Source organism: Salvelinus namaycush, chromosome 26, assembly GCF_016432855.1.
Source record: "Salvelinus namaycush isolate Seneca chromosome 26, SaNama_1.0, whole genome shotgun sequence".
In the NCBI taxonomy this organism is placed as follows: domain Eukaryota; kingdom Metazoa; phylum Chordata; class Actinopteri; order Salmoniformes; family Salmonidae; genus Salvelinus; species Salvelinus namaycush.
In genome coordinates this window covers 25,217,469-25,505,826 of record NC_052332.1, presented here as the reverse complement: position 1 = coordinate 25,505,826, position 288,358 = coordinate 25,217,469, and the positions used below count along the sequence as shown (strand labels likewise).

The following is a 288,358-nucleotide window of genomic DNA, read 5'->3' as shown; positions in this document are numbered from 1 at the left end:
CCTTCACCAACTCAGGGTGGCCCTTCAGGAAGCCCAGGACCCAGTTGCAAAGGACAGGGTTCAGACTCAGGGCCTTGAGCTTAATGATGAGCTTGGAGGGTACTATGGTGTTGAATGCTGAGCTATAGTCAATAAACAGCATTCTTACATAGGTATTCCTCTTGTCCAGATGCGATAGGGCAGTGTGCAGTGTGATAGCAATCGCATCGTCTGTGGATCTGGCACCATCCCTACGGTGAAGCGTGATGGTGGCAGCATTATGCTGTGGGGATGTTTTTCAGCGGCAGGGACTGGGAGACTAATCAGGATGGAGGGAAAGATGAATGGAGCAAAGTACAGAGAGATCCTTGATGAAAACTGCTCAGGAACGCAGACTGGCAAGACAACGCAAGAGTGGCTTCGGGACAAGTCTCTGATTGTCCTTGAGTTTACATTTCTGGAGATATCGTGAAAATAGCTGCGAAGCGACGCTCCCCATCCAACCTGACAGACCTTGAGAAGATCTGCAGAGCAGAGAAACTCCCCAAATACAGGTGTGTGTCGTACCCAAGAAGACTTGAGGCTGTAATTGCTGACAAATGTGCTTCAACAAAGTACTGAGTAAAGGGTCTGAATAATTATGTAAATTTGATATTTCCGTTTTTTTTAATTTGCTAGCATTTCTAAAAACCTGTTTTCACATTTGTCATTATGGGGTATTGTGTGTAGATTGATTCGAAAAAACAAAAATGTAATCAATTTTAGAATAAGGCTATAACATAACAACATGTGGAAAAAGTCAAGGGGTCTGAATACTTTCCGAATGCACTGTATATTTAGTGTGTAAAGGCTCTCCAAACCTGTTATTTTTTATTCAGAAATACTTCAAAATGCTCTCAATAATATAGAAGATTAGATTATTTTTATATATACTTGTCACGTTCTGACCTTAGTTCCTTTTTTATGTCTTTGTGTTAGGTTGGTCAGGGCGTGAGTTGGGGTGGGTAGTCTATGTTCTTTTTTCTATGTTATTGTGTTTCTGTGTTTGGCCTGGTATGGTTCTCAATCAGAGGCAGCTATCGATCATTGTCTCTGATTGAGAATCATACCAGGCCTGTTTTCCCCATTTTGGTTGTGGGTGTTTATTTTCTGTGTAGTGTCTGTTCACCTTGCAGAACTGTTTCGTTTTCTCCTCGTTGTTATTTTGTGTAGTGTTCGGTTTTCAATTAAATTATGACGAACACTTAACAAGCTGCATTCTGGTCCTCTTCTCCTTCACCAGATGAGAATCGTTACAATACTGAAAAGGAAATTAATAGTGCTGAAAAGTAGACGAATAAGGCCTATGCGTGTATTTACATGGCTTTCTTAAATTGATCCCTAATATTCTGAACCATTCTCTCCATATATTATAGTGAGTCTGTCGAGGAAAAAAATTGTAAATTAAGGTACACCAAATTTAAAGGGATAGCTTTAGATAAATGTACTGAAACCACTACTGAAGGAAAACGCTGCAAGAAAATATTTTGGCCAGCAAGTGGGAGAGTTTTCAGAGGTTTAATAAAATGTATTCAGCGGGAGCAATGAACCATACCTGCAAGGCCCGTTATGCACCTGCATAAGGTATATCTGAATACCAACTACTGAGAAGTGCGTAAGGAAGGTGTGCTTAGGAAAGGCATACATTTCACCCTCCATTTGGCAAATCTGACCATATTTCTATTCTTCTGATTCCTGCTTACAAGCAAAAACTAAAGCAGGAAGTACCAGTGACTCACTTTATACGGAAGTGGTCAGATGACGTAGATGCTAAGCTACAGGACTGTTTTGCTAGCACAGACTGGAATACGTTCCATGACGTATAGCACAGACTGGAATACGTTCCAGGAGTATACCACATCAGTCATCGGCTTCATCAATAAGTGTATCGATGACGTTGTCCCCACAATGATCATACGTACATACCCCAACCAGAAGCCATGGATTATAGGGAACATCTCACTGAGCTAAAAGGTAGAGCTGCCACTTTCAAGGAGCGGGACTGTAACCCTGAAGCTTATAAGAAATCCTGCTATGCCCTTAGACGAACCATCAAACAGGCAAAGCGTAAGTACAGGACTGAGATAGAAACCTACTGCACCAGATCCGACGCTCGTTGGATGTGGCAGGGCTTGCAAACTATTACCGACCACAAAGGGAAGCCCAGCCACGAGCTGCCCAGGGACACAAGCCTACCAGATGAGCTAAATGACTATGCACGCTTCGGGCAAGCAACACTGAAGCATGAGAGCACCAGCTGTTCCGGACGTCTGTGTGATCACGCTCGCCGTAGCCGATGTTAGCAAGACCTCTAAACAGGTCAACATTCACAAGGCCGCAGGGCCAGAAGGATTACCAGGACGTGTACTCCTAGCATGGAATGATCAACTGGCAAGTGTCTTCACTGTCATTTTCAACTTGTCCCTGACTGAGTCTGTAATACCAACATGTTTCAAGCACACCACCATGGTCCCTGTGCCCAAGAACAAGAAGGTAACCTGCCTAAATGACTACAGACCCGTAGCACTCACGTCTGTAGCCATGAAGTGCTTTGAAAGGCTGGTCATGGCTCACATCAACACCATCATTCCAGAAACCCTAGATCCATTCCAGTTTGCATACCGCCCCAACAGATCCACAGATGACGCAATCTCTATTGCACTCAACACTGCACTTTCCCACTTGGACGGAACACCTATGTGATAATGCTGTTCATTGACTACAGCTCAGCATTCAACACCATAGTGCCCTCAAAGCTCATCACTAAGTTAAGGACCCTGGTACTAAACACCTCCCTCTGCACCTGAATCCTGGACTTCCTGACGGGCCTCCCCAGTTGGTAAGGCTAGGCAACAACACATCTGCCAGGCTGATCCTCAACATGGGTGCGTGCTTAGTCCCCTCCTGTACTTCCTGTTCACCCATCACTGCGTGGCCAAGCACGACTCCAACACCATCGTTAAGTTTGCCGACGACACAGCGGTGATAGGCCTGATCACCGACAATGATGACACAGCCTGTAGAGAGGAGATCAGAGACATAGAAGTGTGGTGCTAGGACAACAACCTCTTCCTCAACGTGATCAAGACAAAGGAGATGATCGTGGACTACAGTGGACTACAGGAAAAGGAGGGCCGAGCACGCCACATTCTCATCGGCGGGGCTGTAGTGGAGCATGTTGAGAGCTTCAAGTTCCTTTTTGTCCACATCACCAACAAACTATCATGGTCCAAACATACCAAGACGGTTGTGAAGAGGGCATGTACGGCCCTAAAAATTGCCAAAGACTCCAGCCACCCTAGTAATAGACTATTTTCTTGTCTACCGCACGGCAAGCGGTACAGGAGTGCCAATTCTAGGTCCAAAAATCTTATTAACAGCTTCTACTTCCAAGCCATAAGACTGCTGAACAGCTCATCAAATGGCTACCCGGACAATTTGCATTGAACCCATCCCCCACCCCTTAAAACTGCATTGTTGGTTAATTACTTAATACCCATCCCGGATCCGGGAGCATCCTCATCAAAAAAGCTGACTAGCATAGCCTAGCCTAACGGGACAGGGATATCATATAATATAATTTTCATGAAATCACAAGTCCAATACAGCAAATGAAAGATTAACATCTTGTGAATCCAGCCATCATTTCCGACTTTTAAAATGTTTTACAGCGAAAACACAATATGTATTTCTATTAGCTAACCACAATAGCCAAAGACTCAACCGCATATTTTCACCATGTTTCTACCGCATAGGTAGCTATCACAAAACCGACCAAATAGAGATATAATTAGTCACTAACCAAGAAACAACTTCATCAGATGACAGTCTTATAACATGTTATACAATAAATTTATGTTTTGTTCGAAAATGTGCATATTTGAGCTATAAATCATAGTTTTACATTGCAGCTACCATCAAAAATATCACCAAAGCAGCCAGAATAATTACAGAGAGCAACGTGAAATACCTAAATACTCATCATAAAACATTTATGAAAAATACATGGTGTACAGCAAATGAAAGATAAACATCTTGTGAATCCAGCCAATATTTCTGATTTTTTAAGTGTTTTACAGCGAAAACACAATATAGAATTATATTAGCTTACCACAATAGCCAAACACACAAATGCATTTATTAGCAGCAAAAGGTAGCGATCGCAAAAACCAGCAACAGATATAAAATTAATCACTAACCTTGAACAACTTCATCAGATGACAGTCTTATAACATCAGGTTATACAATACATTATGTTTTGTTCGAAAATGTGCATATTTAGAGCTGCAAACCGTGGTTATACATTGTGAAAATGTAACAACATTTCCCCAGAATGTCAGGAGCTATTTTGGACACTCACCTAATCTGACCAAAGAACTCATCATAAACTTTACTAAAAAATACTTGTTGTACAGCAAATGAAAGATACACTGGTTCTTAATGCAACCGCTGTGTTAGATTTTTAAAAATAACTTTACCAAATCAAACAGCTTGCGTTATTGCGAGACAGCGCCCGCCAAAACGGCGGAGAATAGAAAACACATTTTCCACAGAAATACGAAATAACATCATAAATTGTTCTTACTTTTGCTGAGCTTCCATCATAATCTTGTACAAGGAGTCCTATTTCCAGAATAAATGTCCTTTTCTCCTGTCGAATTCGCGCCACAATGCTAGCCAATGTTGATGACGTTCCCAGTTTCTCTCGATGCAAAGAATGGAAAACTCCAAAAGTTGCAATAAACGTTGAATAATCTGATAAAACTCGGTTGAAAAAACATACTTTACGATGTTATTATCACATGTATCAAATAAAATCAGAGCCGGAGATATTAGCCGTGTATACCGAACGCTTATCAGAAGACAATATGGAGGTGCTTCGCACGCCTAGGTAGAGAAAGGAAATTCCTGACCTGCCACTCCAAAAGCTCTTGTTCGACCTCAGATCAAGCTAGACACCCCATTCCACCTTCCACTGCCTGTTGACATCTAGTGGAAGGCGTATGAAGTGCATGCATATCGATAAATATAAGCCAGTTGAATAGGCAGGCCCTGGAACAGAGCCTCGTTTTCAGATTTTTCACTTCCTGTACGGAAGTTTGCTGCAAAATGAGTTCTGTTTTACTCACAGATATAATTCAAACAGTTTTAGAAACTTGAGAGTGTTTTCTATCCAATACTAATAATACTATGCATATTGTATGATCTAGAATAGAGTACGAGGCAGTTTAATTTGGGCACGATTTTTTCCAGAGTGAAAATAGCGCCCCCCTATTGACAAGAATTAAGGGCTTGTAAGTAAGCATTTCACGGTAAGATCTACACCTGTTGTATTCGGTGCATGTGACAAATAAAATTGGATTTTATCTGATTTCCTAAGTCTGAATCAGGCCCATGATGCATTGGGAGGTCATATTCCCATTACCTAAGAGTTATTTGGGCTATTATGATGTAAAGAAATTTTTTGTTAAATATCTACTTGTCAAATACTTATTATTGATAATTAAGGTGACTTTTGCCACTGAGCCAGCTGATGGGAATGATTCTTAATCCTAATGTATTTAATCTCTCTGCATTTGGCAAATATGTCCCTCTGCGTCGCATAAATTGTCACTAAAGTCAGCGATCATTATTAATTAGATTCTATCTGGCATGATTTAATGTTTGTGGATGCCTTACAGTGCTCAGTGCTCTCTCAGGTTTTCCAACTGAACTTGGCGGGACTAGTGTGCAGTGAAAGTACATCCCATCATGTCATTTGGGGACATGGATAGTATACAAATCTCATGGCAGGTCAGTCAGATGAAGGCATTGATAATACTTAGCCTTAATTTTCTGCTTTTTAGCCAATCCCTAATGCTTGCTATATACAATCTCCTGCTTGCCCTACTCTTCTACATAACTAAATGAAGAGTTCCCTTCTGTAACAGTATGGATTGCGTCAGAAATCAGTGAAAAGGTAGAAAATAGCTGTGTTTGAAGTATTTTAAGGCAAGTTAAATACCTATTCTATAAATATAAAGTGGTAAAATTACTGAGTGTGACTAATGTAACTTGTATATCCCCTCTTACAGTATATGCACCCTTATACAGTTTCATTGGCCCGTATTTGGCCAGCTATATCATGACTTGGTCTCCATGAGAGTTTCAAATGTTATTTCTCCCAATGTCTCTGATTTGTGGAGCTTTTTTTGATTTGTGCAGCTTTATCAGATTGACTTCTTTCATCTGAAGGGATATTTGTGCTTTCAGCGCCTACAGACCACCTGGTGGAAATTGCAACAAGAGTGCCTGCGGAATTGTTCAATTGTTGTTCAATTCCAAAACCACTGTTATTGTAAGGAGGATATACTGTATAGGCTTGCTCTTGGAAAAGGGAAAAGGCAAAAAAAATGCCTACAGGTCTTACCGGAGTTAACTGAGAAGCAGTTAATAATAGTTATGAAACAAGACACAGGAGCCTCCTTAGCTCCCCTGAAGAGCAATGCTACAGAAACTGTTGACATACGCATTGTCTGGAAAAGGCTGTGAAAGACGAGGTACTATTACACCCCATGTCAAACAGGTAACTTAATTTTCCTCTCAGCAAAGATTTCCAGGAGAAAGCATCTGTCAAGCAATTCTGGAAAAGTGTTGTTTGATGAGTCCAATTTTCAGCCGCTGCTACCGAAGTTTGAGGGGCTCATTTCCCCATAGCTATTTATATATATGTGGGGAGGAAGTCAAAGTGTTCCATTAAGGGAGAGCAATTTAGATATGGAGGATTGTGCCTGGCTCCCTGATTGCCCATGTGGAAGTAGAGAGATGCAGGTAAGGTAAGCCGGAGTTCAGACACTTGTTTAGTGGAGGTCACCTTCCCTGCTATTAACATGTTGGGGATAGAGGCTGCCAGACATTCGTCACTGAAGTTGGTCTGACAGTAGGCTTCTAAGGATTTTAGGATGGTCTTTTGACAAAAAACATTTTAAATTGATCATACTTTCCATTGCTTACCCTCGTGCACTCACTTATTTACTCAGATTTCATAGAAGTGTTTAGTAGACACTTTTATCCAAAGTGACTTACAGTCATGCATTAATACATTTTAGAATCAGCTAGTCCCATGAATTGAATGCACTATCCTGGTGTTGTAAGCACCATGCTCTGAGCTACAGAGGATTGAATGTGAATAGATGCCTCTCTCTAACTATATATCTCCATCCCCCGCTCTTAACTATCAAATCTGTTTAACGGATCCTTGTGTGTGAATGTATGCATGAGAGATAGTATGGATGTCTATTATTTCTTGAAAGGAGTTGCTAGACATACATGAGGTGTTGCTGGTTTGATTCTACACTACATCCACAGGTGTTGTTTACCGTAGTTGTTCAATGCTGCAAAGTTTAATTGCGATACGTAAAGTATTTGGAGGTGACTTCGATCAGCAGAACATAGTTGAAGTCTTCTAAACCTCCCCCAATTCTGAAAAACTGAAGTAAAGAGGAAGATTATGGACGATCAATCTCAGACTTTTTTAGACGTGTTTTGAGCTTTTCCTCCTTTGTCTCCCAGGTGCCCTCTTTGAAGCATTTCTATATTGATTTTCTTGGTGCTTTTGCTTTTTTGTGGCTGCCTTGCCTTCAGGGAGAAGAGGAGACACTTTCATATTTTCCAATGGGGAGACAACAAGACATCAAAAGCAAAGAGAGGTATAAAAAAACAGCTTTCAGGATTTTAAAGGTTTTTCAGAGTTGTATTTTTGATGAAAGTTTATCCATCACAGCAGGCAACAATTGATACCATCAATTGGAAGAGGCACAAGATGGAGGGAGGCAATCAACCATGTACTCTCAAGACATTCTGTCTGTCGGAGAAGTGTGGTCACTTCTTGACCACAGAGAGAGTGATACAATTTTAGCGGTGAACTCCCACCCACCAACCCAATAGAAACTAATACCCTGATAGTGCTGCAATGAAAGAAAGGCTCAACTGTTGCTCCCCAGACACTAGTTTTCACAGAGACATAATGAGAGCACTGAGCGATGTCCAGCCTGACCTTTGAGAGATTGGGAGGATGTGACCAGACACACTATCACCTGTTTCCCAGAGCCCAATACACCTTTGAAACATGGAGCTCTTGAAATGAGAAGGCTACATCTGGAAATGTCATGTCTGTATCAGATTATACTCACAAATTAAAGCTTCAGTCATAAAACACACTCAGAAACCCTAACCGTGGTCACTCAAAAAACAAATACCCTCGAGTCAGACAAACACTGTATGGCAGTGAAATTAAACTCATGTAGGTTGTTGAAATAAAAAAGGTTAACCTTCTCCCTTGAATGTGCATATGAAGCAGCCCATTGTTAGAGTTCACGTCTAAATACATGCCTAATTAATCTCCATGTCACGCCCTGACCATAGTTTGCTTTGTATGTTCCTGTTTCTGTGTCTTTTTGTATGTCACCATACGGGACTGTTGCGTTTTCGTTCGTTTGTCCGTTTATTGTTTTGTTCTTTGTTTTCAAGTTTTCTAATTAAAATGGATAATCATCACGCTGCATTTTGGTCCTCCGATCCTTCTTACTACTCCTCCTCAGATGAGGAGGACAACGATCGTGACACTCCAACATATGTCCAAATCAGATTAGTATTTTTTTTCCTATATCAGAGAAAAACTGTGCCGAAATCCAATTAAATATGTGGTATCATGGAAGTATAGCTATAATACTAAATCAATGCAAAATACTCTGATGTCCAACTGCCACAGCTACGTTGCTCAAAAGAAAATCCATGTAGGGACTCAGCAATACATAATAATTCAAAATAGGCAGATTATTTCCTCTGTGCTGTTCTGGCTGAGATATACAGTCCTGGAGCCATGCATAGGTCAACATTGCTTTTTTAACTAGCGTCTGGAGAGAACGGAGTCTCAGCCAGTCATTTCACCATGCTGAGAAAGGACTATTCACTGATACCAGCTGCCAGGGTTCACACACAGTATGGATTTGCAGCAGAAACACCTAGGAATCTCACTATGCAAGATCAAAAATAACATTCAGCAAGAAGTATATTTCCCATATGGGAAAACCTGCCTGAGGAAAAGTAGACGACATAATCACAGTTTGCCAAATGCATAATATCTCAATCACTAAAACAGCATATGAATGTAGGGTGCTTCATTGCAGGTCTATGTACAGTATGTAGGCAGCTGGAAGATTGGTAATTAATCATGACTCTGAAATAGTAGGGAGGTGCATATGATAAATAGGATAACTGTGAGACTTTATATATACAGTACATACTACACTCAGCAAAAAAAGAAACATCCTCTCGCTGTCAACTGCATTTATTTTCAGCAAACTTAACATATTTGTGTGAACATAACAAGATTCAACAACTGAGACATAAACTGAACAAGTTCCACAGACATGTGACTAACAGAAATTGAATAATGTGTCCCTGAACAAAGGGGGGGACAAAATCAAAAGTAACCGTCAGTATCTGGTGTGGTCACCAGATGCATTAAGTACTGCAGTGCATCTCCTCCTCATGGACTGCACCAGATTTGCCAGTTCTTGCTGTGAGATGTTACCCCACTCTTCCACCAAGGCACCTGCAAGTTCCTGGACATTTCTGGTGGCGAATGGCCCTAGCCCTCACCCTCCGATCCAACAGTTCCCAGACGTGCTCAATGGGATTGAAATCCTGACTCTTCGCTGGCCATGGCAGAACACTGACATTCCTGTCTTGCAGGAAATAACGCACAGAACATGGCTGTTGGCATTGTCATGCTGGAGGGTCATGTCAGGATGAGCCTGCAGGAAGGGTACAAAATGAGGGAGGAGGATGTCTTCCCTGTGACGCACAGCGTTGAGATTGCCTGCAATGACAACAAGCTCAGTCCGATGATGCTATGACACACCGCCCCTGACTATGACGGACCCTCCACCTCCAAATCGATCCCGCTCCAGAGTACAGGCCTCGGTGTAACGCTCATTCCTTCGACGATAAACGTGAATCCGACCATCACCCCTGGTGAGACAAAACCGCGACTCGTCAGTGAAGAGCACTTTTTGCCAGTCCTGTCTGGTCAAGCGACGGTGGGTTTGTGCCCATAGGCGACGTTGTTGCCGGTGATGTCTGGTGAGGACCTGCCTTACAACAGGCCTACAAGCCCTCAGTCCAGCCTCTCTCAGCCTATTGCGGACAGTCTGAGCACTGATGGAGGGATTGTGCGTTCCTGGTGTAACTCGGGCAGTTGTTGTTGCCATCCTGCACCTGTCCCGCAGGTGATGTTCAGATGTGCCGATCCTGTGTAGATGTTGTTACACGTGGTCTGCCACTGCGAGAACGATCAGCTGTCTGTCTTGTCTCCCTGTAGCACTGTCTTAGGCGTCTCACAGTACGGACATTGCAATTCATTGCAATTCATTGCCCTGGCCACATCTGCAGTCCTCATGCCTCCTTGCGGCATGCCTAAGGCACGTTCACGGAGATGAGCAGGGACCCTTGGCATCTTTCTTTTGGTGTTTTTCAGAGTCAGTAGAAAGGCCTCTTTAGTGTCCTAAGTTTTCGTAACTGTGACCTTAATTTCCAACCGTCTGTAAGCTGTTAGTGTCTTAACGACTGTTCCACAGGTGCATGTTCATAAATTGTTTATGATTCATTGAACAAGCATGGGAAATGTTTGAACCCTTTACAATGAAGATCTGTGAAGTTATTTGGATTATTACAAATTATCTTTGAAAGACAGGGTCCTGAAAAAGGGATGTTTCTTTTTTTGCTGAGTCTATATGGCCCATAGTTAAACTGCAGCATCATAAAGTGGGTGGGATGTGTCAGACTAGGGGTTGCAGGCAGCAGCACGGAATGGTTTTCTGCAGGGGAAAAATACCTGGAATGTCTCTGAGTCTAACAGTGCCTGACAGGAAGAGAGCAGCTTGGAATAGGCCTGGAAGACATGGCACAGGGGGAGAGGGAGCGAGAGGAGGGGGGAGAGGAAGAGCGGGAGAGAGAGAGAGAGAGGGGGGGGGGGGGGGGAGGGGAAGAGAGATGGAGAAAGAGAGATGTCCACCCTGCGCCTTCTCTCCTGTAAAATGGCGGGAGGCAGTCAAGCGCAAGAGACACTGTCCCCTCTCCTGCTCCCCCTCCTGGAGCTGACACCTCTTTTCATATCCTGAGGTCAATCTCACTTTATTTCTGGTTCCTCCAGCGCACACTTCTCCTTTTTAACATATTCCATCTATCCTAGAGAATGATTCTTCCTGTAGGTATCATTATCCATAATCTGCTGAATTAATTGTATATTAAAAGGACCCTACACCTCTGCTAATTTGTTCCTAACCATTTGTCATCATGTTTTTCACTTCACTGAGCCAGAATTACAGCAATGAGAACCAAAGGGGCAACATGCTGTGATGGGCAACAGCAATCTGTTCACTTGCTCACAACATGTCTTCCTTGAGCAATGTGACACCCCGTCAATCTGTGAGGTTGGCTTGATGTCCATGGAAAAAGCTAGGTTTCGAACAGGATTATGTAAGGAACTGGACTGGACATATTGCTCATGACTCAAAATAAGTAATATGCATTGAGCATTGGTCAGGCTTCATCCCTCCAAATGTAAACTGCAGAATATTCTTTGCATGTTCTGTGTGCGTGTATGTGTGTGCGTGTGTGTACGCATGCACGCACGTGTGTGCTTGCTTGTGTGCGAGCGTGCATGTGCACATGTATGCGTGTATGCGTGCTCACATGATACATTTGTGAAAGCGAAAGTGGAGTGTTAGGGGCCTGTCAATCTCCACCTTCCCCTCTCCTTGCGCTCCCCTGGTTTTGTGTGGGCAGTGGAGCGTGAGGGCGACTGCTGCTTCCTCCTCATTGAGGATGCCAGTCCTTCTCTCTTGTGTCCTGCAGGCACAGCGTCGGTTGACAGACGGGAGTACAAGGGTCAGAAAGAGACATCTAACTAATAACAATAACAACAACAACAAGTTTGGGGGGTGGTTCTACTGCCCATCAGCACTGCTTTTCTGACAGAGACTTATAGAATGTTAGGAGAAGACATATGGAGAAAGAGGAAAAATAGAGAGAAAATGAAAAAGAGAGAGCATGAAGGAAAGGAGATTCAGAGACATTACGAGGGCTGCTTTGATGGTTACAATTGCTGAGTTGAAGCAATAAAGTCTCTGTCACGACTTCCACCGAAGGTGGTTCCTCTCCCTGTTCGGGCGGTACTCGGTGGTGCCGGCCTACTAGCCATCACCGATCCTTTTTTCCTTTTCCGTTTGTTTTGTCTTTGGTTCTTTCACGCCTGGTTTCATTTGCTTTAATTTCTGTGTGTATATTTACCCCTGTTGACTGCCTAGGTTTGTGCGGGATTATTTGTGTGATGTTACTCGTTAAGGTTGTGCCTTATTTGTTTTCACGTATTATACCAAGTGTGTATAAGTTTAGGAGCGTTGTTTTTTCCTCCTTCCGTGAGTAACTGGTTTCTCTTTTGTCGAGGGCGTTTATTTTGTTATTGTACCTGACCTATATGTTTGTGGACTTGCCTATTAAAAAACGCATCTCGGACATCTCTGCTCTCCTGCGCTTGACTCCTTCACCTACCTCTAAACACAATCACGTAACAGTCTCCTACCTGGTTTTGTTTGTTATGACAAGGACAAGAATGTAATATCATACATCAAGAACAATTTACACTTGAAAAAGAGAGCTAGAGTAGCAATACTGTTTACTACTACCATATTATAGGGGTTACTACACAAGGTATTACACACGCAACCTCTCCTTCCCAGAGAATTTGTCATTACAGGCAGAAATCAATTGCGATTTTGGTTGTGATTTGAAGAAAAGTAGCTATGTTAAAACTGTTATTCTGAATTCTACTTGTAAGTTATACAGTACAGCAACCGAGAGAGTAGGGAGATGATAAGTAACAAAAAGTCAAGGAAAAGTGTATACTGTTCTCTCTGCACATTAAAATGGAGAAGCCCCTCTTCTCTCCTCTCCTTTCCTCCACGCTGACTCATTCTCTGGCCTGACCCCTGTTGGAATATCGAGAGGCCAAATGAATGGATGGATTCGGACGACTTGCATTCTAATGTGCCACAGAGTGCTGAATTGATTTTAACTTACTGATGGATCCTTTGAGGCGCGAGAAGAGGAGAAGAGATAGGGGAGGGAGAGTCTCTCCCTCTCCCACTCCTTCGTTCCCTCTCCCCAAAGCAGCCCTCTCAGACATCCTGCCATCTGCCATATATCTTTGGAGATTATGCCGCCTCCCTGTCCGCTTACCACAACAACAGCCAGGGGGTAATGAGATACATTTTATTTTAAAACTGTGCTTTTACCATCCCCTCTACTGTACATACCGGTGGCCATGTACTGATCCAAACAATGGTAATGTCCCAATGCATTAGATCTCTTTATCCCTTTAGATAGCCTAGATATAAAATGTCTACTGCAGGAAACAAATGCATGAATTCAAACATGCTGTCTTCCGGAACAGGATAAATGTTTTTTATACCATGTCCTGGAAACCCATTCACTGTTTGTATGGAATATACAGGTGACTGACAACATAAAGGAAACACCAACATAATGTGTCTTAATAGGGCGTTGGGCCACCACGAGCCGTCAGAACAGCTTCAATGCACCTTGGCATAGATTCTATAAGTGTCTGGAACTCTGTTGAAGGGATGCGACACCATTCTTCCACGAGAAATTCCATCATTTGATGTTTTGTTGATGGTGGTGGAAAACGCTGTCTCAGGCGCTGCTCCAGAATCTCCCATAAGTGTTCAGTTGGGTTGAGATCTGGTGACTGAGACACATGCACACGCACATGCACACGCGCGCACACACCCTTTAAACCCCCTAGCTCATTTGAGACCCCTCTTTCAGAGTCACTGACATCTCTTCTTCTAGCCATAGTAGCCAAAATAATGGGTGACTGGCCATTTTTATGCATGCATGATGGGATGTTAATTGCTTAATTTAACTCAGGAATCACACCTGCATGGAAGCACCTGCTTTCACTATACTTTGTATCCCTAATTTACTCAAGTGTTTCCTTTATTTTGGCAGTTACCTGTAGAATACTGTCAACAGAAGTTCAAAAGGCAATTGTGACAGAAGGTGTAGGAGCTTTCCTGGCTGTATTTGTTTGGGGTGGTCATGCATACATGACTTGCACTGACACACTGAAGGTTAAAGGTACGGTGGGGTACAAAATTATTGACACCCTTGATAAAGATGAGCAAAATGTTTTGTATAAAATAACTAATTGAAATACTATAACTATATTGTATGCTAAACATTTTTGGGCAATTACAATTATTTTATACTAATACAGTCGCTCAGAGAAAGAGATTTTCTTTAACAAGTAATATATATTTTCTGTTTTCAAAACCTTGCCGAGGACAAAGGCACTGAACCGGCTTTTAAAATGCTTAATGAGTTGGAGAACACATTGCGAAGGATCTTAGACCATTCCTGTAACGGCAGCCTTCCCTCTCTTCACGAGAAGAGAGGGTGTAACAGGGATCGGACCAACACGCAGCGTAGCCAGTGCTCAACATGTTTAATAAAACGATAAACAGTGAACACTTAACACGATACAAAATAACAACAGCCCTATTTGGTGCAGAGAAAACACAAAGACAGGAAACAACCACCCACAAACCCCAACACAAAACAAGCCACCTATATATGATTCCCAATCAGAGACAACACAAAACACCTGCCTCTGATTGAGAACCATATTAGGCCAAACATAGAAACAGACAAACTAGACACACAACATAGAATGCCCACCCAGCTCACGTCCTGACCAACACTAAAACAAGCAAAACACACAAGAACTATGGTCAGAACGTGACAATTCCTCCATACAGAATCCTCCAGATCTTTGACATCCTTCACCTGTGCTTATGGAATGCACACAGGTTTTCAATGGGTTTCAAATCCGGAAACTGAGATGGCCTATTAAGCATTTTGATGTGCGCTTGGTGTTATTGTCTTGCTAGAAGATCCACTTGCAGCTACGTTTCAGCCTTCTGGCAGGCAACCAGGTTTTTTGGCAAACATATTCTGGTACTGGGTAAATTTCATGATGCTGTTGACCTTAACAAGGGCCCCAGGACCAGTAGAATCAACATAGCCTCATAACATTATAGATCCACCACCATATTTTACAGTAGCTATGGGGTCCTTTCTGCCCATGCGTTCTCATTTCGACGCCAAACCCACCACTGGTGTGCGTGGCCAAAGAGATCGATTTTCATGTCATTCAACAAATGTAAATGCCTGGAGTTAAACACCATTGGTACTTGGACTGGAAATGGTGCTTGGTCAGATGACAGGAAAATAGAGCTCTTTGGCCCTTGTTAAGATCAGCGGCATCATGAACTTTACCCATTACCAGGATATTTTTGCCAAAAACCTGGTTGCCTCTGCTAGGAGGCTGAAACTTGGTCTCAAGTGGATCTTCCAGCAAGACAATATGTTTGTGTGTGTGTGTGAAGAGGTTCTTGTGTGGTGTCTTTTTGCCTCGCCAACCCTGGGCTGCGTTTTGTTCACACAATTGCTCTTAGAGTGATTAATATTAATATTGACATTGGTGATAAAATTATTTTTCCCAGAAGCAATTTCCATGTGCCCTTCAGCAGGCGAGACAAGAAGCAGCCAGCAGCCCAATGGCTAATCCTCCCCCACTGCACTGCTGATGCCTACCTGTTTGGGTGATGGCATTATTTAAGCCAGCTGACATGGCTTAAACTTTCTGAAACCATACAGTACATCACAGTACACATGGTCCGGTCATACTAAGGTGAGGGAACGGGTAAGGTTAAGTTCTGTTGTGTTCTGTTGTATGGATAGACACTGAGGGGGAATAGATCTAAACGTTCTGCTTCACACTCACTGTTGGCCCAGAGTACTACATGGCATGGTTAGCATTTGAACAGAGCTGCAGTGAAAACATTTCCTCTCAGCTCATGTCTCCAGTTTGCAGCTGTATATGCATACTGTATTTAAGCTCAGAGGCTGTTGCATGTCTCCAGTTTGCAGCTGTATATGCATACTGTATTTAAGCTCAGAGGCTGTTGCATGTCTTCAGCGTCGTTGCTCTGTTTGGAATACTGGAGGGATTCTAATATTGACCCTGGAAGAGGGGCTATTTTTAACATCCAATTTGGTTTCCTGGTTCCCTCCCCATCTACATCCTCCCAGTGTTTCAACATGGCCGTGTGGGCGCTGAGGCTTTCAACGTGCTCTGCTGACTGCTCAGACTACTGCTGTCCATCATTTGTTTATGTTCTCATTTGGAAAAAGAGGCCAATTCTCTTAATGCATTATAATTTAGCACAGAAGCTGCAGAGGGCCAGTGTGTCTCTCTCTCTCTCTCTCTCTCTCTCTCTCTCTCTCTCTCTCTCTCTCTCTCTCTCTCTCTCTCTCTCTCTCTCTCTCTCTCTCTCTCTCTCTCTCTCTCTCTCTCTCTCTCTCTCTCTCTCTCTCTCTCTCTCTCTCTCTCTCTCTCTCTCAACCCATGATGATAATGGCTGTAGTTGGTCTCCCATCTCAAATAGCTAATTGCACATGTCATTTCTCTCTTCTCAGTCCACTCACTGTTCCTTGGTTGTGGTTAGAGTAAAGGCTTTGCCATTGAAGCTCACAATGAGGAAGAATAGAGGAGGGCCTTGGAGACAAGGAGTCTGCCATGAGCTTTTCACACAAAGCCCTTTGAGTAGCCTCAATCTTTTAACAACTTCAGAAAAGTAGTACCGTACAGAAACCCTGCCAGTCTTTCCAAATCGGTTGATGTACTGTTTCCTTCAATGTTAAGATGGGCTATTGTGATTAAAATAGATGTTGCTCATCAAACTAACTGGCTTTTGTCACCTATGTGCAGTTGTGTGGAAAATACCGCTAATGTCTTTGTAAACACAAGAAGTACCTCAGCCAGCTCCAGTCATCTCATGACAGAAACACCTACACAAAGCAACTGTGTCTCATCCCGCCTCGAGCTACAGAGAGAGGGGGATATTTCAAATGCCCAACAGACCATAGCTATGCTAGACTTGCAATGTTCTGCTCGGCAGACTCCTGATGTTACATCATTTTACGAGCAAGGGCTCTATTCAATCAGATCCGCTTTAGCTGACATCCGCATAGTGGTTGTTTTGGCGGTGCCGGAGGTGGAACTGTATTAGAGCTGTCAAACCACAAGCGGCTCCTGGCATTATACCTACAGCGGACATTGCCATTGGCTACACAGAGTCGTATTAAAATAAATCCCATGCAGCCTTGTTTATAAGTTTGAACACAGAAATATTCATTATTTAAATTTGAGCATTATTATTTCTCGTTCTGAACTTTTAACCTGAGAGGGACGGTGTGGCTTCCTGACAATTATCGCAAGAGCAGCTGCTCAGTGATTTGAAGGCTCAAAATCAGTTCCACCTCTGACACTGCCAAAACATTCGCTATGCCGGTGTCACGCCCTGACCATAGAGAGCTTTTTATTCTCTATGTTGGTTGGATCGGGGTGTGACTAGGGTGGGTCATCTAGGTGTTTGTGTGTCTATGTTGGCCTGTTATGGTTCCCAATCAAAGGCAGCTGTCTATCGTTGTCTCTGATTGGGGATCATATTTAGGCAGCCATTTCCCATTTGTGCTTTGTGGGATCTTGTCTATGTCTAGTTGCCTGCGAGCACTACATAGCGTCACATTTTGTTGCTCTTTGTTATTTTTGTTTGTGAGTTTCATCGGAAAAAAACATGTGGAACTCTATGCATGCTGCGCCTTGGTCTACTCATTTCGAGTTCTTCAGCGCGGAGTTCTCAGTCCGGAGTCCCCGACGACGATCTACGGTCCGGTTCCTCCGGCGACAATTCACGGTCCGGAGCCTCCGGCGACGATTCACGGTCCGGTTCCCACGGCGACGACCCACGGTCCGGTACCTCCGGCGACGACCCATGGTCCGGAGCTTCCGACGACGATCCCCGCACCAGAGCCGCCATGGAGGAAGACGTATCTGCGAGCGGAGTGGGTACTTCACCCCGCACCGGAGCCGCTCCCGGCGGTAGATGCCCACCCGGACCCTCCCCTATTGAGTCAGGTTTTGCGGTCAGAGTCCGCACCTTTGGGGGGGGTACTGTCACGCCCTGACCATAGAGAGCTTTTTATTCTCTATGTTGGTTGGGTCGGGGTGTGACTAGGGTGGGTCATCTAGGTGTTTGTGTGTCTATGTTGGCCTGTTATGGTTCCCAATCAGAGGCAGCTGTTTATCGTTGTCTCTGATCGTTGTCTCAGGAGGTTTAGGACCCCATTGTGAAGTTGGAGAATTTAGCCTTTTTCTAACACCTGAAACAGCTATTTCCTATAATCTAGAACCCTAGTCATTATGCTTAATTCTATGTAAAAAAGAAATCCATATTTTTTCATATCTTAAAAATATTCGTAAAACATATGTATATTTACACCACCATTCAAAAGTTTGGGGTCACTTAGAAATCTCCTCATTTTTGAAAGTACATTTTTTTGTCCGTTAAAATAACGTCAAATTGATCAGAAATACAGTGTAGACATTGTTAATGTTGTAAATGACTATTGTAGCTGGAAACGGCACATTTTTCATGGAATATCTACATAGGCGTACAGAGGCCCATTATCAGCAACCATCACTCCTGTGTTCCAATGACATGTTGTGTTGGCTAATCCAAGTTTATAATTTTAAAAAGGCTAATTGATCATTAGTAAACCCTTTTTAAATTATGTTAGCACAGCTGAATACTGTTGTCCTGATGAAAGAAGCAAGAAAACGGGCCTTCTTTAGACCAGTTCAGTATCTGGAGCATCAGCATTTGTGGATTCGATTACAGGCTCAAAATGGCCAGAAACAAAGAACTTTCTTCTGAAACTTGTCAGTCTATTCTTGTTCTGAGAAATGAAGGCTATTCCATGCGAGAAATTGCCAAGAAACTGAAGATCTCGTACAATACTGTGTACTACTCTCTTCTCAGAACAGCACAAACTGGCTTTAACCAGAATAGAAAGAGGAGTGGGAGGCTCCGGTGCACAACTGAGCAAGAGAACAAGTACATTAGAGTGTCTTGTTTGAGAAACAGACGCCTCACAAGTCCTCAACTGGCAACTTTATTAGTACCCGCAAAACACCAGTCTCAACGTCAACAGTGAAGAGGCAACTCCGGGATGCTGTTCTTTTCTTCTAGGCAGAATTGCAAAGAAAAAGCCATTTCTCAGACTGGCCAATAAAAAAAAAGACTAAGATGGGCAAAAGAACAGACACTGGACATAGGAAGATTGGAAAAAGTGTTATGGACAGACAAATCTAAGTTTGTGCTGTTCAGACCACAAGAAAGAACATTCGTGAGATGCAGAAACAATGAAAAGATGCTGGATGAGTGCCTGACGCTATCTATCAAGCATGGTGGAGGCAATGTGATGGTCTGGGGGTGCTTTGGGGGTGGTAAAGTGGGAGATTTGTACAGGGTAAAATGGATCTTGAAGAAGGAAGGCTATCACTCCATTTTGCAATGCCATGCCATACCCTGTGGACAGCGCTTAATTGGAGCCAATTTCCTCCTACAACAGAACAATGACCCAAAGCACAGCTCCAAACTATGCAATAACTATTTAGGGAAGAAGCAGTCAGCTGGTATTCTGTCTATAATGGAGTGGCCAGCACAGTCACCAGATCTCAACCCTATTGAGTTGTTGTGGGAGCAGCTTGACCGTAAGAAGTGCCCATCAAGCCAATCCAACTTGTGGGAGGTGCTTCAGGAAGCATGGGTAATCTCTTCAGATTACCTCAACAAATTGACAACTAGAATGCCAAAGGTCTGCAAGTCTGTAATTGTTGCAAATGGAGGATTCTTTGACGAAAGCAAAGTTTGAAGAACACAATTATTATTATTAAATAAAAAATCTTATTTATAACCTTGTCAACGTCTTGACTATATTTCCTATTTATTTTGCGACTCATTTCATGTATGTTTTCATGGAAAACAAGGACATTTCTAAGTGACCCCAAACTTTTGAATGGTACTGTATATGCTTTTCTGCATGTATGCTAAAATCTGGTTAAAAGATAGAGAGGAATAAGTATATTTATTTATTGCTTGCTTTTCTAGTCTACCAATCTTGCCAAGCTAGTTACTCTAACTTCATAAGCTGATATGGCTTCTTAGTCGGCTGGTAGCCTAGAGGTTAAGAGCGTTGGTCCAGTAACCAAAATGTAACTGGTTCAAATCACCAAGCCGAACAGGTGAAACATCTGCCGATGTGCCAATGAGCAAGGCACTTAAGCCTAATTACTTATGTAAGTCTCTCTGGATAAGAGCATCTGCTAAAAGACTAAAACAAGAATATCATGTAATTGGTAGCTAGTTGGGAGATTGCGAACCTATCTGGGCTAGCTAAAGCAGATTGCTAGGTGGCTAGTAGTATTACAGAGAATTGCTTAATTTATTTAAAAAAATTAACTGGACAAATCTGAGGGGTCACGTACCCCTGTAATCTAATCATCTAAATGTAATTAACTGGGATGTTGGGACACCAAGGAAAATCTTCAGATTACAAAGTTATAATTTTCCTAATATAACTCTTCAGATATTTTAATATCTGATCAATTAGTCTACTAATTAATCAATTAATCTTTACCTAATGTTAGTCTCATTCTAAAAGTTGTAATTTGTTGGTTATCTACACGAACCCAGCCTTTACTATGAATCATCCATACACCAATTGTCTTAATAATATATTTACTAAATAAATAAAAAATCACAAAAATGCATAAACAAACAAACAGTTGATATGGTTACAAGGAAATGATATGGGAGGTTCCCTAGTGGGCTAAGCCGATATGACGGCTTGGTGGACAAAGGGAAGTGGGTGTGGACTGAGAAGGGCGGGAAAGACAAAAAGGAGTCACTACACAGTTGATAATTATATTAATAATTCGGGAATAATTGCAATCAATATATATTTACAGTCAGTGTGATCTCTGTTGGAATCATCCGTCTTTCTGTTTCGTCTCTCTCTGCTTCCCTGAAGTCTTTCGTGGTTAGGATTGATAATTCAGAGTACCATTCAGAAATGTTCTTATAGAAAGGATGTTGTCAGTCTTCGTATCCCAGGTTGACATAATTTCTAGCTTCAGAGTAGTAATTAGTATCTAAGATTTGCTCTTATTCTGTCGGGATCGATAGTCTCAGAGTTGAACCATTTTCCGCCGTGTAGCCGATGCTCCACGTGGTATGGTTAGGAATTCAACAACCATTACAACCTTAGCTTATACTGAGGTTTTTGTGGTCTGAACTCAACCTGTGCCCTCTCGTTGTCCATCGAGGTACGCGTGGTCTGAAGAGGATTTCTTCAGGAGGGTTTTTTATTCATAACAGTAGAAAAGGGCTGTCCCATGAGCCAGATCATACAATGCTCTCACATTAACAGTTAAACCTAGCATTGTGTCATTTCACAAATAGTTTAATCTTTACTCATTCATTTTATACAATAATTAGATGCAAACCTCCTAACGGAGGCACCTGTATAAACAGAGTTATGGTAATGTGGCTGTATTGTCTTTCATGAGGTCACAAACATGAAACAAAATGGATAGCTGGCTTCTCCACCGACCGTTTACACATTCTCCAAAACATGGATATTGTTCAGTTCTCAAGTTCTGTGATGTAGAAGAAGTCCCTTTGTTCTACTGTGAAACTCTCTCTCTGTATACTGCATGTTCAGGAGGAGAGCGTCTCCTCCAGGAATTTAAGACCTGAGATAACAGCACCTGGGTGTAGGAGGGAGAGAGGGGGAAGCCACTAACTATACCCAAAGAGGGCCACGTCATGACACCTGTAACCCCTATGGGCATGACACCTCTGCTAGCAGGGTGAAAAAAACATGTTTTTTAAGCCTATCAGAGAGGCTAAGATCTGCTTTGCAGACTGATCTGTCTTAGGGGTACAGTATATCGTATTAGAACAATGACAACAGATTTTTTCCAACTTTGGAGAGTCTCTGCAAAAAAGATACCTTTACTCATATACAATTGCTCTCATATGTGATTCAGCAACTGGAGTGTATTAATACATTTTCAAATGATTTCTATTATGTTAAATATGAATCATAGTCATGGTATACACATATAAGGGTTATGTAAAGATAAGGCCGCTGTGTCAGTCCTCCCATCAATGGTGTGTGTTTAAATAGAAAGTGCTGGATAACATGAGAAGGTTCCTAACAGAGCACTATTCAAGGCTTGGGAAAAGAGGAGAAATCCGCATCTCTGAGAATGCTGTCTTACTCTGTCAGGCAAATGTGACTGTTCGAGACAAGTTGAGATTGATGGCATCTTTTCCCCCTGGCTCAGCACTCTTTGATTTCCACTGCATATAGAGGAGAGGAAGGGAGAAAGGGAGGAAGGAAGGGAAGGAGGGAGGGGGGAAGGAAGGGATGAAGGAAGGGAGGGAGGGAAGGGGGAGAATGATATAGAGGAATCCATGTTATTTTCAGCGAGAGAGAGAGAAATGCCCTATGCTTATTAACCACTTGGAATTAAACCCATGGGAGATATATTATTTCAGGGTCTGTGGATAGTCTCCATTCACATACTCTCATGTATCATTGAAAGTTATTTTGTGGAGAGAAATCTTTAGTGTTTTATATCGAGAACATTTCAGCCCATCTCAATTAGCTGATGTGCAGATGATGTGAGTGGTAGAAATAAACTATTTTCCGGTCCTCTGTTATCAAAACCATTCAACCACCCTTCAGGCGCGACAGCATGTTTTTCAATTTCCGCCATTGAATGGCAGCCTTGCCACTTAACATTTCCAAGAAGACGACGCATCGAGATTATTTGGATTTAGAAGTGGATCTCGGCATAATTTTTTCTGCTAAGAAAATTGATTGAAAAAAGCCGTCAGGTTGCCATGACCACTCCAGAAGACAGGTTTTGGATAGAGCTTGCGTGCATGCTTTGTGGCGGGTGCCATTCTATTGGCAGAGAGCGCCAGTGATCTGAGATGGTGCTAAAATACTATCTATGCTTTGCTTAACCAAAATGGCTTTTGCATTCACTTAAAGTATCCTAAGACTGACAGGCTGTGTTTGACAGAGAGGGGTCATGAAGTGGCAAAGCCATTACATGGACTCCCGAGTGGCGCAGTGGCGCAGAATCAAACCCTGGTTTGATTCTAGGCTGTATCACAACTGGCTGTGATTGGAAGTCCCATAGGGCGGTGCACAATTGGCCCAGCATCGTCTGGGTTAGGGTTTGGCCGGGTTAGGCCGCCATTGTATATAAGAATTTGTTCTTAACTGACTTTCCTGGTAAATAAAAGATGAATAAAAAATGAATAGGCCATCACATGCAGAAGAGTATAGGGTTCAAGCAGGATGCATAGTATGGTGGGACCATATGGAGCTGGGGACCATGGGGAAGGGTGACACAGATGCTTACTTTACTGTATGTATGCTCTCTCATATGTTTTCTTTTGTACTTTATTGAAAGTATTTGCTTCAAATATGTAACACTGAACTTGAGTTGGGTTGAAAGCGGAAACAAACAAACCTATGGCGATGAAAATCCTCCAGAGACGTTATATGTTACTCTCAATTAAAGCAATTTCTTATTTTTCTCTTCTCTTGTGTAAGTCTTTCTTTCAACACTCTGCAGTAGTCTTGGCAACCTCTCTCACTGTCTCTCGTTGCATCCCCACTTTTCTCTTTCCTTTATTTGAAGATCTTTATTTTAAAACCTTCGTCTAGCCCTCTCTCTCTACCCCTCTTCCACCAGTCTCTCTCTCTCTCTCTACCCCTCTTCCACCAGTCTCTCTCTCTCTCTCTACCCCTCTTCCACCAGTCTCTCTCTCTCCCTCTACCCCTCTTCCACCAGTCTCTCTCTCTCTCTCTACCCCTCTTCCACCAGTCTCTCTCTCTCTCTACCCCTCTTCCACCAGTCTCTCTCTCTCTCTACCCCTCTTCCACCAGTCTCTCTCTCTCTCTCTCTCTACCCCTCTTCCACCAGTCTCTCTCTCTCTCTCTACCCCTCTTCCACCAGTCTCTCTCTCTCTCTCTACCCCTCTTCCACCAGTCTCTCTCTCTCTCTCTACCCCTCTTCCACCAGTCTCTCTCTCTCTCTCTACCCCTCTTCCACCAGTCTCTCTCTCTCTCTCTCTCTACCCCTCTTCCACCAGTCTCTCTCTCTCTACTCCTCTTCCACCAGTCTCTCTCTCTCTACCCCTCTTCCACCAGTCTCTCTCTCTCTCTACCCCTCTTCCACCAGTCTCTCTCTCTCTACCCCTCTTCCACCAGTCTCTCTCTCTCTACCCCTCTTCCACCAGTCTCTATCTCTCTCTCTACCCCTCTTCCACCAGTCTCTCTCTCTCTACCCCTCTTCCACCAGTCTCTCTCTCTCTACCCCTCTTCCACCAGTCTCTCTCTCTCTCTACCCCTCTTCCACCAGTCTCTCTCTCTCTCTACCCCTCTTCCACCAGTCTCTCTCTCTCTACCCCTCTTCCACCAGTCTCTCTCTCTCTCTCTACCCCTCTTCCACCAGTCTCTCTCTCTCTCTACCCCTCTTCCACCAGTCTCTCTCTCTCTCTCTCTCTCTCTACCCCTCTTCCACCAGTCTCTCTCTCTCTCTACCCCTCTTCCACCAGTCTCTCTCTCTCTACCCCTCTTCCACCAGTCTCTCTCTCTCTCTTTACCCCTCTTCCACCAGTCTCTCTCTCTCTCTACCCCTCTTCCACCAGTCTCTCTCTCTCTACCCCTCTTCCACCAGTCTCTCTCTCTCTCTCTCTCTCTACCCCTCTTCCACCAGTCTCTCTCTCTCTACCCCTCTTCCACCAGTCTCTCTCTCTCTCTCTACCCCTCTTCCACCAGTCTCTCTCTCTCTACCCCTCTTCCACCAGTCTCTCTCTCTCTCTCTCTCTCTCTACCCCTCTTCCACCAGTCTCTCTCTCTCTCTCTCTACCCCTCTTCCACCAGTCTCTCTCTCTCTCTCTACCCCTCGTCCACCAGTCTCTCTCTTTCTACCCCTCTTCCACCAGTCTCTCTCTCTCTCTACCCCTCTTCCACCAGTCTCTCTCTCTACCCCTCTTCCACCAGTCTCTCTCTCTCTCTCTCTCTCTCTCTCTCTCTCTCTCTCTCTCTCTCTCTCTCTCTCTCTCTCTCTCTCTCTCTCTCTCTCTCTCTCTCTCTCTCTCTCTACCCCTCTTCCACCAGTCTCTCTCTCTCTCTCTACCCCTCTTCCACCAGTCTCTCTCTCTCTTTCTACCCCTCTTCCACCAGTCTCTCTCTCTCTCTCTCTCTCTCTCTCTCTCTTTTGCAAAATTACTTTGTGTGGAAAGTAACATGTTATATTACTCTGCCTTACTGATCACTAGTTTCTCGTTTCATCTGTGGTGTTGCTTTCCTGCAATACTGTGTGATTGCAGCCGGCAATTCAAGGCATTCCTGCATGTGCCCCCCCCCCCCCCCCCCCTCGTGCACGCCATTGGTTACTAACGTTGTGGCACTGCCTCTTCTTCTTCTTCTGTGGGGTTTATTTGCAGATGGTATCCAATGTTATGGTGCATTACCGCCACCTACTGCACTCGAGCATCCCCACCTCTCGCCTGGGTACCAGAGTCCTAGCTTAAAAATGGACCACTAGAAGTACAAAGAGGGGTTCCTGCAGATGCCCGGAATGCACACATGCAGGAATGTCCTGAATTGTGTGCCACAATTACAACCTTCTCCGTTCCTGTGCTAATCTATCGTATGGGTTGCTTAATTAGCCATACTGTAAATCAAACATCTGTATAGATTTCCTATCTTTTAATTACAAATCTTTCTCTAGAGCCACCAGTTCTGGTTATAGACCGAACATACACAGACCTTGACACTAGAAGGGAAAGACCGCTATGGACTTTGCTATCACAGAAGCTTTCAATGCCAAAGATCAGAGGTGTGCCCTCCATACATGTGTATGGAGACAGCTGTCATGATATTTCTCCCAACACCATTTCTCCCCTCGCTATCACGTTTTAGGGAAGACCCAGATGCAGACAGTGTCGATGTAACAAAAGTTTATTACTAGAACAGCAGCAGGCAAAATGACAAGTCAAGGGCAGGCAGAGGGTCAATAATCCAGATCGAGTCAAAACGTACAGAACGGCAGACAGTCTCAGGGTCAAGGCAGGCAGAATGGTCAAAACCAGGAAAACTAGAAAACAGGAACTAAAGAAAAAGACAGGAGCAAGGGTGAAAATGCTGATAGGCTTGATGGACAAAATGAACTGTCAACAGACAAACAGAGAACACAGGTACAAATACACTGGGCATAATGGGGAAGATCGGCGACACCTGGAGGGGGGTGGAGACAAGCACAAAGACAGGTTAAACAGATCAGGGTGTGACAGTACCTCCCCCTTAGGGGCGCCACCTGGCTTCCTACCTGGGTGCATATCTAGTTGACCGGGGTGCCGGAGTTGGAAATCAGCGATGAGGCCTGGGTCCAGGATGTTCTTAGCAGGGAACCAGCACCTCTCCTCCAGGCCATAACCCTACCAGTCAACCAGGTACTGGAATCCCATGCCCTGAGGCCGAACCTTCAGGAGATGCCTCACTGTGTACGTCGGTTGGCCATCGATAGCCCAGGGAACACTCAAAGGGCGAGAGACCCGTGGCAGAGCAAGGAAGGGTGTTGCGGGAGTATTCGACCCACACTAGTTGCTGGCTACAGGTGGTGGGGTTGGTGGAGACCAGGCAGCGAAGAGTCGTTTCCAAGTCTTGGTTGGCTCACTCCGACTGGCCATTGGACTGGCGGTGGAACCCAGGGGACAGGCTGGCCGACAACCCAATGAGAGTGCAGAACACCTTCTAGAATCGGGACGAGAACTGAGGACCCCGATCGGAGACCATGTCTACTGGGTCCATGGATCTGGAAGACGTGCTCCACCATGAGCTGGGCTGTCTCTTTGGCATAGGGTAGCTTGGGGAGAGGAATGAAGTGAGCGGCTTTGGAAAACCGATCCACTACTGTCAGAATGGCGGTGTTGCCATCAGATGGGGGAGACCCGTGACAAAGTCCAGGGCTATGTGAGACCAGGGACGGTGAGGGACAGGCAGAGGTTGGAGCTTGTCGAGGAGTCTTGTTCTGCGCAGAGACCGTGCATGCGGTGACGAATGAGGAGATGTAAGGAATCATGAAAGACGACCAAAAGCGTTGTCGCACAAAGGCCAGGGACCGACGGGAGCCCAGGTGGCAGGCAAGCCTGGAGGAGTGGGCACACTCCAGGACTGAGGAGCGAACCGCGTCGGGAACAAACATCCGGTTATCTTGCCCCCCCGGGGTTCGGCTGGGAACGCTGTGCCTCACGAACTTGCTTCCCTAATCCCCAGCTGAGTGCCGTCACCAGGCACAAGGTGGGAAGGATGGTCTCGGGTTCCGGTGTTGTAGCCAAGGGGCTATAGCGGCGCGACAGCACATCCGGCTTGACATTCTTGGATCCCGGTCAGTATGAGAGGGAGAAGTTGAACCGGGTGAAAAGCAGGGCCCATCTAGCTTGCCTGGAATTGAGATGCTTGGCGGTGCGGAGATATTCCAGGTTCTTGTGCTCGGTCCACACAATGAACGGATGTTCCGCGCCATCCAGCCAGTTCCTCCAATGTCATCTTCACGGCGAGAAGCTCACGATTCCCCACATCGTAGTTCCTCTCCGTGGTTTTGAGGCAATGGGAGAAGAAGGTGCAGGGATGTAACTTGAGGTCCAGGGCAGAATGCAGGGACAGGACAGCCCCCACTCCGACATGCAAAGCATCGGCCTCCACCACGAACTGGCAGGACGGGTCATGATGAACCAAGATGGGAGCTGTGTTGAAACAATGTTTGAGATCCTGGAACGCACGGTCAGAAGCTGGGGACCACGTAAACGGAACCTTGGGAGAGGTGAGTGCAGACAGGGGGAAGCCAGGATGCTGTGACCCCGGTTAAAGCAGCGATAAATGTTGGCGAATCCCAGGAAATGTTGCAGGAAACGTTGCAGCTGCACCCTGGATGTAGGCTGGAGCCAATCCACCACCGCTCTCACATTCCCGGAATCCATCTGTACACTCCCTGCTGCGATGATGTAACCCATGGAATTCGCACTTCTCCGCTTTCACAAAAAGCTGATTCTCCAGGAGGCATTGGAGAACCTGTCGGACGTGGAGCACGTGTTCTTGGCTGGAGCGGGAGAAGATGAGGATGTCGTCGAGGTGTAACGTCTGCTTCCAAATCACCCCCTCAAACACCTAGATCCCCTGAACGCAGCTCACTCTCCAGATCCCAACCACCTGAGATCTAATCACCAGTTCACACTTGTATGTCATTATCGCACACTATTTAGTTCAGTTCTTTGCACCCCATCACTGTGAGGTATTGTTTGTTTTGTGACACACGTCTTTCAGAGCTCTGTTTTTCCCGTAATTTACTCCTCCTGTTTATGATAGTTTTTGCCTGCCTCACTAACACTGTCTTTTGCCTATTCCCTGCCTGTACTTTAGCCTATCGGATTTCCTGTTATCTTCCTATTGCTTGATCTCCCGGACTACGTTACTAGCCTTTTCCCTGCCTGTACTGTTGTCCTTTTGGACCCCCTGTGTATGACCTTCTGCCTGCCCCTGGACCCAGCTACCTGCCTCCTCCTGTGGTCCTTTGCAATAAACACCTGCTGCGCCCTGCGCTTGAAACCAGCTCTCTGTCTCCCCTCGTGTTCATTACACAAGGTAGATGATGACGAACCGGTTCAACATGTTGCGAAGAACATCCTTAACCAAAGCCTGGAACACAGCAGGGGTGTTGGTAAGGCCAAATGGTGTGACCAGATACTCATAGTGACCGCTGGCCGTGTTGAAGGCCGAGGAGATGAGTGGTAGCGGGTAGCGGTTCTTCACCGTGATGTCGTTGGGACCACGGTAGTCGATGCACGGGCGCAGGGTTTTGTCCTTCTTGTCCACAAAGAATAACCATACTCCAGCGGGGTGAGCCAGAAGGACAGATGAACCCTGCAGCTAAGGAGTCTTCAATGTAGGTCTCCATAGCCTTGGTCTCCGGAGCTGACAGACAGTAGAGTCGTCCCCTGGGCAGAGTGGTGCCTGGGAGAAGGTCAATTCCACAGTCATGGGGTCGGTGCAGAGGAAGCGAAGTGGCCCAGGCCTTACTGAACACCTCCCGGAGGTCGTGGTACTCCGCGGGAATGGCGGAGAGGTCCGGGGCAATTTCCAAGTCCCCAGGAAGATGTCCCCGGGCAGGCTGCGCTGACTTCAGGCACTAAGTGTGGCAGAATGTGCTCCAACCCATGATGGCACCAGCAGACCAGTCAATAAGGGGAGTGTGTCGCTGGAGCCAAGAGAATCCCAATACCACGGGAACCTGAGGAGACTTAATGAGCAGGAATGGATCATCTCGCTGTGGTTCCCTGACACCCGTAGGTTGATGGGGGTGGTATTGTGGGTGACCCAGCCTATAGAGCACCCATCCAGCTCTCTAAAGTCCATAGGAATGGAGAGGGGCTGAGTGGGGATGCCTAGCTCGGATGCCAAGGTAGCGTCCATGAAGCTCTCATCGGCGCCAGAGTTGATGAGTACACGGAGAGATTTCGACTGGTTTCCCCACAGCAAAATGGCATGAAAAGGGAGCGAGTAAGGGGAGAGGAAAAGTTCTCCATATGGCCCACCAGAGGATTCGCTCCTACCGGTGAGCCTGGTCTTTTAGTGGACAGGTGGAGACGAAATGACCAGTAGTCCCGCAATACAGGCAACACTTGTATGTGTGAGTCCTGTATAGCAGTTCAGCTGGAGACAGCCTAGCTCTGCCTAGAGAACACAGGTATAAATACACTGGGGATAATGGGGAAGGAGGGGTGTGGAGACAAGCACAAAGACAGGTGAAACCGATCAGGGTGTGACACTCGCTTGAGAACTAAATGAGGAAACAAGTTACGATTGGATTATGGAAACATGCGCCCTGTAGAGATTTGATTCTGAAAGCAAACACATTAGTTTGTCAACACATTAGTTGACAAAGTAACTGTAATAATATTACCCAATTTGAAAAAGTAACACGTTACTTTGCTCTGTTACTTATAAAATGTTTTGTTAACACCTGGCAGTACATTACAGTCATTCATTACCATAGCAGTGCTAAATAGGAGGACATTTGTTATGTGGCCCTTTCCTATGTGATTTGTTAATATAATTTTGCTGTTGAAATGGTGCCGAATTGCACATAGAGACTAAAATTTACATCAACAAACATTGATCACATTGCTCCAGAGCATGGCAACAGCTGCTAAATGACCTGTCAACATTTCAGTAATGCCAAATGCTATATTGCAAAGACCTGATAATTCTGTTTAATAACCTCTTTGGGCTCAAGGGGCAGTATTGAGTAGCCAGGTAAACGGTGCCCATTTCAAAAAGGCCTCGTACTCAATTCTTGCTCGTACAATATGCATATTATTATTACTATTGGATAGAAAACACTCTCTAGTTTCTAAAACCGTTTGAATTATATCTGTGGGTGAAACAGAACTCGACTTAGAGCAATTTTCCTATGTGTATGTAATAATGCAGAATTTTACTGGCTGTTCTGAGACCTGTGTATTAATTTGCCTGTCCTCTATTGGTTGAGATGCACTGCATACGCCTTCCCCTGGTTGTTAGCGAATAGGGAGACTTGAAATGGAGTTTCTACGCAGTTCAGAAAGTCTATAAATTGGTTGGAATCGAGGTGTCCACCCTTTTGGATCCTCGCGCTGACGCAGAGAGGGTCTTGGCATGTCTTTTTAGAAGCTCTGGTTTTAGCTCCTATATATATCCGGCTCTGTTTTTATTCGATATAGGCTTTAAAGACATCATAATCTTGTTATTTTAAACCGATTTATATCAGTTTATGTCAGTATATTGCGATTTTCGGGTATTTCATTTTGTGACGTTGTAGAAAATTGGGTATCTCTCTTTCGCATGCCATTGTTTACTGCTATGGAACAACATGGAAGAGGACGTTCTCCAACCCAGCAACGATTCTTTTGGACAAGGACACCCATCCCAAGATTCTGATGGAAGCTCAGCTAAAAGTAAGAACTATTTATGCTGATAATTCGTTGTTCTGTTGAAAAAAGTAAAATGCATAAGACGCCATTATTTGCAGTGTAGCCTTGCGTTATCGCACCCTGTATTGCACCCTGTATTGCGCAGTAAGGTTAATTTTAAAAATGTAATTCAGCGATTGCATTAAGAACTAATTTGTCTTTCAATTGCTGTCCACCCTGTATTTTTTAGTCAAGTTTATGATTATTTATTGATTAGACTAGGTGACTCTCCAAGATGGCGCCCGACATTTTCTAGGGCAGCTTGGCAACTTTTCTCATTGTATAAGCACGATTTGTGCCGCTAAATATGCACATTTTCGAACAAACTCTATATGCATTGTGTAATATGATGTTACAGGACTGTCATCTGAAGAATTCTGAGAAGGTTAGTGAAAATTAATATTTTTGGTGGTGAATACGTTATCGCTATGTTTGGCTGGAATCAATGCTGTTGTGTGGTTTGCTACTGTGCTAAGCTAATATAACGCTATATTGTGTTTTCGCTGTAAAACACTTAGAAAATCTGAAATATTGTCTGGATTCACACGATCTGTGTCTTTCAATTGCTGTACGCTGTGTATTTTTAAGAAATGTTTTATGATGAGTAATTAGGTAATACACGTTGCTCTCTGTAGTTATTCTAGTCGAGTTGTGATGGTGGCTGCAATGGTAAACTATGATTTATACCTGAAATATGCACATTTTTCTAACAAAACCTATGCTATACAATAAATATGTTATCAGACTGTCATCTGATGAGGTTGTTTCTTGGTTAGTGGCTATTTATATCTTTATTTGGTCGAATTTGTGATAGCTACTGATGCAGTAAAAAACTGGTGGAGTAAAAAAAATGGTGTCTTTTGCTAACGTGGTTAGCTAATAGATTTACATATTTTGTCTTCCCTGTAAAACATTTTAAAAATCGGACATGTTGGCTGGATCGGTGTGCAAGAACTTAACTGGCCTGCACAGAGCCTTGCCCTCAACCCCATCGAACACCTTTGGGATGAATTGGAACGCAGACTGCATGAGAGCCCGACCTCACTAATTCTCTTGTGGCTGAATGGAAGAAAGTCCCTGCAACAATGTCCCAACATCTTGTGCAAGGGTGGGCAATTCCAGTCCTCGAGGGCCTGATTGGTGTCACAGTTTGGCCCCAGCTCCAGCAAACACACCTGACTCCAATAATCACCTAATCATGATCTTCTGTTTAGAATGCAATTTGATTAATCAGCTGTGTTTGCTAGGGATGGAGAAAAAGTGTGACACCAATCAGGCCCTTGAAGACTGGAGTTTCCCACCCCTGATCTAGTGGGACACCGCCCCAGAAGAGTGGAGACTGTTATAGGAGCAAAGGGGGTACCAACTCCTTGTTAATGCAGATGATTTTGGCCATGTAGTGTCGCTATACACTCGGATTGTCATAGTAGCCACCGTCAGCAAATCATACTTTTTTTCTATTGTGTTATTGACTGTACGCTTGTTTATTCCATGTGTAACTAGCTCTGCGTTGTTGTTTGTGTCGCACTGCTCTTCTTTATCTTGGCCAGGTCGCAGTTGTAAATGAGAACTTGTTCTCATTTAACCTGTTTGGGCTGCAGGGGGCGTATTGAGTAGCCAGATAAAATGTGCCCATTTCAAACGGCCTCGTACTCAATTCTTGCTCGTACAATATGCATATTATTATTACTATTGGATAGAAAACACTCTAGTTTCTAAAACCGTTTGAATTATTTCTCTGAGTGAAACAGAAGTCATTCTGCAGCACACTTCCTGACCAGGAAGTGGAATGTCTGAAACCGAGGCTCTCTTCTACTCCCTGCCTATACATGGGCATGATACGTAAGAGTCTACGTGCACTTCATACACCTTCCCCTGGGTGTCAAGAGGCGGTGAGAGAAGAAATTTCGTGTTTATCTTGGTCTGAGGTGGAATAACAGCTCTTTGTATGACGTGACCGTCCATTTTCTGTTTTCTGGAGCGCGCGAAAGGGACATGGATTTGCCTTCTGTTTAGCTGTCGTTATGGACGACTAATATCTCCGGCTATGATTTTATTTGATACATGTGACCATATCATCGTAAAGTATGTTTTTTCAATATAGTTTCATCAGATTATTGAAAATTCTTCGGGAGTTTTGCCGTGTTCCCTTCTCTGACTTTGTTGACGATGGAGCGATTCGTGCCACCCGGCTAGCGCGCGTGCTAAATGAAGAGGGAAAATGAACGTTCTAATTCCAAACAACGACTGTTCTGGACAAAGGACACCTTGTCCAACATTCTGATGAAAGATCAGCAAAAGTAAGAAACATTTTATGATGCTATTTCATATATCTGTCGTGCATGTGAACTAGTCGTGGGCGGCCAACGTTTGGGTACTCTAGCTATACCGAAGCTGCATATCATAATGAAGTTATTTTTTAGAATTCTAACACTGCGATTTCATTAAGAACTAATGGATCTATCATTTCCTATACAACATGTATTTTTTAGTTATGTTTATGAATAGCTATTTGGTCAGAATATGTGTGTCAGAAAAAGTGTCAGGAAAAATCCGGACGTAGTGGGGAAAAGTAGCTAAGTTAGCACACGGTGTAACCATTGATTTCAGCTCTAAATATGCACATTTTCGAACAAAACATAAGTGTATGTATAACCTGATGTTATAGGACTGTCATCTGAGGAAGAAAATCAAGGTTAGTCAAAAATTATATATATTTTGCTTGTTTGTTACGATCGCTTACTTTTGCTACTGGGAAATGGCTTGTCTTTCTGGCTATTGTGCTAAGCTAATATAACGCTATATTGTGTTTTCGCTGTAAAACACTTGATAAATCGGAAATATTGTCTGGAAACACAAGATGCCTGTCTTTCAATTGCTGTACACTATGTATTTTTCAGAAATGTTTTATGATGAGTAATTAGGTACTTGACGTTGGTGTCTGTAATTATTCTGTCTGCTTTCGGTGCAACTTCTGATTGTAGCTGCAATGTAAACTATGATTTATACCTGAAATATGCACATTTTTCGAACAAAACATAGATTTATTGAATAACATGTTATAAGACTGTCATCTGATGAAGTTGTTTCTTGGTTAGTTTGGTTGGTTCTTGGTTAGTTAGATTGGCTTTGTGCATGCTACCTGTGCTGTGAAAAATGTCTGTCCTCTTTTGAATTTGGTGGTGAGCTAACATAAATATACGTGGTGTTTTCGCTGTAAAACATTTTAAAAATCGGACATGTTGGCTGGATTCACAAGATGTGTACCTTTCATATGCTGTATTGGACTTGTTAATGTGTGAAAGTTAAATATTTAAAAAAAATATCTTTTGAATTTCGCGCCCTGCACTTTGAGCTGGCTGTTGTCATAAGTGTACCGGTGTCGGACTTGCACGCCAAACAGGTTAAACCCATCAATAGGACCTTAATGAGGGCAAAAAATATGAGCTATTTCTGTACATGTTCATGCACAAGGCACATTACTGGCTGCAGTGTTCAGACATTACAGTTTCAAGGCAAGCACTTCCCATAAGGTAATTGCTAGTTCATATGCAAATTCTACTCTTTAATCCTCCATTATTCTCTATTTACATGCGCTTCAGAGGATTTGGGAACGCCCTACCTATCCCTCATCACTTACAAAACAAAGGTCCTTACATGATTCACTGTAGCAAATGAGGAACATGGCTTGAGTCTGTGCAGATGCAAATGAGACTGTAACCTCTAATCTATTTCCAGGCCTTACTTCCCATGGAGTAGTCTCTTTCATAAATCACAATTTCATTAGGGAAAATTACAGTGCCTTCAGAAAGTATTCATACCCCTTGACTTATTTGTTGTGTTACAGCCTGAATTCAAAATGGATTAAATATTTATTTTTTCTCACCCATCTACACACAATAACCCATAATGACAAAGTGAAAACATGTTTTTAGAAAAATGTTCTACTTGATTGAAATGGAAATACAGAAATATATAATTTACATAAGTATTCACACCCCTGACTCAATACATGTTATTGGCAGCGATTACAGACTTGAGTCTTTCTGGGTAAGTCTCTGAGAGTTTGCACACCTAGAATGTACAATATTTACACATACTGTTTTAATTCTTCAAGCTCTGTCAATTTGGTTGTTAATCATTGCTAGACAGCCATTTTCAAGTCTTGCCATAGATTTTCAAGATGATTTAAGTCAAAACTGTAATTAGGCCACTCAAGAAAATTCAATCTAGTTTTGTTAAGCAACTCCAGTGTATATTTGGCCTTGTGTTTTAGGTTGTTGTCCTGCTGAAAGATGAATTTGAATCCCAGTGTCTGTTGGAAAGCAGACTGAACCAGGTTTTTCTTTAAGATTTTGCCTGTGCTTAGCTCTATTCTGTTTCTTTTTAATAAAAAAATAAAAAACTAGTTCTTACCGATGACAAGCATGCATCCACCACCATGTTTGAAAATATAAAGAGTGGTACTCAGTGATGTGTTGAGTTGGATTTGCCCCAAACATAAAGCTTTGTTTTCAGGACATAAAGTTAATTTCTTTGCCACATTTCTTGCAGTTTTACTTTAGTGAATCAAACCCTGAAACTGTTTTAAAGTCAACATTGGCCTCATGGGGAAATCCCTGAGCGGTTTCCTTCCTCTCCGGCAACTGAGTTAGGAAGGAAGCCTGTATCTTTGTAGTGACTGGGTGTATTAATACACCATCCAAAGTGTAATTAATACCTTCACCATGCTCCATAACAAAGGGGTTGATTACTTATTGACTCAAGACATTTCAACTTTCCATTTTTTATTAATTTATAAAAAATTAAAAAATATATAATATAATGACATTATGGGGTTTGTGTCACTGTAGGCCAGTGACGAATACAGGTGGTAACACAAAAAAAATGTGGAAAAGGTCAAGGGGTGTGAATACTTTCTGAAGGCACTATGTGACAAAGAAATGTAGGAACCATGATTCATCAGGGCTATGTCAGAGAGCTGCAGAGAGATATAATGTATGTTTAGAATAAAACTATATTTAGATTATTATTTTCATAATAAACTACCAATGTTATCCAAAACGTCTTTCTCAATACAGATCTATTGGAAAAGGTATGCCATTGCTATTCCTAAGGTTGAGAGAGGGCTGTGTTGATGTTCTTTCTCAAAACGTATTTTAATAGGAGGCCTAGAATTACATATCAAGAGCAGCTGACAAAGTAGGCCAGTACAACTTTATTAGGCCCTCTCAAAGCTGTCATTGAAATAGCAGCAATGACAAATATAATTTATGCACTCATATAGTATATTCCAACCCAGATGAATAGTGTTTCAAGGCCTTTTTGACTTTGCTTTCTCTTCTTCACCATGGAGCTCCTGTGTCTCTCCAACCACCAGCTACAGTTTCCCGTCGGACAGCTGAAAGAGAAAAATGCAAGCAGAAACCCCCCAGCTCTTCACAGATGTTTCGTCTACACTGTTCCTCCCACCTGATTGGGAAGAGGAAAAGATAGAAACATTTAGGATATCATTGGGAGATCTGTTTAACATCCTAATTGGAAATGACAAGCGCTGTGGCGCATTCAGCCCTGCAGGTGAGATCAAAGAAACACTGAGCTCCTGAAGACATACAGTACGAGGATGGATCAGAACCAAATCCCCTGAATCCCCCCTCGCCTGGGCTAATTAGCACCTGTCTGCAACTAATTACCCAAATCCACGAGAACCATGGAGAAGAGACAAAAACAACCAACATTGTTAAAGATTCCAAACACAAGTTGGCCCTTAGTTATGCCTCTAAGGCCCCTGCATGTCTACCTGACCGCTGAAGGTTTGAACAGGTGTTTTCCTCTCTCCACTGTATGACTTTGAATCACAAATAGAACATGAGTCGTGTGTGGGAGAGGATGGGGAAATATTTTGTTCATGGGAAAGTTGGTTTTGTGTAGCACTTAAAATGAGACAGAAATTGCTTTTGGTCTTGTATCTGAAGTAATTGCAATGAAAAATAATGGGCCCACTTTCGTTATTCCTCTCGCACTTCCTCCCATGAGTACTCAATTTGTAAAATGTCTCTATTATTTTGTTCCTAAACAGCCATGTTCACAGAAAATTAAACCGTGCTAGGAGTCCAAAATATTATATGTAATTGTTTACCTAGGGAATCATAAGGAGGGGAATTGTGTGCACACATTACTGCTCCCACAGCAATCAAATACATCCATTTCATGTTTCAAAACTGTATATATATATATATATATATATATAAAAAATATATACATCGTCAAAAGTATGTTTTCGAATTGCTGTGATTCATGGTGTGATGTCAGTCAAACGTCTTCAAGTAAAGACACATTTGACTGTTTGATTTATTGATGGAAGTGAAGGAGGATGAATGTTACAGTGACTGAATTCTACAGTTGGCTGGATATTTCATTTGGGTGCCACGGCAACAAAGCGAAGGTAATTAACTGTGCAGCTTGGCATGGTGGCGGCGGCAGTTGCGATGGCGTTGTGTCCAGGATGACTGTTCTCTATTGTCTTTGTGCAGCGTGGGCATGGATCTGTTGCTAAGGTGGAGAATAAGCCCACAGCAACAGGCTAGTGGGGCGGCAAGCTCTGAAGAAAGCGGTCACTCTAAAACAAAAGGTCACGACTGCAGCACCTTGTAATGGCTACTAAAGCCTGTGAGGTTGCCTGTGGACTAGAGGTCTTCTCTGAAATGGACCCGGGGCTTTCCTCCCCAGATCTTACCCGTTCACCCCGTATCTCCAATTGTTTTAATATGGAGACCCGGTCCAAACGGACTCAAGTACAAAGAGACCATTTCCTGTATAGACCCATTCGTCTCCAGACCCGGTCTGATCTGATCCATGTGAGGGAAGCAGCAGAAAGCCATTTAAAAAAAAAAACTATGCTATTAACTGAAGCTGTTTATACACAAGCTGAGGAAGAAAGACACAAAGGAGCTCTAGCTGCAGGTGGAGGAGGGGCTGTGCGGTGTGTGACTTGCGCGAGGCGCGGTGAGGAGGGAGAGAGAGACAGCAGCAACCAAGCTGACTCCCACCAGTTACTAACTTCTAGCTGCCAAAGCTAGGTTATCATCCAATCTGATTACATAGTACCTGTTTTGACTGCTAGCTTGGTAGGCTAATTGAGGCTATATAGGTTGTGCTTTACGCCGTGTTACACAATCATAAAAACAACTCAACAACTCCAGAGTATTAAGTGGCAGCCTACCTGTTGGATCTTGGTCATTGTATCCTCCCACATAAAAAAATACTACAGTTTACTATAGAATTCATATATCCAAGATTGCGTAGCAGTCGGACGTGTGTTTGTCTTGTCCCGTCTTGTCCCATGATAAATAGTTGTTTTCCTCGTGTTTTTGGTATATATTTAGTATATATTTTAATCTCACTTTCCATCTACGGACTGAATATACTTTCCTGCAACCCGCCTCATCCAACGTGGTACGGATCTGCTATTTTTATACTTTAGAACCGGAATCCCCCATCAGAAGCTAGCCAGCTAACTAGCTACTTGCTAGTAGTCAGTTAGCCACTGCTAGCGGTCTTCACCGTTAACTCGGACACCAGCCAGCTTCAGCTCGGTCAATACCTGCCAGTCTGCACAGCGTGATATCAACCCAGAGCACATCGGACTGCTTTTTTCTCTACCACATCACCGGATTCCTACCGCAAGCTCTGGACCATTACACCGGATCATCGCAGTTAGCTAGCTGCAACCTGAGTGACTACTGCTGGCTAACGCCTCTGTCCCAAAGCAAGCACCAGTTAGCCTTGAGCTAGCCTCGAGCTAGGCCCATCTCCCGGCTAGCCGAAGAGGTCTACCAGCTAATTCTTGGGCTACAATACCTCTTTTGCCAATTGGTCTGGACCCTTATTGCCGACAGGGAGCCCCGCCGATCCATCATGACTGGTCTGCCGACATAATTGTCAGAGGAGGTTTCAAAATGCTTTTCCGTTGCGACGTCGCCGAAGACCCATCTGCTGTCCCCGGCCCGCTAGCTTTCTGAATCGCCGTGTCTCCAGCGCGCCTAGCGTAGTAGCAACTACCAAAACGCTCCCTGACACACCTATTGCTGTTTATTGGACCCTATGTTCACTCGGCTACACATGCCTCTCCCTAATGTCAATATGCCTTGTCTACTGCTGTTTATGTTAGTTATTATTGTTTTATTTCCCTGTAGAGCCCCCAGCCCGCCCAACATGCCTTAGATAGCTCTTTTGTCTCACCCCCCACACATGCGGAGACCTCACCTGGCTTAACTGGTGTCTCCAGTGACACAACCGCTCTCATCGTTACTCAATGCCTAGGTTTAGCGCCACTGTACTCACATCCTACCATAATCGTGTCTGTACATTATGCCCTGAATCTATTCTACCATGCCCAGAAATCTGCTCATTTTATTCTCTGGTCCCAACGCACTAGACGACCAGTTCTTATAGCCTTTAGCCGTACCCTTATCCTACTCCTCTGTTCCTCTGGTGATGTAGAGGTTAACCAAGGCCCTGTAGCCTCCAGCACCACACCTATTCCCCAGGCGCTCTCATTTGTTGACTTCTGTAAACGTAAAAGCTTTGGTTTCATGCATGTTAACATCAGAAGCCTCCTCCCTAAGTTTGTTTTATTCACTGTTTTAGCACACTCCGCCAACCCTGATGTCCTAGCCATGTCTGAATCCTGGCTTAGGAAGGCTACCAAACATCCACCCCAACTTCAACATTTTCCGTCAAGATAGAACTGCCAAAGGGGGTGGAGTTGCAATCTACTGCAGAGATAGCCTGTAGAGTTCTGTCATACTATCCAGGTCTGTGCCCAAACAATTTGAGCGTCTACTTTTAAAAATCCACCTTTCCAGAAATAAGTCTCTCACTGATGCCGCTTGTTATAGACCCCGCTCAGCCCCCAGCTGTGCCCTGGACACCAGATGTGAATTGATTGCCCCCCATCTGTCTTCAGAGTTTGTACTGGTGAACAAAACTGGGATATGCTTAAAAACTTCTTTGGGCTGCAGGGGCAGTATTGAGTAACTTGGATGAAAGGTGCCCATTTCAAACGGCCTCGTACTCAATTCTTGCTCGTACAATATGCATATTATTATTAGATAGAAAACACTCTCAAGTTTGGATAGAAAACACTCTCAAGTTTCTAAAACCGTTTGAATTATATCTGTGAGTAAAACAGAACTCATTTTGCAGCAAACTTCCTGTCAGAAAGTGAAAAATCTCAAATCGAGGCTCTGTTCCAGGGCCTACCTAATCTTTTGCATGAAATCTATTAGTATACATGCACTTCATACGCCTTCCACTAGATGTCAATAGGCAGTGAGAGAAGAAATGGAGTGTATAGCTTGATCTGAGGTCGAATAAGAGCTCTTGGCATGACGTGACACCAATTTCCTGTTTTCAGGAAGGCGCGAGAAGGAACCGGGGATTGCCTTCTGAAAAGCTGTCGTTATAGACGGCTACTATCTCCGGCTTTAATTTTATTTGATAAATGTGACAATATCATCGTAAAGTATGTTTTTTCAATATAGTTTAATCAGATTATTGAATTTTTTTCGGGAGTTTTGGCGTGTTCCGTTCTTTGCGTTTGTTCACGATGGACAGCTTCGCGCCACTTGGCAAGTTTTGCTTGCTCATTCGAGAGGGAAAAATGACATTCTAAATCCAAACAACGATTGTTCTGGACAAAGGACCACTTGTACAACATTCTGATGGAAGATCAGCAAAAGTAGGACCCATTTATGATGTTATTTCCTATTTCTGTGGAAAATGTGTCGTTGTGTTTTCCGCTTTGATTTTGGGCGCTCTCTCGCAATAACGTAAGCTGGATGTCGTACTGAAGTTATTTTTAGAATTCTAACACGGCGATTGCATTAAGAACTAAGCTATCTTTAATTTGCTGTCCAACATGTATTTTTTAGTAACGTTTATGAATAGTTATTTGATTAGATTAGGTGCCTCTCCAAGATTTCTCCGGACATTGTTATTGCATTTTGCCTAGTATTCACATTGTATAACCACGATTTGTGCCGCTAAATATGCACATTTTCGAACAAACAATATATGTATTGTGTAATATGATGTTATAGGACTGTCATCTGATGAATTTTGAGAAGGTTAGTGAAAAAATTAATATCTTTTGCTGGTTTATTCGTTATCGCTACTGTTGGCTTGAATCAATGCTGTTGTGTTTTTGGCTATTGTGGTAAGCTAATATAATGCTATATTGTGTTTTCGCTGTAAAACACTTAAAGAATCGGAAATATTGGCTGGATTCACAAGATGTTTGTCTTTAATTTGCTGTACACCATGTATTTTTCATAAATGTTTTATGATGAGAATTTAGGTATTTCAATTTGGTCTCTGTAATTGTTCTAGCTGCTTCGGTGCTATTTCCGATTGTAGCTGCAATGTAAAACTATGATTTATACCTCAAATATGCACATTTTTCGAACAAAACATAGATTTAGTGTATAACTTGTTATAAGACTGTCATCTGATGAAGTTGTTTCTTGGTTAGTTTGGTTGGTTCTTGGTTAGTTAGGTTGGTTTTGTGCAAGCTACCTGTGCTGTGAAAAATGTCTGTGCTTTTTTGTATTTGGTGGTGAGCTAACATAAATATACGTGGTGTTTTCACTGTAAAACATTTTAAAAATCGGACATGTTGGCTGGATTCACAAGATGTGTATCTTTCATTTGCTGTATTGGACTTGTTAATGTGTGAAAGTTAAATATTTCTAAAAAATATCTTTTGAATTTCGCGCCCTGCACTTGGACGGGCTGTTGTCATAAGTGTACCGACACCGGGCTGCAGCCATAACAGGTTAACACCCCGGCCGTCCTACAATCTAAGCTAGATGCCCTCAATCTCACACAAATTATCAAGGAATCTACCAGGTACAACCCTAAATCGGTAACCATGGGAACGCTCATAGATATTTTCCTGACCAACTTTCCCTCTAAACACACCTCTGCTGTCTTCAACCAGGATCTCAGCGATCACTGCCTCATTGCCTGCGTCCGTAAAAGGTCCGCGGTCAAATGACCACCCCTCGTCACTGTCAAACGCTCCCTAAAACACTTCAGCGAGCAAGCATTTCTAATAGACCTGGCCCGGGTATCCTGGAAGGATATAGACCACATCACTTTCAATACAGGATGCCTGGTTGCTCTTTAAAAGTATTTTCCTCACCATCTTAAATAAGCATGCCCAATTAAAAAATGTAGAACTAAGAACAGATATAGCCCTTGGTTCAACCCAGACTTGACTGCCCTTGACCAGCACAAAAACATCCTTTGGCGCACTGCATTAGCATCGAATAGCCCCCGCGATATGCAACTTTTCAGAGAAGTTAGGAACCAATATACACAGTCAGTTAGGAAAGCTAAGGTTAGCTTTTTCAAACAGAAATTTGCATCCTGTAGCACTAATTCCAAAAAGTTTTGGGACACTGAAGTCCATGGAGAATAAGAGCACCTCCTCCAAGCTGCCCACTGCACTGAGGCTAGGAAACACTTTCACCACCGATACATCTACGATAATCGATCATTTCAATAAGCATTTTTCTATGGCTGGCCATGCATTCCACCTGGCAACCCCTACCCCGGCCAACAGCTCTGCACACCCTGCAGAAACTTGCCCAAGTCCCCTCCGCTTCTCCTTCACCCAAATCCAGAAAGCTGATGTTCTGAAAGAGCTGCAAAATCTGGATCCCTACAAATCAGCTGGGCTAGACAATCTGGACCCTCTCTTTCTAAAATTATCCGCCGAAATCATTGCAACCCCTATTACTAGCCTGTTCAACCTCTCTTTCGTATCATCTGAGATCCCCAAAGATTTAAAGCTGCCGCGGTCATCCCCCTCTTCAAAGGGGGATACACTCCAGACCCAAACTGTTATAGACCTATATCCATCCTGCCCTGCCTTTCTAAAATCTTCAAAAGCCAAGTTAACAAACAGATAACCGACCATTTCGAAACCCACCATAGCTTCTCTGCTATGCAATCTGGTTTCCGAGCTGGTCATGGGTACACCTCAGCCACGCTCAAGGTACTAAACGATATCACAACCGCCATCGATAAAAGACAATACTGTGCAGCCGTCTTCATCGACCTGACCAATGCTTTCGACTCTGTCAATCCCCGCATTCTTATCGACAGACTCAACAGCCTTGGTTTCTCAAATGACTGCCTTGCCTGGTTCACCAACTACTTCTCAGATAGAGTTCAATGTGTCAAATCTGAGGGTCAGTTGTCCGGACCTCTGGCAGTCTCTATGGGGGTGCCACAGGGTTCAATTCTCGGGACGACTCTTTTCTCTGTATACATCAATGATGTCGCTCGTGCTGCTGGTGATTCTCTGATCCACTTCTATGCAGACGACACCATTCTGTATACTTCTGGCCCTTCTTTGGACACTGTGTTAACAACCCTCCACATGAGCTTCAATGCCATACAACACTCCTTTCGTGGCCTCCAAATGCTTGTAAATGCAAGTAAAACTAAATGCATGCTCTTCAACCGATCGCTGCTCACACCCGCCCGCCTGTCTAGCAACCCTACTCTGGACGGCTCTGACTTAGAATATGTGGACAACTACAAATACCTAGGTGTCTGGTTAGACTGTAAACTCTCCTTCCAGATTCACATTAAGCATCTCCAATCCAAAATTAAATATAGAATTGGCTTCCTATTTCCAACACTCTACTCAGCAAATTGGATGTAGTCTATCACAGTGCCATCCGTTTTGTCACCAAAGCCCCATATAATACCCACCACTGCGAACTGTATGCTCTCGTTGGCTGGCCCTCACTTCATATTCGTCGCCAAACCCACTGGCTCCAGGTCATCTATAAGTCTTTGCTAGGTAAAGCCCCGCCTTTCTCAGCTCACCATGGTCACCATAGCAGCACCCATCCGTAGCACGCTCTCCAGCAGGTAAATTTCACTGGTCATCTCCAAAGCCAACTCCTCGTGTGGCCGCCTTTCCTTCCAGTTCTCTGCTGCCAATGACTGGAAGGAATTGCAAAAATCACTGAAGCTGGAGTCTTATCTCCCTCACCAACTTTAAGAATCAGCTGTCAGAGCAGCTTACCGATCATTGCACCTGTACATAGCCCATCTGTAAATAGCCCACCCAACAACCCCATCCCCATACTATTATATATTTTTTTGCTCCTTTGCACCCCAATATCTCTACTTGCACATTCATCTTCTGCACATCTATCACTCCAGTGTTAAATTGCTAAATTGTAATTATTTCGCCACTATGGCCTATTTATTCCCTTACCTCCCTAATCATACTACATTTGCACACACTATATAGATTTTTCTATTGTGTTATTAACTCTACGTTTGTTTATCCCATGTGTAACTCTATGTTGTTTGTGTTGCTTTGCTTTGCTTTATCTAGGCCAGGTCGCAGTTGTAAATGAGAACTTGTTCTCAACTGGCCTACCTGGTTAAATAAAGGTGAAAAAAAAACAATTATAATAAAAAATTATACAGTACTTACTGTATAATTCAATAGCAAACTGTAGTATACTGTGGAATACTATACTACACACTTTAGTATGCCTCGATCATGTGTAGTACTCACTATAGAATGTTGTAGTATACTGTAGAATACTATAGTAAAATCTTCAGTGTTATACGTAAAAAAAGAACTGTTTTAAACACTACAGTAATGTCCGCAAAAACACTACAGTCCGCAAAAACACACCAATTATTTTAATAACGTATACCATGCCCATTCCCCTACCCATATCATAATATGTGCCACCCATAAGTGAGAAACCCTCATGCCAAGTATAGACCATATATTGTGTTCCCTACAGGTTATCGAAAAGAGAATAAGCTCTGAACTATCTGTCAAGACCCTAGTCCATAAGCCACCACTTATATGTCAAAGATAATAAAACAAACACACTGTCACGCCCTGGCCTTAGTTATCTTTGTTTTCTTTATTATTTTAGTTAGGTCAGGGTGTGACATGGGGGAGGTATGTGTTTTGTATTGTCTAGGGGTTTTGTATGTTTATGGGGCAATGTTTAGTCTAGGTGTATGTATGTCTATCGTTGTCTCTGATTGGGAGCCATATTTAGGCAACCATAGTCATTAGGTAGTTTGTGGGTGATTGTCTATGTCTATGTTGCATGTTAGCACTTAGTTTGTTTAGCTTCACGTTCGTCGGTTTATTATTTTGTTTGTATAGTGTTCTTCGTTTTCGTCTTTATTAAAGTAAAGATGTATTGCTATCACGCTGCGCCTTGGTCCTCCTCTCTTTCACGTAACGACGATCGTGACACACACTATAGTAAATACTACAGTAATGTCTGCAAAAACACCACAGTAAATACTACAGTGTACTACAATCCGCAAATAAACTACATCAATTACTATAATATATACTACAGTTATCTTTTACTACAGTATTTATACTATAGTTAAATGTAAATACTACAGTATACTAGAGTAAACACTATGGTGAATACTACAGTAAAATTTGCAAAACACTACAGTGAATACTATAGTTTTTATACAATATTATAAACTGGGTGGTTCGAGTCCTGGTTGCTGACTGGATGAAGGCCAGGGTATATCAGACCACATACCACGGGTATGACCAAACATTTCTTTAATGTTCTAATTACGTTGGTAACCAGTTTATAATAGCAATAAGGCAACTCTGGGGTTTGTGGTATATGGCCAATATACCACGGCTAAGGGCTGTACAGGCACTCCGCATTGCGTCGTTCATAAGAATAGCCCTTAGCTGTGGTATATTGGCCATATGCCACGCCACTCATGCCTTATTGCTTAAGTATACTATAGTGTTTTTTTTATGGGGGCTATCCATCTCATTTAACTTTTAATTCCCTAATTTGAATTCCATCTTCCATTGATCTCCTAACTTGCTTGCCACAGCACACACAGAGCCATGAAGTTAGTACAGCTTTGATGTTTTGTGATTGGCCAACAACAACAAACTACACGTGTCACTCGTGAAAAGCCTGAACACCAGCATGAATGAGACAATTCTCTCTCTCTCACACTCTCTCTACTGCAGCAGTCGCATTGGGTCTGCACGTGTCCATCCCGGCAAATCAGTTATAATTACACATACCCGAGACCAGTGACAATCAAATCAAAACCGACCTGGATCCGAGAGTCATCTACTGAATTTTCAGGGCGGACCCGGGTAATCGGATTCGGATGGACCTGTGAAGACCTCTACTGTGGACAGCAGTCTGTTTTACATCAAGAGACTAGGCACCAGAAAGACCACATGTGAGAGGAACAGAAACATGACCAAAGCTGCTCACTCCAACATGTGTTCAGTCCAGTCCTCTCATCTCATTACCCCAGGTGGTAAGTGTTTGTAGCCTATACATGTTCTCCAGCCAGAGGGCTTGCTGTCAGTCATCTAGGACCAGAGTGCCTTCCTTTCCTACCCTAGCCCCAGGCCTCAGGCCTACTGATGGAGAAACACGACAGTCACTACTGAAACGTAAACAGACAGGACACATCCACCGACAGCTCATCTAAATTATTTGTGTCAGCTTCATCTCAAAGCAATTTGCCAATTTGTTTATTTCGCTCTAGCTACCTCTTCTCTCCTACTCCTTCCCCTCACGCAGGGCTATTTCAAGTTACAGTTGAAGTTTACCTAAGCGAGGGAAATTTACTTAGATTTCATTTGGCATAGCCAAATAGCAGTTGCAGCCATGGGAAGTCTATTGTGACACTAACACTTCAGGTAATGTGCAGAAAGAACAGTAATTCCGCTGGCTGATTACAGATGGTAATTAAGACACTGATCTCGCAATTTGGTGGAGACCGCTATCATGTGCCTGGTATACACCCTCTCCCTATATCTCTCCCTTCAAAAGACACCTACACCAAACAGAGATATGCACAATGATATGATCAAACATACACTTAGGTTGGAGTCATCAAAACTCGTTTTTCAACCACTCCACAAATTTCTTGTTAACAAACTATAGTTTTGGCAAGTCGGTTAGGACATCTACTTTGTGCATGACAAGTAATTTTTCCAACAATTGTTTACAGACAGATTATATTACTTGTAATTCACTGCATCACAATTCCAGTGGGTCAGAAGTTTACATATATTAAGTTGACTGTGCCTTTAAACAGCTTGGAAAATTCCAGAAAATGATGACATGGTTTTAGAAGCTTCTGATAGGCTAATTGACATAATTTGAGTCAGTTGGAGGTGTAGCTGTGGATGTATTTCAAGGCCTACCTTCAAACTCAGTGCCTCTTTGCTTGACATCATGGGAAAATCAAAGGAAATCAGCCAAGACCTCAGAAAAAAAATTGTAGATCCCCATAAGTCTGGTTTATTCTTGGGAGCAATTTCCAAACACCTGAAGGTACCACGTTCATCTGTACAAACAATAGTATGCAAGTATAATCACCATGGGACCACGCAGCCGTCATACTGCTCAGGAAGGAGACGCGTTCTGTCTCCTAGAGATGAACGTACTTTGGTGCGAAAAGTGCAAATCAATCCCAGAACAACATCTAAGGACCATGTGAAGATGCTGGAGGAAACAGGTACAAACTTATCTATATCCACAGTAAAACGAGTCCTATATCAACATAACCTGAAAGGCCGCTCTGCAAGGAAGATGCCACTGCTACAAAACTGCCATTAAAAAGCTACGGTTTGCAACTGCACATGGGGACATAGATCGTACTTTTTGGATAAATGTCCTCTGGATTGATGAAACAAAAATAGAACTGTTTGGCCATAATGACCATCGTTATGGGGGATGCTTGCAAGCCGAAGAACACCATCCCAACCGTGAAGCACGGGGGTGGCAGCATCATGTTGTGGGGGTGCTTTGCTGCAGGAGGGACTGGTGCACTTCACAAAATAGATGGAATCATGAGGGAGGAAAATTATGTGGATATATTGAAGCAACATCTCAAGACATTTAAAAAAAAAAAATGTTAACCTTTATTTAACCAGGTAGACTAGTTGAGAACAAGTTCTCATTTGCAACTGCGACCTGGCCAAGATAAAGCATAGCAATTCGACACATGCAACAACACAGAGTTACACATAAACCAAACATACAGTCAATAATACAGTAGAAAAAAGAAAACAAAAAGTCTATATACAGTGAGTGCAAATGAGGTAAGATAAGGGAGTTAAGGCAATAAATAGGCCATGGTGGCGAAGTAATTACAATATGGCAGCTAAACACTGGAATGGTAGATGTGCAAGGAGAGATACTGGGGTGAAAGGAGCAAGATAAATAAATACAGTATGGGGATGGGGTAGATAGATGGGCTATGTACAGGTGCAGTGATCTGTGAGCTGCTCTGACAGCTGGTGCTTAAAGCTAGTGAGGGAGATATGAGTCTCTAGCTTCAGTGATTTTTGCAGTTCGTTCCAGTCATTGGCAGCAGAGAACTGGAAGGAAAGGCGACCATATGGATTTGGCTTTGGGAGTGACCAGTGAGATATACCTGCTGGAGCTGCGTGCTACAAGTGGGTGCTGCTATGATGACCAGTGAGCTGAGATAAGGCGGGGCTCTACCTAGCAGAGACTTGTAGATACCCTGTAGCCAGTGGCTTTGGCGACGAGTATGAAGCGAGGGCCAACCAACGAGAGCGTACAGGTCGCAGTGGTGGGTATTATGGGCTTTGGTGACAAAACGGCTGGCACTGTGATAGACTACATCCAATTTGTTGAGTAGAGTGTTGGAGGCTATTTTATAGATGACATCGCTGAAGTCGAGGATCGGTAGGATGGTCAGTTTTACGAGGGTATGTTTTGCAGCATGAGTGAAGGATGCTTTGTTGCAATATAGGAAGCCAATTCTAGATTTAATTTTGGATTGGAGATGCTTAAAAACTTCTTTGGGATAGGGGGCAGCATTTTCACTTTTGGATGAATAGCGTGCCCAGAGTGAACTGCCTCCTACTCAGTCCCAGATGCTAATATATGCATATTATTATTGGTATTGGATAGAAAACACTCTGACGTTTCTAAAACTGTTTGAATGATGTCTGTGAGTATAACAGAACTCATATGGCAGGCAAAAACCTGAGAAAAAATCCAAACAGGAAGTGGGAAATCTGAGGTTTGTAGTTTTTGAACTCAGCCCCTATCGAATTCACAGTAGGATATGGGTTATGTTGCACTTCCTAACGCTTCCACTAGATGTCAACCGTCTTTAGAACGTTGTTTCAGGCTTCTCATGTGAAGGGGGGCCGGATGGGAGCTGTTTGACTAAGGGGTCTGCCAGCAGCCTTGTTCTCAGTCATGCGCATTTCACATGAGAGGTAGCTCTCGTTCCATTGCTTTTCTACAGACAATGGAATTCTCCGGTTGGAACATTATTGAACATTTATGATAAAAACATCCTAAAGATTGATTCTATACTTAGTTTGACAAGTTTCTTCGACCTGTAATATAACTTTTTGAACTTTTCGTCCGACTGGACCTGAACGCGCTTTTGCATTTGTTTACCAAACGCCCTAACAAAAGAAGATATTTTGACATAAATGGACATAAATGATGGACATTATCGAACAAAACAAACATTTATTGTGGAACTGCGATTCCTGGGAGTGCATTCTGATGAAGATCATCAAAGGTAAGTGAATATTTATAATGCTATTATGACTAATGTTGACTGCGCAACATGGCGGATATTTCTTTTGGCTGGTTTACCGTTCTCAGATTATGCTTTTTCCATAACGTTTTTTTTAAATCTGACACAGCGGTTGCATTAAGGAGAAGTGTATCTAAAGTTCCATGCAAAACAATTGAATTTTCATCAACATTTATAATGAGTATTTCTGTGAAATCATGTGGCTCTCTGCAAAATCATAGCATGTTTTTGAACTACTGAACATAACACACCAATGTAAAATTAGATTTTTGGATATAAATATGCACTTTATCGAACAAAACATACATGTATTGTGTAACATGAAGTCCTATGAGTGTCATCTGATGAAGTTCATCAAAGGTTAGTGATTCATTTGATCTCGGCCCTGTTTACGCCTCCAAGGTACCCTCTCTTTCAAAGGAATACACTCAGAGCCCACGTAACAGAGGCTTATCTAAAAACTCGACATCAAGTGTGTGTGGTTCGCTCACCTCTCTCAAAAAAAACCTCAGTTCGAGATGTGGTATCCACTCGGCTCGCTGCCTCTCAGATCAAAGGTTGGTCCATCTGCTTCGTTCCCGAAGTGTGGTTTCCCTGAGATCCCAAGTTTAAGGGATCCCTCGTGCACGATTTATTTACCTAGATCGTCAGGAACGGTCACTGAGTGAAGATTCACACCCTGCTCGCAGCGCCAAATGTCGTGGTAATTTCCTGTATTACTCAATGAAGAGAGAGAGAGAGAGCCAACCACACACACAAGTCAGAGTTATATTATAAAATCCATATTTAATATATATATATGAGCTTCACCAAAGCCCTTTTTTGACTCTCAGATCAATTCAGTGTCTATAAATGAATTCTCTGAGAGTGCTTACAATACGTAGCTTGTTTTTGTTCACAGGTCCAGGAATGGCTGAAGAATTGCAACATTTACCTGCAGCTCACTCTGCAGATAGCACTACTGGGCGATTTGACAAGTCATACTCAATCGGTCAATAATATAATAATACTTTTAGCAAAAATGTTTATCTTTAATTAACAACCTGTTGAAACTATGACAGTAGAAAGGTTCAGTACTTTTGTGAAACCTCACAGCACAGTGGAAAAATATATGGCAAATAGAAATCCAATATGGATGATGTTAAGAGATTGATGGGAGGGGTTGAATTGAGCTGAAAGGCGGGACTAATATCTGCAAGATAACTAATGTAAAATATACTGTGTCCGTAAAATAGACATGGGTTCAGAATGTTTGTGAAACAGCACAGCTAAAACTATATGGCAAATAGAAATCAAATTGGATGGAGATTAGAAATAGATGGGAGAGGTTGAGGGCAGAGGGAGGACAGGACCAAAAACAAGGAAAATGTAACTATTGTAAAATAGATTCTGTCCGTAAAATGTATTTAGTATGTATAAGCTGGAAGTAGAAGCCTAAGTGCTGTTATTCATTAGTTTACTCCAATTAGAGGACGGGTGGAAGGGTTAGTGGAAAATAATGACGTCAACAGTGAAGACGCGACTCCGGGATGTTGGCCTTCTAGGCAGAGTTGCAAAGAAAAAGCCATATCTCAGACTGTCCAATAAAAGGAAAAGATTAACCTCTTTGGGCTCAAGGGGCAGTATTGAGTAGCCAGATAAAAGGTGCCCATTTCAAAAAGGCCTCGTACTCAATTCTTGCTCGTACAATATGCATATTTTTATTACTATTGGATAGAAAACACTCTCTAGTTTCTAAAACCGTTTGAATTATCTGTGGGTGAAACAGAACTGGACTTAGAGCAATTTTCCTATGTGTATGTCAGAATGCAGAATTTTGCTGGCTGTTCTGAGACCTGTGTATTAATTTGCCTGTCCTCTATTGGTTGAGATGCACTGCATACGCCTTCCACTGGGTGTCAGCGAATAGGGAGAGTTGAAATGGAGTTTCTACGTAGGTCCCAAAGGTTATAAATTGCTTGGAACCGAAGTGTCCCATCTTTCCACTCTTCGCTCTGACGCAGGAAGGGTCTTGGCATGTCATTTTAGAAGCTCCCGTATTAGCTCCTAGATATATCCGGCTCTGTTTTTATTCGATATAGGTGTTGAAGACATCGTAATGTTGTTATTTTAAACCGAATTATATCAGTTTATGTCAGTATATTGCGATTTTCGGGTATTTATTTTCGTGACGTTTTAGGAAGTTGGGTATCTCTGGCCCACATGGCTATTGTTTACTGCTAATTGCAACGTTGAAGACGACGTTCTCCAACCTAGCAACGATTCTTTTGGACAAAGGACACATTTCCCAAGATTCTGATGGGAGTTCATCTAAAAGTAAGAACTATTTATGCTGATAATTCATTGTTCTGTTGAAAAATGTCAAATGCATAAGACGCCATTTCCTGCAGTGTAGCCTTGCGTTATCGCAGCCTGTATTGCGCAGTAAGGTTAATTTTAAAAATGTAATTCAGCGATTGCATTAAGAACTAATTTGTCTTTCAATTGCTGTCCAACCTGTATTTTTTTAGTCAAGTTTATGAATAGTATTCGTTAAGAAAAGGTGCCTTTACAAGATGGCGCCGGACAGATTGCTTGACGTTATGGACACTATTCTCATTGTCTAAGCACGATTTGTGCTGCTAAATATGCACATTTTCGAACAAACTCTATATGCATTGTGTAATATGATGTTACAGGACTGTCATCTGAAGAATTCTGAGAAGGTTAGTGAAACAATTAATATATTTTGGTGGTTTATACGTTATAGCTATTTTTGCCTTGAATCAATGCTGTTGTTATGTTTGCTATTGTGCTAAGCTAATATAACGCTATATTGTGTTTTCGCTGTAAAACACTTGATAAATCGGAAATATTGTCTGGAATCACAAGATGCCTGTCTTTCAATTGCTGTACACTATGTATTTTTCAGAAATGTTTTATGATGAGTATTTCGTTATTTGGCGTTGGTGTCTGTAATTTTTCTGTCTGCTTTCGGTGCAATTTCTGACTGTAACTGCAATGTAAACTATGATTTATACCTGAAATATGCACATTTTTCTAACAAAACATATGCTATACAATAAATATGTTATCAGACTGTCATCTGATGAAGTTGTTTCTTGGTTAGTGGCTATTTATATCTTTATTTGGTCGAATTTGTGATAGCTACTGATGTAGTAAAAAACTGATGGAGTAAAAATAGTGGTGTCTTTTGCTAACGTGGTTAGCTAATAGATTTACATATTGTGTCTTCCCTGTAAAACATTTTAAAAATCGGACATGTTGGCTTGATTCACAAGATGTGTACCTTTCATCTGGTGTCTTGGACTTGTTAATGTGTGAAAGTTAAATATTTAAAAAAAATATATTTTGAATTTCGCGCCCTGCACTTTGAGCTGGCTGTTGTCATAAGTGTACCGGTGTCGGGCTTGCACGCCAAACAGGTTAAGATTGGCAAAATAACACAGACACTAGACAGAGGAACTCTTTCTAGAAGGCTGCATCCTGGAGTCGCCTCTTCACCGTTGACGTTGAGACTGGTGTTTTGCGGGTACTATTTAATGAAGCTGCCAGTTGAGGACTTGTGAGGCGTGTGTTTATCAAACTAGACACTCTAATGTACTTGTCCTCTTGCTCAGTTGTGCGCCGTGGCTTCCCACTCCTCTTTCTATTCTGGTTAGAGCCAGTTTGCGCTGTCCTGTGAAGGGAGTAGTACACAGCGTTGTACGAGACCTTCAGTTTCTTGGCAATTTCTCGCATGGAATAGCCTTCATTTCTCAGAACAAGAATAGACTGATGAGTTTCAGAAGAAAGTTCTTTGTTTCTGGCCATTTTGAGCCTGTAATCAAACCCACAAATGATGATGCTTCAGATACTGAACTAGTCTAAAGAAGGCCAGTTTTCTTGCTTCTTTAATCAGGACAACAGTTTTCAGCTGTACTAACATAATTGCAAATAATTGTCTTCTAATGATCAATTAGTCTTTTAAAATGATCAACTTGGATTAGCTAACACAACGTGCCATTGGAACACAGGAGTGATGGTTGCTGATAATGGGCCTCTGTACTCCTATGTAGATATTCCATAAAAAATGTTCCGTTTCCAGACACAATAGTCATTTACAACATTAACAATGTCTACACTGTATTTCTGATAAATGTTATGTTATTTTAAATTGACAAAAAATTAGCTTTCCTTTAAAAAACAAGGACATTTTTAAGTGACCCCAACATTTTGAACGGTATTGTATATGTATGTGCATATGTACTGTACAGTACCAGTCAAAAGTTTGGACACACCTACTCATTCAAGGGTTTTCTTTATTTGTAATATTTTCTACATTGTAGAATAATAGTGAAGACATCAACAGTTTTAAATAACACATATGGAGTCATGTAGTAACTAAAAGTGTTTTAAACAAATCAAAATATATTTTAAATTTAAGATTATTCAAATTAGCCACCCTTTGCCTTGATGACAGCTTTGCACACTCTTGGCATTCTCTCAACCAGCTTCATGAGGAAGTCACCTGGAATGCATTTCAATAGGATTTAAACAGCCACCAAATAGATACAGCCACAGGCCCATCGGGTCAAGCTTTGATGACCTAATTTCTATTCCTATGAAATCTTGTGAATTACTTAATGATCAAGTTTATAATGACCTGGTTAGGGTAAATATGGGCACCCCTGCTGGTTTTAAGTCTTGCAAAGTGCTGGGTTTGTTACATTTAATTGTGCAAAGTATAATGTCAAGATAGATTTTATTGATATCTGGATGCATGACGTGAACACAGACATTCTTGTTTTATCAGAGACTTGGTTAAATGATTTGATCATGGATAAGGATATTGACATGGCTAATTACAACATTTGTAGATGATAGGCAGAGAAAAGGTGGCGATGTATGTGAAATCCACTTTTATAGCGTCATACACTCTTAATATCACTTTACCCCAGAAATGTGAAATCCTGGTTTTAGAGATGACCATGAGCCAAAATGTGTATTTGTTGCTGGAGTGTATAGGCTTCCTGCTGCTTTAGTTGATGTGATTAGTATCAGAGCTGAGGAGTTAAATCATTTTTTAATCATCTGAACTGGTGGTCTTAGGTGACTTTAACCTGGACTGGCTGAAACCTATCTCAGATAACTTTAAGAACATTTGTCTTGATCTTAATCTAACCCAGCTAATCACAAAACCGACTCGGGTAAATGTGAAAAATCTAGATGGATCCTCATTATTAGATTTCATTTTCACAAATAACCCCCATAAGTACATGCATTTTGGTGTGTTTGCAAGTGACCTTAGTGATCATTGTATTAGAGATACTAGACAGGATAATTCTGATTCCCAGTATTACAGTTTTTCTCGATTGCTTAAACACAAAAACTGTTTCCTGTAGCACAAAAACCCATACCCTTACGTTATTCCCCAAAACACACACACATTTCCCATAATCGTAAACACTATTCACCTGTTTCCATACGCTTCAATATTCAAAACTCTTTCTGCAAAACTTTACAGAAAAGTGGCCAAATAAATCATTCATTGCACTATATACACTGCTCAAAAAAATAAAGGGAACACTTAAACAACACAATGTAACTCCAAGTCAATCACACTTCTGTGAAATCAAACTGTCCACTTAGGAAGCAACACTGATTGACAATAAATTTCACGTGCTGTTGTGCAAATGGAATAGACAACAGGTGGAAATTATAGGCAATTAGCAAGACACCCCCAATAAAGGAGTGGTTCTGCAGGTGGTGACCACAGACCACTTCTCAGTTCCTATGCTTCCTGGCTGATGTTTTGGTCACTTTTGAATGCTGGTGGTGCTTTCACTCTAGTGGTAGCATGGGACGGAGTCTACAACCCACACAAGTGGCTCAGGTAGTGCAGCTCATCCAGGATGGCACATCAATGCGAGCTGTGGCAAGAAGGTTTGCTGTGTCTGTCAGCGTAGTGTCCAGAGCATGGAGGCGCTACCAGGAGACAGGCCAGTACATCAGGAGACGTGGAGGAGGCCGTAGGAGGGCAACAACCCAGCAGCAGGACCGCTACCTCCGCCTTTGTGCAAGGAGGAGCAGGAGGAGCACTGCCAGAGCCCTGCAAAATGACCTCCAGCAGGCCACAAATGTGCATGTGTCTGCTCAAACGGTCAGAAACAGACTCCATGAGGGTGGTATGAGGGCTCGACGTCCACAGGTGGGGGTTGTGCTTACAGCCCAACACCGTGCAGGACGTTTTGCATTTGCCAGAGAACACCAAGATTGGAAAATTCGCCACTGGCGCCGTGTGCTCTTCACAGATGAAAGCAGGTTCACACTGAGCACATGTGACAGACGTGACAGAGTCTGGAGACGCTGTGGAGAACGTTCTGCTGCCTGCAACATCCTCCAGCATGACCGGTTTGGCGGTGGGTCAGTCATGGTGTGGGGTGGCATTTCTTTGGGGGGCCGCACAGCTCTCCATGTGCTCGCCAGAGGTAGCCTGACTGCCATTAGGGACCGAGATGAGATCCTCAAACCCCTTGTGAGACCATATGCTGGTGCGGTTGGCCCTGGGTTCTTCCTAATGCAAGACAATGCTAGACCTCATGTGGCTGGAGTGTGTCAGCAGTTCCTGCAAGAGGAAGGCATTGATGCTATGGACCGCCCATTCCCCAGACCTGAATCCAATTGAGCACATCTGGGACATCATGTCTCGCTCCATCCACCAACGCCACGTTGCACCACAGACTGTCCAGGAGTTGGCGGATGCTTTAGTCCAGGTCTGGGAGGAGATCCCTCAGGAGACCATCTGCCACCTCATCAGGAGCATGCCCAGGCGTTGTAGGGAGGTCATACAGGCACGTGGAGGCCACACACACTACTGAGCCTCATTTTGACTTGTTTTAAGGACATTACATCAAAGTTGGATCAGCCTGTAGTGTGGTTTTCCACTTTAATTTTGAGTGTGACTCCAAATCCAGACCTCCATGGGTTGATAAATTTGATTTCCACTGATCATTTTTGTGTGATTTTGTTGTCAGCACATTCAACTATGTAAAGAAAAAAGTATTTAATAAGAATATTTCATTCATTCAGATATAGGATGTGTTATTTTAGTGTTCCCTTTATTTTTTTGAGCAGTGTATATTCATTCAGCAAACACATGCTCTCAATATAATTAACTCAAGTCATCACAACCTATACTCAAAGAGCACACCTTTCTCCAGGTGCAAACACTAAGCCTCATAATTGTTAACACACCAATCAGAATTGAAGGATCAATAAATAGGGCCTAGAGGCATGTCCATGTGCTTTGGAACAATGGATCCTAACAATGCCGAAGTTGCAAGACAACAGAGAGGATGAGGATGAGGACGAGGAAGACAAAGACAAGTAATCTCAGATGAAATCCGTGCCACCCTAGTTCATCATGTACTATGAGAGAAGCTGGACAGCTAGTGCAACCAAACCTAAGCCATTACAAGGTTGCATCCACTGTCTGTACTTTCAGAAGGGAAAACAGGTCATTTGCCTCATTGTGACTGTGATACATGTAATGTTGTAGTGCATATAGACTGAATCTCCACTTTGTAGGTATTTATTACTGTACTGTTTTGAATTTCTCTCACCAGGGTGTTCCTGAAAGGGTAATCTGGATAGTAAGTGCTGTGATTTTACAAAGTTCCAAATAATTTCTCTGAAAACCTATTCTAAACATGTTTTGAATGAATCCCTCCAGTGTGTAACTAACAGTCATGTAGTCTGTTTGACAGCTTGTGTTGTCTGTGGGCAAAGTTTTAATTGGGACCCAGAAGTTAGATGTTTATACTGTTGGATTGAGTTTTTAAACTTGTGTGTGAAGATTTGAGAAAATGGTGAGCTGTTCCAGGAATTGTGTCTAAGCAATTGAGAAACAGATTTTTTTAAACATCTCTCCAAGCGTTTATGCATGACTTCTACTTTTCTGAACTTTCCTCCAAGTGTATACCTGACCCTAAATTAGCTCTTGAGCATTTCTCATCAATTTATATCACTGGCAGATAAACATGCTTCTTTAAAATGCTATCGACAAAATCCCTTGTAACGGCAGCCTTCCTCCTCTTCGTCTGAAGAGGAGGTGTAGCAGGGATCGGACCAAGACGCAGCGTAGCTCGTGTTCAACATATTTAATAATGACTATTAAACAGTGAACACTTACAAAATAACAAAATGTGGCAAACCGATACAGTCCTAGCTGGTGCAGAGAAAACAGAGACAGGAAACAACCACCCACAAACCCCAACACAAGCCACCTATATATGATTCCCAATCAGAGACAACACAAAACACCTGCCTCTGATTGAGAACCATATTAGGCCAAACATAGAAACAGACAAACTAGACACACAACATAGAATGCCCACCCAGCTCACGTCCTGACCAACACTAAAACAAGCAAAACACACAAGAACTATGGTCAGAACGTGACATCCCTTCTATTTCTATAGAACTTTCAGATATCTTTAGAACAAGAAAACATGCCTGGGCAAGAGCTAGATTAACTGATGCTGTTGTGGACTGGCAGATTTTCAGGCAACTGAGAAATAAATGCATGTCCTTAGTTAAAAAGGCTAAATCAAGTTACTTCCAAAGTTCTATCGCTGACACTGCTGGTGATCCATCTACATTTTGGAAAACAGTTAATGCTGCTAAAGTGTGGAAATTCCTCTCCTTCCCTACCCAAGCAAGTTATACTGAACTCTGACATCATTATATAAAAAAAGATATGTCATGCTTTTAATAAACATTTTATTTCCACTGGTTTTTTGTTTTGAAAGAAATCTTGGTTTAATACACCCGGGTCAGTCAGTAAACTGCTCGTTCCTCTCCCAGCCGGTAGTCGACCCCCAGTTAATCCTTGTACTTTCTGGAGAAACTGTCTACTTCTGATGTATTGGAACAACTACTTATGATTGATGTAAAAAAAAATCTACTGGGGCTGATATGCTTGATCCCTTCTTACAGCTTTCTGCTCCATTGACTGTGGAAGCATTAACACATATTGTTAACTTGACAATTATATCAAGTACTATCCCTAGACTTTGGAAGGCTGCCCATGTACTTCCTCTACATAAAGGTGTCGACCCGAGTGATCTAAATTATCGTCCCATTTTCAAACTCTTGCCTAGCAAAAATCCTGGAATCATTGATTAATACTCAGCTTAGATCCCTTTTAACTGCTACATCTTTTCTGAATGTAAAACTGTCAGGGTTCAGACCAGGTCATAGTACCATCTCTGCTACATCTATGGTTTTAAATGATGCCATAAATTGTTTAGATACGAAGAAACACTCTCCTGCCCAATTCATTGACATGTCCAAGGCATTCGACACTGTGGATCACACCTTACTTATTCAGAAACTCTCTACGATTGGCTTAGATCGGGCTGCTTGTAGCTGGTTTGAAAATGATTTAAAAGACAGAACACAGTGTGTACTTACTGATGGCGTTAAATCAGTATTTCTAGACATAACAAAAGATATCCCACAGGGTTCGGTTCTTGGTCCAGTTCTTTTCACTATTAATATTAACAGCATTGGTCTATTTGTACAAAACTGCAACTTTCATCTGGACTCAGATGCCACTTTTGTATATGCTACTGCCCCTACGGCAGCTCAGTCTCTGTTGCCTCTTCAATCTGCTTTTACTACCTTGCAGAAAGCCTTGGTTAACGTGAAGTTGGTACTAAATGCTGGTAAAACCAAGTACATGTTATTTTCCAAATCATGTAATAATGTAACTAATGATTTGTGCATAGGTACGTTAGATGGTGCCCTCATTGATCGTGTCCCCGCCTAGAAATATTTGGGCATCTGGATTGACGAAAAGCTATCTTTTAAAAAGCATGTTGACAAGTTAGTCAATAAATTAAGAATTAAATTGGTCTTCTTCTATAGGAAAAGGGCTTGTCTTTCATTAAATAGTAGAAAACAGATCAGGTCTACATTCATTTCTGTGACAGATTGTTAGTTTTATAACATCTGACAGTTTTGACACTCCACTCACCACTGCATCCTTTATCATAAAGTTGGTTGGACCTCGATAAAAACACATAGGGCACATCATTATTGTGTTTTTGTTTATAAAGCCTTACTCAATAAACTACCAATTTACTTAACATCATTGTTGAAATATAGAAACTGGGATTACAACGCTAGATCATAGGATTGGTGAATGATGGAGACTCCACATGTATTCACACAGTTGTGTAAATCTGCCTTTTCCTACCAGGCCCTTATCATGTGGAATGATCTCCAAGTAATGTTTAATTGGATGTGTTGTCTCTGGGCCAGTTACGAGAAAGGCTAGGGATTTTTTATTTTTATTGTTTATATAATATTTGGAAAATATCTGGAAAATGTCAAGAACTTTGAAAGTTACAGTGGCAAAAACCATCAAGCGCAATGATGAAACTGTCTCTCATGAGGACCACCACAGGAAAGGAAAACCCAGAGTTACCTCTGCTGCGGAGTATAAGTTCATTAGAGTTACCAGCCTCAGAAATTGCAGCCAAAATAAATGAATCACAGAGTACAAGTAAAAGACACATCTCAACATCAACTGTTCAGAGGAGACTGCGTGAATCAGGCCTTCATGGTCGAATTGCTTCAATGAAACCACTACTAAAGGACACCAATAATAAGAAGAGACTTGCTTGGGCCAAGAAACACAAGCAATGGACATTAGACCAGTGGAAATCTTTCCTTTGGTCTGATGAGTCCAAATTTGAGATATTTGGTTCAAACCGCTGTGTCTTTGTGAGACGCAGAGTAGGTGAACAGATGATCTCCGCTTGTGTGGTTCCCATCGTGAAGCATGGAGGAGGAGTGATAGTGTGGGTGTGCTTCGCTGGTGACACTGTCTATGATTTATTTAGAATGTAATGCACACTTAACCAGCATGGCTACCACAGCATTCTGCAGCGATACGCCATCCCATCTAGTTTGCGCTTAGTGGGACTATCATTTGTTTTTCAACAGGACAATGATCCAACACACCTCCAGGCTGTGTAAGGGCTATTTGACCAAGAAGGAGAGTGATGGAGTGCTGCATCAGATGGCCTCCACAATGACCCAACCTCAACCCAATTGAGATGGTTTGGGATGAGTTGGACCGCAGAGTGAAGGAAAAGCAGCCAACAAGTGTCCAGGATATGTGGGAACTCCTTCAAGACTGTTGGAAAAGCATTTCAGGTGACGCTGGTTGAGAGAATGCCAAGAGTGTGCAAAGCTGTCATCAAGGCAAAGGGTGGCTACTTTGAAGAATCTAAAATCTAAAATATGTTTTTATTTGTTTAACACTTTTTTGTTTACTACATGATTCCATATGTGTTATTTAAAAGGTTTATATATATATATACACACACTATACCAGTCAAAAGTTTGGACACACCTACTCATTCAAAGGTTTTTCTTTATTTTTACTATTTTCTACATTGTAGAATAGTGGTGAATACATCAAACCTTTTAAATATATATATATATATATCAAAAAATATATGGGATATTGGAAATGATGCAGACAATTACTGTCACGTCGTTTATGTAGGTGGCAGGGAAGTCAAGCGCAGGAGAATTAAACTTGGTATAAATGGAGTATTTTAATAACTTAAAACATAAACTCCAAAACCAAAGTCCATAATAAAATAAATGTGGGTACAAGAACCCGTCGCACACCAATCCATGAAACATGAACATAACAAATAAACAATCTGACAAGGACATGAGGGGAAACAGAGGGTTAAATACACAACAATTAATGAATGCGATTGCAACCAGGTATGTAAGAAGACTAGACAAAACCAATGGAAAATGAAACATAGATCAATGATGGCTAGAAGACCGGTGACGTCGACCGCTGAGCACCGCCCGAACAAGGAGAGGCATCGACTTCGGCAGAAGTCGTGACAATTACATTGATGGAAGCTACAATCTATATGCAATATTAAAGCTGATATGCCTCCTAAAAAAATACAACCAAAAAAATAACAACACCGCAACTATTTCCATGAGACAGAGAGCAATCAATCGAGCTCCACCGCTGATCTGCTCGCCTGTCCCAACAAAGTTATCATGACATGACAGGATTTGCTAATCTTTTAGCTATTCCCTAAGTTTCACAGCATCAAACATCAACAACACCAAATGTATATCTGCTGTTTACTTATTTCACTAACCTAGACATCATTGCTTTTCAAAGTGCAAGAACATGTGCGAATCCGTATCACAAACCAACTTAGATAAAGCCTCTTTCACAGTGAAAAGTCATGTCTGTTTTAGCACTGTGATTTTGAATAATGAATTGAAATGCCAAATGACAGCATACCCTGTTTCCGGGTTCTGGTTGATGACAACAGCCACGCAACTACGCTAGGTTGTTAGCATGTTAATTTTTCAATATTGACAAAGATATTATTTTTTGAAAAATAAGGTCATTCGCGGCCGCTATAGTAATGTAAAGAAAGCCTGTCGACGGCCGATATGAATTCTAAAGGGTTAAATGAATGATTATTAACCATTTCCACATGGAGGAAACAGCAAAAATACGGCCAAACAGTGGGTGATAGAACATTAAATCAATATTTATCGTTCTTGAAGTGCACAGCAATGTGTATGCGGGCTACATTTTAATTATTTACAGGTACAATGTTTAAAATATATAAAAATCATTATGTTTAACAATCATTATATACTGCTGACCTCGCATCTTTGTTCAAATGAGCACTTTTCCAGTCCTTGCAATGTGTTTGGATTCAAAGCCAACAGCTGTGGGTCTTAGTCTTGCTCCATTCCCTATAGATCTCTCACATTCGCTCACTTCTCAGGCACAGTGGCAAAGAACAACTTCCGGCCAACGATCAACGATGACTCACCACAACACTTATTTAAGCACAGCTATGTATTTTTGAGACCTAATATTCAAACTGTCAGATAGCTCATTTACTCTGTCATCTACTCTATACTCTGTCTGAGTATTTTTGCTGTTACACAGAGACAGAAGTCAGACAGAAAATTATGTAAATTAAGATGGATACACTAGAATATCTGTCATTACAGGCTCCTTCTGAGGTAGCTAGACTACTAATACGATATATTTATCATCTTTAAAACAAAACAAATAAACAAATTGTGTTTTCGACATTGTATGCTGCATAGAAGCGGCCTGCTTATTGATGTATTGTTTCTGAGCAAGGCCATTACAACTCAAAAGGCTTTTCATTAAATGCTGGCATTGATGTGGTTGCCATTGAAGCATTCCGGTTTGATTGAGAAATGTTTTCGTAGCTCTTTGTAAAGAAGTTTAATACTCACCTTCACAGGATCTCTCTTCATCTGTCTTTTCCTTCAGGGAGTTAAGTGTTATAGCTGCTGTATACCATACCATAGTTAGGTACATTTGTTTGAACATACACATGTTCAGATAAGGAGAATCATATTTATGTCCTTGGTAAACCTTTTAAGTAAAGCTTGATGTCTGCCTAGTTAAATCGAAGTAAATACATGATTATGCAAATGAACAGAATACACATGTACACAACATAGCTTAAGGGCTTACATTGCCTAGATACCTCAAACAGAGTAATAAATAAGGAACAGCAGTGATTGTATTGTAATAGGAATCAGGATGACTTATCTTTAAGCTGTAACGGAACAGTGTGCTACTAGCTGAGTACACATTCTGTGCTCTTCCATGGAGCTGGCAGGAGGAGTGATTTCCAAGAGAGGGCATTGTGGATGGTTGGGTTCCTCTGTTGCTCCTCCAAGGGAGTTATTGCCTTAGTTAAAAGAACTAGTATAAATGATTCACATAATGTTTTCAGAGATGCCAAAATGACTCTTCTGTGCTTTACTACATTATATATTTTCTCCAGGAATACAATAAACCTAGATAAAAGTGTAATACCTATTTTCTATGAGCAGACATAGTTTTTTTGAAAGCGATATGTCTTTTTGAACAGGACAAATTGTGTAGTCTAGGACAAGCCCTGTCTCAGGATGATGCTCTATCAAAGTGTTGTAAAGGACAGAGTGATGGGAGCTGGTTTACGCCTGTTGCTCTTATCGCTGTGGTGCACTGCATCTCTTTACGAGACAGCAGCATTGATGCCAACTAAAAATAACACGCAACACATTTTCAAAGACGAAATGCAGAATAAATATTTTTCCTGTTTTGTTGTTGTTGTTGCTGGAAAATACAGAGTTCTTTTGTATTTTTCTTTTTTTTAGACTGTTGAGCTCTCTGGCTGAGACAGATTCGGGACGATAAGGTTTAGACTCCCTGACCTTACAGATGACCACAAGTAGAGTTAGAGATGGAAGTTGGGAGTCTGAGAGGAAGGATATCAAAACAGCAGACCTGTTTACTTATTTGTCTTTGAATGAATGTGATGGTTAAAGTACTGTATGGGTACAAAACATTTCTCTGTAACTTGTGGACACTGAGTTTAGGGTTTTTTCAGTATTTCAAACATCAATGACTCTCAGACTTATTCCATTAGCGACTTACTATAATGATTTACCGCAAACCCAAACCCATATACAGTATACCCATAGAGCTTCAACCCTTTCTTCATAGGCAAAGTTCAAACATATAGTACCAGTCAAAAGTTTGGATACATTGTAGAATAATAGTGAAGACATCAACACTATGAAATAACACACATGGAATCATGTAGTAATCAAAAAAATGTTAAACAAATATTTTAGATTCTTCAAAGTAGCCACCCTTTGCCTTGATGACAGCTTTGCACAGTCTTGGCATTCTGTCATCCAGCTTCACCTGGAATGCTTTTCCAACAGTCTGGAAGGAGTTCCCACATATGCTGAACGCTTGTTGGCTGCTTTTCCTTAACTCTGCGGTCCAACTCATCCCAAACCATCTCAATTGGGTTTGAGGTCGGGTGATTGTGGAGGCCCGGTCATCTGATGCAGCACTCCATCACTCTCCTTCTTGGTCAAATCAAATTGTATTTGTCACATGTGCCAAATACAACCTTACTGTGAAATACTTACTTACAAGCCCTTAATCAACATTGCTTTAAGAAGTTTTAAGAAAAATAAGTGTTAAGTAAAAAATAGAAAATTAAAGTAAAAAATAATTAAACAGCAGCAGTAAAACAACAATAGCGAGGCTATATACAGGGGGTACCGGTACAGAGTCAATGTGTGGGGGCACCGGTTAGTCGGGGTAATTGAGGTAATATGTACATGTAGGTAGCGTTAAAGTGACTATGCATAGATAATAAACAGAGAGTAGCAGTGTAAAAGAGGGGTCTGGGTAGCCTTTTGATTAGCTGTTCACGAGTCTTATGGCTTGGGGGTAGAAGCTGTTAAGAAGCCTCTTGTACATAGACTTGGTGCTCCGGTACCACTTGCCGTGCGGTAACAGAGAGAACACAGACTGGAGGTGTGTTTTGGGTCATTGTCCTGTTGAAAAGCAAATTATAGTCCCACTAAGCGCAAACCAGATGGGATGGCGTACCACTGCAGAATGCTGTGGTAGCCATGCTGGTTAAGTGTGCATTAAAATAAATCATTAAAATAAATCACCGACAGTGTCACCAACAATACACCCCCAAACCATTACACCTCCTCCTCCATTCTTCACGGTGGGAACCACACATGCGGAGATTATCCGTTCACCTTCTCTGCGTCTCACAAAGACACGGCGGTTGGAACCAAAAATCTCTTATTGGTGTCCTTCAGTAATGGTTTCTTTGCAGCAATTCGACTATGAAGGCCTGATTCACGCATTCTTCTCTGAACAATTGATATTGAGATGTGTCTGTTACTTGAACTCTGTGAAGCATTTGTTTGGATTGCAATCTGAGGTGCAGTTAACTCTAATGAATTTATCTTCTGTAGCAGAGGTAACTCAGGGTCTTCCTTTTTTGTGGTGGTCCTCATGAGAGCCAGTTTCATCATAGCGCTTGATGGTTTTTGCGACTGCACTTGAAGAAACTTTCAAAGTTCTTTAAATTTTCTGAATTGACTGACCTTCATGTCTTAAAGTAACGATGGATTGTCATTTCTCTTTGCTTATTTGAGCTGTTCTTGCCATAATATGGACGTTGTCTTTTACTAAATAGGGCTATCTTCTGTATTCCACCCCTATTTTTTCACAACACAGCTAATTAGCTCAAACGCATTAAGAAATTCCACAAATTAACAAGTCACACCTGTTAATTGAAATGCATTCCAGGTGACTACCTTATGAAGCTGGTTGAGAGAATGCCAAGAGTACGCAAGGCTGTCATCAAGGCAAAGGGTGGCTATTTTGAAGAATCTCAAATATAAAATATATATTATTTTACACATTTTTGGGTTGCTACATGATTCCATATGTGTTATTTAATAGTTTTGATGTCTTCACTATTATTCTACAATGTAGAAAATAGTAACAATAAAGAAAAACCATTGAATGAGAATGTGTGTCCAAACTTTTGACTGGTACTGTATATAAATGAGTCTTCTAACTGTGCCACCTGCTCTCCTCCCAGGGACCAACGCCAAATAATATCCCGGTACAAAACGCTGCTTCCCTGCATCTCCCATAATCCTTCTCTCTCTAAAATTTGCAGGAGCTGGAGGTCGAAGGTTATGGATCCCTCCTATTCTTTGGCCGTCTCTCTTCACCTTGATGATTATTATTTTCCCCTCCAGCCATTAGACCCCTGCCAGCTCATTCCATGCCCTGCAGAGACCAATGTGGCTTGATAAATTTGCCCTATTATTTTGATAAATTGCTGTCTCGTCTAAGCTTTCTGCAGTGCTCTGTTGCTGGTGGCTGGGGTCAAGGCGCCTTTCATTAGCCCAACTAAAAGCCATTTTATCTAAACATAAAATAGCAAGGGAAGATAAAACAACATTTACAGAGTAAATCAGATTGACATTCACAGCCACATGCTGACATAGACATTGGATATGTTGATATGAGATGTGAAAAATAGGAAATACACTTGCAAGACTGTAACATTACATCCTGCAAGACTTTACCAACCAGGATGCCATTTATTTTCACTATCCATATGGGATAAAAAAGAGCATTATGAATTTCCCTCTGCCTGCCTTCTGTTTATTTCATTCACACTGCCTCTCATCATGTGTAGCCTATTAATAAAATAAAAAATATGCCATTTTGTACTGTACGCAAAATGTGGATTCCATCGTGAGTGCACTTACAGTATATTGTCAACTAAAATAATTGACATTGGGGTTGTTAGTTTTCAATCTATTTTTATTTTCCAATTTTGCACAGTACATTACATGTTATTGGTTTAAAATATATGTTTTTCTGCAATCTCACCATCTTGTCCCCATCCTCATTGTTTTTGCTCTTACATCCTGAGTCTGTAATCCATTATGTACTGCAGTAAGAGTTCATACCGGTAAGCATACTGTAATCCTGTATTATTTAGCACTGAGAATCCTCTAAGGCAATTACAAAAAGCCATTTGCATTGGGTAAACATCCGGAGAGAAACAGAGAGCGAGAGAGTAAAAGAAGGGACAATATAAACCAGAACAACACTGTGCAATATTAAATGTTGACCTGGAAATAAATGGCCCTTGTGGCCAACCCCTGATATACAGTAGTAGTTTGTGTGTGTGAACATAGGGTCAGCAGGAGGACATGGGATGTTGGAGGATTCTGCCGAGGGGAACATGGAGAAGAGCCAGCTCCTCAGCTCCTCAAATACAAAAGGTTCAAACTGTATTGAGATGGTGAGTACAAGAGGTTCAGACTGTACAGAGATGGTGAATACAACAAGTTCAGACTATTGAGCAGTGAAGGTTCCTCGGAGGAGGAAGGGGAGGACCATCCTCATCAGTGATTTTCAGAAAAAAAGTAAAACATTTAAAAAGTAATCATTTTTAGATAAAACTGTGTATAAATATAATCACGTCACCAAATAATTCATTAAAACATACTATTCTGCTCTGAAGATCTACAGTAGCCTCAACAGCACTCTGTAAGGTAGCACAATGGTGTAGACGGAGGACAGCTAGCTTCCGTCCTCCTTTGGATACATAGACTTCAATACAAAACTTAGGAGGCTCATGGTTCTCACCTCCTTCCATAGACTTACACAGTAATTATGACAACTTCCGGAGGACATCTTCCAACCTATCAGCTGTTGCAGCATGAATTGACATGTTGTCCACCCAATTAAAGGATCAGAGAATGAATTTTGTACTGAAAGCATAAGATACAGCTAGTTAGCACTGCAGTGCATACAATGTGGTGAGTGGTTGACTCAAAGAGAGAGAAAGACAATAGTTAAACAGTTTTTAACAAATTAATTTCTTCCAAATGAAGGAGAAGCAAGAGAGAGACAGAGATTTCATTTTTTTCACTTTCAGTTTCACTTACTTAGCTAGCCTATGCAGCTAGCTAGTTTAGCCTACTCAAACACCATGCTCAAACTAAGCTGGACACATGACATTTTTAACAATGCTTTCTAATACAAACTAGTTCATTGCATCTGCGGTGGAGCCCAGTTTCATAATATTACCATATGTCCCAGCTGCTTGACGTAGTTTTGAAGTAAGCACACAAAAACAGGCCTTATTTTAGGGCATTTTTCACCCTGCCAGCTCCTATTAGTTTTATTGAACACACTGGCACCAACCCGCCTTCTGAACATTCTAATCCCAGTTTATTGTACTATGTCACAATGCCTGCTTTGCTATTGTTGGTGACACAGTGTTGTTTATAGTTAAAATGTAAACAACAAAAAATGACTCATGGAACTCTGAGGTCATCCCATTGTTTACTATAGGGAAATATAGGTGTGTCTGTCTATTTTGCCAAATATCTCACAATGTGTACATTTAGATTTTTTTCATTTGGACACCATTTTAATCATGAGAATCTCCTCTTTCTAAATATGTAAGGCTGGGCAGTGTATCTCGTTGTCATCAAACGCTAGCCCCAAAATACCTTTTGCCCTTGGAACGCTGATCTCCCCCCATTGTTTTCCTATGGAGAAGCATATTTCACCAAATATCTCGCAATGTGTATATTTCAATTTTTTCATTTCGGACACCATTTTAATCATGAGAATCTCCTCTCTCGAATTATGTAAGGCTGGGCAGTGTATCTCGCTGTCATCAAACGCTAGACCAGAAATAGTCAGAAGTTGATTTTTTTTTCCTACTTCCTCGTTATGCAGACATGAGCACACCTGGCACCATCGAGGTGCGGATGTTAACTTTCTACACACGTTGTTATTTTTCAGTTTCGTCCTAAGAACAGATTGTAGTGGTAAAATAAAAAGGGATACATTTTTTGGTTCCATTTAGGCGAAATGGAATTCTAAGCATCACTCCAGTCAAAACATCCTCTGCGAATGTTCCATTTCCATTCATTTGCTATGGGCTCGCGCAAGTGTTCCAGCTTAGCCAATTTGTTTTTGTCATTTTCAGCCTTGGGTGAATTTTGACTCGTTCCATTGTCCAGCCTACTCAAACAGAGGGATGCTATGTTAGCTAGCTGACTATCCAACACAACATTGTAAGTCAAGGTAAGCTATTGGATTTACTAATTTATTGCCACCGGGTGTAAGTGCCGGTGTAAGTGCTAAACTGCTCACTGACTGTACACTGTAACGCTACTGTATGATTGTATTAGGTTTACTAACGCAGTAGTTCTATTAGCTATGTTGACAATGATGTTACTTTAGCTAATATGGTGACAGCGATGGAGGACATGAGTAGCAGTTATGATATGGTTTAGCTTGGAAAGTTTTTTTTGCCTGGTCACATACATCTGATGTGTTGTTCATTGACATCCACAAGCGATGAAGGGAAAAGGTGAGAGTAGGAGAGCGCATAGATGTGAGAAGGAATACAACGTGGCTGTTGTGAATGAACTGTTTTTACGCGTGATCAGGGTTGTATTTATTCTGCTGAATCTGTTGAAAAATGTTTCTTAGACAAAACAAAACATGTCTTAATTTGTCCAATAAAAACTCACAATTGCAAGTGATGGATTCATGATTACACCCCATATCAGCTACTCTAGATGCATTCATAGGCTAGGTTGTAGCAACCTCATGATGGGTATAGGAAAAATTGAAGTATGATGTAGTAGCCTAAACCTATCGATGTTACATTGAACTAGGTGAATGGAATATGAATGACAGTCATCCAACATGCTGTAATAGAAATAAGGCCATGCTCATGAACAAAAAAAAAATGTCCTCTCTCATCTTAAACGGCACTGACCACCACTGGTATTGAGATATATAAGAAGTTCAGACTGTACTGAGATATATAAGAGGTTCAAACAGTAGTGTGATGGTGGCCCTAACCAGGAACAATAGTTTCCTCTCTCCCTGCACATTAAATCCATTACTTGACCTGATGTTACCATGTTGCAACAGAATAATTGACTGCATTGCCAGTTGTTTAAAACTTGGACAACACAATAAATCACCATGTATGCAAGAGAGCATCCCCAACACCGCTCAACTCTCCACTCCAGCACTTTCTCCTCTTGTTTTTTTGCCTCTCAGCAGCATCACACAGAGGAAAAGGTCAGGAGAAAATCACTCTCCAAATACAGAGGAGGCATCTGACCAATCAGCCACAAGCTGTGTGCCAGTTGCTCCAGATTAAAATGAAGAAGGTGTCAGGTGAGAGAGACTGACCTGGCAGGCAACTGCAGGCGGCTGCACAATACCCTTTTATGTTTTGGGGTTTACAGTCTGTTTAGTGCTAGGAATTGAATGACTTCATTAATTTGGAGCCCATATCCAGTGCTGGGTTTCAATATAATTAGACACACAACTCAAAACAAAATTGGAATTAATGTGAAATTAATATATTTTTTTCTGCTAAAAGTACTTTAATTAGTTTGTGTGGGTAATTGAAGGCCAAACAGACTGGTAAATCTCATGGTGACTTTAAAATAATTTTACTGTAAGCAGGCCTACACATACACTACATGACCAAAACTGTGGACACCTGCTCATCGAAAATATAATTCTAAAATCATCGTCATTAATATGGAGTTGGTCACGCCTTTGCTACTATAAAAGCCCCCACTCTTCTGGGAAGGCTTTCCACTAGATCAAGTCAAATAAAAATGTATTTATTCACACACATATTAGCAGATGTTATTGCGGGTGTAGAGAAATGCTTGTGTTCCTAGCTCCACAGCAATACCCACAAATCTACAAGTAAAAGAATGGAATTAAGAAATATATAAATATTAGGACGAGCAATGTCGGAGTGGCATTGACTAAAATACAGTACATACACAAATGAAATGAGTAAAGCAGTATGCAAACATTATTAAAGTGACTTGTGTTCCATTAGTGACCAGTGATTCCATCTCTATGTACAGGGTTGAGTAACGGTGTGGTCGCCGGCTAGTGATGACTATTTAACAGTCTAATGGCCTTGAGATAGAAGCTGTCTTCAGTCTTTTGGTCCCAGTCTTTTGATGCACCTGTATTGACCTCGCCTTCTGGAGGATATCGGTGTGAACAGGCCGTGGCTCGGCTGGTCGATGTCCTTGATGATCTTTTTAACCTTCCTGTGACATCAGGTGCTGTAGGTGTCCTGGAGGGCAGGCAGTGTGCCCCCGGTGATGCGTTGGCTGGACCACCCTCTGGAGAGCCCTGCGGTTGCGGGCGATGCAGGTGCCGTACCAGGCGTTGATACAGCCCGACAGAATGCTCTCAATTGTGCATTTGTAAAGGTTTGTAAGGGTCTTAGGTGCCAAGATGCACCTTCTTCACCACACTGACTGTGTGGGTGGACCATTTCATACTGTTGGAACATTGCTGCGGGGAATGGCTTCCATTCAGCCACAAGAGCATTAGTGAGGTCGGGCACTGATGTTGGGCAATTAGGCCTGGCAAACTTTTAATGCCACTCCATTCCAATTAATCCAAAAGGTGTTTGAAGGGGTTAAGGTCAGGGCTCTGTGCAGGCCAGTCAAGTTCTTCCACACCGATCTCAATGAACCATTTCTGTATGAACCTCGCTTTGTGCATGGGGGCATTGTCATGATGAAACAGGAAAAGGCCTTCCCCAAACTGTTGCCACAATGTTGGAGGCACATAATTATCTAAAATGTCATTGTATGCTGTAGCGTTCACTGGAACTAAGGGGCCTTAACCATGAAAAACAGCCCCAGACCATTATTCCTCCTCCTCCAAACTTTACAGTTGGCATTATGCATTGGGGAAGGTAGCGTTCTCCTGGCATCCAACCCAGATTTGTCTGTTGGACTGCCAGATGGTGAAGTGTGATTCATCACTCCAGAGAACGTGTTTCCACTGCTTCAGAGTCCAATGACGGCGAGCTTTACACCACTCCAGCCAACGCTTGGCATTGCGCATGGTGATCTTAGGCTTGTGTGCGCTACTCACTTCAGCACTCAGCGGTCCCGTTCTGTGAGCTTGTGTGGCCTACCACTTCACGACTGAGCAGTTGTTGCTCCTAAACATTTCCACTTCACAATAACAGCACTTACAGTTGACCGGGGCAGGTCTAGCAGGACAGACATTTGACGAACTGACTTGTTAGAAAGGTAGTATCTTATGACGGTGCCATGTTAAAAGTCACTGAGCTCTTCAGCAATGCCATTCTACTGCCAATGTTTGTCTTTGGAGATTACATGGCTGTGTGCACGATTATATACCTGTCAGCTACGGCTGTGGTTGAAATACCCGAATCCACTAATTTGAAGGTGTGTCCACATACTTTTGGTAATGTAGTCTGTCCACATACTTTTGGTAATGTAGTGTATATCAGATTCTAGGCAATGCATTATAGATGCATTTACTGGGATATACATTCACATAGGTTGTTATAAGTAGCCATTAGTTGTTTGAAAGTGTTGCCAATGTTATTAACACCTATTTTGGTGGTTATGTCCTCATTCTATTGATAATGCCTGAATAGCTTTTATGTGACAAAAAATACACCAGCCCTCTTATGAATGATGTATTAACCATGCAATTACTCCATATTTAAAACATTTTAACATCTCCTCTCAGGGTAAGATCATTGGATTGAGAGGCAAAAGATGTCATGCCTCGTGCCATGACAGCCACCGCAAGCTACACTGTAAACGGTGCTGTCGTATTCCTCCAACATGCTGATATGTTGATGTGTGCATATGAACTGACAGGCCTCTCAAGCAGGACCGTGTCCCTCTCTGACAGTATAATGTGGCTGAAGGGATTACAGAAGGGATTACATAAATGAGTGACTAGTATAACATTGTGGCAATAACAAGGAAAGCCAAAGTCCCAAAGGTTGTTTCTAAGAGATCATACAAAGGTTTTCTCAGCACTCTTTTGTTGAAGATGTAAAACAATATTTTGGTCTGATGTGTATGAGGAAGTGAATCCAGAAGCAGCACTGGAAGTATATATTCATGCCAATTGTTGACAAGCATGCACCAGTTGAGAAATTAACTGTGATAACTGTTAGAGCCCCCAAGATTGAAAAAATATATATGGTTCAAACAAATGCTGCAAAAGAGGTGGCAAACAAGTCGGGCTGCTCAGCTGATTGGTTGACATACTGTAAATTGAGGCATTTTGTGACTAAACTTGGAGTACCTTAAATTATATTATGGGCTGAAAACCCAATTCATCTCCATAATTTATTGAAGTTGATGGGTCATTTATGACAAAATCTTTCGATATTGCCAATAATTTCAATGAGTATTTCACTAGTAAAGTGGAAAAACTCAGAAGTGAAATTATTATATTGAATAGTGAACCATCATATTTTTGTATAAAATGTCTGAAAGAGAAGGATTGCTGTTTTGAATTTGATCAAGTTAGTGTGGGAGATGTGGAAAAACTATTGTTATCCATCAATAATGATAAGCCACCAGGAATACAGTGAATTCCCGAAAGTATTCAGACCCCTTGACTTTTTCCACATTTAGTTAAGTTACAGCTTTATTCTAAAATTAAGGAAATTGTTTTTTTTCTCTCATCAAACTGCCATCACCATGCTTCACCGTAAGGATGGTGCCAGGATTCCTCCAGACGTGACGCTTGGCATTCAGATCAGAGACTTGTTTCTCATGGTCTGAAAGTCTTTAGGTGCCTTTTTGGCAAACTCCAAGCGGGCTGTCATGTGCCTTTACTGAGGAGTGGCTTCCGTCTGGCCACTCTACCATAAAGGCCTGATTGGTGGAGTGCTGCAGAGATGGTTGTCCTTCTGGAAGGTTCTCCTATCTTCACAGAGGACCTCTGGAGCTCTGCCAGCTCTAGGAAGAGTCTTGGTGGTTCCAAACTTCTTCCATTTAAGAATGATGAAGGTCACTGTGTTCTTGGGGACGTTCAATGCTGCAGAAAGTTTTTGGTAACCTTCCCCAGATCTGTGCCTCGACACAATCCTGTCTTGGAGCTCTAGGGACAATTCCTTCGACCTCATGGCTTTGGTTTTTGCTCTGACATGCACTGTCAACTGTGGGACCTTATATAGACAGGTGTGTACCTTTCCAAATCATGTCCAATCAATTGAATTTACCACAGGTGGACTCCAATCAAGTTGTAGAAACATCTTAAGGATGATCAATGGAAACAGGATGCACCTCAGCTCAATTTTATGTCCCATAGCAATGGGTCTGAATACTTATTTTATTGGAGAAAAAAAAATCTAAATTTGCAAAAAAAGACATATATCTTTGTCATTATGGTATATTGTGTGTAGATTGCTGAGGACTCTAAAAAATATATATAATCCATTTTAGAATAAGGCTGTAACGTAACAAAATGTGGAAAAGTCAAGGGGTCTGAATATTTTCTGAAGGTACTGTAGACAACCTTAATGGGAAACTATGGAGAATGGTAGCAGACTGTAGGGAGAGTGTGTATGTGTGTGTGTCTGTCTGTGTGTTTTTTTTCAAATCGTCTTTTTTCAAGCTACTACTAAAATCTCGACTAAAATGGTATGTTTTTATAGATAATACTCAGCAAAAACTGAGTTGTTAGGACATCCCTGGTTTGTCCCAGTTTGTCCCGTGGATGTCCCACAGAACATTTTTAGGTCATTCTTGGGACGTTGTTTCATGGTCCCCTGGAGGTTTTTGTGTAGTTCCCGGTTTGTCTTGTGACGTCCCGGAGGATGTTTTTAGGACAGTCTTGGGAAGTTGTGTCACGGTCCACCTGAAGGTTTTTGTCTGGTATCCGGATTGTCCCAGGGACAACACCTGATGGTCAACACCTGATGGTCATAATGAAATAGTTTACTCCTAAAGAATTACTATCTACCAGGACACACACAGCCTAGTTTCATTACACATCACCCCTTGTGACTGTTGCCAAGGCCCTGATTGGTGAACCACTGATCCTTTCACAGCTCTTTGTCTTTTGGCAATGTTAGTTAGACAGACACACAAAAACACACATGCACACACACAGTGCTTTTTAAATGTACATATTTGGCACACTTTGACATACATGATTACATTGTGTATGTTTATTCATACAGTAATTATTACATGTCCTCACCTGAGATTTAAACTCACAACCTCTTCCGATCTTCAATGTCGGTGTCAATGACTTGTATTCCTATACTTTGCACTTCAAAGTAAATCTCAGCTCTGTTAAAAATACTCAAGAAAAACTATTATATGTATCATAGTGATTCCGCAGTAACATTAAAACAGAATAATATTTCCCACCAACATTAGACAACTATGATGAAAAATCTAACTGCTGAAAAGCCAATTAAATCAATGATGAGGAAATAGTCATATTTACTGATATCTAAAATAGCAGTGCAGATGGCAGAGCTTTATTATAGGTATGAATGTGTAGATCAGAATACCCAGAATCCAGAGGTCAAATTCCAAGTCAATGCTAAGTGATCATGTAAGTGATCATGTCAAATGTAATCATATTGTCATTGATTCAAGATTTTTACACTTTTAGCTTAACAGCGTACCACTTACCTTAAACACCCCATAACTTCAATTACTTTACTTATAATGGTTTGGCACACCTGGGACCATTAAGTGATAAAAACCTCCGCCGACCATGACACAACGTCCCAAGAACGTCCTACATTTTTTATTGGGGATGTGCCTGGAACAAACCGGATATTAGACAAAACCTGCAGGGGAACATGACACAACATCCCAAGAATGTCCTAAAAACACCCTCGGGGATGCCCCTGGGACAAACTGGAAACTAGACAAAACCTCCAGTGGACCATGACACAACGTCCTGACCACTTTAGGCAACCATTTTGTGACGTGTCGGGGACTTCCTAAAGACAGATTGTTGTTTGCAAGGACGTTCCCTTGGGATCATCATGTAATGTCCTAATGACTAGTAACATCAAAAATCTGATAACGTCCTACAAAGATCCTGACATGGTCCTCAGTGATGTCCTGGTAACTTACAGGAAACTGTGGTCATTGAATGTCCATGGATAACGTTCTATCAGAACCAAATTGAAACCAGAACCAAATTGAAACGTTCCTTAATGGACATCAAAATATCTTATTATAATGTTATGCTGCGACCAAACCGGGACCTGTACTGAGCGTCCTCTTATGGTTCTGAGGTTAACATAATGTTTTAATGTTCCTAGACTGGGATAACTTCTTGCTGAAACCCTTAAAGGGACCTAATGGGAATGTCACCAAATGTCCTTAGGACATTCCCTGATTGCTGGGAACCGAGTTGTAGAATGAACTGAACCATACCAGAGAGAGGGAGGTGAATCGAGAGCCATATCGCAACCCAACATATGTCCACATTAAGCAGATCCTTATAATTAGGTGAGCAGTTTTTGTATGGGGGGCAATGAGAGTATTTAATTTAATCAAGATTAACATGAATTGCTATTTTGATACGTGAGGCTTAGGTTATTACGAGTGTACTGATATAAGTGTGATGCACGTAACATCCCAGAAACGTTGAGATGAAACACTTTATATCGGAATTGTTCCTGTTCAAATTCAAGATGGGCTATGCATATTCATGAGGTCGAAGAATTTCAAATACTTTCGCCATAGAATTCAGGCAGTTGACGACAACACCCCTCATCGAATATTTAACACCGCTCATCTTTATATCGGAGTTGTGCTTCTTGTTCACATGCATATCTGCCCTCTCATTGGCTAGATTGGTCCCACCTGATCTTGCCTCCTCCCACCTGCGTTCCATCTTTGAGGACATGTATTTGGGGGGTCTGGCATGGACCTGCTTCCATATCCACTCTCTAGGGCAAAGTGGCCTGGTCAATCATGGGATAAGGAGAAGTGAAACTCCTGTTGAATATTTGTGATCATTGGAATTTGGCTAATCACATGACCACAAGGTTTGTCTTGCATGAGTGTTTTTTTTTTTTGGACACAATGTTTTCAAGGTCAGAATGGAAGTGTAAAAGTAACGGTTAAATGGGTAAAATAAATGGTTAATAAGATGATACTTGGAGCGGTATTGTTATATTTCAGTGCAGCTTTTGATTCATAGAACTCTATGCCTGGGCCTAGTTTTAGTAATGCACTGTCAGGGTATTGGAACTATATGGCGCAATTTGCTGTCCTCAGCCCAGTCAAAGCTGTTCATTGTCCGGGTACATTTTTATTGAGGAAAAATGTACTTACTATGACTGAGAAACAGTTGAAGTCGGAAGTTTACATACACTTAGGTTGGAGTCATTAAAACTCGTTTTTCAACCACTCCAGAAATTTCTTGTTAACAAACTATAGTTTTGGCATGTCGGTTAGGGCATCTACTTTGTGCATGACACAAGTCCTTTTTCCAACAATTGTTTACAGACAGATTATTTCACTTATAATTCACTGTATCACAATTCCAGTGAGTCAGACGTTTACATACACTAAGTTGACTGTGCCTTTAAACAGCTTGGAAAATTCCAGAAAATGATGACATGGTTTTAGAAGCTTCTGATAGGCTAATTGACATAATTTGAGTCAGTTGGAGGTGTAGCTGTGGATGTATTTCAAGGCCTACCTTCAAACTCAGTTCCTCTTTGCTTGACATCATGGGAAAATCAAAATAAATCAGCCAAGACCTCAGAAAAAGAATTGTTGACCTCCACAAGTCTGGTCCTTGGGAGCAATTTCCAAATGCCTGAAGGTACCACGTTCATCTGTACAAACAATAGTACGCAAGTATAATCACCATAGGACCACGCAGCCATCATACCGCTCAGGAAGGAGACGTGTTCTGTGTCCTAGAGATGAACGTACTTTGGTGTGAAAAGTGCAAATCAATCCCAGAACAACAGCAAAGGACCTTGTGAAGATGCTGGAGGAAACAGGTAAAAAAGTATCTTTATCCACAGTAAAACGAGTCTATATATTGACATAACCTGAAAGGCCGCTCATCAAGGAAGAAGCCACTGCTCCAAAACCGCCATATAAAAGCAAGACTACGGTTTGCAACTGCACATGGGGACAAAGATTGTACTTTTTTGAGAAATGTCCTCTGGTCTGATGAAACACAAATAGAACTGTTTGGCCATAATGACCACCGTTAGGTTTGGAGGTAAAAGGGGGAGGCTTACAAGCCAAAGAACACCATCCCAACCGGGAAGCATGGGGGTGGCAGCATCATGCTGTGGGGGTGCTTTGCTGCAGGAGGGACTGGTGCACTTCACAAAATAGATGGCATCATGAGGTAAGAAAATTATGTGGATATATTGAAGCAACATCTCAAGACATCAGTCAGGAAGTTAAAGCTTGGTCACAAATGGGTCTTCCAAATGGACAATGACCCCAAGCATACTTCCAAAGTTGTGGCAAAATGGCTTAAGGACAACAAAGTCAAGGTATTGGAGTGGCCATCACAAAGCCCTGACCTCAATCCGATAGAAGATTTGTGGGCAGAACTGAAAAAGCGAGTGCGAGCAAGGAGGCCTACAAACCTGACTCAGTTACACCAGCTCTGTCAGGAGGAATGGACCCAAAATTCACCCAACTTATTGTGGGCAGCTTTCGGAAGGCTACCCGAAACGCTTGACCCAGGTTAAACAAGTTAAAGGCAACTCTACCAAATACTATTTGAGTGTATGTAAACTTCTGACCAACTGGGAATGTGATGAAAGAAATAAAAGCTGAAATAAATCATTCTCTCTACTATTATTCTGACATTTCACATTCTTAAAATAAAGTGGTGATCTTAACTGACCTAAGACAGGTAACTTTTACTAGGATTAAATGTCAGGAATTGTGAAGAACTGAGTTCAAATGTATTTGGCTAAGGTGTATGTAAACTTCCGACTTCAACTGTATGTACTGTATAGAACATGGTATTGAGACATCATAATTGGTGGTTATATGATTTGGAGTTACACAACAATAACAACACAGAGGAACATGGCATCACAAATATTAACCCTTAAATTTCTTTATTTTTGATTTCGTCATCAAAATTTTTACAAAACATTTTCTGACAATAATATACTCAAAGAGAAGCCATATTTTGCGTTTGGACCAGGTCTCCACAACACCGCTTAGGTCTGAGCACAGAAAATAAGAATTGAAACCAAAACAACAACAAACCAACTACAGAATAAACAATGCAGCTCATATTTACATCCCACAGAAATCAATGCCGTCAGTAGGAGATAGATGAGAGGGAAAAGCAGAAATTCACATGGAAATATCATGGGAAAGAACAAGTGATATTGGTGGGAGGGGAGAATGTGGAGAAGCTTGGAGCACGTAAGGAATTAAATATGATAATATTGCTTTCTGTCCGTTTTACTGCACGTTCACATCTTTACATTGCTTCTGGCAGCAAAATTGATTCTATATGAAATTAGTGTTCCTTTTCTTATTCTGTTCACATAAATCCAATTAGTGGTTTAAACATGCCTTGTTAGACCGAAATAGTTTATATCTCTGACAGAGGTTAATGGTTATGCATAGAACCCCTATTGTCTTGACCCTGGTTTGTAACCATTGCTTATGCCAAAGGGCAAAGACTTTCAGCTAATGATGTAAGAGCTTCTCCTACTGTCCTGTATGCCTCAGGTCTCCACATGCTCTGGGCCCTACAGAGGCCCTATAGGGGCTCTATACTGTAACTGTATAATGCCTCAGTTCAGGAGGGAATAGAGAATATGAGAAGATGACGCAAAGCCACATCTGGCTGGGAATTACATTTTCAAACGTATTTATCAGGTAATGACTTAGAAGTCATTGAATCTCTGTGGTTGGCTTCAGGTGAACTGGAAGGGGAAATGTGTTGTGTTGATGGCAGGGAGGTGAGGCGCTGCAGAATCCAGAGCCGTGGTGAGATGTAAGGGCCAGGTTTGAGACAGCATAAACTTGGTGTGCACCAGCAGTGACAGAGCCTAGACAACAAAAGCCACGATACATCAGCAGCAGATGTTGAACCCTGTGGGGGGGTGCAGTTCACGATGATGAGACCGCTCACTACACCCTCCTGCATCCTCAGCCATGTGCATCACGTGTGATAAGACTGCATACAGCCAGGGTGTGGAAGTAGGATTTGGGAGATTTAGGAGGATGCAGGTGTCTGTGTGCCTTATTCAATGTGTTAATGAGGTACTGTACATGTGTACCAAGGTGTTAGGATAGCATCCCCTGGTGTGCATGGGATGCGAAACCTTTGTTTTAACCAAATACAATACAATTCTCTTGTTCTTACCGCTTTTCTTCATTTCTGTTCTTTTTTCCCCCATTTTCTCTTTCCCCCTCCCTCCCTTCCCCCCCCCCCCCCCCCCCAACTCTCTTGCCTCATTCCTCTTTCCCCTAGAGATTTGCATTTAGCCATTCCTCTGAGCATAGACACGGAAATATGAAAGGCTTCCTTGCAATACTTCAGACCTTCATTCACCCTCCCTTCAGCTAAATCGGTTCCCAAAAGGGATTTGAGCCCAAACTCAGAGGATTGGGTTAGAGGGGGGAACAGATCCCAAAACAAACAAGGCAGAGGAAAAAACAAAGCCTGTCGGCGTTGCTGGGCTAGCACAGACGTTCCTGAAGTTCAGCTTAAACTTGCACAAGTTGCATGCATCCCCTGTGCTGAAAGCCCCGTACAGTACGACATTAGAAAAATGGGACAAAAGACTTGTTCATGGAAGACAGCAGGGTCTTTTTATTCCAATGGCCTTATCAGGGATGTAGATCATGGTAAACCGATGACTTATTAGCCGCTAATTTAATTGTGGTCACCATGACTCCATTTAAACTTCCAATTACATATGGTTTTGATCGTTGTTGGACTGCTGTTGAGTGATTACTGCTCAAGGAAACTAAATAATGATAATTGGTCTGGAAATGTGTTACCATAATAGAAGAGGGAAGCCTCTCTCTGGAGTATAGCCTCGTCCAACACAAGCATCTCTTTCTGCAATGTGCATAAAGACAGCATGGAGACTGTAGGGCCCATGGGGCTGGAGACATCTACTCTGGAGAGGATGGGCTACAGAGGGGTCAGTGAACAGCTTGCTTGAGAGACACCAAAGTGGCCAGCGTGTGTGTGGAAACACATGCTTGTGGTTCTAGGGCATGTCAGACAGGAAATAGTCTAGCTCTATACTATCTGTTTCTCGTTCAGTGCACACCCTTATATTTTGACGTGGTTCGCCCAATCGTCAGCATGCGGACAGAAATAGAACATTATAAAAAAGGTTCACCAAAGTCACCCAAGGCAGACATGATATCCAGGCCAGGAGATGGCAGGGGGCAGGGGAGGTTTAAAGAGCAAGGCAAGACAAGACATTGCTAGAACTGAGAGTGGAATGTCCCATTTGTAAAGACATTGGCACAACATTTACTACAAGGTCAACTAAAACCAGCATGTAGTCAGAAACCATTTTGAGTAAACCAACAGTTTGTATGTAATATGTGGGGCATACAGTATCTCAAAACTCTTCTAGATCTTGATATAATTATCAGAGCATTATCTGTGTGTTTTTGCTTGGGGGGTTGGTAAATTATTAAATGAAACAAAGTTGTCATGGCACAACAAAAACCCTTTAAAAAAACGACTTTAGTAGAAATAACATACTGTATCTCAAGCATACTGAAAACGAGTCATACACGAGAACATGGGGTTGATAAAAAAAAAAATATTAATAGTAACAGCGGCCTGAACAGCGGCTACTCTGTTTATTATATATCCTGATTGCCTAGTCACTTTTACTCCTATCCGCTTTACATACCGTATTACCTCAACTACCTCGTACCCCTGCACATTGACTCGGTACTGGTAGTCCTTGTAGCTTCATTATTGTTTTTATTGTGTTACTATTTCCTTTTTTATTTAGCAAATATTTGTCTGACTTAAAAATTCTGCACTATTGGGAATAGGCTCGTAAGCATTTCACTGTAATGCGAACAATACTTTTTTGGGGGGGTGCATGTGACCAATACATTATATTTATTTGATTTATTTGAAATACTCTACTACAGGCCAGAATTGAATAATATACTATCCCTTTGTACATTTGACACTTCAAATCTTAATGACATTGCTCCCAAATTCCTTGTCATTTGTGGTTCTGGTAGGGGTGTGACTTTGAGACATTAGTAATAACCTCAGTGATGGACAATGTTTGCAGGAATAGTGACATGCTGGAGGGAGGTGGGAGCAGGTAGAAAAATATTTATAATTAAAACAAGGAGAGGAGAGGATATGGTGGGAATCATCATCTCCCTCCCAAAGCCATCTTCTGGACAGACTCCCCCCCTCACTCCGGCTCGTGGATAAGGCTCCTCTTCTGGCCACAAGCAGTTTGTGTTTCAGAAGAAGCAAAATACGTAACTTTTTCCTTTTTAAAGATTCTCTATTTACAAGATAAATAAGTCCCGAAGGATTTTGTCCTTTTGATGTAGTCTTTTTATAGAATTGCTTGACATCATTGATCATCTCAAAAATGTACACTTTTGCTTCCGATCAAGAAACATACAAAAAAGCACCCCCCCCGGCCGGCGGTCTCCTGGCCCTCCCTTCTCTTTGCCCTCTCAGGCTTTCTCCTTCATGGGGAGCCATGTACATAGGTGGCTTGATGTGCTCCCTCCTCCATTATACGGACATCAGGGTGTTGAACTTGACAGATAAAAAAATGACCGCAGTGTGTGTGTGTTTGATTTGGACATGGGGAGTGAGGGGTGGGGAATGCCCGTTGAAAAGCCACCACAACAAAGGATCCAGTCCATCAACTCCATCAATTGACGGTAAAGGATGTCCAATAGTGCTCATGGGCGACAGAGACAGTGTCCACATTCATCTGGTTGGAGTTCAAACACAGGCAGGCACACTTGCTGGCAAAGGGCTGTGCTATTAACAGGCAATATCCATCCCCAGTGGTAGTCCACCACAGTCAATGAGTTCATCTGGATGTCAAAGACGCATCAACATGCCAGTCAGTCAGCCCAACAAGCCCCCTGTGAGGCACTGGGCTCTTTGTCTGCTGTGTTTCTAAGGGAGTAGAGAGGAGAGGGCAGCATCACCAATCCACCAGCATATCTGCTCCTCACCTCACAAACAGGCCAGTTGCAAGAAAATCAAGCATTGTTTTTAGAAATCAAATATATAAAATGATTAGTTAGGCCTTTACAGGTGGTAAGAGATTCAACCTTTAGTTGACCCCCTCGAAGGACCTACATACCTCCTTGTTCATTGCTTTGCCAAATTTGATCAAATTGAGCATTGCAAAGCATCAGCATTTAAAATACCTTAATTCTGCCCGAACACTTCACATCCAGCAATTCCATTTAAAAGTATTTAATGAAATAGATATACATCTCATGAATTAGTCAGACCATAGATAGTATAATCTGGTGGGCCAACTCGAGCCAGCTGCCAAATCTTGACACCCCATTGCACATGCTTCCTACATTTTTTCTATCGGACTCCATAAAATTGTATTTTTGTAATGATAACTGAGTAGGCTTTCTCAACCATTTACAGACACAGGACTCGGCAGCCTCTGTAGATTATTATGTGGTTTGGTTGTACATACTGTATGCAGATGGCAGACGTACATTTATAAAAAGGGAAACCATCTAATGCATGTATTTAATGTGTACCAGTTATGTTTTCAGAAACCAAAAGTATAAAGAAAACAAATGCTATTATTGTACATAAAATAATACATCTTTGGTACGACATGAGCACATGAATAAAACTCAGACCTTGACCTCCATAGTTGAACATACTGACAATACAGTATGGAAACAATACAATAATCTACTTGTTTTCTCTCACGACAACATTCTTCTTTTTTGAGAATTTACTCCTTTTAATGAAATAATGATTTCCATGGCATTATGACCCCTGACTGGCAATTTTAATGGGAAAAAGAGCGAGCCTTTGAGTTCTGGTAAACATTATTTTGTTTCATGATGTTGCTCTCTTTCTTTTCTTGTCCTCCAGACACATAGTTTATTGCACATTCCTTTCTCACTCCTAACACAGCATGAGAGAACTGCCATGATCCATTCCTTGGAACAGGCACCATACAGCATTGTCGCCACATTGGCCAGAGCTATAACCAAATCGATGCTTTAACGTGTCATGCACGTTGCATCACGTTTCTATTTCCCAGGAGCCAAGAGGAGGGGAGTAGCAGGTCCACTTTGAAGTGTTTGGAAAAAGAAAAAGAGATAATAGCAGAACTCCCAGGATGCATCAGCCTTCATAATGGTCACATTCCGGATGCCAATGGCCTCTAGCCATGTTTTTAAATTGATACTTTTTGTTCTCCTCTTTTTACCTCTGCCCCCTTGTGGCCATCCCATGCCAATGTGCCGAAAAAGGCCCCACAGAACCCCCCTGCTCCCTTGCCCTCTATTCAAGAGTCATGGTGGATCTGTGGCATCCCCCCCACCTCAAACGACAGACTCTCGCTCCAGTTGTTAGCGTCCAAAGGTGAGCGTGGTGGTGCGCTCTTGGGGAGGGAAGGGGCCACCGGGGACCTGGGACGGGGCTCTGAGGATAGAGGGCGGTGAGCGGGGCCCGGCCCCCACTGTGGCAGCAGAGGGCACAGCGGGCAGCGATACAGTCTGTATGGTGGTTCTCTCACGTGGCCCCAGCTCCTCCAGGCCCTGCGGGGGACCCTCATAGCCCATGTTGAGCCGCAGGGGCTGATGGGCCTGGCAGTAGTCCACGATAGGCTGCTCGTACCGGTAATACGCCAGCGTGCCCATCTGGTGCGGGACCTGTGTAGAGGAGGTAGGGAGGGAGGGTGACAGGGAATGAGAGTGGCAGAGGGAGAGAGAATGTGTGTGAGTAATTAAGGGAATGTATATGTAGGTGGGAGAGGGAGAGGAGGGGGAGAAAAAAAGAGAGAAATATACATTAGAGATGTCAATCTCAATCTGTTGATTGCTCTGGTAAGCCCTCTAGATACCTACTAGCAGATGGGAACAAATAATCATCAATAATTAAAATAATATCTGCAATTAAGACAAATGTTTTTGTCAAACAGTGATTATTTTGTCAGAAAACAATAACAATGGGTATCAACTGCCTAAATGTGATGTTAAAATATACCCACTAATCCAACCATTACCACTGGGCTGTCATCTCAGTGCCAGGTCCATGGATATGTATGCAGAAGACAACAGAGGTATTTTTACTCAACGTGAGCATACGCCTGTCTTGTCATACAGTGTGAACTCTACTTGCCAGTGACTCATAATGCACACTCAAATTGCAAAATGCACTACAACATGCTCATTCACATGTTCAAATAGGCGTGCAGCCGTGCACGTATATAAATGTGTCCATATCCTAGCATAAAGGGAGGATCAGTGTAAACTGAAGCAGAGTTCCATAGAGTCTAGACGACCACGATGAGACTAAATCCCCCCCCCCCCCCACACACACACCACTTTTCAAAACAAACAGATGAGCGACTTCCAGGCGTTTTCCCCAACTCACTGCCTGAGTTCATTGCCTTAACAAAGACCAATTAGCGAAGGTTGAAAGGGGCACAGAAAAAAGTGGGGAGAGATGGCAGTCGTCGGGAATGAAGTGCTTGACAGAAGTGACAGACAATCAGATCTTACAATGGCGCTCGAGATAAGAAAATAAAAAAACCAACAACAAATAGGAGACCAAGAAAGAATACAGGGAGAGATAAATAATGACAAGGGTGCTGTCTGGTGGATGATGGGAACTGGGCACGGCTCATAAATTCAGCCCTCCTATAGGCTACGTGCTCTAGTCTGATGGCTGACAGAGCAAAAACGAAACTCGTACCCGAGATTCAAGGTCTATGTAAGAGTAGAATTCATGGACTCAGTCAGTGGAGTAAGATCAGTCGTTCAGACAGAAGACTTGCCACAAGCGAAATAACCCCTATGTCTAGAAGAACAATCCATATGTAACCTTGAGCAAGGTTAAAGAGAACATACAGTACATAAAATATAGTCCCTTCTGAGCTAAGTTAATATGGTTGCTAAGGAGTGAGGTGTTATGGGTTCCCATTCCTGGCTAGGCTGTAAAGTATCAATACACTGACCTGACAGAACATATTGGGCTATGTCAATAAATACAGCTAACAAACAAACACTGTACACACTACCGAAAAAGTATGATAAAGATACTCTTTGAGGTCACATTGCAAATATCAGACCTCTTTTCACAAATGTGTCCCTCTCCCTTATAATAGACCCCCCCCCCCCCCCCCTCTCTCTCAAATGGAGTCCATTAAGCTAGACCTGTATTCATTACATTATGGGCACTCAGCGGATTACTCCCCTCTCTCTCTGTTGAGCCCCCCACCCTTCCCCCTGACCCCTCTGCTACCCACAGCTCCCTGCTTGCCCAGGTCCTACGAATTAATTAACGGATATTAACTCCTAACCGTTTCAGCGGATTCTGTCCTAGTGCTGGGACATTAATCTGGCCCGTGTGTGTGTGTGTGTGTGTGTGTGTGTGTGTGTGTGTGTAGGAATGAGTGTGTGAGAGAGAGAACTTGTTAACACACACCTGACGGTCTAGCAGCATATCCACAGTAGTCTCTGACCTCAGCGTTTTGTGATTGAATTGTCTCCTCAGAGAGGTGGACTTTAATAGAATTAGGTGTAAATCTCAGACTGATACATTTGGTGTGATGGACCAGATTAATAGGCTTACATTGTTATTTTTGTCTGTCTCTAAGGAGGTAAAAAAATCCCCATTAATTGATATTCAAGATTTGTCAGAAATATATTTTCACTGTAGCAACACTATGTTCTTACCCTGTACATAATCCCACAGAGATATAGTTATGAGGAGCCACCAGTGCCCCACGCAATAAATCCCCAGTCACACACTCCATAAAATGCAGTTTTACTGAGTTTCTCTGCTGCTGGGACGTGGTGTTTATTTTCTGGGAAATGTTTCCCCTTGGCTTTAGGAAACTTGGACCACTTTGACAAAAAACCTTCACTTTGTCCTCTCAGCTCTGCCTCGTCGGTCTGTCTGGGCACTAGGATACTGTAGCAAAGGGGAGAGGAGGAGAGCATACCCACACTCATACATGTGCAATGTGACCTTATGTTTCCAGTTAGTCTCTCAGGAAGCAGGAGGTGAGAGGCATTCAGGGCCTCTGATACTCTGTGCTGTGGAGAACAGATGTTCTAGATGTTCAGAAGTCTTATTGCTTGGGGGTAGAAGCTGTTTAGAAGCCCCTTGGACCTAGACTTGATGCTCTGGTACCTATTGCTGTGTGGTAGCAGAGAGAACAGTCTATGACTAGGTCTAATTAGAGTCTTTGACAATTTTTAGGGCCTTCTTCTGACACCGCCTGGTAAAGAGGTCCTGGATGGCAGGAAGCTTGGCCCCAGCAATGTACTGGGCCGTTTACACTACCCTCTGTAGTACCTTGCGGTCGGAGGCCAGGCAGTTGCCATACCAGGCAGTGATGCAATCAGTCAAGATACCCTCGATGGTGCAGCTGTAGAAACCTTTGAGGATCTGAGGACCCATGCCAAATCTTTTCAGTCTCCTGAGGGGGAATAGGTTTTGTCCATCCTGCTTCACAACTGTCTTGGTGTGCTTGGACAATGTTAGTTTGTTGGTGATGTGGACACGAAGGAACTTGAAGCTCTCAACCTGCTCCACTGCAGCTCTGTCCTCTTTTTCCTTTAGTCCACAGTCATCTCCTTTGTCTTGATCACGTTAAGGGAGAGGTTGTTGTCCTGGTAACAGACGGCCTGGTCTCGGACTTACTCCCTATAGGCTGTCTCGTGTTGTCGGTGATCAGGCCTACCACTGTTGTGTCAACGGCAAATTTAATGATGTTGGAGTCGTGTAATGATGTTGGAGTCGTGTAGCCATGAGTGAATAGGAAGTACAGGAAGGGACTGAGCACGCACCCCTGAGGGGCCCCTGTGTCGAGGATCAGCGTGGCGGATGTGTTGTTACCTACCCTTACCACCTGGTGATGGCCCATCAGGAAGTCCAGGATCCAATTGCAGAGGAAGGTGTTTAGTCCCAGGGTCCTTAGCTTAGTGGTGAGCTTTGAGGGCACTATGGTGTTGAAAGCTAAGCTATAGTCAATGAATAGAATTCTCACATAGGTGTTCCTTTTGTCCAGGTGGGAAAGGGCAGTGTGGAATGCAATAGAGATTGCATCATCTGTGGATCTGTTGGGGCGGTATGTAAATTGGAGTGCATCTAGGGTTTCGGGAATGATGGTGTTGATGTGAGCCATGACCAGCCTTTCAAAGCACTTCATGGCTACAGACGTGAGTGCTACAGGTCGGTAGTCATTTAGGCAGGTTACCTTGGTGTTCTTGGGCACAGGGACTATGGTGGTCTGCATAAAACATGTTGGTATTATAGACTCGGAGAGGGAGAGGTTGAAAATGTCAGTGAAGACACATACCAGTTGATCAGCGCATGCTCGCAGTACACGTCCTGGTAATCCGTCTGGCCCTGCGGCCTTGTGAATGTTGACCTGTTTAAAGGCCTTACTCACATCGGGTGCGGAGGGCGTGATCACACAATCTTCCGGAACAGCTGGTGCTCTCATGCATGTTTCAGTGTTATTTGCCTCAAAGAGAGTACAGAAGTAGTTTAGCTCATCTGGTAGGCTTGTGTCACTCGGCAGCTCTCGGCTGTGCTTCCCTTTATAGTCTGTAATGGTATGTAAGCCCTGCCACATCCGACAAGCGTCAGAGCCGGTGTAGTGCGATTCGATCTTATTGATGTATTGATCTGTATTGATGCTTTGCCTGTTTGAGGGTTCGTTGGAGGGCATAGCGGCATTTCTTATAAGCTTATAAGTCCCACTCCTTGAAAGCGGCAGGTCTAACGTTTAGCTCAGTGCGGATGCTGCCTGTAATCCATGGTTTCTGGTTGGGGTATGTACGTGGTTGGGGTATGGGGTATGGTTGGGGTATGTGGGGACGACGTCAGTAAGTGCATCGATGGGACGACGTCATCGATGCACTTACTGATGAAGCCAATGACTGATGTGGTGTACTCCTCAATGCCATTGGAGGAATCCCAGAACATATTCCAGTCTGTGCTAGCAAAACAGTCCTGTAGATTAGCTTCTGCTTTCTCTGACCACTTTTTTATTGATCTAGTCACTGGTGCTTCCTGCTTTAATTTTTGCTTATAAGCAGGAATCAGGAGGATAGGTCAGATTTTCCAAATGGAGGGCGAGCAAGAGCTTTGTATGCATCTCTGTGTGTGGAGTATAGGTGGTCCAGAGTTCTTTTTCCTCTGGTTGCACATGTAACATGCTGATAGAAATTTGGTTAAACGGATTTAAATTTCCCTGCATTAAAGTCCCCAGCTACTAGGAGCGCCACCTCTGGGTGAACGTTTTCTTGTTTGCTTATGGCGGAATACAGCTCATTCAATGCTGTCTTAGTGCCAGCCTCTGACTGTGGTGTTATGTAAACAGCTACAAAGAATAGATGAAAACTCTCTCGGTAGGTAGTGTGGTCTACAGCTTATCATGAGATACTCTACCTCAGGCGAGCAATAGCTCGAGACTTCCTTAGATATCATGCACCAGCTGTTGTTTACAAAAACACATAGACCGCCACCTCTTGTCTTACCAGATGCCGCTGTTCTATCCTGCCGGTACGTCGTATAACCAGCCAGCTGTATGTTGATATTGTCATTGTTCAGCCACAACTCCGTGAAGCATAAGATTTTACAGTTTTTAATGTCCCGTTGGTAGTTTAATCTTCCGCATAACTCGTCGATTTTATTCTCCAAAGATTGCACGTTTGCTAGCAGAATGGAGGGAAGTGGGGGTTTATTCGATTGCCTACGAATTCTCAGAAGGCAGCCTGACCTTCAGCCCCTCTTTCTCCACCTCCTCTTTGCGCAGATCACAGGGATTGGGTCCTGTTCCTGAGGAAGCAGTATATCCTTCGCGTCGGGCTCGTCAGAGTCGTGAAAGGAGAAAAAGGATCCTGCTAATCCGTGGTGAGTAATTGCAGTCCTGATGTCTAGAACTTATTTTCGGTCATAAGAGACGGTAACGGCAACATTATGTACAAAATAAGTTAAAAAGTTACAAACAACACAAATAAACGAACAAAAAAACACAATCGGCTTGGGGGAAGTAAAGCGTCTGCCTTCTTCTCTGGCACCATTTTAACATTACCTAGATTAGAATTACCTAGATTAGATTTTAGTTAAACTACTGCAAAATGTAGTTCATTTACTAGTTGAGCTACATGTAGTTCACTACTCCCCAACACTGACAACAAAGATTACTTCAAATGTTGGCATCAAAATGAAAGTACAGTAGGCCGATGCTACTGTAGCCGGCACACAATTTAGCAATGGAAATCTTACCCACTGTAAGGGCCATCCACACCAAAGACCGTAACTATATTGACAGATTATAGATAGCCTAACTATAAAATGTGGACGAGCATCCACACTCAAGGAAAGTTTATTGTTTTACAGTAGGCCTACATCTGTCAGTCAATTGATGGCCCAAATCAGCTCATCAACTCAGTCAGAGAAACACAATCCGTAGACTATTATTGGTTCCCACACCTTTCATTTTGTGACAATGGATAGGCTAATTGGGTAGCCTACAGAATGTAGCCTATTGGAATATAATAAAATAACACGTGGACAGCCGAGAAAGCTAAGGTAACTGAGCTAAATGACTATCGCCCCATAGCACTCACTTCTGTCATCATGAAGTGTTTTGAGAGACTAGTCAAGGATCATATCACCTCCACCCTACCTGACACCCTAGACCCACTCCAATTTTCTTACTGTCCCAATAGGTCCACAGACGACGCAATCGCAATCACACTGCACACTGCCCTGACCCATTTGGACAAGAGGAATACCAATGTAAGAATGCTGTTCATTGACTACAGCTCAGCATTTAACACCATAGTACCCTCCAAATTCATCATTAATTCGTCATTAACCCTGGGTCTCGACCCCGCCCTGTGCAACTGGGTCCTGGACATTCTGACGGGCCACCCCCAGGTGGTGAGGGTAGGTAACAACATCTCCACCCCGCTGATCCTCAACACTGGGGCCCCACAAGGGTGCGTTCTCAGCCCTTTCCTGTACTCCCTGTTCACCCATGACTGTGTGCCCTTGCACGCCTCCAAATCAATAATCAAGTTTGCAGACGACACTACAGTGGTAGGCTTGATTACCAACAACGACGAGACGGCCTACAGGGAGGAGGTGAAGGTCCTCGGAGTGTGGTGTCAGGAAAATCTCCTCACACTCAACGTCAACAAAACAAGGGAGAAGATTGTGGACTTCAGGAAACAGCAGAGGGAGCACCCCCCTATCCACATCGATGGGACAGTAGTGGAGAAGGTGGAAAGTTTTAAGTTCCTCGGCGTACACATCACGGACAAACTGAAATGGTCCGCCCACACAGACAGAGTGGTGAAGAAGGCGCAACAGCGCCTCTTCAACCTCAGGAGGCTGAAGAAATTTGGCTTGTCACCAAAAACACTCACAAACTTTTACAGATGCATAATCAAGAGCATCCTGTTGGGCTGTATCACCGCCTGATACGGCAACTGCTCCACCCACAACCGCAAGACTCTCCAGAGGGTAGTGAGGTCTGCCCATCGCATCACCGGGGGCAAACTACCTGCCCTCCAGAACACCTACACCACCCGATGTCACAGGAAGACCAAAAAGATCATCAAGGACAACAACCACCCGAGCCACTGCCTGTTCAGCCCGTTATCATCCAGAAGGCGAGGTCAGTACAGGTGCATCAATGCGGGGACCGAGAGACTGAAAAACAGCTTCTATCTCAAGGCCACCAGACTGTTAAACAGCCATCACTAACATTGAGTGGCTGCTGCCAACATACTGACTCAAATCTCTAGCCACTTTAATAATAAAAAATTGGATTTCATAAATGTATCAATAGTCACTTTAAACAATGCCACTTTATATAATGTTTACGTACCCTACATTACTCATCTCATATGTATATACTGTACTCCATACCATCTACCGCATCTTGCCAATGCCTTTCGGCCATCGCTCATCCATATAGTTATATGTACATATTCTTAATCATTCCTTTACACTTGTGTGTATAAGGTAGTTGTTGTGAAATTGTTAGATATTACTGCATGGTCGGAACTAGAAGCACAAACATTTCGCTACACTCGCATTAACATCTGCTAACCATGTGTATGTGACCAATACAATTTAATTTGATAACAGGGGCCTATTGCAGTCATTGCTGGCACTAGATTAACATCAGCTAGTCTCATTAAACCATCAATGCGTGCTAAATTCACCCGCACAGCTGATCTCATGTCCTACCATTGGTCACCTTTACCGCTCCCTAAAGATTATGTATGTGTTACCTTAGTCCTGCTTGCAACCAAAGTCTTTCAAGATATGTTCGCCCTCTGGTTGGTATTATCATCGCAACAATTTAGTATTTTTTGAACAATTGATCTATTTGACAAGCATTCCGTTTCAATAGAAATAAAGTATGTCCCTGTTTACCACGGCAAATCTACTGTGGCAATTTACCCAACACTTTGCATGAATTAAAACTAATTCTGGTGTAGCCAACTGTTTCCTATTTATGTTATACATTAAATACAACGGTCTTCAAAATAGGAGTGTCTGGTATGGTAATTTCTTATTAACTTCTTGTGAATAGGGGGGCGCTGTTTTCACTTTGGAAAAAATCGTGCCCAAATTAAACGGCCTCGTACTCTGTTCTAGATCATACAATATGCATATTATTATTACTATTGGATAGAAAACACTCTGAAGTTTCTAAAACTGTTTGAATTATATCTGTGAGTAAAACAGAACTCATTTTGCAGCAAACTTCCATACAGGAAGTGAAAATTCTGAAAATGAGGCTCTGTGTCAGGGCCTGCCTATTCAACTGGCTTTTATTTATGGATCTGTATGCACTTCATACGCCTTCCACTAGATGTCAACAGGCAGTGGAAGGTTGAATGGGGTGTCTAGCTTGATGTGAGGCCGAATAAGAGCTTTTGGAGTGACAGGTCTGCTCTTTTGTCAGTTTTCATCTGCACGCCGGGGAACCTCACATTGTCTTCTGAAAAGCTTTCGGTATACACTACGAATTGCTCCGGCTCTCATTTTATTGGATACATATGAGAAGAACATCATAAAGTAAGATTTTCAACTGAGTTTGACCAGTTTATTCTACGTTTATTGGGAATTTTGGAATTTTTCGTTCCATGCGCTAACCGTTTTTGGACATGGACATGGCTAGCCAAAGTTGCTAATTCGACAGAAGAAATGGACATTCTAAAACCAAACAACGATTTATTCTGGACCTAGGACTCCTTGCACAACATTCTGATGGAAGATAAGCAAAAGTAGGAGAATATTTATGATGTTATTTCGTATTTCTGTGTAATATGTTGGCTCCAACACGGCGGAGAATAGGTGAGCGCTGTCTCAAAATAATGCATTCTGTATGTTGTAGTAAAGTTATTTTTAAAAATCTACCACAGCGGTTGCATTAAGAACCAGTGTATCTTTCATTTGCCATACAACAAGTATTTTTATGTAAAGTTTATGATGAGTTCTTTGGTTAGTTTAGGTGACTGTCCAAAATATCTCCGGAGATTTTGGTGAATTGTTGCTACGTATTCACAATGTATAACCACGATTTGCAGCTCTAAATATGCACATTTTCGAACAAAACATAAATGTATTGTATAACATGATGTTATAAGACTGTCATCTGATGAAGTTGTCCAAAGGTTAGTGATTAATTTTATCTCTATTGCTGGTTTTTGCGAAAGCTATGTTGGCGGTGAATAAATGTTTTTGTGTGTTTGGCTATTGTGGTAAGCTAATATAATTCTATATTGTGCTTTCGCTGTAAAACACTTAAAAAATCGGAAATATTGGCTGGATTCACAAGATGTTTATCTTTCATTTGCTGTACACCATGTATTTTTCATAAATGTTTTATGATGAGTATTTATTTATTTCACGTTGCTCTCTGTAATTATTCTGGCTGCTTTGGTGCTATTTGTGATGGTGGCTGCAATGTAAAACTACGATTTATACCTCAAATATGCACATTTTCGAACAAAACATAAATGTATTGTATAACATGATGTTATAAGACTGTCATCTGATGAAGTTGTTCAAGGTTAGTGATTAATTTTATCTCTATTTCTGGGTTTTGTGAAAGCTACCTATGCGGTGGAAACATGGTGAAAACATGCCGTTGTGTGTTTGGCTATTGTGGTTAGCTAATATAAATACATATTGTGTTTTCGCTGTAAAACATTTTAAAAATCGGAAATGATGGCTGGATTCACAAGATGTTTATCTTTCATTTGCTGTATTGGACTTGTGATTTCATGAAATTATATTATATGATATCCCTGTCCCGTTAGGCTAGGCTATGCTAGTCAGCTTTTTTGATGAGGATGCTCCCGGATCCGGGATCGGTATCACTGAAATTAAGATCGGGGGTAAACTATCGCCAGATTGTCCATATTTTAAATGTGTAACTAAATTAAGTCAATGTGGGGCATTAAGTTATTTGTGCCAGAAGGGCGTGGGCTGGAATTGAACCGCATTCAGAAAGTATTCAGACCCCTTGACATTTTCCCCCATTCTTTTACAGCCTTATACTAAAATGAAATTTAAAAAGAAATGTCTCTCTTGAATCTACACACACTATCCCATAATGACAAAGAAAAAAAATGTTTTTTAGAAGTTTTTGCAAATGTAAAAATAAAAAACTGAAATATCACATTTACCTACGTTTTCAGACCCTTTACTCAAATTTTGTTGAATCACCTTTGACAGTGTTTACAGCGTTGAGTCTTTTTGGGTATGACACTACAAGCTTGGCACACCTGTTTGGGGAGTTTCTCCCATTGTTCTCTGCAGATCCTCTCAATATCTATCAGTTTGGATGGGGAGAATCGCTGAACAGCTATTTTCAGGTCTCTCCAGAGATGTTCGATCGGGTTCAAGTCCGGGCTCTGGCTGGGCCACTCAATGACATTCAGAGATTTGTCCCGAAGCCACTCCTGTATTGTCTTGGCTGTGTGCTTAGGGTCGTTGTCCCTTTGGAAGGTGAACCTTCGCCCCAGTCTGAGGTCCTTAGAGCAGGTTTTCATCAAGGATCTCTCTGTACATTTCTCCTTTCAGCTTTCCCTCGATCCTGACCAGTCTCCCTGCTGCGGAAAAACATCCCCACAGCATGATGCTGCCACCACCATGCTTCACCGTATGGAATTGTGCCAGGTTTCCTCCAGACATGACGCTTGGCATTTACCTCCCTGACCAAGGCCCTTCTCCCCCGATTGCCCTGTTTGGTGGGGCGGCCAGCTATAGGAAGAGTCTTGGTGGTTCCAAACTTCTTCCATTTAATATTGATGGAGGCCACTGTGTTCTTGGCGACCTTCAACGCTGCAGACATTTTTTGGTACCCTTCCCCAAATCTGTGCCTTGACACAAACCTGTCTCGGAGCACTACCGGCAATTCCTTCAACCTCATGGCTTTGTTTTTGCTTTTTTGATTTGGAAAGGCACAGGCGTGTGCCTTTCCAAATCATGTCCAATCAATTGAATTTACAACAGGTGGACTCCAATCAAGTTGTAGAAACATTTCAAGGATGATCAATGGAAACAGGATGCACCTGAGCTCAATTTCGAGTCTGATAGCAAAGGGTCTGAATACCTTTTTTATTTTTAATACATTTGCAACAATTTCAAAAAAACGGTTTTCAATTTTGTTCTATTTGATTACAGCCAACCTGATTAGAATGATTCACCTTCCTGGTTTTAAGTGACAACATCTGTGGCGCGCTGGCAATGCAACTTCTGGAGATGTGTCAATGAATGCTATCTGATCTGTAAGATGGTTCCGATTATGTTCATAAAACAAAGGCCTATTTGGGAGCAGTATAACAGTGAGTGGACATTCTCCCTTTCTATTTGTATAGGATCTTTTTCCAGCTACTGTGAAAAGTATGGATGTGCGTAAAAAACTCTCTATAGTCTGCATTGTTTTAATATTATATGCCCACTGGGAGAAATGATGGTGCCTGAAAATGTGACATTGTCTATTTGTAGTTTCATTTTGATTAGAATTTGATTTAAATTATTCCTTCTCTTTTTAGGCCTTATCAATAATTACTGTAATCTTGCTTATTGACAATGTTTGGCATGTCCATGCTCAGCCATAATGCAATTTACAGTTGGCTAGCCCCTATATCAGTGCGAAGGCTATTGAACCCATGCAATTACTTAGAACAATGTGGACTGCAAATGGGTTTAAGTTAACGGTATTTAGCAAATATAGGTCTATATTTTGTTATTTCGTTTCTGTAAGCTATTTAACAAACTATAACGGACTAACATTGGAATTGGAGTTAATTCCAAGGCAATACATAAAAGACTGTAAATACACACCTTGAAGCAACCACATATTTTGCCAAGGAGAACGTTCTGATTGGCCAGTGAGGGGCCAAGCCCCGAGACACCCACAACTTGTTTATTCATCAAAACCCAAGCCTTCCGTACAAACCCCAGCAAGTGCGCCGATAATTGAGATCGTGAAAATACAAAAAATATTTCTGACACACCCCTGAACCTAGATTAGATTAGATTAAACTTTGTCATTGAACAAGTACAAGTACAGTACAACAAAATGCAGTTAGCATCTGACCAGAAGTGCAAGTAAAAGAGTAGACATTTTTTTACAAGTGAAACAATTAAGTACAATGTAGGTTATTAAATGGGAAGTATAAATGTTCAGTGAAGGCAAATTGAAAGTGCAATGAGGCACGCAACTGAAATGCAGGAATAGCAGCAATGAAGTTACCGAGGTAGACATGTACATGTACAACTGAATAATGTCCTTATTCAGACTTTGCGAAGCAATATCAGAGTCCATTAGTACCGTGAAGAGTGCAAAGAGAGTAATGCAACAAGGTCCCTGGGAGGCAGTACTAAGCGGAGGGCAGGTGGATATGGCTAGTGCCGTGTCACAGAGTTCAGCAGGGTTACAGTAGCTGGAAAGAAACTGTTCTTGAGCCTGCTAGTGTCCCTGATGATGCTGCACGCCCTACGCAGACACCACATGCGCTGGAGGTCTACGATGGCAGAGAGCTGGTCACCAGTGATGTGCTGGGTGGTTTTCACCAACCGTTGCAGGGCCTTCCGGTTGGCCACGGAGCATCCACCAAACCACACTGTGGCGCAGTTGGTCAGAATGCTCTCAACCGTGCAGCGGTAAAAGTTCACCAGGATCCTGGGAGACAGGCGGGCATTCTTCAGCCTCCTCAAAAAGTACAGGTGCTACTGCGCCTTTTTGATCCAGGTTGAGGTGTTGAGGGTCCAGGAGAGGTCCACAGGGATGTAGACACCCAGGAATTTGAATCTGGGCACACGCTCCACCTCAGTGCCATCAATGAGAACTGGGGCGTGGCTCAGCTTTTAGACTTCCTGTAATCCACAATGAGCTCCTTGGTTTTCTTTGCATTGAGGGCCAGGTTGTTGTCAGTGCACCATGCAGCCAGATGCTTGACCTCCTCCTTGTAGGCTGACTCGTCATTGTCACTGATCAGGCCTACCACCGTGGTGTCATTTGTGAACTTGACGATGGTGTTGGAACCGTGTATAGGAATGCAGTCGTAGGTGAAGAGGGAGTTAAGGAGGGGGCTCAGCACGCAGCCCTGTGGCACACCGGTGTTCAGGTTCAGGGTTGAGGAGATGAAGTTGTCTAACCTGACAGACTGGAGTCTGTTGGTTAGGAAGTCCAAAATCCAGTTACAGAGAGAGGGGCTGATCCCTAGGTCATGGAGTTTGGGCCAATGACAGGCCTGGGCCAATGACAGGTTGAAAATGTCAGTGAAGACCTCAGCCAGCTGCCCAGCACATGCTGAGCACACGACCGGGGACGTCATCAGGACCAGCAGCCTTGCGTGCATTCACCCTGCTCAGTGCAGACAACACATCTGCGATGGATAGTCTGAGGGGGAAGTCGTCTGGGGGGAGCTCAGCTTTGATGGCTGGATCTTTGTTGTCCCTATCAAAGCGAGCATAGAACCTGTTTAACTCGTCGGCGATGGAGACATCGTTGGCTGTGGGGGCAGGTTTTCTTTTTTGGTCGTAGTCTGTGATGGCTTGGATGCCCTGCCACATGCGTCGAGGGTCGGAGTTGTTGTTGAAGTGCTCCTCAATCCAAGTTTTTGGTCATGTTTAGCCATCTTGATGCCCTTTTTCAGGTTGGCCCTGGATGAGCTGTAGGCTTCCGCATTGCCAGATCTGAATGCAGCGTTGCATGCCTTTAGTAGTAGTCGGACCTCTCTGTTCATCCAAGGCTTCTGGTTGGGGAAGGTCTTTATTAGTTTATGGGTGGTGACATTGTTGATGCAGATGTTGATGTAATCCAGAATGGAAGAAGCATATGTTTCAATGTCCTTATGGGAGTCAAGGGTGGCCTGAGGGGCAAACAATCTCCAGTCTGTGTGTTGAAACTTGTGCTGTAGTAATGAGTCTGACCCCTCTGGCCACACTTTGACTGTTCTCACTGATGATTTCACACGTTTAATGAGGAGTAAATACTTGGGGAGTAGGACCAGTGAAAGGTGATCAGACTGTCCCATGTGAGGGAGGGGAAAGGCTTTGTAAGCCTCCGGAATGTTTGTATACACGTGGTCTAGTGTATTGTCTCCTCTAGTGTGGCAGGAGACATTTTGGTGGAATTTGGGAAAAACAGTTTTCAGGTTTGAGTGGTTAAAATCCCCTGCAACAAAAGCACCATCAGGATGTGCAGTTTGCTGTTTGCTGTTTGCGGAGGTATGTAGCCTGCAGTAACAACAATGGATGTAAGCTCCAGAGGCAAGTAGAAAGGCCTGCACCTAATCATCAGGTACTCCAGATTGGTTGAGCAGTGACTCCCGGTTATGTTACTGTCTGTACACCATGCTTTGTTTACATAAATGCACAGACCACCTCCTCAGGTCTTACCAGAGTCCTCTGCCGTACGATCAGCCCTGAAGACGTTGCGTCCCTCTAGCCCAATAGCGTTGTCGGGTATGCTGTTGTTTAGACACGTTTCCGTGAAAATCATGGCGTTGCAATCCATAATCCTTTTTTGTGAGATGATTCTTAGTCGTATTTCATCCATTTTGTTCGTCAGTGACCGGACGTTAGCAAGGAAAAGGCTAGGTAGTGGAAGATGATGTGGGGTTAGCTTTTGCCTAGCCCGGAGGCCAACCCGCTTCCCTCGCCTTTGTTTATGATCTCGACGCCGCTTCCGGGCACTTCCTCTCGGCGATGTTTCAGTCTCCCGGGGCGTCTTCGCAATCTCCAGTGGAAGTTGTAAGTTGTCAAAAACTCTCTTTGTGCATTGTGTTCCAATATCCAGGAGTTCTTGTTGGCTATATAAAGTGTATGTCGGGCTGTACTGAGTGAATAAACTAAGAACTATTAAGTAAATTACAGCTAATTCGCAAAATCTGGGTAGACGCCGACCCTCGCGCTGTACACACGCCGCCATGATGTACCTATAGCGCTACCTTAGATTTACCATTGTGTTAGGTTTGTTAAAATCGAGCTCTGAGTGTGTTATACACGTGTGCATTTACAGCTGAGTGTTTCCCTAAACAAGCTGCTACCCTCCTGCTAATTCCTTAAATGACCGCCCCTCCCTTTATGTGCACTGCAGTGTTGATTACAGGTCTCTGACACCCCACGGATAACCCTGCCTCACTCCACTCTACATAGACACATACACAAGTACACACACACGCTCGTCGTTTGCACGCACGCACGCGTGCACACACATACGCCCAATTCAAAAAAAAATGAGCGCTGCCCCCTTCACGCACCAGCGCCTGCCCACCGTTGGCTTATCACTCTGCTCTCACACTGTACAGACACCAGAGGAGGTTCTACAAACAGCAAATGGGACGTGAAATGTTACTCAATGCTCAACACTAGTTCTCCTGTACTGCCTGCCCAAGTCTCTTTCCTGTACTGCATGCCTAAGTATTTTTCTTACATGTTCAACACAGTGCATTGTAGTATCTAGGATCTACATCTGTTTATATTAGTTACTATGCTGTTACTAAGCAGTGATGTATTACGACAGTGTTACGTTACTACACCTAATAGGAAATGCACATGCGCACTAGTGTGCCCGGGAACTGTAGAGCACGAGAGGTTTTGACTAAACGAAAACTAACTGTACTCCCGTCTCCTGCCTGGTCATTTCTCCACAACACAAATATTACATGCATAATTACCGGTGCTAATGATTTTTCTGCTGACTTTCTGCAGCTGCATTGAGAAAAGGTAAGTCTAAGATGGCAAACAACTCTAACCTATCTCTCGCAGTCTGACAGGCTCTAGCTGTCTCACACCTTGCTGCTGTTAAGGAATATAAAACCTTTGCTTTTCCTGTACTCAGAATGGGAATAAGAGATTGTGTTGTAACATTTCATTTGCTGCTCTCTCAGTCCACAGTTCCCTGCATCGTTCAAGGACAAATCTCTGTCTGCACTGACTTGACATAGGGGTCAAAGTCCTTAGATATATTCATCAGGGAATCTGTCCATAAACTCCTTTATGGTTTCTTTTTTTATTCAATAGGAGAGCTTAGTGTATTTGCTCATTCAAGGTCATCACCAAGCATCCCTCATGAATAAGACAGCGGATGGGGCTTATTCAGTTAACTCAAACAAAGTGGATGAGAATGACCATAAAAAGACAACAGAGTGTCTTTGTGGGTACTATACTTCATATGGCTTTCATTTAGTTGAAGTCAGCATGGTAGTGATGTGTAGTTCCGGAACAATTATTTCATGATTCGTTTTTCTGAGTGACTTCCTTATTTTAGTTGTTTGTTTGACTTGCTGGCCGCAATTAGTCCTACAGCAGGATTGATACACGCTCCTCTGGATCAGCGGCCCCAGAGACGTGCTTTGACCTACAACCGTCTGTCATAAATGTGCACAGAAAAATAGATAATGCTGCAGGCAGGCAGCATAGAGAAGAAAAATACATGTATAGAACTGATAATTGATTGCATGGTGCAAGAATGACTTGCAATTAATTGGCAATTAATGTATTATTGAATGTGATGAATGACACATAGAACCAAAACATACTCTGCTCAACAAAAATGTATAATTTAGGGGTCTGCAGTTCGCAAAGATATTATGCTTATTACTCTCAAGGTAGTCAAGCAATGCACTCCCCAAGAGTCATTCACAATCTAGTACGGTTGCGGCCACAACTAGACCTCATTTCAAATGTATCAAGAAATAATCTAATTTGTATGCCTAGCAATCAACAAATGTACATTGTTTAAAGCACACTTTTACAAGTCTCAGTCACAAATGACAGCTCCAAAAAGCCCCCTATGGTGAATGACATGTGAACTAGAGGCTTGTAGAAACATGACGACTCTTTCAAATGCTCTGTTCATCATTCGCCGGTAGGGAGTCCTGCATGCATTACTGACTCATTTGAACAAAATGAGTTGAAAGATTTGTTCTTTTGACTGAACGAGTGGAGAAAAGACCCAAACTTCCCATCACTATAGCATGGGGCTATACCTTGTAGAGTGAGTCATCTATAGTTCATCATGCTAATGCTGTGTTGACTACAGGCTGTCAACACATCTTTCACATACTGTAATTAGGAGTAAAACGCTGTTTTCTACATAGTCTGAATCTGATGCAAACACTAACAGCAACAGCTAAAACCTCCGCTCTGAATCAGGTGTGTCTGTGGCAATGTACTAAGATACATTAAAAAAATTACCGTGAGGTGCTTTTTGTGTCAAAGGGATACCATTCTTTTCATATTTTTCTGCAGTTCTTTGTGAATTGAAACTTTCCAGTTTTCACTTTTCGCTTGGCCTAAAATGGCTTTCTCCTGGGGTGCTCTGTCAAGGAGGACCATTGGCTGTGTGTCTGAGTGATGAGCGCAGCCCAAAGTAAGCGCTGTGTGGCCAGTCTTGGCTCTATGCTGGGCTGCATCTGTCTGACTTTAATCAGAGATATTGGGAAGGAGTGTGCCTGTCTGTGTACCCAGGCCAAGGCTTTAAAGACCTGACTAATAACACATGTCAGGACGACCTGGGTGACGACCAGCCCAATATATACCTTTACTGTAGCTACGTAGCTCTCTCCGTCCCTGTCTCTTCTTCTCTCCAAAGGAAATACGAACAAAAATAATTTAAAAGACGGGCAGAACTTTGAGTTCACTTAATTTCCCCATGACTCCTCGGCCATGCCGTTCTTAGACAGTAAAAGCATTGGGTGCTTTTGCTGGTAGGTACCAGACAAAAGGAAGTATAAAAAATCAAATTTTATTTGTCGCATACACGTGTTTAGCAGATTTTATTGCTGGTGTAGCAAAATGCTTTTTTCTCTAGCTCGAACAGTGCAGTAATACCTAACAAGTAATATCTAATAATTCCACAACTATACACACAAATCTAAAGGAAAAGAATGGAATAAATTAAGAATATATAAATATTTGGGCGAGCAGTGTCAGAGCAGCATAGACTAAGATACAGTAGAACAGGATAGAATACAGAGTAATGCAAAATATGTAAACATTATTCAAGTGACTAGTGTTCCATTATTAAAGTGGCCAGTGATTTCAAGTCTATGTATATAGAGCAGCAGCCTCTAATGTGCTAGTGATGGCTATTTAACAGTCTGATGGCCTGGAGATAGAAGCTGTTTTTCAGTCTCTCGGGCCCAGCTTTGATGCACCTGTACTGACCTTGCCTTCTGAATGATAGCGAGGTGAACAGGCAGTGGCTTGGGTGGTTGTTATCCTTGATGATCTTTTGCTGTAGGTGTTCTGGAGGGCAGGTAGTTGCCAAACCAGGGGGGAGGGGGATACAGCCCGACAGGAAGCTCTCAATTGTGCATCTGTAAAAGTTTGTGAGGATTTTAGGTGCCAAGCCAAATTTCTTCATCCTTCAGCCTTCTTCACCACACTGTCTGTGTAGGTGGACCATTTTAGTTTTTCAGTGATGTGTACGCCAAGGAAGTTGAAGCTTTGGTCGGCTGTCAGGAAATCCAGGACCCAGTTGCACAGGGTAGATTCACACCGAGGGCCTCAAGCTTAATGATGAGCTTGGAGGGTACTATGGTGTTGAATGCTGAGCTATGAACAGCATTCTTACATAGGTATTCCTTTTGTCCAGATGGGATAGGGCAGTGTGCAGTGCGATGATGATTGCATCGTCTGTGGATCTATTGGGGTGGTAAGCAAATTGAAGTGGGTCTAGGATAGTGGTCGCCAACCGGTCGAAGCCAACAAACGATAAAGGCTTGTGCTCCTTTTTTTTAAAATCATGTTGAGCTGTTGCCAGTAGGTGCACTTGATTCAAAAGTCCTGCACACCGGGTAAGCAAAGTGTTGCCATGAGACAAACTCCGCCTATCCGGCGGACCGACAAATCTGTGACTAAATTGAGTGCACCTACTGAGCTGTCCAGTCAGATAGCTCAAATCACCGTGGCTACAGAGCTTCCATGACCCTGGCCACAGCCAAGTTTAATAGGCTACTAGCCTACGTAAGATGTAATAACTTTTAAAACCATGACCACAGAGAGACTGTTAATGAATACAGCAAATAGCTGCTGTTTTTATGAGTGAGTTCATGTTTAAGTTTATATTCACAACTGTCACTGTTTTTATTCAACACTATAACAAAACGCGCTTCTCCGTACTTCCGCTCGGGCTGTAGCTGCAATGAATGAGTAGTATTGATAGCCCTGCGTTTTACTATTATTAGCAGCTCGACGTGTCGATTTTAATATTAAGGAATATTTAACTTTCTCTCGTCATAGGAACAACATCAATTTGTACATGAGGCAGATGCGGTGCAACTCGAGTTTCACCATCAGGTGGAAGACGGTTTCTCCTCTCCCTGGTCAGTCTCACCAGAGGAAAGAAAGGAGAGAGCAGGGACCGTGAGAGGCGGTTGGGAATAATTGTGTTGAACAGTCATCCAACTCTGAATTCGAAGTCGGGCATCTTTCTAGAGCTCCGACTTTTCGACCTGAAGATCACTGACGTCGTGATTTGACCTCGTTGACCATCAGATGCAGGTACCATCAGTCCAGTAAAATAAAAAAGCTAATCATTTCAATTCATGCTCCACAGTGCCTCACAAGTGTTAAACCAACTGATCTATTTTGTTATCAAAGCTTAAGTTTTTAAATATATTATTGTCTGATTAACAATATTGGCAGGCCGATCATATAGCCAATATGCTGTGATAATATATTAGGTCAACTGCCCAAACCTCATTCCTACATAACTGTTTGTGTCAGGTTAATTTGAAACAAAAAAATCTGAGCAGTAGATCTCAGCCCTCTTTGACTGCGAAAGTGATCTTGACTCAGAAAAGGTTGGTGACCACTGGTCTAGGGTGTCAGGTAAGGTAGAGGTGATATAATCCTTGACTAGTCTCTCAAAGCACTTCATGATGACAGGAGTGAGTGCTACGGGGCGATAGTCATTTACTTCAGTTACCTTTGCTTTCTTGGGTACAGAAAGCAAAGGGGGACAGCAGACTGATAGGGAGAGATTGAATATGTCCGTAAACACTCCAGCCAGCTGGTCTGCGCATGCTCTAAGATGCGGCTAGGGATGCCGTCTGGGCCGGCAGCTTTGCAAGGGTTAATACGCTTAAATGTCTTACTTACGACTGCCACGGAAAAGGAGAGCCCACAGTCCATCGTAGTGGGCCACGTCAGTGGCACTGTGCTATCCTCAATGCAGGCGAAGAAGGTGTTTAGCTTGTCTGGAAGCAAGACGTCGGTGTCCGCGATGTGGCTGATTTTCCCTTTGTAGTCCGTGATTGTCTGTAGACCCTACCACATACGTCTTATGTCTGAGCCGTTGAATTGCGACTCCACTTTGTCTGTATACTTACGTTTTGCCTGTTTGATTGCTTTACGGAGGGATTCAAAACACTGTTTGTGTAGGTGGACCATTTTAGTTTTTCAGTGATGTGTACGCCAAGGAAGTTGAAGCTTTGGTCGGCTGTCAGGAAATCCAGGACCCAGTTGCACAGGGTAGATTCACACCGAGGGCCTCAAGCTTAATGATGAGCTTGGAGGGTACTATGGTGTTGAATGCTGAGCTATGAACAGCATTCTTACATAGGTATTCCTTTTGTCCAGATGGGATAGGGCAGTGTGCAGTGCGATGATGATTGCATCGTCTGTGGATCTATTGGGGTGGTAAGCAAATTGAAGTGGGTCTAGGATAGTGGTCGCCAACCGGTCGAAGCCAACAAACGATAAAGGCTTGTGCTCCTTTTTTTTAAAATCATGTTGAGCTGTTGCCAGTAGGTGCACTTGATTCAAAAGTCCTGCACACCGGGTAAGCAAAGTGTTGCCATGAGACAAACTCCGCCTATCCGGCGGACCGACAAATCTGTGACTAAATTGAGTGCACCTACTGAGCTGTCCAGTCAGATAGCTCAAATCACCGTGGCTACAGAGCTTCCATGACCCTGGCCACAGCCAAGTTTAATAGGCTACTAGCCTACGTAAGATGTAATAACTTTTAAAACCATGACCACAGAGAGACTGTTAATGAATACAGCAAATAGCTGCTGTTTTTATGAGTGAGTTCATGTTTAAGTTTATATTCACAACTGTCACTGTTTTTATTCAACACTATAACAAAACGCGCTTCTCCGTACTTCCGCTCGGGCTGTAGCTGCAATGAATGAGTAGTATTGATAGCCCTGCGTTTTACTATTATTAGCAGCTCGACGTGTCGATTTTAATATTAAGGAATATTTAACTTTCTCTCGTCATAGGAACAACATCAATTTGTACATGAGGCAGATGCGGTGCAACTCGAGTTTCACCATCAGGTGGAAGACGGTTTCTCCTCTCCCTGGTCAGTCTCACCAGAGGAAAGAAAGGAGAGAGCAGGGACCGTGAGAGGCGGTTGGGAATAATTGTGTTGAACAGTCATCCAACTCTGAATTCGAAGTCGGGCATCTTTCTAGAGCTCCGACTTTTCGACCTGAAGATCACTGACGTCGTGATTTGACCTCGTTGACCATCAGATGCAGGTACCATCAGTCCAGTAAAATAAAAAAGCTAATCATTTCAATTCATGCTCCACAGTGCCTCACAAGTGTTAAACCAACTGATCTATTTTGTTATCAAAGCTTAAGTTTTTAAATATATTATTGTCTGATTAACAATATTGGCAGGCCGATCATATAGCCAATATGCTGTGATAATATATTAGGTCAACTGCCCAAACCTCATTCCTACATAACTGTTTGTGTCAGGTTAATTTGAAACAAAAAAATCTGAGCAGTAGATCTCAGCCCTCTTTTTGACTGCGAAAGTGATCTTGACTCAGAAAAGGTTGGTGACCACTGGTCTAGGGTGTCAGGTAAGGTAGAGGTGATATAATCCTTGACTAGTCTCTCAAAGCACTTCATGATGACAGGAGTGAGTGCTACGGGGCGATAGTCATTTACTTCAGTTACCTTTGCTTTCTTGGGTACAGAAAGCAAAGGGGGACAGCAGACTGATAGGGAGAGATTGAATATGTCCGTAAACACTCCAGCCAGCTGGTCTGCGCATGCTCTAAGATGCGGCTAGGGATGCCGTCTGGGCCGGCAGCTTTGCAAGGGTTAATACGCTTAAATGTCTTACTTACGACTGCCACGGAAAAGGAGAGCCCACAGTCCATCGTAGTGGGCCACGTCAGTGGCACTGTGCTATCCTCAATGCAGGCGAAGAAGGTGTTTAGCTTGTCTGGAAGCAAGACGTCGGTGTCCGCGATGTGGCTGATTTTCCCTTTGTAGTCCGTGATTGTCTGTAGACCCTACCACATACGTCTTATGTCTGAGCCGTTGAATTGCGACTCCACTTTGTCTGTATACTTACGTTTTGCCTGTTTGATTGCTTTACGGAGGGATTCAAAACACTGTTTGTGTAGGTGGACCATTTTAGTTTTTCAGTGATGTGTACGCCAAGGAAGTTGAAGCTTTGGTCGGCTGTCAGGAAATCCAGGACCCAGTTGCACAGGGTAGATTCACACCGAGGGCCTCAAGCTTAATGATGAGCTTGGAGGGTACTATGGTGTTGAATGCTGAGCTATGAACAGCATTCTTACATAGGTATTCCTTTTGTCCAGATGGGATAGGGCAGTGTGCAGTGCGATGATGATTGCATCGTCTGTGGATCTATTGGGGTGGTAAGCAAATTGAAGTGGGTCTAGGATAGTGGTCGCCAACCGGTCGAAGCCAACAAACGATAAAGGCTTGTGCTCCTTTTTTTTAAAATCATGTTGAGCTGTTGCCAGTAGGTGCACTTGATTCAAAAGTCCTGCACACCGGGTAAGCAAAGTGTTGCCATGAGACAAACTCCGCCTATCCGGCGGACCGACAAATCTGTGACTAAATTGAGTGCACCTACTGAGCTGTCCAGTCAGATAGCTCAAATCACCGTGGCTACAGAGCTTCCATGACCCTGGCCACAGCCAAGTTTAATAGGCTACTAGCCTACGTAAGATGTAATAACTTTTAAAACCATGACCACAGAGAGACTGTTAATGAATACAGCAAATAGCTGCTGTTTTTATGAGTGAGTTCATGTTTAAGTTTATATTCACAACTGTCACTGTTTTTATTCAACACTATAACAAAACGCGCTTCTCCGTACTTCCGCTCGGGCTGTAGCTGCAATGAATGAGTAGTATTGATAGCCCTGCGTTTTACTATTATTAGCAGCTCGACGTGTCGATTTTAATATTAAGGAATATTTAACTTTCTCTCGTCATAGGAACAACATCAATTTGTACATGAGGCAGATGCGGTGCAACTCGAGTTTCACCATCAGGTGGAAGACGGTTTCTCCTCTCCCTGGTCAGTCTCACCAGAGGAAAGAAAGGAGAGAGCAGGGACCGTGAGAGGCGGTTGGGAATAATTGTGTTGAACAGTCATCCAACTCTGAATTCGAAGTCGGGCATCTTTCTAGAGCTCCGACTTTTCGACCTGAAGATCACTGACGTCGTGATTTGACCTCGTTGACCATCAGATGCAGGTACCATCAGTCCAGTAAAATAAAAAAGCTAATCATTTCAATTCATGCTCCACAGTGCCTCACAAGTGTTAAACCAACTGATCTATTTTGTTATCAAAGCTTAAGTTTTTAAATATATTATTGTCTGATTAACAATATTGGCAGGCCGATCATATAGCCAATATGCTGTGATAATATATTAGGTCAACTGCCCAAACCTCATTCCTACATAACTGTTTGTGTCAGGTTAATTTGAAACAAAAAAATCTGAGCAGTAGATCTCAGCCCTCTTTTTGACTGCGAAAGTGATCTTGACTCAGAAAAGGTTGGTGACCACTGGTCTAGGGTGTCAGGTAAGGTAGAGGTGATATAATCCTTGACTAGTCTCTCAAAGCACTTCATGATGACAGGAGTGAGTGCTACGGGGCGATAGTCATTTACTTCAGTTACCTTTGCTTTCTTGGGTACAGAAAGCAAAGGGGGACAGCAGACTGATAGGGAGAGATTGAATATGTCCGTAAACACTCCAGCCAGCTGGTCTGCGCATGCTCTAAGATGCGGCTAGGGATGCCGTCTGGGCCGGCAGCTTTGCAAGGGTTAATACGCTTAAATGTCTTACTTACGACTGCCACGGAAAAGGAGAGCCCACAGTCCATCGTAGTGGGCCACGTCAGTGGCACTGTGCTATCCTCAATGCAGGCGAAGAAGGTGTTTAGCTTGTCTGGAAGCAAGACGTCGGTGTCCGCGATGTGGCTGATTTTCCCTTTGTAGTCCGTGATTGTCTGTAGACCCTACCACATACGTCTTATGTCTGAGCCGTTGAATTGCGACTCCACTTTGTCTGTATACTTACGTTTTGCCTGTTTGATTGCTTTACGGAGGGATTCAAAACACTGTTTGTTTTCGGCCATATTCCCTGTCACGTTGTCATGTTTAAATGCGATGTTTTGGGCTTTCAGTTTTGTGCAAATGCTGCCATCTATCCAAGGTCTCTGGTTAGGGTAGGTTTACTAGTCACAGTGGGTACAACATCTCCTATACACTTCCTGAAAAACACAGTCGTCTATGTTATTCTCGGAGGCTACTGGGAACATATCCCAGTCCACGTGATAAAAACAATCTTCAAGCATGGATTCCGATTGGTCAGACCAGCATTGAATAATCCTCAGCACGGGTAATTATTTTTGAATTTCTGTCTATAGGAAGGGAGGAGCAAAATGGAGTCGTGATCAGATTTGCCGAAGGGAGGGCGGGGAAGGGCCTTGTAGGCATCCCGGAAGTTGGAGTAGCAGTGGTTGAGTGTTTTAGCAGCATGAGAACTACAGTCAATGTGTTGATAGAACTTCAGTAGCGTGTTTCTTAAATTTGCTTCGTTAAAATCCCCAGGTACAATAAATGCGACTTCGGAAGCGGTGGGTGGTGTGTGCGCCTCCTGAGTTGGACTAGTAGTCCACTCCGTATACCTCTCCTCCACCGGCTGTGTTTTGGGTCAGCCTTCGGAATCAGATCGATTGCCCTGGGGGGTACGAACAAAATATCCGATTTGGGAAAGTCGTATTTCTGGTCATAATGCTGGTAATGCTGGTGAGTTACCGCCGTTCTGATATCAAATGTTCTTCCCGACTGTATGTAATAACACAAAACATTTTCTGGGCTAATAATGTAAGAAATAACACAAAAAAAACTAAATACTGCAGAGTTTCCTAAGAGCTAGAAGCACGGCAGCTCTATCTGTCGGCGCCTTCTTCTCTAGTATAATGCAGGTGCAGCAGATTCAACAGTGTTTTTACTCTTAACGTTGATTGCCTGGATCAACAGAATTCTGTTTAGGGCTTACACAGATGAGATGGGGAGTTTGCTGTGAAATGCCAGGCTGTAATTAGTTTGATGTAATGCCACTCCTCTCTCCTCACCCACCACTCTCTGTGTGATTACATTAGCGAGAAGGTACCTCAGTGTGAGAAGCAGCCTCGGTGCAATGCTGGGTAGCTTATTTGATTGTGTGTGTGTGTGTGTACAGTATATCTGTGTGTGTGGTATTGTTTAGTTATACTTAGTTTTCTTTATGTGATTAGGCTGTATATGTGTGTGTGTGTGTGTATGTGTATGTGTTTGAATGAGTGTGTGCGTGTATGTGAGTGTGTGTTTGAGTGTGTGTGCATGTACAGTGGGGCAAAAAAGTATTTAGTCAGCCACCAATTGTGCAAGTTCTCCCACTTAAAAAGATGAGAGAGGCCTGTAATTTTCATCATCATTCATCATTGTTGCTGGTATTTTGGCCCATTCCTCCATGCAGATCTCCTCTAGAGCAGTGATGTTTTGGGGCTGTTGCTGGGCAACACAGACTTTCAACTCCCTCCAAAGATTTTCTATGGGGTTGAGATCTGGAGACTGGCTAGGCCACTCCAGGACCTTGAAATGCTTCTTACGAAGCCACTCCTTCGTTGCCCGAGCGGTGTGTTTGGGATCATTGTCATGCTGAAAGACCCAGCCACGTTTCATCTTCAATGCCCTTGCTGATGGAAGTAGGTTTTCACTCAAAATCTCACGATACATGGCCCCATTCATTCTTTCCTTTACACCGATCAGTCGTCCTGGTCCCTTTGCAGAAAAACAGCCCCAAAGCATGATGTTTCCACCCCCATGCTTCACAGTAGGTATGGTGTTCTTTGGATGCAACTCAGCATTCTTTGTCCTCCAAACACGACGAGTTGAGTTTTTACCAGAAAGTTATATTTTGGTTTCATCTGACCATATGACATTCTCCCAATCTTCTTCTGGATCATCCAAATGCTCTCTAGCAAACTTCAGACTGGCCTGGACATGTACTGGCTTAAGCAGGGGGACACGTCTGGCACTGCAGGATTTGAGTCCCTGGCGGCGTAGTGTGTTACTGATGGTAGGCTTTGTTACTTTGGTCCCAGCTCTCTGCAGGTCATTCACTAGGTCCCCCCGTGTGGTTCTGGGATTTTTGCTCACCGTTCTTGTGATCATTTTGATCCCACGGGGTGAGATCTTGCGTGGAGCCCCAGATCGAGGGAGATTATCAGTGGTCTTGTATGTCTTCCATTTCCTAATAATTGCTCCCACAGTTGATTTCTTCAAACCAAGCTGCTTACCTATTGCAGATTCAGTCTTCCCAGCCTGGTGCAGGTCTACAATTTTGTTTCTGGTGTCCTTTGACAGCTCTTTTGTCTTGGCCATAGTGGAGTTTGGAGTGTGACTGTTTGAGGTTGTGTACAGGTGTCTTCTATACTGATAACAAGTTCAAACAGGTGCCATTAATACAGGTAACGAGTGGAGGACAGAGGAGCCTCTTAAAGAAGAAGTTACAGGTCTGTGAGAGCCAGAAATCTTGCTTGTTTGTAGGTGACCAAATACTTATTTTCCACCATAATTTGCAAATAAATAAAAAAAAAATCCTACAATGTGATTTTCTGGATTTTTTTTTCTCATTTTGTCTGTCATAGTTGAAGTGTACCTATGATGAAAATTACAGGCCTCTCATCTTTTTAAGTGGGAGAACTTGCACAATTGGTGGCTGACTAAATACTTTTTTGCCCCACTGTATGTGAGTGTGTGTGTGTGTGTTTGAGTGTGTGTGAGTGTGTGCATGCATGATACTGGGTGTTCTTATGAGTGAGTATCACAGCCACTAATTTAAATGAAAGCGATAACAACAACATATTTGGCTGTAATTATGATAGATTGTGGAGTGCGGAATTAATGAGGGGGCGTATGTTTTCATCTGCAAAAATAATTAACCATGGGGGCTAAAGTAATGGGGGAAACAATAACCCAGGTAGTTACAAACAGTCCCTGAAGAGACATGTTGTTTGCATACACGCAGCTTACATCGTGATCACGGTTCACAATCAAACATAACCTTTCACTGAGAAACCTTGACCAGGCAGCAGCTTTGAGGCTTGTGCATCACAGCACTGAATATCAATCAGAGGTGATGTATACAAGTTAGGACTGCTAGGCAGGAAGAGTTAGGCTCTATTCAGACAGTGTAGGGCCAGGTAATTAGTGAACAAACTGGGAAACATCCCTAGACCTAGATACCACAATGCAACATCCCTAGACCTAGATACCACAATGCAACATCCCTAGACCTAGATAACACAATGCAACATCCCTAGACCTAGATACCACAATGCAACATCCCTAGACCTAGATACCACAATGCAACATCCCTAGACCTAGATAACACAATGCAACATCCCTAGACCTAGATACCACAATGCAACATCCCTAGACCTAGATAACACAATGCAACATCCCTAGACCTAGATACCACAATGCAACATCCCTAGACCTAGATACCACAATGCAACATCCCTAGACCTAGATACCACAATGCAACATCCCTAGACCTAGATAACACAATGCAACATCCCTAGACCTAGATACCACAATGCAACATCCCTAGACCTAGATAACACAATGCAACATCCCTAGACCTAGATACCACAATGCAACATCCCTAGACCTAGATACCACAATGCAACATTCCTAGACCTAGATACCACAATGCAACATCCCTAGACCTAGATACCACAATGCAACATCCCTAGACCTAGATACCACAATGCAACATCCCTAGACCTAGATACCACAATGCAACATCCCTAGACCTAGATAACACAATGCAACATCCCTAGACCTAGATAACACAATGCAACATCCCTAGACCTAGATACCACAATGCAACATCCCTAGACCTAGATACCACAATGCAACATCCCTAGACCTAGATAACACAATGCAACATCCCTAGACCTAGATACCACAATGCAACATCCCCTAGACCTAGATAACACAATGCAACATCCCTAGACCTAGATACCACAATGCAACATCCCTAGACCTAGATACCACAATGCAACATCCCTAGACCTAGATACCACAATGCAACATCCCTAGACCTAGATACCACAATGCAAGATCCCTAGACCTAGATAACACAATGCAACATCCCTAGACCTAGATAACACAATGCAACATCCCTAGACCTAGATAACACAATGCAACATCCCTAGACCTAGATACCACAATGCAACATCCCTAGACCTAGATAACACAATGCAACATCCCTAGACCTAGATACCACAATGCAACATCCCCTAGACCTAGATAACACAATGCAACATCCCTAGACCTAGATACCACAATGCAACATCCCTAGACCTAGATACCACAATGCAACATCCCTAGACCTAGATACCACAATGCAACATCCCTAGACCTAGATACCACAATGCAACATCCCTAGACCTAGATACCACAATGCAACATCCCTAGACCTAGATAACACAATGCAACATCCCTAGACCTAGATAACACAATGCAGCAGATGGAAATGGCACAGCTGCCTCCCATATAAAGCTTTTCCTTACAATTACTTTTACTCTCTCAATTCAATTTAAGGGCTTTACTTTCTCTCTCTCATCTCTCTCTCTCTATCTCTCTCTCTCAACAGGCTAGCGCTTTTGCTGTTCATAAGGCCTACTCATCTTGTTGGCAGACAAAAAGTAGGTTAAATGTGGACAGTTCCAACATCTGTCTGTCTTCATTAACTTGTAGCCTACTTCTTTGCTGAAATGACTGTGATAAGGACCCAATCACATGACGGGTATTGGCTACATCTGAGACAGCCATGTGAGTGATTGGTGCTTTGGAGCACGGCAGCCGCGAGAAGGGAATTATAATCATTATATTCAGCCCAAGGGCACAACGGCCATTTTGGCCGCAAAAGGCATGGATTTTTAGTGGGTATTACAGCCACACAAGGGGGATGCCGGAAAATTCGAGGCCTAGTGAGAATACTGTCAAGTTCTTGTCAAATTGTGAATGAAAGACTGATGAAGTGTGTGCAGCTTGAGACTTCATCATTAGAGTTCCATCATGCAGCCTTAGAATGTATTAAAAATATAAACATATAGCCCAATGTTTGTATCACAACTAAAGATGCATAAATAACTCTAAATTAAGCATATAGGAAGAACAGATTCTTTGTTAACCGCTTAACACAGAATAGCCGCATGTGCGCACTTCCTTTGAAATCGTTCAGAGAAAATATCCTTTCTATTTCATTAAGCTTTGTTCAATTGTATTCTTCATACTATAAAATAATAAAAAAAAAATAATGCCATTGAATTCTAAGCAAAAATGGTCTGCTAAAATAACTAGTGTAGCCCACAGCCATATGGCATCGCCATATCAGGGCCTAACATTAGGACAACTCAGAGTATGCTATTCTGTTATTCTGAAATAGACTACATTTTCTTCATATCATGTTTCTTCAGAACGGTCTACAATAAATGCATTTATTGTAATGGTGTAGACTATATTAAATGGATTCATTAGACTTTTTAAAATGTAGATGTTCCAAAGGTCTGCATCAGTGGTTTGTAGGCTATGTGTGGAAGCCAGGAGATGCTAAACATGTTTATGTTCATTAACGGTCAATTACCGTGAGACCGGCAGTTATTTTCTTGACAATCACCAGCCCTACTGTCACGCCCTGACTTTAGAGATCCTTTTATTTCTCTATTTGGTTAGGTCAGGGTGTGATTAGGGTGGGCATTTCTAGTTTTTCGTTTTCTATGTTGGCCTGGCATGGTTCCCAATCAATGGCAGCTGTCTATCATTGTCTCTGATTGGGGATCATATTTAGGCAGCCTTTTCCCACCTGTTGTTTCTGGGATCTTGTTTTTGTGTAGTGCCTGTGAACACTGCATTTGCTTCACGTTTCGTTTGTTCTGTATTGTTTTTGGTGAGTTTCATTTATTAAAACATGTGCAACTCTATGCACGCTGCGCCTTGGTCCATTCATTCCAACGAGCGTGACAGAAGATCCCACCACAACTGGACCAAGCAGCGTGCCCTGGAGGAGATGCCATCCTGGTCTTTGGAGGAGGTCAAGGAGAGATTATCCTGGACTTGGGAGGAAGTCTTGGCAAGACACGAAAGTCTGCCGGGGAAGCAGGCGGAAGCAGCGGAGGAGCAACAACGACTACACCGGGGTTCGCGGCCACAACGAAGCCTGAGAGGCAGCCTCAAAAACAAATTGGGAGGAGGCACACGGGGTGGTTGGCGGAGCCAAGGTGGGAACCAGAACCAACTCCCTGTACTCACCGTGTGGAGTTGGTCATCGTTCAGGTGCCATGTTTTGCGGTTCTACGCACCGTGTCTCCAGTACGCCTCCACAGCCCGGTGTTTTCTGTGCCAGCTCCACGCACCAGGCCTCCAACGACGGTGTCCAGTCCAGAACCTCCAGCGACGGTTCACAGCCCGGAACCTCCAGCAACGGTTCACAGCCCGAAGCCTCCAGTGATGATCCATGGCCCGAAGCCTCCAGTGATGATCCATGGCCCGAAGCCTCCAGTGATGATCCATGGCCCGAAGCCTCCAGTGAGGATCCATGGCCCGAGGCCTCCAGTGATGATCCATGGCCCGGAGCCTCCAGTGATGATCCATGGCCCGGAGCCTCTAGTGATGATCCATGGCCCGGAGCCTCTAGTGATGATCCATGGCCCGGAGCCTCTAGTGATGATCCATGGCCCGGAGCCTCTAGTGATGATCCATGGCCCGGAGCCTCCAGTGATGATCCATGGCCCGGAGCCTCCAGTGATGATCCATGGCCCGGAGCCTCCAGTGATGATCCATGGCCCGGAGCCTCTAGTGATGATCCATGGCCCGGAGCCTCTAGTGATGATCCATGGCCCGGAGCCTCTAGTGATGATCCATGGCCCGGAGCCTCTAGTGATGATCCATGGCCCGGAGCCTCTAGTGATGATCCATGGCCCGGAGCCTCTAGTGATGATCCATGGCCCGGAGCCTCCAGTGATGATCCATGGCCCGGAGCCTCCAGTGATGATCCATGGCCCGGAGCCTCCAGAGATGATCAAAGGTTCGGAACCTCCAGCGACGGTTCCCAGTCCGGAGCCTCCGGCGACGGTTCCCCAGTCCGGAGCCTCCGGCGACGGTTCCCCAGTCCGGAGCCTCCGGCGACGGTTCCCCAGTCCGGAGCCTCCGGCGACGGTTCCCCAGTCCGGAGCCTCCGGCGACGGTTCCCCAGTCCGGAGCCTCCGGCGACGGTTCCCCAGTCCGGAGTCTCCGGCGACGGTTTCCCAGTCCGGAGTCTCCGGCGACGATCTACGGTCTGGAGTCCCCGGCGACGAACTACGGTCCGGTTCCTCCGGCGACGTTCTACGGTCCGGAGCTTCCGGCGACGATCCATGGTCCGGTTCTTCCGGCGACGATCCACGGTCCGGTTCCTCCGGCGACGGTCCGGAGCCTCCGGCGACGATCCACGGTCCGGAGTCCTCCTCCGGCGACGATCCACGGTCCAGGAGCTTCCGGCGACGATCCATGGTCCGGAGTCCCCGGCGATGATCCACGGTCCAGGAGCTTCCGGCGACGATCCACGGTCCGGAGTCCCTTGGCGATGATCCACGGTCCGGAGCTTCCAGCGACGATCCCCGCACCAGAGTCGCCACCTAAGTGGGCGGATCCGCGAGTGGAGCGGGGTCGACGTCCCGCACCGGAGCCGCCACCGAGGCTGGATGCCCACCTGGACCCTCCCCTATAGAGTCAGGTTTTGCGGCCGGAGTCCGCACCTTTTGGGGGGGTGGGGGGTACTTTCACGCCCTGACCTTAGAGATCCTTTTATTTCTCTATTTGGGTAGGTCAGGGTGTGATTAGGGTGGGCATTTCTAGTTTTTCATTTTCTATGTTGGCCTGGTATGGTTCCCGATCAGAGGCAGCTGTCTATCGTTGTCTCATATTTAGGCAGCCTTTTCCCACCTGTTGTTTCTGGGATCTTGTTTTTGTGTAGTGCCTGTGAACACTGCATTTACTTCACGTTTTGTTTGTTCTGTATTGTTTTTGGTGAGTTTCATTTATTAAAACATGTGGAACTCTACGCACGCTGTGCCTTGGTCCATTCATTCCAACGATCGTGACACCTACTCATCAGACCATAGAATCTTTCGCCTTATGATCTCAGTCTTTCACATACTTTTTTGCAAACTCCAGTCGCGCTGACATGTGCTTTTTTCTCAGGAGCAGCTTCCCTCTGGCCACTCTCCTATAAAGCTCAGATTGGTGAAGTACTGTATAGACTGGTATCCTTGCAGGTTCTCCCATCTCTGCCAAGGAACTCTGTAGTTCTGTCAGAGTGGTCATTGGGTTCTTGGTCACCTCACTGACCAAGGTCCTTCTTGCACGGTGGCTCAGTTTGGTCAGTCGGCCAGCTTTAGGCAGAGTCTGGGTAGTTCCATACATTTTCCATTTTCCAATGAGGGAAACCACTGCGTTCTTGGAAACTTTAACACTCTAGAAATAGTTTCCCCCAGATATATACCTCATCACAATTATCTGTGATCTCTGTGATCTACGGACAGTTCCTTGGACATGGTTTAGTTTCTGCTCTGACATGCTCTGTCAACTGTGGGACCTTATATAGTCAGATGTGTTTCTTTCAAAATCATGTCCAAATAATTGAATCCAATCAAGTAGTAGTGACATCTCAAGGATGATCAAAATAAATTGGATACACCTGAGCTCAATTTAGAGTGTCATAGCAAAGGGGTGTGAATACTTATGTAAATTAGATATTTCTGTATGCAATTTTCAAAAAATTTGCTAAAAAATCTAAAAACATGTTTTCATTATGGGGTATTAGGTGTAGATAGGTGGGAAGAAAATATTTTATCCATTTTGAATTCAGGCTGAAACACAACAAAATGTGGAATAAGTCATGGGGTATGAACACTTTCAGAAAGCACTGTATGCAATACTTGCTCACAACAGTAATGACACATGCTTGTGCTGGACATAACAACAGACATATCAAACACACACAGGCACACACTCACAAAGATGTGTTCACATACCAATAATGAATGGCCTTGTTGCCAAATAACAACCTTGCTTGGCTGTATAGCAACACGCACCAACACATTCCACCCCATCCCAGAATAGGTTATGAATAAAGGCCTGTTTGATATTCTCTGATGATGTATAGCTACAGGATTAACAGTGGGCTGATCCTGATTCAGAGTATTACTAGCTCTAAATCAATCAGGTAATACTCAAAACATAGAGCATACTCTGTGGAGGAGGAGAAGGAGAGCAATACAGCACTGCTACTCTTATCCTCACTTCTCCCCTTCAATCATGTAGCACATACAGTTTCAGTTAAGACTTAAAAGAGGGTCGGTGGTTCTCCCATGTTGCCATCTTCCTGAGGTAATTGCTGTTTCCTGGTGTCTGTGATAGCTCAGGCAGCCTGACTGAGGAGCTAAATGACAGCCTTGAGGTAACCCAAGCAGCACCGTCTATATACAGTCAACAGTTTGGACATACCTAATCATTCAAGGGTTTTTCTTTGGTTTTACTATGTTCTACATTGTAGAATAATAGTGAAGACATCAAAACTATGAACTAACACATATGGAATCATGTAGTAACCAAAAAAGTATTAAACAAATCAAAATATATTTTATATTTGAGATTCTTCAAAGTAGCCACCCTTTGCCTTGATGACAGCTTTGCACAATCTTGGCATTCTCTCAACCAGCTTCATGAGGAAGTCACCTGGAATGCATTTCAATTAACAGGTGTGCCTTGTTAAAAGTTAATTTGTGGAATTTCTTTCCTTCTTAATGCGTTTGAGCCAATCAGTTGTGTTGTGATAAGGTAGGGGTTTTATACTGGATCCGGGGCGGCAGGGTAGCCTAGTGGTTAGAGCGTTGGACTAGTAACCGAAAGGTTGCAAGTTCAAATCCCCGAGCTGACAAGGTACAAATCTGTCGTTCTGCCCCTGAACAGGCAGTTAACCCACTGTTCCTAGGCCGTCATTGAAAATAAGAATTTGTTCTTAACTGACTTGCCTAGTTAAATAAAATAAAATAAAAATAATAATAATAATAATTAAAAAAAAATAATAATAATAAAATAAAAAAAAATAAAAAAAATAAAAAGCAATACCATGTGTGGATATCATAAGGTGAATGCACCAATTTGTAAGTCGCTCTGGATAAGAGCGTCTGCTAAATGACTTAAATGTAAATGTAAATGTTATACAGAAGATAGCCCTATTTGGTAAAATACCAAGTCCATATTATGCTAAGAACAGTGCAAATAAGCAAAGAGAAACGACAGTCCACTTTAAGATATGGTCAGTCAATCCAGAACATTTCAAGAACTTTGAAAGTTTCTTCAAGTGCAGTCGCAAAAACCATGATGGAGATAACTATGATGAAACTGGCTCTCATGAGGATCGCCACAGGAAAGGAAGCAGAGTTACAGTACCTCTGCTGCAGAGGATAAGTTCATTAGAGTTACCAGCCTCAGAAATTGCAGCTCAAATAAATGCTTCACAGAGTTCAAGTAACAGACAAATCTCAACATCAACTGTTCAGAGGAGACTGCTTGAACAAAAATATAAACGCAACATGTAAAGTGTTGGTCCCATGTTTCATGAGCTGAAATACAATATCCTATAAATGTTCCATATGCACAAAAAGTTTATTTCTCTCTTATATCCCTGTTAGTGACCCTTTCTCCTTTGCCAAGATTATCCATTCACTTGACAGGTGAGGCATATCAAGAAGCTGATTAACCAGCATGATCATTACCCAGGTGCACCTTGTGCTGGGGATAATAAAAGGCCACTCGAAAATGTGCATTTTTTCACACAACAATGCAACAGATGTCTAAATGTCAATTTCTCTGACATAAGCCGCCTCCAACGTCATTTTAGAGAATTTGGCAGTACGTCCAAACGGCTTCACAACCGCAGACCACATGTATGGCGTCATGTGGGTGAGCTGTTTGCTGATGTCAACGTTATGAACAGAGTGCCCCATGGTGATGGTGGAGTTATGGTACTGGCAGGTATAAGCTATGGACAACGAATACATTTGCATTTTATTGATCGCAATTTGAATACACAGAGATACCGTGACAAGATCCTGAGGCCCATTTTTGTGCCGTTCATCCGCGGCCATCACCTCATGTTTCAGCATGATAATACACGACCCATGTCGCAAGGATCTGTACAAATTCCTGGAATCAGAAAATGTCCCAGTTCTTCCATGGCCTTCATACTCACCAAACATGTCACCCATTAAACATGTCACCCATTGAGCACGTTTGGGATGCTCTGGATTGACGTGTACAACAGCGTGTTCCAGTTCCCGCCAATATCCAGCAACTTCACACTGCTATTGAAGAGGAGTGGGACAACATTCTACAGGCCACAATCAACAGCCCGATTAACTCTATGTGAAGGAGATGTGCTGCGCTACATGAGGCAAATAGTGGTTACACCAGATACTGACTGGTTTTCGCTACCTTTCTTTTTAGGTGTCTGTGACCAACAGATGCATATTTGTATTGCCAGTCATGTGAAATCCATAGATTAGGATGACATTAACTTATTTAAATGAACTGATTTCCTTATTCGACTCAGTAAAATCTTGAAATTGTTGCATGTTGCATTTATATTTTTGTTCAGTATAATAAGAAAAAGCTGATATCAAAGGAAGCCCAGATTCACAGTACTCCTTTATGCTCCCCGATATAAGTGATCTGAATATGTCAATACATTGTGAACATCTGGCACTGACAAATGGAAACAGGTCTCGACTGACAATAGCTGGTTCAAAACCTCTCACAGGGAGGCTGCTTAGTTATAAATCCGGTAACACTTTACTTGAAGTATACGTCATAACAGTACCATAATATATTGTCGTAAACATGACATAATAAATGTAATGAGACTGAATTTCAAGTGACAGGACAGTGAAACAAAAATCAGCATGCAGCACATGCATTAGGAGAGTATGAGGAGAATAGAAAAATATTCCATGCATGTTTTCTCATTATAGCTTTCAGAAATGTAGTCTCTTGTTGTCCTGCTTCGCATGTGCAGCTAAAGTTGCCTTTTACTTCCATTATGCTAAGTTGATGTATCTCCTTTGTGGCTGTTGGAGCCTATTTGGAGTCATTAAGGAAGGCTCACAGGGGCAGGCATCATTATCAGTGTGTTTATTCACAGCAAGTCAGATGTCTGAAAGGACACAACTGTTCCTGTGTGTCACTCTAGGCCTATTAAAGGAAGTACTTTCTCCTTCTAACCCCTGCTGGTACATGTACTGTATCTAGGAAAGTGCTGTGATATTTCCTAACATATTAGCTATGGTTTGTCACCACAATTAACTGCACATATTTATTCCTATAAACATCAGAGTGACCGGTTTCAGCCAACAGATCATTTCAGATCCTACACCTCTGGAGTAGTTTGCTGTGTTTTTGTGTTAAAACAAAAATTGCATTATACTGGTGTACTGTATGATTCCCTAAACCATCCACACGAACAATATAAAAGCAGGGAAACTATTTCAGTTTCATCAAACTCTTTGTTGGATGGAGGGGGTGTGTGTCTACTGGCCTCTCCACTTTCTGCTAGTGGGATACAAATCAGCTGGGCTAAAAGCAGGGCTCCTTTTGGCTGATTGGTGCATAATTGAATGGCTTCTGCGGACGTTTTTCAAGGCTAACTCTATAATCATTTTAATTTAACTGTGACTCAGGGTGCAGGCCTAATCAGAGAAGTCAAAGACTCTGTGAAGCCAAGAGCTCTGTGGCTGCAGAACCCACTCAGCAGTAAGAGAGGGGAGCTTAATCTAGCGCTCTGCTACAGGCTATGGGGAGAACAATAACAGAACAATATCATTATGCTGTGAGCGGAATTTTAGATGCTGCAAAAACAGTTTCCTTTTTGTATGTTGCTTTGATACTTATATCTGTATCATGCTATGAAACATGAACAATGCATGCTTGCCAGTTAGGACCAATGACACGGGCTGTCAAGTGAGCGTTCATGTTTTTTTCCCCCAGCTTGATTTTAGTTGGGACGAACTGAAATGACTGCATTACTAAGCAGCCTTTCCCCTCTGTTTGAGACTAACATAGGCTGATGCTCAACAGTGGGTCTCTCTCTCTTAGTCTTTCTCTCGGTGTCTGGCAGCCCACAGGCAGTGTCATTTCCACTCTTTGAAAGCCAGTTACGGTGACGTGCCACTGAGCTTTCGCTGCGACTTCATGAAAACCCCAGCTGCATCTGAGTGTCACGCCGTCACACCATCCATCGGTCCCCGTTGCTCCAGGATGTCACCCCCAACCGCCCGCCTGCCATCAACCTTCTCCTTACTTATCCTCTGTTTCCATAGCAACGTCCGCCTGTGCCCATGATGACTGTTTGTCTCGATCTAAAGCAATCTAAATCTCTTAGAGTTGAAACGAAACCCCACAATGCCAAAACTCAACACTCTGCTGCATATACATGTTCACCTATGGGGAACTTAAGGGGGATGTACATTATGTACTTTGGCAAAGAAAAGTGCTCACTGCGTACTGACATTTATGTCAGCCTATGTAACAGGACAGTTCCTTGAGTGTCTTTGTCACGAATAACAGAAGGTAAAATAACGAAGTGTCTTCTAAATCAACTTCCTGAGCATTATATGCTACGTTTTACATTGCTAAAAGTGTTAGGGAATTACATTTAGAGTTAGTGGTCTATTTAATGTGTTTTGAGTTTCCACTTCCTCAGGTGTTGAACCCCAAATTAATTAGACTATGATATTAGTTAGTGCGCATAAAGATGTATGTAATTCATCTCTATTGAACACAAAAAAAGGTCATTCTGGAGTCCTATTTTGACAGTAAAATAACAACTATAGTCTAATTGTTAACCGACAATTCATGACAACCGCTGGATTAGGATGCCCATCAAAATATCTTGAATTATGCATTCCTGCTTGGACATGTTATATGGAACAACTTTTTCTGTAATACCTTAGCAGTCTATTGATTACACCAGTCTATTGATTATAAAGGTCCAGTGCAGCCCAAAACAATATTCTCCTGGGTTTTATATATACACTGAGCGTACAAAACATTAGGAACACCTTCCTCATATTTAGTTACAACCCCTTTTTCCCTTAGAACGGCCTCAACTTGTCAGGGCATGGACTACAAGGTGTTGAAAGCATTCCACAAGGATGCTGGCCCATGTTGACTCCAACGCTTCCCACAGTTGTGTCAAAGTTGGCTGGATGTCCTTTGGGTGGTGGACCATTCTTGATGCACACGGGAAACTGTTGAGCATGAAAAACCCTGCAGCGTTGCAGTTCTTGACACACTCAAACCGGTTGGCAGTGCGCCTGGCATCTACACTGATTGAGGTGGATTTAACATCAATAAGGAATCATAGCAACACCTGGATTCACCTGGTCAGTCTACGTCATGGAAAGAGCAGGTATCCTTAATGTTTTGTACACTCAGTGTATTTCCACACTATAATGTCGGAATAATAGTGTGACATTGATTATAATACCCTTTAGTGTAAGAGCTGTTGGAAAATACTGCCTGAAATTTCTGCTTGTTTTGGTGGGAGTGGGTTTTGGCCTTACATGGTGACATCATTATCATGCAGTAAATCAGTCAATATGTGCATATATTTCCTGACGTAGGCAGTTAAAGGGCTAACTGAGTGGCGCAGCGGTCTAAGCCACTGCATCTCAGTGCTAGAGGTGTCACTACAGAGACCCTGGTTCGAATCCAGGCTGTATCACAACTGACCGTGATTGGGAGTCCCATAGGGTGGCGCACAATTGGCCCAGCGTCGTCAGGGTTTGGCCGGTGTAGGCTGTCATTGTAAATAAGAATGTGTTCTTAACTGACTTGCCTAGTTAAATAAATAAAAATAATGAGAAAGAGAGTTCCAAACCCGTCTGCCAACAACAGCCAGTTTTCCCTTCCATACTCAAAACCCTCCCAGACAGTCCCAGAAAAATGATTGCTTGAGAAATTGTTCTTTTTTTATTTTTTTCATTTTATTGAAAACAATCACAGTAAGGTACTTAATTGATACCGAGAAATGATTTGATAATTTGATAAAAACGGCTGCAATGGACATTTAATAAAACACTATGAATTACTTTATAAGATGAGCTTGTGCAACACAACTCTTAAAGTTACTGACACATGGCGAAAATGTTAGTCTGGAGCCCTGTAATAGTAATTAACACCTACTGTAGGGTAGGTGTAGATTCAGGGGAAGCGAGTGTTGCAAAATATATTTTATCTATATTATTCAATTATTGCACCCACACTGCTCGGGCGGGCCAACAAGGGCTAAAATAGAAGTCAGTTCTATTTGTGACACAGATCGCGCTGCAAGCCCTGCCTCTCCCATCTCCTCATTGGTTTATAGAAGCAGGTACCCATGTGCCATCTCGTCATTGGTTATACCCACATGGGTGACTGAAAGACGAACAAGGTCGGTGGCGATAATGCACCTAATTTATGAAAGGTGCCAATCGCAATATAAAGTCCAGAGAAGAAAAAGCCTGGAAGGAGGAGAGATGACTAGAAACAATTCGGTTGACCGTTTTATGTGTAGAGTAATTGGCGGAGTAGAGGACCTTGTGCATTTCAGGTAAAATAACAACTCAATGTTTATATCCCAGGACAAATTAGCTAGCAACAGCAAGCTAGCTAAATTGCCATAAATGTTTAATACTTTTCGACCTGTCCCCAAATTAATATAATTGGTTGAGAGTTTGTTTTGATATTTGAACCTGCGTGTCGTGATCGTGTTTGGTGTGGGGGGACAAAATACATTTATGCACGCGCGCAGCTGGTTTGGGTTCGTGTGAGTCATTAACTTGGCGGCACGCAGTGACGTAGGCTGGTGTAGATAAAATGCCAGGGCCAAATTCTGAGTGTGCCCCCTGAGTGTGCTCGCGGTATGCATAGAATACATCAGTATCAATTCTTAGTAAAATATATGCACATAATAATTCCACCTCAGTTGGAGGGACAGCATACCATTTGTATAGTGATGCAACCTTATGTTTTATGCGCATAGTGATGTGCTGAGCTGGTACAGGTAGGTGATGTGGCTGTGGAGTCTCATTAGACTGAAGTGAATAGGCTGCCTGCTATAAGCCCTGGCAGCTGCCATCGTAGCTGCTCTCCAACACTAGCCAGCTTTGGCTGTCATCAAGCTGAGGACAGGCCTAAAAACACAGTGCAATAACATAGACCCAAATAGACTTGGACTGGCACTGCAGATCCAACACACTGAATGTGCTACTGCCATGATGCTACTGGGCATGCTCCCTGGGGCAGGGCAGGGAAACTACATACAGCAAGGCTGAGTTTGAGAGAGGACACGGGAGAAGATGAACACGAATGGGATGTTTACAACACATGGACCCGCTGTGAACTTTGAACCTCTGTCATAAAGATCTGTGTTAAAGATCGCTCCGCCATTTGAAATTCGAATAGTTTCAGTTTCTGACAAAACAAGCAAGTATAGTGTAGAGAATCATTGTACCATCTATTTTCCATAACCACAAATATTGTACTGTCAGCTGTTTGAAGCTGGTGTACAAAACCGAAAGTAAAAGACGCAAAAACTAAACCGAAGAACGGGAGTCATAGAAATAGCGCACATAGACTTGTTTTCAATGAAAATGACAGATCTATAACGCCCTTTTCTATGTGAATTTGGTCAGGTTGCCCAAAAAGTTACATATTGCAGCTTTAACTCCCATATTTACTTTTAAAATGAAACAAAATGGCATACAGTATATACAGTATGTATACTGATTTGACATTTGCTTTCCTATTTATACAAATAAATGAGAATTACAATCTAAACATTTCAAGCTGTTTGCACGCTAAGCATCACAGCTTCCATCCACTGTCTACAAGTCATCAGAATGGGGGTCAGATAGCAATCAAACTAGTAGGTGATCCCTCCTTCCAGTGTAAACCACTCAGCTATAAATACAACCACAGAAAGACAAGGCTTGAAATGCTGCGAAACTGCACTGCACCCCCCCCCCCCCCTCCTCCCCCCCCAACACACACACACACACACACACACACACACACACACATACATACATACATACATACACACAAACAAGGAGCTACAGGGAGAGAGACATGGATAAGTGTGAAAGGCAGGCTAGATGTGGAGGCTTTCTGTGGTCTCGCTCTCTCCCTTATCCTGCTCAGCAGTAATTGCTTGTGTTGGAGTTCAGGTTCTTTCTTCAGATCCTTTGAAGGGTGTTAATGGCTTTGTTTGGCATTAAGTAAAACGTCAATAGGTGACACATGCGCTAGATCCCATATTCTTTGTCCCTCCCTACCAGTGGAGGCAGGTGGGAGGAGCTATACAGGTTCATTGTAATTGCTGTAATGGAATAAATGGAACTGTACAAAACACATCAAACATTTGGAAACCACGTTTGACTCCGTTCCATTTATTCAATTTCAGGCATTACAATGAGCCCGTCCTCCTATAGCTCCTCCCACCAGCCTCCACTTCTAGGGGTATATAAAAGGAGAGGTACTTATTCTGGTGCTTGATTGACTGAATCATGATGTTTTTTAACCCCATGTGTTAAAATATGTTTTTTTTTATATCCCTGAGTCACTCATGCACTCATGAACAACAGCTTCCTCGTGCCTGCTAGGCTGGTATTACAGTGTAAGAACATGCTGTACTGGGTGACTTGATGGCTTGTACAGCACCTAGTGTCTTGATGGTTTTGTGTAGAATATATTCCAGTGACTAACAGTAGAGCAGTAACCTTCATCACCACTTCTAATTTGCTACACTCGGTGCCGAGGGCCCTCAGCGTCCCCATACCTCCTGCTTGGTTGTGGTAAATGTCACACTGTGTGCTGCAGATGTGTGTAATGGAAGAGGGGTGTGCTGGGTCGGGTGTTTGTTCAGCAAATAGGTAATGCAGCTTTCTGTTCCAGCCGCTCACAGGAGTATTTACAGCTGTCCTTTAATAGAATTCTGCTTCAAAACACAGGAAGCTGATCAGCAGGCCTTTGAGCTAGGTTTTAAAATGATACATTTCACACTTTTAAATTGTTTTTCTTTAACCTTTATTTAACTAGGCAAGTCAGTTAAGAACAAATTATTATTTATAATGACTACCTACACCGGCCAAACCTGGACAACGCTGGGCCAATTGTGCACCGCCCTATGGGACTCCCAATCACGGCCGGTTGTGATGCAGCCACTTCTCCAAATGATATTTGCACCTATTAGTTTATTTTCTGCTTTTCCTCCAGATTCGGCTGAGTGCATCCTCAGGACCAGTGAATACAAAATGTCATGTCAAGGAGGTAAGAAAGAAAGTCTCCACATAGACCTGTCAGTGATTTTCTGTTCCCCTTTGTCATCGAGAGCAAGTTTAAAGTTCACCTACCTCACAAATTGGACGGGAGAATAATTTTCCCCCTGACATTTCACTTGAGATGTCACTAGGCCGTCTGCTCTTTTGAGAGGGGTGACAGGACAACTGTTGGGTGCCCATCTCCAGTACCTCTCTGGACCCTTTAATCCCTTTCGCTCTTCATTATATGCATGAAGACAGCCTGATAAAGACAGGTGTCTACTTTCTCTCAGGTGTTGAGTCAGTGACCTCTTGCTATTCCTGCTATCCAGGCCATGAATAAAGTGGCAAGGAACACACTTGTTCTCTTTTCACCTTTCCTAATAGTATTATTTCAATAGCCTAACTTCCATATATTCCAAATCTCACAGAGTAATGTGAGACAATCATGATGGTACGGATGACAGGTGAGAATGTGTATTATGTCAGATAGTAAGGATGACAAATCCCTTCGGCTTTGCAGTATGTGCCCCTGGAATACAGAATGTGTAATTCCCCCGGATATATACACCTCTTCTCTCTCCATGCCCATCCATATACTCATTTCCTTACTTATGATGAGACAGGCAACCCTTTGGTATCTCATTGCACCCCCACACCCCTCCCACACTGCAAAATAAACTCCTTATTATCTGGGGAAATAGACAGTGCGATCCTCTGCAAATTAAGAGTAAAAGTGACAAATCCCGGTGCATATTTCTGGGGCCTTATAAAACCCCACTGTCTTTAACATGAGTGCTCATTTACATATGAAAGAGTAGGCGTTTCCCAGGAGATCAACATCAAGAGCAAAGACATCAATTCAACCCTCACAGGCCTTGTGTAATTTTAGAAAAACAATCTGTGGATTACAGTCCACTGTGTTACCACCGGCACACGGCCGGTTACCACCGGCACACACGGCCGGTTTCCACCGGCACACGGTCGATTTACCACCGGCACATGGCCGGGTTACCACAGGCACACGGCTGGCTGAGATAAATGCTCTAGATTAAGATGCTCTGTGACAGTTGGCAGCTCGTGGCCCTCTATTGTGGTGTGACATGGTTGACTGGGTCTTACTTCCACTGCCTCTCAGGGGGCAGCAGGGGCTTCTGGTAGGGCGGCGTGGGCAACAAGTCCGGGGTTGGGCAAGGCCGGGTTGGGGCCGGGACTCCTCATGGAGATGTCATCCCATCCAGGCAGATTAGGGGAGTATGACACGGCAAACCCCTAATCCTTTATCTGACTGAGATTAAAGGAAAATGACACAGCGCACCACCAAATCCTTTTAATCATCCAAATGTTCCTTCGTCTGTCTATGGCTATGCTGGCACTGGGAGTCAGCTCCCGGGAACAATAAAGACTCCGGGGAGGAATTGTTTGAGAACATTGTTCTATCCTGAGGTCTCACAGGTCGCACTTATGATACTGACAAGCAGCTTTAGCCTCAGAAACACAGAGGAGTTATTCCAGTTGGGGCCAAGTCAATTAAACAGCAACACATAGTGTGTTTGAGGGATTGGAGACAGAACAGGGCCATACAGACTATGTGTCTCATCACTGATGCTCTGTGGGGCTGACGTCTCTTTCTGGACTCATTAAAGACTGGGAGCAATTGGTCTGACTCTGATGATGACAGCGGGTTGTTGATAGTCCTAGTCCATCTTAATAATGTCTATGAGATGTCTTATTCATTTCAACCCCAATTATTGGAAAAGCACCCATTAAAAATGCTCACAAATTATATTCAATTGTCAGGGGGGAGTTCAAGGCAAATAATACTGTAATAGAAGTGTAGTTTAACAGAGAGACATTGCACTCTTGTACACTATCATGTATCCATGGTCTTTGTGATGTTTCTATTCTATTTTCTGAACTGAAAGTATAGTTCAGAGAAACAGTTGAAGTCGGAAGATTACATACACCTTAGCCAAATACATTTAAACTCAGTTTTTATCATTCCTGATATTTAATCCTAGTAAAGATTCCCTCTCTTTGGTCAGTTAGGATCACCACTTTATTTTTAGAATGTGAAATGTCAGAATAATAGTAGAGAGAATGATTTATTTCAGCTTTTATTTCTTTCATCACATTCCCAGTTGGTCAGACATTTACATACACTCAATTAGTATTTGGTAGCATTGCCTTTAAATTGTTTAACTTGGGTCAAACGTTTCTGGAAACCTTCCACAAGTTTCCCACAATAAGTTGGGTGAATTTTGGCCCATTCCTCCTGACAGAGCTGGTGTAACTGAGTCTGGTTTGTAGGCATCGTTGCTCGCACACACTTTTTCAGTTCTTCCCACAAATTTTCTATAGGATTGAGGTCAGGGCTTTGTGATGGCCACTCCAATACCTTGACTTTGTTGTCCTTAAGCCATTTTGCCACAACTTTGGAAGTATGCTTGGGGTCATTGTCCATTTGGAAGACCCATTTGCGACCAAGCTTTAACTTCCTGACTGATGTCTTGAGATGTTGCTTCAATATATCCACATCATTTCCTGCCGCATGATGCCATCTATTTTGCAAAGTGCACCAGTCCCGCCTGCAGCTAAGCACCCCCACAACATGATGCTGCCACCCCCATGCTTCACAGTTGGGATGGTGATCTTCGGCTTGCAAGCATCCCCCTTTTTCCTCCAAACATATCGATGGTCATTATGGCCAAACAGTTCTATTTTTGTTTCATCAGACCCGAGGACATTTCTCCAAAAAGTATGATCTTTGTCCACATGTGTAGTTCCAAACCATAGTCTGGCTTTTTTATGGTGGTTTTGGAGCAGTGGCTTCATCCTTGCTGAGCGGCCTTTCAGGTTATGTCAATATAGGACTAGTTTTTCTGTGGATATAGACACTTTTGCACCCGTTTCCTCCAGCATCTTCACAAGGTCCTTTGGTGTTGTTCTGCGATTGATTTGAACTTTTCGCACAAAAGTACGTTCATCTCTAGGAGACAGAATGCGTCTCCTTCCTGAGCGGTATGATGGCTGCGTGGTCCCAGTGTGTTTATACTTGCGTACTATTGTTTGTACAGATGAACGTGGTAGCTTCAGTCATTTGGAAATTGATGATGAACCAGACTTGTGGAGGTCTAAAATGATCTAAATGTAATGGTCTAAAATGTCTTGTGTGTGTTTTGATTTTCCCATGATGTCAAGCAAAGAGACACTGAGTTTGAATGTAGGCCTTGAAATACATCCATAGGTACACCTCCAATTGACTCAAATGATGTCAGTTAGCCTATCAGAAGCTTCTAAAGCCATGACATCATTTTCTGGAATTTTCCAAGCTGTTTAAAGAAAACAGTCAACTTAGTGTATGTAAACTTTTGACTCACTGGAATTGTGATACAGTGAATTATAAGTGAAATAATCTGTCTGTAAACAATTGTTGGAAAAATTACTTGTGTCATGCACAAAGTAGACTATAGTTTGATAACAAGACATTTGTGGAGTGGTTGAAAAACCTAAGTGTATGTAAACTTCCGACTTCAACTGTACAGTATATGCAGCTTTGTTGTAACAGTACAGGGGAAAGGTGCCCTCTTCAGGTTGTTGACCATACAATAGTTCATTGTCTACCCATGTATTGTGATAGGTGGGAAGGGAGATTAATAAAATGCAGGGGATGGAGGACTTGTGACCCAGTGCTTGAGAGCTGTTCCATGCTGCAGCAGGAGAAGCAGCAGCAGCTGTATGTCTGCCGTATTCTGGGCAGCTGGGGTGACATCAGATCAGACTGATGCCAAGGCATATTCCCAACTCTGGCCTGGCCCTACTATGCCACTATCCACTCCACTCTCAACGAATGGCTCTGAGAGTGTGTGGCTTACAGAATGTGTTTGTGCGACAGTCTTTCCTACTCTCACTTTCACTATCCCTTTCACAGACAAACAAAACACAATGTTAAGCTAAACATGTTTGGGCATGCTGCCAGCATGAAAAGATACATCTTCCACAGACCCTCCACGCTTCCTTTGGAGAGTTGTACCTTGAGTTTACGGTAATTTTGTTTCCTGTTTCAAAACTTCCGGCCCTTCTGTTGGTTTATTCATGAAGAAACGGACGACAGAGGGAGGAGAAGAATGAATGAGAGGACAAGAGAAAAACCTGCAAAGAAAGGATGAAAGAGCAAATCCAATCTGCCTCATTTTGACTATCAATCAGTCCAGCATGTCTTTGGGAGAGAAGCCCTTATTATAGTCCAAATGAACATTGACTGTTTTCTAATGGAATAATTCAGACGGCCTGTGTTTGTGTATGCCAGTCCCTCGCTCTCTATTCCCATTCATTAGGTTGCATTTCATTTTAGTGGATTTTGGCAGACGATATTTGCTCAGCGAGTTCAGAAGCCAGATCATCCTCAAAGAGAATTACTTTCCCTTGTCTTCCATTTTCCCTCCTTCCCTTCCCTCCTCTTTTTTCCTCTGGACTGTTTGGAAGGAGTTTCCGGCGCTCGCAGCGCCCTGTTGAGCAGGGCATGGGATTACAGTGGCTTGCGAAAGTATTCACCCCCCTTGGAATTTTTCCTATTTTGTTGCCTTACAACCTGGAATTAAAATGGATTTTGGGGGGGGTTTGTATCATTTGATTTACACAATATGCCAACCACTTTAAAGATGCAAAATATTTTTTATTGTGAAACAAACAAGAAATAAGACAAGAAAACTGAAAGTTTGAGCGTGCATAACTATTAATCCCCCCCAAAGTCAATACTTTGTAGAGCCACCTTTTGCAGCAATTACAGCTGCAAGTCTCTTGGGGTATGTCTCTATAAGCTTGGCACATCTAACCACTGGGATTTTTGCCCATTCTTCAAGGCAAAACTGCTCCAGCCCCTTCAAGTTGGATGGGTTCCGCTGGTGTACAGCAATCTTTAAGTCATACTACAGATTCCCAATTGGATTGAGGCCTGGGCTTTGACTAGGCCATTCCAAAACAATTAAATATTTCCCCTTAAACCACTCAAGTGTTGCTTTAGCAGTATGCTTAGGGTCATTGTCCTGCTGGAAGGTGAACCTCCGTCCCAGTCTCAAATCTCTGGAAGACTGAAACAGATTTCCCTCAAGAATTTCTCTGTCTTTAGCGCCATCCATCATTCCTTCAAATCTGACTAGTTTCCCAGTCCCTGCCGATGAAAAACATCCCCAAAGCATAATGCTGCCACCACCATGCTTCACTGTGGGGGTGGTGTTCTCGGGGTGATGAAAGGTGTTGCGTTTGCGCCAGACATAGCATTTTCCTTGATGGCCAAAATGCTTTCAATTTTAGTCTCATCTGACCAGCGTTCCTTCTTCCATATGTTTGGGGAGTCTCCCATATTCCTTTTGGCAAACACCGAACATGTTTGCTTATTTTTTTCTGGCCACTCTTCTGTAAAGCCCAGCTCTGTGGGGTGAATGGCTTAAAGTGGTCCTATGGACAGATACTCCAATCGCCGCTGTGGAGCTTTGCAGCTCCTTCAGGGTTATCTTTGGTCTCTTTCTTGCCTCTCTGATTAATGCCCTCCTTGCCTGGTCCATGAGTTTTGGTGGGCGGCCCTATCTTGGCAGGTTTGTTATGGTGTCATATTCTTCATTTTTTAAAATAATGGATTTAATGGTGCTCTGTGGGATGTTTAAAGTTTAGGATATTTTTTTATAACCCAACCCTGATCTGTACTTCTCCACAACTTTGTCCCTGACTTGTTTGGCGAGCTCCTTGGTCTTCATAGTGCCGCTTGCTTGGTGGGGCCCCTTGCTTAGTGATGTTGCAGACTCTGGGGCCTTTCAGAACAGGTGTATATATACTGAGGTCATGTGACAGATCATGTGACACTTAGATTGCTCAAACGTGGACTTTATTTAACTAATTATGTGACTTCTGAGGGTAATTGGTTGCACCAGATCGTATTTAGGGGCTTCATATCAAAGGGGATGAATACATATGCATGCACCACTTTTCCGTTTTGTATTTTTATTTTTGAAACAAGTTCATTTTTGAATTTCACTTCACCAATTTGGACTATTTTGTGTATGCCCATTGCTTGAAACCCAAATAAAAAATCTATTTAAATTACAGGTTATAATGTAACGAAATTGGCAAGGGGGGTGAATACTTTTGCAAGACCCTGTATGTCTCAGTGGCTCGGCGGAAACGCTGTGGACAAACGTGCCGCGTGTTTTCCTGCCCACCGTCGGACATGGACCGGGGTAACCATGGGCAACGTGGCACAGCGTGAGACATCACCCTGAACACAGAGGGTGGGAATTGTTGGAGATTGGCATTTAGCCAGGGTGAACCAGACACTGTGAGATACTAGAGGGCTTTGCTGTTTTAATGAGATACTGTGTATGAATATCAATGGAAAAGATTAAGAATTAAAAATGTTAGGTTTAGTCACCCTGTGCATTTAACAGCTCTAAGACTTGCATATTTTTCTCGGCATGAAATGGATGTTGTATTTGTTTTGGAGAGACATTGTGGTAGAGCGAGCAACATGTTGCCGCCTTCATGATACGACAGGGTTTCCTGAAGCCTGACGGAGACATTATTAAAGATGCATAACATCTCACGACTGCCGACAAGGATGACTTATGTATGACATCTGTCACACTGAGTCATGTTGTCTGTCACTGGAAGTAAAGACACTGTGGTGGTTAGAGCAATCACTGAGAGGATTTATTACTGTAGCTACTGTTGTTTTCACCATATCGCTCCTACTTCTAATGGCATATATGTGAAGAGGTCACGGGGAGGAGGATATAGACAAACAACAATGGGCTTGCTAGGGAGGAACGCACAATGTTATGGGTACAACAATGTTATGTAGACCAAGATGCTATTTAGAACTAGATGTTATGTAGACCAAGATGTTATGTAGGCCAAGATGTTATGTAGACCCAGCAGGGTGGGCTGTTTTAGCGTGTTTATGACAAACAGGTATTTTCAGCAGCAGGACAAACAGGTATTCTCAATAAGAGAGTTTCCAAAGTTGAAATATTCTGCCCAAGGACACATTTCACATTTTAATATTGATTTATATACTTTCTTTTCAATAAGATGGAAAAGAGTGAGCAATTGACTAGGGACAAAGTAAAGACTACGCCATATGCAAGCTGATTTGGGAAGTAAAAATTAATGAAGCTATCTTATTGTGGTTAACGTTGGAATGGCAGAGGGGGGCTGTTATTAACATGAAACCTTGAATCTATCCGTCCCATCTGTAGAGTTCACAGTGGGGCATGAAGAGAGAGAGAGAGAGTGCTAAAGTCACGGATGAAAGTGTGGATTGCGGAGCGGCGAAAAGATGCAGGAAGGACTTTGCTATTGGGAAAGGCAAAGCTATTTACAGCGGCAATGTCTGGGGAAATAGGAGGGGAGAAAAAAAGAGAAAGCTTCAGGAAACATCTCACTGAAGACTCTGTAAAAAAAAAAAAAGCAAACAAACAAACAAAGCACACGAAATGGAGCGAGAAGAAGAGCTTCAAAGCCTGCAGGTTGATTTTCAAAATTAACTTCATTAGCATATAGTCGACTGAAGGACATCTTTTGAAAAAGCAGAGTCATTGGTCCAGAAGAGAACAGCCTTAATAACACTAATAACAAAGGTATAAGAATGATTAGCTTTTACTAACAATGATAATGATTAGCGAATTTAAGAGAAGAGTTTAATCACACTGTGATTAATAATAATAATATGGTGGCTGCTTGAATTTGTCGTATTATACACGTGTGAATTGGTAATGTGTTTTTTGCATATCCCAACTCCCCAAGACACCCTCGGAGAGTGAGGTCACACAGCCAGGGTCAGCTATTATCATTGGCTATCCTGGAGCAATCAGGGTTAAGTGCCTTGCTCAAGGGCACATCGACCTTGTCGGCTCAGGGATTCAAACATGCAACCTTTTGGTTACTGGCCCCACGCTCTAACTGATAGGCTACCTGCCTCCCGTTAGTGTGTACGGTACTGCGTGTAAGGGAACATGGTTGAATAATTTACATGCAAGTAATGCACGCGAGAGGTAGCCTACCTAGTTAAATCATTAACACTTAGTTGAAGAAGAGAAGCCTGTAGCTCATTGACTCAAGCCCAAATCATGCAACATTCCTGAAAATAATTAACTTTTTTAACAGGCATGCATAGAAATTCCCTTTAGCTACACCACTAGGCTCTTGACCTTGACACTACTGTTGATGTTTGTTTTCCTGAATAAAGGAATATATTCCATCAACCTCTAGCATCTTTGACTTTATACCCCTCAACAACAGTTTGAATCCTTTACTTATGACTTTATCCTATGTACAGTACAGTGGAGGCTGGTGGGAGGAGCTATGGGAGGACAGGGTCATTGTAATGGCTGGAATGTAATAAATGGAGCGGAGTCAAACGTGGTTTCTATATGTATGATGTGTTTGATACCGTTCCATTTATTCCATTCAAGCCATTACAATGAGCCCATCCTCCTATTGCTTCGCCCACCAGCCTCCACTGGTACAGTATATAGAACAAAACCTGTTGTAGTGCTTTTCCCATAGCCTTTAACCATCAATTGCCTCTGAATGGCTTTCTTGTACAACTGTAACCCATTTTACTACATTGCTCTGATAAAAGCATGAGAACAGTAACTTCCTAACCGTACCAATCTAGGCATCAAATAGCTTCCACTCTCCTGTGAAGCACCGGAGAGAGAAGTGACTTTCTAAACAGTTTGGCAGATGTCTTATTCCGAATCTATCAGAGGGTAATACCCCAATGTGTTCAACTACATCATCCGACGCATAGAAACACTCTCGTCCAGCTCCATATCCTGAGAGGAAGCATCCAGAACAGAACATGTTGTTGTCCGTAGCAACAGCAGACAGCGGCAGAGCACAGACACATACCACAACCACTCTACCCCATATTGCCTAATCACAGAGTGTGGGGATGGTGGCGTTGATAAAATGATACAATTCTAGTCCAGACGTTGATTTGTCGATTAAAAGATTGCATGAGCAAAGTAACAATCTATATGAGACAGCTGATGGAGCACCTATTCATTATGAAAAATGTCCTTCCACACCTAAGAATGGAGTGGGCTCACATTTATAGCACTATGACCATTCTCTGTTCTCTCCGAGGGTAGTTATTAGCAGTCGCCTGCAATGTCAAGTCAGGTCTGTACATACATATTCTAGCCTTTTAAGCCTACTGTATATGAACAAAGCCTTTCAGACACACCCACGGGCACATAAATACATGCACTACATACAACATGAATTTCAATCTACACATGTAACTGTCTTTGTTTAATCTCTGGTGACTTGTCAAAAGAGGACCATCACATTCTCCCAAAAGTTTGGTTAGTGCATGGTTGCCCGGGTCTGTCTGCCTGTGAAATTGCAGCAGCAGGCTAGCGTCTTGGCCCAATATTCTCTGTGTGCAAACCAAACTTTTGGGAGAATGTGATGGTCCTCTTTTGACAAGTCACCAGAGATTAAACAAAGACAGTTACATGTGTAGATTGAAATTCATGTTGTATGTAGTGGATGTATTTATGTGCCCGTGGGTGTGTCTGAAAGGCTTTGTTCATATACAGTAGGCTTAAAAGGCTAGAATATGTATGTACAGACCTGACTTGACATTGCAGGTGACTGCTAATAACTACCCTCTGAGAGAACAGAGAATAGTCATAGTGCCGTAAATGTCAGTCATCCAGTATTCTACAGAAACCAATTCCGGTTGAAAACCCACAGAGGCCAAGGATTTTTTTTCTTTCACTACATTTCATTTTTGACATCTTAAAAGCTATTAGTTCAGCAATGCACACCAATGCTTTACTCAATATAACTGACGAGACTCCCTCTTAGACTAGATGTGGGGATGAACGACAAACAAAAATAGAATAGGAATAGGTAAAGGAAAGGAATGGGGAGCCAGAAAGAGGACAGAGGGTAAAGGGAAGGAGGAAAAAACTAAATGTCTAGAGTGAAAAATAGAGAATGGTTTGAAACAGGAACCTCAGAGATGTGCCTGGCCAAGCCAACCCATTAACTTTTAATAAAGGTCCATTGTAAGGCCAGTAAACTTGACATGGACTCCATATATCTTGACAACATTCTCTCTTTAGTTTTTATTATCAAACAAAGGGCATCAAGCTAGTCTCCAGGCACTCTTTAGAGGAAACGTTATAGTATCTGAATGGATAATCGTATGTATCAATATTGATTTTGTTTCTCTATGCACCTTTTGCTCTCTCTGAAAGCAGAGAGAAATCAGAGGCCTTTGAACTAAGGCTCCCCTACGCACAGAGACCATTATTCAACAGAAAGCCTCACGATTCTTCAGATATATATATTTTTGATGTATTCAACATGTTCACAAGAGCAATTCCTGTAGTCATACACTTGTGACTTGACACTTTCACAGTCAAAAGGCACAGTCATGCTGTCCAGAAATGTGCTGTATACTGTCTGTCTAGCCTACTGTATTTTAGTGGCCACAGCCTTGACTAATGTCCTCCTTCGTCCATCATATCATTTAACCCTGTAGAGGCTGCTGGCATGGACAATTTGTCAACCTCAAGACCTATGACTACTTCCCTAATTTCCTTTGATTCCTGTCGTTACCAGGCCTCTGGAGCAGATTATCAAGAGCTCTACAAAGTAGAAGTGTTCTCTGAGGCTAACGAATGCTACATTAAGGTGAGTCAGATCTCTGTGTTTGCCCTCTCTGAGCTAGTTAAGGAACATGCTATCAGTCTCTCTCAACAACCCTCCCTCTCAAGGATCTCCTGCTTCCTTTTTCTGACTTTAAAAGTAATAATTTTCATTTATCGCTCTTTCTTTTCTTTCCCTTCTTTTTGTCTGTATGTAAATGGTTACCCTAGATAACAAGGAGAAAAGTTTCGAAAGCTAGTGCTGCTGCATCTGCAGATACAGTATGTACTTACAAAGCTAACAAAACTTGACTGAGTTTCTCTATTCATGGTAATTGAGATAAACAGATATATAGTGTTCTGTACCCAGCTAACATTTCTAGGGTGAGAGAACTTTTTTGTAATGTTACTTGTAATGTTCCCCTAATGTTTGAGTGTCCAGTTTTCCATCAGTTAGGGGAACATTCTATCTATGTTTAGCAAAAACCTTCTGAGAACCTTTTTAGCATGTTTTTGCATTAAAGAGTTAGGAGAACATCCCTTTATGTCAAACAGAACCCAAATCAAATCAAATCAAATTGTATTTGTCACATACACATGGTTAGCAGATGTTAACGCGAGTGTAGCGAAATGCTTGTCATAGCGAAATGCTTGAACAAACCCAGAACGTGGTTACCTTTTTCTCAGAATATACAATATTAATTTTCTATACATGTTACATGGGAACGTTCGTGTCCAGTTTTCTAAAGGTTAGGAGAACATTATTTCAACTTGCCATGTTCTCAGAATATAAGATATTAATGTTCTCGACACGTTTCATGGATAGACATTAAAACCAGTAACGTTAGATAGTGATAGCGCTGACGTCATCCACATATTCCTAATGCAAACTCCTGATGGCGCATGAAGCTGGAAGAAATAGAATTTGATGTGCACCATATTGCTTAATGGGGCTGAATGGCACAAAAAAATCACTAAGCATCATGGTGAAAAGGGCCGTAACTAGCAAAGGATCATGGTAGATGATGTCGTTTTCATCCTGCCGGAGAGAGTCAACCATAGACATTAAAGCCATCATCTTAACTGCTTGTCATGAAAACGAAGACGACAAAATTAAGTTAGCTTAGTCAATCAGGTATGCCCATAACCTGCATAATCATGCAATAACCTGATGCTACATACCATCATAACAACCAGTCACAACTTTTCATGAGTTCGTTGCATGAACATTCTTGTGTCCGGTTTTCTGATGGTTAGGAGAATATTCCATCAATGTCCCACCAAATTTACACAGAACATGGTTGCCATGTTCTCAGAACAAAAACGTTCTTCAACATTCCCATGAAACGTGTCTAGAACATTAATCTTGAATATTCTGAGAACATGGTAACCATGTTCTAGGTAAGTTCTGTTTGACATTAAGGGAATTATCTCTTGGAAACCGTCCTTGCACTTCACTGAAACATTCCTATGAAAACGTTAGCTAATGACCAATTGAGACTCTTAAGGGGAACATTCTCTAAAGTTGTGGGAACATTTGTTGTTGACTGGGTAGTGCCTGTAATTTTATACGCTCACCTGGTCTCAGAGAATTTTGTATTATTCGGTACATAAATCCAAGACACTCCATTTAATATGATATGTTACATTTTGTGTCGTATGTTTTAATTTGTGGATGTCCATCACCCATTTCGTATGATACATTATGAATTACAATTAATATTATATGTTACAAATTTGCAAAACATACAATATATTAAGAATTTGCTAAACTTATGATATGTTACAAATTCTAGCTAGGTGGCTAGGTGGCTAACGTTAGCTAGGCTAAAGATTAGGGCTTAGGGTTAAGGTTTAAGTTTAGGAGTTAGGTTAAAGGGTTAAAGGGTTAAGTTTAGGGTTAGGGGAAGGGTTAGCTAAAAGGGTTAGGGGAAGGGTTAGCTAAAGGGGATACATCTAGGATTAGGGTTATGGGAAGGGTTAGCTAACATGCCGAGTAGTTGCAAAGTAGCAAAAAATTTGTAAGTAGTTGAAAAGTTTCTAATTAGCTAAAATGTTCTCCATGATGAGATTTGAACACGCAACCTTTGGGTGGCTAGACATTCGTGTTATAGGCCCACTCATCCACTCTGGCCAACCATCCTACTTTTGTTTTTGCCTTAAATAACCATACCAAACGTATCATATTATACTAATTTGAGTGTCCCGGATTTACATTTACTATGTTACATTTACTAGTCTATGAAACCAGTCTGTATACGCCTGCATCATGCACAAGAGGACAAATACAACATGAATTATCTTAAATTGGCTTAATTTGCGCCATAAAATAAATGATTAAACGATAAATGCAACAGCCAGTTGAATTTGATACTTGGAGACCGGATGAAGTCTAAAAAGGAAAAGATGAAAAGACAGGAGGTCATTGGATTTGGCTAGTGGATAGTGGGTAATGGGATGGTGTGTGTGTTCTTTGTGGATGTATTACCATTCAGGGCACGCACTCCTCAGCAGTCAGTGGCGTTTACCGGCATTCACCGGCCAGCATCGTTTGATCAGTACTTAATGACACTTAACGCTTCAAGACAACCCTGCCTGTTTAGAGTGGAACAGATGTTTTGCCAAAGCCATCTCACAGTTCTAATTAGCCATTGATACTAAATGCATTAGCACTGGGAAGCAATGCAGTTTGAAATATAGCTGCCTTCGATAGGAGCTGAAAGTGAGCGGCATTGGAATTAGATGGAGGAGAGAGGGGAAGGGTAATAATCAATGGGGCTCATTAAGATAGCAAAATCGTGGGTTGCCATTACAAAGTGCTATTTGACTGTGCTCTCATGCTAGCCTCCTCGGTTGTTGCTGAAGTTGAGAAGATTTATCAGTGTTTTTTACGACGCTCAAACATCTGGAGTTTAATCTAGAAAACAGACTGCATGTTGGGAGTGTTAAGGAGTACATATCTAAGTGGAACCATTACTTTTCCATTTTACGCCTACATTATACTCCTAAACAGCATGACATAGAGACTCACACTCCTTGTTCATATAGTTGCACAGGTAAGCCAGTATCTATACTCTCCAGGAGAGTTGGTCTTACTGAATGCAATTAAATATAAGGATCCTCTAGTCTTACTGTAGATTGGAAACTTTAACTTTAATACCACTTTCTCTGTGGTATTATGTGAATGTTTAAAGTGCCATTTAAATACAGTAGACAACAAATTGACAACGCAAAATTGATATCAGTTACATACTGTATATACCGATGAAAGAAGACCAGCCTGCTGGCCTTAGTTGTCACGACTTCGGCCGAAGTTGATGCCTCTCCTTGTTTGGGTGGTGTTCAGCGGTCGACGTCACCGGTCTTCCAGCCATCACCGATCCATTTGTCATTTTCCCTTTGTTTTGTCTCATTTTTCCACACACCTGGTTTTCATTTCCCAATTACTGGTCATGTATTTGAGATTGTTATTTGTTCAGGTCGGAATGTTCCGGCTGGTTTGTACCGGGTGCTGTTTATCACCCATGTTTTGTGGCAACCGTTCTTTTCGCACTTTGTAAATTGTTTACTTTGTGCTGTCGAGTAAAGTGCGTTGTTTCACTCATCTCTGCTCTCCTGTGCCTGACTTTCTACACCAGCTACACCCACCAGCCTGACATTAGTGGTAGGATAGAAACATTACCCTGAGCTGTTTAGGAGTGATATCACACTTGCACCCAGAGGGGAATAGATCAAAGTCCAGGTACATGGGGTGGCTTGCGTCTAAAAGGATTTTGTGAGCCTTGCTGAGGGCCCTGACCTTAAAGATCTCATCCACCTTTTTTGCTGTGGCGATAATCCTTCTCAGAATATTTGTGAACCGTTTCAAGAAACTAGGCTTATATTGCACGTCACTACCTCACAGGAGAGGCATTTAAATGTATATATATTTTTGGGGGGGGCAGAAATGCCTTCTGGAACATGTGAACTTTCATGTGCCTTAATAACAAATGTGTATGCCATCTGTCAATACGAATAAAACTGTTAAATAACAAGCCTAGTTGGTTTAGCCATGGAAAAATACAGGAACCTTCCCGCTAGCCATGAGTGGCTGAGGTAATGGATGAGCTGGACATGCCAAGAGATGAGTTTGGATTGGTCTGTCATGTACTGTAGCATGCTTCTGTCTATAACATGAGCTACTCAGAATGTGTGGATAATCCTGTCTAACACAGCTTTTTTTTAAATATATCATGAAGAACTGAAAAAGGTTTGCTACTGCTCTCAGTATTGCTGCCCTGAAGTTTATAGCGCTATCGACAAAGCTCAGTGGGAAAACGTTGTGAGGGACTACTTTCTAGAGGATGATTGTGCCATGCTGACTCTCTGACTCTGAAAATGAATCAGACACTGAGGAAATCCCTGATTTAGGTAAAAACATATTCATTGAACTAGACACTGTAGAGTCTTCTGATGACAATGGTGGGGAAGAAACGGTGTCGTTGTCACGGAAAGAAGTTGACAGGGTTTTGAAATCACTGGAATGCACAGTGGATGAAAAGAGATGATTGCCAAATGCGGAGAGAGTCCAAAAATAGAACATAGAAAGAAGGCTGTTGTTTAACGCACCTGTCGCCGGTTTACATCTTCAAACTAAGGGCAACCATGGCATCCATGACAGAGCGGGAGAAACATTAATTCATGTATACGGGTAAGAGTAGCTACATTTTCAGATATGATACATTTCTAATTTTGGCCGAAATACGTTTTCATTGCAAGTTAAAGCAGACTTTTAGCAAGGTAGCTAATGTTAGCTGGCTGGCTAGCTAGCTAACATTACGTGTATGATCTGTGTAATAATTTTATTGTATCTCAGAAAGGCATTTGCAATGCTGGTTATAGCCTAATATTAGCTAGCTATCTAACATTGAACCTAGTTGGTTTGCATTAGCTACCTACAGATTCATGCATGGTTGTATTGCCGCTTTCAAAACAACTGATAAATCGGAAAAATAGAAGGTCAAATCATGACATCAGTAATCTTCATGTGAGAAAGTCGGAGCTCTAGAAAGATGCCTGAGTTGGAATTCCAAGTTGGATGACCGTTCAAATAGATTTTTCAGAGTTCGTTTTTTCCCCAGTTGTTTTGAATGCTCGGAAGTCTGAGATTTTGAACATCGCATTAGAGTTGGGATTATGGTTCATTATTTAGCTTGCTAGCTACATGTCTAAACAAAAGAATGTGACCATTTCACTGTACCGTTTACACCTTCTGTATCCTGTGCATGTGACAAATAAACGTTGATTTATTTGATATAGGGTGTGTTTGCTAGAAACGGAATGTGAAGAACAGCATGACCTGCAACAAAATCAGATTAGGATATAGGCCAAGGACTAGATTAAGCATATTTTTACTACTACTTTTTGCTACTACTTTCACCACATTTAGTCTTGAAATCTTAGTTTTGTTACTACTCTGTGAATCCTTAAAAAGATGGGTGGGGCTGAGGCTTAAGAGGGTGTGAACGACGCTGAATGGGTGTGGACAAAAAAGAGCTCCCCAGAAGATGTACCAAAACAGGCAATTTTCTCAAAAGTGGGATAACAAGTTTATCAACTTTCAAAGCAGAATTACTTTCCCATTGTACCTAAACTGCAGTATATGATAAACAGAGTCGGTATAGTACTTAACATGAATAGATCCCACCTTTTTCAGAAAATACAGTCTCTGCTGACCCTTTTTGTAGATTACATCTGTCCATTTAATCCACAAGTTTATATTGTCCAAGAGGACACCCAGATATTTGTATACATCTACAATTTCTTCAAATAAAATAAAATACAATATTATTGGTCACATGGTTAGCAGATGTTATTGCGAGTGTAGTGAAATGCTTGTGCTTCTAGTTCCGACAGTGCAGAAATATCTAAAATATAATCTAACAATTCCACAAGAACTACCTAATACACACAAATCTAAGTAAAGGAATGGAATAAGAATATATACATTTAAATATATGGATGAGTAATGACAGAGTGACATAGGCAAGATGCAATAGATGGCATAAAATACAGTATCTACACATGAGATGAGTAATGCAAAATATTTAAACATTATTAAAGTGGCATTATTAAAGTGACTAGTGATCCATTTACTAAAGTGGCCAATGATTTCAAGTCTGTATGTAGGCAGCAGCCTCTCTGTGTTAGTGATGGCTGTTTAACAGTCTGATGGCCTTCAGATAGAAGCTGTTTTTCAGTCTCTCGGTCCCAGCTTTGATGCACCTCGCCTTCTGGATGGTAGCGGAGTGAACAGGCAGTGGCTCAGGTGGTTGTTGTCGTTGATGATCTTTTTGGCCTTCCTGTGACATCGGGTGCTGTAGGTGTCCTAGAGGACAGGTAGTGTGCCCCCGGGGATGCGTTGTGCAGACCGCATCACCCTCTGGAGAGCCTTTTGCGGTTGTGGGAGGTGCAATTGCCGTACCAGGCGGTGATACAGCCCAACAGGATGCTCTCAATTGTGCATCTGTTAAAGTATGTGAGGGTTTTAGGTGACAAGCCAAATTTCTTCAGCCTCCTGAGGTTGAAGAGGCACTGTTGCGCCTTCTTCACCATACTGTCTGTGTGGGTGGACCATTTCAGTTTGTCTGTGATGTGTATGCCGAGGAACTTAAAACATTCCAAATTCTCCACTGTTGTCCCATCAATGTGAATTGGTGGGTGCTCTCTCTGCTGTTTCCTGAAGTTCACGATAATTTTCTTTGTTTTGTTGACATTGAGTGAGAGGTTGCTGTCCTGACACCACACTATGAGTGCCCCCACCTCCTCCCTGTAGGCTGTCTCCCTTGTGGGGCCCCAGTGTCGAGGATCAGCGAAGTGGAGATGTTGTTTCCTATCTTCACCACCTGGGGCGGCCCGTCAGGAAGTCCAGGACCCAATTGCACAGGTCGCGGTTGAGACCCATGTCCTCAAGCTTAATGATGAGTTTGGAGGGTACTATGGTGTTGAATGCTGAGCTATAGTCAATGACCAGCATTCTTACATAGGTATTCCTCTTCTCCAGATGGGATAGGGCAGTGTGCAGTGTGATGGAGATTGCATCGTCTCTGGACCTATTGGGGCGGTAAGCAAATGAAAGTGGGTCTAGGGTGACAGATTATATGATCCTTGACTATGCTCTATGTTCTGACCACTGATAGATGTTGCAGAGGTGGCTGTTCGCTTCCTCAGGCCTATGCACATCTCTTTGGTCTTGTTGGTAATGAAGACCAAGTGGGATTCATCACACCACTCTACAAAGTAATTTAGGACTGGCCCACGGTCTTCCTCATCATCATGCAACAGGCTGAGCAAGGCAGTGTCATTAGCGAACTTGATGAGGTGTCTGTCAGTATGGGAACTTGTACAACTGTTGGTGTACAAGATGTACAGGAGTGGACAAAAAACACATCCCTTTGTTGAAACCATTTTCTATAACCATTTTTCCTCAACCATGGGCGTATAACTTGGCAAAGATTACCTGGGTTTCAAAGCCGTCAATTGTCAGAATAGAATTATTGAAGTTTTTTTTTTACTAAACAACACCAAAGCCCTATTCTAACTATAATGAAGACAGTGGGGGCTTTTCAAATAGCTTCTGTGAAGCCTACAGTACAATACCATCCAAGCCACCAGCAGCACTCCAACCCTCTTGAAAGGATCACTCCATGATGTACCCAATTCCATCCTCCAACTGATTCCCTTCCACACAATGCCACAGAGCTGATTGCTTTTGAGCCACTTGTGAATGGCCAGCCACCAGCCACCTGCCTCCCATCCTGCAAACCTTCAATAGAGTTTATCAGAGTGGCCAGTGCCAGTGCCCCAGCAGCTGCCCTCTTCAACCTTAAAGACATGGAGCTGGATGTCTTCTCTGCCCTCAATGCCATGTCCTCTGCTCTCCTACAGGCCTAACCACCTGGTTTCTCTTTCGTCCTGCTGACACTGCAGCATGGGCTACTACTAATACGGCCCTGTCTTCTCCCTTCTACAGCCCCAAGTACCCTGGCTGTCCTCTCCTGAAACTGCTACAGCCTGGGCTACTTCTAACAGTTAACACTGCCATGTATTCTCCCTGCTATCTCTAAGCTGCCTCAGCTTGGCTGCCTCTATGTGACTCTGTCGTTGACTCCCCAGGCCACAGCCTCATCAAACGCCACTACAATGGATCCATGGGCCCTGAGAACTATATAGGGCTGATGTAAACCTTTTGCCTTTTAATGGCACAGGAAATTAATCTCTTGTTCGGGATTACTGTGGCGTGTAACAGCCCTTGAGCGGCCCACTTTAAAGGGTTTAACAAGGTTAAATGAGTGTGCAGTGGCGGTGGTGGTATGAGGCGGTGGTCGTGGGGGGGTTTCATACCGGAATTTATAAAAGCGAGATGATGCGTCATGAGTCTTTATAAACTCGTAAACAACCCCACTAGCACCGCGAGCATTAAAAAGAAGGCTGGAAGAAGGTGAATGGCGGCAGTAAACACGGCACAAACACAAGCTGGAACACTAGCTATCTGCAAGTAAAAACACGTATAATAGAAGTGTTTTAATGGAAAATGTCCCCTCTTAGACCTTAATCTATCCAAGCATCCTATTAAACAGGCCTAGTAATGACCGTGAGGACACAAGACACGTGGTATAGAGAAGGAGAAGTGACGTGGTGTTGAGCTTGGACAATAGCAGTGCTGTTGGTGCCTACTGGTTAATTTGGGGAAGATTGACGCTGTGGATTCTGTCAACTTTCTACAGGCCAGGGTCAGGGCCTGGGGCAGACTAATCTCCTGAGGAAACAAAGAGTGCTTCCACCTCAACACACACATACACACACTGACGCACGCACGTATGTTCTGTGCCTTAATTGCACCTTTACACTCTGGCCTGTTATGTAGCGTCTCACCGTGTTTTGTAAGCTCTGACAAAGGTCACATCGACCGAAAGCTTTGCACAATAAATCTGAATTTACATGGACACTAAGTGTGCCGAGGCTTTCTTACGCAAAGTGAATAAAACCAGTTTTGACCCACGGGTTGAAGGTTCACTGCCAAAAAGCAGCATTCAGTAATTTCCTACAATGAGGCATTCAACTGCACAAGCCCTTTATATTTCCATAATAGGTGCTGTGGAGGCCATGTAAAACAACAGATTAAAGCTGGATGGAGGCAGCGGTAGAATAACAGGTACAAATGCTGCGACAGAGCCTGTGCGTTTGTGGGTGTGGGTTTTTGTTGGAGAGTGTGATTGTATTTCCCTTTTCTCCTGTCCCCTAAGGAGGTGACAGGGTTGGAGAATTCCACTCTCATTTCCTGTATCGCCACGGTGACTGTGGACTTGTCACTCAGAGGAGGCAGAGAATGAGCCTGTCAATCAATCAAGGGCCCATTATGGAAACATTTCCTAAAAAGCCTGCTTTTTCCTTCCTCTTCCTTGTTAGCATAACACAATTTCAACACTTTGTCATTGACATGGAGTGTGATTAGCCTGCTAAGTGAAAGGCGGCTGCAGGGAGAAAGAGAATGAGGAGGAGGGAGAGCATCAATACATTACAATGCCCTTATCTTACCACCCTGCATACCACTACTGGCTTGCTTCTGAAGCTAAGCAGGGTTGGTCCTGGTCAGTCCCTGGATGGGAGACCAGATGCTGCTGGAAGTGGTGTTGGAGGGCCAGTAGGAGGCACTCTTTCCTCTGGTCTAAAAAATATCCCAATGCCCCAGGGCAGTGATTGGGGACACTGCCCTGTGTAGGGTGCCGTCTTTCGGATGGGACGTTAAACGGGTGTCCTGACTCTCTGAGGTCATTAAAGATCCCATGGCACTTATCGTAAGAGTAGGGGTGTTAACCCCGGTGTCCTGGCTAAATTCCCAATCTGGCCCTCAAACCATCATGGTCACCTAATAATCCCCAGTTTACAATTGGCTCATTCATCCCCCTCCTCTCCCCTGTAACTATTCCCCAGGTCGTTGCTGCAAATGAGAACGTGTTCTCAGTCAACTTACCTGGTAAAATAACGGTAAATAAAATAAAATAAATAAATAAATCTTAAGACAAATATATGGTAAGGTATAAATGGAACTGAATGGTATGTTAAAAGCAAATACCCCACTACTTCATAATTTCAAAAATTCTACATGGCATTTGTGGTATTTCCACACTTTTAATACACTAATGACTAAATAATGAAATTCATGCTTCATTTTCTCACAGGCACAACATTTCAAGTGGTTTTCATTGGTTAAATGACATAAATTAAAGGGTGAGAAAAATATAACGGAGGACAGAAAGGGAAATATTGAAATAACCGACAGGGCAGATAGGCCAAGGAAATGAAAGGTGGGGAAACATAAAAAGGGTGGGCTTCAGAGAGGAAAAGATCGAATGGGACTAGGTAATGCAGGTAGACGTGAATATGGTGATGGTGAGTCGAGTGACAGGCGGGGGGAGATGAGATGGAGCCATGCTGTGCGCCTTAAACAGATGCGAGCGTAAACCTGCATATAGTACCATCCATCACACACGCAGACACGTGTGACATGACAGCTAAAACCACTCTCATCGTCTCAGCAGAAAAAGACAGACACAAGGTACGGGGTGGGGTAAATAGAGAGAGAGAGTGAGACAGAAGGATAGAGGAGGGAGAATGAGAACACCAGAGAGAAGAGCCCCATCTTGAACTGTATGATTCTGTTTACCCTATTCTGACATTCTGTCTCACATGACAACCATCGCCACGATGAATCCTCACTTCACTGGGGTCTTGCGTCAAACGGAGCAGAGAGCTGCAACCTTGACCAGGCTCACCTGCCCCCTCTAGAATGAAGCTTTGACCTCAGCATAGCAAAATACAGCCCTCACACACCTTCACCACGGCTTTGTGATCAATGTTTAGTAAAGATAAAAATTGAGTAAAATCTGGACTATAGGATTGACATTCTGTTGTCACCATTTGTGTGATAATGATGCAAATAGCCATGGGATCTGTATAGTATCAGTGGAGTGATCCCCATTCCCCATAACAGTGCATTTAAGGAGAGAGATGCATTTAGGGCAGTGGTTCCCCACTGGTTTTGCCTCAGGGCCCAAATGGAACCTGGTTGTCTCAGTCGCGACCCAATATTCGCATCCCAAAAATGAATCGCCAAAATACAATAAGAAAACGTGTTTTTAAGGCTATATTGATATTAAATATAGCAATTATATGACAAGGAAAGAACATTCCCACTTCTTTCATTGTCAATAATACAATTTTGCGACTATTATTAATGAGGAATGTTAATAAACTCACTGACTTGAGACCACAAAATCAACCAAAATGGTGCTGCTAATAGCTCTTCATTGAAAATACTGTGATTTAAGAAACAATTTTCAGAGATTCAATTAGTTAAAAATGTAAATTCATTATAATTTCTACGCACTTTATACCTGGTTTAAATCATTTAAGTTCAAGCTGGAGTATTTTGTCATAAAACCCACTAGTTGAGAATTGTCGATTTAGGGCATGGGGCCTTGAGATGCTGTTCTTTCTCAGTATTTTTCATAAACTGTGGCCCCAACTCAATACAAACCATTTACTTGGTTTCTGGGGTATAAGAAAACATTATGCTCTTCAGATTACTGCGGGAATACATGTTTGGATTCAAGCACTCAGTTAAAATAGAGTTTACGGTTTAAGACATCATTTTAATTCAGATATGCTCTCTTGGAGAGTAATACATATGTTATTTATAACCAGTTTAGATTGAATAGGGCCATGTGTCTCGAAGGCCTTATTGTTTCCAGGCGAATAGAATCCTGTGTTATTAGTTAGGATCCCCTGGGATCTAGTGAACATCCCCGGAGTATAAACCCCATCAGTCATAGAGGTGGTTAACTACTCCTCTCCTCCCCTCTCCTCCTCTCCACCCTTTCATTTCCTTGGTCTCATTTCCCCACTTGTTTTCTTCATTCTTCACAACGCTCTTCTTCAACCCGCTCTTCTCATTCATCTCCTCTTAGCCCCCTCTACTTTTACCCCTCTCTCTCCACATCCTTCTCTTCTCATCCCTCTCTCCTCCTCTGTCTCCTGCTACTGCTGCTGGCACAGTGAGTAGAGGGCTCCACGGCGGACCAGGTATCGATTGCACTGAGTCAGCTATGTCCACTTTAATTCATTAAACCTCCTCTGTCAATGCCCCTTGGGCAATTCCAATAATCTAAGGGGACGAGCCAGAGCCTACACACATAGGGGTTTAATGTTTACCCAGTGGGCATGCGACGTGATAAAGACTTATTTTTCTGGTTGAAATCTGGTCGGGAAGTCACAACCAGATGAACACTTATTTTTCATGACGTCTTTAGACGTTGGTTGATATCTGTTTTTTGGTTGACTACTGACCAGTTATCTAAATGCTACTCAATTAATCCTTTCCCTTGTCCTTAATAGTCACTAGTCTATATAAACACGTGCATAGTGTTTGTGGGCCATGCACCCATTTGGATATAAGAAACTAGAACCATTACAATCATTAAAATAGGATACATTTTATTTTTCAGCAAGGTTTGCATGACTCAGCTTAGCACAATTGGCAAACAACAGCTGGCAGAGCGCACCAAAGTGGCTCAGGCTCTCATGGCATACTGTATCCAGTAAAACCGCTGGGCTCGGGCCTATTCCATTAGAGACTCAGGGGACTAGGCATGGAATTGGACTCGGGGGGGGGTATCATGCTTGCTGAGCTCTTCCAGAGTCAGGCAGAATCATATTACTCTGGGCTCCGGTTAATGGTACTCCAGCCGAGTCCACTTCAGCTCATCCAGCCCGATTTGACTTTTTCAGGAGTAGGGCCATTTGAGGTTTTTATTCCACAGGTGATTAAATGGCAATTTTTTAAAACAAAGAAATGTGCTATATTTCACCTCTAAGTCATCGAATAAGCAAAGTCAGGTTTTCAGAATTTAACAAATAACATGTAGGCCTATGTAGGTTATTTCAATATCCTAATACAATCCACCAGGAATTTCTAAAACCCTACTGTTATCACATTTATTTCCATCTATAATGAGTAAAACATTATTGCACCTTTTAATTTTACCTTGATTTAACTAGGCAAGTCAGTTAAGAACAAATTATTATTTTCAATGACAGCCTAGGAACAGTGCCTTGTTCAGGGGCAGAATGACAGATTTTTACCTTGTCAGTTCCAGGGATTGATCTTGCAACCTTCCGGTAACCAACGCTCTAACCACTAGGCCACCTGCCGTCCCAACCTGAATTTGACACTGAAAATACGACTATTATATTTTCACTTAAAGCTTTTATGCAATTAACATAATGTGTGCATTCATTTTATTTTAATTTCAGTAGCTAAATAGGGAGGTACTGTAGGCATATCAGTTCCAGCTAAAACTTGGAATGGAATATGTCCCTTGCGCACAGAAATAGATCTCTTCGCAGGTAGCCTGCTTGCTCGAGCATCAACATTCCATACTGCCATTGGGACAGAGCGCACAGTAGGCTACACAACAGCACACCTGGAAAACAACAACAGTTTCTCTAAATTTACACACAAACATTTCAGAAGATTTGACTGTTCTCCCCAATTCTTGATTTACTTTTGTAAGTAAAGCGGCGGTTTGTTGGGGAGAAGAATGTCAAGGAAAGATTTGCTAGCTAGCTAAAGTTAGCTCTGGCTAATCCTCCATCGACATGGTACATTTTCACCTGTTGTAGCCATTGGTTGTTGTTAGCTAGCTAATGTTTTGTCATTTTGATATTTGTTCAGTTAATGACAGTAAATGTGAGTGAGAGAGAGAGAGAGAGAGAGAGAGAGGATTAATACATGTATAGTACACTGAGTGTACCAAACATTAAGAACACTTTCCTAATATTGAACACCCTTCTTCATTTTGCCCTCAGAACAGACTCAATTCTACAAGGTGTTGAAAGCATTCCAACCAATCAGCATTGCAGTTCTTTACACAAACATTTTGCAGTTTATCTCTGTATACCTGACTGCCAGATTGCTGAGGGGAAACATAGTCAATGTACTTGCTAGGCTAAGTCTAAGTTAGTGAAGACCTTAGCTAACGGTTAATCATGACTTGTCTCTGTCTTTACTGTTCCTGAAACATATCAATGACCTGATGCATGGCCTCTACAGCAGTGCTTGGCCACCCACTCATTTACCAGTGACCTATTCTGCCGAATACCAGGGAAAGGAGAGAGCAGAACCGTCCTTCCTTGAATCCATAGTCATTAGCTAGGTTTTCATCCAATTGGCGACAGATTTTCATGTGAATATAAAACAATCCTCATAAAGAAAATATGCGCATTTTCCCACCAGCTGTGTGTTTCCACCAAACTGTCTTCAGTGCATGATGACATACTGCACACAAAATGTATTTTTTTGTTTAGGTTTTTAAGTACCGAATAAATGATTTTCCATTGCATTTTCTATTCTAGAGATAGTTTTGTCACAAAAACTGTTGTGTTAAATAGAAAATGTACCTACTTTGGTCTTGGCATGTGTGCTCCAGCCAACAGCTCTGGCTGTGCGGGTAGGCTAGTCTACATGATGAGATTATTATGGATAAGAGCGAGAATATTTTTATTTGTCAAACGGCAGTCAAGCATCGATCATAATGTCACCAGAATAAGACCCTCGTTATTTATTGGAATGCCGCCTCAAGCTCATCACCGTACACTTTCACCACCCTGCGAAGTACATCATCATTTATTTAATCTGTAGCCAAATAAACTGCATGGTTTCCTGATTCGTAGCGGGTGGACCACACAACATATCATTTCGTGACTCCAAGTTTACTTCGAAATTATGGTTATTATATCAATATTTGCCCATAAAGGCATTGCCACTGCCATTTTTGCATAATGTTATCCTACCATGTCGAACAAACAAATTATCTGTCTGCATTTATATTTTTTTACCGAAACGTCCTGTTTCCGTCATAGCTGTCATGGTTTTATATTTCCAAACTGTGGATGGAAACGTGGCTATTGACAGTAAGTTTTGTGTGCAAAATGTTGTATTTTTTTACTTTGATACTTAGATTTTTAATGTGTATTGATTCTTACTAACCAGCTTGGTAAGAGCTATATTTGTACTAGGTATGCTGACGATCATGAACATCTTTTCACTGCATCAGGTCTCACTGAGACTGGATTCCCCAAGAGATATGCTTTTCAGCTGCCCATGATTGCATGATCTTAGTAGAACTAATTGAAAGAGCACTACTTCTAATAATATAAGTTTGTTAAGCAAACCAAATCCTACTTTAATTTGTCTTTGTAAGTCATGTAAAGTTTCTCCCATTTCTGTCTTGCTCATTCTCTCTGTTGCTCACTCAAAGTTACGCAGGTTCACAGTTTTAGAGAAGATTTTGTCCATCCACACCAGACGTGATCATGGCACACAGGTAAAAATATCAAAACAAATTGTGAACCAGCTATATTAATTGGGGGCAGGTTGAAACACACATGAAACATTCATGGACATGTAGCTAGCTAACTGTTGCTAGCTAGTTTGTCCTGGGAAATGAACATTGGGTTGTTATTTTACCTGACATGCATATGTTTTTGCCATTGCATGATCTATTTCAAATGTCAGAATGTGTTGCAAATTTGAATTGATGCCTTTGGAAACAAATAGAAATGTAATGAACCATGTTTTTAATATCCAACTTTATCTTCTGCAATACTTTTTACAGTAGGTAATAAACTGTAGTCAGGAGGTCATTACCAGGTTATGATGAGGTCTTAACTATGACTAGTACATAATATAGCACATAATATAGTCTTCAGAATTATGACCAGTTGGTCAGATAGAGGTCACAATTAGTACCAACCTTGTTGTCAGAAAAATATGTCATATTCTGATCAGTAAAAATACAAATGTTTTCAACCAGTTTTCCACCAGAATTTGAATTCATAAAAACACGTATTTTCAAACAGGTTTTGCCCACTGGATACGTGTGCTCTGAGGGGGAAAATAAATACTGTATTGTATCAGTGGTTACATGTACAGTGAAAAAGGATACTCTGAGAGTTCCAATACTGGTATAAATGGGGAAATAATTTATTTGGTTTTGAATAAATTATGCTCAATCTAATTATTTGTGAATCAGACATTTTTTGGATAATGATTATATGCGGTATAATGATATAATTGTAAATGGGCTATCAAAACCTAATGCTTATCAAATTGAATGTAATTAACGACAGAAGAGGTGATGATAAACAGATGGATTTTCTCTATGTGTGTGTGGTTTAATGTTTGTGTGTGTGTGTGTGTGTGAATCTGTAAGTGCTTGTGGAGGTATATGATGAGACATGACATGCTAAATGAATACACAAAGAGGCTAATCACATTTCCTTTGATGTAAAATGATGTATAGATGTAGGATCTTAATTTGATTTCGGTTTGCTACAGCAGGAAAATAATCCTGCAGCAACAGGAAACGGGAATTATTATGTGTATTTTTAATTAATGGACATTTTCGTAGGGGTTGATACATTTTTCTTAAGGAAAATTAAGTCTGAAATTTCTAAATGGAAATGTCTAACTTCTGAAATCAAATCAAATGTATTGATGAAGCCCTTTTTATATCATCAGATGCCACAAAGTGCTTATACAGAAACCCAGCCTAAAACCCGAAACGGCAAGCAATGCAGCTGTAGAAGCAGGGTGGCTAGGAAAAACTCCCTAGAAAGGCAGGAACCTAGGAAGAAACCTAGAGAGGAACCAGGCTCTGAGGGTTGGCCAGTCCTCTTCTGGCAGTGCCGGGTGGAGAGACATTTTAAATGTCTCTAAAATACACTACAAAATGTAAATGTCCTGCATTGCAGGAAAGTTCTCCTGCAACAGGGTGATCAAATTGATATCCTACATCTGTAAATCAATTCCACACACCTCCTCAACCAACCAGCATTCTATTATTACATACACTTCAGAGAGGATGGCAACAGAGACCAGAAACAGGGAATATGTGAAAACGGCCACATGTAGACAGCAAAGCTAATCAGAATGGATTTATCTGCAATGAGACATTGGACTGTTCAATCTCTGGCCTGCTTAAAGGGTGAGAGATATACAAATCGCCATGATCCCCCTCTCAAGCCCTTATCCTGCAGTGTGAAGAAAGAATATCCAGAAAACGCTGGGGCTCTGTGAATGCAATCATATTATACACTTGTCAGTTTAAAAGGTCAATATATTAGTTTGGTCTCTTCTTCAGCTGCTGTTTCTATACTCGCCCCATCTTACACAAATCGTTCCGCTCTTGTTACAAAAAGGAGAAAAAATAACTGAACATGTCTCTGAAGAGGAAAAAGAATGGCGAAGAGAAGAATGTTTCAGTGTAATCTATAAACGATTGGATCACATCGTACTTCCTCTCTTTATCCCCAGTGGTCTGAGTGAATATGAGTAGAGGATGATATTATGTTGTGGCCATATGCATCCAAGCGGAGAGCCACAGACCAATGTGACAAACCTACATAGATGGATATGTGTGAATGAGGAATCGGGACTTCAACCATCCAACACAGAGGGAGGACACTTGACTGAATCCACACTGACATACTCCACTGCATCCGCACTAATCTACACTAGGCAAGTAGACTAGCAGTTAAGAGTGTCAGACCAGTGACCAAAAGGTCGCTGGTTTGAGTGAATCCCAGAGCTGACTAGGTGAAACATTTGTAGATGTGCTCGAGCAAGGCACTTAACCCCATTTTTTTTTTTTTTATATCCACACTGAGAGCTTTGGTTAATAACTTAAACCTGCACTGTGTGTGGTTGTGTGCATTGTAAGCCCATCTGCATTAGTTGCTAACAGCTCCCATCTATCCAAATCAGTTCACTCCTCACAGATACTCTCCAGTCTCTGCTGCACTAGATAGCTCTGCATGATACATCCCTATGTTCTATAGGCAGATAATATTTAATCCTATTCCAATGCAGTGTATTGCAATCAATGCAATCCCACGATTCCCTCCTACTCGTCATTGTCACCCAGATGTATGGCTGCTTGGCTAGATGGAATGTGAAGCTTCCTGTATGCTCCTCTCCTCTCTCCTCGTGTATGCTCCTCTATGCCCTCCTGTGCTGCTCCTGCTTGAGCCTGGACAGGAATGGCATTTGGCTGCTGGTGAGGGTCTTCCCTTGTGGCAGCCTCGGCCAGCCACTTCATTTGCAGTTTATAGTTTAACCACGGCAGTAATTTAATCATCTGCCCACAGAAACATCTTTGCCAGGCCTCTGCATTCGTGTGTCCCCGCCTATGTGAAGATATGTGTATATACACTGACAAAAAAATATAAATGCAACATGTAAAGTGTCAGTCCCATGTTTCATGAGCTGAAATAAAATCACCCAGAAATTTTCCAGAAGCACTAGAAGCTTATCTCTCTCAAATTCTGTGCACAAATTTGTTTACATCCCTGTTAGTGAGCATTTCCCCTTGCCAGGATAATCCATCCACCTTACATGTGTGGCATATCAAGAAGCTGAATGAACAACATGATCATTACACAGGTGCCCCTTGTGCTGGGGACAATAAAAGGCCACTCTAGAATGTGCAGTTTTGTCACACAACACAATGCCACAGATATCTCACATTTTTAGGGAGTGTGCAATTGGCATGCTGACTGCAGGAATGTTCAGCAGAGCAGTTGCCAAATCATTTAATGTTAATTTCTCTACCATAAGCTGACTCCAACATCGTTATAGAACAGGTATTCCCAAATTATGCGTACCCCCAACAGTCCTGTAACGATGTGTTGGGAAGCAATTTCAGGGAGTGAGTGTTTTAATAAATAAGCACAACATAATACAAAATAAGAAACACGAACAACGCACAGACATGACACAGGAACTTAACCTGTTTGGGCTGCAGGGGCAGTATTGAGTAGCCTGGATAAAAGGTGCCCATTTCAAACGGCCTCGTACTCAATTCTTGCTCGTACAATATGCATATTATTATTACTATTGGATAGAAAACACTCTCTAGTTTCTAAAACCGTTTGAATTATATCTGTGAGTAAAACAGAACTCATTTTGCAGCAAACTTCCTGACAGGAAGTGAAATCGATGCTCTGTTCTAGGCCCTGCCTATAAATGTGCTTGATATTTATTAGTATACATGCACTTCATACGCCTTCCACTAGATGTCAACAGGCAGTGAGAGAAGAAATGGAGTGTATAACATGATCTGAGGTCGAATAAAAGCTCTTGACCCCAATTTCCTGTTTTCTGGAACGCGCGAGAAGGGACCTGGTATTGCCTTCTGTAAAGCTGTCGTTATAGACGACTAATATCTCCGGCTTTGATTTTATTTGATAAATGTGACAATATCATCGTAAAGTATGTTTTTTCAATATAGTTTTATTAGATTATTGAAATTTTTTCGGGACGTTAGGCGTGTTGCTTTGTCTGCGTTTGTTCACGAAGGAGAGCTTCGCGCCACTTTGCTAGCTTTCCGTGCTAATTGACTGGAGAAGAGGACATTCTAAAACCGAACAACGATTGTTCCCGACAAAGGACCCCTTGTACAACATTCTGATGGAAGATCATCAAAAGTAGGACCCATTTTATGATGCTATTTCATATATCTGTCGAACATGTTGTACTAGTAGTTTGCGCCCAGATTTTGGGCACTCTCTCGCTATAACTAAGCTGGATGTCGTAATGAAGTTATTTTTAGAATTCTAACACGGCGATTGCATTAAGAACTAGTGTATCTATCATTTCCTATACAACATGTATTTTTTAGTAACGTTTATGAATAGTTATTTGGTCAGAATAGTTGAGTGTTATAAAAATATCCGGACTTTCTGGGAAAAAGATGCTACGTTAGCACAATGTATAACCACTGATTTTAGCTCTAAATATGCACATTTTCGAACAAAACATAAGTGTATGTATAACCTGATGTTAAAGGACTGTCATCTGATGAAGCTTATCAAGGTTAGTCAAAAATTATATATCTTTTGCTGGTTTGTTACGATCGCTAACTTTTGCTGCTGGTAAATGGCTTGTGTTTCTGGCTATTGTGGTAAGCTAATATAATGCTATATTGTGTTTTCGCTGTAAAACAGTTAAGAAATCGGAAATATTGGCTGGATTCACAAGATCCTTGTCTTTCATTTGCTGTACACCATGTATTTTTCAGAAATGTTTTATGATGAGTATTTAGGTATTTCACGTTGGTGTCTGTAATTACTCTGGCTGCTTCGGTGCTATTTGTGACGGTAGCTGTGATGGTAGCTGCAATGTAAAACTGATTTATACCTCAAATATGCACATTTTTCGAACAAAACATAGATTTATTGTATAACATGTTATAAGACTGTCATCTGATGAAGTTGTTTCTTGGTTAGTTTGGTTGGTTCTTGGTTAGTTAGGTTGGTTTTGTGCATGCTACCTGTGCTGTGAAAAATGTCTGTCCTTTTTTGTATTTGGTGGTGAGCTAACATAAATATACGTGGTGTTTTCGCTGTAAAACATTTTAAAAATCGGACATGTTGGCTGGATTCACAAGATGTTTATCTTTCATTTGCTGTATTGGACTTGTTAATGTGTGAAAGTTAAATATTTCTAAAAAATATCTTTTGAATTTCGCGCCCTGCACTTGAAGTGGCTGTTGTCATATTGTGCCCGGCTTCGGGCTTGCAGCCCAAAGAAGTTAAACAATAACCCCTGGGGAAGGAACCAAAGGGAGTGACATATATAGGGAAGGTAATCAGGGAGGTGATGGAGTCCAGGTGAGTCTGACGACGCGCAGGTGCACGTAGCGATGGTGACAGGTGTACGCAATAATGAGCAGCCTGGTGACCTAGAGGCCGGAGAGGGAGCCCAAGTGACAGTACCACCTCTCCGACGCACGGCTCCAGCCACAGGAGGCAGACCAAAATGACAATCCCAGGGATCAGGAGCGGACCGGTCAACCCTGCTGAGGCGTAGGAAACATGTCAGTCCGGCTGAGATGCGGGAGCATGGCAATCTAGATCACCAGAGTTAGAGCATTAGTGACAGTACCCCCTCCCCGGCGCGTTCGGCTCCATCTGCAGGACGCCAACTAAAGGGACGATCCCGGGGTTTAGGAGCAGACCGGTCACCCCTGCTGATGCGCGGGAACCTGTCGCCGGCTGGGGCGCGGGAACCAGACAGCCCGGCTGAGGCAGGGGGGCCTGACAATCCGGCTGAGACATGAGAGCCTGACGAACCGGTGGAAGCAGGGGAGCCTGGCGATCCGGCGAAAGCAGGGGAGCCTGGTGATCTGTCTGAGGCATAAGAGCCTGTAGCAGCTCCCGGACCCGACGTCATTCCCACCAACCCCCCCCCCCCCCCCAAAATAACAAATATAAACTCCCTGATGCTTCCCTTAGGTGTGGCGTTATTCTGTATCGATATGCGCTGAGAGTCGGGAAGCAAGTTCAGGGAGTGAGTGTTTTAATAAATAAACACAACATAAGAAACATGAACAACGCACAGACATGACACAGGAACAGAAACAACAACGCCTGGGGAAGGAACCAAAGGGAGTGACATACAGTTGAAGTCGGATGTTTACATACACCTTAGACAAATAAATTTAAACTCAGTTTTTCACAATTCCTGATATTTAATCCAAGTAAAAATTCCCTGTCTTAGGTCAGGTAGGATCACCACTATATTTTAATAATGTGAAATGTCAGAATAATAGTAGCGAGAAAGATTTATTTCAGCTTTTATTCAGTGGGTCAGAAGTTTACATACACTCAAATAGTATTTGGTAGCATTGCCTTTAAATTGTTTAACTTGGGTCAAACATTTCAGGTAGCCTCCCACAATCTTCCCACAATAAGTTGGGTGAAGTTTGGCCCATTCCTCCTGACAGAGCTGGTATAACTGAGTCAGGTTTGTAGGCCTCCTTGCTCGCACATGCTTTTTCAGTTCTTCCCACAAACTTTCTATTGGATTGAGGTCAGGGCTTTGGGATGGCCACTCCAATACCTTGACTTTGTTGTCGTTAAGCCATTTTGCCACAACTTCGGAAGTATGCTTGGGGTCATTGTCCATTTGGAAGACCAATGTGCCACCAAGCATTAACTTCCTGACTAATGTCTTGAGATGCTTCAATATATTCACATAATTTTCCTGCCTCATGAAGCCTTCTATTTTGTGAAGCACCACCACAACATGATGCTGCCACCCCCATGCTTCGCGGTTGGGATGGTGTTCTTTGGCTTGCAAGCCTCCCCCTTTTTCCTCCAAACATAACGATGGTCATTATGGCCAAACAGTTCTATTTGTCCCCATGTGCAGTTACAAACTGTAGTCTGGCTTTTTTTATGGCGGTTTTGGAGCAGTGGCTTCTTCCTTGCTGAGCGGCCTTTCAGGTTATGTCGATATAGGACTCATTTTACTGTGGATATAGATACTTTTGTACCTCTTTCCTCCAGCATCTTCACAATGTCCTTTGCTGTTGTTCTGGGATTGATTTGCACTTTTCACACCAAAGTACGTTCATCTCTAGGAGACAGAACACATCTCCTTCCTGAACGGTATGACGGCTGTGCGGTCCCTTGCTGTTTATACTTGCGTACTATTGTTTGTACAGATGAACGTGGTACCTTCAGGCATTTGGAAATTGCTCCCAAGGATGAACCAGACTTGTGGAGGTCTACAATTTCTTTTCTGAGGTCTTGGCTGATTTCTTTTGATTTTCCCATGATGTCAAGCAAAGAGGCACTGAGTTTGAAGGTAGGCCTTGAAAGACATCCACAGGTACACCTTCCAATTGACTCAAATTATGTCAATTAGCCTATCAGAAGCTTGTAAAACCATGACATCATTTTCTGGATTTTTCCACGCTGTTTAAAGGCACAGTCAACTTAGTGTATGTAAACTTTTGACCCACTGGAATTGTGATACAGTGAATTATAGGTAAAATAATCTGTCTGTAAACAATTGTTGAAAAAATTACTTGTCATGCACAGTGTAGATGTCCTAATTGACTTGCCAAAACTATAGTTTGTTAACAAGAAATTGCTGGAGTGGTTGAAAAACAAGTTTTAATGACTCCAACCAAAGTGTATGTAAACTTCCGACTTCAACTGTATATAGGGAAGGTAATCAGGGAGGTGATGGAGTCCAGGAGAGTCTGATGACGCGCAGGTGCATGTAACAATGGTGGCAGGTGTGCGCCATAACAAGCAGCCTAATGACCTAGAGGCCGAAGAGGGAGCACACGTGACAAGTCCATTTATATTTTCCAACATTTTGGATGAGGTTTTTTTCTCACCTAGGTAGCCTAGTTTCACTGCCAAAAATAAAATTAAACCATGTAGTGTTCAGCGAAATAACAACAATGTCAAATACAGGTAGCCTAGTCAAATAATTAACATCCAATCACATTAACTGTTACTCTCTCGCTGGAATTCCACTATGTATGTAGCCAAACGTAGCTGCTGCTCTTTCCGTTTGCTCGAAAATTGATAAATGGTTAAAAAAAGAAAGGCCCGCGTCCATAGAGACACATACTAGCTCTACTTGTAATAATGCTACTACCAGCAGTACTACACATGCAACTGTCGACAACACAAGTTGTTCTGCTTCCATGACCACATCCAATGCTAGCATCAGTAATTCTGTTAGCCAAGCTAACTGAGAGACGTGCTTAAAGTTTTCTTTATTTGTCTGACCGCTTGCATGATGACGAGTTTCTCACACGACTGGCCTATCTAGGTGATGTTTTTGCTCGCCTGAATGATCTGAATCTAGGATTACAGGGACTCTCCGCAACCATATTAAATGTGAAGGACAAAATTGAGGCTATGATTAATTAACGTATAGTGTGTGTGTGGCAGGCTTACAATGATGGCAAAAAACAGCATTTGAGAGTGCGCTGACCCTAACGCTAGAGGGGGTACTCAGCTGGAGGTTGAATGTTTGAAGGGGTATGGGACTTTACAAAGTTTGGGAACCACTGTTTTAGAGAATTTGGCAGTACGTCCAACTGGCCTCACAACCGTAGACCACGTGTATGGCGTCATGTGGGCGAGCGGTTTGCTGATGTCAACGCTGTGAACAGCCCCATGGTGGCAGTGGGGGTTATGGTATGGGTAGCCATAAGCTACGGACAACGAACACAATTGCATTTTATCGATGGCAAATTGATTGCACAGAAATACCTTGATAAGATCCTGATGCCCATTGTGAGGCCCATTTTGTTTTTAAGGTATCTGTGACCAGTCATGTGAAATCCATAGATTAGGGCTCAATAATATTTAAATGTTCATTTAATTTAAATATTTAAATATTTAAAATGACTGATTTCCTCATATGAACTGTAATTCAGAAAAATCTTTGAAATTGTTGCATGTTGCATTTATATTTTTGTTCAGTATGTATATAAACAGGTTTTTAGAAATAAAAAACTGAAATATCACATTTACATAAGTATTCAGACCCTTTACTCAGTACTTTGCTGAAGCACCTTTGGCAGCGAATACAGCCTTGAATCTTCTTGGGTATGACGCTACAAGCATAGCACACCTATATTTGGGGAGTTTCTTCTCTGCAGATCCTCTCAAGCTCTGTCAGGTTTTATGGGGAGCGTTGCTGCACAGCTATTTTCAGGTTTCTCCATAGATGTTCGTTCAGGTTCAAGTCCACTCTGGCTGGGCCACTCAAGGACATTCAGAGACTTGTCCCGAAGTCACTCCTGTGTTGTCTTGGTTGTGTGCTTAGGTTCGTTGTCCTGTTGGAAGGTGAACCTTTGCCCCAGTCTGAGGTCCTGAGCACTCTGGAGCATGTTTTCATTAAGGATCTCTCTGTACTTTGCTCCGTTCATCTTTCCCTCAATCCTGACTAGTCTCCCAGTCCCTGCAGCTGAAAAACATCCCCACAGCATGATACTGACACCAACATGTTTCACCGTAGGGATGGTGCCAGGTTTCATCCAGATGTGACGCTTGGCATTCAGGCCAAAGAGTTCAATCTTGGTTTTGTCAGACCAGAGATTCTTGTTTCTCATGGTCTGAGAGTCATTTAGGTGTCTTTTGGCAAACTCCAAGAGGGCTGTCATGTGCCTTTTACTGAGGAGTGGTTTCTGTCTGGCCACTGTACAATAAAGGCCTGATTGATGGAGTGTAGCAAGGATGATTGTCCTTGTGGAAAGTTCTCCTATCTCCACAGAGGAAGTCTGGAGCTCTGTCAGAGTGACCATCGTGTTCTTGGTCACCTCCCTGACCAATGCCCTTCTCCCCTGAATGCCAGGTTGGCTGGGAGGCCAGCTCTAGGAAGAGTGTTGGTGATTCCAAACTTCTTCCATTTAAGAATGATAGAGGCCACTGTGTTCTCGGGGACCTTCAATGTTGCGTAAATTTTAAAGTACCCTTCCCCAGATCTGTGCCTTGACACAATCCTGTCTCGGAGCTCTATGGACAATTCCTTCGACCTCATGGCTTGGTTTTTGTTTGTTATGCACGGTCGACTGTAGGACCTTCTATAGACAGGTGTGTGCCTTTACAAATCACCACAATCACCACAGGTGGACTCCATTCAAGATGTAGAAACATCTCAAGGATAATCAATGAAAACAGGATGCACCTAAGCTAAATTTTGAGTCTCATATTATAGGGTCTGAATACTTATGTCAATAACGTATTTCATTTTTTTTTTTATACATATGGGCGGCAGGTAGCCTAGTAGTTAGAGTGTTGACTAATAACCGAAAGGTTGCAAGATCAAATCCCTGAGCTGACAAGGTAAAAAGCTGTTGTTCTGCCCCTGAACAAGGCAGTCTTAGGGCTAGGCCCCTATTTTCTCCACTTCCTGTCTGACTGACGTGCCCAAAGTAAACTGCCTGTTACTCAGGTCCAGAAGCCAGGATAAGCATATAATTGGTAGCATTGGATAGGAAACACTTTGAAGGTTGTAGAAATGTTAAAATAATGCATTAGACTATAACACAACTGATATGGTAGGAGAACATTTTTAGATCCAATGCTCTTCCATTAGAACGTGTAGGGATAATGTTAAATCTGGCTCCCAGATTCCACTAGATGTCAACAGTCTTTGTTCAAGGTTTCAGGCTTGTTTCTTCCCAAACGAGGAAGAATTTGGAGTTGTTGCATCGGGAGTCATATCTGGAAATCAGTCAGTGCGCCTGCTAATTTTAGTTTTCTATTGAACATACTTCTTTCCGTATGAAATATTATAGTTTAATTACATTTTAGGGTACCTGAGGATTAAATAGAAATGTAGTTTGACTTGTTCTAACAAAGTTTAGCGGTAGCTTTTTGAATTCCTTAGTCTGCAAGTTGAACGAGTGGATTACTCAAAACGATGGCGCCAACTAAACTGACTTTTTAGGATATGAATAAGGATTTTATCTAACAAAACGACCATGCATGTTTTAGCTGGGACGGTTTGGATTGCAAACAGAGGAAGATTTTCAAAAAGTAAGTGAATATTTAATCGCTATTTGTGATTTTATGAAGCCTGTGCTGGTTGAAAAATATGTTGATATGGGGTGCCGTCCTCAAACAATCGCATGGTATGCTTTCGCTGCAAAGCCTATTGTAAATCGGATAATGCAGTTAGATTAAAACCTCTTGTCAATATGGGGGCGCTGTTTCCACTTTGGAAAAAATCGTGCCCAAATTAAACTGCCTCGTACTCTATTCTAGATCGTACAATATGCATATTATTATTATTATTGGATAGAAAACACTCTCAAGTTTCTAAAACTGTTTGAATTATATCTGTGAGTAAAACAGTACTCATTTTGCAGCAAACTTCCAGACAGGAAGTGAAAAATCTGAAAACGATGCTCTGTTCCAGGGCCTGCCTATTGAATTGCCTTATATTTATGGATATGCATGCACTGCATACGCCTTCCACTAGATGTCAACAGGCAGTGGAAGTTGGAATGGGGTGTCTAGCTTGATCTGAGGTCGAACAAGAGCTCTTGGAATGACGTGTCCAGAATTTCCTTTCTCTACCTAGGCACGGGAAGCACCTCCATATTGTCTTATGATAAGCGTTCGGTATACACGGCTAATATCTCCGGCTTTGTTTTTATTTGATACATATTAGAAAAACATCATAAAGTAGGTTTTTTCAACCGAGTTTCATCAGTTTATTCAACGTTTAATGGGACTTTTGGAGTTTTCCGTTCTCAGCGTCGAGAGAAGTTGGGAACGTCATCAACATTGGCTAGCCTTGTGGAGCGAATTCGACAGGAGAGAAGGACATTCTAAAACCAAACAACGATTTATTCTGGACAAAGGACTCCTTGTACAAGATTCTGATGGAAGCTCAGCAAAAGTAAGAACAATTTATGATGTTATTTCGTATTTCTGTGGAAAATGTTGAGTCCTATTATCCGCGTTTTGGCGGGCGCTGTCTCGCTATAACGTAAGCTGTTTGTTATGGTAAAGTTATTTTTTAAAATCTAACACGGTGGTTGCATTAAGAACTAGTGTATCTTTCATTTGCTGTCCAACATGTATTTTTTAGTAAAGTTTATGATGAGTTCTTTGGTCAGATTAGGTGAGTGTCCAAAATATCTCCGGACATTCTGGTGAATCGATGCTACATATTCACAATGTATAACCACGGTTTGCAGCTCTAAATATGCACATTTTCGAACAAAACATAAGTGTATTGTATAACCTGATGTTATAAGACTGTCATCTGATGAAGTTGGTCAAGGTTAGTGATTAATTTTATATCTGTTGCTGGTTTTTGCGATCGCTACCTTTTGCTGCTAATAAATGCATTTGTGTGTTTGGCTATTGTGGTAAGCTAATATAATGCTATATTGTGTTTTCGCTGTAAAACACTTTAAAAAATCGGAAATATTGGCTGGATTCACAAGATGTTTATCTTTCATTTGCTGTACACCATGTATTTTTCATAAATGTTTTATGATGAGTATTTAGGTATTTCACGTTGCTCTCTGTAATTATTCTGGCTGCTTTGGTGATATTTTTGATGGTAGCTGCAATGTAAAACTATGATTTATACCTCAAATATGCACATTTTCGAACAAAACATACATTTATTGTATAACATGTTATAAGACTGTCATCTGATGAAGTTGTTTCTTGGTTAGTGACTAATTATATCTCTATTTGGTCGGTTTTGTGATAGCTACCTATGTGGTAGAAAAATGGTGAAAATATGCGGTTGAGTCTTTTGCTATTGTGATTAGCTAATAGAAATACATATTGTGTTTTCGCTGTAAAACATTTTAAAAATCGGAAATGATGGCTGGATTCACAAGATGTTTATCTTTCATTTGCTGTATTGGACTTGTGATTTCATGAAAATTATATTATATGATATCCCTGTCGCATTAGGCTAGGCTATGCTAGTCAGCTTTTTTGATGAGGATGCTCCCGGATCCGGGATGGGTAGCAATGAAAGGTTTTAACAATAATTTAAGCTTTTAAGCGATATAAGATACTTGTATGTATCAAAATGTTTAATATCTATAATTTTTATGATTATTTATTTTTATTGCACGCCCTCCAATTTTACCGGAAGTTGTCGACAGGTGTCCCGCTAGCGGGATGCCTATCCCAGAGAGGATTTATTAACCCACTGTTCATAGGCCGTCATTGAAAATAAGAATTTGTTCTTAAATGACTTGCCTAGTAAAATAAAAAAAGATATACATTTGCTTTAATTTCTGTTTTCGCTTAGTCATTATGGGGTATTGTGTGTAGATTGATGAGGAAAATGTTTTAATTTAATACATTTTAGAATAAGGAATAGGCATTGGTCTGAAGCTGAAGAAGAAAGGAAATTCACATGAGCACCACAATGCCTATTCCACCCATGTTCTACAAAGGTTTTCCAGCACACAGCTTTGACCTACTACAGTAGCTATGTTGGTATTGTAGTTCAAACTATGTGTAGGCAGGTTGCTTAGGATTCAAAACTTCTCAAACAGCCTAATTGTCACGGACGTCAAAAGGAGGAGACCAAGGCGCAGCGTTGTAAGCGTACATTCTTCTTTATTAAAAGAACGAACACTGAACAAAACGAACAAAATAACATAGACATGTGCAGACAGGCAACTAAACATGATCAAGAACCAACAAAACCAAAAGGGAAAATGGCAACCTAAATATGATCCCTGAACTTATAGGGGAGGGTCCGGGTGGGCATCTACCCTCGGTGGCGGCTCTGGTTCTAGACGCCGCCCCCCCTCTTTACACTGATCCCTCGGACTTTGTAAATCCGGACCGTGGATCATCACCGGAGGCTCTGGACTGTGGATCATCGCCGGAGGCCCCGGACCGGAGACCCTCGCTGGAGACCCCGGGCTGGGGACCATCGCTGGAGACCCCGGGCTGGGGACCGTCGCTGGAGGTTCCGGACTTTGGCCCGTCGTTGGAAGTTCCGGACTGTGGCCCGTCATTGGAGGTTCCGGACTGTGGCCCGTCGTTGGAGGTTCCGGACTGGGTACTGTCGCCGGAAGCTCTGGACTGGGTACTGTCGCCGGAAGCTCTGGACTGGGTACTGTCGCCGGAAGCTCTGGACTGGGTACTGTCGCCGGAAGCTCTGGACTGGGTACTGTCGCCGGAAGCTCTGGACTGGGTACTGTCGCCGGAAGCTCTGGACTGGGTACTGTCGCCGGAAGCTCTGGACTGGGTACTGTCGCCGGAAGCTCTGGACTGGGCACTGTCGTCGGAAGCTCTGGACTATCGAAGCGCACTGGAAGCCTGATGCGTGGTGCCGGAACTGGTGGTACCGGGCTGAGGACACGCACCTCAGGGCGAGTGCGGGGAAGAGGCACAGGCCGTACTGGACTGTGGAAGCGCAATGGAGGCCTGATGCGTGGTGCCGGAACTGGTGGTACCGGGCTGAGGACACGCACCTCAGGGCGAGTGCGGGGAAGAGACACAGGCCGTACTGGACTGTGGAAGCGCACTGGAGGCCTGATGTGTGGTGCCGGAACTGGTGGTACCGGGCTGAGGACACGCACCTCAGGGCGAGTGTGAGAAGCAGGAACAGGACGTACTGGACTCTGGAGGCACACTGGGGGCCTGGTGCGTGGTGCCGGCACTGGTGGTACCGGGCTGGGGACACGTACCTCAGGGCGAGTGCGGGGAGGAGGCACAGGATACACTGGGCCGTGGAGACGCATTGGAGATCTGGAACGTAGAGCTGGCTCAATGCGTCCTGGCTGGATGCCCATTCTAGCCCGGCAAATGCGAGGAGCTGGAATAGAGTGCACCGGGCTATGAATGGGAACTGGAGACACCGTGCGCATTTCTGCAAAATACAGTGCCTGACCAGTCACACGCTCCCCACGGTAAACACAAGGAGTTGGCTCATGTCTCCAACCTGACTCAGCCAATCTTCTTGTGTGCCTCCCCCCAAAAAATGTATTGGGGCTGCCTCTCGTGCTTGCCTTGTTTGTATTTCTCCTCATAATATCGCCGTTCCGCTTTTGCTGCCTCAATTGCCTCCTTCGGAAGGCGATATTCCCCAGCCTGTGTCCAGGGTCCTGCTCCATCCAGTATCTCCTCCCAGGTCCATTTTTCCATAAAACGCTGCTCCTCATTTTCACGCTGCTTGGTCCTTTTATGGTGGGTTCTTCTGTCACGGACGTCAAAAGGAGGAGACCAAGGCGCAGCATGGTAAGCGTACATTCTTCTTTATTAAAAGAACGAACACTGAACAAAACAAACAAAATAACAAAACGAACCGTGAAGCTAATATGGATAGTGCAGACAGGCAACTAAACATAGATCAAGAACCCACAAAACCAAAAGGGAAAATGGCAACCTAAATATGATCCCCAATCAGAGACAACGATAAACAGCTGCCTCTGATTGGGAACCAATTCAGGCCACCATAGACATACATATACCTACTACCAAAACCCCTAGACATACAAAAAACCCTAGACAATATAAACTAGCATACCCACCCTCGTCACACCCTGACCTAACCAAAATAATAAAGAAAACAGAGATAAGGTCAGGGCGTGACACTAAGGTCAGGGCGTGACACTAATTCATATTCTTCAGAGGGATAATGGACTTTACAGCGTCTTGCTATTAAAATTATGCATACCAGCATGCATAATTTAAAATAATTTGTCTGTATGTATTTTTTAGACATAGGCCTATTGTAAATGTGTATTACTGTTGCGTCGCCATCTTTATTGCAAAAATAAAAACAAACATAACTTTAAACTACATATTATTTTGAAAGAGGTAATGAACTGTCCATTGATCAGCACAGCAATTGATAAAACAGCATCATGTTCTATACACAACTGGTTCAATATTACACAGGTAAGCTAACAGTTACAGAAATCATTAGCGTTAGGGTTACAATTAGGGGTTAGGGTTTAAGTTTAATTTTAGGTTTGGGTTTGGATTGGAGTTATGGGTTAAGATTAGGGTTATGGGTTAGGGATAGAAGGACAGAAAAACAAGTGTAGTCTGCCTGTGTGGGCACATGCAGTCTGCGTGTGGTGTGTTAATGTTTGTGTGTGTGGTATATGGCCGAGCCCTGTGGGATGAAGCAGTGCTATTCACAAGGCCATTAAAATGCCAGTCATGACCTGGTTTCACAGAGTCCGGGAGGGAAGGCAGAGATAGCTGTCCTTGCTTTACCACCCTGAACTGCTGCCCAAGACCTGCTGAACTCTCTCTTCCTCTCTCTCTCTCCCTCTCTCTCTGTCTCTCATCCCTCCCTCTCCCTCTCTGTAGGCTGCCTAAAAACAGGATGGGAAGACTAGAAGGAGGGACTTTACATAATTACACAGCCACCACAGTCAAATGAGGCAGTAGACTGTCTTTTTTAATGCATGCTATATAGACTACCCTACTGTATGTTTTGTGTATTTATAAATCCATTACTGTCTATGGAGGCAGTAATAATTAACATTGTTTATCTATCAGTTTAGACAGAGGATTTAACTTTGTCTTGCAATTGGAAGAGCAACACTAAGCACACAGGCTATTCTAACCACCACACAATACAACAGAGTGACAGGCTAATTGGAGGGCATGGAGTGTTGCCATGCGTATCCATGGCACTGCATGACTGTTTCATGACTTGTGTTTTCAAAAGGAGCCCTCAACACAGAAGGGACTGCTATTTACTCATCCCTTTGAGGCTCCCCAGCAAACAGGGGACACCCTGAGGGCATTCAGTGATGTTTCGATTAGGTCCCTTAAAGAGCGACTAAAAACTGCAATTGGAACTTGTGTTTTTCTGTTGCTCATTACACAAAGGAGATTTCAGTCTTGGAGGTGTGTTTCCTGACCGATTACACATTTGGTTAATTATGTTTGTTCCAAATGAGACACTGCAGAAACGGAAGCCTATTTCACTTTCTCAAAATCCCATGAATGAATCTCAGATTACTCAAGAAATCTGTAATTAATTTTGACGTTTTGCAGAAGTTATTTTATTTGATACATTTTACATCTAACACATTTTTTAAATGTATGACATGTTGTCTTATGTAAACCAAGTCGGCACTGCTGGGCAGGTCTGTCTCACTGTCTATGCTATTGGATAGAGAGTAATCACCACAGCTGTTCACCCCATGTTAGTGGTCAAAATCAAAACCCAACCTTCATTTACCCGTTGTAACGCACGGATGTTCCAAACTCGTTTTAGATGAGACTGACTTTATGACCCAAATGTATCCTGTTTACACTTTGTAGTCAACTGTTTCTGACTCATATTGATGCCACATTGGCCGTTTTCAAAGGGATTAATTGGTTTTTAAAGGCAATCACTCTTTAATGTGCGATGTTATCCCACTGACATTCTGATAACGTTCTAAGAATGTCACTTAATGGTCCCAAGGGAACATTCTCTGGGGGACCTTTGTCTAGTTCCCTGTACGTGGGCAACCATTTTGTGACATACTGGGGACGTCCTAACAACTCATTATTGTTGCAGGGTGACTTTATCTTCTAACTTTTTATTCCTTTCTCTGTATCTAACAGACACTCTGAAAATCACACTGTCTTTGTATATCACTCTTTATTCATTCACATGAAAAATAAACATTCTGACTATATTTCACTATAGCATAACTGAAATTTCCCAAAATGAAAATGTTCAACCTAAGGGATATGCGCTTAACTTTCCAGATATGCCTTCTATCTTGCTATTGTTCTCACTCTCTTCCTCTATCTCCCCCCCCCTCTCTCTCTCTCTCTGCTCTCTCTCTCCCCCTCTTTCTGTCTCTCTCTCCTCACATGCAGGAACCGACAAGGTGACTAAAGCATCCCATTCTCTGGAAGAGAGCTCAACTTCAAAAGCTAATGAACACATTGGAATTCAATGAATTCTAATTTGCCATTATATTGGAACGAGGAGAAAAAAGGAACAATTTATAAAGAGGGAAAATTGAAAAGGGGGAACTGCACTGCTTGATTTCCTGCATATCCTCCATGAAAGAAAAAAAGCAATTAGCTTTGTGGCTATAATAGTAGTAGAAAGAGGTATTAAAGAGAAGAGAAGAGAAGAGAGGATGTTTCGTGGCTCAGATGTTCCTTGCCCCCTGAGGAGAGGGGGATTAAGATAAGAAGTCCTTCTGGAAAAAACAACACAAACCGCAACAAAAGCTACGTTTATTTTCCCCACTGGCACTATTCTCTTCTTCTAAGCATTGATCAGGTGTAAATTACAGCATGGACATTTTATTCATGCTTCAAAACTCAGACGTGTTTTGTTTTTTTATGATCTAGATGCACATATGTTTTCTGTGTGTGAGTCAGAGTGTGGGTGAGAATAATAACAGAGCGCAAAATGCATATGACATTCTCTTCAGTTTGACCGAGGGAGCTGTACACAGTAGTACTCCACTTCAGATGCCCATATATAGCTAGTGGATTAGAGTGCAGCTCTCACTAGTGATTCTGAAAAGCATGGCTCATACAGACTCATACAGACAGACGCCCTGACAGTCTCCATGCACCTAATTAACAGCTGGCCCAGCAGCAGCAGTAAGAGCAGCAACACATCTCTCTTCTCACATCCTGCCAGGAGCTCCACTCCACCAAGCAATAATGAAATAGAATGAACCCATGGGCCAGCCCACTATATCAGGCTGTATCACATCCGTCTGTGATTGGGAGTCCCATAGGGCGGCGCACAATTGGCCCAGCATCGTCCGGGTTTGGCCAGGGTAGGCATTCATTGCGAATAAGAATTTGTTCTTAACTGACTTGCCTAGTTAAATAAAGGTTACATACAAATAAAACATAAAAAACATGGGGAAGAGGCATTTCAACGTCTTCCCACTCATTCAGCAGTAACACTGTTGAGTCATGTGGTGGCGGTTGTGGTGGGAAAGTGCAAAGTGCAAAGTGGTAGTGTGATGTAGGTGGATGGTACAGCAGCACCCCAATGGAGGGCTTGAGGTTGACGGCTCTGTGCAGAAAGCAGGGCTATGTCACTGGAGCGGTCATTGTGAATTGTCACCAGTGAGCCCGCATTCATCAACTGTTTCCAGTATCTCACCCCTCCAGCTATATCCATGTTCCTTGGTTCATCCACAAGGGATTTACACCCTCAGTTTTATCATGACCAGATGGGATAACGGTGACGATGAGACATCCTATAGGAAGGATGTCAGTGACCTGGCAGTGTGTTGCCAGGACAACAACCTCTCCCTCAACATCAGCAAGACAAAGGAGCTGATCGTGGACGACAGGAAACGGAGGGTCGAGCACGCCCTATCTACATCAACAGGGCCGTAGAGGAGCGGGTCGAGAGCGGAGCGGATCGAGAGCTTCAAGTTCCTCTGTGTCCACATCACTACGGAATGATCATGGTCCACACACACCAACACAGTCGTGAAGAAGGCACGACAACGCCTCTTCCCCCTTAGGATGCTGAAAAGATTTGGCATGGGCCCTCAGATCCTCCAAAAGTTCTACAGCTGCACCATTGAGAGCATTTTGACTGGCTGCATCACCGCTTGATATGGCAACTGCTTGGTATCCGACTGCAAAGTGCTACAGTAGTGCATACAACCCAGTACAGCACTCTGGTGGGCCTATGCCAGGTGGTGTCAGAGGAAGGCCGTAGAAATTGTAAAAGACTCCAGCCACCCAAGTCATAGACTGTTCTTTCTGCTACAGCACGGGAAGCCGTACTGATGCATCTTGTCTCGAACCAGTAGGACCCTGAACATCTTCTACCCCCAAGCCACAAGACTGCTATATAGTTAGTCCGTCTAGCTATTGGTTAACTATTTAACTATCTGACTTGACCCTTTTTACACTACCTCTTTTGAATCATCACATACGCTGCTGCTACTGTTTACTATGTATCCTGTTGCCTAGTCACTTTATCCTTACCTATATGTACATATCTACCTCAATTACCTCATGCCTCTGCACATCGACTCAGTACTGGTACCCCGTGTATATAGCCAAGTTATCATTACTCATTCCTAGTGCTATTCTTTTTCTATTATTTCATTTTTTTCTCTCTCTGCATTGTTGTGAAGCATTTCACTGTTCGTCTACACCTGCTGTTTACAAAGCATGTCACAAATACAATTTGATTTGATTATTTGAGAAGCTGAGTGACTTCATAGCCAATAAGGTTACACAGCAATATTGAACTTCTACTCTCCTGACTCAGTTTGTTGCCTGGGTATGCGTGTCTTCTGACATAATGTTAGGTGTGTTGTGATAATTCATGGAAAGTCATGCCAGTGTTTACTCTACCACCAAATCCATTGCTTGGAAATATGCATGTCCACCACCTGGAAATTGAAACTGCGATTGCTTACTGTGACACTTTTGTGATAGCAACCTACACTGAGTGTATACCTTCCAAATATTGAGTTGCACCCCCTTTTACCCTCAGAACAGCCTCAATTCATCGGGGCATGGACTCTACAAGGTGTCGGTCAGTCTATGACACGGAAAGCGCAGGTGTTCCTAATGTTTTATACACTCAGTGTATACCCGAGTCACACTATCTGACCTAGACTAGCATTATGTTGCTTCACTGTGTGTCCCAGTCTCATCTCACTGGAACGGAACAGATTAATGGGATGAAACACTGTGGCACTGTTTCAGTTGGATGTGGAATTGGAAGTACATTATGGGCCTACCCTGGTGATCGCTCTGAACTACATCCCCAAGTCAAGACAGACCACAGCTAACGCTGCAATCCCCTAATTTAGTCTGTACATCAAAGCAGAACCTTTAAAAGGCACATCTTCACTGTTGCAGCAAGCTAAAAAGCATTTTTTATTCCTGAAAGAAGATTAGCACAAGACGAAATAGCCTAGATGATGTAGGCTGCGGGTTGACATTCTCTTAACATTTTCTAAACATTTTAAAAAGAAGGAAATTAAACTCTATTACTGAAAAATGTGTTCTCTAACCTTCATCTAGTTTTGTCCATCAGCCTCAGCTTGTAAGATCCCAGAAAATCGAATACGTTTTAAAAGACAAAAGCCAGAGAGAGTCCTAATGCTTTATTTTGTTATGAAGTCTTCATTGAGCTTTGGGGTTCAGCAAAGACTGCTTCTTAAAAGTATAAATTAAGACAAATGTTGATATGGTCCTCAATTAATAATGCAAGGCTATAAATCATCCATTTAATTGAAAATTATTTAAATGCATATATGACTTCAAGAGTAATTCTCCTCACCCTTTCCATTCCACTTTGATAAGGCAAATTGCTAATGTATGGCTATTAGTTCTTACCAGGGTTATCTATTACATATCATAATGTTCTGAACTATTAATTGCTCTGCTGAATAAAGCATTAGTGGGTTGTAAAGTTTCCTCATCACTATTCTTTAGGGAAAATGGCACCACAGCATTTCAGTGCTAACTCGGCCATTAACAGAGGCAAGCCTTTGTGCTGCAAGCTGTTACTGTAAAGACTGAGGTTATGTAACTGTAATGCTATGAAATGAGTGGACTGATTACTGACTGGTAACATTTACCTTTAGAAGTAATTGACATGGTTTGCACTATAACAGATACAGATCATGATGCAAACATGCAATCCAATTGCACACTTTTTTTTCACACACTCTTTTTCCCTCTCGCTCTCTTACACACACACACGCACACGTACACACTTCACTCTAACTAACCTCGCTCTCTTCTTTGATTTATATAAAAGGTGTGGTGACTAGCTGACACTGAACTCCACCTCCATATATCCCCCCTCTGCAGTCTCCATCCCTCAATCCCTGCTTTTTCTCTGTGGGAGTGAGGCAGCCTACCTGCCTGCCTGCCCTTCACTAACCCCCTAGCCCTGTGATGAGGGGCTCATAGTTTGATATCCAAGAGCAAAGCCCACAAAAGATGTGGATTGAAAAACATCTTCACAACTCGTTCTCTAATTAGTGTATTTAAGGGTGGGAGAGAGGGGGGGGTAGAGAGGGAGGGCTATTGGAATGTGGATTTTCTTGTTGCCTAGAGACCATGCAGGGACAGTCAGTCAGCTAAACAACCCTTATTGTTTGAATTCAAATGGATGATTTCAGATGCAGTGAAAAGATGAACTCGGTGCTCTGGTCAACAGCAAGATGAAGTCAAGGACATAACGGAGTATGATTGCTTTTGAGAAGTTTAACTGCAGTTGTTATGCATTCTTTTGCATCCTTCTGACATGGCTTTTTGTGACCTACTGTGGCAGAAAATATATTGAAAGGACTTCAAGAGACTTAGAAATAACACATTCAACTTAAATTTGAAAGTAAAAAAAAGAAAGACTATTCCTTAATTTGCACGGGAGCAAGGGGACTATGACGTACAGATGGATTAACAAAACTCTACCAAACAAACCCTCCAATTCTCCTAGCTTCTCTATGGCACCTCATTCGAGTTGGAAGTCAGAGACTGCGTTGTTATGCCTTCTATCAAGACACAAGGTGAGACCCAAATGCAGACACAGGAAGCAGATGGTTGGAGTCTTACAATGTATATTGATCCAAAGGGATAGGCAAGAGAATGGTCGTGGACCGGCAAAAAGGTTAAAACCAAATCAGAGTCCAGGCGGTACAAAGTGGCAGACAGGCTCATGATCAAGGCAGGCAGAATGGTCAGGCAGGCGGGTACAAAGTCCAGAAACAGGCAAGGGTCAATACCAGGAGGACTAGAAAAAGGAGAATGCAAAAAGCAGGAGACTGGGAAAACCGCTGGTTGACTTGGAAACAAACAAGACGAATTGGCACAGAGAGACAGGAAACACAGGGATAAATACACTGGGGAAAATAAGCGACACCTGGAGGGGGTGGAGACAATCACAAGGACAGGTGAAACAGATCAGGGCGTGACACATTCGGCTCTCGATTTTTGCTTCCCAAGCCCAATGGAGAGAGTAGCTGATTACAAGCTTTGAAAGATTGACATGCTATTACAGAACGACTCAAACCAATCATTTATTTAGATGTGTTTGATTTGTTTACTTATATATTAGAGCGGAAATGTGATTAAAACCCAACGTAATGAAGGCGGTCATGCCTCTCGGAATGGGTATTGAGTTCTGCAGTGTATTTTAACATATTTTGTTTAAGTGAACGCATAGCCACAGTTTTTTGGGAAGAAGCCGGCTTGAGTTGGAAGAGGAAATCATGAGCCAAGCCGTTAAATTAGCATTTAAAGCTGGCAGTCTTAATTTCCACAAAACGGAGGGAAATAACAACATCGATGAGGTAAAAGACCCTCCCCTAGAGAAAACGCTTCTGTTTGGTACGCTGAGAACTCTTCTGCTATTTTGTAGATTTTGGTATCTTTCTAAAGCCCAATCAGAAGCATCTGTTATGCAAGTGGCCAGGATCACTGTGTAATTTGGCTGTGCAAAATTGGATGGGAGATAAACTATCCTTTGAATGTCCACGGGGATGGCCGATTTCATTGGCTGTAATTGTTTATCACTCATGTATAGAGGAACACACTGGTAACCACTCTGCTGGGATGTCAGATCAAGGACTGGCTCTGGTTGGAGACATCCTCTTTGTTATAAGCAAATAAATGTTTTGGAACATATAGCTGGTTGCTTAATGGCAGTATGCAAAATGGTAGTATAATACAGTACTGTGCAATCAAATCCTATACAACTCTCTACCTGTGCAACAAACAACACATATAGTACAGAGAGCATCTGTTGAATGTAATAATATAGACACACACATCTATATGGCTCCATCTTGTTATCGATCAGAGCAGGCCCTTTGAGGCTATATCCTGTGTGCCTGTGGCAAGCTAGGCGTCCGTGCCCTGTTGGTCTGTGGCAGGCTAGGCATTCGTGCTCTGTGGGTCTATGGCAGGCCTGGTCTACGTGCTCTATGGGTTTGTGGCAGGCCTCCCAATAGGCCTCCCTGCAGGCTGGTCCTAGAGCCAGTAGAGTGGCCTGGAGCCAGCTAGGGAGCCATGGGTCATGGCCACATGCAGGGGGTAATAGAGGCCAGGGGTGAGTCATGAGCAGTCTGAATAAGAGGAAGAGAGGGAGATGGGAATGCACAGCGGAGTGGGGAGGGAGGGCAGGGAGACAAGAGATGGAAAATAAAATAGAATGGGCGTGAGAATGAGAAAGAGAATGGAACACTGTAAGGAATTAGGGGAGATGGGGTAAACAGAAAATCTGAGAGAGGGAGTGTAAGAAAAGGTAGAGGTTGTGATAGAGTGAGTGGATGGTGGGAGAGGGAGAGGTAACGGGTAGAGTCAGTAGGGAGGGAGGAGGATGGAAAGAAATGTTATAACTCAGGCCTGCTCTCTGGGGGAAGGTCTCTAAATTACAGTGCAATGTGGACAGCTTGTCAATGCCAAGGCCAGGGCCCTTGCTCTGGAAAAACACCACACTCCTTTCATTAGGTCGGCCATGTCAGTGCCTGACTCTAAATCTCTGGACCACTATGTATTTATTTCTATCTCTATATATACAGGTAACTGCCAAAATAATTGAAACACTGAGTGTACAAAACATTAAGGACACCTGCTCTTTCCATGACATAGACAACCAGGGGAATCCAGGTGTTGTTATGATCCCTTATTGATGTCACTAGTTAAAGCCACTTCAATCAGTATAGATGTAGGGGAGGAAACAGGTTAAAGAATGATTTTTAAGCCTTGAGACATGGATTGTGTATGTGTTCCATTCAGAGGGTGAATGGACAAGACAAAATATTTAAGTGTCTTTAACGGGGTATGGTAGTAGGTGCCAGTTTGTGTCAGGAACTGCAAAGCTGCTGGGTTTTTCATGCTCAACAGTTCCCCGTATGTATCAAGAATGGTCCACCACCCAAATGGTCCACATCCAGCTAACTTGACACAACTGTGGGAAGCATTGGGGTCAACATGGTCCAGCATCCCTGTGGCACGCTTTCGACACCTTGTAGAGTCCATGCTCCAACAAATTGAGGCTGTTCTGAGGGCAAAAGGTGGGGGTGCACCTCAATATTAGGAAGGTGTTCTTAATCTATTGTACACATTACATACTGAACAAAAATATAAATGCAAAATGCAACAATTTCAAAGCTTTTACTGTTACAGTTCATATAAGGAAATCAGTCAACTGAAATATATTCATCAGGCCCAAATCTATAGATTTCACATGACTGGGAATACATCTGTCACAGATACCTTCAAAAAAAAAGGTAGAGGTGTGGATCAGAAAACCAGTCAGTATCTGGTGTGACCACCATTTGCCTCATGCAGCACGACACATATACTTCAAATAGAGTTGATCAGGCTGTTGATTGTGCCCTGTGGAATGTTGTCCCACTCCTCTTTAATGGCTGTGCGACGTTGCTGGATATTGGCGGGAACTGGAACACGTTGTCGTACACGTCGAGCCAGAGCATCCCAAACGTGCTCAACGGATGCATGTCTGGCGAGTCTGCAGACCATGGAAGAACTGGGTCATTTTCAGCTTCCAGGAATTGTGTACAGATCCTTGTGACATGGGGCCGTGCATTATCATGCTGAAACATGAGGTGATGACGGCGGAGGAATGACATGACAATGGGCCTCAGGATCTCGTCACGGTATCTATGTGCTTTCACATTTTCACTTTTAAAATGCAATTGTGATTGTTGTCCGTAGCTTATGCCTGTCCATACCATAACCCCACTGCCACCATGGAGCACTCTGTTCACAATGTTGACATCAGTAAACTGCTCACCCACATGACACCATACACGTGGTCTGCCGTTGTGAGGCCGGTTGGACGTACTGCCAAATTCGCTAAAACTTATGGTAGAGAAATTAATATAAAATTCTCAGTCAACAGCTCACATTTTAGAGTGGCTTTTATTGTTCCCAGAACAAGGTGCACCTGTGTAATGATCATGCTGTTTATTAAGCTTCTTGATATGCCACACCTGTCAGGTTGGATGGATTATCTTGGCAAAGGATAAATGCTCACTAACACGGATGTAACCACATTTGTGAACTAAATTTGAGAGGAATAAGCTTTTTGTGCGTATGAAACATTTCAGGGATCTTTTATTTCAGCTCATGAAACACTTTACATGTTGCGTCTATATTTTTTGTTCAGTGTACAGTATATTGAAAGCAGGTGCTTCCACACAGGTGTGATTCTTGAGTTAATTAATTAAGCAATTAACATGCCATCACGCTTAGCGTCACAATGCTTATTTATAAAACCCTCTTTGGCCTCACTCCCCCCTATCTGAGATATCTACTGCAGCCCTCATCCTCCACATACAACCCCCGATCTGCCAGTCACATTCTGTTAAAGGTCCCCAAAGCACACACATCCCTGAGTCGCTCCTCTTTTCAGTTTGCTGCAGCTAGCGACTGGAACGAGCTTCAACAAACACTCAAACTGGATAGTTTTATCTCAATCTATTCATTCAAAGACTCATTCATGGACACTCTTACTGACAGTTGTGGCTGCTTTGCGTGTTCTATTGTTGTCTCTACCTTCTTGCCCTCTGTGCTGTTGTCTGTGCCCAGTAATGTTTGTACCATGTTTTGTGCTGCTACCATGTTGTGCTGCAACCATGTTGTTGTCATGTTGTGTTGCTACCATGCTGTGTTGTCATGTGTTGCTGCCTTGCTATGTTGTTGTCTTAGGTTTCTCTTTATGTAGTGTTGTGTTGTCTCTCTTGTTGTGATGTGTGTTTTATCTTCTATTGATATTGTATTTATTATATTTTTTTTAACCCAGGCCCCGGTCCCCGCAGGAGGCCTTTTGCCTTTTGGTAGGCTGCCATTGTAAAGAAGAATTTGTTCTTAACTGACTTGCCTAGTGAAATAAAGGTTAAATAAAAAAATATATAATAAACGTAACAAAATGCTGGGCAGGCCATTATTTTGGCTGCAATGGCTATGTCACCATAGGATGACAATGTCCCCATCCATAGGGCACCAGTGGTCACTGAAGAGTTTGATGAGCATGAAAACGATGTTAACCATTTGTCATGGACGTCTTAGTCACCAAATCTCAACCCAAATTAATACTTTTTTCAGAGACTGGAGCGGCTCCTGAGACACCATCCTCAACAAAACACCAAATGATGGAATATCTCCAATAGAGTTCCTACGGAAGCACTAAAGCCCAAGGCAAAAACTATAACTGAAAGGTAGACTCTTGGAATTATCTTGTTTCAATAGCTTAGTATCTCGTTTGAATGACATAGTAAAATATACAGTGCCTTCAGAAATGCACAACCCTTGCATTTTTCAAATCTTCTTGCCTTACAGCCTGTCGTGGCAATTTCCTGTATTACCAAATAATGAGAGAGTAAACCACATACCAGTCAGAGTTATACTTAAACTTCACCTTTAATAATAATTAAGCTTTTGCAATAGCATTTGACTTTCAACATTTCAGTATCTCTAATGAAAAGTTGAGAGTCCCCAACATAATGGCAACTGAGATCTTTTATAGCAAAGATCCACCCCCTAGTCGACATGACAAACCACAGATAATAGGAACTGCTTCACAAAGAAAGACTTTTACTTTAGAGAGGAGTATCCCATACAGAGACAGCATTCGCTATAAATTATCGTTCAGTTTGGTTTCCTAAACAAGGTTCTAATCTCATCCTTGATACTTCACTGTCTACCAAAACATTACCTCATCCAATGGCATATATCAATTGTCAATCCTAGATACTGCCAAACCTGGACAAACTCAAAATCAGACAGTGAGCCTCTTAGGTCAAATACTAGGTCAAGATAAGGGCAACCTCAGAGGGGAAATACATTGGTTCTAGACACAGCCATACTCTTTCCCCCAATGAGAAAAGTATGGAGTGACTGGCGTACAGACATTGTATGAGATAGTGACAATGGTTCCCCATTAATAACGCCATCCCTTCACATGGTTTAGGAATAGTTACAGACACATTCCCATAAGAAAACAACGTTCCACTCTGTCCTCCTCCCCTTCTGATATTCTACATAGCACCACATGGTTTAACCTGTTTGGGCTGTTGTCATATTGTGGCCGGCCTCGGGCTTGCAGCCAGAAGAAGTTAACAGATACATTGACATATGATGACAAGCCTGACCTCTCCCCTCTCTGCGCCCCAATGTGACTAAGCCCTAGCTGAGAAGTGATAACTGCAACTACCAACCCTATAGACAAAGGGAAAGATTTTAATGACAAGTATCTCACAAGCATATGATGAAAATAAAACATCTTATCTATGTTACCCAACTCATTCTGATTCATCCCCAACAAGCCTGAATTTAAAATGTATTAAATTGAGATCTTGTGTCACTGGCGTACACACATTTCCCATATTATCAAAGTGGAATTTTATTTTTTATTTTTTACTAATTAAGGAAAAATGAAAAGCTGAAATGTCTTGAGTCAATAAGTATTCAACCCTTTTGTTAAGGCAAGCCTAAATTAATTCAGGAGTAAACTGACGACAAAGATACGGGATTCCTTCCTAAGTTGCCGGAAAGGAAGGAAACTGCTCAGGGATTTCTCCTTGAGGCCAATGGTGATTTTAATATAGTCACAGTTTTTTTAAATGGCTGTGATAGGAGATAACCGAGGATGGATCAAGAACATTGTAGTTACTCCACAACATACATCCTTTTTGTAATAAGGCACTGAAGTAATACTGCAAAAAAAATCCTGAATACAAAGCATTATGTTTGGGGAAAATCCAACACAACACATCACTGCGTACCACTATTCATATGTTCAAGAATGGTGGTGGCTGCATCATGTTATGCTTGTCATCGGCAAGGACTAGAGAGTTTTTTTGGGGGGGATAAAAAGTAACGGAATATAGCTAAGCACATGCAAAATCGGAAAAGGAAACCTTCAGTGGTCTGTCATGGGTCCCTCCGGATCTTTCATTACGCACACCTGTCCCCTATTCCCACTGATTAGTATTTGTATATGTGTGCCCTTTGGTTTCCATTGGGCTGTCGTTTCTTGTTACTATGTCCGTTGGTGCGTGTGAGTACCTGTGCTGTGTGTTTTTTCTTTCGTGCCATTGTGGATTGCGCAGATGATTATGGGTCTTGTCCCGTGTGTTAATCATTGTGCTCGTGTGTTATTTATTTGAGGTATTCCTCGCTCTTTTGTTTGGGTTTCAACCCTGTGTTTTTGTTACGTGTTTGTTTGGTCTTCGTCCCCGTGCTCTTACACGGCACGCCATAATTTGGGGAATAATAAAAAAACATATTACGCATTCCTGCGCCTGTCTACCGAATCATTGTTACCAACGTGACAGAATAAAACAACCATTAACTTCTTTGGGGTAGGGGGCAGTATTTTCACGTCCGGATGAAAAGGGTGCCCAGAGTAAACGGCCTGCTACTCAGCCATAAAAGCTAGAATATGCATAGTATTAGTAGATTTGGATAGAAAACACTCTGAAGTTTCTAAAATGGTTTGAATGATGTCTGTGAGTATAACAGAACTCATATGGCAGGCAAAAACCTGAGAAAAAATCCAACCAGGAAGTGGGAAATCTGAGGTTGGTCGATTTTCAACTCAGCTCCTATTGAAGACACAGTGGGATATTGGTAATGTTGCACTTCCTAAGGCTTCTACCAGATGTCAACAGTCTTTAAAACCTTGTCTGATCTTTCTACTGTGAAGTGGGGCCGAATGAGAGGGGATTGAGTAAGGTCTATGAGCTGTGAGCTGAACATGCGCTGACCATGCGCATTCATGTGAGAGCGAGCTCTGTTCCATCGCACTTCTGAAGAAGCGCCTCCATGCTCTGGACACTACGCTGACAGACACAGCAAACCTTCTTGCCACAGCTCGCATTGATGTGCCATCCTGGATGAGCTGCACTACCTGAGCCACTTGTGTGGGTTGTAGACTCCGTCTCATGCTACCACTAGAGTGAAAGCACCGCCAGCATTCAAAAGTGACCAAAACATCAGCCAGGAAGCATAGGAACTGAGAAGTGGTCTGTGGTCACCACCTGCAGAACCACTCCTTTATTGGGGGTGTCTTGCTAATTGCCTATAATTTCCACCTTTTGTCTATTCCATTTGCCCAACAGCATGTGACATTTATTGTCAATCAGTGTTGCTTCCTAAGTGGACAGTTTGATTTCACAGAAGTGTGATTGACTTGGAGTTACATTGTGTTGTTTAAGTGTTCCCTTTATTTTTTTGAGCAGTGTATTTTTGTCTTGATTGGGCTCTGAGCGCCGACCTCAGATTATTGCATGGTTTGCTTTTTCCGTAAAGCTTTTTTGAAATCTGACACATCGGTTGCATTAAGGAGAAGTGCATCTAAAATTCCATGCATAACACTTGTATTTTCATCAACATTTATAAGGAGTATTTCTGTAAATTGATGTGGCTTTCTGTAAAATCACCGGATGTTTTGGAACTACTGATCGTAATGCGTCAATGTAAACTCTGATTTTTGAATATAAATATGAACTTTACTGAACAAAACATACATGTATTGTGTAACATTAAGTCCTATGAGTGTCATCTGATGAAGATCATCAAAGGTTAGTGATTCATTTTAGCTATATTTCTGCTTTTTGTGAATCCTGTCTTTGGCTGGAAAAATGGCTGTGTTATTCTGTGAATAGGCACTCCCCTAACATAATCGTTTGGTTTGTTTTCGTCGTACAGCCTTTTTGAAATCGGACACTGTGGCTGGATTTACAACAAATGTATCTTTAAAAAGGTGTAAAATACATGTATGTTTGAGGAATTTTAATTATGGGATTTCTGTTGTTTTGAATTTGGCGCCCTGCAGTTTCACTGGCTGTTGAAGAGGTGGGGCGCTACCGTCCCACGTACCCTAGAGAGGTTCAGGGAAACAGCTTGAATGGCCCGTCCGACGACGCTGCGACTGGTCCGTTCGGCGATGACGCAACTTTGGCAGCTGCATCGGGTCCTGATCGACCCGCACTGCGTTCCTGTGATCGTCCTCGAGGCTGGTGTTGTTGCGCTGCTGGTGCAGCGAGTCGGGGGGGAGGGGGGTGGGTACTGTCACGGATCCCTCCGGAACTTTCATTACGCACACCTGTCCCCTATTCCCACGGATTAGTATTTGTATAAGTGTGCCCTTTGGTTTCCATTGGGCTGTCCATTATTGTTACTATGTCTGTTAGTGCGTGTGAGTACCTGTCCTGTGTGTTTTGGCTTTTGTGCCATTGCGGATTGCGCAGATGATTAATCATTGTGCGCGTGTATAATCATTCAAGGTATTCCTCGCTCTTTTGTCTGGGTTTCAACCCTGTGTTTTTGTTACGTGTTTGTTTGGTCTTCGTCCCTGTGCCTTTACATGGCACACCGTAATTTGGGTTTAATAAAAAAACATATTACGCATTCCTGCATCTGTCTCCCGATCCTTCATGCCAACGTGACACGGTCAAATGATCTGCGCACAGAAGCAAGCATAAAAATTTTGCAGATGTGCATTGAACTTGGGAAATGTGCTCAACAAATTAAATATTATTATTATAAAGACAAACATACATATGTGAAAGCTTAGTTACATAAAGGTATATTATAGCCATAATATAAACAAGAGAAAGAAGAATGGAATATTTTTGAAAAGCCAAACATTTTATAACACATTGAAATGAAACCGCCCCCATATGTGGATGCTATTCAATTTTTTTTAAATATATTTCTTAGTGTCTATTGTAGTCATTTATTTTATTTGATTGTCGAAAGAAAACAATTAAGCAGTCAGTACGGCGCAATAAAAACTTGTAAAACTGACCATCCTACCAATCCTCGACTTCTGTGATGTCATTTACAAAATAGCCTCCAATACCCTACTCAGTAAATTGGATGCAGTCTATCACAGTGCCATCCGTTTTGTGACCAAAGCCCCATATACTACCCACCACTGCGACCTGTACACTCTCGTTGGCTGGCCCTCGCTTCATACTCATCGCCAAACCCACTGGCTCCAGGTCATCTACAAGACCCTGCTAGGTAAAGTCCCCCCTTATCTCAGCTCGCTGGTCACCATAGCAGCACCCACCTGTAGCACGCGCTCCAGCAGGTATATCTCTCTGGTCACCCCCAAAACCAATTCTTCCTTTGGCCGCCTCTCCTTCCAGTTCTCTGCTGCCAGTGACTGGAACGAACTACAAAAATCTCTGAAACTGGAAACACTTATCTCCCTCACTAGCTTTAAACACCAGCTGTCAGAGCTGCTCATAGATTACTGCACCTGTACATAGCCCATCTATAATTTAGCCCAAACAACTACCTCTTTCCCTACTGTATTTATTTATTTTGCTCCTTTGCACCCCATTATTTCTATCTCTACTTTGCACATTCTTCCACTGCAAATCAACCATTCCAGTGTTTTACTTGCTATATTGTATTTACTTCGCCACCGGCCTTTTTTTGCCTTTACCTCCCTTCTCAACTCACTTGCTCACATTGTATATAGACTTATTTTTCTACTGTATTATTGACTGTATGTTTGTTTTACTCCATGTGTAACTCTGTGTTGTTGTATGCGTCGAACTGCTTTGCTTTATCTTAGCCAGGTCGCAATTGTAAATGAGAACGTGTTCTCAACTTGCCTACCTGGTTAAATAAAGGTAGGAAAAAAAAATAATAATATTGAACTATTTACAGAAAATATAGACAAAAAACATACTGGAGCAAATCAAAGTGTGTCTACGGCTCCATCTACTGTATGTTCATTCCACCTTGGTCTATTGACCGAGCTGTGGATACGTACTGGTGCATAAAGACATATCCAAGCTAGAGCCCTCTATCCCCTATAACAGGAATAACTTCACCCGGTCTGAGAAACAAGCCCTTAAATCTCCAGAATGACACCTCTATAGTCATCTGCACAGCGGACAAGGGAGACGCTGTTACTGTACAAGACTATACTGTCTATAAGACACCCTTTCAAAATGTTGCTACATAAGAACGAATCGAGCCGGTCGGTCACATATGTGGGTGGGGTCACAGTAATTAGATGAATAGTGATAAAGATTAGTGATAAAGGAAATGAAAAGGCAGAGCATGCCCAGAGCTTGTGGCGCAGCAGTACCAGAGCGAAATTGGAGCAGGAGAGAGACATTGCTTCTGCTCCTCACTCCACACTTGCCCACTTACATGCTCTAGCATTTAAAAGCAGCCTTGCTTTAGGCTATCAAAGAACTCTCAATGAATAATAATATAAATGGATGGCATCAGTGAATGAATGGCTGCAGTGACCATTACATGGTCTGACAAGTTGCATAACAAATTAAGCCTAATTAGACAAAATAACAATTAAGCTGTTCAAAGGAGATAAGTCATTCAAACAACTTAGTATTTATTTTGAAGGTCTTATTATCTCGTTTGAACGACTTAGTATCTTATATATACATTTATTTTACTAAGTCGTTCAAAAGATTTGTGTGTTTTTGCGTTGGGCTTCAGGGCTTCCATAAATTCCAGACACTTGTAGAATCAAAGCCAAGGTGTATTGAAGCTGTTCTGGCTCGTGTGTTGTTGTTTATTTTTTATTTTGGCAGTTACCTGCAGATACATTCATATTTTCTTATTAGTAGTATTTAATTATTTATGTATTTATTTCCATATATTTATATATATTTATGTATTTACGTGATTCGCTCAGAGCTCTGGATTTCTCTAGTCTAGGGTAACCACCCAAACCTACCCTTCCCCATCAAACCTAACCTTCTACACACATGAGCACCTCCACACACACGCACCTACTGAAGCGGAAAATGTATTAATAGCCAATCCAAATTCCACACTGGCCACTTTACCGTATTCAAAGAGGTCTCTCTGTAGCCTACAGTAAAGGCCCTGCCACTCTTGAGTTGATAATTACAATGACAAGTGAAACTCATAACGGCTGGTAAGAACCTTTTTTATTGTTCATCAGTCCTTTGCTTCATCACATAACCTTAGCGGTAGGAAAAATGTCAAAGAGAATAATAAAAACAATAGGTGTTTATTGTCATAAGTAGTGGTTTCTATTTGGATGTGAATCAGACAATGTATGCTTTGGTCTTTGTAATGTTAAGTTAGTGTGGCAAAGGAGCACCAAGCTTTTCCTTACGTTACCTAAAACTGTTTTTTCTATCTTTGCTTGGTGTGTTGATTTGCTTCACTCAAAAAGGAAAGTGTTAGCTAACAGGTTCAATGCGAGATACGGATCAATCAGATTACCATATTCCCTTTTCAGCTTTTTAATGAAGCTATTATATTTCAAATGTAACTTTGTACATAAGTACATAAAATGGTAAATGAATTGTGAATGGTAAAGTAGCCTGTATGTGTGCATGATAGAAAAGGTATGTGTACTTTAGGTTGCACCCATAGTTAAATAACTGAGCGTGTGCCTCCATGTTTATATACGACCATTAAATCATACATTACAGTACATGTTCTTCCCCCTCCATGAGTTGATTTGGAAATGGCCTACAGTCTATCTGTTGGAGCTGGCAGAGTCGGGCTTTTCATTTTGGGGAACCGGCTTATGTTTTAGGTAGCTAGCTAAGTCATATACATTATTTACAAATCACAGGTTTGTTCAGAAAAATCTAACACTTCATTGCAGTGGGGAGGCTGGAGCACCGCATTGGAGCCAGCAGCATACCACCCTGCATACCACTGCTGGCTTGCTTCTGAAGCTAAGCAGGGTTGGTCCTGGTCAGTCCCTGGATGGGAGACCAGATGCTGCTGGAAGTGGTGTTGGAGGGCCAGTAGGAGGCACTCTTTCCTCTGGTCTAAACAAAGATCCCAATGCCCCAGGGCAGTGATTGGGGACACTGTTCTGTGTAGGGTGCTGTCTTTCGGATGGGACGTTAAACGGGTGTCCTGACTCTCTGAGGTCATTAAAGATCCCATGGCACTTATCGTAAGAGTAGGGGTGTTAACCCCGGTGTCCTGGCTAAATTCCCAATCTGGCCCTCAAACATCACGGTCACCTAATAATCCCCAGTTTACAATTGGCTCATTCATCCCCCTCCTCTCCCCTGTAACTATTCCCCAGGTCGTTGCTGCAAATGAGAATGTGTTCTCAGTCAACTTACCTGGTAAAATAACGGATAAATAAATAAAAAATTGGAACATGTAATTTAATACATGGCTGCCTCAGCCGCTTTGCTCAGAAAGACCATAAGGAACTGCTATTTCGCTGCAGGTATACATCTCTGTTTGTTCAATAATTTAACCGCCCAAATGCCTTATTTAGTAGACCCCCTGGCTCTGTCTAATTCATATTTCTGTCTCTGGAGCGGCACGACAACGATATCTATAACGGCTAGGAAAAATCCCCAAACCCTGGACAACGATGACTCACCTCTACATATCCACATGTATGTTATTGAAACAGACAAAGTGATAATAGACTGCCGTAATTCATTGGTCTCTAGTGAAACAATGAATTTGTCATTTGTGGCTGCGGGGAAACATGGCGTTGTTCGTTGGAAGCCCCCTGGTCTGCAGTTTCTTCTGAATGCAGCCATACATCTACCAGCTGGATGTAGCCCCCGCCCTCCCCTCTCTCCACCCTGCCAAAAGGGTCTGAGGCAAAGCATCAATCAATGCAGATACCTGTCAATCATATAGAGAGTCAATGAAAAATAAAGAAAGTGCCATTAGAGCCCCGCTGGGTTCAAGCAAGTGTGACCGATCTGAAATGGAGTGGCACTGTGGCGGCATGTCTATGGCCAGGGTCTGATGCCTGGTGGTTTTTGGCTAGCCCACAGCCCACCACAGCCCACAGCTCGGCTGATTCACAGTCAGCTCTGTTAAATTCGATTTGGTCGCCCTTTCATTCATTTTCTCCGGCTGTGCTGCAGACGTCCATGCCTCAGCCTGTCCTCTGTTCGGCCACTTTAGAGAGAGGGTTGGGAGATGACCACCAGCTGAGCCCAACTAAAGCTGCCCCATCCCTTGCCTGATCCACCATGCAGGACCGTGAAGAACCATAAAGGACAAGACCTGGCCACAAAGAAGCAGGCTCAGAGATAAGAAGTTTGTTTCGGCTGAGATTACTGATCGATAGAAGAATCCAAAGGATAAAGTGTGTTTAAAATGATGAAAACCCATTTTACTTTAAACTTTAAACAACTTGTAATTAAGAGAGGATAAAAAAACAAAATTCTGCTTAGGTAAATAAAAAGATAACGCTAAGGCTTTTGGTCCACACATACACACACACACACACACACACACACACACACACACACACACACACACACACACACACACACACACACACACACACACACACACACACACACACACACACACACACACTATAGCTCCACTGCGAAGCACACAGGACCACAAGTCCTACAGATCTGGGCTGGGTGAGAAACACTCCATGTAAATAAAAGTAAACAAACACATTAATACACCATTTTAACTTCATGTTCTATAATAGTCTCCTCCTCTCCTTCTACAACATCCCTTTTTTAAATAAGAAGCTGATTCGCAGCCCCTACTTCCACTAGGCAATTTTCTGGGAAATATTGGCGGATTTGTTCAGCTTAGCCGTGATGGAATCTAAACCAGCTTAGAGAGGAAGAAAAGGGAAGAGAAACAAGGGGGGGGTAGAAAATAGAGAGAGGGAGGGATAGAGGACCAGTGAAGCTAATTTCTACAGTCTTCGGTCTCCCTCTGCTTCTGAGCACCCTTTCCCCAGGAGAGGGGCTTAGTGGATCTCCCTCCAGTCAAACAGAGACAGAGCTAGCACTGGGGGAATTAGAGCTCTTCCGAGGCGGGCCCCGCCGTGCCAGGGTGGCACAGTAAACCTCTCCAAGCATAACGACAGGTAGGGGAGGAGGAGGAAGAAGTGAAGGGTGGAGGAGAGGGGAGAGGGAGGAGGCTAAAAAAATAGATTTCAAACGATGCTGAGAGAGAGAAAGTGAGAGAGCGATATGGAAAGATAAATAGTAAGAGAGGCCAGGGGTATAATTGCTGGATTGTTGCTTGTCTGAAACCACAGGTAGACCCAAGACTGTCTCATCTGCAATTACAGTGCAGTATGTGTTTAAAATAAATAAACTGCCAGAAACTGCAGCATTTTCCGACTCAAGTTACCTTACATGCCTCTTTGATAAAATACAGTGTTAGCTGTATTCCAAAGTTAATTTTTTGTAGCTCTTCACATCCCTGAGGATTGAATGGCAGTCTAGGTTATCATGTTGGACCACACCTGTGTACTGGGGAAAGAGCTAAGTACCAAAGACGAAGAAGTGGATTGAGGATTTGTGAAATCTAGATTTGTGAGACTTCCCATGCAGGTTATTGACTGGTCCTGGTTGAATATGCTGGGGTGTTTTCCGCAGCATCCATACTCCTCCTATCTCCAACAGACGTGGAGGTGAAGAGGGGGAAAGCAGCAATACAACAACAAGATTAGACAAAAATCAGGTTTGAGCCTGTCAAAGCTGGGCAGTGTACACCTCCACAAAACTGGGAGCCCACAGCTCACCACAGCTCACCACAGCTCACCACAGCTCACCTTACACCTCGCTAATCTAATGGTCGTCGGTGGTCATTATGGCCCTCCAGTGCCTCACTCACATGCACATGAATGCAGCCTCCATATCTCCACTGGGACCACTGCTGGGGTTATATGTACAAGCAGAAGCCAGTTGACCCCTACTGCTACTGGTGTTATTGATGTTTGTTCTCACTTTTTCTCTATGCAACAAGTTAGTTACCTGCCAGGCAAACCTCACACACAGCACAACACTACACATATACAGCACACTCCATTGCCCTGCCAGGCCACATACTCCTCCTCCCTGGGGCCAGATTCTATAGCTGGGTCATCTAGATATACACAGACCTACACAGACCTGCAAAAACACACACACACACAACACTCGAATGGAGATCCCTTTCACTGTCTCTGAATGTATCTTTCGCTCTCTGTCCCCCCTATCATCTAGCCTGGCTGACCCTACTTACATCGCAGGGAGAGCTGTGACACACTGGTCTGGACAGGAGGCCACTGTACCAGTACTCGCTCAGAAATTGTGATGATGCAGTGATTGGTTCTCTCAAAAGTAATTTTTCCCTGGGGGGTTGAGACCTATCGTTGTTTGGACTTGAAAATCCAACATCTGTAATGGAAGGGGGTGGTGTGTGGCTTTGCGTGTGGGTGTTTGAATGAGAACGACACGGAGGAGAACAAACCAGTAAAAGTACAGCCCCCTTCATTATCAACGCATCATGCCGACAACATCAAAACAGCCTTTCCAGACTCTGAAGTCAGATCTCTCCCTCTCCCTCTCCCCCTCCCTTCAGTGGATTAGATCTTTGTGGGTAAACCCGTCTCGATGGGTTGTGTTCCATAAGGAATGTGAGTGGTGGGCCATTTCATCACAGAACTCATCTCTCTTGTGAGAGCTAAAGCACTGTGGGCGAAGTCCCTGCAGTGCCCAGGGATGGCTGGGCTGTGTGGATGCAGCTCCTACTGCCCTCATATAAAACAGTGCTGCAAAATAAAAAGCACAAATCATAAAAGGATGTGGGAAATGAATAGGCTCTGAGCTTGGCCCATGGTGACTTTATGTGTTTGTGCGCAGGGGTGGACAGGTCCATTTTGACAGAGTGTGTGTAAGTCCCCGCTGCGTGAGGGTGAATATATATGAGTTTCCTAGTATTGGTGTTGAGTGTGTGTGCTGATGTCACTGTCAAAGCACGTGTACCTGTGTCGATGCATCAATGCATGTGTCCGTGCACATGCCTTGTCTTTATATGCATGTGTCAGTTGTCTGATGTGATTTTTGTACTGAGAGTAGCAAGAGCATTAGGTTAGTGTACTTCTCTGCCTCACCACTAGTGGGCATCACCCAGCAGGCCCTCTATCCCGTGCAAACCTCCCTGGCTTCCCTGTGGCTTAGTAATTACACCACCCATCAGGATGGAGCCTGACAGACAAATACCAACATGAGACGGAGGGAGGGAGAACAACAAAGCAGCCATGACAGCATATACACTCATTCATCCATTCATGGACTCAGCTTCCTCCTCTGAAGCACGGGGCCACTACTACGGATGGATGACACCACTCGCTGGGGATGGCATATAACAGCTATTCCATAGAAATTCAATTACAAAGTAAAGAATGGAAAACAGAGTGGAAGCGACCCTCAGAAGGAGCACACTGGTTGTCAAATATAATGTGTTCTTTATCTACTGACTATGGATTTCTCCTTCTGTTTTTCCCAGTTGACAACAGTGGCATTTCTGGGCTATTTCAATTGGAGAGAGGCTACATTCATACAGGGTAAGATTAAACTTTTTCTATTATTGAGAGGGGCCTATCTCCTCTATCGAAAAACATAGGCCAAGTACATCATATCTCATATAGAGGGGGAATAGGGGGAGAAGAGACTGGGAAGAAGAAACAGCGATCATACACACAGTCCATCTGGCTCTGAATGGTCGAGACGCCAAGGCCTTCTGGGATTCTGGAGGACTAGGATGGTTCCCCTCAGTGCAGACCCTTATCTGGACTGGGATCCTGCACCTCCAGGCACTGTGGTGACAGCACAGCCCAACGGACAGAAATACAAACACACAGACAGACACCCAGAAAGTCTTGCTGCTAGAGGAAAAATTCAAACTGCATCCCAACTTGGCAGAGTGGGTATGGAAACAGAGTCCTGTGTTTTCATTGATAAACAGTTGCAGGGAGAGGGAGTGGGATTGGTTCCTCGCTCTATCATCCAAATTCCCCTCTCTCCCAGAGGGAGGGCATCCGCTTCCAAAACCCCCTTACTGGCTTTTGCCTGACCCTGCTCTGCCAAGCCCCTCGTCCATAGAGTCAAACTGAGACTTATCCCTCACTCCCTCCCTCTCTTCCCTCCCTCCCTCACTCGCTCCCCTTTTTTAGTGGAGTGAAGCCACTGATAGGCAGATGAGCAGATGGGGATGGACAGAGCTCCCCGGGCTGAAAGCTAATTGGGGATGACTGGGGAGGACTTTGGCGGTGCTGAAACTCTTCACATGATGGGAAAATCAATGTACACTTTTCAATGCGCTTCCATCATACTGAACTGAGGGACTCTCTGTGCTAATGTTCCCTCCAGAGGGACTAATTTAGACTCAAGTTTCACCCCTGACACTCATTCTGAAGGCCAATGTCGCATCTTGTGTTTCTATGAGGTTCACCACACCATGTAACATAACACATGAAACTAACATGGACATATTGGCATTTAATAGGCCCATGTTATAACTAAAGGGGTTCAATTCATGATGATGAGAAACTCCCCTGGTAGTGACCAGGTCGTCATTGTAAAATAGAGGTTAAATAAAAAATAAATAAAAAATAGTGCATCTAAGACACTAGGGGCCAATGCTACAGAGATAAACTCAACACACAAAATCAGATAGGAGCAGATCATTCACGTTCTATGCAGGTCAGGTTACCTAAGTGCACTCTGAAGCCAACACCTTCTGTGTGTGACAATGACTCAGTTGTCTGGAGAACATTGGACAGTCAGATAGTCAGAGTCAGCCCAGAGTGTGGCCCACCTGCTGCTCTAATAATGAAGAAACGGTCACATAGACGCTGGACAGATCGAATAGCACATCAATGACCTGCCTACAGATCAGTCCACAGGAGACCTCTCTGCATGCGTGGGAGAGAGTGGCTCACCATCTCACTGCTTAGAAGTGCTCTACACTTTTCTTCAGTATAATATGCAACTTTTCAAACTACCTCTCTGATTTAAGGGATTTGGTCAATGTGTTGATGGCCAAAACATTTATCTTGCCAAACAATCACCATTTACTGTTGGTAGGTTCAAGTATCCTATAATGATATGGCAACATTTGTGTGTTTATTACACTGCATATATAATGTCTTCCACTGGACAATAACCTATACATTCTCCATAGGACGATACAATATACATAGGTATTTTATATTTTCACACAGTATCCATCAATGTTTATAGATAAAGAGTATCACTAAGGAGATCCAGGATAAGCACCCTGCTCAAGGATACAGTCACCTTGGGATCTAAACCTGTGAACTCTTTGTTCTTTTTGATCTGCAATCCTTCTTCTGGCTTAGTGGGCGGCTAGCAAAGCCTACACTCTTAGAATGTCCTATAAGGGTTCTTCGGCTGTCCCCATAGGAGAACCCTTTGAAGATTTTTTTTTGGTTCCAGGTAGAACTCTTTTGAGTTCCATGTAGAGCTCTTTGCACAGAGAGCTCTACATGGAACCAAAAAGGGTTATCCTATGGGGACAGCCAAAGAGCCCTTTTGGAACCCTTTTTTCGAAGAGTGTAAGCTTTCAGAGACGATGACCTGATTGTTTGACTTTGGTCAGGATGAAAAACATGACATTAGATGGGCGGGGCTCGCCTGATTATAAATTGACTCCCTCCGGCATCATTTGATGTGGAAAAAAGTCGCATGGCAATCAAGAGGAGCGGTTTGATTAGACAAAGATAAAACGCAAACCAAAAAAAGAAAGATCTGAAGGGGGAATGAGGGGGATGAAAAGGAGTAATAAAACAAGGCCCTCGCAGCACAGGCAGAACAAGGCCGTATTCCACTTTTCACTAGAGTTAGTTCAGCGAGGGGCAGTAACAGCGAGGGTCCCTATTGTAACAACGAAACGAAAGGGGAAGGACTCTGTGTTGCCATGGCAACACCCGGGTCATGGTGAAATTGCCCTTGTTGTGACAGGCACTCCGGCACCATTGACAGGTGAAACAAGAACTGTCTCTTCTCTTACTTTGTCAGTCTCCCGTTAACTAGACATCCCCATCTCTCCCTACTTCATCTCTCTCGACTTCTCCATTATTTTATTTTTTGGGGGGGAGGTTTCATTATGTGAATCTCCTCCCCTATCTAGGTTAGCCATGTTCTGTCTCTCTTCTGCTCCCTCAAATAAAATCAGACACAAAACTCGGAGAACTTGTTTATAGGGCAGTCGTTCCCTCATGGGGAACTCCTGTCCCAGAATGCCTTGCAAAATGCTACGTAGAGGGAGATTAACTTTCCGACATTCTTTGTTCTTGATGAGCACACATGCGCACACAACTCCTACCTAAATATAGTGTGTACGGCGAGATGATGGAAGACTGACACAACAAACTTCTCAGAAATTCAATAGTGTACTGTACTCTCAGCTATAAGTGTTTCAATGCAATATGTGGAAAGAAGAATGAAATAGCTGACCAATAGTTTGTTTGTGTGAGAAAGACATTAATCTATGATATTGAGGACAAACCTAAAGGTACTACACATGATTGTCTGTGGTGAATTTACTATGGGCTCACACTGGTGATTGATTGGTTTAGAGGGCTAGAGCCCAGCATTATCTGGACACACAGATGTGTGATTGGCTCCGAGAGAAACGGGTGGGAGGATTTTGGCTCCTGAGGATGCGGAGGGCACAGGCCAAGTGGGCCTTAAGTGTATCATTTCATTGGGGAGGGCCCGCTGGCACTCATGGCAAGTAAAGTGTTTACTGCTCAGGAGCCCCTCGATGGGGGTATTAACTGAACCCCACACAGAACAGAAAGTAGGCCATGCAAATCATACCAAGCATGGACTGAGAGGGAGAGGAGAGGATTGGGGAGAGGGAGAGGCTTGGGAAGAGGGAAAGGGAGTGCAGACAGAATCACACGGAAGAAATGGATTTGTTCACCAGAGCAGAGGAAGAGTGAACGGGAGCTTTATCCAACCTAACAACACAATACAAGGAACATGCGAGAACAGGGACAAACACATTGAGCTCATGAGTTTTAGAGAAGGGAGCAAGAGGAGCGAGAGGAGATTGAACAATACAGTAAGAGACAGAACAAAGTGAGAGAGAGAGAGAGAGAGAGAGAGAGAGAGAGAGAGAGAGTGCGAAAATGTAGAAGAAAGAAAAATGAATGAACAAGTAAATAAAAAGTAGAGAGTTCTCACAATTAAAGAATTGTTGTTAACTATGTTAGAGTGTTCTCAACAAACACTCTTTTCAGACCAGGTAGCTATTGCTCTTTCCAAAGTAAAGACAGAACTTAATTTATTGATAAGACAGAGAGCAGAATTTGCCATCCATCGAGTAACACTTAACCATTAATTCCATGGTAATCGTCCCAGTTGTTTACTGGCCAACAAGCTATGCAGTAATTGTCAATTAGCAGATATAGCAACTATGGAATCTGAAACAGGGGAGTTATCAGACACCAAATTAATCAATCAAATATTTTCCCACTTCAATAAAGAACTATACACCTCTGATTGTAAATCTACACCAAGCCAGACTAAGTCCTTTCCAAATCTCTCTCAATGAACTCAAAAGGGCATTGGATAGCATGAATAAAGGCAAATCACCTGAACGGAGGTATTCCTCTAGGCTTATTTAACATTTTGGAATCAATTAGGTCCACTATTACTCAGAATGATTAATACAGCACTAATTTCAAATCAGCCCTACTGCCTCGCAAGACCCAGATGGAGGACTACATCTATCAGGGATCAAGGTAAGACACAGATGCAGACTGTCGAAGTAACATTGTTCGTGACGTTCGGCCGTGGCCTGGAACCCCTCTATCATACAGCGAAGCAACTCCTCGTGCCTACCAATGGTGGCTCTTTGGGAGGAGGTGGTGTAGCAGAGCTGGTCCAAGTCTGCTGGGACAGTTCTGGCCAGTTAGTACTATCAGGGATCAAGGTAAGACCCAGATGCAGACTGTCGAAGTAACAATTTTTATTGTAGCAACCGGGCAGGCAAAGACAGGTCAAGGCAGGCAGGGGTCGAAAATCCAGGGTAAGGCAAAGGTACAGGATGGCAGGCGGACTCAGGGTCAGGGACAGGCAGAGTTCAGTAATCCAGGGGTGGAGCAAAGGTACAGGATGGAAGACAGGCTCAGGGTCAGGAAGAGAGGTCAGGCGGGCGGGTACAGTGTCAGGACAGACAAAGGTCAATGCCAGGAGGACGAGGAAAGAGAGGCTGGGAAACGATAGAAGCTGACAGGAAAAACGCTGGTTAGCTTGAACGAACAAGACGAACTGGCAACAAACAGACAGAGAATACAGGTATAAATAGACAGGGGATAATTGGGAAGAGGGGTGACACCTGGAGGGGGGTGGAGACGAGCACAAGGACCGGTTAAACAGATCAGGGTGTGACAGTATCCCTCCCCCTCTTGGGACGCCACCTGGCATTCCACCTGGGCGGATACCTGGTTGACTGGGGTGCCTGCGGTGAAAGTCGGCGATGAGGGCCGGGTCCAAGATGTCTTTAGCGGGAACCCAGCACCTCTCCTCCGGGTCATAACCCTCCCAGTCAACCAGGTACTGGAAACCCCTGCCCCATGGTTGAACCCTCAGGAGGCATCTCACCGTGTACGCTGACTGGACATCGATGACACGGGGGGGAGGGATGGGCCTAGAAACAGAAGACAAGGGGCAGTCAGACATGGTTTTGACTCTAGACATAGAAAAGGTAGAAAAAATACGGAGGGTACAGGGCAAAAGAGGACGAACAGCAGAGGGGCTAATGATCTTGGAGCGGGGGGACAGGTCTCGGCTTCCGGGGGTGTAGCCGCGGCCCTATAGCAACGTGCCAGTGCCTCAGACTTGACCTTCTTGGATACCGGTCGGTGCTGCAGAAGCGAAGTGGCCCGGGCTTTACTGAACCCCTCCCGGAGGTCCTGGTACTCTGCGGAGCTGGCAGAGAGGTCTGGGGCAATTTCCAAGCCCCCAGGAAGACGTCCCGGGGCAAGCAGAGTTGACTTCAGGCAATGAGTGTGGCAGGACGGTGTCCAGCCCACGATGGCACCCGTAGCCCAGTCAATGGAGGGATTGTCTCGCTGGAGCCAAGATAATCCCAATACCATGAGAACCTGCAGAGACTCAACCAGCAGGAATTGGATCATCTCGCTGTGGTTCACCGACACTCATAGGTTGACGGGGGTGGTCTGGTGGGTGACCCGGCCTATAGAGCGACCGTCCAGCCCTCTAACACCCATGGGAATGGAGAGGGGTTGAGTGGGGATGCCCCGATCAGACGCCAGGGTAACGTCTATTAGACTCACATCGGCCCGAGTCGATGACTGGTTTACCCACAGCAGGGTGGCATAGAGAGGGGGGCGAGTAAGGGGAGAAGAACAATTCTCTTTAAGACCCACCAGAGTACTCACTCCAACTAATGAGCTGGGTCTCTTGAAGGGACAGGTAGACACATAATGACCGACAGTACCACAATACAGACAACTCTGGGTTTTCAGTCTGCATACGCGTTCGGCTGAAGGCAGCCTAGCCCTGATGGGCTGCATCGGCTCGGGTTGTGGTGAATCGGCAGTCTCCGGAGGCTCTTGGAGGGACTCGGGTAAGCACGGATCCTTTCGGGGATGTAGACGCCGGGGACTTCCAGAGTTTATCAGCTGCAAGGTGGGATCCCTGAGTGAGTGATTGGGACCGCAATTGAACCTCTTCTCCATCCTACGTTTCAGTAGCCGACCATCGATCCGGATGGTTAACTTCTTTGGGATAGGGGGCAGCATTTACAAGTTTGGATGAAAAGCGTGCCCAGAGTAAACTGCCTGCTACTCAGGCCCAGTTGCTAATAATTGCATATTATTAGTAGATTTGGATAGAAAACACTCTGAAGTTTCTAAAACTGTTTGAATGATGTCTGTGAGTATAACAGAACTCATATGGCAGGCGAAAACCTGAGAGAAAACCAACCAGGAAGAGGGAAATCTGAGGTTTGTAGTTTTTCAACTCATCGCCTTTCGAATATACAGTGTCTATGGGGTCATATTGCACTTCCTAAGGCTTCCACTAGATGTCAACAGTCTTTAGAACCTTGTTTGATGCTTCTACTGTAAAGGAGGGGGGAATGGGAGCTGAATGAGTCAGAGGTCTGCCAGAGTGGCATGAGCTGACCACGCGTGTTCACGTGAGAGCGACCTGCGTTCCATTGCAATTCTAAAGACAAAGGAATTCTCCGGTTGGAACATTATTGAAGATTTAACCTCTTCTGGCTGCAGGGTGAATATTGAAAAAACTGGAAAATATGCGCACATTTTCAAACGGCCTCTTAAGAAATTTTTGATCTTACAATATGCATATATTTACTACTATTGGATAGAAAACAGTCTATAGTTTCTAAAAACGTTTGAATTATTTCTCTAAGTTGAACAGAACTATTTTTACAGCCCATTTCCTATCCAGAATTGAGATTTCCAAATGCGATGTCTCTCTTTAAGACCTTGTCTATAAAAGGTCATGTCACTTAGGACCGTAGAAACACGTCACACGCCTTCATCTGGGTGTAATGCGGAAGTGAGAGAAAAAAGCAGTTGAATATCTCTTCCAGGGGCTGAACACAACATCTTCTAGTGAGACCTGCGCAGTTTAATTTTTTTTCTGGGCGCGAGGTAGAACCTGGACTCGGCTCCTGGAATACGCTCGTTAAAGGTGAATATGACCTCTGGCTACGATATTATTTGATACATGTCACAAAATCATCCTAAAGTATGTTTTTTCAATATACTTTAATTATATTATTGCAATTTATTCTGGACTTTAGACGTGATGCTTTAGAATAATTTTTTGAAGAAAGAGAGATTAGCGCCGCACGGCCATTGTGCTTGCTAACCCAAGAGGGAAATAGTTCGTTCTGGAACCCAACTAAAGACTGTACTGGACAATGGACCCCTTTACAACATTCTGATGGAATATCAACAAAGATAAGGACCCAATTTGGGATGCTTTTCATATATCTGTCGAACTGTGCTATGCTAGCGTTTGACTAGAATCAATGCTGCCGTATGCTAGCTAATGTTGTAAGCTAATATAACGATATATTGTGTTTTCGCTGTAAAACACTTCAAAAATCGGAAATATTGGCTCTATTCACACGATCTTTGTCTTTCATTAGCTATCCACCATATGTTTTTCTGAAATGTTTTATGAGGTGTAATTAGTAGTTGACGTTGGTGTCTGTATTTTCTCTGGCTACTCCCGTGCGATTTCAGACTGTAGCTATGATGTAGCTATGATGGGAGCAGTAATGTAAAACTGATTTATAGCTAAAATATGCACATTTTATGAACAAAACATAGATTTATTGTGTAACATGTTATAGGACTGTCATCTGAGGTAGTTTTTTCTAGGTTGTTTAGGTTGGTTCTAGGTTAGTTAGGTTGGCTTGTGCATGCTACTTGAATCATACTTGTGCTGCTGCTACATGTCTGTCCACTTTTTTATTTGGTGGTGAGCTAACATAAATATATGTGGTGTTTTCTCTGTAAAACATTTAAAAAATCGGACATGTTGGCTGGATTGACAAGATGTTTATCTTTCAAATGCTGTATTGGACTTGTTAATGTGTGAAAGTTAAATATTTTTAAAAAATAGATTTTGAATTTCGCGCCCTGCAATAGAGCTGGATGTTGTCATAAGTGTACCGATATCGGGACAGCCCGCCTAACAGGTTATGTTAAAAACATCCTAAAGATTGATTCTTTTCATCGTTTGACATGTTTCTACGGACTGTAACAGAACTTTTTGACTTTTTGTCTGGACCTAGTGATCGCGCGTCATGAATTTGGATTTGTGAACTCAAGGCGCGAACAACAAGGAGGATGTATTTGGACATAAATTATGGACTTTATCGAACTAAACAAACATTTATTGTGGAACTGGGATTCCTGGGAGTGCATTCTGATGAAGATCATCAAAGGTAAGTGAATATTTATAATGCTATTTCTGACTTCTGTTGATTGCGCAACATGGCGGGTATATGTTTGGCTTGTTTTGGTCTCTGAGCGCCGTACTCAGATTATTGCATGGTTTGCTTTTTCCGTAAAGCTTTTTTGAAATCTGACAAAGTGGTTGCATTAAGGAGAAGTATATCTATAATTCTGTGCATAATACTTGTATCTTTTATCAAAGTTTATTATGAGTATTTCTGTAAATTGATGTGGCTCTGTGCAAATTCACGGGATATTTTGGAGGCAAACCAAATGTAAACTGAGGTTTTTGGATATAAATATGAACTTGATCGAACAAAACATACATGTATTGTGTAACATGTTGTCCCGGGAGTGTCATCTGATGAAGAATATCAAAGGTTAGTGATTCATTTTATCTCTATTTCTGCTTTTTGTGACTCCTCTCTTTGGTTGGAAAATGGCTGTATGCTTTCTGTGACTAGTTGCTGACCTAACATAATGATATGTTGTGCTTTCGCCGGAAAAACTTTTTGAAATCGGACACTGTGGTTGGATTAACGAGAAGTTTATCTTTAAAATGGTGTCTAATACTTGTATGTTTGAGAAATTTGAATTATGAGATTTCTGTTGATTGAATTTGGCGCCCTGCAATTTCATTGGCTGCTGCCGTTCCCAGATAGGTTAAAGCTGCCAGCTCATCCTTTTCCTCCTCTGATAATTCATGCAGGAACGTGTCGAACAGCGCTTCCGTGTTCCAGGTACCCTCCGCTGCTAGCGTGGGGAGCTCCACCGCATAGTCTGCCACACTGAGGGTGTCCTGTCGAAGCTGGAGTAACTTCCGGGCAGCCTCTCTCCTGGACACCGGAGCCTCGAGCACCTTTCTCACCTCCTCCACGAATACCTCAAGACTGAGGTAGATGGCGGATTGTTGCTCCCACACCGCCGTGGTCCAGGCGAATGCCCTCCCGGACATCAGCATAATAATATACGCTATCTTCGACCGGTCCGAGGGGAACGAAGAAGGCTGCAGCTCGAGGGAGAACGAGGGAGAACTGGGAGAGAAAGGCCAGGCAGGTTCTGGAATCTCTATCATAGCGCTCTGGGGGAGGTAAGCGGGGTTCCCGGGAAACCATGATGACGGCGCTGCAACCAGCTGGGTTACAGAGGGCTGGGAGGTTACCGTCGTGGTTGGCTGCCGAGTAGGCAACCCACGGACTTGCTACTGCAAACTGTCCAATGCTTGGTCGTGATGTTCGGCCGTGGCCTGGAACCCCTCCATCATACAGCGAAGCAACTCCTCGTGCCTACCAATGGTGGCTCTTTGGGAGGAGGTGGTGTAGCAGAGCTGGTCCAAGTCTGCTGGGACAGTTCTGGCCAGTTAGTACTATCAGGGATCAAGGTAAGACCCAGATGCAGACTGTCGAAGTAACAATTTTTATTGTAGCAACCTGGCAGGCAAAGACAGGTCAAGGCAGGCAGGGGTCGAAAATCCAGGGTAAGGCAACGGTACAGGACGGCAGGCAGATTCAGGGTCAGGGACAGGCAGAGTTCAGTAATCCAGGGGTGGAGCAAAGGTACAGGATGGCAGACAGGCTCAGGATCAGGCAGAGAGGTCAGGTGGGTGGGTACAGTGTCAGGACAGGCAAAGGTCAAAACCAGGAAGACGAGGAAAGAGAGGCTGGGAAACGATAGGAGCTGACAGGAAAAACGCTGGTTAGCTTGAACGAACAAGACAACCTGGCATCAAACAGACAGAGAGCACAGGTATACATATACAGGGGATAATTGGAAAGATGGGCGACACCTGGAGGGGGGTGGAGACAAGCACAAGGACAGGTGAAACAGATCAGGGCGTGACAACATCTCTATATATTTCCTTCCTTAGATAGAACAATAGCCAGAAACTTTAACAGAACGCTCAAATCAATTCAATCTGACCTCAGTAGATGAAATAATATCCGGCAGAATACCTCTTGTCAAAATGTATATATTGTCACGACTAAATTTCTGTAGTTAAATGCTTTCCATGGCTTACCCTTGTAGCTACAGTTGATGCCGGAAGATTACATACACTTAGGTTGGAGTCATTAAAAGTTTTTTTAAGACAGGATTAAAATTTACTAGGATTAAATGTCAGGAATTGTGAAAAAACGGAGTTTAACCTTTTGTCAATAGGGGGGCGCTATTTTCACTTTGTAAAAAATCGTGCCCAAGTTAAACTGCCTTGTGCTCTATTCTTGCTCGTACAATATGCATATTATTATTATTATTGGATAGAAAACACTCAAGTTTCTAAAACCGTTTGAATTATATCTGTGAGTAAAACAGAACTCATTTTGCAGCAAACTTCCTGTTAGGAAGTGAAAAATCTGAAATCGAGGCTCTGTTCCAGGGCCTTCCTATTCATTTGCTTGAAATCTATGGATATACATGCACTTCATACGCCTTCCACTAGATGTCAACAGGCAGTGGGAGGTGGAATGGGGTGTCTAGCTTGATCTGAGGTCGAACAAGAGCTCTTGGAATGACGTGACCCCAAATTTTCTTTGTCCAGCAAGGCGCGGGAAGGAACCCTGGATTGCCTTCTGAAAAGCTTTCCGGACGTTGTGGGAAAAAGATGCCACGTTTTCACAATGTATAACCACGGATTTCAGCTCTAAATATGCACATTTTCGAACAAAACATAAGTGTATTGTATAACCTGATGTTATAGGACTGTCATCTGATGAAGTTTGTCAAGGTTAGTGAATAATTGTATATCTTTTGCTGGTTTTTTGTTATCGCTACCTTTGCGGTGAATGAATGCGGTTGTGTGTTTTGGTATTGTGGTAAGCTAATATAATGCTATATTGTGTTTTCGCTGTAAAACACTTAAAAAATCTGAAATATTGGCTGGATTCACAAGATGTTTATCTTTCATTTGCTGTACACCATGTATTTTTCATAAATGTTTTATGATGAGTAAAACTATGCTCTCTGTAATTATTCTTGCTGCTTCGGTGCTATTTGTGATTGTAGCTGCAATGTAAAACTATGATTTATACCTGAAATATGCACATTTTTTGAACAAAACATAGATTTATTGTACAGTGGCGTGCCGTGGGCCTTGGGCCTGGGCCTTCAGTGAGGTACTACACAGTCCCACCCGAATTAATCCACCTCTTATTACCATCATTATGATGCCATGGCTCTAGACACTATACATTTAGACAGAAATGCAGTATAACCAGGCGTTGCGTCACCTTGAAATTGACAAATTGACATTTTTGGGTAAACACTGTTTACCCAAAAACATGACACAATCAATGAGTCTTTTCAATATTTCCCTTCACCTTTTCATTGTGCAGCTCCGTTGCCCTGCGCGCTTGTTCGTTGAGCTGTAGATCCACTCCGGTGTCCCCAAAAGTTTGCAAAAGCACCATTGCTTGTAAGTGCCCAGCCGTACTTTGGTGTCTCGTTGCTGCCTTGGTTAGACAACTCAAGTTTGCAAAGCCAGTGTGGCTCCAAACACCAAATCGATCACTTGCAAATAATAGGCATTCCCAGCAGTACAGTTTGCAGTGCTTCTCGGAGCCTGTGAGCCATTGATAGCGCTCGTAGTTGGAACCCCCTTTCCCGCCTGTGACAGGCTTTGTAGCGTCGGCGTCCGGCGACCTCTCCTTACAATGTCTAACTTTTCTTGAAAAGTTCGTCTTGAGAATGGCGTTATAATTATATCCTCGACCAAATCGATATCTTCTCCTCCTTCCGCCATTGTGGGTTGAAAAAACAGCTTAGTAGTACGCGAATTAATTTGTTTATCAAATTCAGTTTCCTAGATCTGCATAGACCTGCCCATAGGACCTGCCTCTCAATATTGGTAATCCAATCAAAAGACGTGCACGCACTACGCCTGCCAGCTGGCTCCTGTGTAACACTGGAGCCAGCCAGCAGGCGTACAATAGCCAACTCTAAAGCTGATTGGTTGACACTAAATTTTCATTTCCATTCACTATAAGCTACAAGCGCCCGCACTGTTGATTCTGAAGGCCTGAGGGCAGATTTTAGACCCCTGGCAACACATGATGGCTGAATATGATTGGATAAAAGATCTAACATAAAGACCAGCCCTCCAAATCTCAACCTGGGGCTGGAAGCAGTGCAACCAAGAGGAAAGCTATGAAATGAAGAGTATAACTCTTACTCTGGGGAATAATTTAATACATATTTGTGGGAAAATATATTTAAAAAAAAATTATATTCTGATGATGTTTAGGCCAGCAGAGAAGGCCTTGCAGGCCCTGACGGCCCACCACTGTTATTGTATAACATGTTATAAGACTGTCATCTGATGAAGTTGTTTCTTGGTTAGTGACTAATTATATCTCTATTTGGTCGGTTTTGTGATAGCTACCTATGCGGTAGAAAAATTGTGAAAATATGCGGTTGAGTCTTTTGCTATTGTGGTTAGCTAATAGAAATACATATTGTGTTTTCGCTGTAAAACATTTTAAAAATCGGAAATGGTGGCTGGATTCACAAGATGTTTATCTTTCATTTGCTGTATTGGACTTGTGATTTCATGAAAATTATATTATATGATATCCCTGTCGCTAGGCTATGCTAGTCAGCTTTTTTGATGAGGATGCTCCCGGATCCGGGATGGGTAGCAATGAAAGGTTAACAATAATTTAAGCTTTTAAGCGATATAAGATACTTGTATGTACCAAAATGTTTAATATCTATAATTCTTATGATTATTTATTTTTAAAATTATATTATATGATATCCCTGTGGCATTAGGCTAGGCTATGCTAGTCAGCTTTTTTGATGGGGGGGGATCCCGGATCCGGGTTTGTGACTCGTGAGAAGTTTTAAATGTATTTGGCTAAAGTGTATGTAAACTTCCGACTTCAACTGTATTTTTACAACTTAGGTCAGCTATGCTGGCCTATGGAGTCCCTTGGGAAACCCAACTACTGAGCCATCCAATTATGAGATTTATAAATTATCTGGATTCCCGAAAGGACTGAGCTCTATAATATATATATTTTTGGAAAGCTCATATTCTAAGCTAGCCATTAAAAAAGTATGGTCAATAGATCAAATTGAATCTGAACAACCCAATAACCTTTTACTGCAGTGGGCTAAATCATGGTTACACAGAGTGTTTATTGGTAGTTTTAAAGAAATCTACTTTGAAACAAAAGTATACACCTCACACATCGTTATGTGCTTAAAAAAAATGTAAGACATCTGTACCATGTCATATATAGAGCTGAAATGTATTAAATTTTTAGTTTGCATCCCAAAATTACACTTTAAATAGATCACAGAAGACTGAAATATAACAAAACCGTTTGACATAGAAACACTTTATTTCTAGCGTTTTTTTTTTACATGAAATGATATAGTTAATACACATATTAATGACATTTCACCCATGAGGCCCCTAGAGGGCGAGTTGGTCATTTGACTGTAGGAATGGGCTCCCTGGAACAGAATAGGAAAAATATGACCGTGTCATCCTGAAAACGGCATTGTTTGTAACTTATTTTGTACAAAATGTTGCTGCTACCATCTCTTATGACCGAAAAGAGCTTCTGGATATCAGAACAGAGATTACTTACCTCAAACTTTAATCTTTAATGAGTCCGACGTGAAGGAAATACTGCTTCTCTGAGACCAGGCCCAAATCCCTGTCATTCGTGTGAAGAAAATACGGAAATACAGGGGTGGAAATTAGGGTGCCTTGTGCGAATTCGTCAGCGAGTGAGTAACCCACTTCTAACATCCGTTCTATTGGCCAACGTGTAATCACTGGAGAATAAACTGGATGATATCCGTTCGAGACTATCCTACCAACGGAGCATTAAAAACTGTAATATTCGTTTTTTTCGTGCATCGGCAGGACAGAAAAGCTACGTCTGGTAAGACAAGGGGTGTGGGTGTGTGTATACTTGTCAATAACAGCTGGTGCACAATGTCTAATATTAAGGACGTCTCGAGGTATTGCCCACCAGAGATAGAGTACATGATACGCTACAGACCACAATATTTACCAAGAGTTTCAATTGATATTTTTCATAGCCGTCTGTTTACCACCACAAACCGATGCTGGCATTAAGACCGAACTCAACAAGCTGTAAAAGGCCATAAGCAAACAAGAAAATGCTAATCCAGAAATGGAGCTCCTAGTGGCCGGGGACTTTAATGCAGGTAAACTTAAATCCGTTTTAAATCATTTCTACCAGCATGTCACATGTCCAACCAGAGGGGGGAAAAAACTCTGGACCACCTTTACTCCACACATAGAGACAGATACAAAGCTTTCCCTCAACCTCCACTTGGCAAATCTGACCATAATTCTAACCTCCTAATTCCTGTATACAAGCAAAAACTAAAGCAGGAAGTATCAGTGACTCGCTCAATACAGAAGTGGTAAAATGACGCGGATGCTACGCTACAGGACTGTTTTGCTAGCACAGACTGGAATATGTTCCGGGATTCATCCAATGGTATTGAGGAGTATACCACATCAGTCACCGGCTTCATCAATAACTGCATCGACGACGCCGTCCCCAAAGTGACCGTACGTACATATCCCAACCAGAGGCCACGGGTTACAGGCAACATCCGCACTGAGCTAAAGGCTAGAGCTGTGGCATTCAACGAGTGGGACACTAATCCAGACACTTAATCCAGACACGAAATTACGCTACGCCCTCAGACGAAACTTCAAACAGGCAAAGCGTCAATACAGGACTAAGATTGAATCCTACTACACCGGCTTTGACGGATGAGGCAGGGCTTGCAAACCACTATGGACTACAAAGGGAAACCCAGCCGTGAGCTGCCCAGTGACGTGAGCCTACCAGACGAGCTAAATGCCTTTTATGCTCGCTTCGATGCAAGCAACACTGACACATGCATGAGAGCACCAGCTGTTCCGGACGACTGTGTGATCACGCTCTCCGTAGCCAATGTGAGCAAGACCTATAAACAGGTCAACATTCACAAGGCCGCGTGGCCAGACGGATAACTAGGACATGTATTCAGAGCATGCGCTGACCATGGCAAGTGTCTTCAATTACATTTTCAACCTCTCCTTGACCGAGTCTGTATTACCTACATGTTTCAAGCAGACCACCATTGTGCCTGTGCCCAAGAAAGTGAAGGTAACCTACCTACAAGACTTCAGCCCTGTAGCACTCACGTCAGTAGCCATGAAGTTCTTTGAAAGGCTGGTTATGGCTGGTTACATCAACACCATCATCCCGGAAAACCTAGACCCACTCCAATTCACAAACGGCCCTAACAGATCCACAGATGATGCAATCTCAATCGCACTCCACACTTCCCTTTCCCACCTGGACACAATGAACACCTATGTGAGAATGCTGTTCATTGACTACAGCTCAGCGTTCAACACCATAGTGCCCACAAAGCTCATCACTAAGCTAAGGAACCTGTGACTACACACCTCCCTCTGCAACTGGATCTTGGACATCCTGACGGGCCGCCCACAGGTGGTAAGGTAGTCAACAACACATCTGCCATGCTGATCATTAGTGATGCGTGCGTGCTTAGTCCCCTCCTGAACTCCCTGTTCACCCACGACTGTGTGGCCAAGCACAACTCCAACACCATCATTATGTTTGCTGACGACACAACAGTGGTAGGCCTGATCACCGACAACGATGAGACAGCCTATAGGGAGGGGGTCTTAGACCTGGCAGTGTGGTGCCAGGACAACAACCTCTCTCTCAACGTGAGCAAGACAAAAGAGCTGACGTGGACTACAGGAAAAGGAGGGCAGACGAGGCTGTAGTGGAGTGGGTCGAGAGTTTCAAGTTCCTCCACATCACCAACAAACTAACATGGTCCTAACACACCAAGACAGTTGTGGGCACTACAACACCTTTTCCCCCTCAGGAGACTTGATTTGGCATGGGTCCCCCGATCCTTAAAAGCTGCACCATCGAGAGCATCCTGACCGGTTGCATCACCGCCTGGTATGGCAACTGCTCGTCAGCATTCCGCAAGGTGCGACAGAGGGTAGTACGTACGGCCCAGTACATAACTGAGGCCAAGCTTCCTGCCATCCGGCTGATCTAAACTTCCGGCGCCAACAGAGATGGCCGCCTCGTTTCGCGGTCCGAGGAAACTATGCAGTATTTCGTTTTTTTATGTTTTTATGTTATTTCTTACATTGTTACCCCAGGAAATCTTAAGTTTTATTACATACAGCCAGGAGGAACTATTGGATATAAGAGCAACGTCAACTCACCAACATTATGATCAGGAATACGACTTTCCCGAAGCGGATCCTCTGTTTGGTCCACCACCAAGGACAATGGATCGGATCCCAGCCGGCGACCCAAAACAACGGCGCCACAGAAGGGGCAGACGGAGCGGTCTTCTGGTCAGGCTCCGTAGACGGGCACATCGCGCACTGCTCCCAAGCATACTACTCGCCACTGTCCAGTCTCTTGACGAAAGGTAGACGAAATCCGAGCAAGGGTTGCCTTCCAGAGAAACATCAGAGATTGTAACGTTCTTTGATTCACGGAAACATGGCTCACTCGGGATACGTCATCGGAGTCGGTACAGCCACCTGGTTTCTTCACGCATCGCACCGACAGAAACAAACATCTCTCTGGTTTGAAGAAGGGCGGGGGTGTATGCCTTATGATTAACGAGACGTGGTGTGATCATAACAACATACAGGATCTCAAGTCCTTTTGTTCACCTGACCTAGAATTCCTTACAATCAATTGCCGAACGCATTATCTATCAGGAGAATTCTCTTCGATCATAATCACATTCGTGTATAACCCCCCGCAAGCAGACACATCGACGGCCCTGAAAAAACTGCATTGGATTCTATGTAAACTGGAAACCACATATCCTGAGGCTGCATTTATTGTAGCTGGGGAATTTAACAAGGCCAATCTGAAAATAAGGCTCTCTAAATTTTATCAGCATATCGAATGCGCGACCCAGGCTGGCAAAACCCTGGATCCTTGTTATTCTAACTTCCGCGACACATACAAAGCCCTCCCCCGCCATCCTTTCGGAAAATCTGACCACGACTCCATTTTGTTGCTCGCAGCCTATAGACAGAAACTAAAACAGGAAACGCCTGTGCTCAGGTCTGTTCAACACTGGTCTGACCAATCGGATTCCACGATTCAAGATTGCTTCGATCACGTGGACTGGGATATGTTCCGCATAGCGTCGGAAAATAACATTGATGAATACGCTGATTCGGTGAGCGAGTTTATTAGCAAGTGCATCGGTGATGTTGTACCCACAGCGTCTATTAAAACCTTCCCCAACCATAAACCGTGGATTGATGGCAGCATTCACGCAAAACTGAAAGCGCGAACAACTGCTTTTAATCAGGGCAAGGCGACCGGAAACATGACCGAATACCAACAGTGTAGCTATTCCATCCGCAAGGCAATCAAAGAAGCTAAGCATCAGTATAGAGACAAAATAGAGTCGCAAATCAATGGCTCAGACACGCGATGTATGTGGCAGGGTCTACAGTCAATCCCGGACTACAAAAGGAAAACCAGCCGCGTCACGGACCACGATGTCTTGCTCCCAGACAAACTAAACAACTTCTTTGCTCGCTTTGAGGACAATACAGTGCCACTGACACGGCCCGCTACCAAAACCTGCGGGCTCTCCTTCACTGCAGCCAACGTGAGTAAAACATTTAAACGTGTTAACCCCCGCAAGGCTGCCGGCCCAGACGGCATCCCTAGCCGCGTCCTCAGAGCATGCGCAGATCAGCTGGCTGGTGTGTTTACGGACATATTCAATCAATTTTTATCCCAGTCTGCTGTTCCCACATGCTTCAAGAGGGCCACCATTGTTCCTGTTCCCAAGAAAGCTAAGGTAACTGAGCTAAATGACTATCGCCCCGTAGCATTCACTTCCGTCATCATGAAGTGCTTTGAGAGACTAGTCAAGGACCATATCACCTCCACCCTACCTGACACCCTAGACCCACTCCAATTTGCTTACCGCCCCAATAGGTCCACAGACGACGCAATTGCAATCACACTGCACACTGCCCTAACCCATCTGGACAAGAGGAATACCTATGTAAGAAAGCTGTTCATCGACTACAGCTCAGCATTTAACACCATAGTACCCTCCACACTTGTCATTAAGCTCGAGACCCTGAGTCTCGACCCCGCCCTGTGCAACTGGGTCCTGGACTTCCTGACGGGCCGCCCCCAGGTGGTGAGGGTAGAAAACAACATCTCCACCCCGCTGATCCTCAACACTAGGGCCCCACAAGGGTTTGTTCTCAGCCCTCTCCTGTACTCCCTGTTCACCCATGACTGCGTGGCCATGCACGCCTCCAACTCAATCATCAAGTTTGCAGACGACACTACAGTGGTAGGCTTGATTACCATCAACAACGAGACGGCCTACATGGAGGAGGTGAGGGCCCTCGGAGTGTGGTGTTAGGAAAGTAACCTCACACTCAATGTCAACAAAACAAAGGAGATGATCGTGGCCTTCAGGAAACAGCAGAGGGAGCACCCCCCTATCCACATCGACGGGACAGTAGTGGAGAAGGTGGACACATCACGGACAAACTGAAATGGTTCACCCACACAGACATCGTGGTGAAAAAGGAGCAGCAGCGCCTCTTCATCCTCAGGAGGCTGAAGAAATTTGGCTTGTCACCAAAAACACTCACAAACTTTTACAGATGCAGTACTGGCCTGTCTCCTGGTAGCGCCTCCATGCTCTGGACACTACGCTGACAGACACAGCAAACCTTCTTGCCACAGCTCGCATTGATGTGCCATCCTGGATGAGCTGCACTACCTGAGCCACTTGTGTGGGTTGTAGACTCCGTCTCATGCTACCACTAGAGTGAAAGCACCGCCAGCATTCAAAAGTGACCAAAACATCAGCCAGGAAGCATAGGAACTGAGAAGTGGTCTGTGGTCACCACCTGCAGAACCACTCCTTTATTGGGGGTGTCTTGCTAATTGCCTATAATTTCCACCTGTTGTCTATTCCATTTGCACAACAGCATGTGAAATTTATTGTCAATCAGTGTTGCTTCCTAAGTGGACAGTTTGATTTCACAGAAGTGTGATTGACTTGGAGTTACATTGTGTTGTTTAAGTGTTCCCTTTATTTTTTTGAGCAGTGTATATTTTGATTTGTTTAACACTTTTTTGGTTACTACATGATTCCATATGTGTTATTTCATAGTGCGGATGTCTTCCCTATTATTCTACAATGTAGAAAATAGTAAACATAAAGAATAACCCTTGAATGAGTATGTGTACTAAAACTTTCAACCAATAGTGTATTTCACAGTGATTTAGATGGTACAATGATTCCCTATACTATTAAGTTCTTGTTTTCTCACATAAACTGAAATTGAGCGAACAGTGTAGAACTAGGAAATTAGCGATTTTCACTCGATAACAACAGATGCTGCTCCGGAGGAAAAAATCAATAGGCAAATATCACATCCAATCACAACATTGGCGGTTAAGTAGTGAAACACTATCATTCTACTATTAGTGCCAGATATATTAAGGACCTTTTCTGAAATTTCTATATAAAAATACAAATAAATCTTTTGTGTAGCACCTTTAAAGTTTGATCCAAACTGTATTTAACACCATGGATACATTTTACGATGAAATTGGACCCATCTACAGTACAAACTGTTCACTGTGTACCCTAAATCAGTTAGGCACATTCCTTCATATGTGGGAGTGCCCTGCAGTTAAAAGCTTTTGGGGAAAAGTTACAAAACAAATTTAGAAGTGCATGAATTTAAATATTCAATGCATTGCATTGCACTATTATGTTACTTAATGATGATAGCCCCTTGAATCTCTCAATCAATTAGAGAAGATTACTGCTGGCAGGCAGCACTGCTGCAAAAAAAATTGGCTTTAAGACGCCAACCACTCTCTCCCATCAGTTTCTGTTAGAAGTTCTAACATCAGAATTATCCACAGAGAGAATGAATGGTGCTAGTCAAGGAACAATTGAGGCCTGGACAAATATATAAAGCCCCACAGAAACAAACCAATTATTTAGATATATATTTAGACTTTTGTTACTTTATTTGCTTTCAGGTCCACAAGGAAGCGGTGGTATGGGGGAGGGTGTGGGGGGAGACTCAGGGGATGGATAGGTGGAAGGGCGACTGATGGGTAACCTCGGTTTGCTGGGTGGGATGGAAAGGGGTTGGAGGCATTATAACACAAAATAATAAATTGGTCACAAAAAAAGAAGAAAGTAGATAGTTTTCCAATTAAAGACTTATGGTGGAGCCTGAGGGTTACGGTCGTTAAGTCTGCAGCCACCGCTGACACCAGCTGGACCACAGAGCCACAGAGCCTCACATACTGTAGAGCCTTCATAGACCGAGCGGAGGTCTGCTGGCACAGGAGGGAGAGATGCAAACTCACCAGGCTTTTACAGACCACCTAGAGAGAACCAAGCAAACCAAGAAACACTGGAACATGTAAGGCAGAAAGACACCACCTCTGAAAGCAACAGCTCTTTTTCTGGCATGACATGTTGCTTTCTACAGTGTACAGGTGCAGTGTTACAATGTTGTCCACCCTGACCTGTCATTGCTCGAGGTGAGATTGGAGGTTGCTCTTTGCAGGACCATGCTTTACCTTCAGGACATCTCTGCTTGACGAGGCAACATTTCACAAAGTGAAACTCTAGCCTGTATAGAAATGGGCATATACACAGTATAGAAGTTCAATCAAACCTTAAAGGTGGTCCAAGGTTTTCAAAGGCATGTACCTGAAACATATTCATCATAAAATATCCCCAATATGAACATCTTAAAGTATACATTATAAATAACTAGCTTATAAGCATTTCAGTGGTGCATATAATTAGATTCTGACTCAACATGCGAGAGATCAAACACATTGGATGCCATGATCACATTATCCAAGGGCAGTCAGAAAGTAAAGAGATGTTTACATTTCATGACTCAAAGAGAGAGCTTCACCTCTAACCATCCCTTGACCATTACCTCCACTCCTCCATTACCCATAATCCAACAAAGTGTGTCCTCCCCCATGGAAATGAGAGGTCACAGATGAAAAAGAGTGGGTGATGATAAAAGAGAAAGAGCAAAACGATCTGGCGAGTGTCCTGTTGAAACGCAGTGGGAGAGAACTATGACCTTGATATGCAAATAGACCATCTTCAGAAAAAATATCTTCCAGAAAGATATTTATCATATCAGGGTCCATTGGCAGTGAGGTAGATTCATTTAATTATCTTCATCTATTCAGCATAATTTTTCATAGTCTTTATTATATATCCAATGAGGGTTGGGAGCTGTCTTTTACATGCATGTGAGCATTTAAACACCATTGAGAAACAGCCACGTTTTACATTGGTAAACTTTTCCTTAAGGCCTGCTCTTTCAATAATAACCATAAAGAACTGGTTATTGACTTAGCATGTGTCATAATAAACTGAGATGAAAGTTAATACTACAATGCGGTATTACCATTAATACGATGAAGTGCTATGCTGATAAATGAGTTCATGTTGATGAAGGTAAAAATCTATACAATTAAAGTGAACCTGTACATGTTTTTCTTTTAGCATTAAATAGCCAAGTCATTCTTATATCAACACTTTTATCACTTTTGTCATCCTTAATCTGGCATCAAACTTCACTGAAGACATTTGACAAGGAGAAACCCTGATCAAAACACGAATTAATCATGAAGTTCATCAAAATAGCAGCATGGCGCTAGAGAATGTTAGTCATGATCAGCAGTACACTCAGGATGATTGGTCAGGCCAGGGAGGGCTGCTATGGAATAACAGACTTAAGCCATCATTATGCTGGTAACAGACAGAACGCCTGGGCCTTAGAGAGGGAAACGTCAGTCATGCCGACATCTTGCCTCCCAGCATAGCTGGCATGGTTTAGCAGCAGCAGCAGCACCAGCCACAGCAGCTAGAGCCACAGCCTGACATTCATGTCTAGCTGGAGGCCACTCTCTCTGTTTTCACCAATGGCATGGGCTGTGGTCCACCAAAGTGATGCATTAGTAATCGACACGAACACGGAGGGAGGTGCAGTGTTCGGGGCTCTGTGCCATCACGCAACACAATGACCACCTGCCTCGCAAGACACGCCGCAGATCTCCCCCAAAACAATGTAAGACCAAAACACCCGCAGACCCACAGCTGGGCTTTTGTCTCGTCCTCTCGCGGCGACACAGGCGACAGCTCAGACACCTACACCCTCCGCCTAAGCTGCCCTCCACAGCAAAAAGAGCTTGTTTATCACCTTGCAGCATATTGTCATCGTCCTCACAGGCCGAGGGAGAAATATGGCAAAACAGACAGAGAGACAGAGAGACATAGAGAGAAAGAGAGAGAGCACTGGAACTTGCATAAGAGAGGGGACAGAGGCTAATTAAGGGAGGCTGGATTAATTAGGCTTTCAGTCTGACTGCCTCTCATACTCCCACTGAGCTCAGTGCCAGCCCCCCCCACACCCCTACGTCTGCATATTGTTACATGGATTTGCCTGCTTCATTCGTTGTAATGTGCTGCATGTTCCTCGTCATGCCTTAGCTTGCACAATGGGGCGTGGGAGCTTTACACTAGGTAAACACAAAGTAAAGGCCAATAATCTCAGCAGAAAAACAAGTTAACGCTAACTGCATGGCTGTCTGAGCCTACGGGAGACTAGGAGGAGAATCGAGGTCACATAATTGAGCACTTCATTTGAAGAGGAAATAAACATGTCTAACGTAATACTCTCTCCTCACCAGATGCACTGCCAGAACCCATCATATAGGCAGGAAAACACAAAGTCATGAGCTCACTCACTGAGCACTGAAGGGGTATAGGCTGAGGGTGAGTGTTTGCAGTGCTAAGACACTTACACCCACGTGAAGTGCAATGAGTCAGAGGGCAGGGCTTTGATACAGCAATCAAATAAAAATCCCTTTATTAGGTTAAAAAAAATATTTTTTGAGTGCTCCAAGAATACTTCAGGTCTCTCCAAAAGGTATTCTTGGGTCACGAACTTCAAAGCTTCCTCAACAATCCTGCCCTTTGTTCCCCTGCCTACACACTCATCTGCCAACCCTACTGTAAGTAATTTAAGTTATTATCAATGGATCAAAATCCAGTTTATGCAAGTACCAGGGAGACGGGGCCCTTACTACTTGTAAAGACAGAATATAGCCTCCCCACTGCATTCAAGAAGACACTTTCAATGGCTCTTGCATCACCCTGCATAATCAAACAGAGGGAGAGGGCTTTGCTGAGTGTTCCTTGGGTTCATTCTACTCCCCACACAGAAACAGAGAACAGCCAAGCCCCTTCAGCCCTTTCCCACCTAACATCCTTGGCCCTCTCCATGGTGGAGAATGACAGGATTAATATTCATCAGGGTCTTGGCTTTGCCAAGCTCCAGGGAAAGGTTGGGGAAAAACAAAGTGGAAAAACCTGGAGAAGTCCATTTCTGGCCTGATTGACGCCCGGCCTGGCAGCAAGTAATTCATTTTGAGGGGGAAGCACAAGTGTCCTTGCACCAGCTCCCAGCACAAATGTATGATAATCCTAATAAATTATGATGCGCCATGCAGACATTAAAAACTGTGATTGGCACTAAATAAAGCAGGCTGTACCTCTCAGGTCAGAGTGAGAACTATGTGCAGCCAGGCAGCCTGTCTCTGTCCACATCTCTCCCTACAACTATCCATCTCTGTCTGTCTCTCTTTCAACAACTCTTCACCTCTTCCCTGCTCTCTGGCTTTTGCCCTTCCCTTCCATAAGTTCTATTTAACTTTGTATATTTCAGCTCAGTTGGTATTATTTCTACCTAACTGCACTTGCTCAATCTGGTATTATTTCTAGCTAACTGCACTTCTCCCTTATCTCCTCTTTGAAGCAGAATGAATGAACTGGTAAACATAATCACTTTAAAACTTTTACAACTTTTTTTAACCAGAAATGCAGATACAACAGCTAAAACATGTTAAAATTGATTTGGAAAGTGTTCTACCGGTATTTCTGTGAGCCAGGATTTAAAACGTTTGCAAGTGGTTTTAACTAATTAAACTATAGGCACTCACCATTACCAATGAAAGTACATTTTCCTTTCTCTGTCCTACATTCTATCCATGCTGACCTATATATTTTTGGGTGTGTTTTCTAATTTATTATTGATGTAATTCACGCTTCAACTGATAGCCAGATTGAAGTCGCCAGTTTTAATCTCACTCAAGCACTGCACTGTCTACCGCACGGATTAATCCACTTTCATCATCTATAGCGGTCAAACTAAATCTGGTTATTCCACTGACTGTTGATTACTGCCTTTAACATTGCCATTATTATGTGCAAATGGAAGTAGTGGGCCTTGATTAAAACAATAGAAAAAAACGAATAGTATTATCTGCCTAATCCTTTAATGTGAAAGTGGTTGGTTTATCTCTGCTCTGACATGGAAATGCCAGCGTAGCTGCCACTGGGCCACATCCTTGGGTCAAAACCACAAGGACATCCACACTAGTCACAGGCTTACATTAGAAAATAGCCGTTTCTCTTACCCTCCTGGGTGTGCAAAGACATAACTCAAGGCATTATGACCATATGAATCTCACTATCTTGTAAAATGGGAGCCAGCTGAAATGTGTCAGCGGAGAGAAGCTACAGTAGCAATTCAGAAATGCATTAAATGAGAGAGAGAGATTTAAGCCTAAGAGAAATGGACTCAAAGTAGTGTGTGGCATAGTCTGATTAAAAGTGCAGCCCCCCTTTGCACTGATTACGCTGCATTTTGGAAAGCGTCCCACTTTAGATAGTAACAACCCAAAGCAAAAGGCAACATGTCCACTGATCTTAACAGGACATACAGTACAGTAACTTGAATGGACTAATGAATGGTCTGAAATGAGAAAGCAGAAGCCCCATACCTTCAGAGTGAGACTCTAAAAAATCTATACCCTCTACAGATGCAACCATCAAAGGCTAAACAGCTGTTGGTATTATATCTCTATCACTGGAAATGAAGCATGATTGATTGGCCACTGATGCAAAAACAATCAGAAAGTACCAGATGACACCATGAGAGGGGCATTGTGAGATATATTCCCCATAGAGGTCCGTGGGTATGGAGGCTCATTTTAAGAAAATCTCCACATACATTCCCATGAGTTATAATAATCATCATCATCATCATTTGGTGGGTGCTTGTATTTGTCCTGTTTAACCCATGTACAAGTGTATATTATATACATGTGTGAAATGGACAATCTGTTTTTTGCATATCCCAACTCCCCGTGAAACACCCTCAGAGAGTGGAGTCACAACCATGGTTACGAATAGCTGGTTCTGGACAGATTTCCAGGTATAGTTACCGTAATTTATGTCCCACAATGATGTATGTGATTGAAATCATGAAAAGAGGCTGAGTGGAATTCTGCATTATGTATCCTCTATTTTATTATAATCAATAATTATGATCTTCCAAGAGGCGATCAATGAGTTGGATGTAGGGGCTCTGGTCCATAAGTGTCCTTGCTGGCGTCATGGCACAATCAATCCCAAACATATCCATTGCTGATTTTGTCAATGAAGACCTTTTATTACCTTGCTAATCTAATCGATGAAAGTGAACATTATATTTCAAAGTGAAAGACGGACATAGAATATATTATTACATTTATGGCAAGCTGTGCTCTCAGGGTTGCTTCATGGGCCAGATAACTCTAGAGAAGGTGTGTGGGTGAGTGCCCACGCTCCCTCATCGAACCCTCTCTCTCATGCTCTCTCTCGCTCTGTCTCTCTGTCATGCCTCCATCGCTTCTCTCTACCTTCCTCCCTCCCCCATATCTCTCTCTCTTGCACCCATCCATGCCAGTCAACACTTGGGATGCATGACATTGATGAAAACACAGGTTGTTGAGACGGTAAACGACTTCAAACACGTGTTTGAATCTATCCTGTCCCTCTGAAGTGAAAAGGCTGTACGCTGGACATGTGAGGGTGGAATACTAAACCACGGCATAGGAGAATAGAGCTCATCAATCATGAGTGGCATGCATTTTCCTGCAGTTGAATGCAGCCAAACGGCATTAGAGTCTATGCAGCAGCAGCAGCAGCAGCAGTAGCAGTACTGCCATAGAGCAGGAGCCTGGCTAAGGCTAAAGATAGATAGATAATTAACTAAACATGATGTGTGCTCGAAGAAGCATGGGAAAAGAGTAAAAAAGAAAATAAGATATGAGACCTCGAAGAATAGCCTAGCATGAGCCATATCCTGCACAAGCAGTCAAGCAGAGACACACACTTAAGCACAGGAAGAAGGTATATGAACTGTGAAACTGTGTCGTACTCCATAAGCAGGAAAGCATGAATTAAACTATAAACACTACATGACCAAAAGTATGCGGACACCTGTTCGTCGAACATCTCATTCCAAAATCATGGGCATTAATATGGACTTGGTCCCCCCTTTGCTGCTATATCAGCCTTCACTCTTCTGGGAAGGTTTTCCACTAGATGTTGCTGCGGGGACCTGCTTCCATTCAGCCACAATAGCTTTCTTGAGGTCGGGCACTGATGTTAGGCGATTAGGCCTGGCTCGCAGTCTGCGTTCGAATTCATCCCAAAGGTGTTCGATAGGGTTGAGGTCAGGGCTCTGTGCAGGCCAGTCAAGTTCTTCCACACCGATCTCGACAAACCATTCATTTGTATTTTTATTGATTTCCCCCCCACTTTTCCCCCCCAATTTCAATGTTGTCGGGAGGCAAAGGTCAAGGCATGCATCCTCCGAAACATGACCCGCCAAACGGTGCATCTTAACACCCACATGCTTACCCCAGAAGCAAGCCGCACCAACGTGTCAGAGGAAACACCATTCAACTGACGACCGAGGTCAGCCTGCAGGTGCCCGGTCCGCCACAAGGAGTCACTAAAGTGTGATTAACCAAGTAAAGCCCCCCTGGCCAAACCCTCCCCTAACTCATACGACGCTGGGCCAATTGTGCGCAGACCTATGGGATTCCCGATCACGGCCGGTTGTGATATAGCCCGGGATTAAACCCGGGTCTGTAGTGACGCTTCAGCACTGCGATGCAGTGCTTTAGACCGCTGCACCACTCGGGAGGCCCCTCGACAAACCATTTCTGCATGGACCTCGCTTTGTGCACGGGGGCATTGTCATGCTGAAACAGGAAAGGGCCTTCCGCAAATGGTAGCCACATAGTTGGAAGTACAGAATCGTCTAGAATGTAAGTGTGTGCTGTAGCATTAAGATTTCCCTTCACTGGGACTAAAGGGCCTGAACCATGAAAAACAGTCCCAGACTATTATTCCTCCTCCACCAAACTTTACAGTTGGTACTATGCATTGGGGAAGGTAGCGTTGTCCTGATATCCGCCAAACCCAGTTTAATCTGTCGGACTGCCATATGGTGAAGCGTGATTCATCACTCCAGAGAACACGTTTCCACTGCTCCAGAGTCCAATGGCAGCGAGCTTTACACCACTCCAGCCGACGCTTGGCAATGCGCATGGTGATCTTAGGCCTGTGTGCGGCTGCTCGGCCATGGATTCCCATTTCATGAAGCTCCTGGTGAACAGTTCTTGTGCTGATGTTGCTTCCAGAGTCAGTTTGGAACTCGGTAGTGAGTGTTGTAACCGAAGAGAGATGATTTTTACGTGCTATGCGCTTTAGCACTCAGTGGTCCTGTTCTGTGAGCTTGCGTGGCCTACCACTTCGCGGCTGAGCCGTTGTTGCTCCTAGACGTTTTCATTTCACAATAACAGCACCTACAGTTGATCGCTGCTCTAGCAGGGCAGAAATTTGACAAACTGACTTGTTGGAAAGGTGGCATCCTATGAAGGTGCCACATTGAAAGTCACTGAGCTCTTCAGTAAGGCAATTCTACTGCCACTGTTTGTTTATGGAGATTGCATGGCTGTGTGCTTGATTTTATACACCTGTCAGCAACGGGTGTTGCTGAAATAGCCAAATCCACTAATTTGAATCCACACTTTTGAATATATAGTGCATTCCTCAAAAGTGAATCTATGAATAGTAGTGTGTCACATCATGATATATTCAGCACAGCTTGCCTCAATAAGTTACAGACATACTAATTGACCCGGTCTTAATTAGGTAAAAGGATTTGATATTGGTTTGATAGGATACTTAATCTCTGTTGTTTCCACTTTTGCCTTGCAGTTTGGTCCAGCCACAGAGGAAAACAGGCCAATCTGCTGGACTTTGCTCTACAGACCTCTGATCTCCCTAAAAAAATGTGGCAGTGATCACAGGATGGACAGCCGTCTGTGGAGAGCTGTCTTGCGTGTCTGTGTGGACCCAGCCCTGCCAATCCATCTTCTAGTCTGGATGGCTGCCGATTTCTCGGCCTGCCTAACTGCCTTTCCTGTCTGTGTGTCAAGTTCCTTACCATCTATGTATCCTGCCCTGCAAGCTTACCTGCTTTCACCTGTCTTGCTGCCAGCCTACTGTTCTACCTGTCTCTCTGCCTATCTCGCTGCCTACCTGCCAGCCTACCTCTGCCAGTATCTCCAGCTGTCTATCTGCCTACCTGCCAGCTTGCCTGTCTGCCTGTCTGTTGTGCCTGCCTCCCAGCTCTCCAGGCTGCTGTGCCTCCAGCACAGGATGCCTCTAATGGCACCGTCAGCCACAATAACCTGATAAGGTTATTTTTGTCCCGAGGAGAAAAAGGTCTGCACTACAATCGCAAGCATCAGATACGTAACTGCAACAAAAATTCTAACACATGCAAGAAACGCATACATTAATTGACACAGCAACCATTAACATAAAGTATCTGAAAACACACATAGCATTTTATAAATACTGAAATACAAGTAAACCTATATGCTACAATTCTCTATGCCGCAGTAGGAATAAACTAATTCAGGACACACACATACCCTAGGGTTGGATATACATTACTAGAGAATAGTGGCCCATCATGTTATAAAATATCTGTAGAGGCTTAAGTTAAATAAGTATAAGTATATTTTAAAAGGAAAAAAAGGAGAAAAGGCCAGAGAATAAGAGAATAAGAACGGAAGATGTAGAGATAATAACATGAGCAGGACAAGGAGAGAAAGAAAGAAGGAGAGATAGCAAGGTAGCGAGTATAAGTGCAGAGTGCCAAGTAAGAGAGCAGTCTTTGCTTCCTTTCCAGGTAATGTGATTGCTATATTGGTGATCTAACACCCTCATTAAGAACGGATCAAACAGCGCTGCGAAAGGCAACGGCACAGAACCGCAGTGTGTAAGAGACAGGATTAGGAGGATGAGAGAGTTGTTCTCTCACTAGCGGTGAATGTTTGAAGTCCCACACATGTCTAATTGTCGACCGAAGACACTAGCATCTATACGTTTTTCTATAATATTTTTGCCCCCGGCAAGCCTCAGAGTGTTTGAGGTGTATTTGCTTTCAAGCAATTCACAATCTGACTTTATGACCTTGATATTGATAAGAAATAAATATAAATTTACCTCAGGGAAGACCCTGATGTCATTAGAAAAATGTATCATTATACTTTAATGTGAAGTTTTTGTATCCTTTTAGCAGACACTGTTTTGCTTGTCACATTTTCAGGCCTGAATAAATATGAGAGTTGCCAAAAGGAGAAGGGGAAAATAACCTGAAATTGCAGTGGAATATTAATGTATCTTTTAACTTTGTACTTTCTGAAGAACCATTTTGAGCAATTACCTTCCATGTAAGGCTAACATTTTGCGGAACAAAGTATTTAAAAAAGCATATGAGTGGGCCAACTAATCAAAGCCACAAAATCCACAGACAGACAGACAGACAGACAGACAGACAGACAGACAGACAGACAGACAGACAGACAGACAGACAGACAGACAGACAGACAGACAGACAGACAGACAGACAGACAGACAGACAGACAGACAGACAGACAGACAGACAGACAGACTGTTTTCAAAGGCAAGCATCAGAATACAAAAAGACACTTAGCATTATCAAAGCTTAACAGTCACATTGAACACAGAGAACACTGATCTTAGAGCAGTTTATTCAGATCCGTATTTGAGGTCATATGCAAGTTATCTGAGAGAAACAACACATTATATATAATACGATCCTAAAAAGAAACCAAACTTTTTCAGATGGTGCAACTTAGAGGACAGAACAGACCATAGGAGTTCATGGAAACTTTTAAATTACAATGAAATGTATGCTTAGTTTATCTCTGTTGAGACTCTGCCATGTTGTCAAAAAATAACTGGACATTTGTTTATTTTAATTTTAAACATTCCCAAGTAGTGGCACTCCTTATGGGAGTTTCAGACACTGCATCTTTGCAGTAGTACATGTACCACAGTGTGGTGTATGTTGTGTGGTGTGTGGTGTGTGTTGTTTGTCTATTTTGTTTAGAGGACAAGTTGCTGTAAATGGAAATGTTGCAGTCCTACATTATACTTTGGACATCATTAGTGACTCATACTATAGAGCAGCTAGCTAATCATTTTATAATAAGGTTAGCATTTTATAGTAAGGTTAAAATGCTTTCTGACGTTTCAGAGCTGGGTTGGTCCCTTTTTTGTTTTCACTATAATGTGTGTGTGTGTGTGTGTTTGTTTGTGGGGAGGGGTTTGAGGTGTGTGTGTGTGTGTGTGTGTGTGTGTGTGTGTGTGTGTGTGTGTGTGTGTGTGTGTGTGTGTGTGTGTGTGTGTGTGCGTGTGTGTGGACGTGTTTAACTATTCTTGTGGGGACCAGAAGTCCCTACAAGAATAGTAAACGAACAAAAAGTTGACCAGCTGGGGACATTTTGTTAGTCCCCACAAGGTCAAATGCTATTTCTAGGGGGTTTAGGGTTAAGGTTAGAATTAGTGTTAGGGTTAGAATTAAGTTAAATATTAAGGTTAGGAGCTAGGGTTAGTTGTAGGGGTTACGGTTAGGAGCTAGGGTTAGGTTTAGGGTTAGGATAAAGTTTAGGTTTTTGGGTTAGGGTTAGGGTTAGGGTTAGGGTTAAGGTTAAGGTTAAGGTTAAGGTTAGGGTTAGGGTTAGGGTAAGAGTACGGGTTAGGATTAGGGTTAGGTTTAGGGTTAGGGTTAGGGGTTAGGGAAAATAGGATTTTGAATGGGACTGAATTGTATGTCCCCACAAGGTTAGCTGTACAAGACTGTGTGTGTGTGTGTGTGTGTGTATGTGTGTGTGTGTGTGTGTGTGTGTGTGTGTGTGTGTGTGTGTGTGTGTGTGTGTGTGTGTGTGTGTGTGTGTGTGTGTGTGTGTGTGTGCGTGTGTGTGCGTGTGTGGCTGTGAGGCCGTGTGGCTGTGAAGCCGTGTGTGTGTGTGTGGCTGTGAGGCCGTGTGTGGCTGTGAGGCCGTGTGTGGCTGTGAGGCCGTGTGTGTGTGGCTGTGAGGCCGTGGCCATGTCTGAAACCTGCACTTGCGTTCTAAATAGTAGGCATGTGGGGTTTGTGAAAATAGAACGTCTTGTAGTATGTGACATTTAGAAAATGTTGTATGCTTTAATTGCCAGGATGTTATACTCATTTCGGCTTTCATCTACTAGAATTTGCTGCTCACTATTGAGGTAGAGAATCGTCTTTCTAGACCCAAGCGTGTTTGACAACAGCTGATAATCACATAAGGTGACATGCTGTACCAAAATGAACCAATGGCTGGAATAAACGCAACTTGTGCATTAGATGACTCATTATCAGTGTAGATGAGCCTCGTACAGTATGCTGAGATGTGTTGCTCACTGCATTTGTTAAACTAAACAGTGCCTTTTAAAAAGTATTAGCACACAGTATGTCGTTTTAGTAAGTAGTAGGCAAGACTACGGACACGGCCTGTGTGAGTGTGTGTAACTTACACCTGTAATTATAAATGTAAGATGAAGAAAGAGAGGCAAAGATGGAAATACATTGTGAGTCATTGCTATATCAGGAATAAGATGAAGTCATCAATGGAGTTTGAACCTCTTTGCTGTCACAACAGTGACCATTAGCATCCCGAACATGTGTCCAGGGACGAATCTGAACAAAGTGGCTCATCAAAAACAGACCCGAGATAAGGTAAACACACACAAAACAATGCCTTTGCCATTTTGGAGAAAAAACCTGCACCTAAATAAGAAATTGAAACTACCTCTCAGAATTCATGGAAAAAAGCTATCACTTATCACAAAAAGCCAGCAGCACACTTTGAGCTAGTGATATTATTTAGGATCGTAAATGTAATTGGTTCTACTTATTTGCGTTTCATCACAATTTTACATCAAACAATGTTTTCCTCTCAACAGAGACAAGGGTGTAAGTGAATACCGAAACTCTTCTTTGAACACAATGAAAACTACTCAAGGAATTCCCAAAGCGATCCCAAAGCGACGCATAACTGCTACCCGTCACAACACACCATTCCTAACCTCTAAAAAATAGATACAGTCAATCCAAGAGGGGAGATACTAAAGTAAAAGCCACATATGTTAATATCTATCAAAAGCAGTGTAAGAATTTACCTCAGGTAGCCTCGCTGTGGAAGAGATTTGTTTAGGAGGGGTGGCGGATGGTGTGGTTCATACCTCGCATTCCCTGGAGCCTGAGATGGTGCAGGTGCAGGAGCCAGTCCCGTTGACAAGCACGTCCATGGCCTCCGAATTGGTGGGCTTGTAGTCCACATAATACTCCTGCAGTGGGGAGCTCAGCGTGTGCTCTGTCTCTCTGGCTTTTTTCCGCCGTTTGCGAGCCGCGGCAGAGTGCTCCTGCAGCTGCTTGACGCTGCTGGGATAGCGCTTCCACGACACGTAGATCACCAACAGGATCATCGCCACAGACAAAAACAGGGCAACGCTCCCCGCCACAATCTTGTGAAAGGACACAGGCTCAAACTCATGCTCAGGTGGTGGTTCCATGGGCGGGGTGACAGCTGAAGATGTAGGGCCATCTCTGGATTCCTCTCCCCTCTTCCCAGCTCCGGTGTGGGGCGTGGGGTAGGCTGGGTGGCGTTCTGTCTGGTCTGGGCCTTTAGAGGGGGTGGGCCGGGTGCTGGCTGTGAGGGGTGTGATGGCGGTAGCCCGACACACACCGTGGGTGTCTATGGCATCCATGACCTTCTCACCTTGGGCCTCCTTGGGGGCGGCGCAGATCATGGTGGTCTCCTTGTTCCCCTTGAAGTTCCTCAGCCAGACCACCAGGGGGCAGATCACAGGGCCACAGTCCCACACATTCCCCGCCAGGCTGATGGTGGTCAGGGAGATCCAGGCCGACACGGTCTCCTGGGACACGTTGGTCAGTTTGTTGGAATCCAGATTGAGTGTTTGAAGGTTGGGCAGGCATTGGTAGACCGTAGCATCCACCTCTTGCAGATCATTGCCAGACAGGTCCAGCTTCTGCAGGGAGGTCCAGGTCCAGGTGAGGCCCTGGCTCATGGAGCGGATACGGTTCCACTGCAGGTACAGCGCCCGCAGGTTGTAGAGGCGTGGGAAGTGGGAGAAGTTGATCTTGGAGAACTGGTTGTGCTCCAGGTGCAGCTCGGTCAGCTTCAGCAGGCCTGAAAAGGCATTGCGGGTGATGCTGCGCAGGCGGTTGTAGCCCAGGTCTAGGAACTCCAGGTTTCTGCAGTCCTGGAACAGACGCACAGGGATGCTCTTCAAGGAGTTGGAGCGCATGTGCAGGCTGAGGAGCTTGCGGAGGCCCTGGAACTGGCCCGGCTGCAGGGCCGCCAGTTTGTTGTAAGACAGATCCAGATTGCGGAGGTTGGGTATAGGGTGGAAAGTGGTGTTGTGGAGCATTGTGATCTTGTTGGAACTCAGGATCAGCTCCTTGAGCCTCCGAACGCCTTGGAAAGCCAGTACGTCCACAGAGGCAATGTAGTTGTGGTCCAAATAGAGCCAGATGAGCTGGTTGAGGCCCACAAACTGTCCGGCTCTGAGACTGGCCAGACTGTTGTAACGTAAGGACAGGCCTTGGCAGCCCCCTGAGAGGTTCTTGGGGACATCACGAAAGGCGCTTGACTCACAGTAGACGATTTTCCCATCGCAGCGACAGCTTTTGGGGCATGGGCGCTCGCTGAGGGACGGAGATGCAGCCAGCCACACCTGCATGAGCAGCGGTACCATCAGCCAGCGGCGCCGCATAGCAGAGCCTGCAGAGAGGGACAGATTGAGAGAGAGAGAGAATATCACTTTTTACTGAACGCATCTAACAACAACCCATCTGTCACGTTAAATGTGGGTGGCAATGATGGTCCATGTTATTATCAACCATGTGGGTCAATTATTCCTCAGCACCCAGACTACCACTACCTGCTTACTGTTCAGATATAATGTATTCAACAGGTGAAGAAAATGGTGGTTTTAATTTGGTTTTAACTGCAACCTGTCTCTGTCTGAATTTAGTCTTCCCACAAGCCGCCACAGTGCTTAAGGCAAACAAAAGAAGTCATAAAAGCAAGCCGGCTCCCAGCAAATTAACATTCAGGAGCTGGCGGTTGTGTATACAAATCTGGAGGAGTATCAATTTAGAATTTAGCCACTTCACATTGAACCATAACAGAGTAGTTAAGGTGTCTGAGTAAATCATGGTGTTCACTTCCACCAAGTTCAATAAAGAGTCAGCTCTCTAGAAACTCTATGGAGTTAAACTATTCTGCTGTGCACAAGCAACATATATAAATGTTCTGTAAGTGCCAAAATAATAGAAACACTTGAGGGATATGAGGGATACAAAGTGTATTGAAAGCAGGTGCTTCCACACAGGTGTGGTTCCTGAGATAATTAAGCAATTAACATCCCACCATGATTAGGGTCATGTAAAAAAATAAAAGTCAAATACTTCAGCCACCCAAGTCATAGATTGTTCTCTCTGCTACCGCGGTACCGGAACGCCAAGTCTGGGAACAAAAGGCTCCTGAACAGCTTATACTACCAAGCAATAAGACTGCTGAACAGTTAATCAAATGGCCACCCGGACTATTTACATTGACCCCCTCTTAATTTGCACTGACCCACTTGCACTGGATCTATGCACACTCACTGGACTCTACCCATACACTCACACACACACACCACACCGATACTCCAATACACACACACACACTACATCTCTCACACACATGCATATTGACTACCTACAGTACATGTACTCTATATATTACCTCAACTATCTCGTACCCCTGCACATTGACTCAGTACTCAGTACTCAGTACCGGTACTCCTTGTATAACGCTGTCTAAGGGCCACTCCAGAAAAGGGCTCGTAAGTAAGCATTACACAGTAAAGTCTATACCTGTTGTTTTTGGCGCATGTGACAAATAACGTTTTATTTTATGTATAAAAATGCTGGGCAGGCCATTATTTTGGCTACCATGGCTACGCCCCCATAGGATGACAATGCCCCCATCCACAGGGCACAATTGGTCACTGAATGGTTTGAGCATTAAAATTATGTAAACCATATGCCATGGCCGTCTCAGTCATCAGATCTCAACCCAACTGAACACTTATGGGAGATTCTGGAGTGGCGCTTAGACAGCGTTGTCCACCACCATCAACAAAACACCAAAATGATGGAATTTCTCCTGGAAAAATGGTGTCGCATCCCTCCAACAGAGTTCCAGACACTTGTAGAATCTATGCCAAAGTGCATTGAAGCTGTTCTGGCTCGTGTTGGCCGAATGCCCTATTAAGACACTTTATGTTGGTAGTTACCTGTACATGAACACTAACCATTTGAATATAAGGACAGACAAAAACATTAATCTGATCATGCTGTGCTGTGTCCTTAGATATAATGTTACTGCTACTTGGGACTAGAAATGATATAGAAGAAATTCTGCAGATGCAGACTATTGAACCACTGATGGTGATAATGAGAATCGGTCAGTATACTGTAGCCAGATTTGATATCCCACTGGGCCTAGACGTCAATTCAATGTCTATTCCATGTTGGTTCAACGTAATTTCATTGAAATGACATGGAAACAACGTTGATTCAACCAGTGTGTGCCCAGTGCAATCGGTCTTTGTCCGTAGGTGAGAGTGAGCTGTTTCCATTAAAAGCACTCCCCTTACAGAGTCACTAACGATCTGTCATTAAGATGCATTGATTTCCTCTTGAGGAGTGCATCCACTGGTTGTGTGCTCTTTTCTCTGGGCTAAACCCCTGTAATACCTGGTTAACATCCTTTAATCAAAAGGTAGGATGAATGTGTGGTTTAATACAGCCCATAGTTGTGTTTAATTGGTTATCACATGTATGTCATAAGCAAGGTTGGCGACAGATTTTCATGCGAATATTTAAAAAACATCAGCATAAAGAAAATATGCGTATTTTCCCACCTGTAGTGTTTCCACCAAACAGACTTGTTTAGGAGAGAAATCTGTGCGTGCTGACATAGTGCACACAAAATGTACTTTTCCGCTTAAGTTTTCAGGTACCTAATAAAAATCTAAAGTTCAACGCATGTCCATTGCATTTTTAACTCGATAGTTTTGTCACAAAAACTGTTGTGTTAGAAGTTGCCTAGTTAAATAAAAAATTATAAAATAGCAAATATGCCTACTCTGGTCTTGCCACGTGTGCTCTAGACAACAGCTCACAGATACAGTGCAAGTAGGCTGTGTGGATAGGATAGTCTACATGATGAAATTATTATGGATAAGAGTGAGAATATTAAGCATCAATCATCATGTAACCAGAATAATATCTTTACGATATATTTATTGTAAAGGAGCATCAAGCTCATCACCATGCACGTTCACCACCTTGTGAAGTTCATCATAATTTATTTCATCTGTAGCCTAATAAACTGCATGGCTTCCCCAGTCGTAGTAGGAGGACCACACACCATATCATCACTTGACTCCAAGTTTACTTCAATATAATGGTTATTATATCAATATTTGCAATATATGCACTGTAAGCACTTTGTGACAACTGCTGATGTAAAAAGGGCTTTATAAAATACATGTTATTGATTGATTCTCTCTCTCTCTCTGTTTGTTTGTTTGTTTGTGTGTGTGTATGTGTGTGAACCTTGGGATTCTAAAGATAATGTATGACAGCTTTTGATTGAACCAGGTCCTCCATCAATTATTTTGTTTTCTTTAGTTAGTCTTTAGTTAGTCTTTAGTTAGTCTCTAGTCTAGTAGATAAATTACTAACAAGAAAATGCTGATCAAAAGCTTAACACATGATTTCTCTATCTGCAGTGTTTTTTTACTCATGTCAAATTTGTTAAAATATCAGTACAACAGAACAACAAAAAATGTATATTCCTGTGTTTCAAAAACAAACAAAGTTTTGTATTTTTTTTACTCTAATTAGGCAATTCAACATTATAGAACACAACATTGTTTATTTACTGTAAAGAAAATGTCATTGCATGTTTTTCCATGTCTTTCATGTGATATATTGTGGGCAGCTTAAATGAATTGTGTGTTCAGCAGATTTAGTGTACATTTACACATCCTCCTAAGAGATGTGTAGCTTTATTAACATAGCTTGTGAGATACATACTTTAGCTTGAGCCTTCTTCACTCGGCACCTTTATGCCCTGACTGACACTATGTGTGGTTTAATGAGCACTCTGTGCACTAATGATTCACTAAGCCATCTTCCTCTCCTCATAGCCTCTTATCTTATTCGGAGAGGAACATAGGTCGCCTTCAGAGGTGTCACTCATGAGCTGTGTGTAGCGATTACCACCTCTCTACCATACTTCCCTTATCATTACCATTTGGTTACCATATCAGCCGATTAACTATATATCACCTCTTCATTCCTAACACTCTCCCATTACCACTTCAGTTGTTATTTTTTCCCCTTGAACTGCATAGCCATAATCATCCATGTTCTAATCATTGGTTTGTTCCCCATATCCTTGGTACACCTTTGCTTTTTATTGTGATTGCCATGCTAGGATTAACTGTATAAGTCAATTTACTACTTATCCCCTTATAATAACAGAATCTCTCTGCTTCCGCTACTCCTACTACCAATACTACTACCACTACTACTAAGACTACTACAATACAACTACGATGGCAGGGATATGGATCCTTTTGTTTTTAAACTTTAACAAAGAATGAGAGGAAGAGCACACAGCTGACCTACTGTCAAGATAAATAAATCATAGCCTGGCAAATATGCACTACGCTATGATCTTTGAACACCCAAGTGGCTCATTGTTGTGTTTTTTTGCCATTAACAAAACTGCTATCAGGCGCAGCCATGCCCACATTGTGTCTGGACACGAGCCTAACGCTTAGGGAAGGACGTCCCCTCAGACCAGCCTAAGCCATCCTATTAGTCTCCAATTAACATTGAGATGAGTACTAGCCAGCCAAAGCAGTCCCATTTCCCTGGTGCTTGGGAACCAGCACTTCCTGTCCTGTGTGTATTGCCCCAATGTTCTGAGGATACACAGATGTCTTTGTGTAATCACAGAAATGCAGAGCAGATACATTGGCTATTTGCAGTTACTGAAGTAGGTGGTCTACAGTACAAACAAGGGCAACTGGATGAAGAGAAAGTTTGTGGTGGATTCTCCTCAATACACCAGTATCCAAATGCGCGTGCACGCACACAGAGACGTGTGTTAGTGTAGAGTTGTTTTGTCCTTGTGTCTGTTTTCTGATTTCCCCTGGCGGGAAGGGTTCCGTCAGGGTGGAGTGACTGAGAATAACCAATCAACCCCCAGCACTCACAACACTATTGATGACTCTGTCACATCCTCTCTCAGAGCCACCCCTGCCCTGCTGCCCTCTCCAGGGGCCTCATTTATCAACCATGCGTACATTTCATACTAAATTCTGGCGTACGTGGAGGTTCTAGGATTTGCGTGCGCAACAAATTATTGTTATTTATCAAACTGTCACATGCAACATACAGGCATGTTTTCATTGATAAATCAGAGCCATATTATATGTGCGGTCGTAAAACGAGCGCCACAACCTCGACTGGAAAACGCCCTCCATTCACCTTTTTTGTTAATAAATAAAAAATGTATTTGCTGTATGATTTGGAGATGTGGAACTGGGCCATGAAAGTTCCCCCCAAAAAATCAATGGCAAATTTGATTTCTGTAGAGGTGTGGGCAGAACGTTGTTGTGACTTATCCAAATAAAAAATGCATGCTGCTTAGCGAGTTCCACACAGTAGCTGTGCATTCTACAAGATTGATTGTCCTTTCGAACAAATTAATAGTAAATGCAACAACCCACAACTTTATGCGAAAGACAAATTGTTATTCAACATTTTGTTTATCAATACATGATTGGGTTTTTCTATACTGCCTTTGTAGCCTACAGGCTCTGAAATGAAATAGACTTTGATGTCGTGCTCCTAAACCTATCGCACAGCAAAACAGTAGCCAACCCATACTGTCACATACTGTCAATTTACTGTTCTATTTACACTGAACAAAAATATTAACGCAACATGTAAAGTGTTGGTCCCATGTTTCATGAGCTGAAATAAAAGATGTTCCATATGCACAAATGGCTTATTTCTCTCATATTTTGCGCACAAATTTGAATACATCCCTGAGAGTGAGCATTTCTCCTTTACCAAATTTTGGTCTCAAGTTTTGAGGGAGCTTTCAATTGGCATACTGACTGCAGGAATGTCCTCCAGAGCAGTTGCTAGAGAATTTTATGTTCACTTCTCTACCATAAGCCACCTCCAACGTTGTTTTAGAGAATGTGGCAGTACGTCCAACCAGCCCTACAGCCGCAGACCACGTGTAACCAGCCCAGGACCTCCTGTGGGATCGTATGAGACCAGCCACCCAGACAGCATTTGAAAATGTGGGTTTGCACAACCGAATCATTTCTGCACTAAACTGTCAGAAACCATTTCAAGGAAGCTCATCTACATGCTCATCGTCCTCATCAGGGTCTTGACCTGACTGCAGTTTGGCGTCGTAACCAACTTCAGTGGGCAAATGCTCACCTTCGATCATCTGAGACCAGCCAGAGGGACAGCGGATGAAAATGTGGGTTTGCATAACCTAATAATTTCTGCACAAACTGTCAGAAACTGTCTCAGAGAATCTCCTCTGCATGCTCATTGTCCTCACCAGGGTCTTGACCTGACTATCGTAACCGACTTCAGTCGGCAAATACTCACCTTCGATGGCCACTGACACGCTGGAGGAGTGTCCTCTTCACAAATGAATTCCGGTTTCAACTTTACTGGGCAGATGGCAGACAGCATGTATGGCGTCGTGTGGGCGATCGGTTTGCTGTCATCGCTGTGAACAGAGTACCCCACGGGTTATGGTATGGGTAGGCATAAGCTATGGACAACGAACATAATTGCATTTTATTGATGGCAATTTGAATGGACAGAGATACCGTGACGAGATCCTGAGAGCCATTGTCGTGCCATTCATCTGCCGATATCACCTCATGTTTCAGTATGATAATGCATGTCACAAGGATCTGTACACAATTCCTGGAAGCTGAAAATGTCCCAGTTATTCCACTGCAAACTCACCACACATGCCACCCATTGAGCATGTTTGGGATGCTCTGGATCGACATGTATGACAGCGTGTTCCAGTTCCCGTCAATATCCAGCAACTTCACACAGCCATTGAAGAGGAGTGGGACAACATTCCACAGGCCACAATCAACAGCCTGATCAACTCTATGTGAAGGAGATGTGTCGCGCTGCATTAGGCAAATGGTGGTCACACCAGATACTGACTGGTTTTCTGATCTACGCCCCTACCTTTTTTTTAAGGTGTCTGTGACCGACAGATGCATAGCTGTATTCCCAAGCATGTGAAAGCCGTAGATTTAGGCCTAATGAATATATTTCAATTGACTGATTTCCTTATATGAACTGTAACTCAGTTAAATCTTTGAAATTGTAACATGTTGCATTTATATTCTCGTTCAGTGTACAGTACTTTTGAGCATGCTTTGCTATTGAATGAGCGATTGATAAATGGTAGCCTACTATTTCTGTAGTGGGAATAATTTAAACCAGTTATGTCAGAAAAGGAGAGACATGTCCTGCAATATGATTATGATTTAGGCCTATAATAAAAGTGAAATAAACACATTAGATGACATGCTGCTATGCAATCTCTTTACCCAGGGCAAATGCATTTGTTTTATCATCAGGTCTATATCTAATATATTAGCCTACCAATAGTATAATTCCAGTGCATCAAACACCTTCCATTTCCCCAAATGAACAATAAGCCTATTTCTTGCAATACAGTAGATCAACCTTCTAGAAGTTGTGTGCATGCATGGTTTGAGATTTGCGTGGAGATACGCACACTTCCCATCAAGTTCAAAACCTTTGCGGGAAAACTGGCGCACACAAGTTTTAGAGTCTTTTATGTGCCCACACCCCTTTGATAAATGAGGCCCCATGGGCCTCAACCGAGCATACATACAAAATTTACCCCAAAATGTGCGTGCACCAGTTCACACAAAAGTTGGCATTGATAAAAAATGTACTTGATGTGAGAATGTGCTCTCCACCCCATAAACTTTAGACCATACATATGCATCTGCTAGTGGTTGAAATATTGTATTGCAAGCTGGCAAGTATGTTGTGCAAATGGGGGATATGATGAAACAGCCTGGTCTCATAGACTAGACATAACATAGCAAATGTTACGTTTGGTATGGTTACATAAGACAGATGGTTACTTAAGGCAAAACGAAAGTAGGGTGGTTGGTCAGGGTTGATGGGTAGGGATATATTGGGAATGTCTAGCAACATAAAGGTTACGAGGTCGAATCTCATCACAGACAACTTTTGCATTTTTGCTAATTAGCAACTTTTCAACTACTTACTACTGCTTAGCTATTTTGCAACTACTTAGCATGTTAGCTAACCCTTCCCCTAACCCTAAACTTAACCCTTTTAGCTAACCCTTTCCCTAACCCTAACCTTAACCCTTTTAGATAACCCTAATCTTAACCCTTTAAGCTAATCCTTCCCCTAACCCTAACACCTTAACCTAACTCCTAAACTTAACCCTAACCTCTAACCCTAATCCCTAGTCTAGCTAATGTTAGCCAGCTAGCTAATGTTAGCCACCTAGTTAAAATTAGTAAGATATCATAGGTTTCGCTTATTTGTATAGTATGTTTTGCAAATTTCTCAAATATTGTACGTTTTGCAAATTCGGAACATATAATGTGAGTTGTAATTAGTAACAAATGGTGATGGACATCCACAAAATAATACATACCATATGAAACGTGACATATCACACGAAATGGAGTTTCTCAGATTTACATACAGAATAATATGAAATGCTCTGAGACCAGGTTGGATTGAGAAGCATATTCATAGAAAACAAACAAACAAACAAACAAAAAACAGGAAACAATGCATTAAAGTACAAGTATACGAGTATTTTGCCTGTTGCCTAAGGAAGAGAGTAAAAGCACGATCAATGCAATCCATCCTGCATTGTCATTAGCAATTCCAAGTGCTCAAGCTATATCTATATAGACTAAACTCTTAGAGAAAAGGTTCTAGATATAACCAAAAAGGGTTCAATGCTTGCTTCATATATGGCACCCCTAAAGGTTCTATATAGAACTGAAATTGGTTCCATAGAAAACCCTATATGGTACCCAAGGCTTCTATATGGAACCAATTATGGTTCAGTGAAGAAGCCCTGGGGTTCTGATCAAAGCACCCTATAAAAGGGTCCTATATAGAACCTTTAGGGGTGCCATATATGAAGCAAGCAATATAACCCTTATATGTTCTATCCAGAATCTTTTTTTTCTAGGAGTGAACAGGCTAGTGCAAAACTAACTATTAAATAATGTGTCGTCATATTTATATGTGAGCATTTAGAATTATTATTATTGTTATTTCAGAGCAATTGTACAATTTAAAACTGATCCCATTCATATTTCAATGGCTCTTTGATTCCAATGTTCCTTTAGGTAAACAATGTATCGATGCAGTGCAGTAGCCTACTGTAGGTCGATACATCGTGCCACCTTACAATTAATGGCACTGCATAGCCAGTGCACTTGGCCATCTGTGTAAGTTAAATAAAGGCTGTGGAGATTAGGCTATACCTCGGGCGACAATAACAGAGGTAGCGAAGACAGAGAGAAAAACACGTAGGCCTAAATGAACTGTCAACACAAACATACTGATGATTTAAATACTCAGAAACTCAAGCAACCACATGCATAGACACACGCACCGAACACACACACACACACTTGAGCGAACATGCTCACACAATTTGATGCACGATTTGCAGGCTGTTCGTGCTCCAAATTGCATTCATTAAGCCTATTGTAGATGCCAGGTCAAATAACAGAAATGCTTCCCAATCGTCTCTCAACGACCAAAGAGCAAGAGAGGACATAACAGACTGTCTTCACCGCTTATCAAAGAGCAAGAGAGGACATAACAGACTGTCTTCACCGCTTATCAAAGAGCAGGTGCACACACGACTAGCCTATATGTATGATTTGATATAGCAAAGCAAAATGATGATCTCATGAGTAAAGTTTATCTGCGTAATTAATCTGCATGTTGCTTAATGTATCGACCTACAGATAAAAAATGACAGCTTATAACAGAACAAAATACACCTTATGGATCAGCGGGGACTGTGAAGAGAAACACAGACACACGCATACACACTCACACATGATAACATACGCACTATACACTCGTACATGGATTTTGTGTTGTAGTATGTAGTGGAAGAGTAGCGGCCTGAGTGCACACACTTAATCTGTTGTGAAATCAGTTGTGAAATGTAATGCAATGTTTTTAATTGTAAATAACTGCCTTAATTTTGCAGGACCCCAGGCAGAGTAGCTGCTGCTAATGGGTATCCACAATAAATACAAATACAAAACGCATATATACTCATGAAACTCAAATGATCTGTTCTCGGTTATTGTTGGACATAGGCTACTACTGACACGTTTAGATCACTAAATGAAGGAAAACACAACCATGAACGGGTTGTCGATAATTATGCAGGACCACGCTTTGTGAAGTTGACTTGCATCCAACATAAAACATGATTAGCATTCCAGTCCCAATCAATGATCTGGATTCAGTCTGCTTCTTAAAGCAGTAAAGAAGAAATAGGAGGCTCCAGACATAAGCTAATGAACGGATGCATTCGACTATAGAGCTTTTTTGTAAATGGAACAGTTATTTCAGATGCAATCACAGGCTAAGCTAGAACGGCATATTTGCGTATTTGTTATGTGTCTAATTGTTAATCTCACAAAGACATTCATCGCATGTAATACCGCAAGGAGATAGAAAAAACGAACCATATTGCAGCTCTGTGACTGTTGACTGTTTTGGGCACATCATGGCTATTCAAAACGATAAGAGTGTGCTGAATTGGTTTTATAACACTTACAAATTAACAATGCTTTGTGAAATCTCGAAATTGCAATAATACTTTTTTTTATCTGAACATCCCAGATCATTTCGCGTTACTGGCATTGTGTGAGAGAATTTTAGGGAAAAGACGCATTAGCTTACTCTCGTTTTCCCTACATGAAGCAGATATGATACATTTACAGGCACATATAGCCTACTTACCCATATCCGCTTATCTGTCAGCTCCTGGCCACAGGTTTTAAAGCCTTCCAGCGTGCGACACCCGAGTCCGCATGACACGCGCTCTCCTCAAACGGTGTGGTTCTAATCCACGACCCCAGTCACTGCGCGCAGCCGCCGATTCCAACACGCACCTGCCCGTCGCTGACCCCGGAATTTAAGCGAGTCAGAGGGGTATCCGAGTGTCAATCCCTTAGATTCACCATGGAACATATCTCGCTATTCCCAACGACAGACGAAAATCCCGATCTAGTTTTCTATCATATCCGTGCACATAATTCCCGCGTAAAATTGTTGGGTCCAATATCAACAGCGCCACAGAGAGTAAACAATGCCACATCCAAGTCACAAATGACAATCCAAAAATAAGCATGACAGTTGAAAGATTCCAGTTGATACTTTCTCGTCACTCTCTATCCATCCATTATCTCATAAAGCGCAAACAACGATTTGCCCAAGAGGCTTTGTGAACACCAGAAGATCTCCCCAGTGAAAAGCGACATATAAATCTTGCGATGACTGACAGGGTATTCACACCTAAAGAAGCTTTACCTGATCAGAGGAAAATTCAAAGGGTCTGCTAACGGTAGTTTAACTCGGTAAACAAACCAAAATCATTCAGGATGAACATTCCCCCTTTCACCTCTATTATCTCTCCTCGTCGCTGAAACCAAATAGAACATAAGTGCAAGCGTTTGAGTAGTTAACACTTCCGCGTGTATCACGGCAACTTTTTCAGGCAGAATCGGAATGCCCTCTTCTGGTGAGAGAGTACCCCGCATAAATATATATTTCCCTCGGCTTTCCCTCAGCATACAGTACACGTCTCTGCCGGCTGTGTATATGTTGAAAAAATATAGTCAGAGAGAAAGGGACATTCTCTGATGCTGACAATGGACACGCTCTTGCACGGTAGCAATTAGCACACTAGCCTAGATTTATGCCTAATGGAAGGCTACATGTACTTTCACCGTTTTCAATTGTTTGATTGTGCGATTTGAGATTGTGTTTTTACTGTAGCCTAATGTACGAGAGAGAAAACGCAATAGCCTAGACACCACGGAGAATAGAAACCAGGTAATAGTATGCACCAGTCCTCAATTTTATTTGCGATTAAAAAAGCAACTCAGAACTTGGGTTGGTTGGGGAATAAAGTTAATTTGAGCGTGTCACATTGGCTGGCTGGCTGCGTCGCATTTAGTCTCTGAAGGTTTCAAGCATAAATAGGGGTTGCGCACAACGACACTTAATGGAACAAGATGCCCGGTCGTGGCTGTCATTTTTATCGGACGTGTCTCCCGCGGCTCCTCGTCGCATAACTAATTACGGATAATGCAGAAACCTACAGTTTTGCCCGTGCTGTTGGTTGAATTCTCATGCAATGAGAGTAATAAACAACTCTGTGCTGTAAGGCTGTTTGTTTGATGGATTGTTACATCAAATAATATCTGAACCTTTGCATCGGTGTTTGTATGCCACTTTAGTTTTGGGAATACAACATTAACCCAAAGAAAGAAACAAGTTAATATAGCGTATTTGCCGTCCCTCTGTTTTATCAAGTTTCACTATTGTGCAAATAACTCAAACAGCATGCGTGACCAGAGTCGCTGTCCAGTGCTGAAATGGAAGCAGGGCGCATTGGAGTGCAATGGAGTGCACGAGAAGCTCGTCCTGATCGCTGTTCAGGTGCTGAACTGGCTGGCTGTTGTTGCCAGTCTCCAATGTACGTTGAGGGAATTTACTGAGATCCTGCGTTGCATTTATTACCGCTGGAACCATGTGTAACTGACTACAGAGTGATGCTGATTAGACACATACTCAAGATCATATCCTGATCATCTGAGTACTGATTTACATACAAGATAATAATCATGAGCCTCACTGGAAACTTAAACTGGATGCTTATATAAACACTAAAGATCAAACGTTTTAGAATGCCTGCTCATTCAAGGGGTTTTCTTTATTTTGATCATTTTCTACATTGTAGAATAATAGTGAAGTATAGTGAAATAATAGTGAAGATATCAAACTATGAAATAGCCCTGACCCAACACTCCTCCAGGATGTGTAAGGGCTATTTGACCAAGAAGGAGAGTGATGGAGTGCTGCATCAGATGACCTGGCCTCCACAATCCCCCAACCTCAACCAAATTTAGATGGTTTAGGATGAGTCAGAGTGAAGGAAAAGTAGCCAACAAGTGTTCAGCATATGTCGGAACTCCTTCAAGACTGTTAGAAAAGCATTCCAGGTGACACTGGTTGAGAGAATGCCACGAGTGTGCAAATCTGTCATCAAGGCAAAGGGTGGCTATTTGAAGAATCTCAAAATATAAAATCTTATTTGATTCATTTAACACTTTTTTGGTTACTGCATGATTCCATATGTGTTATTTCATAGTTTTGATGTCTTCACTATTATTCTACAATGTAGAAAATAGTAAACATAAGGAAAAACCCTTGAATAAGTAGGTGTTTTAACATTTTTGACCAGTATATGAGGGTGAGCATCCAGCCAGGACGCCAGGCCCGGAGCCTCCAGTGATGATCCATGGCCCGGAGCCTGCAGTGATGATCCATGGCACGAAGCCTCCAGTGATGATCCATGGCCCGGAGCCTGCAATGATGATCCATGGCCCGAAGCCTGTGATGATCCATGGCCCGAAGCCTCCAGTGATGATCCATGGCCCGAAGCCTCCAGTGATGATCCATGGCCTGAAGCCTCCAGTGATGATCCATGGCCCGAAGCCTCCAGTGATGATCCATGGCACGAAGCCTGCAGTGACGATCCACGGCCCGGAAACTTCTGAGACGGTCCACAGTCCTGAACCTCCTGAGACGGTCCACAGTCCTGAACCTCCTGAGACGGTCCACAGTCCGGAACCTCCTGAGACGGTCCACAGTCCGGAACCTCCTGAGACGGTCCACAGTATAGAACCTCCTGAGATGGTCTGCATTCCAGAGTCTCCGGCGACGGTCTGAAGTCCAGAGCCTCCGGCGACGTTCTGCAGTCCAGAGCCTCCGGCGACGGTCTGCAGTCCAGAGCCTCCGGCGACGGTCGGCAGTCCAGAGCCTCCGGCGACGGTCGGCAGTCCAGAGCCTCCGGCGACGGTCGGCAGTCCAGAGCCTCCGGCGACGATCCACGGTCCGGAGTCCCCGGCGACGATCTACAGTCTGGTTCCTTCAGCGACAATCTACGGTCCGGTTCCTCCGGCAATGGTCTACTGTCCGGAGCCCCCGGCGACGATCCACGGTCCGGTTCCACGGAAGTGGAGGGATCAGCAAGCGGAGCGGGGTGAACGCCCCGAACCGGAGCCGTCACCGAGGCTAGATGCCCACCCGGACCCTCCCTCATAGAGTCAGGTTTTGCGGCCGGAGTCCGCACTTTGGGGGGGGGGATACTGTCACGCTCTGACAGATACAAAAGTATCTATATCCACAGTAAAACGAGTCCTATATTGACATAACCTGAAAGGCCGCTGAGCAAGGAAGAAGCCACTGCTCCAAAACCACCATAAAAAAGCCAGAGTATGGTTTGCAACTGCACATGGGTACAAAGATCGTACTTTTTGGAGAAATGTCCTCTGGTCTGATGAAAAAAAAAATAGAACTGTTTGGCCATAATGTTTGGAGGAAAAAGGGGGAGGCTTGCAAGCCGAAGAACACCATCCCAACCGTGAAGCACGGGGTGGCAGCATCATGTTGTGGGGGTGCTTTGCTGCAGGAGGGTCTGGTGCGCTTCACAAATTAGATGACATCATCAGGAAAGAAAATTATGTGGATATATTGAAGCAAAATCTCAAGACATCAGTCAGGAAGTTAAAGCTTGGTTGCAAATGGGTCTTCCAAATGGACAATGACCCCAATCATACTTCCAAAGTTGTGTCAAAATGGCTTAAGGACAACAAAGTCAAGGTATTGGAGTGGCCATCATAAAGCCCTGACCTCAATCACATAGAACATTTGTAGGCAGAACTGAAAAAGTGTGTGCCAGCAAGGATGCCTACAAACCTGACTCAGTTACACCAGCTCTGTCAGGAGGAATGGGCCAAAATTCACCCAACTTATTGTGGGAAGCTTCTGAAGGCTACCCGAAACGTTTGACCCAAGTTAAACAATTTAAAGGCAATGCTACCAAATACTAATTGAGTGTATGTAAACTTCTGACCCACTGGGAATGTGATGAAAGAAATAAAATCTGAAATAAATCATTCTCTCTACTATTATTCTGATGTTTCACATTCTAAAAATAAAGTGGTGATCCTAACTAACCTAAGACAGGACATGTTTACTACAATTAAACGTCAGGAATTGTGAAAAACTGAGTTTAAATGTATTTGGCTAAGGTGTATGTAAACTTCCGACTTCAACTGTATATTATTTTTACTATTTTCTGTAATTACCTGACCTCAACCCAATTGAGATGGTTTGGGATGAGTTAGACCACAGAGTGAAGGAAAAGCAGCCAACAAGTGCTCAGCATATGTGGGAACTCCTTCAAGACTGTTAGAAAAGCACTCCAGGTGAAGCTGCTTGAGAAAATGCCAAGAGTGTGCAAAGCTGTCATCAAGGCAAAGGGTGGCTACTTTGAAGAATATAACATTAATTTTGATTTGTTTATCACTTGTTTGGTTACTACATGATTCCATATGTGTTATTTCATAGTTTTGATGTCTTCACTATTATTCTCCAATGTAGAACATTAAGAAAAACCCTTGAATTAGTAGGTGTGTCCAAACTTTTGACTGGTACTGTATATGCTGAACAAAAAATATCAATGCAACATGCAACAATTTCAAAGATTTTTCTGAGTTATAGTTCATAGGAAATCAGTCAATTGAAAGAGATTCATTAGGCCCTAATCTATGGGTTTCACATCTCTGGGCAGCCATGGTTGCAGCTATGGGCATAGGCCCACCCACTTGGAAGCCAGGCCCACACACTGGGGAGCCATGCTCAGCCAATCAGAATAAGTTTTTCCCCACAAAAGGGCTTTATTATGGAAAGAAATACTCCTCACCCCTCCTCCGACAATCCCGCAGGTTAAGAAGCCGGATGTGGAATTCCTGGGCTGGCGTGGTTACATGTGGTCTGCGGTTGTGAGTCCGGTTGGACATACTGCCAAATTCTCTAAAACGACGTTGGAGGCAGTTTATGGTAGAGAAATTACCATAAAATTCTCTGGCAACAGCTCTGTTGGACATTCCTGCAGTCATCATGCCAATTGCATGCTCTGTAGCATTGTGTTGTGTGACAAAACTGCACATTTTAAAATGGCCTTTTATTGTCCCCAGAACAAGGTGCACCTGTGTAATGATCATGCTGTTTAATCAGCTTCTTGATGTGCCACACCTGTAAGGTGGAGGGATTATCTTGGCAAAGTGCTCACGAACAGGAATGTTAACAAATTTGTGCACAAAATTTGAGAGAAATAAGCTTTTTGTGAATATGGAAAATTTATGTGACTATTTATTTGAGCTCATGAAACCAGACCAACACTTTACATGTTGCGTTTACATTTTGTTCAGTGTATATCCTGCAACTTCAATTGTAAATGTACATGATACTCAATCATAGTCTTTCAGGTTTGTCTGTAACTGTATAGGGAAAAACAAGCAAAGCTCACAGTTGATCTAGTTAGGGATAGCATGCTTGCTAAATGTTAAGAATAACTTCAAGACTAGAGGAGATATTTCCTGTTTATTTTTCTGCAGAAGTTTCAGGATATTGAACTCTAACACATCTCTGGTGAAGTAATCAAGGATAAATGTATCCAGTAAAAATATTGTAAAATATGTAGCCAGTAAATTTCTGATCTAAAAATATATTTTAGCTGTTGTTGTTTGTTGTTGATGTCTGTGGCATTTTACTATGTGGGTTCTGACACTAATCTCTATTGGAATGCCAGTGGCACTTTGTCGATTCTATTCCCTCGGCACCACCCAAGCAACATTTGCAGTGCTGGATGTTTTAAAACAAGCAATAACACAGCTGAATGTGTAATGTGTCATTGACTCTGGGGTAGTAACATTTATTAACTCCAAGGTGAAACAGACTTTACAGATATGAAGAGAAAGGAATATAACATATTGTCATATTAAATATGTATGCCATGTTTCATGTCTCATTTGATAATTTCATGTGTGTAGTATTTTTAGATGTTTTATTTGAAAGCACTTGGCACTTTTATGTAGGTGTCAACCCTTGGAGGTTCTGGTGTTAAAAGGGTTTGAGTGTAACATCTTTGAAATATGTTGGAGGCATTCAGAGCCTACAGTATAACAATGTGTAACTGAGCACACAGTAGTTCATCAAACATTATAATGTTGTTCAGTGTGTACCACTCATAGGAACATTTAGAGTTTACTTAGAACCCCATGCTGCTGCCAGAGTAACATGTTATCACAGAGCCTTTTGTGACATCAATAGAAATAACACTAACACTTCTCAAATTCATTAAGAATCAATGATAGCATATTGGGAAAACATTTTACATTAGATGAAAGGCCTTGAGCATTAGAAAGTGGAGTGGAGTTTAGGGGAGTGGGTTTAGTGGAGTTGAGGCCAATTAAAGTTAGTTCTGTTGAGTTGAGAGAACTGGATACAACCTTTTCAGTAACTCCATCCCTCAGAATGGCATAGGGGCATGAATAGGTCACCGTGATCATAGCTGTCTTCTATGGTACATTTTTTATCTAAATATCTTTCACGGAGTCTGTCGACGATGCTGGAATCCCTTCCTGCTTATAATCCCTATCCCCTTGATGGGCATTAACCAAAAAGGCTGTGACATTTTACCTGTGTTCAGCGCACTCCTTCAAATGGAGCCAGACACCTATTCTGACACTTTCTCTGCTCCTTTTAAAACACACCACCCTGTAGAGGGACTTATGTATCCACTCCCATTCAATTTGGCTGATGAGTTTACTTTTGGATGGAGTTCAACCAGCCGAGACCATTCTGCTGACAGGGGTGAAACAATAAATAGCCTGTGAAGTTCTGGATCCAGCAGCAGCGCCAGCCCATGGACCACGGCTATGAATTCTCCTCCTCGGGAAATACAGCCCATGGACCACGGCTGTGAATTCTCCTCCTCGGGAAATACAGCCCATGGACCACGGCTGTGAATACTCCTCCTCAGGAAATACAGCCCATGGACCACGGCTGTGAATTCTCCTCCTCGGGAAATACAGCCCATGGACCACGGCTGTGAATTCTCCTCCTCGGGAAATACAGCCCATGGACTACGGCTGTGAATTCTCCTCCTCGGGAAATACAGCCCATGGGCCACGGCTGTGAATTCTCCTCCTCTGGAAATACAGCCCATGGGCACACCTGTGTCATCGCTCTGCACTTTATGGATTGATCTTTCAATTGTCTTTTTAAGGTCCCTCACTGATACCTTCTTTAAACTGTGCTGTAGGGAGCTGAGGTACTGGATTCAGATATGATGGTGCATTGTATATTTTTCATGCACAAAAAAAGTGCGACTGACAGGCTCTTCCTTATTGACATATATTTACTGTACCTACAGTACCTAATCAGCACAGCCATTAACTAATATTTCTGGATTCACAATGATTTAAATAAAAGTAATGGAATATTTGCTAATGCTCTTGTGAGAAAGAGACATTTACATAATGTGACATGATAATGATCTATAAAGAAGACAGAAACTGAAATCTCTAAGGATGAAAGAACTAATGAGTTTAGAAAACAATAACCTTTTAATGGATGTCCACGTTGATTAACACCTGAATAGATGGCGAATGTAGAGACCCGGCATATGTGTGTGTGTGTGTGTGTGTGTGTGTGTGTGTGTGTGTGCGTGTGTGTGTGTGTCTGCAGCATGTGTATGCAAAGTGGCTGTGACAGAATCCTCCCGTCAGGCAACTATCTCCAGGGTGATGGACAGCCCTGTTCTATCACCTTCATGTTCACATTAAGCCAGGCCATGTTCTTAGTGCTGCTGGATCATGTATAAACCCATTTCCTTTGATCTTAACTCTGCCACAATCACCTCCATCTGCCTCAAGCGTTTGTCTTCCTGACACCAAATTCAGGTGATGACACTTCAATGGGAATCATCTGTGAAACGGTCTATACAGAGAAAAAGATCATAACGTAAGCTGAAGATAAAGAACAAGTTCTGTTTTTTATGTTACCATATCTTTTTTTTCAGGTTTTCTCCAGGAATTAGGAGGTGTTGATGCCAAGGTTGCAGCAACACAAGCTGGAGCCGGTGAATCCTTATTTGTGGGTCTACTCCATTAACCTTTACCCCAAGCTGTGGGCCAATCTGGAGGCTTGTGTTACAAACCATGTAGCAGAGGTTGCTGGAAGTGGCTGTACATGGAAACAGATAAATGGGTGATTGTTTAACTACCCGAAAGACAAAAAGCACAAAGCACCTCCATCAGATGAGATCAAAGAGGAGGATTGTTGAGTTGTTGATATACACATTTTGGCACTGCACTGCCATAATCCTTTGAAAGATGTCACAAAACATATATCCCACACATTAGATGTAATCTCACATTAGATGTAATCTCACATTAGATGTAATCTCTTGCAAAGAGAGAGGGTGGAGCTCCTCGTTCCTGTTCCGCTCCTTGTTTTAACGTTTCTTCATCTCTTCTCTTCTCTGGACACAGAACTTCATCGAGCAGCTGCCCAATTACAGTAGACTTTAGTTCTGGGTTAATCGAGATTACACTAGATGTGATTTTTGAATCAGACTCAAAGCTGTCAGTGTGGCTGTTCAGGCTCACCGATTTGCTGTGTTTTGGTTTTACTACTAGCGGTTTCTCTTCTTCTGTGATTGTGTTTACATAAAGAGCCTATATTTCTTCCACTCTGTGTTTTGTCCTATAAAGACATGGTAAAGATAGCTAAGAGGTGGGCATCTGTGTGTGGCAGAGAGTGCCTTTCCATCTGTCTCTGCCTGCGGGGTCTCCATGGACACAAGCTCACACGGGTAGAACATGGGCAGGCCGCTAATCTCAAGTGTGTAAGCACATACTCAGTTCACAGTGGATACACTACAATATGCTAACATCAAGGTCAGCTTTAGATCAATACATCTCACCACCATGTGAATGGAATTGAAACAATGAGAACAGGTCCTTCACAAATTAACATCGCTTCCAATTTTGTTATTGACAACAGAGTCACTGCTTTCCACACGGTACTCTCTGTGGCTTCACTGCCATGTTTACATTCTCAACATGTCAAGAGCACCTGCCTTAAACATGGTCATGCATTGTGTACTTGGCTGCCACTGCCACTCTACCCTGTGAGTCATAAAGGTCCACGGCATCTGTTCCACGATGATTTAAATAAAAGGAACGGGATATTTGCTAATGCTCTTGTGAGGAAGAGACATTTACATAATGTGACATGATAATGATCTATAAAACCCAACGGATCAATGAGGTCCAATTACAGGCTGCTGAAGTTTCTTATCTTCTCTGGTTTAACTTTGAGCAGCCTGTGGTCTTCCACTTTCATTCCATCTCCAATGTGATTAGAGACACTCATCGGCACAAATAAAAGATAATCATCAAACAGAATCACTATTTACTGGCTTCGTCTTTTTCCAATTTAATTGCATGAGCAAAACATTCTCAAGGGCACATTTTAATGTTGTTGGTGATAAATATTCATATGTGTTGGGTTTTGTTGTTTCCTTAGAATGATTGTTGGTTTGGTGCAGCTAATCTGTTTGACTTGTTTGAGTTTGTTGTTTAATTTCATATCTTATCTAATGTTCCCTATTTGAGACGAACTGTTCATGCAACATGAACCTCCTTTACTTCTGCCCTTTGTTAAATGATAGAAGGCAGAAACAGAGGGAAAAAGGATAATCCACAGTTGTATTTTTGTTTTCCCCATCTTGCAGTTCCTGGGGCCTTTGGGAGCAGGCTGAGCTAGGAGGCTGCACCTTTGTTGAAGTGCATTCACCTGTGATGGAGAAGCAGAGCCATCCAAGGTCAGTGCCAGAAGGGAATGGAGAAAACAACACAAACACACAAAAGACAATGTGACTGACTTGAGACCATTTTAAATCGGTTTATAATTGTATAATTAACCTAGCATTAGCAATCATGGTGTTATGTGTTAGATGGAATGATCTACAGTATGTGCATTGTATTTGGGCAGAGGGAAAGTACAAAGGGGGCCTGTCTCTGACTGCAAGAATGATTCCAAAAGGGTTCAATAGTAGCCTGGGGGTTAGAGGTGATAGTTTTATAGAACAGTCATTTACAATCTATCTTGTTTCATATCATTACATACAGTGGGTTGCGAAAGAATCCCCTTGGTATTTTTCCTATTTTGTTTCCTTACAATGTGGAATTAAAATGTTTTTTTGGGGGGGGTTTGTATCATTTGATTTACACAACATGCCTATCACTTTGATGATGCAAAATATTTTTTATTGTGAAACAAACAAGAAATAAGACAAAAAAACAGAACACTTGAGCGTGCATAACTATTCACCCCCTCAAAGTCAATACTTTGTAGAGCCAAATCAAATCAAATCAAATGTTATTTGTCACATACACATGGTTAGCAGATGTTAATGCGAGTGTAGCGAAATGCTTGTGCTTCTAGTTCCGACAATGCAGTAATAACCAACAAGTAATCTAACCTAACAATTCCACAACTACTACCTTATACACACAAGTGTAAAGGAATAAAGAATATGTACATAAAGATATATGAATAAGTGATGGTACAGAACGGCATAGGCAAGATGCAGTAGATGGGATAGTGTACAGTCTATACATATGAGATGAGTAATGTAGGGTATGTAAACATAAAGTGGCATAGTTTAAAGTGGCTAGTGATACATGTATTACATAAAGATGGCAAGATGCAGTGGATGATATACAGTACAGTATATACATATACATATGAGATGAGTAATGTAGGGTATGTAAACATTATATTAAGTGGCATTGTTTAAAGTGGCTAGTGATACATTTTTACATAATTTCCATCAATTCCCATTATTAAAGTGGCTGGAGTTGAGTCAGTATGTTGGCAGCGGCCATTAAATGTTAGTGGTGGCTGTTTAACAGTCTGATGGCCTTGAGATAGAAGCTGTTTTTCAGTCTCTCGGTCCCTGCTTTGATGCACCTGTACTGACCTCGCCTTCTGGATGATAGCGGGGTGAACAGGTAGTGGCTCGGGTGGTTGTTGTCCTTGATGATCTGTATGGCCTTCCTGTGACATCGGGTGGTGTAGGTGTCCTGGAGGGCAGGTAGTTTGCCCCCGGTGATGCGTTGTGCAGACCTCACTACCCTCTGAAGAGCCTTACGGTTGTGGGTGGAGCAGTTTCCGTACCAGGCGGTGAAACAGCCCGACAGGATGCTCTCGATTGTGCATCTGTAGAAGTTTGTGAGTGCTTTTGGTGACAAGCCAAATTTCTTCAGCCTCCTGAGGTTGAAGAGGCGCTGCTGCGCCTTCTTCACAACGCTGTCTGTGTGGGTGGACCAATTCAGTTTGTCCGTGATGTGTACACCGAGGAACTTAAAACTTTCCACCTTCTCCACTACTGTCCCGTCGATGTGGATAGGGGGGTGCTCCCTCTGCTGTTTCCTGAAGTCCACAATCATCTCCTTTGTTTTGTTGACGTTGAGTGTGAGGTTATTTTCCTGACACCACACTCCGAGGGCCCTCACCTCCTCCCTGTAGGCCGTCTCGTCGTTGTTGGTAATCAAGCCTACCACTGTAGTGTCGTCCGCAAACTTGATGATTGAGTTGGAGGCGTGCATGGCCACGCAGTCGTGGGTGAACAGGGAGTACAGGAGAGGGCTCAGAACGCACCCTTGTGGGGCCCCAGTGTTGAGGATCAGCGGGGTGGAGATGTTGTTACCTACCCTCACCACCTGGGGGCGGCCCGTCAGGAAGTCCAGGACCCAGTTACACAGGGCGGGGTCGAGACCTGGGGTCTCGAGCTTGATGACGAGTTTGGAGGGTACTATGGTGTTAAATGCTGAGCTGTAGTCGATGAACAGCATTCTCACATAGGTATTCCTCTTGTCCAGATGGGTTAGGGCAGTGTGCAGTGTGGTTGCGATTGCGTCGTCTGTGGACCTATTGGGTCGGTAAGCAAATTGGAGTGGGTCTAGGGTGTCAGGTAGGGTGGAGGTGATATGGTCCTTGACTAGTCTCTCAAAGCACTTCATGATGACGGAAGTGAGTGCTACGGGGCGGTAGTCATTTAGCTCAGTTACCTTAGCTTTCTTGGGAACAGGAACAATGCTGGCCCTCTTGAAGCATGTGGGAACAGCAGACTGGGATAAGGATTGATTGAATATGTCCTTAAACACACCAGCCAGCTGGTCTGCGCATGCTCTGAGGACGCGGCTGGGAATGCCGTCTGGGCTTGCAGCCTTGCGAGGGTTAACACGTTTAAATGTTTTACTCACCTCGGCTGCAGTGAAGGAGAGCCCGCAGGTTTTGGTAGCGGGCCGTGTCAGTGGCACTGTATTGTCCTCAAAGCGAGCAAAAAAGTTATTTAGTCTGTCTGGGAGCAAGACATCCTGGTCCGCGACGGGGCTGGTTTTCTTTTTGTAATCCGTGATTGACTGTAGACCCTGCAATATACCTCTTGTGTCTGAGCTGTTGAATTGCGACTCTACTTTGTCTCTATACTGGGACTTAGCTTGTTTGATTGCCTTGCGGAGGGAATAGCTACACTGTTTTGTATTCGGTCATGTTTCCGGTCACCTTGCCCTGGTTAAAAGCAGTGGTTCGCGCTTTCAGTTTCACGCGAATGCTGCCATCAATCCACGGTTTCTGGTTTGGGAATGTTTTAATCGTTGCTGTGGGTACGACATCGTCAATGCACTTTCTAATGAACTCGCTCACCGAATCAGCATATTCGTCAATGTTGTTGTTGGACGCAATGCGGAACATATCCCAATCCACGTGATCAAAGCAGTCTTGAAGCGTGGAATCAGATTGGTCGGACCAGCGTTGAACAGACCTGAGCGCGGGAGCTTGCTGTTTTAGTTTCTGTTTGTAGGCTGGAAGCAACAAAATGGAGTCGTGGTCAGCTTTTCCGAAAGGAGGGCGGGGGAGGGCCTTATATGCGTCGTGGAAGTTAGTATAACAATGATAACAAAGGTTTTACCAGCCCTGGTAGCACAATCGATATGCTGATAGAATTTAGGGAGTTTTGTTTTCAGATTAGCCTTGTTAAAATCCCCAGCTATGATGAATGCAGCCTCAGGGTGTGTGGTTTCCAGTTTACAAAGAGTCATATAAAGTTCGTTCAGGGCCATCGATGTGTCTGCTTGGGGGGGAATATATACGGCTGTGATTATAATCGAAGAGAATTCCCTTGGTAGATAATGCGGTCGACCTTTGATTGTGAGGAATTCTAAATCTGGTGAACAGAATGACTTGAGTTCCTGTATGTTGTTATGATCACACCACGTCTCGTTGATCATAAGGCATACACCCCCACCCCTCTTCTTACCAGAAAGATGTTTGTTTCTGTCGGCGCGATGCGTGAAGAAACCAGCTGGCTGCACCGACTCCGTTAGCGTCTCTCGAGTGAGCCATGTTTCCGTGAAGCAAAGAACGTTACAATCCCTGATGTCTCTCTGGAATGTTACCCGTGCTCGGATTTCATCAACCTTATTGTCAAGAGACTGGACATTGGCGAATAGTATGCTAGGGAGTGAAGCGTGATGTGCCCGTCTCCGAAGCCTGACCAGGAGACCGCCTCGTTTGCCCCTTTTACGGCGTCGTTGTTTAGGGTCACCGGCTGGGAACAGATCCATTGTATTGGGTGGAAGGCAAAACACAGGATCCGCTTCGGGAGAGTCATATTCCTGGTTGTAACGATGGTGAGATGACGTTTCTCTTATATTCAGTAGTTCCTCCCGACTGTATGTAATGAAACCTAAGATTACCTGGGGTACCAATGTAAGGAATAACACATAAAACAACAAAATACTGCATAGTTTCCTAGGAACGCGAAGCGAGGCGGCCATCTCGGTCGGCACCGGAAGTTCAAGCCACTTTTTGTCTCTTGGGGTATGTCTCTATAAGCTTGGCACATCTAGCCACTGGGATTTTTGTCCATTCTTCAATGCAAAACTGCTCCAGCTCCTTCAAGTTGGATGGGTTCCGCTGGTGTACAGCAATCTTTAAGTCATACACCACAGATTCTCAATTGGATTGAGGTCTGGGCTTTGACTAGGCCATTCCAAGACATTTAACTATTTCCCCTTAAACCAAACCAAGTGTTGCTTTAGCAGTATGCTTAGGGTCATTGTCCTGCTGGAAGGTGAACCTGTCCCAGTCTCAAATCTAAGGTAGACTGAAACAGGTTTCCCTCAAGAATTTCCATGTATTTAGCAGCATCCATCATTCTTTAAATTCTGACCAGTTTCCCAGTCCCTGCCGATGAAAAACATCCCCACAGCATAAAGCTGCCACCACCATGCTTCATTGTGGGGGTGGGGTTCTCGGGGTGGTGAGAGGTGTTGAGTTTGTGCCAGACATTTTCCTTGATGGCCAAAAAGTTCAATTCTAGTTTCATATGACCAGAGTACCTTCTTCCATATGTTTGGGGAGTCTCCCACATGCCTTTTGGTGAACACCAAACGTGTTTGCTTATTTTTTTCTTTAAGCAATGGATTTTTTTTCTGGCCACTCTTCCGTAAAGCCCAGCTCTGTGGAGTGTACAGCTTAAAGTGGTCCTATGGACAGACACTCCAATCTTTGTGGTGGAGCTTTGCAGCTCCTTCAGGGTTATATTTGGTCTCTTTGTTGCCTCTGATTAATGCCCTCCTTGCCTGGTCTGTGAGTTTTGATGGGCTGCCCTCTCTTGGCAGGTTTGTTGTGGTGCAATATTCTTTCCATTATTTAATAATGGATTTCATGGTACTCTGTGGGATGTTCAAAGTTTCTGATATTTTTTTATAACCCAACCCTGATCTGTACTTCTCCACAACTTTGTCTCTGACCTGTTAGGAGAGCTCCCTAGTGGTGCCCCTTGCTTAATGGTGTTGCAGACTCAGGGTCCTTTCAGAACAGGTGTATACAGTATATACTGAGATCATGTGTCACGCCCTGACCATAGTATGCTTTGTATGTTTTATGTTTTGTTTGGTCAGGGTGTGATCTGAGTGGGCATTCTATGTTGTATGTCTAGGTTGTCTGTTTCTATGTTTGGCCTGATATGGTTCTCAATCAGAGGCAGGTGTTAGTCGTTGTCTCTGATTGGGAACCATATTTAGGTAGCCTGTTTTGTATTGTGGGTTGTGGGTGATTGTTCCTGTTACTGTGTTCCTGTGTTTGTGTTGTCACCATACGAGACTGTTTCGTCTTCGTTCGTTTGTTCGTTTATTGTTTTTTTGTTCGTTGTTCAAGTATCCTTATTAAAATGAATATTTACCACGCTGCACCTTGGTCCTCCTCTCTTTCTCCTAACGATGGACGTTACAGAATCACCCACCAAAAAAGGACCAAGCAGCGTGGTATCGGGCAGCAGCGATCTCCGGACTCATGGACATGGGAGGAGATTTTGGACAGAAAAGGACCCTGGGCACAGGCTGGGGAATATCGTCGCCCCAAGGCAGAGCTGGAGGCAGCGAAAGCTGAGCGGCGGCGATATGAGGTGGCAGCACGGCAGCGCGACAGGTACGAGAGGCAGCCCCAAAATGTTTTGGGCGGGGGAACACGGGGAGTGTGACAGAGTCAGGTTGGAGACCTGAGCCCACTCCTCGTGCTTATTGTAAGCAGCGCGTTACTGGTCAGGCACCGTGTTATGCGGTTAAGCGCACGGTGTCGCCAGTACGTGCCCATAGCCCGGTGCGCTATAGGGCAGCCCCCCAAAAGTGTCATGCGAGTGTGGGCATCCAGCCAGGGCGTATTGTGCCTGCTCAGCGTGTCTGGTCTCCGGTACGCCGTTTCGGTCCAGGGTATCCTGCGCCGGCTCTGCGTGCTGTGTCTCCGGGGCGCTGGGAGGGTGCAGTGCATCCTATGCCTACGCTCGGCTCGTGCCGGGCGAATGTGGGAGTGGAGCCCAAGGGAGAGGTGCGGGTAGTAGGCACTAGATCTCCAGTGCTCACCCACAGCCCGGTTCAATCTGTGCCTGCACTCTGGAGGGTCCGGGCTAGAGTAGTTATCCAGCCTGGGAGAGTGGTGCCAAGGCTGCGCACCAGAGCTCCAGTGCTCCCCCACAGGCTGTCCTTCCGGTGCCTCCTCCAAACACCAGGCCTCCTGTAGGTCTCCCCAGTCTGGTGGGTCCTGTGGCAGCCCCACGTACCATGCTGTCTCTCCGTCTCCTCCCTACAGGTGCGCCCGTCTGTCCAGCGCCGCCAGAGTCTCCCGTCTGTCCAGTACCGTCTGAGCCGCCCGTCTGTCCAGCGCCGTCTGAGCCGCCCGTCTGTCCAGCGCCGTCTGAGCCGCCCGTCTGTCCAGCGCCGTCTGAGCCGCCCGTCTGTCCAGCGCCGTCTGAGCCGCCCGTCTGTCCTGAGCCGCTAGAGCCGTCCGCCAGCCAGGAGCGGCCAGAGCCGTCCGTCAGCCAGGAGCGGCCAGAGCCGTCCGTCAGCCAGGAGCTGCCCTTCAGTCCGGAGCTGCCCTTCAGTCCGGAGCTGCCCTTCAGTCCGGAGCTGCCCTTCAGTCCGGAGCTGCCCTTCAGTCCGGAGCTAGTTTCATTTAGTGTTCTCTGTGTTAATAATTTCAAGATGAACACATACCACGCTGCATATTGGTCCTCCGATCCTTCAAACTTCTCCTCCTCAGACGAGGAGGAAGACGAGCGTGACATCATGTGACAGATAATATGACACTTAGATTGCACACAGGTGGACTTTATGTAACTAATTATGTGACTTCTGAAGGCAATTGGTTGCAGCAGATCTTATTTAGGGGCTTCATAGCAAAGTGGGTGAATACATATGCATGCACCACATTTCCGTTTTTTTCTTTTTAGAATTTTTTGAAACAAGTCATTTTTTTCATTTCACTTCACCAATTTGGAATATTTTGTGTATGTCCATTACATGAAATCCAAAATAAAAATCAATTTCAATTACAGGTTGTAATGCAATAAAATAGGAAAAACTCCAAGGGGGTGAATACTTTTGCAAGGCACTGTACTCTTAGTATGAATTTTGAGGTTTTTATATATTGGATTTAAAGTAGTGTTAGGTTAAAGCACTTTGTGTATGAGAAGTGTAATTATTTAGCTGACTGCAGTAGACAGTAGAATGTGGGCCTCTCCTGACTGATAAGAAGTCCTGTGAAAGGCACGGAGGAGCACAAAGCCTCCTGACTTAGGCTGGGCCATGATAACAGCAATAGGAGGACGAGACTCAGTTCTTGCCCAGCAACAGAAACTGATTGTTTATCCTCAAAATACAAGGAGGTGATTCCACCTAATTTGAAGGTATAAATATACAGTGCATTCGGGAAAGAATTCAGACCCCTTCCTTTTTTTCCACAGCCTTTTTCTAAAATTGATTAAATTACATGTTTTCCTCATCAATCTACACACACTCACAATCCCAGAGCGAAAACAGGTTTTAAAAAATAAAATAAAACAAAAATACACTTATTTACATAAAAATATTCAGACCCTTTGCTATGAGACTCGAAATTGAGCTCACGTGCATCCTGTTTCCATTGATCACCCTTGAGACGTTTCTTCAACTTGATTGGAGTCCACCTGTGGTAAATTCAATTGATTGGACAGGATTTGGAAAGGCACACACCTGTCTATATAAAGTCCCACAGTTGACTGTGCATGGTCAGAGCAAAAACCAAGCCATGAGGTCGAAGGAACTCTCCATAGAGCTCAGAGACAGGATTGTGTCGAGGCACAGATCTGGGGAAGGGTACCAAAACATTTCTGCAGCATAGAAGGTCCCCAAGAATACAGTGGCATCCATCATTCTTAAATGGAAGATGTTTGTAACCACCAAGACTCGTCCTAGAGCTGGCACCCGGCCAAACTGAGCAATCGGGGGAGAAGGGCCTTGGTCAGGGAGGTGACCAAGAACCCGATGGTCACTCTGACAGAGCTCCAAAGTTCCTCTGTGGAGATGGGAGAACCTTCCAGAAGGACAACCATCTCTGCAGCACTCCAACAATCAGGCCTTTATGGTAGAGTAGCCAGACGGAAGCCAAGATTCTCTGGTCTGATGAAACCAAGATTGAACTCTTTGGCCGGAATGCCAAGGGTCATGTCTGGAGGAAACGTGGCACCATTCCTACGGTGAAGCATGGTGGTGGCAGCATCATGCTGTGGGGATGTTTTTCAGCGGCAGGGACTGGGAGAGTAGTCAGGATCAAGGGAAAGATGAACGGAGCAAAGTACAGAGAGATCCTTAATGAAAACGTCCTCCAGAGCGCTCAGGACCTCAGACTGGGGGCGAAGGTTCACCTTCCATTAGGACAACGACCCTAAACACACTGCCAAGACAATGTTGGAGTGACTTTGGGACAAGTCTCTGAAAGTTCTTGAGTGGTCCAGCGAGAGCGCTGACTTGAAACTGATCAAATATCTCTTGAGAGACCTGAAAATAGCTATGCGGCGACGCTCCCCATCCAACCAGACAGAGCTTGACTGTATCTGCAGAGAAGAATGGGAGAAACTCCCCAAATACAGGTGTGCCACGCTTGTAGCATCATACCCAAGAAGACTCGAGGCTGTAATCGCAAACTATTTAATACATTTTAGAACAAGGCTGTAACGTAACAAAATGTGTAAAAAGTCAAGGGGTCTGAATACTTTCCGAATGCACTGTATGCTTGTGTGAATTGTATGGGTGCGTTTGCAGCTGCAACGCCCATTGTGGTGAATAAATATTTTGGTGTCTGACTGGATTTGTACCAGAACTTAGAATTTAACAGCTCATTAACTTTAACTCTATATTAGGGATTATAGTTACCTTAGCACTTTAGATTTTTTATAACATGCTTTATTAGTAAAACACAATTTAAATATCATTTAAAGATCATTATTGACATGCAGTATGAAGATTCATATTGAGTCATTGTTTAATAATGAATATATCATTTGCAATTGATTGCATTTATTCTTGAAGTTGTAGCTCTTTCCTGCAGTCAAATGACCAAAGTCCTATCTAGTGGCTTCATGGGTGGAATGTCAATACTTTTTTCCTAATTTCATATTTAATAAACATTATATATATATTTTCTGCAGAAAATCCAGTGTTTCTATGTCAAATGGTTTTGTTATATTTTAGTATTCTGTGATGTATGTAAAGTGTAATATTGGGATGCAGACTCAAAATTGAATATATTCCAACTCTGTATCTGACATGGTACAGGTGTCTTCTTCTTTTAAACCCATTACCATGTGTGTGAGGTGTTTACTTTTGTTTCAAAGTAGATTTGTTTAAGACTACCAACAAACGCTGTGTGTGACCCTGATATAGCCCACTGCAGTAAAAGGTTAAATTACTTCAAAAGAAGCAAGAGCAGCCAAAAGTGTATTTGTGTCTGTCACTGTGTTCTCCGTGTCTGACTTTGTTTACTAGGGGGTAATGTAAATTCATTATTTGTCTAATGTTCCCAATTCCAGACACTGATCTGCCATCTTGAATGAATTACATTAAGACTTCAAAGAAGATGTCCTTTCTATTAAATAAAATACTCCATTGTTGTTTGGTGGATGACAGACAGCCAAGACATCACTTTTAGTGAGCAGGCTGTGGACAGGGCTATACTATATGTAAATAGCACAGACAGTGTTTGGATCATGGTACATAGAGACAGACACAGCTGAATAGAGCTTAGAAGAGCAACTCTTGTGTGACTCAGCAAGACTGGCAGATATCCCAGCATGCCACATTGTCCCATCCCTAGACACACCCACTCTGTGTCACATTCCAACAGGGGTGGTAGCTCTTTCTCATCCTGTCTTATCTGTCCCTCCCTCCCTCCCTCCCTCCCTCCCTCCCTCCCTCCCTCCCTCCCTCCTTTCTTGGCATTAGCCATTCCAGGCACGAAGACCTTAGCACAATGTAAATTATTCAGCTTTGACTGCCGGAGGCTGGGAGCGAATCATATAACGTGCTCAGTCTGGGGCTATTTCATACAGGTAACCATGCTTAAACACCAAAGCAAAAAATGATTTCCAAACTCACACAAAAATAAGGTTGCATTGTTTGCAACCGATTTGATTAAATGTTAAATTCTACCATTTCATTTAAAATGTTGTGGTTTGTTTGGACTTTGTGTCGTCAGGTAGGTACTTGGGTGGGCTTCAAAGGGGACTGAGACAGGCTGATTAACCCTTAATTAATTAATGCACAAAAACCTGGGGCTTTGTGCAACTGCTTAAATAATGCATGACCTCTGAATCACTACAGTACCTAACACTGTTCTCCCCGTCCTCCATCTTTCTTCCTCTTTCTCACTTTTTCTCTCTAAAATAAAAAAAACTATGTCATAATAAGCTTTATGGCTAAATGTATAAATTTTATGCTTTTTCTTTTTCTTTGTTCAATTTGAAAAATGATGCATATCCATCAGAATGTTTTGCTTAGTGGCAGCATTTGCAATTCAGAGGGAGCAATTTAATGTCTTTCTTTTTTTTCTTCTGTTTGCAGCTTTGGCAAGCAGTGGGTTCCTTCATCATGTCAGCAGCTGGACCAACTGCTTATGAAATGCTTTTAGGCAATAAGGATTATGATAATGAGATCAATATGGTGGGGAAAACACATTTAAACAGGGACAGGAAATAAAGCTGAAAAACGACCTCCCTTCATACAGAAAAATAAAAATCCCTGTGATTCATGTTCTTTAGCATACTTACAAAACTCCTCAAATATTTAAGAGAGGGAGATAGGCTAGGAGGTACTTAAGTTGACCAGCACAAGGACTTGTTTGTATTACTAAGCAGGCAGGTACGTCACCATACCGTACACGTTGAAATATGATCACAGCACAGGGAGAGACTAAATAGTTCAAAACTTTCTTTCCCACCACGACACTATGCTAATAGCTTCTACCTTTCTGTCTCTGAAAGCCATTATGAGGCACTTTTAGATGTGTTACTTCAGGTGAAAAACACTTCAGAGTCTGGATTATAGCCTGTCAGGCTGATGGTTTGGTGCAGTGTCCCCCTCTGATGCTCGTTACCTTGTTTGACGGAGTGATGAGTACCATGAGAAGTGGGTGAAGACTGCCAGTCTGGTGGTGTTGGGCACAGATGCCAGTTTGTGGATGAGCTTAGCAGGGCAGCGGCCATGTTTAGTGAGGCAGTTTGTTGTTTAATTACACACTGTGGGAGTCATCTTCCTCAGAATGACTCTGTTCACACGCCTGGGCCAAGGGCAGGGGCTGGGACTCTCTACCGCCTGTACATGTAGGAGCACACACACACACACACACACACACACACACACACACACACACACACACACACACACACACACACACACACACACACACACACACACACACACACACACACACACACACACACACACACACACACACACACACACACACACACACACACACACACACACACCACTGTTCTTGTGCTCTTCTAACTCACGTTGGAATTTCAATTCAGAAAAATTCAGTCTGAGACAATAGATTAATAACAGATTCCTGGTAGAACCCAAGAAGCAAGGTGGCGATCGGGAAGTTTGGCATGGTGGCAGACCTTTTACTTGATGTGTTAAGTTTAAACCTCACTAGAAGTAGTCACATCTGCAATCTAAATGACAGATTGGTAAATTCTCAGCAACTTCTCAGGCATGTCAACACTTCTGATGGCATCCAGCACTTCGGATTTGGAAGGAATGTTATATACCAACCTTTCATTACACCTTGGCACAAACCATAACAATCATCCAAGACCAGTCTGAAACGCCAATTAATGTTGGAGATCTTATAACTCCATGCCTTCTCTTATAGGGTGAAATCCATCAATGCACTGGTCCTCAGTTTATCATGAACACCATCAAACGGCCTATGTACCCATCCACCTCCTGCGAACATGGGGTTAAAGGGATACTAAGGGATTTTGGCAATGAGGCCCTTTATCTACTTCCCCAGAGTCAGATTAACTTCCTTCATACTAGATACAGAGAGTTAGAGGTAGTTTCGCAAGCCCATGCCAACTAGCGTTAGCGCAATGCCTGGAAGTGTATGGGTATTCTGCTAGCATGCTAGTAGATACCCTATTCAACAAGGCCTTTGGGAAGAAAGGTTTACATTTTGAGTACGCCTGGTTCGTAAATCAGAGGTGGATGTCATCTGCTTTACAGATACAGAGTTGTATTAATCTGTTTGTGACTCAGAAATTGAGATAGGCAATTACTTTGTTGTCAGGAAGGATTGGAATCGGGACCGTGGGGGATATATGCCTTTGTTAGATCGGACATTGCTTATAACGTCAGATCGGACTTAATCAATAAACTGGAGATTGTCTGGCTGGATATTTGCCTTCCCAAAACCAATCCGATTTTAATTTTATGTTTCCGTTATTTTACCAGGTAAGTTGACTGAGAACACATTCTCATTTACAGCAACGACCTGGGGAATAGTTACAGGGGTGTCACGATCGTCTTCTTGAGAGAGATTGGACCAAGGCGCAGCGTGTGCAAAATACATCTCTTTATTGTGGAAAAGAGAGAAACACGAAAACGAACACTATACACAAACTAACAAAACAACAAACGACCGTGAAGCTAAATAACGTAAGTGCACAGACAAGCAACAAACATTCAACATAGACAATTACCCACAAACACATGATGCCCATGGCTGCCTTAAATATGGCTCCCAATTAGAGACAATAAACCACAGCTGTCTCTAATTGAGAACCAATCTAGGCAGCCATCGACATACAAACACCTAGACAAGCCATTGCCCCATTAAACCTACAAACCCCTAGACAAACCAAAACACATACTTCACCATGTCACACCCTGACCTAACTAAAATAATAATGAAAACAAAGATAACTAAGGCCAGGGTGTGACATAACCCCCCCCTTAAGGTGCGAACTCCGGGCGCACCAGCATAAAGTCTAGGGGAGGGTCTGGGTGGGCGTCTGTCCACGGTGGCGGCTCTGGCACTGGTCGTGGTCCCCACCCCACCATAGTCACTACCCGCTTTCGTAGCCTCCTCCAAATGACCACCCTCCAACTTAACCCCACTGGATTAAGGGGCAGCACCGGACTAAGTGGCAGCACCGGACTAAGGGGCAGCACCGGACTAAGGGGCAGCACCGGACTAAGGGGCAGCACCCGGATAAGGGGCAGCACCCGGATAAGGGGCAGCACCGGACTAAGGGGCAGCACCGGACTAAGGGGCAGCACCCGGATAAGGGGCAGCACCAGGATAAGGGGCAGCACCAGGATAAGGGGCAGCACCAGGATAAGGGGCAGCACCGGGCTGAGGGGCAGCACCGGACTGAGGGGCAGCACCGGACTGAGGGGCAGCACCGGACTGAATGGCGGATCCTGGCTGGCTGGCTCTGGCGGATCCTGGCTGGCTGGCGGATCCTGGCTGGACGGCTCTGGCGGATCCTGGCTGGACGGCTCTGGCGGATCCTGGCTGGACGGCTCTGGCGGATCCTGGCTGGACGGCTCTGGCGGATCCTGGCTGGACGGCTCTGGCGGATCCTGGCTGGACGGCTCATGGCTGGCTGACGGATCTGGCTGCTCATGGCTGGCTGACGGATCTGGCTGCTCATGGCTGGCTGACGGATCTGGCTGCTCATGGCTGGCGGAAGGCTCTGGCTGATCCTGTCTGGCAGAAGGCTCTGGCTGATCCTGTCTGGCGGAAGGCTCTGGCTGATCCTGTCTGGCGGAAGGCTCTGGCTGATCCTGTCTGGCGGAAGGCTCTGGCTGATCCTGTCTGGCGGAAGGCTCTGGCTGATCCTGTCTGGCGGAAGGCTTTGGCTGATCCTGTCTGGCGGAAGGCTCTAGCGGCTCCTGTCTGGCGGAAGGCTCTAGCGGCTCCTGTCTGGCGGAAGGCTCTAGCGGCTCCTGTCTGGCGGACGGCTCTGAAGGCTCATGGCAGACGGGCGGCTTTGCAGGCTCAGTACAGACGGGCGGCTTTGAATACTCAGTACAGACGGGCAGTTCATGCGGCGCTTTGCAGACGGACAGTTCAGACGGCGTTGGGCAGACGGGCAGTTCAGGCGCCGTTGGGCAGACGGGCAGTTCAGGCGCCGTTGGGCAGACGGGCAGTTCAGGCGCCGTTTGGCAGACGGGCAGTTCAGGCGCCGTTGGGCAGACGGCAGACTCTGGCCGGCTGAGACGCACTGTAGGCCTGGTGCGTGGTGCCGGAACTGGAGGTACCGGGCTGAGGACACGCATCTCAGGGCTAGTGCGGGGAGAAGGAACAGGGCATGCTGGACCCTGGGGACGCACATTAGGCCTAGTGCGTGGTGCCGGAACTGGTGGTACCGGGCTGAGGACACGCATCTCAGGGCTAGTGCGGGGAGCAGCAACAGGGCACACTGGACTCTCAAGGCGTACTATAGGCCTGGTGCGTGGTTCCGGCACTGGTGGTACCGGGCTGAGGGCACGCACATCAGGGCGAGTACAGGGAGAAGGAACAGTGCGTACAGGACTCTGGAGACGCACAGGAGGCTTGGTGCGTGGTGCCGGAACTGGAGGCACTGGGCTGGAGACACGCACCACAGGGAGAGTGCGTAGAGCAGGAACAGGGCACACTGGACTCTCGAGACGCACTATAGGCCTGGTGCGTGGTACCAGAACTGGAGGTACCGGGCTGAGGGCACGCACCTCAGGGCGAGTGCGGGGAGAAGGAACAGTGCGTACAGGACTCTGGAGACGCACAGGAGGCTTTGTGCGTGCTGTAGGTACTGTCTTCACCAGACGGCTAGCACGCACCTCAGGACGAGTATGGAGAGCTGTTCCCGGTGACATTAACTCACCAACACGTTCGTTAGGACGGATGCCGTGCCTCATGCACCAAACCAATACATCCCTCATAACTCTCTCCTCCAATTTCTCCATTAACTCCTTTACTGTCTCTGCGTCGCTCACCTCCAAATCCGCCCTCACCGGCTCCCTACGGTAAGCAGGAGGAGTTGGCTCACGTCTCCCGACTGACCCAACTAAATTACCCGAGAGCCCCCCCCCCCAAGAAATTTTTGGGTTTGACTTACGGGCTTCCAGCCTTGTTTCCGTGCTGCCTCCTCATATCGCCGCCTCTCTGCTTTCGCTGCCTCCAGCTCAGCTTTGGGGCGGCGATATTCTCCTGGTTGAGCCCAGGGTCCCTTTCCGTCCAATATTTCCTCCCAAGTCCACGAGTCCTGGTTCCTCTCACGCTGCTTGATCCATGGTTGGTGGGTAATTCTGTCACGATCGTCTTCTTGAGAGAGATTGGACCAAGGCGCAGCGTGTGCAAAATACATCTCTTTATTGTGGAAAAGAGAGAAACACGAAAACGAACACTATACACAAACTAACAAAACAACAAACGACCGTGAAGCTAAATAACGTAAGTGCACAGACAAGCAACAAACGTTCAACATAGACAATTACCCACAAACACATGATGCCCATGGCTGCCTTAAATATGGCTCCCAATTAGAGACAATAAACCACAGCTGTCTCTAATTGAGAACCAATCTAGGCAGCCATCGACATACAAACACCTAGACAAGCCATTGCCCCATTAAACCTACAAACCCCTAGACAAACCAAAACACATACTTCACCATGTCACACCCTGACCTAACTAAAATAATAATGAAAACAAAGATAACTAAGGCCAGGGTGTGACAAGGGGAGAGGAGAGAGATGAATGAGCCAATTGTAAACTGGGGATTATTAGGTGACCGTGATGGTTTTGAGGGCCAGATTGGGAATTTAGCCAGGACACAGGGGTCAACACCCCTACTCTTACGACAAGTGCCATGGGATCTTTAATGACCTCAGAGAGTCAGGACACCCATTTAACGTCCCATCCGAAAGACGGCACCCTACACAGGGCAGTGTCCCCAATCACAGGGCAGTCTCCCATCCAGGGACTGACCAGGACCAACCATGCTTAGCTTCAGAAGCAAGCCAGCAGTGATATGCAGGGTGGTATGCTGCTGGCTCTTGGGGGTGTGTTACAGGCTGCCCAATCAGAACACATTCTATGAAGGTCTCAAAAAGATGTTGTCAAACTGTAATGATTCTCTGGAGAAGGAAATCATTTTGTTAGGGGATTTCAATACTGATGTTTGAAAAAAGCATAACCCAACCCACAATGTATTATTGCACTTCTGTAGATCATTTGCTCTGACCCAAATGATAAAAGATCCCTCCAGGGTATGTGAACAGTGTAAAGTACGATTGACTTAAAACTGATCATCCAAAATATAGCAGAGTGGAATGATAGTCTATGGAATCAGTGACGATTTTATTACATTTTGCGCTAGGTTTTTAAAACATATATTTAACTGTCACAAAACTGTTCGAATCAGAGCACTCAAAAAATACTGTGTTGAAATTCTTTGGGAGCAACTGGGTAAAATTGACTGGTAACCTGTGCTGGATAGTGTGAGTGTAGCGTAGACATTGCCTGGGAAGCCTTTAAATGTAGACGCCCTTAATGTGGTGAATGCTTTGGCTCCCATTAGACAGGTCATATTAAAGCAGGGGTCTAGGCCTTGGTTTAATCATGATATCCTAGAATCTATCCAAGCTAGGAATAAAGCATCTAAGACATTTTAGAACTCTCAAGAGCAGTATGATTCTCTCCTATATAAACACAGAAATGAAGCACAGCACAGGATGAATGAAGCTAAGAGGGGAGACTTTTCAGATAAAATCACTGAGAACAAAAATTACCCTAAAAAGCTTGGAAATCATTCAAGGAACTAAGCTGTAGTTTGTCCTACCAAAACCAAATTCAACAGTATAGGACTGAACATCAGGAGAAGATGGTACATAAAAATATCAGAAGTTGCCAATGAATTCAACTATTTTTTAAACTTCTGTTGCCAGCAAGCTGCCCACCAAGCTGCCCACCAGTTCTGGTTTGTATGGAAATGACTAAGTCAAGAAGTATTATGCCGAGTTGTGGGTTCAAGCAAACACTTTCTTTTGCAAAGGTAGCAACGGCCAAAGTAGCCAGTATGATAGCAAAGCTTAAGCGCTCCAAAGCCACAGGCCTGGATAATATGCTTGCAATGTTCCTTAGAGATTCTGCTGAGCACATTTCCACTTGTATCACGCATATCGTTAATCTCTCTCTTGAACAAGGCATCTTTCCCAAGGACATGAAACAAACTAAAGTTATACTTTTGTAAAAAAAGGGGATATTATAGGGAATTATAGGCCTCTATTCTCAGTGTAACTTCAAAGATCCTGGACAGAGTTGTTCATGAGCAGATTTATGAATATGTCAACAAACAAAGCCTAATGTATGATTTTCAGTCAGGGGTTTAGAAAAACACTGCACGGATTCATGTAAATTTTACTTGACTGACTTCATCAGTAAAGAGATTGATGAGGGAAATCTTTGTGGAATGGTACTGCTTGACTGACAGAAGGCCATTGATACAGTTAACCACTGCCTCCTAATCTCCAAACTGGAGTTAAGCAGTATCACTAAAGTCCTACTTGTCAGGTAGGGAGCAAATGGTGGCGGTTATTGGTTCACTGTCTCAGGCAAAACGAATAAGCTGTGACGTTCCGCAGGGGAGTGTGCTTGGGCTACTACTGTTTTTACTGTAGATAAGCAATATGAAAGATGCTTATTCTTGTCGTCTTTTTCTTTATGCAGATAACTCTACACGTTTTAAGTAAAACCATATTAGAGAGCATACTTAGCACAGAGCTTACTAACATTAGCACATGGCTTGGACATAATATGCTATCTCTGCACTTAGGTAAAACTGAGGCAATTCTTTCTGGGTCCAGGCCTAAATTGTGTAGGTCCTCTGAAATCAGAGTGGAGATAGGGGCTGAGACGCTGACTGCCAAAATCTCTGTTAGCTACCTGAGGTGTATCCTTGATGGAAGCTTGACCATGGCCCCGAAAGTTCTAGGTGGGGTTAATGCCAGGACCAAGTTTTTGGCTAGAAAGTCCATGCTGCTTGATAAGGACTCCATAAGAATGCTAGTGTAACCGATGTGAAATGGCTAGCTAGTTAGCTAATAGCGTTTCAATTGGTGATGTCACTCGCTCTGAGACCTTGAAGTAGTTGTTCCCCTTGCTCTGCAAGGGCCGTGGCTTTTGTGGCGTGAAGGGTAACGATGCTTCCTGGGTGTCAGTTGTTGATGTGTGCAGAGGATCCCTGGTTCGCGGCGAGGAGAGGGACGGAAGCTATACTGTTACACTAGCATCTGCCCTCATTCAATGCCATTTTGACTATGGTGGCAATTCATGGTTTGGGGGCTTATCTAAGCTTCTGAAGGGGAAGCTCCAGATAGCCCAGAATAAGCTGATCAGGGTAGTATTGAAGGTGAGTCCAAGTACTTACAATGGCAGGAGCTGCTTTCATGAACTCAACTGGCTGCACATTGAGGCTAGGGTGTCCCTGATTAGACTGGGTCTGGTAAACAGGATTATTTATGGTTCTTCGCCCAGATATCTGACTGATTACATTCCCCATGTTAGGGATGCACACAACCACAGCAACAGATCAGGTGTTGCTAATGTGTGCTTATAAAGGTTCAGGAGTAAAGCTGGGAAGTCAATGTGCCCAGAGGAGGACGGAAACTATCTGTCCTCTGTCTACACCAGGCCTGGGCAATTATTTTCCATGGAGGGCCACATTAGAATATATTTTTGCCATTGCAGGCAAGAATCAAATTACAGGATTATACATCATGTGTCAACTGTGTTGACAGATATATCTACTGTAAATAACGTCCAGATATGCTATTTATTTTACTTTTTTAACATGCACAGAAATAACCCACATCCATGTTCTCCTTTTGGCAGGTATTTTCATTATTAAACATGAAAAAACTACACAGAGGGAAAAGTACACTGTGCATTCAGCACCACGGACAGAACTCTTGTTAACGGGTATGCATAAAAACACAAGAACAAGAGAGAGCTCAACATTACATTTAAACTACTCAATCAGCGTGAGGAGTTAAGTCTCTGATGGGCATTGACTAGAGCAGTGAAGTCAGGTATAGTTTCTGACATTGCTATGCGCAGGATTGCTGAGAGGTGAGAGTTAGTAAGATTGCCTTGACTTGTTATATTTCATCACATACATAGGTTGACTGAAGATCAATAAGCTCAAGTTGCAGGTCAGTGGGAGCGTTATCCACATTGAAGGTGAAAGGAGAGGAAACCAACAGCATGTCATTTTCCAATACTTTGAAATCCTAAAAACTACTCACCGTTCAAAGCACGCAGCAGCGATGTATACTTCTCCCGCTGGTCATGTGATATGGATCAGACTAGTAGTGTCGGAATGTCGGTGAGATTGTTGGCTTCTACTTAGAGGGTCAGGAGGAGTAATTTTCCCTTGAAGGATTTGACAAGGCTGTACATCTGATGTGCAAAAAGGCCAAAAAAACATACATTAATTGTCTTTGAATTCTTTGAAAAACAAATTTTTGCGCAATTTCTAGCTAGCAACTATTTGTAACTGTGTCAGCCTGTCAGTCACTGTCTGTCTGTGCAGCTGTTATTTATACGTGCCTTCAAAATAAATGTCCCACAAGAGGTGGGAGATAAATCATTGCACAAAGGCAAGTATTCGCGGGGCTTTTAATTTGAATAACAAATACGTTTTTCAAAACTTTACTATCGCAAATTCTTTATGTGATCTGAGCATGATTCCGTGGGCCACATTGAAATCAGGTCGCGGGTTGCATACTACCCATGGGCCGGCCTTTTCCCAGACCTGGTCTACACCACGGTGCTACCCTACAGAGTGCTGTTGAATCTACTGAAGATCTTCATTGCAAAACAGTGTGTTTTAATCAATTATTTGGTGCCATGAATATATGTAGTATAGTTATTTAGTAAAGTATAACTTTTTTAATGTGTCACAATTTAAAAATAATTTATTCACTGAGGAGGATGGTCCTCCCGTTCCTCCTCTGAGGAGCCTAATCTGCAGTACATACAGTACCAGTCAAAAGTTTGGACACACCTACTCCTTCAAGGGTTTTTCTTTATTTTCACTATTTTCTACATTGTAGAATAACAGTGAAGACATCAAAACTGTGAAATAACACATATGGTATCATGTAGTAACCAAAAAAGGGTTAAACAAATCAAAATATATTTCAGATTCTTCAAAGTAGCCACCCTTTGCCTTGATGACAGCTTTGCAAACTCTTGGCATTCTCTCAACCAGATTGACCTGGAATGCTTTTCCAACAGTGTATAAAGAGCTCCCACATATGCTGAGCACTTGTTGGCTGCTTTTCCTTCACTCTGCGGTCCAACTCATGCCAAACCATCTCAATTGGGTTAAGGTTGGGTTATTGTGGGGACAGGTCATCTGATGCAGCACTCCATCACTCTCCTTCTTGGTCAAATAGCCTTTACACAGCCTGGAGGTGTGTTGGGTCATTGTCCTGTTGAAAAACAAATGATAGTCCCACTAAGCACAAACCAGATGGGATGGTGTATCCCTGCAGAATGCTGTGGTAGCCATGCCGGTTAAGTGTGGCTTGAATTCTAAATAAATCCCTGACAGTGTCATCAGCAAAGCACCCCCACACCATCACACCTTCCCCTCCATGCTTCACGGTGGGAACCATGCAGAGAACACATGCAGAGATCATCCATTCACCTGCTCTGCGTCTCACAAAGACACAGCGCTTGGAACCCAAAAATCTCAAAATTATACTCTTCCGACCAAAATACTAATTTCTGACAATGACCATTGCTCGTGTTTCTTGGCCCAGGCAAGTCTCTTCTTCAAGTCTCTTCTTCTTATTGGTGTCCTTTAGTAGTGGTTTCTTTCTTTCAGCAATTCGACCACGAAGGCCTGATTCACGCAGTCTCCTCTGAACAGTTGATGTTGAAATGTGTCTGTTACTTGAACTCTGTGAATCATTAATTTGGGCTGCAATTTCTGAAGCTGGTAACTCTAATGCACGTATCCTCTGCAGCAGAGGTAACTCTGGGTCTTCCATTCCTGTGGTGGTCCTCATGAGATACAGTTTCATCATAGCGCTTGATGGTTTTTGTGACTGCACTTGAAGAAACTTTCAAAGTTCTTGAAATGTTTCTATTTGACTGACCTCCATGTCTTAAAGTAATGATGGACTGTCATTTCTCTTTGCTTATTTGAGCTATTCTTGCCATAATATGGACTTGGTCTTTTACCAAATAGGGCTGATTGGCTCAAACACATTAAGAAGGAAAGAGATTCCACATATTAACTTTTAACAAGGCACACGTGTAACTGAAATGCATTCCAAGTGATTACCTAATGCAGCCAGTTGAGAGAATGCTAAGAGTGTGCAAAGCTGTCATCAAGGCAAAGGGTGGCTACTTTGAAGAATCTCAAATATAAAATATATTTTGATTTGTTTAACACTTTTTTTTGTTTACTACATGTGTTATTTCATAGTTTTTTTTTTCATTATTATTCTTCTACACTACCATTCAAAAGTTGGGTGTCACTAAGAAATGTCCTTGTTTCTGAAAGAGAAGCAAATTTTTGGCCCATTAAAATAACATCAAATTGATCTTAAATACAGTGTAGACATTGTTAATGTTGTAAACGACTATTGTAGCTGGAAACGGCAGATTTTTTAATGGAATATCTACATAGGCGTACAGAGGACCATTATCAGGAACCATCACTCCTGTGTTCCAATGGCACATTGTGTTAGTTAATCCAAGTTTATCATTTTAAAACGCTAACTGATCATTTGCAATTATGTTAGCACAGCTGAAAACTGTTGTTCTGATTAAAGAAGCAATAAAACTGGCCTTCTTTCGACTAGTTGATTATCTGGAGAATAAGCATTTGTGGGTTCGATTACAGGCTCAAAATGACCAGAAACAAAGAACATTCTTCTGAAACTCATCAGTCTATTCTCGTTCTGAGAAATGAAGGCTATTCCATGCGAGAAATTGCCTAGAAACTAAAGAACTCGTACAACGCTTTGTACTACTCCCTTCACAGAACAGCGCAAACTGTCTCTAACCAGAATAGAAAGAGGAGTGGGAGGCCCCAGTGCACAATTGAGCAAGAGGACAAGTACATTAGAGTGTCTAGTTTGAGAAACAGACGCCTCACAAGTTCTCAACTGGCAGCTTCATTAAATAGTACCCACAAAACACCAGTCTCAACGTCAACAGTGAAGAGGTGACTCCGGGATGCTGGCGTTCTAGGCAGAGTTGCAAAGAAAAAGCCATATCTCAACTGATCAATAAAAAGAAAAGATTATGATGGGCAACATAACACAGACACTGGACAGACAATGATCAATTAGTTCCTCTGTCCAGTGTCTGTTTTCTTTTGCCCATCTTCATTTTTTCTTTTTATAGGCCAGTCTGAGATATGGCTTTTTCTTTGTAACTCTGCCTGGATGGCCAGCATCCCGCTCTGGACCAGTGATTATAAACACTCCATCTACACTGAAGATAATGACTGTGGCTCTGTATTTCACACTGTCTGTATGACATATCCAATGCTCTGTCCATCCCTGCTCATGCTAATCTCCCATAATCATCAGTGGAGGATAAAGAAACTACGGGCCTCTTGGCCATTGCTAAAAAGTCGAAGCCTCTTACCCCGCCATGATTAAAGACAGGCTCTTTTGTGCACCGTGGAGCGAAGCCCAATAAATCCTCATTGATGCACCAGCAGTGTAATTATCACAGGGCCCAGAGGCACAAATCCAATCACTCTGATGCTATTGACAACTACTCCTGATACAAACCGTTATGTTAGTGGCTGCCACTGGAGAAACCACGGTGAGGTATCTGTCTGAACAGTCATCCTTATCATCAGCAACAGATCACTTATGACACTCTAGCTCAATTCCCCTGCTCCTCAGTTCATCAGTAGGGTTCTGACACATCAGCAGATTACCACATATGGTTACTCTTTATAAGGAGACACTATATCAGAGTTGGGGAGCAGACTAATCTAAAGTTGACACATAGGTGGATGACATTGTTCAACTCGGTGATGTATTGATCAACTCAGATATGGAAAAACATTTTATTTTCACCACTGAGATATTCAGTAAGCCTATTTTCTCAGAAAACATTGATGAGGAAAAATGATGATGACGATGACAATAATGATAATGATGCACCCTAAGGATGTATGAACAAGCCAACCAGTGCCAATGAAATTAAAAAATATGTCAGTCATTATTTTAAAGTGTAAAAAGACTCCATCAGCCATTCTGCATCTGCATCCATGAAGAAACTGTCTAAACTGACATTTGTCAAATAATGGCACATTGTATTTGGGGAACTAAATATTTTCTCATTGAAGTTAGTATTTTTTGTGCATTTTGGCTGCAAAATATGCAAAAATTGTTCTTAGCAATTGTACTTCAATTCTTTACACTATCTGAGTAAGCAGGCATTGGGGGTAGTGAGTGACAGTTTTCCACCCCAAATCCTAATTTGTTATTGATGGAGCTTTGCTGCTCTGGAAGTAGAGGAAACACAAGATAATTTCTGAATGGCAGAGAGAAAGAAAGAAAGAGAAAACCCCCTCTTGCATTCTCTTCTTTTCTCAGCATGTCTGCTCTGTATGTGTTTCTGTGCCTCCAGCAGGACCAATGTTTGTGTGCACACTGATGATTTTGACAGCCAGGCTGTATCAGCAGAAACAAAGCCCATAAATTGCTATAGTTTCAGATATCTCATGCTACATTAGCATTGACTGCCAATGCCTTGGCCTTCCCTGGAATAGGACTATAGTAACACACAAGTCTACACACACATGCATACACATATTATGCCGGCGCTAACTGTACATCTCTCTCTGTCTCACTTGAAATTGATATTTGGATGGATTTCCACATCCGTGTGTAATATCGATGATTAGTTCTATTTTAGTTGCATGTAAACCAACAGACTCAGCAAGTCCTCTGATTACTGTGTCCTGCACTATGGCACTGTAAGGCTTAAAGTATATGAAGTGGAAAATGCACTTTATTGCCAGAAGATATGGAAATGTCTCATCAAATGTTGATCATAAGTCTGGAAGACATTGATCTGATAAAATGTGTTTGCTGCATCAGCTTAACAGTTTCTGTGCCTGTTTTGGTGCTGTATAATCCTACTGTTATACTGTACCTTCAAAACCCTGGCCAGCCTGTCATGACTACGAATCACTATGAAGAATACCATCAGAGAGATTGATGTCACATTGGAATATAAAAGTTGCATCCAAACTGTGACCGCCCCATTGCTCCCTTGTCAATCAAATGGAAACAGCATTGTTACATCAGTTTCTGTTACAATACGTCACCGTAAACATACAAATACAGTACATGAAACCACATAATTACTGTATCTTTTTTGCCATTTAAGATGTCCAGGTAACAGTGTAAGCCTTTGTCAGGCCCCTTCCCAAAATGACACCATAGTGATAGAGATCTGAGAGACAGTCAGTAGGTAAAAAAAGTATTTGGGGATGAACTAAGTCAGTGCTCTTTGGGCTATGGTCAGGTTAAGAGGGCACTGATCCATATTCTGGTGTGGATCAGGGATTTAAAGGCCTTCATTCATTCTCATTAGAGGAATTATAGGCCCATGAATCAAGCTGGAGCATGATCCCTATGATCACCATTATCATCACCATCATCACATTGCCAAAATGTGGTGGGGCTTCCTGTTGGAGAGGGGCGAAGGCTGGCAGATGCCAAGCTAGTTGAGGGTTGGTCAGAGGCTTTGGTTCTAATATAGTTAATGGGCTGCTCAAAGAAAGCAGACACCATCCATCTCTGCACTGGCCTGAAGTTGGTTTGAAATTAAGTGTCATGTTGGAGACATGATATTGCTTGTCAGAAAGTAGAGTAGGAAGTTTGCCTTATGTTGAATCTGTACTAACACATTGTATCTCCTGATTGACATGTTTGTGTGACGTTTTTAAGAAGATGCTGGAGGCTATACAAACATTTTCCATGAGTAACCCTTCAAAATGACATAGTTTCAGGTTGATTACATTCTTCCTTAGCCCTGTTTGTGTTGGGATTCATAGCGGTCTAAAGATACAGTATTATTAAAACCACTGGAAACAGAGAGTTGCTCCTTTCCTTGTGTGTGTATGGAGTCTTAAAGCTCAACATTCATTTTCATTAAGTGCTGTCAGTGAGTACCATTACCCAGGCTAGAGGATAATCACCTCCCCAGAGTGGTGACCCGTTTATGGCACTGGACGGGGTTAACGAAAACAGCCCACCTTAGATGTACCGATGCAAGACTGCGTGCACAACACAAACAATAAGCATTCTAGAAACAGCTTGTTTTGTATTAACAATGCATCCAGCATCGAGCCTTAGAAAATTTGAAATATTCTGGTCATTGGTAAATATTATTGGTTTTATAAATGTGTAAATGGTGGTAAAGTGCAAGTAAGGGAGAAACTTCAGTTTGTCAGATAACAAGCACCTATGGCCATGGGCTCTCAAGACAGTCCCACGGCTCCAATAGTGTTGTCTTCCAATGTATGCTAGAAAGTGTTTTTTTTTTTCATCCTGATGAATTGGATTAAGTTATAGTGGTTATTTTTTATGAGAATTGTATGGCCGGGAATCTGTGGGATTATGGTATTTATGTGGACATCCTATTAATAAACAAACTCTTCAGATTATGTGCCAACAGTAGTTACTCTGTAATGGGTGGTGGGAAAGGATGACAGATGACATTTGATATGATATGATACTGTACACAGTACATTTGGTCTTCTCCAGGAATAATCCAATCATCATTTATTACATGTTGGATAAAATAAAAGCTTAAGGTCTTGGGATTGCACCATGCATATGGACCTGAGGGCTGGACCCAACTGGGCTGTTTTCATCTGACAGATACCATGATCTATTTATGATGTGAATAAATAAGTCTCAGTAGCATTGGATATACAGTGCATTCAGACCTCTTGACTTTTTCCGCTTTATTTAACGTTAAAGCCTTACTCTAAAATTGATTATATAAAACATTTTCCTCATCAATCTACACACAACACCCCATAATCACAAAGCGAAAACAGGTAAAAATAAATATATGTCACGTTCCTGACCTGTTTTCTCTTGTTTTTGTATGTGTTTAGTTGGTCAGGGCGTGAGTTGGGGTGGGCATTCTATGTTATGTGTTTCTATGTTTAGGTTCATTGTCATTTAGCCTGATATGGTTCTCAATCAGGGACAGGTGTTTTACGTTTCCTCTGATTGAGAACCATATTAAGGTAGGTTGTTCACACTGTTTGTTTGTGGGTGGTTGTCTTCCGTGTCTGTGTCTGTGCACCACACGGGACTGTTTCGTTTGTTCGTTCGTTTGTGTAGTCTGTACCTGTTCATGCATTCTTCGTGTATATGTAAGTTCTCTAGTTCAGGTCTGTCTACATCGTTTATTTGTTTTGTAGTTTGTTGAAGTATTTTCGTGTTTCGTCTTTACTTTAATAAATATCATCATGTCGTATAACAACGCTGCGCTTTGGTCCAATCCCTACTCCTCCTCTTCGGACGAAGAGGAGGAGGACAACCGTTACAATATAGCATTTACGTATCACATTTTTAAGACCAGGCTCTGTCTGGGCCACTCAAGGACATTCAGAGACTTGTCCCGAAGCCACTCCTGCGTTGTCCTGGCTGTGTGCTTAGGGTCATTGTCCTGTTTGAAGGTGAACCTTCACCACAGTCTGAGGTCCTGAGCGCTCTGGAGCAGGTTTTCATCAAGGATCTCTCTGCACTTTGCTTCGTTCATCTTTCTCTTGATCCTGAATAGTCTCCCAGCCCCTGCCGATGAAAAACTTCCCCAAAGCATGGTGCTGCCACAACAATGTTTCACTGTAAGGATGGTGCCAAGTTTTTTCCAGGCATGATGCTTGGAATTCAGGCCCAAGAGTTCAATCTTGGTTTCATCAGACCAGAGAATCTTGTTTCTCATTGTCTCATTGTCGTTTGGCAAACTCCAAGTGTGCTGTCATGTGCCTTTTACTGAGGAGTGGCTTCCGTCTGGTCACTCTACCATAAATGCCTGATTGATGGAGTGCTGCAGAGATGGTTGTCCTTCTGGAAGGTTCTCCCATCTCCAAAGAGGAACTCTGGTGCTCGGTCAGAATGACCATCGGGTTTTTGGTCACCTCCCTGACCAAGGACCTTCTCCCCGATTGCTCAGTTTATCCGGGTGGCCAGCTCTAGAAAGAGGCTTGGTTGTTCCAAAATTCTTCCATTTAAGAATGATGGAGGCCACTGTATTCTTGGGGACCTTCAATGCTGTCAACATTTTTTGGAACACTTCCTCAGATCTGTGCCTCGACACAATCCTGTCTCAGAGCTCTATATGTACAATTCCTTTGACCTCATGGCTTGGTTTTTGCTCTGACATGCACTGTCAACTGTGGGACCTTATATAGACAGGTGTGTGTCTTTCCAAATCATGTCCAATCAATTGAATTCATCACAGGTGGACTCCAATCAAGCTGTAGAAACATCTGAAGGATCATCAATGTTAACAGGATGCACCTGATATCAATTTCGAGTCTCAGAGCAAAGAATCTGAATACTTATGTAAATACGTTTTTTCTGTTTTTTATTTTTCATACATTTGTTTTCGCTTCGTCATTATGGGGTATTGTGTGTAGATTGATGAGGGGAAAAAATTAATTTAATCAACTTTAGAATAAGGCTGTAACGTAACAACATTTTATTTAAAGGGAAGGGGTCTGAATACTTCCTGAATGCACTGTAAAACCTCTAGATAGCAAGAGTGTGTCTAGTAATTGCCTCCCACCCAACCAAAACCACTATCTGAAAGAAAGCCAGAGTCCTTCGAAAAAAACCATCTCATTATATATTCATACAGCGTGCAGGTAAAAAAAGTGTTTTGCATTGTCAATTCAATGCTTATCAATTCAGCGGTTGACAATTCAATTGTTGTCAGTTACATTTTTGTCACAGTGGTATTGTGTCTTTTGGTTTTAATTCATACATTTACACAGTATATTTTTTTGATTGTTGCGTTTAAAATGGTTGCTTTGCTTTTCCACTGCATTCATCTTGTGCTGCATTATTTGTCTAAATTTACCATTGTGTTTTAATTTGTAGGATTAAAAACACACAAGGCGCTTGCGCAAGCAAATACACTCATTATTTCTTATTTAGGTAAAATGTTGTGGTTACAGATAGTAGGACAGCTACAGTAGCTTGTGTATTTTGCACAGGGGATGCAAGATTGTTGACTATCTGGTCCTGCACTATCTATTATTTACTTAAACCAGTCTGAAATCTTGCAAACCACACAAACACATTGCTGTACAAAGAGTGCATTTTGCCTTATAGTTTGGATGCTTCATGACTGTCTCTCTGAAAAGATGTATCTTTAGATAGCAGCACTCCTGGTAATCTCCAGAGGAGTTGATAAAAAAAACTACGCTCAGAAAAAGCTCAGAGCAGAAAAGGTCAGGTTCTGTGAGGAAAGATGGTGGCATTTCCCAATCTGCATTTGAGTAGAGAAAGCGATAGCAGACTTATCACTGAGAGAAGAAGTCTACCTTTGCTACCAGGTCAGGAGGAAGACCTGATCAACATGGTGCTTCTCCACCTGGGAGAGAGGTCTTACAGAACACACACTCACACAAACCTTGTTAAATCACATTACAGTCAAGAAGGATTCTGACATTTTAAAGGACACCTATGCCTGGACACTTTCTTCTCCTTTGTCACCTTCTTCTCCAAACAGCTAAGCTGCCCATGACCGTTGACACAGAGCATTACCTAGCTAGCTTCTTTGCCTTTGTCCTATACTGGCCCTCAAACATGCACGTGCGCACACACACACACACACACACACACACACACACACATTATAGTGAAAACAAAAAAGGAACCAACTGTCACGTTCCTGACCTGTTTTTCCTTTTTCTTGTATTTATTTAGTTGGTCAGGGCGTGAGTTGGGGTGGGTTGTCTATGTGTTATTTTCTATGTTGGGGTTTTGTGTTCGGCCGGGTATGATTCTCAATCAGAGGCAGCTGTCAATCGTTGTCCCTGATTGAGAATCATACTTAGGCAGCCTGGGTTTCACGTGTGTTTTGTGGGTGTTTGTTTCCGTGTCTGTGTTTGTTGCACCACACGGTACTGTATCGGTTTATGCACTTTGTTTATTTGTTTTGTATTCAGTATTCAGTTTCGTTTTAATAAATCATTATGAACACTAACCACTCTGCGTATTGGTCCGATCCGTCTCTCCTCGTCCGAGGAGGAGGAAGAATATGACGATAGCCGTAACAGAAACACCCACCACCAATGGACCAAGCGGAGTGGAGAAGGGCGGCAACAGCAGCGGGAAAAAACCCAGGACTCCTGGACTTGGGAAGAGATTCTGGACGGCAAAGGACCCTGGGCTCAGCCAGGGGAATATCGCCGTCCCAAGGCGGAGTTGGAGGCAGCGAAGGCAGAGAGGCGCTGGTATGAGGAGGCAGCGCGGCGACGCGGTTGGGAGCCCGAGAGTCAGACCCAAACATTTCTTGGGGGGAGCACACGCGGAGTGTGGCAAAGCCAGGTAGGATACCTGAGCCAACTCCCCGTGCTTACCGTGGAGTGAGAGGGCGTCGTACTGGTCAGACACCGTGTTATGCGGTAAAGCGCACGGTGTCCCCAGTACGCGTGCTTAGCCCAGTGCGGGCTATTCCACCTCGCCGCACTGGTAGGGCTAGGTTGGGCATCGAGCCGGGTGCCATGAAGCCGGCCCAACATATCTGGCCTCCAGTACGTCTCCTCGGGCCGGCGTACATGAAACCAGCCTTACAGATGGTGTCCCCGGTTCGCCAGCATAGCCCAGTGCGGGCTATTCCACCTCGCCGCACTGGCAGGGCTACGGGGACCATTCAACCTGGTAGGGTTGGGGAGGCTCGGTGCTCAAGAGCGCGTGTCCTCCTTCACGGTCCGGTATACCCGGTGCCACCTCCACGTACCAGTCCTCCGGTGGCAGCCCCCCGCACCAGGCGGTCTCTCCGGGTTCGCTCTCCAGCTGCTCCCACCTGTCCAGCGCTGTCAGAGCTTTCCTCCTCTCCAGCGCAGCCTGTGTCTGAACTGCCTGCCTTCCCAGCGCTGTCTGAACTGCCTGCCTTCCCAGCGCTGTCTGAACTGCCTGCCTTCCCAGCGCTGTCTGAACTGTCTGCCTGCCCAGCGCTGTCCGTCTGTTCCGAGCCGTCAGAGCTGCCCGTCTGTACTGAGCCTTCAGAGCCGTCCAGCCAGGACCAGCCAGAGCCATCCAGCCAGGACCAGCCAGAGCCGTCCAGCCAGGACCAGCCAGAGCCGTCCAGCCAGGACCAGCCAGAGCCGTCCAGCCAGGACCAGCCAGAGCCGTCCAGCCAGGATCCGCCAGAGCCAGCCAGCCAGGATCCGCCAGAGCCAGCCAGCCAGGATCCGCCAGAGCCAGCCAGCCAGGATTCGCCCCTCAGTCCGGTGCTGTCCCTCAGTCCGGAGCTGCCCCTCAGTCCGGTGCTGCCCCTCAGTCCGGTGCTGCCCTTTGGTATAGTGGGATTGACATGGAGGGTGGCCATTGGGAGGAGGCCACGGAAGCGGGGTTTGACTATGGTGGGTTGGGGACCACGACCAGCGCCAGAGCCGCCACCGTGGACAGACGCCCACCCAGACCCTCCCCTAGACTTCATGCTGGTGCGCCCGGAGTTCGCACCTTAAGGGGGGGGGGGTTATGTCACGTTCCTGACCTGTTTTTCCTTTTTCTTGTATTTATTTAGTTGGTCAGGGCGTGAGTTGGGGTGGGTTGTCTATGTGTTATTTTCTATGTTGGGGTTTTGTGTTCGGCCGGGTATGATTCTCAATCAGAGGCAGCTGTCAATCGTTGTCCCTGATTGAGAATCATACTTAGGCAGCCTGGGTTTCACGTGTGTTTTGTGGGTGTTTGTTTCCGTGTCTGTGTTTGTTGCACCACACGGTACTGTATCGGTTTATGCACTTCGTTTATTTGTTTTGTATTCAGTATTCAGTTTCGTTTTAATAAATCATTATGAACACTAACCACTCTGCGTATTGGTCCGATCCGTCTCGCCTCTCCTCGTCCGAGGAGGAGGAAGAATATGACGATAGCCGTAACACCAACCCAGCTCTGAAATGTCACAAAGCATTTTAACCTTACTATAAAATGCTAACCTTATTATAAAATGATGAGCTAGCTGCTCTATAGTATGTCACTAACGATGTCCAAAGTATAATGTAGGCTGTTCATAGTTCCATTTACCATACTCACAGAAACGCTACAGATCTGTCAGGCAGCCTCTCCTCATACCATTAGCATAACTGAGTAACTGGGGTGCATAACACACATACAGATATAGGATCATAACTTTACCTATATTGTCACAGCAAAATAACATTTGTCCATAATGTTGCTTGACCTGTGGTTAGGCTATTAGCTGGCCAAAAGTAGGCTACATGAAAAGTGCAATACTGTTAATGTAACCGTGTGTTAGTTTGAGTTTTTCAGTGAATTTATGTAAATCATGAAGCTCATCTGCATTACCAAGAAAATGTTCAACATTATCCTATACCTTTTTAACTTCTTAGTGATCCCTTCACGCGCCAATCCCGTTAACGGGATTGATTTGACAACACCCAGTGAAATAGCAGCGCGCCAAATTCAAAAACAGAAATACTCATAATAATAATTCATAAATCATTTTCAGATTTCAAAAAGGCTTTACGGCGAAAGCAAACCATGCTATTATCTGAGGACAGCACCCCATCAAACATACACATGAAAATCATAATTCATCCCGCCAGGCACAACACAAAAGTCAGAAATAACGTATAATTCATCTCTTACCTTTGACGATCTTCTTCTGTTGGCACTCCAATATCTCCATTAAACATCACAAATGGTCATTTTGTTCGATTACTTCTGTTGTTATATCCCCAAAATGTCCATTTATTTGGCGCGTTTGATTCTGAAAATACACCGGTTCCAACTCGCGCAACATGACTACAAAATATCTAATAAATTTCCTGTAATCTTGATCCAAACATTTCAAACAACTTTCCTAATACAACTTTAGGTATTTTTTAACGTAAATAGTCAATACAATTTAAGACGGGATAAACTGTGTTCAATAAAGCGGATAAAAACAAAGTGGGGCGAGCTTTCAGGTCGTGCGCCCATAACAAACAGTACACTTCACTCGACCCTCGTTCTGAACTGCCCTACTTCTTCATTTCTCAAAGGAAAAACATCAACCAATTTCTAATGACTGTTGACATCCAGTGGAAGCGATAGGAACTGCAAGCAAGTGCCTTAGAAATCTAGTTCCCCATAGAAAACCAATTGAAAAGAGAGTGAACGCAAAAAAAGAAAATCCTGGATGGTTTGTCCTCGGTGTTTCGCCTGCCAAATAAGTTCTGTTATACTCACAGACATAATCTTAATAGTTTTAGAAACTTTTGAGTGTTTTCTATCCAAATCTACCAATTATATGCATATCCTAGCTTCTGGGCCTGAGTAGCAGGCAGTTTACTTTGGGCACACTTTTAATCTGGACGTGAAAATAGTGCTCCCTAGCCTTACAGTAGCACAATTAAAATGTATCTGTGAAGAAGAAAATAAACAACAACTCTAATCTGACAAATTTAGATGCACAATAAACTATGTTCTTACACTATCTATACAAAAGTATGTGGACCCCTTCAAATGAGTGGATTTGGCTATTTCAGCCACATCGGTTGCTGACAGGTGTATAAAATCAAGCACACTACCATGCAATCTCCATAGACAAGCATTGGCAGTAGAATGGCCTTATTGAAGAGCTCAGTGACTTTCAACCTGGCACCGTCATAGGATGCCACATTTCCAACAAGTCAGTTTGTAAAATTCCACCCTGCTAGAACTTCCCCGGTCAACTGTAAGTACTGTTATTGTGAAGTGGAAACGTCTAGGACCAATAACAACTCAGCCGCGAAGTGGTAGGTCACACAAGCTCACAGAACTGGACCATCAAGTGCTGAAGCGCAAAAAATCGCCTGTCCTTGGTTGCAGCACTCACTACCGAGTTCCAAATGGCCTCTTGAAGCAATGTCAGCACAAGAACTGTTCATCAGCAGCTTCATGAAAGGGGATTTCCATGGCAGAGCAGCCGCACACAAGCCTAAGATCACCATGCGCAATGCCAAGCGTCGGTGTAAAGCTTGCCGCCATTGGACTCTGGAGCAGTGGAAAAGCGTTCTCTGTAGTGAGGAATCACGCTTCACCATCTGGCAATCCGACAGATCAATCTGGGTTTGGCGGATACCAAGAGAACGCTACTTGCCCCAATGCATAGTGCCAACTGTAAAGTTTGGTGTAGGTGGAATAATGTTCTGGGGCTGTTTTTCATGTGTCAGGCTATGCCCCCTAGTTCCAGTGAAGGGAAATCTTAATGCTGCAGCATACAATGATATTCTAAACGATTCTGTGCTTCCAACTTTGTGGCAACAGTTTGATGAAGGCCCTTTCCTGTTTCAGCATGACAATTCCACTGTGCACAAAGCGAGGTCCATACAGAAATGGTTGCTGAGATCGGTTTGGAAGAACTTGACTGGCCTGCACAAAGCCCTGACCTGATAAATTGGAACGCCAACTGCAAGCCAGGCCTACTCGCCCAACATCAGTGCCCGACCTCACTAATGATCTTGTGACTGAATGGAAGCTAGTCCCTACAGCAATGTTCCAACATCTAAAGGAAATCCTTCCCAGAAGAGTGGAGGCTGTTATAGCAGCAAAAGGGGGGACCAACTCCATATTAAATCCCATGATTTTGGAATGAGATGTTCGATGAGCAGGTGTCCATCCACATACTTTTGGTCATGTAGAATAGTGTATGGCATCTCCTTATCTATAATCATAATGAAAGTATTTGGTTTCTTTTATCTATTGTTTTGATATTGGCCCTGTTTTGTTACAGAAAAGCTTAATGTATTTCTCTATAGTTGCCAGAACACAAAATGATTGTTCCAACATCTCTACGCAAATTACATGTTGTTATGAAATTATCTCTCACAAATGAATGTCTTTGTATATCTCACGTAATAACCCCAAATTCGACAAAAAATATATAATTTCTTCAACCAGATTGTTTCATATAAAAATGTGACCTTGAGTTTGGTTCACTGCATTCATTGCATTGCACATACCTTGAACATAATCACAGTCATCTTGTCGATGAAAGAGCAGACTAGCTCTCGTTCAAAGTTTGGGTGTTGTTCTGACATTTGACATGTGATTGCACTGCCTCATTGTTGCTATGGTGCTGAATGGCATAGAACAGAGGTTTTCATGCCTGTCCCTAATGCTTTTTCAACCGTTCGACAAAATCTCCATCTCAGAACCACAGCACACAGCACACCACCTCAAATCAATTCCATCATCAGACAAAAGCTTAGAATCTTAATTAACACATAATTTTGATTATGCATTAGAGGCTTATGTGAAAGATTTATGGCCAGGCTGTCACGTTCCTGACCTGTTTTATCTTGTTTTTGTATGTGTTTAGTTGGTCAGGGCGTGAGTTGGGGTGGGCATTCTATGTTTTGTGTATCTATGTTAAGTGTCAGTGTTAATTGACCTTGTATGGCTCTCAATCAGAGGCAGGTGGTTTACGTTTTCCTCTGATTGAGAACCATATATAGGTAGGTTGTTTCACATTGTTTGTTGTGGGTGGTTGTCTCCTGTGTCCGTATATGTTACCACACGGGACTGTATCGTTTGTTTGTAGTCTGTACCTGTTCGTGCGTTCTTCGTTATATGTAAGTTCACATGTTTTAGGTCAGTCTACGTTCGTTTGTTATTTTGTAGTTTGTTGAAGTGTTTTTCGGTTTTCATCTTTACTTTAGTAAACTTCATTATGTCAAATTATCACGCTGCGCTTTGGTCCAATCCCTACTCCTCCTCTTCTTCCGAAGAGGAGGAGGACGACCGTTACACAGGCAAACAGCCAGCAAGTAAGAGCCCCTTATGCTTGACAACAGATAATATGCAGCTATTGTTCAACTCCAATATAGATGCAATGGTGGCTTAGGACACACAGATTTGTAATGCTAGAAATTACCCCCCCCCCTCCCCCGTAATGCACCGTATACAACTGCACACAACTCATTCTTTACTACAAAATATGGGCAATCGTCCATTTCTACAGGGGATTTGATAGATGTTGCCAGCCCCTGTGTGAAGACTCCAACACACAGGGAAGAGAGAGAGAAACGCTCTAGAAGCTTGGTGGGAACCCAGCAGCAGATGTTTCACACCCAAGAGGGTAAACAGCATTTGTAGGGCATGAAATTGAGTCAAAGCTTTTTGATGGAGGAAAATGGAAAGAGAAACATTAAGTAAAACTAAACAGGCAAGTAGAAAGAAAGACAAAAAGGAAAGATAATGAAATCAGTGCTTTTGAGTCATATTTTGAATGTGTCACTTTCTGGGGTATGTTTGGGCTTTGCCTGGCTGACAGGGTAAGTGAACATTGTGCTGGGACTGGTAGGATATCCTTGCAGGTGTTTCTCCTCAGGACCTGAGGCAAACTAACGGTTTGTAAAAGGCCTCTGCTGAGAGAAGAAGTGACATCTTATTAAAGTATTGTGAGCTGTCAGGCCTGAGGCTAGTGTGACCAATAGTAAAAAAAAAAGATTGATTATCAACTCTACATGGCCACGCAACACACTATTACAGCTTATTGTGAAAAAGACACAAATTACTTATTAGAAATTGTGACAAGCACAGAAAAAAGTATTACACAATTATTTTTCTTTATAACGCATCCGTGTACATTACACAAATTGCAATTTGTTGTGGCTAACATTAGCTAGGCTAGTGTGATCAATTATGCCTCTATAATCATGTCGTTGTATCATTAATTCAATTAAACTTCCTGGTACCTCTTGAGTTTCCATGTACTGTAGCTGATCACATTACTGATTGAAGCAGTGCACGTAGATTGTGGGCAAGAAGGGAAATTAGGTTTAAAGACTATATTCATACTGCATGATTTAAAAAAGAGGAATTTTCAGATATGTTTGTCTGAGAACAGGGACAGTCTTAGAGTACATATCAACCTTCCTAGTCATACAGATCAACTTTCCTGGTCATCATTCTCAACTCAAAGGACTAACATCACAATGTGTCAATTAATTTCCATGTATCTGTTTACATCAATCTAGGTAGCTCAAAATACAGTTGTCATCATTTTGATATAAAACACTCACATCTACTGTCACGACCGTCGTTAAAGGAAGACCAAGGTGCAGCCTTGTCGCCAACAAAACAATAAATAACAAAAGCGACCGTGACGCTTACAGGACATAAGTGCCACTAACAAAGTCAACCTCCCACAAAGACAGGTGGGAAAAAGGGCTACCTAAGTATGGTTCTCAATCAGAGACAACGATAGACAGCTGTCCCTGATTGAGAACCCTACACGGCCAAAACATACAAATACAAATAATAGAACTAAAGAACATAGAATACCCACCCCAAATCACACCCTGACCAAACTAAATAGAGACATATAAAGGATCTCTAAGGTCAGGGCGTGACATCTACTATGTCTACAGGCAGCCTAAAGCCCCTCCAAGGACATGTAGGTTAAAGCAGAGGAATTTATAGACTAGATTCTGTCAGTTGTAAAGCTCTATTGTTCAATACAAATTCACTCTGTGCGAATAGAGGGTGGAAACAAAAGACAACAGATGTTGTGTGGGAGTTATCACCTGAACCTAGTTTCACTGCCTACTGCAGTCAGTCAGGGGAGTAATAGTAAATCAAACGCACAGCAATATGACAGTATGTTCTGTCCCAAGAGGTAGTTTGAGGTGAATAAAGATGAACCAATACCTCAAGGAGCAAACACTATTCCACCATGTTTTTCTTTCTGCTAAAATACATTCAGACTTTCTCAACTTGTTTCGGGAATGTATTTTAAATTCACTATAGCTAACGTGAGTGCTGGCCCTGAATGGTTCTCAGTGGACTTCAGAGGCTCTGACAGTGTACCTCAGGCAGCTCCATGAGCTTTCCCAGGCCAAACACAGAGCTCTCTCCTCACCACGCTCCCTGAGTAATCCATGATCAAAGGTCCCAGGGAAATTGGGATGGATTCTCTTCGGAAATGGCCACATGGGAATAAAAATGAAGCCACATTCTTTATCTTGGTCCTGCAGGTTAGTTCCCAGGGCTCTTGTAGATAGACTTTGTGATAAGGAAGTTTGGCACAATGGAAGAAATGCAGACAGTCTGTAATGCATTCATCTCAGTCTAGTTGATGTCTGTTTATACTGTATGTGACTTAATTTATTTCCCTAGAAGCATTAAACAGCATAGGGCAGTAATACACATAACAGGCATATTTTGGAAGCCTATAAATGTATCTGTATCAAACCTATGAAATGGCAATCAATCTCACAAACAAGGTTAAATATATAATCAAGAACCATCAATAAATGTGATTGCTTGATATTGAGTTGTATTTGATCCTCACACATCAGAAGTGTCTTTTCATTGTTTTGAATCATGATCAACATCACTGCTTCTCCTTGCAAAATGCCTTTGTGTCCTGGATTTGTGAGATAGCACTGGCAAGCCAATCAGCCAAAGTTGTCTGAATTAAAGATGGAGGTAGATAGAAATTAAGGAAGATAAGAAAGAGCACCTTTTTGTGCCCTGACACAGTTCCAAAAAGTTAACAGTTGACTCTCAGGGGAGTGGCACCCTGTGGTTACTGTCATAGATCTGGGGCTCCCAAGTGGTGCAGCGGTCTAGAACACTGCATCTCAGTGCAAGAGGTGTCACTACAGTCCCATGCTGTATCATATCCGGTCGTGATTGGGAGTCCCATAGGGTGGCGCACAATTGGCCCAGCATCGTCCGGGTTTGGCCGGGGTAGGCCTTCATTGTAATTAAGAATTTGTTCTTAACTGACTTGCCTAGTTAAATAAAGGATAAAAAATACAACAAATCTACACTGCCCTCTGTAAGTACTGTGACGGTGAATAGTTTTTTTCTTATTTTGTCTCTGTACTCCAAAAGTTTGGATTTGAAATCAAACAATGACTATGGTAAATTCACTTATAAGTGTATTAAAGTAATACAAATGAAGTATTTGGTCCCATATTCATAGCACGCGATCATTACATCACGCTTGTGACTACAAATTTGATAGATGCATTTGCTGTTTGTTTTGGTTGGGTTTCAGATTATTTTGTGCCCATTGAATGGTAATTAATTTATTGTGTAATTTTTGGTCATACAATAGAACATGTTCTTAAACACTTCTGTATTAATGTGGATGCTACCATGATTACAGATAATCCTGAATGAATATTTAAAAAATATCATACCCCCAAGGTATGCTAACCTGCCCCGTTATTGTAATGGTGAGATGTTAGCACAGGGCATCCAAATTTCTTTTGGCCCAAAACCCCATTCCGATATCTGAAAATGTTCACGACCCCAACCATGTGAAAAAAAGTTTGTAATTAACAGCCAATTGTAACTTTTTTATTTGGGGCTATGGCAGTCAATTGAAAATCATTCTTATAGTATTTCTGATTGTGTTCTCAACTCACCATCACATACTTTTAATGTGAGGAAATGACAGTCAATTGCAAATTAGTCTGACATAATGTGTCTTATCTCACCACCACTAGGGAGATGGGTGTGCTTGCTGCATGTCGCGTCGGAGCTTCTCGAAGTCAGGGAGCTGTAACGGCTTTCTTCTGTGGATGAAGGATCGGACCAAAGCGCAGCGTGGTTAGTGTTCATCATGTTTAATTAAAGCCAATAAACGTGAACACTACAAAATACAAAACAACAAAATGTGAAAAACCGAAACAGTTCTGTCTGGTGCAGACACACGAAGACATGAAGACAACCACCCACAAAACCCAACACAAAACAGGCTACCTAAATATGGTTCCCAATCAGAGACAATGACTAACACCTGCCTCTGATTGAGAACCATATCAGGCCAAACATAGAAACAGGAAAACTAGACACACAACATAGAATGCCCACTCAGCTCACGTCCTGACCAACACTAAAACAAAGAAAACACAAAAGAACTATGGTCAGAACGTGACAGGAGCATGGTCGACAGTGAGCACCTCATCTCTGCTGTCACATCCAAAATGGATTGATATTTAGTTTTAATGCAGACGAGAGCACTGAATCCAGCTTCACACAGATATGAGCTGGCGAACGGTACCATGAGTTTTATGGTGCTTTCAAGACTGGGAAATCTGAAAAACACGAGGTAAAATAATAATGTCAATGATCTTCAGGTCAGAAAGTCAGAGATCTAGAAAGAGGCCCAAGTTCCCGAGTTGGAATTCCGAGTTGGGTGACCGTTCAAAAAATAAATCACAGTCGGAGCTCGTTTTTTCAGAGTTCTCAGTTCTCTTGAATGCACTGAAATCAGAGATTTGAGTTCCCAGTTATAAGTTGCCAGTTGTTTTGAACAAGGCATTAATGCTCAATTAATGCTCAGAGGGAGACGGCAGGGTATTCCTTTTGAATAAGGAACCAAAACTCCTCCGTACTGACCCGTGAATGCATTCGGTCACATGACAGCTCGATCAGCTGTTCAATTTCACTTACCGGCATGTCAACTGAGCCAGGGTCACTGTACAAACGAATTGGGAAGCAGGTCCAAAGTGCTCTTCCAAGCGTTGGAGGTGAGCAGTCATCAGTCATCGTGTGGGACACTTATTAATGCTTTTTTCTGTTAGAAACATGCACAGCCGAGGGAAAGGGAGCATGGTTCGCTTTGAAAGACTCTCTCTCCAATAATAATTATTTCCTCTGAATCCCCTGATTTCCCATGCATGCTTGCGTTCAGTTTGTTCAGTTTCCCAAATATGTCAGTTACATAGGCAAGGACACACATTTTCTTTTCATTACATAGAAAGTCAACCAAGTCAGTTTTTTTTAAATATTCATTGTGAATATTTCCAGTTCCTCTCTCAATGCAAAAAATCTTTACATCACTCCCCCTCGATAACCACCAAGCCTTGTTATGAAATAGAACATTGTCATGCTCTGATCCCATGTATCCACATTGTTTTGCGAACAGGCGTGTGCACAGTGTATGTGGTTTGATGTAGTTTGCAAACAAAGTTACCTGCTGCAGAATACTGTTTCTCCGCGTTCTGTGCTCAGTTCTTATTCTGCCTGTTGCTCTTGATGTATCATACAATGCCTCCATATGGCAGAGGGAGACACATTCATAACTAGAGTGCAGAGGCCTATCTGGTGCCCTATCTGTGCAAAAGCCCAACATTCAA

General features: G+C 43.1%; 1 protein-coding gene across 1 annotated transcript; it reads right to left on the bottom strand.

Annotated features, from left to right (window-relative positions):
- Window positions 1-84,689: 84,689 nt before the first annotated feature.
- Window positions 84,690-237,916, bottom strand: LOC120021016 (leucine-rich repeat transmembrane neuronal protein 4). Its single transcript, XM_038964675.1, has 3 exons — window positions 237,913-237,916; window positions 225,915-227,476; window positions 84,690-84,992 (listed from the first exon to the last, which is right to left on the bottom strand). Exons 1-3 carry the CDS (start codon window positions 237,914-237,916, stop codon window positions 84,690-84,692), a joined length of 1,869 nt encoding a protein of 622 aa, XP_038820603.1.
- Between the last annotated feature and the right edge of the window lie 50,442 nt (window positions 237,917-288,358).

Bases quoted from the DNA above. Each gene is read 5' to 3' on its own strand.
- LOC120021016 (XM_038964675.1), bottom strand. The intron at 84,993-225,914 runs GTATGAACCACA...TCCTCTACACAG, and splicing joins CAGGCTCCAGGGAATGCGAG to GTCCCGCACCAGATGGGCAC.